Here is a 257,174-nt window from a genome sequence, read left to right on the forward strand (position 1 = left end):
TCATGTGTGTCAATAGCAAGCAACAAGATCTAAAGGGATACACATGCTGGGGTGTCCTTGCAATCTCACTGATGTATACCTCGTATCTAAACACAGCTGGGTACCAGCAGGTGCCTTTATTTCCATCATATCTAATGAACACCATGTATAATCCCTCAGGACCCTTGTGGGATGTCCTCATGGCATCCAAGGTTGTTGAAGAACCATCAACATTTCTAACAACCAAACACCACTGACTGCTGATCAGTCAGCAGTCAGTTATTTAAAAACCCAAAATTGTATTCGTGCTTCCTCCTTAAAGGTGTGATTAATCAAAGTCAGAGCATTTTAAAAACGGATCCCGATTGTCTGTTGTTAATAAGACGTTTCCATTAACTGATCAAACTGACTAAATGCGGGTGTTTGTCTAAAGTTTTGACTCTCGTGAAACCAAACTGAAACATGTTTTCTCCTTGATTGTGATTGATTGCAGCATATCACACATGTGTTTGTAGTCACCTTACTATATTGTTGCCAATTACTGACTTGCTTTTCTACTGTCACTTTCTTTGAAAGGACACAGACAAATGGGAAGAGACTTGTCGCTCTGGAAATATCTGCAGCCTGTTCCAGCTGAGACAGAGAACATCAATGTAAAAAAAAAAAAAAGCAATGAAAATGAAATCTGAAAGTCAAAAACTAACTCTGTCCTCTAGGTGAAAGCCTTGTGACTACATGTGACATGTCAGCATGGGGATCAGTGCTTCATAATACTAAATACATAAGTGCCTGATGAAACTATTTTCAGTTTTACTTTATTCTGTTCTATTTATAGTCTGATGGCTTGACAAGTCTTATTAAAATGCATTGCCAGTGCACAATAAACAGTGTAAAAACAACGACTTTCATCCGAGGTGCAAATGATTGACAGATTTTTTTAATCAAGGGTGGGCTGATGAAAGCTCAACTGCTGAGCTCAGTTTCTATAATTTCATAGCTGAGAACGTCAGAAGCTTTCACCACTTTTCTGCCACTTAAAACAAATTCGAAACAGAGCGAGACGCCGCTGACATGATCTAGGGCCGCGGTGATGCACTGCAATTAGCTATGATGAATTGTAAGGCTCTTAGATACTCTGTAAATAATTGATTTTAAAGAGAAACATCAGATGTAGGCATTCCAAAACTACAAGCATCAGTGTCAGCAGGTGATGTATGGAAACCCAGTTAAGAGCCCATTTCCCTCCCATTCCACCGGGAGGGGAGAAGCCGCAGTAAATAACCGCTACATTGCCAGAGGGAGAAATGGAGAGAGTAGAGAGGAGAAAATCCCCTGTACTCGCACAACCTTTCTTTCTCTTTCAGCTTCCTGCTTACAATACTTCATGCATTCATTCTCTCCCGCTTCCTTCTTCTGCCCCCCTCATCTCTCCTCTGTGCGTCTCAATCTCCTTTACTTTCTTGCCCTCTCAGTCCTGTTTCTTTTATTCCTGCGTGCCTGGTGGATGATTGCTGAAAGGAAGGTGGAATTGGATGCCTCCCTCAAAGAGCTTTCCTTTGAGACTTGTAGGAGATTTTGTTTTGTTGGAGTGAGTTGTTACAGCTCACTGGCTCACCATCATCCAAAACATCAACTGTCAGTCACGGCCAGCTACGGTCCTTCGGAATACAAAGAGTTGGCAACAAGAGCATATTTTTTTGTAATCATTTTCTATATAAACTTGTGATATAACATGTTAATTTCCTTTTGACATGTTACAGAGGATTTTCACTCCAACATATCCAGTGTTCTGATTTAAGCAATGAGAAAATGTGCTTCTATAATTCTTCTCCAGGTTATACTCACTTTTTCAATTAAATAGCAGTCATTATCTAGATCTGGTGAGTCAGTTGCTAAATGTGTGTTCTATAACAATGCTTTCAAATACGGCTGAGTCATCCTCAGTATTTTTTCAATGAAGGGCTGGAAGTTCCTTTCCAGCTCCTGTGAATCACATTGGAAAATGCAGTTCTTTGTGGGTGGAACTCGGGATGTTTGGCATTCAGTGGCTCTCCTCGGGCTTCTCTGCCACATTTGATAGATCATAATTGTCAGCAGAGGGAAAATGTTGAACAGCCTTGTCTCACAGTTGATGAAAAAGGTCACTTCAGTTCCTCCATATTACCCTGACCTACTGAGTCACCAGCACAGACGGTGGCAGCTGCAGTTTCTGACAACTCAGTTGCCGATCCCTCACTTTGGCCCCCCTGTGTCTCTACAGCCAAGCAACAGAGGGTTTAATCCCTTCCCACAGGTTGAAACCATCTCCCCTCTTATCTTCCTCTCTTTCTGCTTCTCTTTGAGTGATGGACAGGCAGCTTGAGCCATTATGGAAGGCAGCCAGACAGGTCAAAGGTGACTGAGCGGAATAATCCATTTATGAAACCCTCCTCTACTGCTGAAGTAAAGCTAGCATACGGAAGGTAAGTGTGTAGGCTCTGTCCCTCCTCAGCATCAGCCAGAGATTGTACTGCTCTATTCACTCTCTTACCTTGAGAAGCACACAGCTGGCTTATCGCCCCGGAATTGGCTGTGCAGCATGAATGCAGGAGAAGAGAGAAGCCAGATGAATGTTTAAATGGGCTTTGAGTGTGAATGCCTTAGCGTTTTTACTCTGTCTGCCTGCAGCTTCTCTCTGTCTTCTGTCTCTTGTTGCTCCCTCTCTCCTCTTCCTCTTATCTCAACCTTTTCTTCCATACCTTCTTCAGCCCTGTATGCAGAGCGTTAAAACACCTTGGTTTTGATCCATGTGTGACCTGGGTGACTGTAACTGAAAGGCTGTGACACTGTAACGCCTGACCTACATCATCATCCTGATGAATACAGTAAGAAACAGATCAGACCATTAAAGTAATGCTGAACTCATCTAAGATATGTCTCACAACGGTTTTAGCTTTTAAATTTGCACTTATAATTTACGCGTGACATTTTCAAAGTCCTGCCAGATAAAGAGATAAAAATAAGAAGACTGTGCTTCAAAGCTGTTTTATCACTCAGGTTCATAGCCACCAGTGTCGGTGGCCAGGCCACATGTCTGTTGCTGAAATAACAAATTAAAAGTCTTTAGTCCAAATATTTCACTTATTCTTAATGCAGCTGTTCACATAATTTTACTGGGAAAATTTGCAGCATTTATTTATTTTTTTAAACCAAGGTCAGTTTTTCCAGTTGTTCAGATCAGAATAAACAGATCTGACTCAGTTTCTTACTTTTCTATTTTATAAACATCAGTGCCACCTCATCATAGCTTGATGTTGATTTCATTTTTTTAAATTCAGTGGATTTAGTGTGAATATACGTTACATGGCAAGCTCAAATCCGGTAAATTCAGAATTTCGCAGAATTTAGCACTCTAGCCTCACAGCATGAAGGTCCTGAGTTCAGTTCCACCATCAGGCCGGGGTCCTTCTGTGTGAAGTTTGCATGTTTTCCCCGTGTTTGCGTGGGTTCTCTCTGGGTACTCTGGAGATAGGTTAATTGGAAACTCTGTGTCTATGAGTTAGCCCTGTGATAGACTAGTGACCTGTCCAGGGTGTACCCTGCCTCTCACCCTAAGACAGCTGGGATAGCCTCCCCCCTGCGACCCTGAAAAGGATAAATGGCAGAGAATGGATGGATGGATGGATGAATTGGACAATAAAAACAAGAAGGATGAAGTTATCCTGTAGAACCTGACAGAGTGGTTGTTATCATCTGTTACATTATCATTGGCTGTAGGTGTCCACTGCTACATTCCAGCTATTATCATCCAATGTGATCAGTGATTAAAGCGAGAGCAACATAAATGATGCAGACATATAGCATGTATGAAAAAGTGCATGACACGTAGCAAAACCAATAAATGAAATAATTCTGAATAATTATTATGAACTGAATTGAATCCCCTAATGGCCAATCACAAGCGCCGATGCATACATGGTTATACTGTAACGTAAAACCGGTGTTATTATTAGTAGGTTTTTCATTAGCTAAACTTTTTATATGGTTAGGATTATATCACCACCTGCTGCTTTGGAATGCTCTCGATGTCGCTTCTTTTCAGCGTTTTCACACTGATTGTGATATTTTGTGGGAATAGCCTAGAATGATTTTATTTGAAACAGTTGCTGAAACACAACTGCAGAGCATGTAGCACTTAAACTCCTCAGTATATCCATACAGTGTATAGAAGTGTGGTGATTGCTCGATATGAATCATTCTCCCTGATAAATAAAAAATGTCAGTCTTGTATTTTTTAATCATGTTACCATGTAATCTAAAGATAGGGTGTAACTGATAAAGGTCATGGGTAGTTAAAAAATTAAGACACCTGACATCAGGTTTTTCTTTTTCACTGCTAAATAAAAAACTGGAAGATAAAACCCCAAAACCTAGCTGAAAAAATGTAATCAAAGTGTTACTTTTATAGGAAAGCATATTTCGTTCTCTTTTCACATTAGGTTATTTAACTTTGATGCTCTAATTGTTAATGTTACTGTTATTGCCTGACTTCTCACTGGCTGTATTCAGGCGTTTTGTTTTTTATTCTATTGTTCATATTGAAATTGTATTCCGATGATAGCTCTTGTCACTACACAATCCCAATCTGTGGTGGCAGACAGATTTTCAGTAGATTTGTAGAACTCTGGCAGCTGTCAATTTGAGTAAGCAGTGAGCATTTCTGAAATGTTCCAGTTTTGTTGCAGTTGTTTTGTCTCCTTGTTCTCATCAGCATCACTCTTTTTACTGTGCTTTTTTTTTTCCCTCCCAGGGAGTCCCCTGCCTCATCAGTTTAATAGTGGTGTATTGAGCAAAGCATTTCCACAGGTGGTCTCCTTGGGCCACAGCCCAACCCCACCGTCCCTGGTCCAATTACAGCAAGAGGGAGAGGACATTTTTATTGGTCTGTGAGGGGACATTTCCATGGCTGCCGTCGTCTCCAGGAGTAGAGGCACCTAGTGCTCAATTACTCCTCCAGCCTGAAACGGCAAGAGGAGGAAACTATGCCCTGCTGAGACTTGGTGAGTCCCAGTACATTACCAGCCCAGATTTTCTGACCTACTTCAAAACACAAAAAATCCCACAAATTATTTTCACTTCTACCTGTAGTATATGATTAAATATGTGGGGAGTAATATTCCCCAGGAGTTTGACTATAGCAGCACTAACAGAGATTCTTTAAAAAGGAATTTAACTTTAAGTGTGTAGATATGTGTAGCATTTATGGAGATCATTCGATTATGTTGTCTGATGTTATCAGCATTATACAACAGAATACCTATGTAAAAAATGGTGATGAATAAGCCTTAATTATAAACGTATTATTTTTATGAGTGATTTTTTTTCTTTCCTTCTTTCTTTCTTTTTTCTTTCTTTTTTTTACCAATGCCATTACCTTTGATGTAAAAGCCTGCTTTGTCACAGCTTACTACATGCTGTTAGTCACAAATACAGAGTGACAGCCATGAGAATTCCCAAACATCAGGACATGATACATAATCATATATATGTGTGTCTCTGTGTGTGTGGGGAGATGTGGATATAGAAAACAACTCAATGTAAGGAGGGAGCTAGATAACCAAAATTTTAGAAAACCTTACAAGGCATGAAACTAATTGGTGATCAGAGATAAATGATTGCAGTGCCAGCGTAAGGGCAACTGACTATGGATTATTTAGCCAAGGAGCAGCACACCAATACAAAACTGTAGAAGATCTGGGGCAGAGACATAAACAAATCCAAAGCTCAGTGTCAGTTTTACAGAGATAGGTGATCGATCAGTTGACAGGGATGTTTGACACTCCTTTAAAGTCTCAAAGTCAAGTAGAAATAATTTAGACCCTTCATCAGCATTAGATCTTTAGCTAAACAGCACAGAATCCAAATGAGATCATGTTTGATGCATTCTGATCAGTTTTTAAAGTTTTGACATGGACCACCAGGTGGGTGTACTGCAAAGCAACTTCATACATCATAAACTGAGGCACTGAAGTTACAATGTTACAGTGGCTGAGAGCACAGGGTGGAGCATGGGGTGGTATCGGTGCCACATCTGAGTGATGTGCCAGAGCATTTCCCTTCAACTGTTAACAAAGGCAAGTAGCTGGGCAAGTTCCCTGGCACCTTTTCATCAGCATCAGTGAGGTCTGGTGTCCTGCTTTCACAAGCCTCAAAAGTGGGGTTCATATTGTAGCTCAGCGTGCCTTGGGAGGATAATATTAAAAATGCCCGGCTATAAAAGGAAATTTGACAAATATAGGGATGGAGTGATGTCAGAAGAATGGACTGAAAGCTCAGTAGTAGACAAAATGTTTGGTACTGTAACAAATACAGTGTGGCCAATGAGTCAAGATCCATCTTATTAAGGAAATGTTGAATACTAACTTGTGCATGCCAGTTAGAAGCCATGATGAAAATATTCCAGAACCAGGCCAATAAAAATTACAGGTCTTAACCCTAAACCTTGAATTAGTCTAATCTGCCCAATGGAAGTCTCATTGATTACTCCTGTAATTATGTCTCTGCATGCTGGATCTACACTCAAAATGCCATTTCTTCAATTTGATTTTCATTTTAGAAGAAAGTAAAAAAAGAAATATTACTGCACTGTGTCGCTTGCCTGCAAATGATGGCATGCTAGCTATCAGCACGTCAGGAACTCCAGGCTGACAGTCTCAAACCGTGAAGACTGCAAAAACTGGTCTTGATCCTCAGCTGACCTATCGCCTTTAGGTGATGGAAAATTACAACCCTTCCACTGAAAACTTGTATAAGGTCAAATCAAAGCTGGTGACTCAAAAGAGCCCCAACAAGCAAACAGGCCATAATAAGTGGCTTAGGCAAACACAGCTTAAAATAGAAATGAATTGGATAGATGATGGTAATTTACTCCAGAATCACATGTGTTATTATAATCTGCTGTTTATATAACCGCCTCCTAACAACATACAGTTGTATGCATTTGCTACTGAACAGGAGCAGACAATCAATAGAAATAGCTCAGTTTTACAGGATTCAAATGTGTCTAACTGACTTGATTTTGTCTAGTAGTGAAAATGAGAATGTAATTAGGGCCATAACAAGAAAAAACCCAAAACATTCATCTTTGTAGATACGAAATAATTTGCTTGTGAGAACCAGTATTTCTCTTCCTTTCGGAGTTCATGCTGACATTTTAGTGTTTACTCTCACCGGTTCTGCTGACACATGAGAAACAGGATAAACCTAATGCTTCAAAGGCTTATGTTTGGAAAACTGTATATCCACTAACCTTACATTTTACACTTTGCTTTTACAGTAAGGTACCCATGTGAGGAAGTGCACACAAAAGATGCTCTGATAAATGTGAAATAAATTATTACTATATATCAGGTTTCTTTATTTCATTAATCATTTTCTTCCCATTACCATCCATCAGTGAGCAAGAGTGCTGCGGCACAGTTCCTCCAAATGAATTTTCCCGCTTGCCTTAATCTCCTTCTTTTTTCCCCCTGTTCTTTTATTTCCCTTCTTTCCTCTGACTCTCTCTGTCACTCTACGATAACTCTGGAGAAAAGGTTTACTAACACGACAACTTTTCACATCAGATGAAGAAATTCTTTGTTTTCCTAGTCTGAAATGATGAAAAGCACAAAGCTCATTTAATAAAGAAAAGCAGAAAGCTTCTGGGGTGGTGGTGGGGGGCTTAAATTGGCATTTTGGTACAGCTAGCGGGTGCATATTGAAGCTTGTTGGCTGATCTGAAAGGAAGAATTTTATTAGCTAGAGGGAAAAACATAAAGGCGGGGGAGAAAAAAGAGAATGACAGAATGAAAAAGAAGAGGACTGAGAGAGGAATACTGGCAAACGCTGGTGTTTAACAGGTCTGCCCAGATCCAAACACAGAGTTGGCCAGCGACTGGTCGGTTGTGGTTAGGTCTTGGCATGGGCTTCGGCGACAGCTGTTTGGAAATGATGGAAACCCCTGAGAAGGGAGACAGGAAGGAATGAGACTGCGACAACAATCCAGAATTACTGTGAAATTCTGTTGTCCTGGTCCATTCTTCCAGCACAGCTCAGACTGACACAGAATGAAAAACAGGAGGCAGCGACAAAATAACAACGACAGAGAAATAAAGCTATAAATGGGAGACTTGTGTTACACAACGCCAAAAAGAAACCCATAATAACTGGATGCCTTCAGTCCTAAGTTCTCCACTGAGGCTTGTTTGTAGGACTTTCATTTCACGCCTTCATCTTAGTCCAATGGGACAGATCATAAAAGCATTAAGTGCTGAGGACAAAATGAAATCCAAGCATGGGTACTATTAATAATTCTTACACGCATGCAAAAAAATAAGCTAATACAAAGATGTACAAATGAGCCTGTTTATTAGTAATCAAGCCACTTTGTGCAAATACGCGTTTACAATGTAGACGCGCTAATCATTGTGGTAATTACGCTGCAGTTTCTGCCTAATGCGAATCTGGTCACTTAACATGTGGTGTGCTTTACCCAACAGAGATCCAGATGGCAGCGCCACTATTCATAACTGTCTTCCCAATAGATTATTACAGAACTATGAAAAAACAACAGCAACACATGGCTTGAACTGCATCCACGACATTTTTCAGTCTTAAGACGAGTAATTTTAACAGCTTTTTACCCACTTGCTCCGCACTTTGCACTGCAGGAATAATATCCCCATGTGGCATTTTGTCACACTGTGTGTTTTTTGACTTCAGCCCTTTTCCTGCAGATTTTAACTCTGTGGGGCTGTGTGCATCTGGCTGTCACATCCCACTATGGCGTGTAAAGAACAAGCAGAGGTGATAACACAGCAGCGCAAATAAGTCCAGGATGCCCCGAATCATGGCACCCTGACCAGCAGCTGAAACAAAAAAAAAAAAGATAGCCCAAAAATCACAGCCAATCAGAAAGCTGATTTTTTTTTTTTAGCAACAAAGCTCTCATACAGAGAAATAGATTGTTTCACTGTGCTCGCACATCACAGAACGCAAAGTGTAGGAACACGGATCTGAGAATTATCCAGATAGTCATCATCAAGTTCATCTGTATTACTCCTCCGCAGTAACAACACTCTCTTCACTGTCTGCAAGTTTATTTAGCCCCTCTGAGTATTCTTGTGTGCAGCATACGGTTCACTTGAAATATCACACTATGAGTGAGTCAGTCATGGCAGGTGTGTGGGAGTGGCATATACAGTAAATCTCTGGTTAACATTAGGATGAATTAAAGAGGAACTCATGCTTGTAGAGGAAAATTCAGTATATTGGAGGAAATGGTACTCCACACACTCCATACAAACACACGTGTCACACGTGACCCACACCAACTCACACGCATACAAAAAAAGAAGAAGAAGAGAAGAGATGGGTTTCCTTTACAGGGAATAGATTTATTGTCATGGCTCTTTCCCATTCAATTCGTTTCAGGGGTGGCAAGATGTTTTCTGAAGGGTTCGTGGTTTAAAAGAAGGAAAAAACAAATCCTCGCTGATCACCGGGAAACTAGAGGAAGAGCAAAGCCAGCTCACAACATGTAATATGGTGATTGCAGAGCTGAGATGAGGCACCCTGCCTTCTATTAAAAGTGCTGTGCTCGGAGCATTTCACTTTGACCGATAATTTGCTGGAGGGCGATGACTAAAACAGACGCACACTCCCTCTCTCCAACTCACACTCGCAGGCGTGCACGTGGACGCAAACAGATTCAAAGTGAGCTGAAGGCTACACTCGCACGTCTCCCAGTGCTCTGGATGGGAAGCCGGGACGTAAAGAGAGGTGGGTTAATAAAGCATGCCTCATTTGCCGATGAAGTCTTGATGCAGAAGTGGGTAGTCTTGCTTTAAGACGTGTGATCTGACTCTCTCAGCTCTCTCTCGCTCTCTCGCTCTCTCCCTTGCTTTCCAGCTGGGCTACATTGTAATACACACACACATGCACACTCACTCACATTCGCTCTGCCTGTCTGACACAGACTCTCTACTTAGAGCGCTGGAGAGAGGACTGAAGCTCACACTATCAGCACTGCTTCTCAATGGGGGGATGCAGCCAAGAGCAGACAGAGCAGTCATTCCACTGGAGCCTTCCGCTGCACGCGTGAGAAGGAGACGACAAGTGAGGAGGGTAAATTAGCTCCCTGTCAACAGAACATAGGAGTTTTACTGACGGAGAAGAGACACTGAAGGAAGGAGAGCACATCTTCACGAATGTGGCTGAGACAGCAGTGACATGATCAGCCTTCCATCCCTCAAATCCTGGCCAGTTTGTAACAAAGACCCCTGGGTGTTTTGCTTTTGGTGACTGTTTGTGCTGCCAAAGGATTTCAAAAAGAACCTGAGCAGCAGGGGTCCAAAAGGATATATAGAAAGGAAAGAACAGCCTTTTTAGCTCCCTTTTGTGCAGTGTTTGGCTTATCTGTTAGTGGAATTTCAGGCTGAAAACCCTGGCTCCCAAGTATGGATGGATTTAAGACTGAGGAGTGAGTCTGCTGGGCAGGCAGTGATTCTGACTGAACTCCTTTGCTTCTGAACGCAGCGCTCAGGTAAGGGCGTGGGGGGCTTGAATGGAGCACCTTTGGTGTTTGGGGATGGGGTAGGAGGGCTGTTGATTTAATTCCCCACAGTATACTGCCTGCTGAAAAATGCATCTGGTTTATGTAAAGATATGCTGGAGTCCAAGTAGAAAAGCTTTTCTAGCCTCAAGAATACATTTGAACCAAGATGCTAAGTTTCCACCTATGTTTAGAATTAGAATGAATAGTTCCACATAGCGGTAGGTGACCTCCCCAGATAAACAGTACAGGAGTAGCAGGCTAAGCACTAAACAAATATAGTTCTTGGAAAGATGTGGGCTATTTACAAGCCAGCGGACAAGGGTGAGTGATTTCCTCCCGGTGTATTGCAATCAGGTAGACAGGTCTATGTGTTAGGGAGTCACTGCTTAAACTTGTCTCCGCAGCATTAAGACGAGCGGGCTCATAAAACCGCCTTACTTTGTTAAATCCACGCTGCACGCAGGTGCATCAGGAGGTTATGCGCCCGCAGGTGTGTCTGCTGCTTCTGCTCCGAACCGCATTTAAAATCTCACGCTAGACTTACCTGTTACGCACAGATGAGCGGCTGCCTCTCTTTTAAGGCGATAAAACTGTGAGAGCCAAACCGGCTCTTGTGAATTCTTTTGTTTCCCGCAAGGAAAACGAGATGCACGTGAGTTTTCCTGTCTGCTTTTCCTCAAAGCTGGTTGTGTGTGTTTTTATTTCTTAAGTTCCTTTAAAATGATACTAATACTCCTCCTCCTTTCGATGATAAACTGTGTGTGTTCACATCAGGTGATGTTTTTATTTTTTTGGTCAGAACGTGCACCCTCCAAGTCTGTGTAATAAACAGCAAAGCACACAAGCGCAATTTTTTGTTTGAATATATAATAAATGCAGCCCGATAAGAAGAACACGATAGTTTTTTTTAATGTTTTTTTTTTCTTTTTCTTTTTTCTTTTTTAAGGAAAATAAACCCACAGGACCCGTTCATATTTCCACAAAACCGGATTATGATGGATTTAGTGCAGGGGTGGGGATTTACAATGTGCTGTTAATAATTATATGCTTAATTTTCGCTGAATATTAAGCAGCCTCAATGTCACTGAGGGTAAAGAACACATGGGTAACATTTAATACCTTAATGGCTTTAATCTCAGATGTACATCAAACCAGGAGGGGGTGGGGGGTTCTGAAAGTGTATTATTAGATCAGAACAGATCATTGGCACTTAATTTGGAAAACTGGAGCATTTAGATTTTCCTTTATTGGCAGGTTTAGTGTTGGTAAAGAGTGTAAAAGGACAGGTAGAATCAAACACTACTAAATTCATAGTTACATTAGAGTCATGACATCACTTCAGAACATGTGATTTGTCATTTGGCTGAATATACTAAATGAGCTCCTCAGCCTTATATGTACTAATTCTAAACACACTAAGACACATTTCTTGGTTGGGGGGGGGGGGGGGGGGGTATGCTGTGGAGAGAGGCCCTAATAACACCTGGAAAGGAGGAGAGCCTCATTATTCAATAAGGGCTAAGGCGTGTCTCCATATGCTGGCCCTCACCAGCCATTAGGCAGTCGCTGCACAAATCTGCAAGAAGGCTGCCTGTGCTTAGAAACACAGTCTTGCTGTTGTTTTTAATAACTCTGGTTTTCCTAAAAAGGGGTGAATCATTCTTACAGTCTAAAAAAAATTGGAGGCAGGGTGTTTTTTCCCCCCGTGTTTCTTTGCTCTCCTTTTTGTGGTGTGATATTAGCATGTTAAAGTTTGTGTTTGACCGCTGGGATTTCCCTCAAAGCCCCTTTGTCGTCTTTTTCTTCCCATTAGCTGTGTTACTTTGAAAAAAAAAAAAAGAACAGGTGACAGTATTCGACGCGGTGGTCTTGATGTGTGTGGTTGATGTCAGCATTGTTTGTCTTTTTGGCACATGAAATAAACACAGTGTGTGTTGTAAATATATATGGAGACATGCTGTAATACAACTCTGCCCCTGTCCCCCTGTTGTTTCTCCCCCGCGGCGTGCCATCCTGCAGACTCGGCCTTACCATGTCCTGGTTGTTGGCCATGTGGATTAGCCTCGGCTTCCTGCTGCTGTGCCAGGCAACTCTCTACCAGACCATCCAACAGCACCATGTGGCCCGGCCTGGTCGCACTGACATTCTCACCCTGGGTACGTGTCCCTCTTTGTCAGATTTCAGCTTCATAGCACCCTGTTACAGTGAAACATGGTGCCCTCTCCATGGGGCAGCAGTTGTCAGCTTTGGCTGTTTAAAAGGCAACAGCGAGACACTGCTGCAGTATGTCAGGATGATTTGCCACGGTACTGTACAAGATGATTCACTGTGCTCGCAGTCATACAAGATAAGCAAAGACAGCTACCTCTAATCATGCATTACCCTAGGTTAATTTAATCAAACCTACCCATATACATTTTTTGCAACCTATTGGAGAAATATGGCTGCTACGCCCCATCTCTGTGTGTAGACCTCAACGAGGACGACATCCTTTCAGCACTCCGAGTTAGCTAGTGGAACGATGATTCACAGTCGCGATGTGGAATTCTTGACTACTGCAGCGTGAATCTTGCTGGCACACTGTTACGAATAGGCCAAGCTGTAGAGAGAAATCCCCATTACTGTGCTGGTAGCCAGGGGAGCTTTGATCACTGTGGCTTAGATAGAAATGACAATTATGTTCCCCTCTTTTGCACTGGAAACATTTGGCAATTAAGCCCGACGCCTTGCTGCACTGTAAGGGCAAAAGGGGAGGTAGACACAGAGGTGGCTCTAATTCACTGATTACGGAGAAGCTTACCAGAATCGCTTATAGTGCATGTAGAACTGTTACACTGGAGGCGAAGGTTTTTAGAGCAAAGCAAGTGCTTTCCTTAAGCTTCTAACAATAAGTGCGACTTCTGTGCTGAACTCTTGTGTGGAGCGGAGCTTTCTGTGGATGCCAAGCGGCTGTTAAACATTGATGCTATCTTCTGCTTGGTTCCCTTTTGTGTGTGTTGCATTGCCAGGCAAAAAGACAGTAATTGAAGCACAGCAAGTGGAAAAAAAAATCCAGCATTGAATTCTCTATGCTTGTGTTGAACATTGGTGGCTTTAAGCAGCATGTCAGAGAGCTGGCGTACTTTTTTCTGTGGAACAGCTGACACATGAAAATCCCAGCTATGATAGATAGAAAGTTCTCAAAGTATCCCAGCCCCGTTAATTGGAACAAGACAGTAAGGGATGAGCAATAGAGAGCTCAGAATGAATTTTTTAAAGGCTGCCTTCATTTTCTTTTTTTTTACCCCCCTTCCCTTTCTCCTCCTCCTCCCTTTTTTTTGGGTTTGACTGGTTGGCAAGTCAAGCTTGGTGCCAAAGATGTACAAGGAAGTGCATGGCTCAGTAAATGTCTTTTTTGAATAATGCAGTGATCCCAAAGGGGCTGGGGGGGGGGGGGGGGGGGGGGGGGGGGGGGGGGGAGTAGTGGTTGGCCTCCACACCCTTCCTTGTACATTTAGAAGAGGCATCCAACCACAAGATGGTGATAGGGAAGGGTTTTTCCTGTCAGACAGATCAACTCATGCATTTACTGCACCGAGGAGGGTACAGGGATGTAAATGAAGTCTCGTCTTTAAGGCCATTATGCTGTGGCCTTTCCTCATGGGTGCTGTGGGGATACTGGAGCTGTGTTTAGGGTGCATTTCAGTAGCAAGTTTCAAACACAGAGATGGGTGATTGACCCAGATTTAATTCATGTTACTGGAGTGTTTCTGGTTGGGCCACTCAATTTTGAATAACATCTCTGGGATTCTCACTGAGACGGGTGCAATGAGTAATTTCTAGAAAACTTTAAAACTTAACAAACAGAGACAAATAGACAAGTGCAGAACAATGCACTTATAATCTTAGTCTGCCAGTGTATTATGAAGTTTTACAGTCCTAATCAGCAGACTTCCCAGCAGGCATTGTTCTATCACATCTGACTGCTCACAGAATGCATCCCCTCCAGCTGCTGTTCTCTGACTGGACAATTTACTGTATATCATGTTTTTTGGTTTTTTTTTTTAGAGGATTAAGCTGACATCAATCTTACTCATCCGTGAAGTGGCGTTAACCGATCTAACCAGAACTCCTCTCTCAGAATTGAAATGCTATGATGAATATTTGAATTAGAATTGATTTTATAATTTGAGAAGCTCTCTGGTTTCATTGAGGCCAGAACCCTCAGATATAAATAGATATGGCTATGTAGGACGTGGCAAGAAAGAGATGTCTTGCCTTGAAAAATCCATTGGCTTTCACGCTCTGCTGTTTTCCATAAGAATAAGAATAAAGAATGATATCATGTGCTGCATGGTCCTACTGCAAGTTAAGTTTCAGTAGAGCTTTCCTCATGAAGCACTGAAACATATTTTGTGAACAGAAGTATAATGTTACATTAGACTAACATGCTTTATGTTTGCTATTAAGTCACAATTTTTAAAAGATACATTTCATTGAGATGATGATGCTGAAATTGGAGGTTGGTACCTTTAAAGAAAACATGCCCTGAAATTACTTTGTGTGGCTCTGTGAATGCAGCTTGGCAGACTGCCTGAGAAACTGAGTGGTACAAAAGCTAACAAACAAAAAACCCACAGTGAAGGGGCTGTGTGGGTATATATATGAGGAGGGGAAGTGAAGGTCATGTTATCTTCCAGCCTGTTGAAGCAGCTAACAGTTTTTGAGAGATCAGCTTCTCTGCCTCCTGCAACAGTAACTCACAGCACACGTTAAAATAAGGCACCACAGATTGGGCGAAGATTTCACATTGCACTTGTTTGTTTATTTATTTCTCCAAACGTTTCAGTGACAAATCGCCATAGACACGGCTGATGCTGCGATTGAGTAACGAGTTGCCCGACTGCTTCGTCACCTGCTCGGGAAGCGCGGCGCCGCACTCTCTCCGGCGAGCCTCCGCTTCACACAGCCTCCCGCGTGTCCTGCTCGTGCGGCTGAAGATTGATGGTGCCCTGATTCTGGGAAGCCAATTCTGGTCTCTCAAGAAATAATCCACTACATTGACAGATGAGCTGAATGTGACATGACACACACAAGCCTGGCTATGCACTCTCCCCACCTGCCAGCACAGTGAGCACAAGTTCTCACTGCCAAGAGTGCTGCTGCACAAACCAGGCCACTCTTGATAAATAGTACTGGTTTTCAGTGTAACCAATTTGCATTTACATTGTCAGTGCATTTGCTGGCAGAAGTTAATGGAGAATTTGTGCCTCCTAATGATAAAATGAAACACGCTCCCTAATGCGTTGTCTGATAAGAGTTTTGTCATTAAGTTATACTTAGCAGGTGCTCTACCTATTTACCCTTGCTGCATGCATGAAGTCAGCGTACAGTTTATAATATATCAATACCAAGAGGAGCAGTCTTGATATAACAGCACCTTAGCCGCTGCTTTGTTTTATTATTTATTATTATTTAAGAGAGACTTGGATCTAATAGAGCAGGTGCAGCTGTAAAACTAACTAGGCTGTCACACCCTGACAGGATCCGGTTTTATTCTCCAAATTCCTCGTCAGCCGCAGCGCTGCGGTGTATCTGCATTGTTACAGAACTGCACTTGTACTAATTACGTTATCTGGTGTTCGTCAGAGAAAAAAACAATTGGAATATGAAATCAACTGTGAGTGTCAGCTGTAAATGCACTGATTTAAAAAAAAAAAGTTTATTTATTTTATTTTTTTAATGGACGTGAAACATGTTACATGTAAAAACACAAAAGGGGGCTATGATCTAACTGAAAAGGCTGATAAATAATGCAGTGGTGCTGCTGTTATGTTTTTATCCATTGATCTGAAATGGACTGTAAAGTCTAATCCCAGATGATTGGAATGCATTTTAATGAGCTCATTGTTCAATGTGGCATAATGCTCTGTCGCTGTAGAAGTTTTCTTTGAGGTGGAAAATAAAAACCCCTCCACGTAATTACTTTGATTAGCCAAGATGCATCACATGGTCAAGTAAGGGCAACAGCATAACCGTAAGCAGGGATGTTGGTTAAATTAGGCAGCATGTCTCCAGCTCTGAGAACACATCCTGTCAAAACACCACAGAGCTTAACTCTAACTTTATGTAACAGTGAGCTGTATGGAGTTTTCTAGGGAGATAAAAAACAGACAGGATACAGGGTGTTAAACCTAAACTATGAAACGGATTTAGGAAAGCTGCCAGATTGGTAAATGAGGATAGCACTGACATCTGGAAGCTGTACATATACACAGTATGAACTGATTTTTTATTATTTTTTTTACTTCAGAAGATATACGATTTCTCTTGCAGCACTTTGGAACTCTAAGAAATTAACTTCACAGATTTAAGAACCAAACGCACACACAGTTTTTAAAAAAAAAACACTTGGAACTCATTTCCATAGTTGTCACACTCCTCATTACAATAGCTCGGAGTTAGCGGCGCGAACAGGCGGAGGAACGCACAGTGGCAATCTCGTCACTTTGGTGCTTTTGAACAGCCAATCCATCCGTGCTACCCACAGGAAGGTAGGAGCGCATAGGCTGCGTTCTCGTCATCAAATCAGCTTTATTTGCATCCTCATTAGACGATGGGGACTAATTAGTGTGAGAATTTATGGCAAAAGAAAATTCAATGTAATTACAGTCACTTGAATGGATGATGCCTTAATCTTATTTTTGCAAAGTGGATGAAAAGGATTTTTTTTTATCTGCTTGGCAGCGTTGGTGCATTGGTGAATATTGAAATACAACATAGTACAGTACAAGACACACACACACACACACACATTTAAATCAATAATATGCAAGGTTCTGGTATGACCTCTGAATAAGCTCAGTTTTCTTGTTTGTTAAGTTTTATCTGTTATCTTTTTTTTGTAAATGAATATTTAGTCAGTCTGTGTGTGTCTTTTTTAAAATAGAATTTTTTCCCCCAAAAGAAAAAAAAAGAACCAAAATGTAACTACCGGGTGATGAAAATCATAAATTACATATCACACAAATTCAATTAGAACCATTCGTTTTGCGAACATGACATCTACAAATCCGGCCTTTTGCCAACAAAGGAAGTGAAATCCTATAATCTACCTCCACATGGGATTATAATTGCTTTGAAAATGGCAGGCTTAGGTGGAGAGCTCATCAGCGCTATGTGATCACTCACATTTTATCACACAGCATGCCCTTCAAGGTAATGAAAGCAACCTTTCTAAAAAACTAGGCAATAACTGTCTGATCATTTAGGTGCCGAGCAGCACTCTCTTCACACCAGCCACCCCCACCACCGCCGCTGCCACCACCGACTCTTCATCCTCTTGCCGCCCATTCCCCAGCCCACCCCTCCTTCATCTCCTCGTCTCTATCGGCCCTTCAGACGATTTGTCATGGATCAGATGAGACAATTTGTCATGGATTAGTGCACTTAAATGTCTGTGTGATAGTGGAAGCAGTCACTGGAAAAGCTTAGGAATCCTATTACACTGCGTTTTATGGCCGGCAAGAGGGGAGAAAGGACTATAGGTTGAACTGGTGCTTTCTATCGCCTGTGCACCATTTCTTGACTTTTTTTTCTCCCCTCCACACATAATCAGATATTCACTTAGAGGTGAGCTTCACTAATGTGTCAAACTGGAAAAGTAGATGAGCTTCTCTGTGTTCTTTCCTGAGTAACCACTTCTAAAATGACCAAATCTCAGGTAACTGTCAAACTTTTTTATTTTTTTGCACAGTACAGTCGCATTGTACAATCTGCCTTACTGATATATGTGTCACCAGCTGTGACTTTATTGAAAATGCCACTTGCGTCTGTTAATTAATGAATGAATGAAGATTCACTGCTTCATGTGCCCCCTCGACAAACGTAGTCCGATTCACCTGTGACAGTTCTGCCGTGTCATTGGGATTTATTTACTCAGCGAGCGGTCTTTTTCCATCTGAAGCCTTTAACTGCGTGTGCTCGGGAGTATTTTTCACAATCCTGGAGTGATTAGATGGTAGATTAGATCCTGTTCTTTTCTGATGTTAGATAATTGTGACACACTGAGTGAGCAGGTGCTATCGAGCATGGGTGGCTCACTTCACCAATTATTTTTAAGAATGTGAAGAGCATTAAAATAGACAGGTCTCACATCGCCCAGCTGTCTAGCAGCATACCGAGATACACATCTGTGTCTTATTATCCCATGTTTATCTCAGAGTAGTCCAGTTACATGTAGCACATCCATTCTATTTATACAAAGCATATAGTTACTATATCATACATCACTGCCATCTTTATTCATACAGTAGCTACGTGCGGCTTCCCGATTGCCTCCGGGCTCCTCGAGCCCTTCAGTAGCATCTCACTGAAGTGAAATGGGTTGTTTATGCTAATGGAGCGAAAAGACACAATGCCAGGTAATTGTGATGCAAAAGAGCTACTCCGCCGCATCAGTTAAAACCACTGCAGGGGACAAATGTTACTCATTCAGTGTTTTGTTTGCAGAGGTCTCACTTTGCCCGAGCAACTCATTTATCCAGTGGCAGTCAAATTAGGTTTGTCTTAACCGTGCTACAGGTCTTCTTCTGGTAAGCCATTCCAGTGAGGCTTTTAAATCGTGCATTGCTTTGTACATGTCGTTGTCGTCACTGTCCGGCAAATGTGAACAGACAGCAAACAGATCCTAAAGACGAGTTTCATTCTGTCATGATGTCATCATCACTGTTTTAGCAATGAACTTGAAGCTCATGCAAAGGAAAGGGCCATTTTACTGATTCGTCCCACCCCCTCAGTTCCCCCTCTGATGGTTTGCAGTGTACACAGATAAAAACATTGCGTCTAGTCTGAAGTAATCAATTCTGTTTTCGTTTTATTGAGCGAGCAGCGGTGAGGGAGTTTACCTTTTGAGTGTCTTAAGTAGTTATACTTAAAAATCTTCCTTTAAAGCACATCATGAAAGGCAATGTGAGAATTATTACACAACTTCTGCAGTTTCTTGGTGCTCAATAAAGATTTGTAGGCTCTTTTATCCTATTTTTCCATTTGACAGCATGCAACTTTATTTTAATATATAAACTCAGTAGACACTTCATTAGGTACACCTAATAAAAGTTGCTGGATCCACTTTTGCCTTCAGAGCTGCTTTAATTCTGTGTGGGATCAATTCAACAAAATGCTGGAAACATGGTCTATTTGGATTTTTGACATGATAGCATCAAAGAGTTGCTGCAGATTTGTCAGCTGCACATCCATGATATGAATCTCCCATTTCACCAAAGGAGCTCTATTGGATTGAGATCTGGTGACTGTGGATGCCATTTAAGTACAGTGAACTCAATGTCATGTTCAACAAACCAGTTCGAGATGATTTGAGCTTTGTGACACGGTGCTTTATCCTGCTGGACGCAGCCTTTTGAAAATGGGTACACTGTGGTCATAAAGAGATGGACATGGTCAACAACAAGACTCGGGTAGGCTGTGGCGTTTAAGCGATGGGGAGTTGGTCCCAAGGGGCTCAACGTGTGTCAAGAAAATAATATCCCCTGTACCATTACACAGTAATGCCAAGAGCACCAGCCTGAACCTTTGATACGAGGATCTCTGGTTTCTTTTTATTTATGCCATAGTCTGACGCTACTATATGAATGTCTCAACAGAAATCAAAAGTCATCAGACCTGGCAACATTTTTCCAGTCTTCTGTCCAATTTTGGTGAGTCAGTGTAAATTGTTACCACAGTTTCTAAACCTAAGTCTGCTGCTGTAGCCCTTCTGCTTCAAGGTCCGATGCTAACTGGGTAAAAAGAAAGGTTGCCAGGTTGTACTTTCTGAGATGCTTTTCTCCGTACATTGGTTCTAACAAGCGGTTTTTTGAGTTAATCTTGCCTTTCTGTCAGTTCAAAACAGTCTGTTCATTCTCATCTATGGTATGTGTGTATAATATGCATTGCAACTGAAATTTCTAAGTTCTAATAATGCTGTTTCTGCATCAGGAAATGGCTTAACTACTGTATGCTACTTTCTCTGCACCAGTAAACAAACAAACAAACAATGTTTGCTACCAGCTAGTGAATGTAGTGAAGGAATTGCCTGCTAAAAATAAGATATCTTCTTCAGATATTAGAGGAGACCAAAACATGATGAATATTGGACTTCAAGTGGACACGGACACCACTCTGAATGAAACCTATCTTGTTGCCTTTTATATGCACACCTTACTTCTAAACACTCATGCCATATTCATATTTAGACCTTCTGTGTTTCAAAAATTGCTTTCACACTTCTAATAACATGAAATTTCAGTTGCATATTTGTTGCCAGGGAGACTCCATTTTTCAGTCCAGTCCAGTCATTCGAGCCCTGACTATGGGACAAAAATGGATTATGGGGTTTGGAATTATGGAAACAGAAATCTCTTGCTTGAATATGTCCCCACTTGTCAAACAAATGATTGAAAGTCTGTCTAAATTTTCCACCCGGGATGCTCTGTCAGCATTAGCTGAGGTCTATTTGTCTTGTCTGATGTGTCTGGATGAATCTATGCGACTGCTGGGCCGAGGCACCACCGTATTGTCTTATCACAGCTTTATCTGACAGCAGACGCTCTAATAATGGAAGTTAGGTTGAGATGTCACAGCTAACTATTTATCACCGCTGTACAGAGTAAGACACATGAGATGGACACAGCCAAATGCTTGTATAAACAGACAGGAAATCATATTTTAATCTGCTCCAGCCACCATGTTTTAGAGTTTTCTCGCTATTTTGCATCTCGTATTAATATGCCAGTCACTCATACTGTACACAGTAACAATGGTGACAGACTGCTGAAAAAGGAGGAGGAGAATTAGTGTCCATGGGCCCCGTAGTGTATCTTCATTTGCCACAGTATCTGCAGCACATGTCAGGTTCACTGAACATGGCTCAATACCCCAGTGCCTTTTGGCCAGGAGAGCCAGAGAATGAAGGATGAGGTGGCAATTGCATGTGTCTGTCTCTAGCCTAATGACCCAGCGGAGCTGCGCATCTCACTCGCTGCCTCATTCTTTTCTTCTGTGCCCTTTCTCTTTCTCCTGCCCCGGACATCCTGTTTTTATTTATTTGCCTGATCTCTTATTATTCTTATGCACATTAGTCTTATTTGTACAGACGCAGGCTCCCCTATATGTCAGTTTCATTTGAGGTGTTAGTAAAAAACAAAAAAGAAACAAAAAAGCTGTGCTTAGCTCCAATTATCTTAAAATTTGCAGTGTGCGTTTGCAAGGAAATAATATTTAGAACCTCAGGCAACCAGGCAGGCTGTGTAGGATTTTTCTCCTCCTCGTCTCACATCCCAGAGGTTTAAGTGGTTTGAGGAACTGAGCTTTTTCCAACAAAAAGACCTTTTGACCTGCTTTCTGTAAGTTCTGTGAGTTGAGTTTAAATGAGAATTAATGCCTGCTCCGAGGAACTTTTTCAGCCTTCTCCCAAAAGGCATCAACAAAAGTATGAGGTTGCCGTACATGTGTATAAAAGAAGAGTGTTATTGGAACCGAGCTAATAGAACGGAATACCTTTGCATGCTCTCTTTGATCATAACATCTTTTTCCCATCCTTGTGGATTTCAGCCCTCTCCAAGGCATACACCGCGAGGCACACATGCATGCTAAATAAAGAGAGCTGGAACAGTACCGATGCAAAACAGTTTCCCTCACCTCATCTTTTATGATAATACAATTTTTTTTCCCTCCGTGTCCTTGTGGAGTCCACATCAAGGCCTGTGAGCTTAAGCTCCTTCGTGAAAGACAAACAAAAACATCAACTGTTATGCTGCAGATGAGTTTTTGTGGGATATTCAAGCTAAGATCGGGTTCAAAGTTATTTCCTTGCTTATATCTACACAGAGGATGCACGTCTTTATTAAGGATTTAGTGCACAAGTATACTGTGCAGGTCAATGTATAGACCTAAGGTTAATGACTAAAACAATGTAGCGGCTGTATTAGATACTCTGGTTTGATGCAGTTAATGCTCTACCCGATTCATGCTGTATACACGATTTCCTTTGACAAGCTAACTGCTGCATTATTTCTCCCAAGTCATTTTGTATTTCAGCCATTTATGTCCCACATTTGTGTATATGTGGGTGACTTGGCAAGAGCATGCAATGAAAATTCTACTCATAGCTGAGCCAATGTGCTCCGCTCTTGTCAAGAAAAAAAAGGGCTTTAGTTTCACTCTCAGCAGATCCAAAGAATCACCGTATCTGTGTAGTGTTTTGCTGAACAGAGAAGGAGAACCTCTGGCTAACATACTGTATTTTACCTTTTAGTGTTACATTCCACCTCTTCCCTCGTCTTACTGGGTACAGCCCTTGCATAGAGCTACGCTCATATCTCAAAACAACTCCCCCTCTTCTCTGGGGTGCAATCAAAGCATCGGTTTTTGATTTAGCTGAATAAAATACAGAAAATGTTTTGTGATACAGTCAGTGGACTGAAAAGAACTTGTCTGGCTTGATGCTACATTTTCCTTTTTTTTTTTTTTTTTTGCAGAATGCATGTCAGGCAGAGAGCTGGCAGAAAGGGATAAAACTAGCCTATTCAATCACTATCTTAAGCCGTTTTCACACACGAAAGAGAGAATCAAGCCTGGGCTTTGTCCGAAATTGCCCTTTCTCAGATGTAGCACGCAACAGGAGAGTCTCTGTGTCAGATACGTTCATACTGGAAAACCACTGTTTGGTTTAAGCCAAGGGGTAGAGCCTGGGTAGAGCCTGGGTAGAGCGTGAAAGAGGCAGAACCAGGCGGCAACCTCTGGGGCTTAAAAAGGAAGCCATGGCCAGTTGAAAAGCTCCAAAAGCAAGTCGGTCTCCATATGGTTATGTTAAAATGCACAAGTTTAAAGCAGAAATGAAAAGTTTACTCCCCAGTTTAAAAATGCATTTGGTTTCTATTGCTAATTTTGTAGCTTCACATCAATTTAAATAGTGTTAAGGGTTAAATATATGTTTTACTAGGGCTGTGCACACCTGTATTGATATTTTGAGAGTGACACATGCAGCTGTAGCCAGTAGCTGTCTGCTAGATGGCACTCAGCTAATTTCCATCCCTATGCTGGAACCATGTTTCTGACCTTAGTGCCTTTTGAAGCATTTTAATGCAATTATCTAAAAACGATTTTATTGTGCAAATGCAAGTTGTTTAAATCTTGTTTACAGTGTATTTATTCTAAAAAAGTGTAAGTCTTACTAAACCTTTGATAGGCAAACGTGTGGAAGGACCATGAACCTAAGCAACACTTCTGTGCATTATTCTTCCATCTGGCTGTATATTGGATAAGTTCACATCTTGTTCACGTTTCTTTGCATGACTGAGAATAACCTTAGTATGAAACATGGCTTAAGCAGGGGATGCTGCTTTTAACAGTTTGTTGGGGTGGTGATGAGCTGTGCACGTGCTGGCAACCAGTCACGCCAGACTGTGTCTCTGTGCAGCAGAATGTTGCTATAGTGATGTTATTACAATTTTGGATGTTTCACATGAGAGGGCAGACAGCGTTTTCTTTTTTTTTTTCTAAACTGTTCAGCAAATGAGAAATGTCACCCAAAGCATCAGCGAGGGCAGGATTAAGGGAGTACAAATCCAAAGAGCTATAACTATTTGTTACACTGGCATAATGCAGTTGGTGGTATATACCAAAGGGTAGACGAGTAAATGCTAAAAGTGCGGCGGTAAAGACATACTTAGTGAAGGCAAAGGAAAGGAAATGTGTGAAAGGAAGCCTCCGAAAAAGGAATTAGTTGGTTGAGATGGAAACAGAAAATATATCCGTTCCATTCAGCACCCTTTGACTTGCAACAAGGCTTCACAACCTTGAACCTTCTGTTTGTTAGTGCCCTAGTCTGATGGTATCTAGGTGTTAAGATGTGTGTCATACAGCTTCCAGCTCTATCAAATGCTGTTACCTTTTGTGACTCACAGGAATTTTCAGTGTTATACACCTTTAAAAAAAATAAGAAGAACTTGTTTTCATTGCTATGGTAATCATCAACGCGCAAGCTGTATTTGAATGGGGTTTTTGTGTTTGTTTGTTTGTTTTGATTTTTTAAATATGTGAATGTGAGAGTGTCTCTCTGTGTTAGCCCTGTGACCAGCTGATGACATGACATGTACCCTGCTTCTGGCCTGATGATACCTGAGACAGACTCCAGCTGTTCTGTGACCGTGAAATGGATAAGCAGAAGAAGATGGAACTAGGAAATACTAATCCAATGTTCATTATTTATTATGCATCATTATTTTTTTTTATTTATTTATTACTCTAAGACAGATGTTGGCTAACATTACCATTCAGGTACAGTCGCATATAACCAGTTAGGTTAGCTTAGGTGTAATCATATCTTGTTTTGCACAGTAAAGTTTGAGAAGTTAGTTTTCCTAGCTTTCTACCCACAGTCCCAGAACTGTGAAAACATTCAGTGTTATTTGTATTTTTTTTATTTTGTGTTTGCTTGCTTTTATATTTTAAATTTAAGATGAATTGCACTATATGGACAAAAGTATTAATTCATTTAATTTCAGTTCCACTTAATTTATATAGAGTCAAATCACAGCAACAGCATCTCCAGGTGCTTTATATTGTAAGGTAAAGACCGTACAATAATGCAGAGAAAACTACAACAATTAGACATGCGCAATCACTTGGTGACAGTGGGAAGGAAAAATTGTCACGGCTGAGCAGCTGGTGTGTTTGTGGTGTGGACCCAAAAAGCAGACATGGAAGAGAGGAAACTAAGTATTACAAAAAGTGAGCCATTTAATAGGTTGAATACCGAAACAGAAAAACAAGGCAAGGTGAACAAAGGTGAAACTAAACTAAAACCTCAACTGGGATAAGCTAACACTAACATGAAAACTTGAACATGAATCAGAACAGGTACATGCAAAAACTATGGCGAGAGACCTGAACATGAACCGAAGCTTTAAAATAATTAAAATAACTAAGTACATGAATCTTGACAAAACAGACAACCCGACACTGAATGGAGGAAGACTTGAGGGAAATGAGAAGACCTGGGGGAAACAGCTGACACAAATGAACCTGAACGACACAGCGGAAGTACAACTAGACACACTGAACATGGAACACCAGACCCTTCAAAGTAAAACAGGAAACATAACAGAACGTAGACAAGGCAACACAAGCTTGACAATGTTAACACAGAAATGACACATGACAGACTGCACAGGGGACAGGAAAAGACTCATGAGTCAGGAGCTATAGAAGAAACATAAACTAGACTAAGACTCAACTAAGACCCTAACTAAATAACAAAACAAGCACGTAACATTATTGCAATGTAACATATGAAAATCAAAAATACAAAATAAACTCAAAATGCTTTTTAAATTAGCTTTAATCTTTTAATTTTATGCACATTGCATTAAGCAAAAATTAAATTATATGCAACGGTCTTTGACTTGAAGTTGAAATTGTTTAACATTTAAACCTATTTTCTGCGTATTTCAGCATGTAAAATAAAATGTTTTGTGTTTACACTCACTCTTTGTAAACGGATGCAAGTAAAGCACAGCAAAGAATAAATAAAATCAAAGACGAAGAAGAAGAAGTTTTCTTCCCACGCAGAGTTTACTGCGGACGCTAATGCTTTTGTCACTTCTTACGGAATAAAACTTGAAGTAATGTAAGTACTTCCAAGCTTTAAACGCTGCATGGTTGTACTGTCTCCCGAACTCCATATTATCCATTGCTGATCTACACACGTCTGGTGCTGCTACGGACGTCACACACGCCTACACCATTGTCATGTGAGACTCTCACAAACAAAAACACGCAGCATGCTTACGGGAAAGTGTGCTAGTAATCTATGATCCAGTTAATTCTGCAAATAGTTGAACCTATAAAAACATGAAAAATAGTATTTTATTGAGATTCTTTACTAGACACAAATAAAACACTAGGAGGAATAATGGAGAGATTTACACCAAACAAATTCTTCTTTACCAAATTTCCCCTTGTGGGACAATTAAAGGATTATTCTATTCTATTCTAAAGAAATAAAATGTAAAGAATTAAAAGAAAATAAATGTATTGATCAATAGAGAAATGTATCAACCTTAATCGTTTAAAGCGGATACACATTTTAAGTTTCTAGCTCCAAAGTGTGTGTGATAAATGTATCACCTACCTGTAGGAAAAACACATGTGGAATTAACTTGAGTCCCACTTCAGCACTGAATCAATGAGGGGAGATTTTGTGGATCTGGAGGAGATGAAAGCTCAACAGTTGAACCTATCAGATGTTATTCAATGACAGCAACGGAAAGTAAGGGGACCTCTTTTAGGGCTGCTCAATTAATCGAATTTTAATCACGATTACAATCTGGGCTTTCAACGATCATTAAAAATGACTGAGCCGATTATTAGCCCCTCCCTCGTTTATCCGCGACACCTTAAAGGCCGGTCCGTGAAAATATTGTCGGGCATAAACCGGTTCGTGGCGCAAAAAAGGTTGGAGACCGCTGATTAAGAGGACCCGAGGGAAGCTCGGAAAGCTAAGCAGAAGTTATTTGGAGAGGAGAGTGACTGCCGTTGGTTGAAAAGAGAGGTTAAAAAAAACTTCAGTGGTGTTGCACACTATTTTATATTATTTTTTAAAGTCATTGTTAACCCTTTAAATCCAGTCAGAGCAGCACGCTCAGTTTTGTGTAACTATTTTTAAATCCCGGTAGAACCGGAACCGCGTAAGCTAGCGCAATAATTTGTTTTGCATATGAAACCAGAGGAGTTGTACTTACATCTTATGCCATCAGCTTGTCCTCGGTCACGGTTTCCTTCCACATAAAGCTTTGCAAAAATTGCATAAAAAGCCTTGCAGGAACAAAAACATAATATTCCAGAAACACGCTTTGCCGATCCGATCAGCTGTTCGTAACACTTCCCACAGTTAAACAGACGTCAGCGAGAACTATCACATGTCTGCAATTTCCTGGCCGAAACTGGAAGTGACGTCATTTTCGCGGAAATGTAGTTTTTTACTTGTAGGCCTTAAAAGCCTATACTGGCCATGTTTGACTTTTCTGAATAGTTTCTGGGATGCTTAGAACTCAAATTGCACTGCTGGAAATAGTTTATTTTGATGCACCTGCTGTTTTCTTTGCAAATTTGCATCATATGATTGTTTTTTCGTTTTTCCTGCAGTATATAAAAATTTGTGTATCTCCAAAATAAAACTATGAAGCCACTCCAAATAAATTTCCTGTTGTTGTAAACTATTTTTTGCGACTTTTTTGTATTTAAAGTTTTGAGGGATAAACCTCTTAAATTTCTCCAAGTAGAAATATATGTAAAAAACAAAACAAAAACGATTTTCAATTTTTTTTTGTAGTTTATTGAACTTTTTTGCAATTAATGTACCGTATTTCCCGGACTACAAAGCGCACCTAAATATTAGCCGCACAAGCTAAAATCAGGGGAAAATCCTGTTTTGTACATACATTAGCCGCACCTGACTAAAAGCCGCAGGTGTTTCAATGTTGACTTATCATATGTAAGAGAATATGCACAAAGGGAATTGTCAGGAAAGAGATGGCTGTTTGGAGACATCACTTTTATTAATATTTTGAAAAACAAGTTATGGGTACATATTTGCACATGTAGTACATAACAATAACCTACAGCACACCAGAACAATAGATTCGGCCTACCTTTTAGGCTCAGGTGCAGTGACACAGCTTTAACAAGAAGAAAAGTCAGTCATTCACCACCATCTTTCTCTTCTTCCTACGCACTAAAACCACCAAAGTCCTCTTCTCCAGTGTCGGATACAAACAGGCTCATGATGGCTTCGTCATCCACTCTTCTTCTCTCCTTCGTTGTCACTTTCAAAACCAAAGAAATCCTCATTGTCAGTGTCAGAGTCGAACACCCTCAGAAGGGCCGTGGCGGTGTCCTCCTCTCCATCATGCAGCAGTCCAGCCCTTCAAAATCCGTTGGTGATCGTGGATGTTTTCACACTTTTCCACGCTGTCAGAATCCACCGGTGGAGTTGGGCATAACTTGCAAGTTTATCGCCGCTCATCATCCACGACTCCCGCTGAATGCGTAGCGCTACTTTGAAGTTTGTTTTTCGCGCTACTTCGTACGGCACTACGTTGCCTGGCGGACGGACATGTGACTAACATACCACTCTTGAACCCCGATCCTTCCGCCAGGCAACGTAGTGCCGTACAACAGCGGAACACACAAAACAAATCGTCTTACGATATGACAAAAATCACGGACAATCCATAGAAAAGCCGCACCTGACTAAAAGCCGCAGGGTTCAAAGCTTGTGCAAAAAGTAGCGGCTTATAGCCCGACATTTACGGTAGTTACTATGGACTTAATGCATACATATTATTAAAATATGGGCTATAACAGTTGTATAGCAACTTGAAATGCTCCCACAAATGGCACTACAACATGTAAAAAAATAATATAAGCTCTGGCGGACTTGGTTCTATGGTAGGTCTTAAAGGGTTAAACAAATATCGTCAAATAATCGAGATCTCAATTTCAGTGAAAATAATCGTGATTATCATTTTTGCCATAATCGAGCAGCCCTAACCTCTTTCATTCTTTCTACCCAAAGGTGTACTGTGCTAATGTTAGCGATACTGATGGCATTCACAATGGAATACAAATTTCTAGTTAGGAATCGCAAGCTTTTGTGAACACACCTACAACTTGAATGTGATAGGGAATGATTGCAGGTGCCACAGCTCTCTGCCAGGACTCTTAAACTACATGGGAGAGCTGCAATAAAACCACCTATAGAATCATTTATATGTAAGAGCCTTAAAGTAGGAATGTGGCTTTCATGTGTACTCGACATGTGAAAGATAGAAATCAAAATAAGAGGCAGGAGTTGTAGGTTTAATATTGATAACAGTGTGAAACATTTAGGAAGCACACGGGAATGACTCAGTAATTGTGTTAAATTCTTATTGCTACCTAGGCAGAATGCTTTCCCTCATGCTTTGACGTTGGATACAAGAGTGAATTAAAATTCATGGATGTGCGGCTCTTGTTCACGAGTGCCAGCTAGAGGAGGCAACGATGTATTTTAACAGAAAATTCTGACAGTCAATTTCACGTCCCTATCCAAAGATTACACTACCATCGATCATCATTTACCACTTACCTGTTACACGTCATTTGCCACAAGATCCCAGTTGCCATCTTAAATCCGTTTCCTCTGGACATTTGCATGGCTGAACTCACCTCTTTGTGTTCGCCTGTGTTTGTTTGTGAGAGAGAGTGGGATAAGAAAATGAGCTTATGTGTATGCAAAAGAACAAGGTAGGATGCGTCTGGCTGAGCCAGCAAACCAGCTTGCTGTAGCACTCTTGCTGAACCCCAGCCAGACAGATGGCATCCATTTGATCAGGGAGATACTGTAATGGTGGGCCAGGAGCAGCTAAGAGAGGTTGTTATAGGGTCTTCACGAGCAGGCCACACTCCCCATCTGCCAGACAGTGAAGATTTTAACCTTTTTTAAAAGCATTCCTTATTTTGCCCTGCCGCTTCACTGATGGGTTTGCTGAGGAGCCAGATCATTGTCTCAGAGCATATAAATGCATATTCATTTCATATGAACAGACCTGTACACATGGATAGGTGTAGGTGTTTTTAAATGTTTTGTTTTTGCTTTTTCCCATTTAAAGAGAAAATTCACCAGTATAGCCACAGTTGTAATTGCTAAATTACTTTCAAAGAAAGTATGAAGTTTCGTGTCAAAGTAAGATGTCGGCGTTGGGCAGCTTTATAAAGCAAGCTTTCTTTGGCAGTTTACCCACCACTCCACCCACACACACACACACACACACACACACACACACACACCGGAGGTAAGTAATTATTTATAAAAAACAAAACACACTATGCACTTAAAAAGAAATCACATTAATTGCAGCAACTTTTGTTGTTTCTTTCTACGCTGTTATTATGTGATATGAGATGAAAGGCAACATCTTAAGCACACTGCATTTAATTTTTTATCATAAAAGCTCTAATGCTCTTCTCTTCTCCCAAGGTATTTGTGACAGGGCAGAAATATTTTCGGGATCACATCTGCCCCCGTATCTTGTCACAATTGCAAATTCATTTTTTAAAAGGTTAGACATTAATAGCAAGAATCCCCGCCTCCCCACTCCTTCTCCTCTCACCCGCCTCTCAGAATCAGGATTACACATTTCACCCTGAGCAATAGACAGAAACTAATCCAAGGTCCATGTGAGATTCAAGTCCAGTGGCCGCCATGTGGCTGACAGTTTTGCAAGACCAACTTTTGATATTGGGCGTTTAACAGGCTACAGTAAATATCCAGCTTCAGTTAGGCACTAAGCCCTGCGCAGATGTACCCGCCCACACACTTGCTTATTGCACTACCTGCGTGCTTAAATAAAGGCACAGAACCACAAAAAATTACAAACATATGCTCAAACCATCTACTACCACACATACACACAAAGCCAAAACAGATGTTTCATCGTAATCCCGATGAAAAACTATATTGTGGGACTTTGAGTACTGCAAAATGTTAAATAGCGAGACATGCACTAGGCCTATCACAGTAAGTGTGATAAGTGTCCCATTAAGTTCCCTATGGCCTGCACATTCTCTCTGAATCAGTAGATCCTAAGTGGAGAGATTAATATTTAATACCACTGGCAGAGTGCTACAGACACTTCCTGGATGACTGCATGAAACTTGCAGTAGGTTTGACGGTATCAAACTAACCCTTTGACTTTCATTTTGCAAGAATTTGTTTATTCAAAGCTTGAGATAAATAATAATCAAAATTGCTGCAGTGCTTTGCCAGTTCACGACTGCACACACATTCCAGTACTTATGGTATTCACAATGTCATGTCCGGCGCTAAATACATTTGTGCTCAGGGTGGTACAAAATGAGGCTCCAAATGCAGATGTGAGAAACTAAGTACAAAACTAAAGACAAGCTTCACACACAAAGCTGATCGAGTGAGAAAGATATGTTTGAGACAAACGGCATGATGGCACGGGGAGGAAAGCCAAAAAGCGCAGGTGTGGAGCACATGGTATACACACAGACAGTGTAGAGAGTCTGACAATGACAGAGGGAGACACTGAATCATATATGTTCAGGGGTAATTGGGAAGGAAGATACAAGTGGAAATGATCAAGGAATCGCAGGTGGTAAGGACAACAAGAAAACCTGCACGAGAAGAGCAATTAAAACAGAACTGAGACACAAAGCAGACATGGAGAAAAAAGTGAGCGTTAAAAAACAGGAACCAAAGCTCTAATACAACAATCGGCAACACTTTAGGCCAGTTTCAAAACAAACACTCAACTCAGACATGAATAAAAGTTCAGTAGGGCTGTGCTGATAGGGAATATTACCAATGATGGAAATGTGCATAAAAACAGTTTAAAACATAAATTTTTTTTCTTCAATTAAGTCTTTTTCATTAGGGTAGAAATAGAATAGAAAACCACATGAACATTGTTGGCACTTTTCCACTGGCAGCTTTCCTTTTTTTTTGCAATCTTAATAATTGAAGCAGTATCAAATACACCCTCGGTGTTTAAATATGTGTAACTACTGTTCACTCTGTTTAAATGAAACTGAGACAGGACTGCACTTTTAAGAGCCAGGAGGGAATTTGCTCAGCCTTCATCACACGTATCCAATTCATTAGCAGCTCACACTTTTTTACATGGAGGGATCGCAGTTTTTTAGATCTGAATTTTACCATCAAGACTTTACCCTTACTAATAAAATACCAAAATGCAATAATGCGGCGCACTGAACCAAAAGATCTGTTGAGTCACTTATGGCCAGTTTTCAAGTCCTTGTGTGTGCGTGTGTGGTTTTTGCTTTTGTTTTGTTTTGTTTTTGTGTCGAACGTTTGCATTACATTGTTGTGGGGATGCTTGCATTTTGTGTGGTAAACCAAACTCTCTTCTTTTTTGCCGCTCACCCCCATATTTATGCTTAGAGCAGCATGTAACACTTCCATATCAAAAAGGGATTAAAGTGTCAAGCACTTTTCCATTCTTGATTTTTAGATTAAAAGCTGTTCACAGGATGTACACGCCTCTATTAGCGTAACGACTCAAATTTTGTCGAGTGTGCTTTGTCTCCTCTGCAAATAGAAAGCTCCCTGCACAAGCCTTTTATAGCGTAGAGTAGATGTCAGTCAATATACAGCAATAGAAGTCATGTTTTCTGCTGTGAATACAGCCGTAAGCACTGGGCTAGGGAACTGTATGTGTGTTTGAAACAGGAGCGAACGCTGGGCCAGCATTATTCACAGAGTTGCACAAACGATTGGGGAGTGGGGGCTGTCAGCCTGTGTGTTTAGGCCGCCCATTCACACCAGTTTGCTGGTCTAAATCCAATTCATCAGCTCTTAATGGACTGCACAAATTGTCTCTCTAGGATCTTAACTCAAGGAGTGGATGGACTAAGCGGGGCTAGAGTGGAAACATGCGGCGCACAGCACAGGAGCTCAGAGACTGTGCAGCAGATCGTTAACATGTGAGAACATCAAAGTTTGCATGTTTTTATGTCAATTAAAATGTTTTTTCCCTAAAGAAAGAAGGGCACGTCCGTTAGATTTAGGCTTCTAAATCAGATGGGATTCTGGGGAAAGTCTTCAAATCACTCTTATTTGCTAAACAAGTAGCGTTGCTGGTTTAGTGTGAGCTTTCATGTTGGTGCCAGAGGTGTGTCTGCATTGTTCTCCACGTCTGATTCTGTGCATTTGGCCCATTTTTGCATTGTTCCAACACTTTGTGAGGAGTCGTACAAATGTGTGCAAATGTGGTATTTGAGAAGCTGGATGTCACTGCGCACATTTTCCTCGCACATGCAACTGAAATTATAGGTGCATTTGTGAATCTCTCAAAGATCAATTTTCAGCGGCCAGACGCTTCATCTGTGAGTGTTGCGTTGGACATTTGAGAGCTGTCCTTTCTCCTGAAATTCTTTTGCTCCTCCTCCACTTCCCTGCATTTTTAACATGATCACAAGGGCTCAAGAGCAGCGGCAGCAACAACACTGGTAAATTGTCACTCATTTAGTCTGGGGCAGCAGCACTTATTGGGCACTCTTTCAGCTCCATCAGATCTTTGATCCCATTTGCGAATGATGTGTGTTTATGTCTGCGTGTATCGGTACATGCCAGCAAATAAACTGTTTCTCACAAAGGGAATCCAGGAGTCTCTTGAAAGATGCATATCGAAGCTTTTAAACAGGACCATTTACTTTGGACTCTTTCACCCCCACAGTCTTTCTTTCACTCTTTTTTTTTGTTTTAACTTTTTTGTTTCACAGTTCGGTTTGCTTGCACTCTCGCCAGCTGTCAAATTACCATCCCCTCGCTACAGCCGATTACTTAGTACACTTTAGGAAGAAGGCTAACACAGGTGGTAGGCCATCGCGCTTGCTCGTGCTTTCCCGTGTGCATTTTAAACAGAAAGGAGAGTGGGAGAGAATGAACCCATCTGCACCAAAATGACTCATCGGTCCCTTTCAAAATCCAGATTTCAGCACCTTTCACAGCTCAACTTCCTCTAATATTGGATGCAAAGCGTAGCTCGTACGTTCCACACTTACACATTCACTGTTTTAGGAACTTAATATGAAGCATCAGCAATACTGAAACATATTGTAGGATGACTGAAAGTATTCGAGTATCTTTTTTTTAAACAGTGACGCAGACACATATGATTACATGCTAGCCGAGTTCTGTCAGTAGAAAGGAAATAAAAGCCTAGTCATTAAAATTAAACTCATATATCATTTGTGATTTCATCTTTCTTGTGCAGGCACTTTCCAGCCATAAGTATTTCTCTATTTTGTTGCTGCTTGATTCGCGAATCCGATGTTTTCCGCCACCATCGCTGGATTATTGTGTGCTTCTGTGTTTATCTCTGGTGTTACTTTTTGTCATTGGTGTAGTATTTTCTACAAGCTTGCCTGTGTGTGCCCTTTTAATATTCAGTGCGATATGTGTTTTAAGCCATGTGCATTACAGTTTTAAAACCCCCATTTAAAAACGTATATTAGCGTGGATGCAGACCACAAAGGTAGAATTAGCCTAGGATGTAGGAGTTCTTCTCTTAAAGTGACGGGATGAGTGACTCTTCTCTGCACTCTTGCATGCAGCTCTCCTGACCTTACTTCACACGCTGCTTGGCAGGAACACTTTAAGTTTTCGCTCCATCCATCAGAATACTCTCTCTCCCTCTCTCACACCTTTGTGTTCTTCATCCCTGACATAACTAGGGGGTGGGGGGAGATACTTCATGATTTTTTAATATCTACCACATCTTGGGCCTCCATGGTCAAGTGTTTTGTGTGATCAATGTCTCCCAGACTCTACATCACCCTTTAATCAGGATATCATCTCCCCACTCGAGGGGTTGCTGAGACAGGTGTTCTTTCTTCCTTTTCACTTTCCCTCTATCACCTTTTGTCTTGCACTTTTCTCTGCACCTCTCGCTTTCCCAGAAGTGTGAGCGTGTTATTTAAGCTATCCCAGCGAGAGATTTCCCCGGGCCAAAAGGGAGAGAGAGAGAGAAAGCGCAAGGTGTGAAAAAAGATAGCTTTGACTCAGAGGTCAGTGAGGCGATGCAGGGTGGAGGGTTATCCCCGGGCAATGCAAACAAATTGAGCACAGCAAATCATTTGCAAAAAATATAGATCTTTTTGCCAAATCACAGCTTTCTGTTTTACCCCTGCGGATGTGTTTTTCATTCTGATATCCACCCTGACACAGAATCTGACACCTGTGAAAAAGGCATATGGCTTGGGATGCTAAAGTTAAAGACACAAGCACGATATTTTAGCTTATGTTCACACTATGCTGCTGTGACACTTCATTTAGAGGTGCAAGGCTGTCATATTAGCTTTTCACTAGCAATTCAGCGGGACAGAAAACAAACAACACTAAAAGGCCTTTGTACATTTTTGGCTTCTTGTTTCTCCTGAAGTGGTCGCTTTGAGCTAAACGCTGTGATTTTTAAGGCTCAGAGTGCACACAGTATTGTCTGTGAGGTCTTTTCCAGGTATCTTGGAGCTTTATTGTGTGTTGGATTAAAAATGGTCACCAGATCAGACGGATGCCAGGCCTGAACCCACACTGCAAGGGTCATGGTTCACTCTATTATTCATTAGCCTCTGTGCTAAAGCTGGGGAATGTTAGGAAAGAAATGAGAAGGAGAGAAACAGAGAAATGTATTTTGAAAGGAGTTCCCCTGTCTGTACCTGTGGTTAAGAAACAAAGGATGGAGGCAAAATAAATGAAGGACCAACAGGAAAAAAAGAGACAGCTAAAGCACTTTCCCCTTGTCTAGCCACTAGCTAAAAGACCCATAGTGTTTATTAAATTGAGATATATATATTCAACTGAGATATGAATCCAAAATAAAAAGATGTCTTTAATGTCTCCAAATCTGACACCTACTATGCCACCTTGATGACTGCAGGTCGACCACTGGCCAAGATGAGAAGAGTTTCCAGGAGTAGAAACAAATTTCCTTGGAACTGTGCTCCCCTGAAATACAAGTCGTCCCCTATCACAAGCAGCAGCAGTACCATACCAGCCATGGGGTCATCTCACAACTTAAAAAAAGCTTGCACCCAAAGAAAGAAGTGAAAACACGTTTTTTCCTTCCAATCTCCAAACCCAAAGATGGAGTGAACGCAGAAGAACGTCACACTTTCCTGTCCATGCAGGTCCCAAGCTCTTGTTGCACTTTTTTTCAGCACTCTGTTTTGTTCTCCCTGTGGAGCATACACTGTTCCGGCTTGTTTTGTTTTTTTTCTTCCTATGTTGGCTCAGGCTTAGCAATGGCCATCAGTAAAGATATCAATGAACAATGACCTGCACTATCCAGCCTCTCTAGAAATCCTGATGTCCTGGCTTCCCAGGGGAAAGTTTCAGGAAAGAGAGTGGAAATCTATAACTGAACACATATCACTTTCTTTTCCCCAGCTGACCGCGCTATCTTTCCTATCCCATCAACACACAGACACACACTTACCTCTGCAGAACAATGAGAGGAGTCTGTGATCCCCATTGTACAAAAAAAGAACTTTTTATTATTTTTTTAAATAGCAGCATACAGTATCAGCAGAATTACTTCGGCTTGGATTCAACACTGCAGCAGCCTTGCTAGAGTGTGTCAAGCCCAGAGGGGTTTATAGCTTTGATCTAACGCACAATACCCTGTGAGTGAGGGGGGAAATTGTGCATACATGCACACACACCCATACACAAATTAGCGCATTGCTCCCTCTCAATTCTCATATAAACACATATACCTTCATACACACAAAAGCTATCACACAGAAAAACACACATACACATGCACACGCACACACAAATCCCCTTTGATATAGTTCCAGGCTTTTAGTGGATGATTAGGCGAGGCGACCGAACTAAGGTCTAGAGTGATAGGAGGAAGCAGGAGCCTGCTGCTCTTTAGTTAGAGGAAACCAATACTCTGTCTGTAGATAGAGGGGTAATTATGCTCAAGGGTTGAGGAGAGAGAGGGCTGAGCATTTTGGAGTAGGAACCAATGAGAGGAGGAGGACAGGGTTGAGGAAGACTTTGCTGGAGGGTTGATTTCAGATGTGCTTACCGCGTCACCCTCACAGACAGCAATTAAAAATTCTCCAGAGGAATTTTAGTCTGTGTTTATTGTTAGCGTGTCTGTGTGTGCATGTGTTGAATATGTGCATTATGGTGAAGGGTGCGGTTGTGCGTGGTTTTTATCTAGTGCTGCATAAATGCAGTCGAGACTGTGAAACGTGCATATATGTGTGTTAGAGGGCAAACTCCTGTTTCCACTCAAACACTTGGTGGTCTAAGAGCCGTAAAATATTAATGCGCTTCTTCTCTTAATGATTCATAAATTTTATTCCAATACTTGCACTCTGCTTCTCCTCTTGGCTTGGTTAAGAAGGGAAAAATATATATATAAGAGCGAGTAAGAGACAAGTGTGGAGTGAAGTCTGGAGAATGCAGTGAAAATGAAGTTTTTCCTCCCTCATCCCACACTTCAGCATGCTGCATGCAAGTGCTAAGGGATCATAATGTCAGTAAATAGTATTCATAAACAAATGCTTTCCAAGGGGATGTGTTTATGCATTCATAGCAACACCGAACTGTGCTGTGTATTTTGCTAGAAAAACTGCTGCAGACTGCCTGTGACACCTTACAAAATATCAGCTTTAGCTGACAGGAAACAAGGGATTGCTTTATTTACTTATATAAACCCGCCACTATCAAAAGAAAGTCCAGGTTTTTTGTTTTTTTTTTCCACTTCCTCCTCACAGTGAGATAACGCAAGGCTCCATTTTTAATGACGGCTAATCTTAAAGAAAACAGATTTGCATTATGTTTCTATTTATTTATTTATTTATTTATCACCCAGCATCGATCGGAGCTCCAGAATCACCACTTGGGACTAAATGAAAAGAAAATGAGCTTCTTACTCTGTGCCTTCTTTATCTGCACCTTTTCCTAATCCCCTGCTTTACACCTTCCTCGCTTTTGATTCAGTAGCACTTTATAAGATAACAACATTAATATTAGGATAGGAGAACATTTTCATTTGGAAGAAACTGCCTGCTTAGATGCTCCTTCTCACTGCCTTTAACTCTTCCAGATGGGGGCAAAACTGTCTCATTTGCAGGAGCAGCTGGATGCCTGATTGCGATAACAGGTGAAGTAATAAACCTACAGTGTATTAGAATACTGATTGGTTGATGCGTTTCAGCTCAGTGAGAGAGTATAGTTGTGTTTTAAATGAGCTTTAACATTATGTCCCTCACATGTACACTTAATGAGGGGTAAAGTTTTACGGCTTTTGTAGCAGGTGGGTCACCATTGCAAAATTAGAGGAATCAAACAAAAATAAATTCATAAATAAGAGACAGTGACAGATACTGTAATGTGCTTTATTTGTCTTTATCTTACACAAGTGCTTTCAGTTGAAATTTCAAATACACCATGTGCCACATACAAGCTTAAATAGGCCCGACCAGTAAAGCCCCCACCCTTTTTTACTGTGGAACCATTATAAAAACCATAAATTTCTACATCAGATAGTGAAAAAAACTGTAATTTAATTTTTATTTATTTTGGTGTAGTATGAGTAACCATAGGGACGGTCTTTATCAGTAGGAAAAGCTGTTAAACCTATGAAAGTACTGTTAAATGTCCATTCCTCGTCCCATCACATTTTCCAAAGCAGTTAAGTGGGCCAAATTGGAGACTTTGTCAGGCCGATTCTGGCCCCCGGGCATTATGTTTGACACCACCGCCTTAAGCTCAGTGTTCTGAGCACCTTGGTGTTTTGAAAATGAATGTAATAAGCTAGGAGTGGATCTAATCAAGAAACTGAGGGACACTGCAAACTCATAACAATCATGACCGTCACAAGGTGGCCTATCCTGAACCATAGTCTACTTTAGCATCTCTTATGAGTCTCACTGGAACCAAATGTTACAGGAACATAAAACGTTTTGTGTTTTTTATGAGACTTGAAACTAGTGAATGCAATCATTGAGAAATTGGTCATACTGATGCCCTCAATCAAGGAAACCAAAGGGCCACTTTGTCATAGATTTTTCTTGCAACCAGAAGATTTGCCCCCTGTGAGAAAGCTTGCAGGTTGAAGGCACTTCTACACTGGCTTAACCTTTTAGACCTCTAAGCTATGGCCATCTGCTATAAACAGTCTGCCAGTCTCTATTTCCCACATGAGGAATTGCACGTAGATACAGCTGGAATATTTCATGAATAAAGAATACACAGAGTCAGTCATTTATGCACTCTGTTACATCTCATATGAAAGACACATGAATAATCACATGTTCACAAAAGCGACAATAACGGAAAAATCAGCCAAAAGATTCAGTCAATAAGCCAGGATCAAGTGGCTTTTAAATCAGACCCCCAAACTTAATGACTACAGCAAAGGTCACTTCCTCTGAGAATTTATTGAAATGACTGGGTCTAGATTTCTTAGTGACAGGAGCCTTTTTATTTCCCCCCTCTCTGCCTGAACCTACGCTGACCACTGACTAATGAAGATTGATCCAGTATATTATAGACATAACGACTTTCAGGAGCTACTAAATCCTCTCAGTGGGGTTGTACAGACAGACAAGGAGATGAAAAGACGAACTGATAAGTAAAGGAAAAAAAGTGAAGAAAGTGGTGGAAAAGTGCTGCCCTTCTCCTGCTGCAGGTGTTTTCCTTTGGATAACATAGGTTGGAGGCCATTACTGGGGTTATGTGTGATGTAAGATGGTAGTTACCGCAGGCTTGAACATGAAGTGTGTTTCACAAAGAAGGAAATGGAATGAAATATTGTCAAGGTCTGTCATGTGGATGCAGCAGCAGCACACGGTTGCTATAATGAGCACATCACCAGTCTGTCATTGCACTACACATGTCATTGCAGACTAAGCCTCCCACGTGTTCAGTGTCTTAATAATCTCACCCACACACAAGCAAGGCAAGGGAGGGGAGAAAAAAAAGTAATAACTACTGCCCACAATAAAACATACAATTAATCTACACATTCAAGAATCTGCACAGCTGAACAGGCAAGAGTCTCTCCTGGGCTCTGGGCATGCGTGTAGATGGATGCGGTGCACCATTCCCATCATTTTCAGAATTTTGTCTTTTTAAATATACTTCATTGTAATTGTTTTTAATTAGGCTGAAAGAGGATCTGGCAACGAAAGAGAAAAGGGAGCTTGCATGGAGATGGCTTTTTATCAGGAGGACAAAAGCAACGGTTGGCTGGCCACCAGTGTGATGCAACATGGTGACATTCTTTATCATCTGTCCTTACATAAGCTGTTCCTGAATATTGTAGACGCGCGTTTTTTTTTCCTATTGAAATAACTCATCAAACTCTTGCTTATCTTAACAAAAGATCTTCTTTTAAAAGAAAAAAAACACAAGATCGTGATCACTTGAGTATACAAATGCAGATAACACACAAGTCATTACCAGCCCACATATTTTCCATCTTTTTCTCTCAAAGTCAGTCACAATACTCTTGGAGTCATATCACCTCTTTTTGTCTTTCTGCTGAATCTCTGACAATATTTTGATGGACAGAAACGGCCCCGGGCCACTCCGCATCTGGAGAATGCCATTTCCCCTCTGTTCCAGCACGATCGTGCACTGCAGTAGTGACCACGTACTGGCCAGCCCTCGTCCCATGTCCCTGTGTCAGCCATCTCCTCTGGGTGAGAATGAGTTCCCGGATGCCAGCTTCTATAAATCATGTGCATGTTTATTTATGTGCTGTTTTTAATAATGTTCACTTCATTTAAATGCTAGTGCAGACAGGGGTAGACCGTTGTAATGCTGCTTGTCTGTCTGCACTCTGGCTTGACTGTCTGTAGCATTTCTTCAATGCCAAAGCAGGCATTGACTAAGCATTGTCTGTTTATTTGCTCGCCTCGGGGTGTTTCAGCACAAGCTGCTATATAGATTGTAAATGCCTTCCCTACTGTTCCTGTTGCTGTCTCCCACCACCAACCGTGGCAGTATGTCATCTTTAGACAATGCACTGCACAGGGTGACGGCAAAGTGCTAGCTTTTGATTAGGTTGATGTCTCAGAGTAACATACTTGATGCTATGTATAAAGGGAGAATATAAAAAGGGCCCGTGTAGCAAGATGTCCTTCATCACATCACTTTGTCTGACTGGGCCGATGTTTTACGTGGTGTTTGAGATAACAGAGGAGAGGGAGAAAGAAGCAGAGAGGGTGGGAAGGAGAGACATGCAGCAGAAACGAGTGGAAACCTAATAGTGAGGGACAGTTCCGTGATGTCGCCCTACAAAAAGAGACAGCCCTCCATCTCACTTATCTCCTGTTTGCTCAATTTCCTCTGTGTACGACAGTGCACCTGAGGTCTAGTTGTAGCCTCCCGGAGCTCCTCGGCAGTAGCCCCTGCGAGATAATAGCCAATCCAGCTCTCCCCGATCCCAAATCAGACGAGGCCAAAAGACCTTGTGCTTTGTTTAAGATTTCCAATGAGCAAGGCAATGTCCCTGTGGCAGCAAGCTATTATAAAAGCAGGCAGACTCATATCAGACTTCTTTTTACACAACTAATGGCAAAACGGGAAAAAAAACCCTTTTTGGTCTCCGAGGTTGTGTCAACCAAGCAGGGCTATTTTGGCTATTGTGTGCTACAGGATTACTCAATGGAGCATTTCTTTTTCCTCTTTTAAAGTATTCCGCTGTGATAACTTTGAAGTCAATAATCCACACACTCATCTCAAATGATGGTATTACTTATAGTATGATTGGCTGTTAATGGTGTGAGTGTTTTTGTGAGTGATACACAACCTAGCAAAGCACTGTGTAGACAAAGTTGCAGAGCTGCCACTAATGCCTTGATGTCTTCTACGATTATCCTCCCACTCGACACCTTGTCTTCTTTGTGTTTGTTGAAGGAGTCAGATTCAATTATCAGACAGCTCTCGCGGCTGTGCCAATCAGTCTCCCGTCTCCCAGATACCTAATTCCACTTTCAACTTGGACGTCATATCTGTTATTATTAAAGCACAACAGCTGCCTCGTATGAAAGGTAGTCACGCTTCTCAGAGCAGGGTGTTCCAATTCATATGACTGCTTATGACCTGTGTGTTTGAAAAGGCTAAAAACCTGGCAAGTAATAGGATTTTTCTTTTTTCGTGCAAATCGTATTCAGCAAAGTTGTAAACAACAGAAGAGATTAGCGAGGATGGTTTTCTTTCCATGTGTGGTCAGCGACCCCTTTTGCATGCCTTTTCATTAACAGGTAGAAAGAGATGATAACGCCGAGTGGCGTTTTGTGTATGCAGATCAATACTTTACAGTGTCGAGTAGTTCGTGGATGACACAGCAGTAGAGATTGACCAAGAAGAAAAAAACAACTAGACTGATATAACACACTGTAGCATCCCAAGGGAACGTTCCTTCTGGTCAAACAGGGAAAGAACCGCAGGTGAATCGTTAGGAAATCCTAGCTCTTAAAAACCCAAGCGCAAATCAATGGGCCCGTAAGGAGCACCCAGCTAGCCTTCGACTTCCCGATTGCCGCACTATCAACATTTCATGTTGATGTGACGGGATCAGCTGCACGCAGGGAAAACCACTTGGGCACTATCCATCATGTTGAACACACAGGAGCTGCTAAAGCCCCTCAGAGATGAAAGCAAAGATATTACCTATTTGCAGTCAGACGCATGCACTTATGTAAACTGCACACTGGGACCCGAGCACTTTTAGAGTCATGCTTGCTCACTCATATTATGAACAGAGCTATCAGAGCTGCAAATCCATTTGATATGAGAAATCCGAACAGAACAACAGGATAATCAGCAACAGCCGGATATGCAGCTCCTCTTTCAGTGCTTCCATATTTTCTTCCCCTGATCTGTGGTTGTCTACAATGAGCCTCACTCTAAAGGAATCCAATCTTAATATGTAGCATTCTAGTGAGAGCTTTTAATGTCTCCTGTTTCTGCACTCAAAAAGACCCAATCATTGCTAATATACTTAACCCAGCACCTCCGGAAAAAGGTGAGAGATTACAGCAGACAGACTTTTATTGCTCCAGTAAAATAAATAAATAAATAAATACAGCTGATCCTTTTTTAAACTGACGGTCTCAAATGATCGATTTTAAAAGGAGACAACCAGCAGGACAGTCAGACACCGCAACGTGTGAGTGGCGAGAACTTTCACAGGATACATGAGTGAAATAAGAACCACAGTCGGATAATGAAGGAGAGATATCAAGAAGAGGTAACACAGCTTGAGGCTACAAGTCATGCAGCATACTCTCTTCTCCAGGTTTGGACACACAAAGTCCTCCTCATATAAAGCTTTAACAAATGCGGCTAACTAATGAAAGCATATTGGATGAATCAACATTTAAGTTTTTACGGTTCGGTGGATGTGTTTCTCTTAAAAGTAGTCCTCAGTTTCAGATTTGTCCCTGGAGAGTGGCCATTAAGAAGGAAGCAAAAGGAGATGGCAAGTTGGAGACAATCAAATCAGGGTTCATAAAGAAACAGATGGTGTTAGGCCGCCTGTTTACACAACTAGTCTTAACTGCTGCCACATTAAACACACCCACAGTGGTATACTCACTATTACTCGCATTACCATGACTCAGACGAGAGAATGGGGCAATGTCAAGAGAAAGTCAAGAATGCTTGTTAGCTTTAATGGAATGTCTGGCGCCGTTGTAAAATGCAGCAACGTATCATTTAAGATTTTTTCCCTGCCGTGCGACTAAGTTGGAGACATCCGTGCATTACAACAGACAGGAGGCGTAAGCTTTCTTGTAGAAGAAAGCCACTTAACACTGATGTGCGCATGCTGAGACATTTGCTGGTTCATTTACTTGCAAGTGGACGTGCTGCGCTCTCTGTCTCGTGTGATGCTGCCTGTGCCAGTCTGAATGTGGGCGCGCCTGTGCAAGGATGCATATTCATGGTAAATGTTGCACATTTTTGCATACTAACGCATGCATCCGTAGAAACGGCAAGATTTCTCTGCAGCAAACCCTTCTCCTAACTTCCAAAAATCTTGTTCTCATTCAGTCCGTGATCCTCCGTCTGTCTACTCCTCCCAGCTCATTAAATGTGCCGGTCTCTTTTTTTTTTTGTTATCTAAGAGATGAGCAAACACAAATAATGACTCATCCACATGTAATTATACTAGATTATTGTCACATTAGAGTCATCACATTTGAACCCCTGCCTACTTGTTATCATATGTAATTTATACAAACCACTACAACTGTCCGCCTGCTTTTACTTTAAAAGGCATGCGCTTTGACGCAGTGTTACGTTCAATTAGTCATAATTGCAGATGACTTTACCCTCTTATTGCGATACATATCTGTTAAGACATCCAGCCACTGCGCCTGAATGTCAGAATTTATTAGTCAGTCTAGTAGTCACGCTGACAATCCTCCCACTCAAAAATGCACAAATAACTCTTGATTATCCAGAGAGGATACTATGAATTTTCTGATTCCATTATGCTAAGATTGGTCCTGTTGGTGACAAGAAAACTCCAGAGTAATTTGGTTCCTGATTGACTGGGACAAATTATAGGAGTAAAATGTTATTGGGTATCAGGTTAAAAGAGAAAGTAGCTAAAGACGACAGAGGCAAGGGAAAAGAGAGGGTTCAGACTCAGGAGGAAGTGGTTTATACACTTTAGAACAAGTGATGCTGATCAAATGTGTCCTTGCCTGTGTCACTGTCGGCCTGCGGGAGCGACCTGCTTCACCCATGAATATTCCAAGTGTCCAGCATTAAGATTATAAATTGTCAACATCTGCACATTATGCTGTATGCTAGGCTAAGATTCCATTATGCCAACGTTTTCTTCACACACAGACACACACAAAGAAAAAACCCTGGGTGAAAAACATCCAGACGTTCTGTGTACTCACAATCAGTTGACGATAATACTTTGGAAAACAAAAGTGTTACTAATCTCTTCTATGTTTTTGAAAGGACATACGTGCCTCAGAGGGCAAACTGCAGCTTTTGTGATAGTTAAAATCAAAATCTATTAGACAGCCGGGCCTTGGAAGTGTAATTAGGCATCTACCTGGCAAAATTCCCTCTGATGCCAAACTTTTCAAAGCCCACCCTGCTTTAAAGCAAAGGACCCCTGAAGAAAGGAATCAATTAATTCATTATTTTTATTTACTGACTATACACCGGGATAAACAAAATCTTTTTTTAAGCACCTGATGCAACCTCTAAGCTCGTCTCCTTGGAGAGTAAACAACGGCTGGTTTTAGCCATTCAAGTTTAAGCACTTCCTACCCATTGTGTTTGCTGTTTACTGCATACTTCCAAGGAACTGTGTGTTCATCTTGCAATTATGTGACTTATTCATTAGAGGAAGAGAGGAAATTGGATGAATGTAGATGGAAAGCATTAAAAAAAATTAAATACAAATGGGAAGACGATTAAATTTATAGCACCACTGTGACAAATGGCAGCTTTGACTCTGAATCACCTTTGGGTAAGGGCCCAGTGGATGATGTTAATGTTGAAGGACATGACAGCCCATTGGCTATTGGGAGCTAAACAGGGATCGCCTTTCACTCATACCATGTGAATGAAAGGGGAACCGACTGAATTAAAATACTCCTTTGATTTTATTTCTATTTCGGAAAGAAAACATTTTCATTCAACACATGAATATTTCAGCACATCATAAAATAGCAGTTAAAGTAAAACTTTTTAAAAAGTTTACTGTCTACTGTCTTTTTAAATGTATCCTTGCATGGATACTGAATTTACTGGTCAGTGTGCAAAGGTGGTGATTTAACATGATTATTATGAAATCAACGTCATGAATGTGGTTTTAGACCTTTAGAAATACTAGATTGGAGTAGGCAACTCCAGGCTTCAAGTGCCGGTGTCCTGCAGCTTTTAAATATCACCCTGGGTTAACACACCTGAATCACATGATTAGTTCACTATCAGGCCTCTGGAGAACTACAAGACATGTTGAGGAGGTAATTTAGCCATTTAAATCAGCTGTGTTGGTTCGAGGACACATCTAAAACCTGCAGGACACCAGCACTTGAGGCCTGGAGTTGCCCTATACTCATAGCTGGACTGGCCATCGGGCATACCGGGCATTTGCCCGGTGGGCCGCTGGCGATTTTTTGTTTTTATGGGCCGATCGATTTTTTCTTTTTTTTGGAAGGGTATAAATAATGAAAGGTGTTGGATTGGCCAGTTGGTCATGATCGACTCTGGGCTGGACCAATTACAGCCGAGGAGGTCGGATGCACCCTCCCCCTTGTTTAGCAATCTTATAGACGAACTAAAGAAAATGGAGAACAAAAAAAGGAAAGAAGGTGCAGAAAAAATTAGGACCAAAAAGAAACGAGCCCTTCAGGCAGACGCTGCCAAATGTGTAAAAAATAACTGAATTGTTTGGCGGTAGCTATGGCATAGCTTCCACAGATTTAGCAACATCAGCAAGTGGTGGAGGCCAGCAGGTGGATAAGGGAAAGGGGAGGCAAGAGGAGGAGAGACCGAGGCGGCCGCCGGTCATAGTGGCAGAGGAACTGAACTTCAGGCAAGAAGTTATGACCTGCTGTCTGTGTCAGATATAAACCAAGTTTAGTTGTAGTTTGTTTTCGTTGTGCTGACTTTTTACAGGCGCTTAGAATAACTGGTACTGCGTACTAGCTAGCATGATGGAGTTTATATACTGCTGGGCGGGTGCTATGAAGTTACTGATAGTAAATTTTATTTTATGCTTTAGGTTAGTTTCTCAAACTCCTCAAAATCTTAACAAATTGTGCCAATCCTTACATGTTGCACCAGGCTGATTTATCATCTAAAGTGGAGAAGTCTGTGACAGGAGACAGGAGAGCAGCAGAGAGAGATGGAGAGATGACTTCATGTCATCTATGAGGGATGCATTTGACATATGTTTCACATATTATAGCCCAACAAGTTACTCATAGCAATTTAAATACCAGCAATCAGTTTTTGGCAGACTTTTTGGCACAACACCGGCTATTGCAGTTAATAATACAACAGCTTCTTGCCATTTTTTGTGTTTCTTTTTATCGCTGTGTAACTGAGCTCAATGGAAAGCCTGCATGCGCTAGTACCTCTTGCCACAAGTTCCCAGAATCCTTTGCGGTTTTACCCCTGAATGACGTCACATTTTTGGTGGGCCGGTCTCTAGTCAAAATGCCCGGGCCGATTTTTTGTCCCAGTCCAGCCCTGCCTATACTAGTTCCTCTGGCTACTTAAAGAACAGATATTGTTTTACAGTATTGGAGCATAACACAAGAGATTATATTATTATGAGAAATAACAGCATGAAAAAATAAATTAAAATCTCCAAATTTAACAGCAGCCAAGTACTGGACCAGACTGTGTTTTGAGGTGAGGCAAACTTTGCTTTCTGACTTTGCAATAAGTAAAGTCAAGCGAAGCCTTTTAAGTCAATCAATGCTTTCTCAGCACATATTTCTAAGTCTGTTTGAAGTTTCGGCTAAATTAAGTCATATGCTGTCAGTAAATGTGTGTAAGCTAACCAGCACATGCACAGCTTTCGTTCACTGAAGATCACTCCACGCTTAGACAATATGAGGCTGTGCATATGACATGAGTAAATATTTCCACTTCACGCTGGAGTTTAGGGCTTGACTGTACTTGCTACAGACACTATCATCATACCTTCATAAATACTCTAGAGACAGCAGGATTTGACAGAACGCTATCAGCTGTCACTGTAGAGGGCGTGCAGGAAACTGACACTGAGGAGTAAATCACTCTGTATAGATCCACTGATGATACTGATGATGATTCAACATCTCAAGGAGAGGGCTGTTACTGTAAATAATGTCCACATCAACCCCCCGCTTCATAACCAAGAGCTGTTCCTTGTGGATCACACTAAATGTTATGTTGTTAAAATGCAAATAAAGCTTCCTCTAGCAGATGTGCTCTCATTCGAAAACAGTTGGAATCTTTTTTTTTAAAAATGCCATCTGATTTCAGCAGCTATACATATTTTCAGAAGACGTCTGGATCATTAGACTTGAGGAAACAATCCACTGTTTCTCAAAGGGGTCTGACCCCCATGATTTAGCAAGCTAGAAGCAGATTGAGATCCTGTGACATACTGCAAGAATGTTGGTGTGCTAATCACTCCATATTCACTAAGGAACTGGGTTATAATTGTTGCCTTCAGATGCTAAGGACAATATGATGCTGTGCAGTTTTCAGCTTACATGCACAAGGGCTGAGGGTTACCATGGAGACAGATATCTGGACTTCCAAACCTATGGTTTTTCTGAACACCCTCAGGTATGCAGCCTAGATACTTGAAGCTCCTAGATGAACAAACCTTATACAAACTGTTGGTTCCGTCGGTGCATTTGTGATGGATTGCAGTTTGATAAGGAGTTTAGCATCTTTGGTATCAGGGGACTAAAATGAAGGTGACATCCTTCTTGCTGTGACCTATGCTGTATGTTGAAGCAGCTGACATGATTGAAGTATGTCAGCACTTTAAAGTCAGAGCAGCAGCTAATAAAAGGAGGAAAATCTGTCTCGACTTTTGGAGTTTGAGTTGGCTCAGGGGGTGTAACCCAAGTGAACCGGAATCATTGTGACCTTTTGGACCCGGCTCTGCAGAAATAAAGCTCCGCACTCAGAGCTGAGGAAAAGGAGGTCGGAGGCCAAACGGTGGCTGGGGAATGGGTCAGTGATTACAGTAAGAGGCCCAGCCACTCATCGATTCCTTGGCTCAGCCTAGAGCGGGAGAATGACCGGTGCTCTCGCAGACACTCTGAGACAAAAATGGAGCTGATGCAAGGAAACGGGAAGAAATGAGGGCCAAGGAGAGGCCAGGGACACTGAGAAGCAGAGGCACTCACTATGAAGTCTTTCCAAATGAGAGCAGGAAGGGCCGTGTCAGCGACTGTTGTGTAGAGACGCAAAGAGTGTGTAGTGAACCTGAACCAAACACCTCTAGAGAAATGCTGTGTTCTCGGTCTTAGAGTAAACTTACTATAAAAATGTACTCTATGCTATTTGCTTCGTAGAACTTTTTTGGTATGTGCAGTGGATTCTCCACAGATATAAGTTGTACCTTGAGATGGAAAGTATTTTTGGCTGCACCAAAACTTTATAGTAGAACATGGCCATGATTATCTAGCTTGCAGCCATTTCTTTCTCAGAGCAACAGACTAATGTAGTCCTGTAATCACAGTGAGTAGGGTTTATTGGAAAGCTAATTGCCTATTAAGTTTAACTTGTTGCCTTGGATTTTCTTAGCACACTTATGAGGCTGAGGACCAGAAGGCTTGAGAAAAATATGAGGCGATGTTTTCAAACTTCAGAGAGAAGCTGTCAAAGCTGTAATGGAAAATGCCAAGTTTTGCAGCGATGGTTTTACACAGTCAAAGGAACAGAAAATATTTATAAGGTTCTGCAACGCTCTGCCTCCATGAAAAGGCTGTTTTAGAACAAAAGTACAACTTAAAAAATGTTCGATAAAAACATTTTTTTCTTTTTTCAAAGCAGTGCCAAATATGCTGCAGGTTAAGAAGAATTGAATATATTTTAAGAATAATTTACTCTCAGTTTTTCTAACTCATATTGCTTTTTCTGTTTAGTCTCTGCAAAAACAAATAGTAGTAGACACATTTGTACATGCACAGAATAGACAACCTCATCAAATTGTCCATCCACTTTCCCAGCCAGACCCACTTCTTCTCTGTACTATTATTTTTCTTTCTGAGCCCTCTTCATTCCAGTCCCCATGCAGCTCTCACAGTCATTACCTACTGAGTTAATCAGAGGTGGAGGCCACAGCAGTATACTGGCAGAGTATACGCTATAATCTGTGTAAACACACACATGCAATATTTGAGCAATAACACACAGTCATGTATCCATGGCTTCAGGGGTCTCTCCGTTTGACTTACATTCATTTTCTGTCTGCGTCCCCGTAACTGCTACTTGACTAACACTTAACCTGAATCGAACCTAACTCTAAAACATGCCCATTGATTTACACAATGGGGACTTGGTGTTTCCACAAGAACAGCACGTCCCCATAACATAACTACAAAGATCTAGGTCCCCACGACATTAATAATGGACACACACACAGCACAAACACTCTCTTGCATCTCTCCAAGTGTGAGTATAAGAGTAGGTTAGGCCAGAAAAATAAATGCATTGAAGATTGCCTGAAAGATAATCGTTACCCGACGGTATTAAAGGGTCCCACATATGCCTTGCGTTTTGGGGCCTACACCTTAGTGCCGAACATCTTTTAAAACTCCCAGGCACATCCAACCTGAAAACAAAAATCAATACACCTCCACCTCCCTTTTTTCCAATTTTATACCCCAGGATATCCCTGGCATTCGATTCGGTGTCACTTAAGGACAAATAAGCAATTTTTGAAAATGTAGATTGCCATGCTTGTCAAATGATGGTGTTTAAAAACAGCAACTATGTTTCATCCCAGTGCTCACAGAAAGCAACATGAGTTTGAGCCAGAGCCACCCCCAACCGAATGCTCACGGGGATGCTAAATATAGAAACCATTTTCCATATTTCTTTTCATCAACACTAGGGCCGTTGCCCAGCATATCATTTTCTCATCATGCAAATTGGCAGAAACTTGTACCATTTGCGTTGTTCATCTATTTGGCAGAGACAGCCTGTTCACTTGATGGGACAACTTCACAAAGCTAACTGGAGGTTTCTGCTTGTTTATTTGACTTCAAAATAATGCACTGTAGTGGAAACTGGAATGTGTAAAAGTAAAAGATGAAGCTGGAGGAAGTTTGTAAGGGTGTTTTGATTTCCCGATGAATATTTATGAACTTAATGGTGCTATGGCACGTGAAGAGTTGAAGAGGATATAAGAAGTTGAGTTTAAATTAAAATAGCCATAATGCATGGTGCTGGGTATAACCGTCTTTATAATGAGTATATGAACAAAACCACAAACGATCCAACTCGAGCAGTTGATATAAAATCTGCTGGCCTTCATCGCTCATGGGTGAAGGATACTTATTTACACATTTATGAGTTAAGTAATTCATCCTTCAACTTGGAAAAAAAATTATCCAAATACTTATACTATATAGCCTTTTTCACTTTAGGGAAAGAAGACAATCTCCAGCCGAATTGCCCGAGGTAGTGTTTGCATAGTCTGGGTACTGCGGGAAATTATAAATATATAAAGTAAAAAATATAAATAAAAAAGTAGCTTAAAACAGGGCGATGGTGAAGAGAATAACAACAAGAGGAGAGTGTCTGTTTGTTACTGGCGGGATCTGGCAAAGTGAAAGAGGATAGAAAAACAGAGTGAAGCTGTAGAAAAAGAGTTCTTTGTTTCCTAATGGATCAGATCTGCTGCCACTAAATGCACCAGTGCTGTCAGTGTCATTTCTCTTTAAACCTCTAAGCAGGGAATATGTAGCCAAGAAAGCTAGATGATAGAGTCTAAGGTGGAGGAAAGCGACACAAGATTTCTGCTTTCTCATTTCTCCCTCTGATGTAATGTCTTGTAGGAGCATGTTAATTACACAAAAAAGGTGTCTTAAATGTTAAGAGATCAGGAAAAAGTATCATTGCAGTCAGTCTGGGTCAAGTAGTGTTGGGAGAGCAGGCTGGTTACTTTCTCCTCATTTTATTTTGATTATAGAGATATTTGGTGAGGCACAGGAAAGGGATTCTCACAAGTAGTGGTAATACAGAACTGGCTATACAAAGTCAATGAGGTAATGTTTGTCCTTTTTCCAGTACACAAAGTACACAATGATGCTGGAAGAATCTCATCAAAAGAGAAAGCCTTTTTTTTGGCAGCTCACTTTATCACATAAGGTAGCTGCACATGTTTGAGTTGACAGAATTTTATTTTTTTTAATGTCGGATGCCCTTCCTGATGCAACCCCAAAGGGCTTTGTGTCTCTGACTGAAACTGAACCTTTCACTTGCCAAGCTAAGCAATAGGCTAGCTTGGGAAGCTAATGACTATATGGGTATACTCATAGTATATCTTTTAACCACTATAAGCATAAACGTTTGTAATTAAATTAAATCAAATTCTATATTGTTTATATTTCATCAAATCCTAATAACAGTTTTGCCTCAAGGTGTTTTATATTTTAAGGTAAAGACCCTACAATAATAATACAGAGAAAATCCCAACAATTAGATGACATGGTATGAGCAAGCACTTGGTGACAGCGGGAAAGAAAAACTTCCTTTTAACAGGAAGAACCTTCAGGCAGGATCAGCCGTGACTGGTTGAGAGTTTAGTCTTATATGCTGGTACGCTGTGCTAATTTATAATGTGTTATCTTTCTCATAAACTCTAAAACACATTATGAAGCTAATTTCTTTTAAACAAGTGATAGTTTTTTTTCATTATCACTTGAATGTATAACATACTGCACGATTTTTTAAACAGAGTAAAGATGCCTCAAAACTCAATTTTTTATTTTAGTTTCTCTTCTTATTACATTGTTGATTTCAGTTGGGACTCACTCTTACATTGTCATTTATCATAACTTGTTGTGCAGGACCAATTTAAAACCAATGTGTCCATTTATTTAAATACTTGCTGTCTGGTGACTAAATGTGAGAAATAAAATGAATCTGACAACATTTAATAATGTCTTTGCTTTGACGATGGGCTATGCCAGCCTGGTGGAACGGATATGACTGAATAAAAATGACAAATGTGTGCCTTATTCATTTTTATCAAGCTATCATAAGTGTGGCAGATTTACTGGCCCTCTGGAGACGTAACTCAGTTAATCACAGAGTAGCACAAACTACAGAAGTTACCAAAGTAGTCAGTAGGGTGTGCAGCAGGCTTTATCTAGCTTGACTTTTATCTGTCTTGTCAAATGTTGGATCACAGTTTCAGAGTTGGATTTTTTCCTCTGCAAGTACATTTTTGACATGGGTAAGTTGCCGCAAACATCCAGACTTTCAGTGCTGAATATTCCAGCACAGAAAGAAACTTGTGTGTGTTCAAGTGGGAGAAAAAATGTCTCCAGGCATATTTTGTGAGATGAATGATAAAATGATGCCTGCTGGAAACCTACGTAGCTTCACGGAAAAGCCGAAATTATACGTAAATCCAGCCAAAATTGTGTTTTTTTCATTCTGCGGTGGGTCTTAGGTGCTTGTCTGACACTTAATCCACACTGATTTGCTTGTCTTTGAACGTTTTTTTTTTCACTCCTTATCCTCCTTTCATACCGCTAGGAGTATTTTTGGTCTTTCTATTTTATTTAGCTTTTGGGTTTTTTTGCTCTTCCTCCACCTCTTCACTCTTAATTACTTGTGATCACTCGTCTAATTTCTGAAAAAAACATCCATTCACAGCGCCACAGCTTGACAAAGACAACAGCAAAGATGATGCTCTTATTGCAGGGATGGAGGGGAGAGGGAGGAGCCGGAGTGCATGTGCGCACTTGGTATGTCAAGTCAAATTGTTTTTACATTTCATCTTGTTGGCTCCTTATCTATTCAACTGTTTATCTGCATCTCTGCTGGGGTATGTGTGAGCTCCTGGCTTGCGTCTCTGTGTGTGTTTGCGTGCAGCAACTGCCAAAGTCAGGAGGCAGGCAGCTTGCTGTGTCAAGGGCTGTGGGGGAATGTTCAAACCTCAGTCAGCGGGGATTGTGTGTGAAATACAGATGTTAGAAATGGCTCCACTGTTTGCCTATTGTTATCACTGCTCTTTGGCTCAGAAAAGAAGAGTCTTGGGTTTTGACTTGACAAGGGAGAAACAGAATGATAAATTGTTCCACCAGCTTTCATCTAACCCCCCCCTCTTCTCCTCACTTCCTCTATACTGATGCCCCACCCTGCTGTAGATGGCATGAAAAAAACAACATATTACAAAGTAATACACAGACAGCTACACAGTGAGCAGAAGCGATAGCAGTCCCCACCCTCTTGTCTCACCAGCTGCCACACTAGAAAGCATGGCATGAATTAATAAGGCAAAAAGAGGGTTCCAATCATTTGGTTTTTTTTTTTTGTTTCTTTAAGTATGCGATTCCAAGTGGCTGAATTAAAGATAGAAGGAAGACTGACAGAAACAAAGAAACGCAAAGTTTGTTCATGCACATAGAAATCAGCATCACGATTATGTAGAGTGGAGCACTGTGTAAAATAATCATGCATTCTGAGATTTATGCTCCTCATGATAATGATTTTCACAACACTCATTTTCCACTGCTGAAATGAATATATATATATATATATATATATATATATATACACAGTATATATATATATATATATACTAATTAGCCTAAAGAACAAAGAAGTCAGTTCTCTGATCTCTCCTGCTGAATGCTGACGATGGGCAGTTTGGCTACAGCAGCAATTAAGTCAAGCTTTTAAGCTGCTCGACAAAATAACTTGTTCCTCTGTGAAATGAGGTCTGTTTAAAAAAACAAACAAAAAAAATAATCAAGCAACACACATTAAGGTTTCCGACACATCTTTAGCAGCTACTTTGCTGTTTGAACTGTTTGTGTGGCTTCTGCGCCGGCTGACACTGCATAAAAGAGAAGATAACAAAACAAAAATATTTGGCAATATAAATAGCAGTGAACAGAGAGCCTCTTGGCTAATTAAAGACTTGGCACATAACGAGAACAAAGTTAGGTGTTAGTCTGAAGGTGGAGATGTCTACACACTAATTAATCTGTAGAGACTGTTGACATGGCTGTGGCCAGCTGTACTAATGAATCTATGTATTTTCAGAAATGGCATATTTTATCATGTGGAAGGTGCTTTTATGGCATTCCCTGCTTTTGGAACAAGCAGGAATTAATTAACTTTCTGTGAAAATTAGAGCCATTCCGGAGACTTTCAACCTCCCATACCCACCGACGACGCACAGTACGATCTTACCCAACGACTTCACCCAAACGCAACTGTCAACCAACAACTGCTCCTCAAAGGAGACGTTAAACATCTAAATTTCTCCACTCTGCGCTGCAGGAGCACTCCCACTGATGTGTAACATTAATTTCTTATGATGTCAGTCAGCTTTCATCAGTGTTAAACTTTAGCTCGCCTATGAGATGACCGTCTGGGGCAGACGTGGGAAGACTCCGGAGGGCTATGTGTGAAGATGAGTGTCCCCTCTCGTGGGTGGCGTCGCTCCACCCCGCTCTGAACTGCCACTGGAAAAAAACAAAAAGGTGAAACTTATACATTTTAATATCTTCTGCCTGGATGCTTTCCTCTGACTACATGGTCATGTTTCCCAGAATGCCTTCACTGCCTTTCCAATTATTTCGAAGAACAGAACAGGAGATGGGAACAAAAGTGTGTAATGGAAACTCACAAAGCCTGGATGTGTTGGGGAAAAGGTTGAGTGGGTGTGTGTCTGGACTGCGTAGTTATCTGCTTCCTTCGCTGGTCTATAGGTACAGTATATAGGTATGTTATATAAAATAGTGATGTAATTCCTTTATAATAATGCTCATGTAAAATGGTTTTACATATACACTACATATGGTTAGTATGTGTAAAGTTGTAAAGCTTGGTCTCAATAAAATGAAGTTTTGTTCTAAAACTTCTAAACAAAATCAAAATTCAATGAGCACCATCCAGCTTTTTCACACTCTGTGATGCGCACAGTAAAAAACAAAAAAAACCTTGAAGCCGAAATATTCAGCAGACATAAACTGTGAGCAATAATGTGCAGTTATAGCACTCTCTTCTAGGTTCAATCATAATAGGTTTTATTTGTCTGCACATTTAGGAGTTAGGGAAACACTGACATAGAATTTGACCTCGATCTCGAGTTAGCTGATAGTTCCCGCAGGAATGGAGGGAGGGGGGAAAAAAACATTAGTCGATAGCGAAGTGGTAGATAGAACTTAAGATGTTGTCTGCAGGGCTTCCTCTCCTCACAGCGTTCGGTCTTTGAGGCCAGAGCAGCATTTCCATCCATCATGCATCACCTTTCCATGATAGCATGGCTTCCACAGCCAACTACTTTTACATTATGTATTGTGAGCCAAGTGGTCTATGCAGGCTTATTGCCACTGAAGGAACTGCCAGCACCTCTCATACTAAAAGGATCTTCTTTTTTTTTTTTTTTACTTGTCTGACTTGTTTGCCTTTTTGCATTCCCGTGAAGAGGAAGAGGCTTTTAATCTGCCTAACACATGCTGGTGCTACATAGTGAAAGGCTCTTCACTTTTTTTCAGTTTATCATTGGTTTAACTAATCCAATTTTCCATGGCTAGACAGGAGCAGAAACATGTCTCTGCCTTATCTTACAGTACTCTGAACTTCAGTGATTTCAACTTCTGGGTCGTGTGGGAGAGAGTACTTTCATGTGCTCCAGTGATAGTATTCATTTATTAGGAGCTTTGAATAATCCTTGAAATCATTCCTAAATGTTCTGCCCTCCTATTTAATAACAAGAAAACTGTAGGAGTAACTTCATAAAAAGTCAAACAGTTAAAGAGTTATTCAATTTTTTCAAATTACTGATTCTTTCATACCCTTGTTTACGCAGCCCCAGAGTTATCAATAAGCCATACAACATGGGGGGAAAATCTATTAGTTTGTTTCAGGCTATTGTTTCGAAAGTCTTTGTCAAACACAGAACACACAGTTTCAGTCCTTGACTCAGTAAAATATGGCTCACCTCATAGGGTATAAATATTCAGTCAACGCGCACTCCCATTGGGGATCTATGTGGACTATCAATATGATGGATTAGTCTTTGCCTACTGGAGAAAAAAATAATTACTCAAAGCGATAATTACTCCAGCCCCATGCTGAATTGCACTCAGTTGGTTGATAAGATTTAATTTTCAAGATGCTGAAGTGAATAACGTACAAGTTGAAGGACACGTAAAGAGCTTCACAGGTCGTTTTTGTTTTCTGCATGTGTCACTATGAAAAAAGAGCATGTGACAGATGAATGAAGGTTATAAGGTTGAGGTTAGAGGTCAGCATTTACCTGAATATACCTTAAACATCTGGTTTTGGGTGCCTACAAGGAAATGCAAAGTGGAAAAATACTTGCACGAAACACTACTAGTTTCCCAATTGCCCTGCAGAAGCCCATGTTTCCCGTGACAGCCCAGGGTCAAATGTTACAAGCACAAATCATCCATCCTGTAATTCAGCAGAGCTGATTATTGTGCAGCAGCCCTTAATTCAGACAAAGTTGTCAGCAGGCAGCTATGGCCGTTGGATAAATGAGTAAAAATGTAAGAGCGTTCCCTGGTCGAGCTATGGGTCTTGCATATAAATGGTCCCCTCACCTGTGTTTTATTTCAGTTCACCAACACAGTGAGTTGTGTTCAGGCTAATGCATTTGTTAAAGGAATGAAATCAAGTATTTCCCCTGTTTAATGAGCTTTTTAATGGAAGAGAAAGCAATTTGATTATGACTCTCTCCATCTCTCCCAGTGCTTTGGACCTCTGGGTGTTCACGTATGCACGCATGTCAAGTTCTTTGTATGATGCAGATAAGCCCGTAGCTACAGTGGAGAAACTAGCAGTACTCAAGTAATTAATTTATCATTGAGTGACAGTTAAGCTGTGGGGCAGAAGCCTGGCCATTGTGGATAAACAGATAGGAGTTGATTTATGTTCAAGTCCAGGGCATGTGTGCTTATCTCTGCGTGTTTCTCTGTCTGCTTGCTTTATTTTAGCTGACATGCATGTGTGTGTGTGTGTGTGTGTTTATACATAATGCAGCCACTACGGCTGCTGCCTGTAGCTATGCTTTTATTTATATACTTAGGGTCTTTGGAGTCTTCCTAAAGTTGTCTCATAGTGAGGAGATCCATCAAGCCGGTGCAGGAAAAACACAACAGAGAAGCAGAGGTCAATTGAGAGCGTGGAGCACATCACAGGAAACAATGGTTGCTGAATTATTGAGGCCTTCCTGTCCCATCAGCCATTTGTCCCAGGGCTAATGGGTTTCTTCTCTAAAAGGTAGTGAGCGAGAAGGAAAGGAATTTACTTTCCCTTTATATACATATAAATGTGCTTTCATGCTTAAATTTGAGGTAGGCAACATGTTTTTGGTGTCACCGTACAAAAACAAATGTATAACACAAGTACAACACAAGAATAATTAAAGGCATTTGAGAGGGAACTATAATCCCACAACTCACCCTGGTTGTGTTTTCGAGCTTCAGATAATATAGCACATGATAGCAGGCATCTGTTAAAAATTAAATGCAGGAAGTAAGTTGTGAGTGTACAGTGGGGCCAGCAGAAGACACCTGACGTTAAAGCACTGAAATGCTGTGTGAAATCAAATTGTTGTCTTATATTTACTAGCATATGAAGCATATCTCACGGCTGTTGAGAACTACAGATGGAGGACTACCTTGTGGTTTTTTAAATAAACCGAGCCTCCAAACTATGCTAATTAAAAAACAAACACATTTTGCATTATCACTATGTGTAACTTAATAGACATATCTTATATATTCAGGGTCACATTGTCTGAGCTGGTCTAACATAAGTTAGAAATCTATTGTTCAGTGGATTCGGGGTACGAAGAAGTACGACTGCATGTACTGAAATTGAAGTATTGAAGGACCAGCTGTCTGACTTGGGTTGTCTATGGCTGTAGAGGAATTTGTCTGCTGGCTCCTTCGATTAATCCACACTTCCCTGGGCTGCACAGATTTAACTCTCATCACACTGCAATTAATCAATATGAATTGAGCACACACAGATGTCCACATCTGCACACACTCATCAGAATTGCGTGAGACACACACACACACACACACACACATCAAAGAGAAACAGTTGGTAGCAACACTCATGTGGAGAAACACACACATACACACAAACTTAACACTTTTCCAGAGCATGCGTGATCCACTGTGGTTTTTATTGGGTGGGCTGCCATCCAGCCATGAGTTCAGGAATTTGGTCTGTCAGCTAGCAGTCAGGACACGGCAGGTGTCTCCTCAGCACAAAAGCGTCAGTCAAGGGCCAATAAACAAGCACAGCAGGAGAACCCAGGGCCAAATCAATAGTGAGACCATGTATTTGCCCTGCTCTGGCTGCAAGATCTTCTTAAACACATACAAACTTGCCTGATCTTTGCTCATGGCAGTACACTCACACGCACCTCCGCTTCAGCGGCGTTGAAGTGACACGCCGTGGGCTGCAAATGTCTTCTCGAAAAGCCATTACGTCAGTCGGAACACTTGCCTAAAACTACAGCTGTTGTCTCCCGGTATCTGCTTAGGCGTGATTGCTGTCAGGTCATTCAAATCAACACGTAGAAAAAGCAGCGCTTTTTACCGCACTTCTCCGCACCAAAGTGTTAACCATTTATTTATTCGTTCAGCCGGTAGCATTTCTAAATTGAAAGTCAGTGTTTACCTCTTGTGGAAGGAAAGCCATCGTGCAAAATCTGCTACCTGTCTGTGATTCAGAATGAGTGACATGTATGCAAAAGTAGCTGGGTGAAGTGTGACTGGGCTTTGAGTGGCTCTCAGTGAAGGCACATGGACTCAGCATATGTGGTTACTAAGCTGATGTTAGTGCTAAAAACTTAGCTCTCTGCATGTTACCCGTGTTCTAATGTAGTATCGAGTGCGTTTTCACCTATGGGCCAATGAACCTAGAAGCTCTGAGGACAATGTATCAAATCGATCATACTAACAATAGGTTTAAATAAGGCATAGAGCTTGTTTTATAACCTCTCTCACATTGGCCCAGCAATTAGCGGGCCAACTAAGGTTTTACAGCAGAGCATAGCTGGAAGCGTAAAATAAGAATCAGTGAAATATGGGCAGCCAGCTCGTAGGGCTAATGATTGATTTTTACTCTGTGGTTTATTTCCACACAGCCTCAAAGAATGATTTGCAGCATTCCATTAGCATAACCTGAATTCATCAAACTTTACTTAATAATCAGGATATAACAGCGTATTGCAGTTTCTCTCTTCACAGGGCTGTTGTTGCACACTGGAAAAATAATTTTACAACAATCATTAAGCTTGTCTCTCTGCAACAGCTTTCAAATTTGCACACATTAGTTTAGAGAAAATACTTCCCGTGGCTGTTACTTTAGTCTTGCTTAAGAGGTTAATACACTTGAGTTATTGGCACTGGATGCACGCACACGTACTCCCTTCCCTTGAACTTCAAACACACACGATGTCCACGGCAATCAGTATAGATCGCTCCCCTACATATTCCTGTGAAAGTTGGCACAGAGCCTTAATGATTCTGATTGGTGTTTTTGCAACAGCTTGAGCAGTCACTAGTCAGTCTTAGCCTAAAGCACAGTTATGTCAGACTAGCAGTCGCACATACAGAATCCATGAATAATATATTTCTGTATGTTCTTAGATCATAAACATGTTTGTAATACACTGCCGCAGCAGTCAGTGCTCCCTTATGTCATGGTAGCTTTGACTGAGTTTTGTATATCTTTAATACCATTGTACTGAAAAAGGCTCTGTGCTGCAACCAGATGTACACTGTGTCACATTTAGTTCTGTCTGCAGTTCATCTAGTTAGTCTAGTTTTGCAAGATGGCAAATAATTACTGGATGAATGCCGTGTTTATTCACCATGATCGGGTGAAGTTACACGATCAGCTGTGTTTTATTTCAAAAGATCTGCACTGTACAGCACTTTAAACTACAGGCTTTCCCTCAGATACCCTGATGAGGAGAAAACTATCTCTTACTTGATGAATTTTGCCTTCTTTTCCAGAAAGACTTGTTATTTTGTTATTTTGATTTTTCAGTCCTAGTTTGGTTTAAAAAAAAACAAAAAACTTGTCTATGTCTACAGGTATACCATTTCATCAGGCCTTAGCCATATCCTACAGTACCTCTCTGGCAGGAAGTCCTGAAGGCAAATGTTCCCATTACTGGGGACACTAAGGCTACATTCACACTGCAGGTCTTAATGCTCCAATGTTGTCTTCCCAACAGTTTCACTGACATCTACACTGGATGGCCAGGAAGCGATCGCGATGTCTTCTCCGGCGCTGATAATCGGCGTCTGTCTTGTGTCAGTGACGTAAAAGACGGCTTTAATGTGACACGACCATTCTTACGGTGGCCCCTAGAGACAAAGCACGTACAAACTCCAAAACACTTGCAAACTCCAAAACACTTGCAAATTCCAAAACACATGCAAACTCCAAAACACTTGCAAACTAAAAAACACATGCAAACTCCAAAACACGTACAGACTCCAAAACACTTGCAAAATCCAAAACACTTGCAAACTAAAAAACACATGCAAATTCCAAAACACGTACAAATTCCAAAACACGTACAAATTCCAAAACACTTGCAAAATCCAAAACACTTGCAAACTAAAAAACACATGCAAATTCCAAAACACGTACAAATTCCAAAACACTTGCAAAATCCAAAACACTTGCAAACTCAAAAACACATGCAAATTCCAAAACACAACGGAAGTGCTCCAGGACGCTAGGGGCAGTGTTGAGCTTTTGTTACCTAGTAACTACACAAGCCAGGAAGTACCAATGACCGGATTTGGGGTTTGCAGCCTTAAAGGCCGCATTTTAAGGCCGATTACGTCACAGCGACAAGAGAAGGCTTTCCCAATTCAAAGGCTGCTCGAAATGCGGCCCTCAAATGCGTCCATAATTTCCCTGAATTTTAAGGATGGGTCGGTGTAGCCTTCATGGCCCAACATATCCCAGATTTCATAGTGCGGTGGTGGTGTGGATAATTTTGCCGAAAAAAAACGGTGGAAGCGGAGCGGAGGAAGTGTAAACTTTCAGAAGTAAGTACTGAATATTATGTCACTTATTTATGCGCAAATATTTTTTTAATGAAGAACATTAAACCATTATTGTTGGCCACATGTCGGGAAAGTTATGTGACATTAGTCATGTCTGTACTTTCAGAATTAACTTGGTTTTAAAGCCTTTACTTTAAAAAAATATATATAGTCGATCTTAATCTTACAGAGATTGTGATGATTTTGTGGATAATTAAAGTCAGTCATATATCCACAAACACAACAAGCTGAAAGTCAGTGATGCTGCTCGGTTTGCAGTCCTGAATATCACGGCACAAGGAAGATTCACTGCACTGTTAATGTTAGCTATGTTATATTGCTGCCTCTGTTCGGTGGTGTCGAGCCAAACGGACTTTAACGTGTGTTTGAACGAGCTGACGGTTTACTCGTTAAGCTGAAAGAAAGATGCTTTAATCACAGGAGCCACACATGTGTCCACTGTACCATCTGGGAACTCCTCTTGTTTCGTAATAACACAAACACTAAATCCTCCTTCTTTTGTGCTGTTTTGTAGCAGTGTATACACCTGAGACTGTCACCTGTCTGTCTGTCCTGCACTCTCTCTCTGTTTCTTTCTCTCTGATTGTGTAATAAAAATATGAACATGTGTTAATAAGTTACACTTGTGTTTGAATCCTGCAGCTTATCACACATTTGATTTCCATGTGTGACAACTGCAAGTGTCCAGAGTGAGGACAGACTGAGGGACACACTGCTGCACATCATCTGTGAGGCTTTGCACCCCTGATGATCCACCAGGACAAACTCAACAGTGTGTGAGGAAGAGGAGGAGGAAGAGCCAGCAGCAGCTGACAGATGGAGAGAATAGACAGACTGTTCCCTGTTTGTGAAGGACTGCTAGGAAAGTTTAAAATAACTAATTGTCTGTCCTGAATCAGTCTTATTAGGTAATGTTCAAATAATTTTATCATTCCAGTGTTTTCAGTGTGGGAGAAAGTACTCAGGGCCTTCAAGTTACACACTATGAAAGGCAGCAACAAGTTTAATATTCAGAAACCTAAAGTATGTATCAGCAGCAGAATGGAGCTAAAAATAAATGTTTGTTTCAGTTCTATGAAGCTTTGAGTATTTTGGATCAGTAGCACTGCTGTGTTTGTTGCATCATATTGCTGTAATTGTTTATATGCTTTATATATTCTGAGGTAAGTTGATCTATAGTGTTACATCATATTCTGTAAGGATGTTATGTGTTTGTAGACTTTCTGCCCAGTTTGACCCATTTAGCAGAAGCCAGCCTGTTTAAGGCTCTGATATCTATTCTGTATGACTTAAAGCAGTTATGACATGGTCTGATTTTCTCACCCAATAAAGGAATATTTCATATATCAGTCTACTCTTCATTTTATCAGAAACAGTTATCACAGCTTGTACATTTTCTTTTTATAAATATATGTAAGCAATGAGCCAAATTTAGTAATGCCAGCATGAAGGAACAACATTTGTCTCTTATATATGATACACCTATATATGCACTGTCAAAGATACTTGTCTTTGAGTGAAGATTTAAGGTGATAAGACATATAAATAACTGCAACTTGAATCTGTACTGAAGCTCAGTATTTGACACAGAGTTCATGTTCACTGCTGTAATAGCTAATAATGATTAATATAATAACTAGAATATTGGCCATATTATATTTACATTACCAAAGTGATATGACTTTAGTCTCATGAACAACATCAGCTAATTCTTATTTACTAATTAATCTTGAAATGACTGTTCAGTACAGAAATGAAGCCCAAAAATCATGTTTTACTGTCCTGTGGTCTCAGCCTCAGATACTTATCAAATCACACAAAGCTCATGTAGAAACAAACAAACAAATGAACAAAATATGTTCTCCCTCATTTCTGTCAAACCAAGTTGTATGACACGTTTCCAGCGGTTAGTATCACGGTTGCTAGGCAACCTGGGAAGCGCGACGGAGACTAGACCGTCCCATACAGACAAACTTGCTGTTTATTTTGCAAATCGAGCTCAACACTGCCCCTAGCGTCCTGGAGCACTTCCGTTGTGTTTTGGAATTTGCATGTGTTTTTGAGTTTGCAAGTGTTTTGGAATTTGTACGTGTTTTGGAATTTGTACGTGTTTTGGAATTTGTACGTGTTTTGGAATTTGTACGTGCTTTGTCTCTAGGGGCCACCGTAGTGCAAATCCCTCCAACCACAATATTTATCTGCACCCAAGAAGCAGATCCTCTCTCTTTCATATCTAATTAAGTGTTAGTAATTTTATTCACCATAAGTTTAGAGAGATATCATCAGCATCTATTGCATGTTCCCTTGATATTGGTAAAACAGCATCCCTTTTCTCTTTATTTGTCACGGCTGGGGCAGCAGTCGTGTGTATTTGTATTGTAGAATACACAACGTGCGTGAGTCCACCAATAATTCAGGGGGGCGACCGTGCAGACAGCAACGGCGGCGACTAGCCAACAGTTCCGGGGGCCAACCGTGCGGACAGCAACGGCGGTGAGGCAGATGAAGGCAGTCTGGAGGCCGGCCGCGCGGAAAGCAGTGAGTCGGCAGACTCAGGACCATGAAATTATTCAAGGAATGGCCACTTCAATGGAAAATCAATGCCCACTGAAATTGTGACACGAAGAAGCTCATTGAAATTCCCAAAGACTTTCATGATTTCAAGATTTTCCTACATATTTAACAAATTCCCGTTTATCTGTCCTGGCCTAAATTGTCTGTATAACTGTCTAAACACAATACAGTTTAACGGACGTGCTGTAGTCAAACTTAAACCTTTTCCTCTAAAAAATCTCCTTTTTAGCCTTTTCACCTTCTTTTCTAGACTTTTGGTTTAATTGGTTATTAGATCGCATTTTGAAGGGGTCTTCTTGGACATATCTGATCTGATAACATTGCTCATTTTGAGTAATTGAGTGTCAATAGGTAGCTGTCAGTAGGTAATTTCTAGCTTTTGTTATATTCCGGTTCTTTTGGATTCTTAGGGCCAAGAAAGACACGGCTCAAAGTGGTCTTTTTACTTTAAAAAATGATCTTTATTTTACATTTCCGGATATGGAGACCTTAGCACGCAACACACAACCCAAGGTCTGAAGCACAAACGGAAGCCTAGGTATTTATATACTTGCTCTCTAGTGTGCATCGAACAGCCTAGTTGGTTTCACTTTCACTTCATTCTAGCTGCAAAAGCATGCAGTTTCCTGTCAGCACTTTTTGGCACAGAGTGTACTCAGAGTTAGGCCTTTCTTATATAAAGCAATGTAATCAGCATATAAACATTTGAGATGATAAATTTAAACCGTAACACTTTCGTTGAAATCAATATTGGTACAATCCATCATCATTTCTTATTAATGGATTTTAGATGATCTATCTAGTGCCTGGATTAACACGATGTTTACACAATTATCAACAATTTCATAAATGTTAATAATTCTGTAAATGATCGTTATCCTTTTAAGCAACAGCTGAGCTTTTATACTGAAATAAAAAAAATATCTGACACCCGCGACCAAGAAAAATGAATAAGTTACACCCTTTCATCATTTTAGAGGCTCTGTCAGTCTGAAACTCTGTAATCACCCTGTGATTAAATTTTCAGTGTCAGCTCCACTCTTTAAGAATAAAACTACTTGTTAGGATTTGCTATCTATGCACATGACATCGGAGAAAGCCTTAGTTCCTAAATTTAATACCATGCAGCATATATTTTTGATGTTTTATATGCAGTATTTATGGGTGAGAAAATGCTTTGTGGATATGAGCCAAGAACTTCTAAGATGTCCCTCTGTAGAGCGAGAGGAGGGAAAAAAACACAGGAACATCCCCTGTGTGGGATCTGTTTTACACATCATTTAACTGAGAAATTGTGTTTCTCTTTTAACATATCTCAGCAACCATTAGAGAGGACCCCAGACCCCGCCTCACGCACTCCTCTATCCCTCCCGCACTTGCTAGAAACTTTGGTATGCCAGCATTACAGCCAAATGGCTAACCAACGTTATCATGACTTGAGCTCGAACAATTACAAGGGCCCGTGTTCTTGTGAATATATGTCACATTAAATTTGCTCTGACAGCAAGGAAGGAGGGAAGTGAGGACAGAAATGCTGTAGGGATTAATGTTGAGCTCGGGAGCCCATTTCTTCACAGCATTAGCTGCCTGGTGGAGCACTAAGGGCCTGACAGGGAACTATGACACAGCGTGTTGAGCCATTTGGGAGTGTTTCAAGTGAACACACACGTTTTTGTCCACCCCAAGTGTGTCTGTGTGTGTGTGTGCGCGGTGGGGTATGGTGGGCGGGTGAGTGTAAGCTGCTACCCAGATCACACACCTAACACCTCTAAGAGAAGAGAGAGCCGCAGTATTGCCGTGCATTAGCATCTATCACAGGCTTTCTAAAGTAGAATTTCCAAAGTAAAACAAAAAAAAAGTGAAACAAATTCATAAACGCGAGAGAACATATTGCAAACAAGACCCCGGGCCAGCAAACATAGAGGAAAAAATGGAAGTTGATAAATGATGCTGGAATGCATATATCTACCCACACCCCTCTGTGTGTGTTGTATGTAAATAAGTTTGGCCTAAAGGTCTGGCCCATTTGAAGGGATGGCGCTCCAAAAACAGGCCAGAGAATTTCAGATTGGTGTTTTAACGGTGTGACCTTTGAGTGAGTTGAATACATGTAGACAGCAGCGTGGAGCCTGATGAATAGCTTGGGTCTTTTCCCAGCTGGGAGAGCAGATGCTGAGAGGGGAACGTGTTTTTATATCCTCCTGCACTGTCTTTTTCTCCCTGCTTCTAATCTTATATTGGAGATGCGGGGAGGGGGTGGTGAGGGGTGCGAGGAGTTGGTTGGAGATGACACATTATTAACTCTCCTGGCGTTAATCTTAATGCCTCATGCTAGAGGACTATACACAATCCATTTTAATGCAATTAGCTCTTGCCAGGAAGGATGAGTTATTCAATGGGAGCATAATTGCATCCTCAAGTTTTTTTTACACTGGTTCATTCCAGGGATGTAATTACTTTCATACATGGTTTAACACATGGCATCACTGACACAAACATTATGTACACATACGGAAGCGCTCATGCGGACACATACACATTCATATGAAGCTGGATGGTCCAACAATTCATCACACAATCCGTGCAATTTTACCTGATTATACAAACTAGAAGAGTAAAATTGCTCAGCATCAGGTTTCATCAGTGTTGGCATTCACGCAGAATTCCCAAACAGCAGACCCAGACGCATCGGGTCTGGAGATTGATGGGCTTGACTTCAGATGTCTCACCCTGAGGGGGACAACTGTGTCTTCCTGCTTTCCTACCAAGCCATCTAGCTGCTTTGTATTAAAACCGAGGGTGACAAAAGCTCCAAACATTACCCTTTGATATTTCAGTGGAAGATAAAGCAGGATGCACAACATACACTAGATTTTTTTCCCTTTTCCTCAGTCTGTTTACCCCATTCCTCTCCCTCTGCCATCATCACATTTTTTGGCTTTAAAGTCTGTGCTGTCTAAACTATTTCCAAGAGACTTGGCAATGCCATCCTTAATGCATCCCCCTACTCCACCCAGCTTTTTTATCCCGGGAGTTTTATTTAAAAACTCCTTTTTCCCTTTTAAGGTCTGCTACAGTTGCTCGATTGTGTTTTTGTTTCTGATATCTTTATGTGACAGATGGACAATTTCAAAATGAAAATCTACCACAATTAGTTAAGGTTTTAAGATTCCTTCTCAGAGGTGATTTTGCTCTCCCTTAAGGATAATAGACTTTGAAAACATGAGGACTTTGCAAGATGAGGACATCTAGTTGAGAGCTATTGCAAGGATGCGATGCACAAAGAGCGTTTTTTAAAAACTTGATCAATTCTCTTGTTGCTTACAGTGAATAGCTCAGACACTAAGCCGCCTTTCCTCTTCACTCTTATTGTAATATATTAGACAGAAGGCAAAGAAGGACAGCTTACAGAATTGTCCCTCTGAGGCCAATGCCTAACCACTGATGTCTGTGTAAATAAAGGTTCTTTTCAATGGGACTGCAGGCAGAGAAATAAGCCCAGTGAGCTGCCGCAAGGGAAATTGTTTCTCTGCTCTAAGTCTATAAATAATGGAGCTGAAAGAGAACTAGGGCTAGAAATGATCTCGAGTGGCCCAGGGCAACCCACAGGGTCCCTGTCAGAGCCAAGGGAAAGCGGAGGCCCTACATCCACCCACTACTCCAGTCCCTAGCGTCCAGTTAAATTTGGCAATCAGCAATACTTAGCCATTTACAATGAGAGGGGGCTGTTCAATTGTTATGCAACTGTTTTATTTCTTCTACCACTGCACTCTATTGAATAAAGCATGTGCAAAGGGACCAGAAGCCCTTTGCTGCTCTTTGAAAAGTTTGTAGGAGTTGTTTTGGCATTCAGGAGCAAACTTTGGCCAAAGATGTTAATAATTATGCATGATATTTAAATCTGGAGTTTGCGTAACCTAAAAAAGTTACTAACTTGGATAGCTAGGAAATGGTCATTACTCTCACAGTTAGAAAACTAGTTGTCTGTCAAAGCCTGGGCACTTTGTGTTCTTATGAATAACGGTGTGCCCTTCATGGTGACTCCCCTGCCCCCCTCTTGATTAGTGGTAGCACCAGCAGCAGGTCCGGATGCACTGACCCCTCCGCCATGTAGCAAATCGCTGACAAGCAGCATTTTCAGCCAAACATAACATATTTCCTGATGACTAAGACCCTCATTTTTACTGTCCCACCTCACAACCCCTGCAGTACAAATGACCTTGAATGTAGACATTTAAAGTGATCTGATAGGGACAGATGTCAGGGCTTTCATGGCAAAGATGGTGTGGCAATAATGTTGTGTGCATGATAATCCAAAAGAAATTATGTTATTGGGATTTGCTTTTTTTTTTTAAGCTTGTCTTATGGATATCCACAAACTGCCTGATATTCTTTAATATATACACATATTAAAGGTTATCAGCCAAGAATATGAGACAGTATATGGATATTTATAAAGATATACACATGTGCATTCATATAGTCTCATTCATCCATCCATCTCTTTTCTGCCACCGGTCCGAGTCTGGGTCTTGGGGGTTAAAATAAGGAGAGAAGCCTACACATCCCCCTCGGTAGCCACCTTCCTACCATCTCACCTGAGGGTGACACTGAAGCGTTCCCAATTCATTCGGGGAAAAAAACATGTCCTGGGTTAGCCCCGAAGCCTCCTCCGGGGCAGACATGGCCTGTACACCTCACTTAGGAGGCTCCCAGGAGGCATCCTAGTCAGATGCCTGAACCACCTCAAATGGTTCCTTTTGATGTGGAGAAGTAGCAGCTTTGCTAATACTGAAAAGGCAAAACAACTGGCTCATTTTTATTAACTTTTATCAGCACATTTCACACAAAATTTTGCTGCAGGTGACACTGCCCATCTGTTCAGCTGTGACTCTGCTACAGTTGCTGCAGACTGTGCTGAGAGTGTTATCTTCCATTATGAAGATGTGTCATCTTTGAAAATGGTATTGGCCTGTTAGCATCATCGGCATCATCATGGCTATCTAGGACTGCATGGGGCAACAGAGGCAGCTCACCCAGCCTAAACCCACAAGGTGATTGATTCAATCTCCCTTTTAAGTATATTAAAAAATATATACTTTACAAGAGTTGTACATGAGCAGCAGTGCTTCTTGTAAAATTGCTAACCCATAGCTCCAGCTTTGGCAGCTATATTAATAAGCAAGCCGATATATGTATAGTTCCAAAAGCAGAAGGTGGTCACACAAAATAGTCAATGGTTATAGATTTCATTTTCTGTCTACTGCAGGTTGTGTTAAGTGATCTAATAAATAAAAAACAGATTTTTTTTAAGCAATTTAGTTTAAGAGCCTGAATCTTTATCAGACTGTATATTTGTATGTTTACAGACGCACAGTTTAGACTCACTAATTTCAGGGTAGCTTATTGCCTCCTCCTCGTGACTTTTTATGTTAAAGTCATTATATTGAGCTGCTCTTTCAGCTGTGTTTCATCTTTCACCCATTCATCTCTGCAGTACCTGCTGAGGTTATTCAGATATGGTTTATCCATTCGGCTGAATGCTTGCTGCACACATGGGTGTGCAAATATGTGCGAGGACGGATGGAAGCATCTTTTCCTACCCATTATTTCTTCGAGTGCCGTTGCATTTCACACTCAAAATTGGCACAGAGGCCCAGCACGAGGAGAAAATTTACATGACTGGTGGTGTGATTCAACATAATAACACTCACCGTAACCCACTTCACTAGAGAAAACTGAAGCCGTGCCAGAGCTAGTGTGTCTATTAGCGTGCTTTTGCGATGCTCAGGCACGTCTTGTGATGCAGACATCCCGCCAACTCATTTATAAATGATCTGAGAGTATGATACAGCCCTAGGAAAAAAATAGAAAACGTGTAGCTGTCCAAGTGAATTTCACTGACACGGTACTTTATATAGAGCAGACTGGACTTCAGAGTGAAGCGAGCGGGAGCGAATTCCGTTTGGTGTTGAACTCCACTGTTGTACCTTCAGGGTACAGCCGTGGACACACAAGCCCAACTGTGACATCCATTTCATTGACTCGGTCTTGCAATATTTACCATTATATTCCACCACACTGTGTCAAATACACCCTTTTCCAGCACTTGTCTCCCATTTCGGCACTCTGACAGTATATTGTTCAAAGTTAACTTTCATCATTTCCCATCTTACACTCTTGCAGCTGTGTTAATTTACAGCAGGGCATGTCTGCATAATGATGATGATGTTAGCACCAGCTTTCTCTAGAGGAGCTATCTGAGAGTGAAACATTGTACTCATGTTTTTCTCTGAATGTCCCAGGGAGGTCTATCAAGAGCAACAGTGCTTCATGTAAAACTGCTAACCCATAGCTCCAGCTTTGGCAGCTATATTAATAAACAAGCTGATACATGCTTTAGCGGTTCAACAAGACCAGAATAGAAACAGAATGACAAAACGATGAGCATCAAAGCGGTAAAGAAGAAAACAGGTCTCTGATGTAAACATCTTGATTAAGTATTAGCAAGCTAGCAATACTAGACTCCAAATGCTCTTCCACTGTTATTGCAAATAATTCAGCACATATTTTGAATATTTAAACCCATGAAATCTGTCACCATTTCATCTGTTTATTACCTGGAGTATTCAACTCATCACTTCTCCAGTTTTTTACTTAGAGATAGAAATCGATCAAGGCTCCAAAATTCCACATTAACACCTCCACCTGCTCTTCCAAGTAAACTCTAGTTGTCAGAGGCCCAGGCAATCCCACCGTCCTGTCAGTTAAACATACAGTTGTCTAGCCAATCTTTAAAGAAGGATGTTCTGATCCCTAATGAAAGCAGCAGAAACCCCAAATGGCCAATAGTTTCTATATTTTATGCTACAATGACAGCAGACCTGAGGTTTTCAACCTCCAGTTGAAGTAATGGCTGTTGAAGTTTTGACAGCCTTATTTGAAACTTCTTATCTGTATTACTTTTTACTTTCTATGTATGAGGTACGATGAAAAAGTTTTCGAAATTCTTAGAAATTAAATACATACCTGATTTAATTTTCATTCTCGTCTTCAAGGTTACCTGGAAGTGCAGCTCTTAACTGATTTCAGCACTGCAGCTATTTTTAGATCACTACCAAGAAGTCCTGTCGTGATCCCCCTGAGATGACGGCTGAATTCTCTGCATTGTGTAAATACTGCAATACTTCAGCTTAGGTTTTATTTTTGGAGAAGCCGACAAAGGGACCCAAATCTGGCAAGTAGGGTGGGAGGTGACCCCAGATTGTGTTTTTGTGGCCTCAAAACTTTTGAATGTACTGTTTGCTTTTGTTCAGGCTGCTTCCACTGAGTTTCATCCCTAACGTTTACAGGACATTACATTTCACTAGAGGTCTGCACTGACAGTGGGAGAAAAAAAACCCAAAATCAAATGAGCATACTCCCCCTCGTACTTCTGACCTAACAAACACTGAAAGCCGCTATTTGCTCTCTGAGTTGTACATGGAGAGACAGTTGTGGTCCTCGGCATCAGGTCAGTTTAACAGAGGAGTTGAGGTTTCCGTTTGAGGTTCATGTTGAAACTGCAGATCAAAAATGCAAGAAGCTTCCAGGGAGCATCCTAAAATTCCAGAACTGCTTAACGTGAAGTGTACAAAAAATGATCTTGAATGGAAGATTAGACATCTAAACCAGATAACTCACATTTTCCTGAAAAATGTCAAAGGTATAAACCTGTCCAGATCGTTCTTCCTCTGAAGTTCACTTGAGCTGTCCTGTTTTAACTTTTGACAAGGAAACGTACGCCAGCGTAAAGTAAAGCACATTAAGCTAGCCTATCCTCCTGAGGCATCTGCTCCAGGGCACCCTCCATTAAGTTTGCCCTTTAACCAGCGCTGGGACAGTCCCTCTGTCACACCTCAGCTTCTCAACGTGTGCTGAAGATGGATGTGTAAGAGCTCAGTGTCCCTCTCTCCCATGGTTTTGCTAGCTGTCAGCCCAGCTGACCAGTGTAAAGCTGACAGCTAGCTTGGACAGGCACAAAGTTGGAATAGTAAAGAGGGCATTTGTAGGACCCATGCACTGCTAGCACTGCAAGCTTTACCACAATTATTTTACAGGTCTGAGGTCTATAAAATGTAGTGCTTCAACCTAAGGAAGCTGCCATGCTATATAGAGGTTGTCCACCTCAGGTGAGTCCAAGGTGGTAACCCACTATTGACTGTTGTTTACAGGGAGGATAATGAGCTGATCACAGCCTGTAGGCCCATTTGCTGGAACTTGGCCAGCAGTGTTCACCTGCCAATGGAGCAGGATCAGACAAGCGCTACAGGGGATATCCTGTACCATAGTTCTTACTGTGTCTGAAGTCCAAAGTCAGGAGGTTTAAGAAGTTTGGATTGTTGTTGTTTCCAAGTGTCTACCATTGCTGCATTTTCATGAAAGTGAGGAGAAAGCTGACACTAGCTCTGCGGTATTGTATCGTAGTGTTATGTGTTCTAATTTGCTGAATAACTTACGTGATGTGGTAATTGCGCGGAACCACAGATAATAACAGTATAGTTAAAGCAGAAATGTGTTTTCCTTTGTTTCCTTTCTCAGCTCAGCTTCCTTCTTTTGCGCCGTTTTGATTTTTGCTCCTGTTGTTGTCACAATTGTTTTGTTCTGTGTGTCTCTCAGGAGTCTGTGTTCAGACTGCCTCCAATCGTATCGCTAGGAGAGAGGCCTTGGTCTTCTCCCAGCTCCCCTGGTCACTCATTCCCAGCTGAGTAACAATGAGGCTGGGCAGCAGTTGGAAACTTAAGCAAGCAAATATGACAGGGAGCAGGCAGCTGTGAATATGGATGGAGGCGTAGGTAGTTTTTGTCGGAAAAAGAGGAGGAGGGGAGCCACAAAGGCCTCAATCTAGGGACCATTGCTTGCTTGTCATCGAGGTGGCAGAGCGGACAGACCGCCTCTCTGCTGAGCTCACCCCACTCAAGATCCCAGAAACCCTTTAACACTGTGGAACAGCCAGAAATGTTGCTGCTCAGTGACTGTACAGTACAGGACTGCACATCTGAGACACAGGCCACAGGCTCAGCAGAGTAAAGTGCAACTAATATAGGATAATAAATAAATGTACCCAGTGCCCATGCTAAAAATGGCTGGATTTGTTAGCATTTTGTTTCACGGAGCAGAGGTCAAATCAAAATTCTTGCCTCCACAAAGAAAATTTTCTTTGAATATATCCTCATAAAAATAAGAGGCCTCGGAGTTTTATTTATACCCATATGACAGAAAGGCACATTATTTTAGTGATCCCTTTACCTTTTGAAAACTGATCACTTTGTTCTAGGCTTCAATTATTTTTTTAAATGAAAAAGTTCTCTGAAAAATGATGCTTTTAAAAAGCACAGCGACATTATAATTCATGTCTTGTAACCCTGGCTTTGGATACAATCTTTGTGAATATACTAGGATTTTGTTGCTAGAGCTTTAGTCTGTGTTAAGCTATTTGAGTAAATGTCTTGGATTTGTAGCTGATCTTAGCTCCCAAGAATCAAAGTGCATACCTAGCCAATTATTGCCACAACTGATGTAGCTGAACAGTGATAATGTAAGTTTGGGGGGGAATAGGCAGATGCAGGGGCATTATTCAGAGAAAGAGAGAATATTTCAGATTCAAGTCACAAATTTTTTGTTGTGCTTTTTTCTTCTTCTTTTTTCCCCTTAAGAAACCACTTATTGATATTCATTTATCCCAGCAAAATAAAGCAATGTAGTTCACTGGTGAAACAAACCAGTTTTTCCTTTTTTCGTCGTGTTTTCATTAATGCAAATTCTTTCGGATTAAATTTCCTTGAAAATTTTGAAACCCACCCATTTATTATAGAGTGATAATGTACTCCCAGTGGGACTCAGGAGAGACTCCTTAATTGGAGAAAAGCACAGCGACAAGACTGTATACTGGATGTGCATCCATGAGTTTACTGAAGGTTCCCTTTGCTTTTTGTATGAAGCTTTTCTTCTCAAAGGTTAATTGAATCTGTTCACCCCAGAAATACTTATTTTTTTTCCATTGATGGAAAACATAATAGTCTCACTTCCAACAAAGCCCCCAAAATAGATAGACTTATAGCAAAATACCGACATTTTCAAACCATGTTCGGGTGGCATTTAGTGTTGCTTTTAGACAGAAGGTAGAAAACCGGCATTCCTGCTTTTTCAGTCTTAAAAAAACAATCATGTCAAAAAGTATATAAGACTTAAAGCTGCTTATAATGCTCTGTGTGCGTGTGTGTGCAGGAATGAACACATTTGTATGAGAACATTGGGTTCCCCTGAATTATGCTCCGCTCATCCCTCCATCGATCAGCACCTCTGTGTGACAGCAGGAAATCACATCATATTACTAGCCCTTCGCTAATGTCGTTAGCGGATATTGTTCTGAGGCGAAGTGTGGACTCGGCCCAATGTGATTAGTCCCAATGATGAATTTGCCCTGTTGTTTGGAGACCGTTAACTGACTAGAATGATTGACCTGAACCAGGAGCCTTCTGGGCATTTATTGATGCTCCCCGAGTGTTATTTCTTTAATGACTGCACTCCGATCATTGCCAGCTTTATGGCTTGAGGGAAGCCAAGTTGAGTTAGCAAAGCTAGACTAAAGAGTCTTGGAGGCTGATGACCACAGCACAGGCTCGTTGTGTACACATATGGTTTGAAAGTGCTTGCTGCAGTTAGTCCAGCTCAGTTATGTCAGTCCTCAGCTGCTGTTTTTGGTGAATATTTCTAAGTACTGTAGGGCTTTCAGATAGGTAGAGGAGAGCCAAATGCCTAGAGGGTTTAGCTTTCTTACCCCTGAGGATGCCAGGTGTCTCCTGGGGTGAGGGGCTGGCAGTTTTAGATCCAACAGAGTGGTCAGGGTACACCGTGACTCCTCTAGGTTTATTTTCAGCAGCCTCAAGAGGTCCAAGAAAGAAAGGGAGCAGGTCAGAGTGTTGAGAATTACTAAGAATTTCAGAGATTTGTTAGAGAGATAACCCTTCCTCTTTGTACAGTACGGCTTACAGTATATAACAAGCTTTTTATTTTTCAATTCCTTGTAAGTGTTGGTAGATGTAGGGAACTATATGGTGATGCAGATGATGCGTTTTTTTTACTGACTTCAGTATGCTGTTAATCGAGAGCCAGAAAAGAGCTCAGGTGTTCTTTTATTATTCCGATCGATGCGCCATCTGCACACATATGGAGTGTGTGATGTAAAGTTAAATGCAATTTCAGTTTGTATAACACTGTCAAAAGCAATCTGTCTTAGAGAAAGATGTTTAGATGATTCATAGGTTCAGTTAGCATCCATAATGTTTGTTTTTTTTTAATGTCTGCAGTAATATTGTCTGATTAGTCATGAATCTGTTTTATCTGATTTTTCACATATTATCACTGAACTCATTTTTGATCATCCTTACAAAGCCAGAAAACTAAGAACAGAAACTTTGCTTACAGTCATAACTGGATTCTTGAGTCATTTACACCCAGAATTTCTCTCCTTTATTAGCACAGATATGGCGTCTTTACAGTAACAGCTGGCTCCCGCTGTTGATAGAACATCACACATGCTTCCCATTATGGATTTGTCTGCTTAAAGTCCTACAATGCGAACAAAATAAAAAAAAATTAGAGTTTAACATTCCATTATTAAATCTTTATATTTATAGACAAGACTTCTATTGTTCATAAAAGTGGCCTATTTTGAATTTTTTTCATGTAACACAATGTTTGCTTGATTATTACTAAGTTACTAAAATTATGATACTGAAGGAAATATATATAAAAACATTTTAATGAGTACAGTCATTTATTTATTTGGTTTAGTCCTTGAGCACCACAGTCCAATGTTTGGCATTTATCTTTTGATGGCAATCAGCCTTATAAATAGTCACACAAAATATTCTTTGTTCTGATTCATCTCTATTTTGATGACAAAACTAACAATTTAGTTCTTTTGAAACTCCTGCAAAAGACAAAAGCAAACTACAAATTGTTCTCTTCAGTATTGGGCCATATTTGTTTCTTATACACTATTTGTATTTTCTATATTGCTGTCATGCAGCAAAAAGTCAATAATCTTCCTTAAGTAAACACAGTCCTCGCTAAATAATTCTCTCAGGAGCTTTATTGCTTATAAAAATTGTTTGACATATTCTGATGCTATTGCTTTGTAGTTACGTTTTCTCCAGACTTGCACACATATTTGTCAGTTTCAGTCATTCTATGAATTTTTTTGTGGTCGATTTTGACTTTTGTGTGCAAAACTGTTGCACTCCTGCAAATGTAAATTTGGTCATTTGTTCGTGTGTGAGCACTATCCGCATACAGGTACCTGGTGGATTACAAGCCTGCCTCTCATGTCCATGTTGTTTTCATGACCTCCAATCCCTCAGTTTCACACACAGACCCGTTTATGACCACCACACAATCATTCCCAATGCACAAGTGCTCGCCAGCAGATGAACATTAGCTGATTGTGCCGCATGCTGATTTAAAAACAGGCACTTTCTATGTGCCGCGTGCCTGCACAGCTTAGTTAAGTCTTGTCTATAAGTATGAACACAAGGTTGGAAATACTTAAAAATGTTGCAGCTGTCTACAAATTCAAAAAAAGAGACCGTAGTCAACATCATCTTAATTCAGTATGGTAATTTAAAACTTAATGAGTGACATATCCCATGTGTGGCTATTTATTCTAATGCAACAGTTTCAAAATAGGCTCATTTATTTCCTAAAATAAAAACATTATGTAAAAAATTTGAAAGAAAAGCATTGGGGGCTACTTGTATTCTTGGCTTAACACACATTAGGTGCTCTTTTGAGCAGCCTGGAGAATGCACTATTGACTCAAAATAAAATCCAGTGGCATCATCTCATCATAATGAAGCAACCTGGTGCAACTGTGTGGATCACTGTGGTGCAATAGTGACAACTGAGGCCGATGGCACAAAGCAGTGTGCTATATTAGGCTTTTAGGTAACAAGCGAATGCGTGTTTGATCAAATCTTTTTGTTTGTTTTTTTAGTTTTGGTCTTTTTATCGTATACTGTCGGCAACATGAATGATATAAAACATGAGGAAATATATGTATTTACTAGGCATATTGTTATATCAGCAGTACACACGCACACACGCACAAGCACGCACACAGAGCCGTATTATGACTGGCATCATGTTAGACTGGTGAATAAGCTTTAACACTGAGAGCAGATGAACCATGGGGACAGCCAGGGGGCTTTACTCTAAAACTTGCATTCAACAAGATGAAAAAATTGGAATTAGAATACCAGACCTCCACATGCAGAAGCAAATTATTATTTATCACTTGGATTCTGAGCATTTGAATGTGCATTAGTAACCACTGTCCAACTCAATACACAGTCGTTATTGCAAAAGTCACTGAATATGACACTGATTATGTATTCATGAATATATTACACAGATGATGAATGCTTAAGATGTTATTTGATTACACTGTGTCACACATACTGTCATTTTGGCAGTTTCCCATGTTCCCTAAAATATTAATGTTAGAGTTACACTCACTCTGTTTTTGCATTTTTCTCTGTCACTTTCAATTGTTGCACACACAGCAGGAATATTATGGTTACTTTAACAATGCTGGAGAATCTATGAATACTTAATAAGTGTCTGGTAAAACTGATGTAATGGTGATGTAAGCCACTGAAAGCCATTAGTCAGAACAGCTAAACCTGAAGCCTTTTTTTCTGCTCCATTTCACCTTTTTGATAGTATCCTCACAAGTCTTATACGAGCTCAAAAAAGGGTATATGTGCAGTATATAGATTGTGTGTGTCGTACAGTTTGATTCCCTGTGTTTGCATCAATTAAGCATTTTGCTCATTCTCTATGATGGATTAGGACAACTTGTATGAGGTGCCGTAAGGGACATTATTACTGAAACGCTCTCACACACACTACTGAAACGCTCTCACACACACTACTGAAATTTTAGCTCTCACACACACTACTGAAACGCTCTCACACACACTACTGAAATTTTAGCTCTCACACACACTACTGAAACGCTCTCACACACACAACTGAAACGCTCTCACACACACTACTGAAATTTTAGCTCTCACACACACTACTGAAACGCTCTCACACACACAACTGAAACGCTCTCACACACACTACTGAAATTTTAGCTCTCACAAACACAATTGAAACGCTCTCACACACACTACTGAAACGCTCTCACACACACTACTGAAACGCTCTCACACACACTACTGAAACCAGAGGCATTTCCGCTGAACAGGAAGTTGTTTCCTGACAAGGAAACTGATGGAAAAAGTGGTATATTTCAAAACACTACAAGGATGTCTACTCAGCAACCTGCTAGTACAGCAGTCCCCAACCTTTTTTGCGCCACGTAAACGATATAAAAATAAAAAAACGATAAATACCATGAAAACCATAAATAGAAATGTGTTCGAATTTTTGTGGAGGAATAAAACCCATTACATAGAAAGATCTCAGCTTGTGAAGGGATACAATAAAGGTGGTATCAAAACTCCAGAATTAGAATTTATGGTTGGCACCCTTAGAATTAAATGGTTAAAATCTTATCTGTCACAGCCAGACTCTACTTAGCTCCACATCCCATGATTCTTGTTTAATAAAATAGTATACAGGATTAGACTTTATTTTGAAATGTGATTTTGCGGCAAATAAAATCCCCATAAAGATATCAAACTTTCCAAAACAGACGTTGCATTTTTGGGAAAATGAGATGTACCCACAACTTCTCCCCATAATTCAACCTTATGGAATAATAGGGTAATAACACTTGATCAAAAATCAATTTTCAAGAGTGACTGGCTTGAACAAAAATATTATATTCATAACAGATTTGTTGGATGATAACGGTGTCATTCTAAGTTACACAGACTTTTCAGAAAAATATTGTCTAAACTGTTCTCAAAGAGAATATAACAAATTTTGTGAACTGGTCCCACTGCCTCTGCTTCATTTGATTAAAATTTTTATGATATACAATAATTTCTCATCACTGCTCCCAAATTTATTGCTAGGGCAATGTCAGCTGTTTGATAAAAATGCAATAAGAAATTTGTTAGTAGTTTCTTCAAAGACAAAATATTTCATAGTTACAACAGAATGGTTACATGGCATGGTTCTAATTTAGTTATTTCATATACACTGGATAAAGCATACTAAAAATTTATGAAATAGCCTATTCTACCTAAAGTTAAAGAAACACACTTTAAACAAAACTAATACTGTGGCAGAATTTCTAAAAAAAGAGATTTGGCTTTGAGGTGGATCAGTGTTCTTTTTGTACTGATGAAAATGAAACCCTAGAACATCTTTTTTTTTTTCTATGCCCTATCACACAATGTCTTTGGTGCAACTTAAAAAATTCGATTTCCCTAAATATTAATTTGAAATTTTGTGAGGTTTCACCAGAGATTCTGGCATTTCGGGCAAAATAAATTTATATTAAAAAATCAATTCAGGATTTTAATGAATCGATTTCACGTTATCCAAAGCCAGAATCGATTTTAATCAATAAATCGATTATAAAAACCCACCCCTAACTAACAGGTTGCTGAGTAGACATCTGTGTAGTGGTTTGTTTGAAATCTAACACTTTTTCCTTCAGTTTCCTTGTCAAGAATTAACTTCCTGTTCAACTGAAACACCTTCCTGTTCAACTGAAATACCTTCCTATTTAACTGAAATGCCTTCCTGTTCAACTGAAATGCCTTGGTTTTTCAGTAGTGTGTGTGAGAGCGTTTCAGTAGTATGTGTGAGAGCGTTTCAGTAGTATGTGTGAGAGCGTTTCAGTAGTGTGTGTGTGAGAGCTAAAATTTCAGTTGTGTGTGTGAGAGCTAAAATTTCAGTAGTGTGTGTGAGAGCGTTTCAGTAGTGTGTGTGAGAGCTAAAATTTCAGTAGTGTGTGTGAGAGCGTTTCAGTTGTGTGTGTGAGAGCGTTTCAGTAATAATGTCCCTTACGGCACCTCATATCATAAACTTGTATCTTATATCCAACTGACATAACGCTGAAAGCAGCCTTTCTAGGTTTGTTGGAATAAAATGTTGTCGATCCCTCGCACAGTAGCTCTGAGCTCCACCAATACGTTTTCATACAAGGATCTGAGCCTTAATGGAGCTGACACTATCACTTCATGGCTCACTGTATGCACAGGGGCAATCCTTTGATCCCCATCACTTTGAGTGTTGAATGTGAGAGACGCACATATGCAATGGGAGGCATTTGGCCCCCACCGCAGGGGATGCTGATGCACTCAATAGAGCCAATTAGAGCAGGAAGCATTTAGTGATTCATGCAACATTTGACACATCCCAGTGGATCCCTTCCTTCCCATCCTTTATGTCTTTGCTTGCCTCTCTCTCCTCGCTTTCTTACGTTCTCTCTGCCTATGCGTATGTCTCTTACTCGCAAGTGAAAATGAGACTCCTCCATCCTGTTCGACTCCATTAAACCGCTAGCGTGCCTCAGTTCACCACAAATCATAATTTGTTCATGGTGAGAGAAGTATTCAGCATCAATGCGACTCAAGATCAGAGAGTCACATTTAGTTTAATATTCCATACAGAGAGAGAGAGTCAACCTCGATTATTAACACACATCGCAGCTCCAGTCCCAGCATTACAGGGCAGCCAGTGAAAACTTTGCATAAGTCACCTCTTGCACCACACGTGTGTCGCCATCATCATCATCATCATCATCATCATCTTGCTGCAGATGGGACATTTCTTGTTGCACGGATAACTGCTTTTTCAATATTTTCTACTCTCATCTCCCAACATGCAATGTGCCTGTGCCTCGACCCCACCGCAGCAGTGGACAAGGTGTCAAATCAACAGTGCAGAAGGTGCAAGGCGGGTTAGTGTGACTTACTGATTCTGTGGTTTTATTCAACCCCAGCCAGACTCCCATCCCCGCCAGCCGCCCTCCCCTTCCTATCCAGACCTCACAATGGGCCACAGCAGGACTTGTCAGCGACTACGGCAGCACATGTTATATTGATAAATTTCACCCGAATTCAGATAAGACAGACCAGCATGTCACTGCGGCAAAAGCTATTCCTCGCATCTCCCAAGTCAACAAGATGGATCTATCGCTGTGCTGGTTTAGTCAAAACCATTCATGTGTTTTTTTTCCTCTGTTTTCAGAAGCTTGTTCCTGAATTTTTGTTGCTGGTAAAAAGAATTCAGAGTTATTGACAGAGAGCAGAAACATGTAGAAGAAAGGAACTGAAGCCATTGAATTATTTGATATGTTTGCTCTGCTTTTTTTGCTTTTCTTGCTATTACCATCTTTCCATCTTGCACGCTCTCAGAGACCATTATTAGCATGCATGAGTCTTCTATTTCTCAGTGCTCTTGGGGAAGCTCTCACCCGGCGAGTTCATATTTAGTCTCCTGAATGAAACATTCATAACTCAGGTATGTGGTCTCAAAACAATGAGTGCTCCTGCCTTGGAAAGACCTGCATCAATCACAGGCTCCGAGAAGCCAAGCATAAGATAAAAGCAAATGCCCTTGTCAGAGCAATTTGGGCTCAACTCGGGGACAGTGTGTGGGTCACGGTCACCCAGTTCCACAGCAAGATCTGCAGAATTAACAGCATCATTTGCATTTTCTGGGACCACCCATGTCTCAGTGGGATTTTTTATTTTTTTTGCCGTTTTATCTCTTAAATACACAGAGCCAATGAAGCCTCGTGTTAGCTCTGCCTAGTTTATTTTCAGACTTCAGCCTCCCTCAGTTGTGTAACCTACCTCTCATCCCCCACTATTTTTCTAAACGCATTGTGCTGAATTATGGGTATGCATCATGTAATTATTGAAGTAATGCCCACAGAAAAGGCTCTCCCAAGAGGCTCAACTGTTGTTATTGTTGTTATTATTATCATCATTAGTGCTATCAGCATGTCTGCAGAATAAATATTCTGGCTCTCAATTGTAGGACAATTGCTGATTAATCCAGTACAAACAAGGCCTTGCAATTTGTGCCTCAAGAACAAGCACAAACAGCTCCTCTTCACAGTAACCACCTCTATCTCATAGCACATCAGCCCTTTTCCTACACTCCCCCATCCTCTTCAGTGCCGTTGAATCTCTAATTAAACCACTAACAAGAGAAAAGGGAGCACTCTGGGATGCTCTGAACACCCAGCGATAAACCTTTGTGGGAAGCTAACAAGAAGCCCCCACACACACCCATCTCCGTCATCCTCCGTGCTTCTCTCATGGACTCCAATGATCTGCTTTGATTGTATTAAACAGTGCATTTCAATTTGCAGTCCAGCTGAGATTCAGTCAGACCCCCTACCTCTTAAAATTTCTCATGCCTGCAGGTTTCCATGCATCAAGTGGAGCAAGCTACACAGAGGAAAAGTACAGTTTAGATCCCCAAATATACCTATAAAAAAACCCTCATTTGATACATCCATGGACTTGTGATCACGTAAAGGAAAAATGAAACCTTATCCCCTGGCTCTGTCATACTGTGGGGAACATTTTGCTGGGATAGTTTGGCCTCGCTTGTCTTTTTAGAGGCAAATCGGTGGAAATGAATGCAAAGTTGTTCTTACTTAGCAAATTTATCCCCTGATTAAACATGCCTGTCCTCATAGGATTGGTCTGCAATGCTACCTATCCATGAGCCATAAGGAATCCCAGAATAGTTTGATGGTTTGAGGAGAATAAAAATTATGTGAATCATATTCTTTGGTCTTTCTGCTCACCAGATCACAACCTAATTGAATATTTTTTAAAAGACTAAGGACCACTCATCACTGTCCACTAGCAACATCCAAACATCAAAGCAAACAATCTCTTTTAGAAGCACAGCGTTGCCTCCCTCCAGTAAAAGTTAGAGATTTGGAGAATCCCTGCCAAGACACACTGAAGCTGTTCTGGTGATGCTTTGCGGCCTAGGTTAGCATGCAATCCATGTGCTGTTTGGCTGTCTAACTTCTCCCCAGTGAAGGAGAAAAGGCAGCGCCTCAAGGTCTCCTTTGCGATAAAGAAAGGGAGCAGGTGAAAACTGAAAAAAAGGAAATTAGTAACAGTCTGCTTTGTCATGCACACACATTGGCAATTGTTGCATCCCAGGAGATTCGCATGCTCCAAATTGTTTGGCTTAAAAACACAATTCTGAACAAAGTGAAGCAAAACAATATTATACATGCTTGAAATTACCCGGTAAAGTGCCAGCTGGTGTATTTAGCTGAGCTCTTCTTCCAATAAAAATGTATTCAAAATTTGTTCAAATGTGAAAGAGATGGCCTGAGATTTTTTTAAACTGTCTGGAATACTTACATACTCTACGCCGAAGATGTTTGTGTTGTATTTCCCTACTGTTCACACGGGCCGGTGGTGTGATCCCTTCACTACCCACAGCTACCACAAACCAAATATTACCTTCCACTGGTTAAGAACATGCAGTGTGTGATTTAAAAAAAAAAAAATACTAACAACTAAAACTAAACAAAAGTAAAACACAGGAACAACACATTTTTGAGTTGATATTGATAGCATGTTAGCAGTTCAGAGTTGGCTGCTTATTCTATATCCAGCAGATCCATTTGAAGTCATGTTTCTGCCCACCTGCTGAATCCAAGTCTAAACATTTCACTCTGTGCTTAGCTCTGTTGTCGAGGTCCAGCTTTTCAGCTATTTTTTCCATTGTGTATATCCTCAAAAGCTGAGATTTTTTTTTTATTTCCCGCTTGCTGCAAAGCATCTAGATTTTGCTTGTGTGTCTGTCTTCTTTTTCCCCCTGAATAATACGTTTTGTTTACTTCTTGACATGAGAAAACACCATTAAAACGTGAAAAAGGGGCAGGGATAGCTCAGTAGGTAAAGTGGTCGCCCCATGATCGGAAGGTCGGCGGTTCGAATCCACTTAACGGCTACCCTGAGGTACCCCTGAGCAAGGTACCGTCCCTACACACTGCTCCCCGGGCGCCTGCTTAGTGGGCTGCCCACTGCTTCACTGAGTGAATGGGTCAAATGCAGAGAAAAACAAGTAATTTCCCCATGGGGATCAATAAAGTGTCCATTATTATTATTATTATTAAAAGACTGAACAAACCTAGGGTAACAGCCTTGAAATCCTTCAGTGTAATAACAAAGCATGTACCGTACACCCACACTGTGCTGTCTGTTATTTTCAGACTCTGCCTATGCAAAACCTTACTCAGCATCTCTGACCGTGGCTATTTCCTGTCTCTGTGCAGGATGCATTTGTGATGCAGACGCATGTCACCTTTGAATGAGTGTAGGTGTTTAAGTGTAGGTGTTATTGATGAGAGATGGAGAGGAGGAGGAGGGCCGGTTTAGTTGTGACAAAAGTGAGATAGAATTAAAATAGGCTTGGTTGCTGCCTTCCCTCTTTCTTTCTTTCCTTCCATCCTACCTTCCTCCTCCTCCTCCTCCTACTCCTTCTCCTCTCTGTGACTCTGTGGGTTCTCTCTCCTATTTAGCAGGTAGCTTTTTGTGATAAATGAGCAGCAGCTGAGTTGGACAAACAGAACAGAGAAACTGTATTCGGCAGTAAAAAGTTTCCTTATTTCAACCGTCACCTTTTTATACTCACCTTTCATTCTGTGTAAAAGTTAAGTAGAGTAGGTGACTGTTTGGAGGTTAGAAAAAAGTGAGGGAGGGGGCATTTCTATGTCTGGCTAAATGGAAATGTTGAGAACTGGCACTCACATACTGTACCTGCTCTCATAGAAGAAAGCTGTGAAAGCCGAATGCCTACTGATGCCAGGAACAGGCTCATTTTCTCACCGAGATGAAGGGGGGAAAAAAAATGTCTTTCAACCTGCATCCGCTCTTCCATGCTGAGAACAAGGGAACCTTTCACTTGAAGTGGAGTATTCAAGAGAAAGAGAGAATGAGAGAGAAACAGAGAGGGGAAGGAAAAAGGGAAAGTGAGCGAGGCACTGAGCTTGGTTTGGGAACCATTTCATCACTCATTGTGCCTGACTGTCCCACTGCTCGGGCTCGGCGATGCCAGCCGCTCGAAGGAAAGTGTCCTGCTGAGTGCTGTCTATTGGCTGCCACTCCGAGAAGATTTGGGGAAATATAAAATGGGCAAATTTGCATAATACAGTCTTCATTTCTGCTGGAGACAATTTTTCTTAAACTTCTCAACCCTTAAGAAAAAAACCCACCACTTTCAGGCATTAGTGATTCTGCTAATGTTGCTCAGCACCTGTGAACTGAGCTGAGATTGAAAGGGTATTGTCAAACCTGCCATTTAACCACGCTTTGGTTCCAATCCAGTTTCTGACTTCAATTCAGACACGGGGACATTTTAATTGGGAAACAGCTTTACCACAGCTGACCCACCGTACTGCAAACTGTGGTTTCAATGACTCAGACAGAAGCTGCGCAGCTCTGCTCTTTTCTTGCCCTGTATTCAGCTTTCTTTTGTTCACCATTCACTTATCTGGTAATAAAACCTGATTTAATCTTTCCTAAATAGCTATAAATGTTCCCTTATAAGGATTTTTGCCTGGAAGCAAACATATCTGTTTGTGGTCAAGGGTCTGTTCACTAATTACCCAAGAAAAAGACAGATTTCTTCACAGCAAGAACTACAAAGGGTCACCAACACAAGGCCTTCATTATGCCACAGCCCCATACATCAACCAGGCTGACAATCTCCAGTGTTTCCAAAAAAATAAATAAATAAATATAAAGCCATTTCTGAAAAGGTTAGAAGGGGCTCCGTCTGCCTGCCTCTGCGTCAACCTTTTTTCAAGGTGAGCTCCCTGGCGCTGTCATAATTGAAAATTAAGTATTTGCCGCAGTATAATTAAACGGTGACCTTTGAACCTAAACGAGACCTCAGACGCATATTTAAGAGATTAGGGGACCTGGATCCGTTCGCATACATGCTCTGGCGCTATGGGCACTCGCCTCCACACGCATACAATGAATTAGTTAACAAACAGTGACAGTTTCTTAATTATCACCTTGCCTGAGTCGTCAAAACAAAGCCTTCTGCATCACCTTTCGATTTCTGCAGCCAATAAGTCTTAAGAATTTCTCATTTATTTTCAATTAATTATCACTTAGCACCATAAAGGTGATGGTAATGACATGGATAAGAGCTTCATGGCTATTCGGGGGCTAATTCAGAGGGGCTTAATTTGTAACTTTCAGTATTTGGTGAAGAGGAAAGAAAGTTGCTACTCTGTCACTGCTGTGAAAAAATAGTTTGTTTATAATTCTCACATTTTTGGGAAAATGTGGATGTTTTTGACAAGCTTTCATCAAGCAATGGCCTGTATTTGTATTTGTTTAGCACTTTACTAGTCCCTAAGGACCCCAAAGCGCTTTACACATCCAGTCATCCACCCATTCACACACTAATGTGTAGACAAGTAGAAACATCGAGTCCACAAATAAAACTGAAACAGATTAATCAGGGTAGCACTGGAATATCTTTTGAAGTGCTCACAAGTAATAATTCCATTTGCTGACCACATGTCTTCCATCTAGTCTCACTCTGCAGAAAACTGTGAAATGCTATTACAATATTACTTTCACTTTTATAGATCCCTAATGAGTGCTAAATTAAAGTGGGAGGATATTTTAAAAATGTGGAACCAAGAGGGAAATGCCACAAGCCTTTTCCTGTTCTAGCAAATAGAATCATTAATGGAGTTTGGACATTCTTTTAGAAATGTTAACATAAATATGATTAACAATTACAGATGTTGCCATTTTTTCTGCTCATATATCATTTTGCATTAGTTTAATAATGCTCATTTAAATCTACTTGACTGTATTTCGTTTTGGTTTTTTTGCACATTGATTAATTCTATAGGAAAACAAAGCCTATGCTGGGTGTGGCAAAAAACAAAAAACAAAACAAACAATATGTAGACAAACATGAGAAGTGGCAACAATATGAAAACAGTACATACTGATATGCGCTACTTGCCCTGCTGTTGATATAGAGTTTGCGCATTTCTCTGCAGGTGAAATGGCAGATACTCTTTGTTAGTATTAGCATCACTTAACTGGGATTATCACAAAACCATGACACTCGCTTCAATGCTTTTACAGAAACTGGGCAGAGATTGTGATGCGTGATGCTTTGAGCTCAGGAGTGGTTTAAATTGATTAACATGGAGAGTCTCCTACTTAACCGGAGAGGAGGGCTGCATTTTTTCAAAAAAAGAAGGAAAATCACAACAGCTCTTAATCTTGGCCCAGAACAAAGGCAGGGCAAGGAAAATCAATAGCATTAGAATGTAGTTCTTACACCCACTTATCTTTCACTCATTCTGAAATATAAGGAGAAAGAGAAGAGGAGCCTTGAAAAGCTTAGCGCATGATATAAGCCAAATGTCAGCAAGCTGTATGAAGTCAGGAAATGTGCCTTGGCCCACAGGGAACCCTTAGAGCAGCAAAAGACCAGCCATTCTCCCAACCTGCTGCCTCAATCAGAGACCAAGTGAAATCTTATGATATCGACTGAAGTTTAGACTTAAGTGTTTTTCCTAAAGCACAACCTTATTCACTCACTGCATGAGAAATATTTCAATGACATATTACACTTCATTTTGTATCTCTCGCCTCTGTCCACTGCTGTATATAGCCGCCTGTGCAACAGGGATAAATCACTTCCCAGCTAGCTTATTACATGAAATGAAGGAATTCATCATGGTGACAGTTGGCCATTGCGAGGCGTTCACTGTGATTTATCTGGGAGAAATTGATTGATTCATTAACACTGAGTGAACAGTGCTTTTGCTGTGGGGGCAGCGTTGCGTACCTTGCTGCGTGTCGCTCTCGCTCTGTGTGTTGGGCGAACACATTTTATGGAGATTTCGGCTGGGTGTCCCCTGTAAAAGCATGCGGGGGCTTCTGCATTGCAAGCTTAGCTCATTAACTGGCAAGTATGGTCAGTGGCCCAGAGCTGGGAGCCAGTACTTTGTGGCGAAGAACGCAGCGTTCCTAATTAGTTCACCCATATGCCTTCCAACATGATAGCCTGTGTGTTTTAATGTGACAATAGATCCTAAAAGTAAAGTGCCCAGGACCACAAGTGCGTCTGCTGGTCTGCTGCTTCTGGCAAGATTACGTTTTGCTTGACTCCTGCATTTAGTTTAGTGTAGTGTGTGGGTCAAGATTTGTTTATGTGCCTTCATGAAGAAGATTTGTGTACAGACCTAATTACAAAAAAGCTGGGATGCTCCGTAAAATGTCAATAAAAATGGAAAGCAATGGTTTTCAAATCTCATAAAGCCATATTTTATTCACAGTGGAAAACAGAAAGTATGTCAAACTTTAAAATTGATGCATTTTATTATTTCAGGAAACATATGAGCTCATATGATCTATGTGCATAAGGGACACAGGGCATTGCCTGTGATCTCTAGGCCCTCTGATAGCACTGTACTAAAAACAAATCGAGGAGGAAGCCTAATGGTACATCTTTCAACATCTTACAATGGCTGTGATTGCAGCCATTCCCCAACTCTCTATGAATGTGTATAGGAATTTCTTTTACTTATGTATTAATCACATTATTTTATTGTATAACGCCTTGGTGCCACTGGATTTTAACATGTCTGACACTCATACAGTAAGACAAATGGTGGGGGTCTAGTAGGAAGTTGGGGGAAGCAGACCACTCCACAGGAAGAACCTCTTTCAGGACTCTGGGAGGTAGCAAGGGAGTGTGAACCTTAAGGTGTGAAACAGCTGTGTACTGCCTTTTGTTCCTGGAGAAGGTATTTAACTGAGAGCCATGCTAGGCTCAGTGAGACTCTGCTGACCGTCTGCCCCGCGGTCATGCAGGCTCTCCACAAGCTTGGTTGTCTGTTCTTTGTGTGTTTGGATTAAAGAATGTTAGCTACCGCTCACCGCTCGTCTGCAGGCTTTATTTAAATGGAAAACTTCCACAACAAATGGTACTGATGGCCACGACCATTGTTCAAAGACCATTGATCAATGGTTATTGATCGATGTTGCATATTAATGATCAAGGAACTGACCTCCCAGCCCATTGTTCTTTCAGTGGTGCTAGTTTCAGTCATTGTGCAAAGGTACTGTTTATAAGATTGGGGAAACCTGCAGTCAGCTGATACTGAAGAAGTCATTTGGATGAGTGACAAAACGCTTCTCCCACTGAAAACGCTACGTCCAGATGAACAGAATCTACCTTTTGGGATTCGGGACTGATAACTCGTTAGAATCAGACAAGAATGGGACAAAATTGCTGTCCCAAAAGTTCAGCAGCTACTCTATGGTCTGTGTAAGACGTACCCATGACTGTTGTTATAATAGATTATAACGTATTGTTAATAAAATATGGGTTTATGAGATTTTCACACTGTTGCATTCTGTTTTTATTTACATTTTGCAAAAGTGTCCCGGCTATTTTTGGAATGCAGTACTTAAATGGCCCCATTGTAAAAAGTAAAAGTTAGGAGTAACTGTGTTTAAGTTATGGTAAATGGCCTGCATTTGTATAGCGCTTTACTCAGTCCCTAAGGACCCCAAAGTGCTTTACACTACATTCAGTCTTTCACACACTGGTGATGGCAAGCTACATTGTAGCCCCAGCTGCCCTGGGGCGCACTGACAGAGGCGAGGCTGCTGGACACTGGCGCCACCGGGCCCTCTGACCACCACCAGTAGGCAAACATGGGGTTAGTATCTTTATTCCGTTTCTGGGTTTTTATCTAAGATAGTTATTTTTAAGAAATTGTTTTACAGTCTTCTTTGCAGCCAGATTGTGCATCAATAGTTCTGTGATTGAAATGTTTTAGTGTTCCAGCAGGAGTGACCCATAATCATGTCCCTCTTTATCTTTTGAAAGAGAAGTAAATAACACAGTGGCAAAGGTTTGATTTTACTTTTATCTGTCCTCTAAATAAACAAAACAAAAAAAACCCCCTGAAATGTTTTAGTTACAGTTGTGACACAGCGAGTGACAGACGTAGACTTCATGAAAAATGTTGGGGAAAAGGAGGTTTATTATGTTGTATTATATAAGGAGAAAAACCAGTATGCTGAGCTTGCCCACTGGCAACCTCATAATTCATATTCAATGTACGGTAGAGTACAAAATGCAGGAAATCATCTCAGCTGAGCACCTCAAATAAAAAAAGGATTTATATGACCACATTTTTAAAAAATCTAATTTTGGGGGAAAAAAAGTTGAGCTACTTTCTTGAGAATAAACTCAAAATGTGGACATTAAAGTTGCTGTTTCAAGTCAGACTGCCACCGCTGCTCTAGGAGGTTTAACCTCTATAAAATGCCTTGTGTAGATGAGTTAGTGAAATTGTACTTCACAATGAGTTTTATTAACTTTACTGGAGTATTTATTTTTCTAACAGCTTTTTCCTTTAACTTGTTACATTTTTACACAAATATCTGTACTTTCTACTCCTTACAACAGTATCATTTAAATGATTTATTATCAGGGGGTTGTGTGTGTGTGTGAACAAGAGCAGGTGTGTGTAAGTTCAGCATCTAGCTAGCGCTACAGAAGAGGAATTGGGCATAAAGGGAGTTTCTACAACATTTCTATCAACTCAACAAACATCAGCAAACACACAAACTGTTTTTGTGCAGTTTGTAGTAGTACTGTGTTGCTAGCTAAAGGTCCAGCTGCTGTATTTCCTGGAAGAGAAAAGAATGAGAGTTCACCTCATTCAGAGATGGCGAAAGATGTAGGAAAAGACAGGACAGGAGAGGAAGAAGAGATGTTATATCTCAAGGTAAGGCGCTGCTCAGTGATGCTTCATAAACTGCAGATTTGAAGATTACATGTAATGTCAGCATTTAAATTGTATATTGTATTTGTATATACATTTTATATTTTAATTTTGTGAGACTTCCTGAAAAATAAATAAAGCTATAATAACTTTGTGTTATTCGAATGTTGCATGAAAAGACTGGGTAGTTTAGTACAGGTTAAAACAGGTTAGCTTGAATTAATGTGGTGAATCCAACACACTGTATTGGACTGGTGCATGGTGGCTGTTGTGCTTATCGTCAGTGTTGGGTTACATCAAGTGTTGCAGAGATTAATTTACATTTCAGCTGATGACGCTTACATTCATTGACTGAATTCAATCGTTATACCAACTTTATAATGTCTACTAGAAAGACAATACACAGTATACTGTTGGAAATGGAACTCAGCCAAGATAGCTGGGAAACATCTGCTTATGTCTTTTTGAATTATGTTGTGTAAATCCACAAAGAGCAGCAGGTCAGCTGATCACAGCTTGTCCAGTGAGAAAATCTACTGGAGCCAACAACAGAAATTGTTGTGAGGTGTTAGTATTTTTCCCACGTTGAACCATTACAACAGATCATAGTGTTCCCTCACTTGACAAATCTCACTTTAACCACTAGCTGTTCTCATTTTATGTGTGGATGCAAAGTCATCCTCTACCATGTAGGCAACAAAAAAAATAAGTTTTTACATTTATTTTTATTCCCTAAAAAACAGATTCAAGCTGAGTACATTCATTAGAATTAGAATTTAGATTCAAATAACATTTGTAGTCTCATGTACTAATAATATATTTGTATATATGGCAGAAGGTCCAGTTACCTGTGCATAAAAGTACCAAACAGCCGGATGGTTGCATCTCCCTGAGCCTGGTTCTACAGAATAATGTCTATACTTTCACCACCTCTGCCAATGGTTACACCCTCATGTAGTAAAGAGGGGTCCCTAAAATGTGGTCCTAAATAACTGTAGATTTTGTTTGTCTGTGGTTATTTAGATATTAGTTGGTCAGTGAAATATTTTATTTGGGTGGGTTGCCATAAAATCTTGCAGAGACATACAAGCTCACCAGAGGATGAAGTGCAATTACTTTTTGGTCTCCTGATTTTTTTTTATTATCTGATTGCACCACACTATTGATATTTCTGTATTTGTAATGAAATACCTCACATTTTTTCTTTAATATAACCTGCCATGGAATTTGATACAGAAGTGTACGTTCCCCTTAATCTTTCATACCCGACCAATACTTGTTGTGTGTTGGCCTACTGGCCAAACAAATGCTCACTTTCACCATTTAAGTTTATTGCATATATTTGTCTGACACCATGCACAGAAGTATTGTTCTAGTGCTACATGAATAGGCCATTAAATTAAGGTAAAGGAAACATTATGTGTGTTAACATTGTCACTGATTTTAGCATTTAGAGAAAAGTGCTCCCTAACTGGAATACAGATGCTAGCTAGCAGCTAGCAAAAAAAAAAAAAGCTACTGAATTCCTTTAAAGAGATTAAGTGATTAACATTTCTGTGTCTTCCTTGACCTCATATAGTCTCTGTAAGAGATGCTTAGAGTAGGTACTGTACATTCATTCTGGGGATTAGAAACAAGACTTAGACCACACGCTGCGGCTATGTTCTCCCCTTTTATCTGAGCCCTCCAGCCGATGCTAACAGAGGTGTTTAGGGCAGAGAGGGCGCGCCAAGCTCCATTTGTGACGTCAACAAAAGGCTGCACTAGTCTCAGGATGCCACATGCCAAATTTGACGGCGATTAATTAAATTCCGAAGAAAGCAGGCGGGTCCTAAGACATTTCAGTTCTGAAAAGTGTTGGCATCTGCCGCAGCTGCAGCAGTTCTGACAAAGACAGATAGGAGACGTTTTAAACAAATTTAAACAAGCTGCCGTCTTGTGCAGCTAAGCAGCCGAATAAATCTGCCTTTAAAAAACCCAAATAATACAGCATTTCACTGTCGCAAAATGCCATCAGTGGAGAAAATGGGTAAATAATAGAGCTCTTTCAGAGTGTCCATGGAGATAAACAGAGGAGTGTCATAGAACAGTACAGTAACTATTGAGGATTTACCTCCCGCTTATTGTGATCAACCATCTGTTGCTGAGCCTTGAGAGCTGCACTCTAATTTGATTTGTGTGCTAGAAACAGCTGGCAAATATTGTTATTGCATTTTCTTCCATTTAGAGTGCATAGGTGTTGACAGAGCAGAGCAATAATGTGAAAATTAATATACAAATTACCTCGTGATGATATTAATCAAAGACACACTTCTTTGCAACAGTGTCAACCAGAAGACAACCACAATTCCATTAGTTGCCATTTAAGATGGTGTGTTTTTTTTTTTTAATGATCAATACACCTGCAATAATTGTCCCAACAGTGCCATTCTGAAAGTCAACAGCAGCAGAACGCAGGCGCATTTCCTCTATGAGAATGTTCTTCATCTAGTCCCATTTTCATGGTTTTTTTTAAATCTCAAGAGTCCCTTTAAATAGAGTGGTCACTAAACCTCACTGACTTCTAGTCTCTGACCTTGAGAAGTGATAACCAGTGCATGCTGTTTTCAAAAGCATTGCAGTTCAGATGCAGTGTCGCTGCATACGCTTATACACTCTGCTGTTGGAGACGTTCTTAATGAGAGACGAGAGACACAAGAAGGGAAGACGGGCTGTGAAAAAAGTGGAATGGAGACATTCAAAGAAAAGTATTAGAGTGAAAAATGGTGCTGCATTTTGTGCAGGCGTGTGTGTGTGTGTGTGGGGGGGGGGGGTTATGTGTGTCTTTGAGAGACCCGAAGAGGAGCTGATGAGTCTCTAACAAGCAGCTTCATCAGAGTGAGGAATGAGCTGCCAAGCAGGATCTTTCTTTTGACCTACCTTGGAGAGCAGCGGCTGGATGGATGGACAGATGGGTGGATAGATGGATGGAGAAAGACAGAACAGAGAGAAATAGGGAGAGGATCTACTGAAGTGCAGTGCAGAGGCTCCTTTCTTCATTGCATGTCAAGGCAGTGTCTGTGTGCCGGGAGACAATCACTTATCTGCTTGCTCTGATCCCACAGTCACAACTTGAAGCACCACCAGTACACAGGCAATGACCAGGGAAATGATGCAGCAGACATGATGGATAAAGAGGATGCACACTGCTGCTTTTGGCACCATATCAGCAATACCTCGTCCAATAAGTTGTCCGGTGAAAGGCAGATTCCAGTTTGGAGAAGTAGTTAAGGTGAACCTTTATGTACCTGAAAATTGTATTTAACCTTTTTTTTTATCCCGTGGATGAAATATTAACTAAATGTCAACGTGATTTCGTTTTTCCAATATATTTATTTTTTTCTTTGAAGAGAGATTTTCTCTGGCAGCTGCTTTTGCTCTCTCCCTCTCCTTCCCTCTCTCACTCCATCACAGAGCTCAGTGCATGCACTGCCATTAGTATGCACACTAAGTTCAGTCTCAATTTGATGTGCAGCCACATGATTTCACAGTCCACCCCGGTGGCACAGATCAAATTTACAGGTATGTAGAAGCAAGACTGATGAGGAGATTCAGATTTTCATTTTATCACTACATAAGGTTTTCACAGTTACAGTGCTGTAAAAAGCTCAAATACACACACCCAGTATGTGAACACTGTGTTAATGTTCATGCAATCATTCCAAAACCGTTTGGTCTTTTGCCACAGTACCAACATATTATTCAAATTTGGGGGCAACAAGAATACAAAAAGCATGAAAAACTGTTTTCTAAGCTTTTATCTAGTCTGTCTGTTTCTTTGCACAAAGACTCCTAGTCAGTGAGAATGACCTTGAGAATCGAATGTAGCCATGAGTTCAAAACAAGTCATGATTCTAATCTCTATAATTAATGGCTACAAGAGGCTGTGTCATTCATTACAGCTGATATTTAATCTCGTAGACAGGGAATATTTTCTGTCAGTGAATCAAAGCATGTTTCAATCCATGCATGATTCTTGTAGAGGACTGCTTTGGGAGATGAAGTACCCACTCTCACTCCAATAGGGAAGCGCAAAAGTTAGAGAGTTTGCATTACACCGGCTTCATTCAGCAAGCCAATTCAGTCAGTTTCCACGAGAAACTAAAAACCTTTAATTGCAAGATTATCTCTGCACATGCATAAAACACAGTATTCATATGAAAATACTCAAAAGTAGCAAAGCATTGATTCAAAAAGATGTCAATAGTTGGGAAAGTTTCTGCAGGGAAGCAGAGTAAGCCTCAGCCCATCATTTTTGGGCAACAAATCATCTCACTTATTGCTCTGCTACATGACTTATTTTCTGCGTTGTGGCGTCAACAATAGAAATGGATGATACCGAAGCAGCTCTCCCACTTGCGTTACCACATCAAGATGTTATCTCCCGCTTAAAAGCTTATCAAGCAAACAGTAACGATGCTGAGTGACTGAATTGTGTGTTTTGATGGATATCGCTGTGAGTAATCTGACACCAAATTGTGTTCCACTTCTCATATTGTGCCGATTTCAGAGCCTGCAAACAACCGCGCTGCCCTTCTCTGCTAATTCGTAACCTCGCCCTCGCGCCCCCCCCCCCCCCAATCTCTCAGCTCACTTATCGTCATTCGTCATAGCTTTGAATTTTTTTTCCCCACAGGTAGAGAAATGGGTTGAAAACCCATTTCAGTGCTCTGTTACAGAAAAATAGATCATCATTGTCCGATTTCTGTTTGGCCCACAGTTAATCTGTTGTACAGTGTGTACCGTGCTGTACTTTCAGTAGTCTCTATTTTGCTCCAGTGATAGGACTGAAAACCTGTCTCTGACTTTTGCGCTAAGCTTTTGTAAGAAGGATAATTAGCATCTACAGTAGAAAGGAAAATCATAAAGGATGATGAGTATTAACAGTGGGGACTCCTTTCATTGTACAATTTCCCCACAGTACAATTACTGTAATCACTACAGTGGTGAATGTAAGGAGAAAGCATTTTCTTTATGATACTCCGTCTACTGGAAATATGTGTTCTGCTGAAAAATAATAATACTAATAACGATGATAACATGTCACATGATGTAACATGATGTAACTTTTCACAAGGTAAAAGCTGACTTTTGCTTTTACTAAATAGCCATGCTCGAATGCAGGGAGAAAAGCTGGGAAATGTTTTCCACATTATCAGACAGGCAGTGTTTTTGCTACAAGACATTTACATAATTACTCTTTGTTGGACACACAAACTTAATAGGATGGCCAGATATCTGTTGTTGACAGACAAGTCAAAATGTTAAAAACTGATAAAACAATGAGGAAAAAAAACAATGATAATAAAATATTGGCGTAAACACAATTGCTCTGTAATCCTGACCATACCAATACAATATAACCAAAAATATGATCTGATGATATAAATATCAGATATTTCGTTTTTAATTTATCAAGTTTTCACCTCAGTATGAAAAAGTAAAATAAAAAGTAACACCTACAGTTATTTATTCAGAAAACTGTCAGCAGTAAAATTAGTGTGAGTTTATGGTCTGTCATCTACAAGCAGGTATGGAAAAAAAACGCTGTTACCGTAGTAACTTAGAAAAAAGAAAAAGAAAGAAAGAAAAACCCAATGGTGAATTGTAGCTCTTAGTGACAGCTTCATGCTCCTGTGTTTTTCATAGTCCACACACTCTCTTGTCCTTGCTGCCACCATGATCAAGGTCAGCAGCTAAATGCCAATTCTGACATCGTTACTCTGCATTGTCATTCAGAAGAGAAGTTAGCACATTGATTTTTTTTCCTCTTTTGCTCTAAGGCTGATTGTCACATGGAAATTGGTCTGTGTAAAAATGATCAGTGTTCTGCTGTACAATTATCACCTTACCAATGTATCATTAAAAAAAGGCAATATTTATTTAATAATGGGTATAATGGGCTAAATTACTTGTCAGGCAATGGTGCTGGAGCTCAATAGCAAACACAAGCCTGGCTTGTAGAACATGTGAAAGAGCAGCTAGCAGTTGTTCATAGATTCAAATGAATGAAATACATGGAGTTGATGGTGCAAGCATGCCGGTAAGAAGGTGGACTTGTGCAAAATCATACAAAGCCCATATTGCTCAGCTTCATGAAAAGTGGGCAGATTACTTGCACAGCAAAGTGCCATTTTTCGGCATACACTACTCTGGGAATTTTTGCATGCATCCATAATTTGATGTTAAGTGCCTGCTGATGCATTATGCAGATTAGATAATGCATTATGTGTAATTCAAGCAGACCATAACTGAACCCAGGATGACATTCAAGGTCCTCATGCAGAAATCCGGATATGGCGTTGATTGCTGGTTCGGCCAGCTACCGGCTTCCTTGCATCACAACTCCTCCACTGCTCATTGTTTATCACGCAGGATTCAAAATAGACCTCTTGGCGCACCCTGTGTTCTATAAAACAATCCCATCGAGTTTTGCAACTTTACTTTCAGCAGTTTTCTTTTTCCTTTTTTGGAAGAGGTGAACTGAAACTTATGGTCTGCTTTCAGGCCATTCTGCAGGGATCATGGCATCCAATTGTTTTGTCTGGGTAATGCCGCTTTTTGAAGGCTACTCAATGGTGCTGTTCAAAAAGGCAGTTTTGTGATTTTGAATGGACAATTTAGTTGCTCATTTCACCATCCGACTCTCATTTAGAGTGAGCAGTGACCTGTGTCATATGGACACTGAATGGAGGTCAGGCACCGCTAACTGTACTGCTGGGTGCAGTAAAAGACAGAGAGGTACAGCTACACCTGCGGGCCTAGACTCAGCAGTCGTGTTGACTTGTAATGACATAGGGTTAGACACATGCAAGGGACACAACTGACGAGAGGAATAAACTGAGAAACACAATGTGATAAAGCAAGGTTTGCTGACTTGATCCAATGCATTTTTTCACAGGCATGTAAACACAGTAAATTTTGTGCAATAGCGTTTCTGGCACAGCTCTGTACTATTTCTGGCTTCACCCTCCTGTCATGGAAATAAGATAAGCAAGGTATAAGTGAAGAAATGCCAACCATCTCTGCCCTTGCAAAATATGAGTACCGTGTAAGAGAGTATCCGCCAAAGATATGCATACACCTGAAAGACCAGAAGTAGGCTACATTCTGCATATATTTACCATAATCACTTTCCCCCCTTTTTCATCAATCTGTGAGGTAACTTTTCACAACTTTTAATGTGTTTCCTTCTGAGATTTTAGTTTGTTTTTTTTGCCTTTTCTTTTTTTAACTACCAGCTATTAGTTTTCATTGCATTTCTCAACAACTATGTGGGTAATAAAATCTTGAATTGACATTTAGGCTATAACGGTTGTCATCCATCCCTGTAGTACCCACCCCCCTCCCCCTTCGCTGGGGTTGAGCTTGGCAGTGGGTCTTCTTGCGGCGGTCCATGACACGGAGAGTTATATATGCCAGGGTATTACAGAGCCCTTCTTAATCCGGTTTGTCATGCTGCTCCCTCCGGAGTGGGGTAATTTCATGGTGCTGAACTGGTATTGATAGAGCCTTGGTAAATGAGGCACGCAGCAATCGTTAACTTTAATAACCATAAAGATGTGAGCATTGGAGTCATACAGGCCCACGAGAGGAAACCCATACAAGTGATTAAGAATCGACCTGTGCCGTGGCCAGCATGCACCTTGCATCTCGTATTTGTACTAATGGAATTACCTGTTAAAGATGTCAAGACTATTACCACCAATGGTGCAATTACTGCAATATACTTTTCCTATTCAGTAAACTGGAGCCTATTTCGGTGCACTCATGCATGAAGAATGTCTGTCTGTTAAAGCAGAGTGCATTAGATATGTTTATTTCTATTTTTTCCTTAGGTTTCTACTCATTTATCAAACTCCATCCATATACAGTTTCTGTAAATTCAACCTGTGGTGGAGTGGTATTCAGTATTCTGTGAGGGCATAGCTAGACTTAGGAGTAAGCCATACCAGCAGAGGGGAAAAAACAGCATTCATTCATGTGACTCCAGTATAACTGGGTCAGTGGTTCTGTCAGTCAGCTTGAGCTCTAGAGCACCCCACCCCCCTGTTTGCTACCCCTCTGTCCCTCACGTTTGTGGTAGCTCCAGGCGAGACTATAGCTGCAATGCCCACTTGTTTGTCTTCTCCCATTACTGTGGGTTATGCTGCCTCAGGAGGAAAGTGAAATCCAGGCCACAGACGGGTCAGTGAAAACCAGCCAAAAGCCTTCAGACTGGCTGAGGTCAGACAAACTATACGGATCACTGCAATAGGGGCTGATGGGCACTTGATAAATGGTGAATGCACTCCAGCTCCTGATGCATCAGTGACACGTAGGTCAAAATGGTTTTAGACTGGAAAAACAATGGTCAACAATGCCTCAGATTAATTTCTTATAATTTTTCTTCATAAAAGGTTCCAAAGCTGGAAATACTTCAACTGCTCCAACATCTCAAAGCCTGTCTTCTTGAGGCAACTTTTATTATTCATTGGTAAAAGTCTTATTGGTTTTCTAAGAAAGTAACTAGGGCTCAGGCATGGAAGTATGAGGTGCATTCAAATGGTTCCATGACTGGGATTATAAAAAGTAAAAGACATTTCTAATTTAAATGTAGCTGCTCTCCCCTTGGATGTAAGGCTGTGCAGCTACAGTATAAACCATTCCCAGTGCTCCTATCAGCACAAACATCAACATACTGGTGAGGAACCAGCTGTGATTGTGAAGGCCATGAAAGACCACCTATCATATCACTTACATGTTCCATAAGGTGTGTTTAAACGTTACCCTAAGTCCACTAAACTTGATGTTTAAGCAACGAAAAGAACTTCTGATGAGCGTCATTAAACATATAATCAGAGGGACAGCTGGCCCACAGCCACTTTGATGCCATTGTTTCTTCAAACAAGTCATTAATATACTCACTTTTTTTTTTATTTCCCAAAGAACATAAAACTAATCATGACAAAGCATACTTTGAACTTTTAAATCTAATGAAATGCATCTGATTGAAAACGGCGCATCAGAAGCTTTTGTTTTTTTGTTTTTTAAAAGGAGGTCATTTTCCATTATGCATGATTTGACTGAAAGAAAAGTTGACAGACACTAACTTGTCAAACAATCTGCTGCTTGATAAAACTTTGTGAGGGTTTGAATTGACTTCTCTGGCTCACAGTACAAGGTAACTTTGTTCACTTGTGAGGAAAAAAATAAGGCGACTGCAAGAGTCTCAATTTGTCCTCCAAATGTGCATCATTTTCAGCGCTAATTTAAAATGCTGCTCTCACTCTGCTTCATAAATGCAAACTGGGTCTCAAATTTACATTTTAGCTCTACATGCATCTACATTTATTTACTGACAAAGGGAACCATAATTCCTTTTGCCACCTGAGATGTAAATTGACAATTAAAAGTTCTTAGACTGTGGATAGCTGTCAGTTACCCAGAAGCACCAGTGAGCAACAACAACAACAAGCTAAGGAAAATGAAAGAACTGCAAGAAAATTGTGGTTGATGCAACACCTGCCTGACAAAACAAAATAGGGGCTCTGGCACGCAAGCTGAAGCAGCAAGTGTGCGCTGATTAAGTTGTTATGATGAGTCCTTGAGAAGCTTAAGGGACTGCTGTGTCCCTTCACTGGGCCATATGTTATTACTTAATAACTGTAGCAGCAAGAAAAGCAGTGCAAGAGAGAGATCAAGAGAGCTTGAGAAAGAGGAGGTGACAGAAATGCTTTGCTGATGGTGAGCCAGTGATTACTGCTCTTTGCCGCTGCATAGATTACAGTTGTCGAACTGCAGCTGAGCAAAGGTGTAGTGTAAAGAGGGTTTTTTTTCCATCTGGTGCTGACATTGTTACAAGTACCTTAATTTTTCTGTCAAAAAATTTCTAATTCAGTGTGATCAAAAGGCTGTCAGTTGCCAGCTTTCTTTGTCACTCTGAATATAGAAAGCAGCTGTCACTTCCTGTGAACTTGAAGCCTTTAGGTGTTGCAAAATAAGCTGTCATGCTGCTGTGACCTTGAGAATATGCACAGCAAGACAGTGATCCATCTATCTACTCTATGGGTTTAAAGCAGCCAAAATTTCGGCTCCTTTTTAAGCCTTGGTATTGGACAGATGTTTTTAAACTATATCAATATATTTTCAATACATTTATGGTCACATAGTTTGATACTGCACTACATTTCTTTCTTAAAGCCCTTGTTTACATGCAACTCGTGTCTCGCATCTCACTCGACGTCTGACCTGGCACAGGGAAACGCGATAGAGGTCCACACTGCCAAAAAACATGGTTAATAAAATGAAAATAGTTTAATTACTTTAAAATTGTTCACACTTTTAAAGGTCAGATAGTGTGCAACAAAACCATGTTATTTGTAAAGAACAGCAGAAACACATACCATCCATAAATGAAAGCACTTCAAATGTTTTTCACCGATTACGTCAACAATGCCATAAAGTACAGTGTGTTAAATTTTGTTGACAGCCTTTAGTGCTTTTGTTGCTTATAAACACTCAACAATATATATATATATATATATATATATATATATATATATATATATATATATATATATATATATATATATATATATAAATAATAGTGAGATATACAGATATATATTTATTGTCTAGCTTGTAAGCTACATAGAAATCTGTTCATTTAGAGAAAAAAACAAAAAACAAAACACAACCCTGCTGTGATCTGTAAATCTGGGGTTTCATGTTTACATGTCATACTTTAATGTTGGTGTTTCCAGTGATAATCTCCAAAAAACACATGCCTGTAATTATAAAAGAGACATTTAAGAGGCATAGGACTCTAGATCTATTGATCTCTGTGGTCAGTAATCTAAGGTCCCAGCTGTAATACACATTGTACCCTACCAGATTCACATCCTGGCTGTCGATCTAAATTCACTCCTCATTTAACCTCAAACTGTCGCGTTCATAGTAATTCATTTATATTTTAAATAAACAGTCACACAGTCCAAAGCCATGTAATTAGTGGGGTTAGGTTAATTGGTGATTCCAGATTGCCTGTAGCTGTGAGTGTGCATGGTTGTCTGTCTTTGTGTGTTAGCCCTGTGTCAGAGTGCCAACCCTGTCAAGGCTAGCGAAGCAGATTCAGGCGCAGACCACAAGCTCCTTCAAACAAGAGTGAATTTATTTACAGTGCTCTTCACAGTGAAATATATATATATACAAAGGGTGTTTGGGGAAAGGGGGCCAGGGTTCCAGGGTCCGGGAGTGAAAGGGGCAGAAGTTCAGGGAGGGAAGATTTCCACACGGCTTCCTTAAACGCAAACAGCTCCTCTGCTCTCCACCACCACTCTGGCTCACGCTCAGTCACAGTGCACAGGGAACGGGTCCAGGGGGGAATCTACACACATACAGATAAACAGTTAGTCTCCAGGTTCAGGCGTCCTCACGACTTAAACTTTGCAGATTGCCTGACGCTGATGGCTCAACGATCCAGCAGCGAGTAGAGCAGGTCCGCCATCTTAAGTAGCCCTCTAATTCATAATCAGCGGCAGGTGTGCTGATCATCCCCAGGTGCGTGGGCCAGGGGCGGGAGCCCACACTGAGCTCCGCCCCGGCAGGAGAAAGAGAGAGCGGGAGAGAGCGAGAGAGAAAGAGATAGCAGAGGCGAGAGAGGGAGAATAAACAAACAAGGCGTCTGACTGATGTCAGCTGGCGAGGTGCGGGGACCATGACAAACCCCTCCAGGGTGGATCCGGCCTCTTGCCCTTTGGTAGCTGGGATAGGCTCCAGCCCCCCCGTGACCCTGACATAGGCCATGAATGAACACATTGAATGAATGAAAGAATGAATTGCCATCTGTTAAGCTATGTTTCTGTCATATTTAAATACTTTTTAAAAACATAGATGTTAATAATGGCTGTATGTGTGATGATGTTTGCTCAGTTTCATTCATACTGGCCCACCAGATATATACACATCCATACGCTGCGATCATTATAGTAAGGTAAATGTTGTCTGTGTTAGGTGCCATTTTTTTAGTGTAATCTTTTCCACCTCTGTCAGGCACACACAGGGTGGATGGAAAAGAAGACTTGCTAATTGAATGATAATGAATTCTTGTTCCTATTGTCTCTGTTTCTTGTCATATTTGAGTTTTAGTTTCTGTTTTTGTTTTATCCCGTTCAAAATTAATATTTAGTTCCCTCTGCGTTTCACTTTGCCTTTCCATTGCACATTCTTTCATTGTGAATATTTATTTTCATCTTTCATGTCTACTTGTGTCAGTTATTATTTGTTCATTTTCTGTTTTACTGTGACAGTTTTTAGCGTGAGCTATGAGTCAATTTGATCCTGCCTCCAGCGTCCTGCCTTTGGGTCCACACCTCTGCTCCCTCCACAACTAGACTTGGCTTTATAAGTGCATTAACCTTTCATGTAAAAACCTGATGAGTGCAATTTTCGACACCACCTGTTCAAAAAGCTTAGACATGTGGACATTTTCAGCTGCTTGTAACCCTGTGTTGTACATGCCACATAACAGACTGTTACAAACACCCCCAAACGAAAGCTGCCTGTATGGACCCAACTAGCTAATGTTACAGTTGCTGCTGTGGAAAACAACATTTAGTATATTTTGTGCCCTGAATTAAAAATGACATGTATTTAGTTTGAAAGAAGAGAGTAAGAATATGAATAAAGAACAGAATAGGGAGCACTGAAAAGACAAAAATATGATTTGGCTGATTTGCATCTATATCCTGACTTTGGGAAGACACCGTTTCACTGCTGCAAACTCGGCACCTGAATGGTCCACAAACCTAGAGGAAAGTTTGTTTTTCCTTTTTTAATGTTTCCCTGTCTTAAAGATTGTTGCATCTCACATATGGCTTTGAGTTCCCACCAAAATGGACAAAAAAACTCGGTAGAAAAATACCTAGATTTATACCATTAAATAATTTATTACCATTCAGCCTAAGATAACAAAATGTGATTGATTTGTATGTCTTTTTTGGCTTATATCAGACAGCCATGCGCCCTCTAAACCATCTGTTTTTAGAAGAGAGTACCCATCCTTAAAGTCTTTTCTCTTCTGAAATTGAACATGAAATATAACTAATAAAGTACAACTTATATAATAATAACCCAATTATTAATTCGTCCATCAGGGAAATAATTACAATATCTCATAACAGACGATATGAGATAGTAAAAATTATTTCCTCCAGCAGTAAGCTTGAGGTCTTCATCTGTGACAGGAGTAATTTTATGCTGTTTGACAGATGATGCAACCCACAGTCCATTTCTGCAGAAAGTAAACAGGGAGTCAGTTTTGACCGGTTTTTACTTGTGGATTATTTCTGGCACTGTAACATTACACAAGCATTAGAAACTCAGGTTAAACCAGACTAATGAAAAGGTTTAGGCTTGATTAACACTAAACACCATACTCCAATATAGTCTTAAAGACATTAGTTATTTTAGAAGCATTAAGGCTGCTCATGACTTATAACACAGAATACACAGTAGGAGTCAATCTCTAAACTATAGCTTCTCGCTGAAAAGAATATCTGATGTACTAACTTGGTGCATTCATACTGTATATCTGTAAAAAGTTATTTTATAGTTAAGTTCAGAGTGGTTTCCACAAACATAAACTTTGATAACCAGAGGAAATATCTGATATGATCTATGCCTTCCTATCTTGCACTCTCATTCCTACTTCTCATATATATCTCTACTTTTTACAGCCTTCCTTCATTAACACCTCCTAATTGGCCATTGGGCTAAGCTGAAAACAATGAAGCATTGATTTCCTTAAGCATAATCACCTCATCCACTCATTTAATGACTGCTGTCACTGTAGGCTGCCGAGAGAAAAATGACCGGTCAATGGTCCCATCGATACCCTTCACCTTCCTTCACCAAAGGCTAGAGTGCACCGTCACCCACTCCATCTTTGCAGTTTGTTTTAACCCCTTTAGTTGCCTGACAGGCTCCAAGCACTGCATCCATCACAACCACAGTCTTAAGCTGTTCTGATCCCACATTGCACCAGAACACACACTGATTACTACTGTGCACGTGAGCAGAATAAATCTGTTATGAAATACCACACAATATATGCATTGAGACACAAACCACCAAATTTATGTGACGATAATAGATGGTCGTTAACCTCACTCTGAGCTCTTAGTTACCTGAATGGCAATATGGCTTGTCCAAATGGCCATTTGTTGTCTAAGTGGCACTAGTGACTGGCCCAGAAGAGTAATGAAGCTGCTCTTTCCTCCACATACCAGATGCTTCATCGCGATCATGCTGCTGGGAATCGCACCAAAACATGCTTGTGTGCATGTTAGGGATGTTTGTTCAGTCTGTTCTCTTAGAAATGAATATGGTAAACATAAAACACTAAATGTCTTATGTTCTTTCACAGGTCTAAAACACACAGCCATATTCCACCAACATCAGTTGTTTTCATTTTGTTTTTGTCTGCTTTCCTTTTTGTTTTGCTTTGCTTTGGCAATCAAATGCCTTCGCTGTATTGCTGGTAATTTTGTCAGTCATACTATATTTTATGTACCGCATTAAGAAAAAATCAAAGTAATGCACTGTCCTTCCAGACAACAATTACTTTTTAATTTATTTTACTGAAGGTGCAAAACAACTGTGAGAGCCAAAAGCCTGTTATATACTACACTATGGATTTCTATTACAAGCAATTGATAATGCTCAGATTTTTATCTGAGTTAACATATCTTCAAAATTCATCAACTAATTAATTGGGCAAAAGTTTCTAATGCATCCTCCCCTCATGGTGAAACAGCTGTCAAGATGATTCTTTCCAACATCTGTCCAGGGCTGGACTTTTCTAAACAATCCCAAAGACAAAATGTAAAAATATGATCATACAGCACTTCCTCATTGGTCATTCAAAACCAAGTGTGTATGTTTATAGCTGACTTGCATGGGTATGACAGTTTAAAGTCTACAAAGACAGCTTACAACATTTAGATTGGCACTCTGCAACAGTTCACGTCCAGCTGTTTTTTTTAAATCTATGACCAGAATTGCTGGTTCATTGGCACTCTGTCTGTTTAGTCAGCTAAATAGTAACCATATTCAATTCAATTCAATTTTATTTGTATAGCGCCAAATCACAACAACAGTCGCCTCAAGGTGCTTTTCAGGACATTCAGGGTCACCTGGTCCAGCCCTAACTATATGCTTTAGCAAAAAGGAAAGTTTTAAGCCTAATCTTAAAAGTAGAGATAGTGTCTGTCTCCCGAATCCAAACGGGAAGCTGGTTCCACAGAAGAGGGGCCTGAAAACTGAAGGCTCTCCCTCCCATTCTACTTTTAAATACTCTATAACTATATATACATTCCATTTGTATAAAAGCTGCCTTCATGATCTCATTATGCGACTTAATCTCTGCTGCTGCTGACTTCCTAAGCTGAACTGTAACTTGTACAAAAGCAAAGTTCAACATCAACAGGATGTCTTTCATTTGGCTTCACTTGGCAGTTGGGATAAGCAGACACAAAAAGGTGGTTATCAGATTGAATTTTACAGATTAAAATTGTTATTCCATTCTGCATAATAGGCCTACAGATTTAGTTCTTATTCTTTCAGCTGCAGTGATGTTGAACAGCCTGAGAGAAAGTAAAGACTAAATAATCTATAAAAACAGAATTCAAGGGTAGGATCTACGTGCAAATTTAAATTAAGGACGAAAAGTAAAAATACTTCTGTTTTAGGATCATACATTAAGTCAACATGAAAAAAACCTTTCACACATGCACAGGGAATAGAGTTCCTGCTAATAATCTGTATTTATTACTGATCCTCATCAGGGAAGACAAAAACTGTAGATCCTTTAGACCTTCTTGCTAGGATTGATCTTCTGGGAATGATGATGCCGTTGTTTTCTAAAGAACTGTTTAGTCCTTAGGTTGGGATTTTGGACCTGTTAATCCCTAATCTGTGCTGGAGCAGAGCACAAGTTACCATGGCGATGTAAAGTAAACCAGCTACATGATACTGAAAACCCAGAGTTAATCCTAACATTACCTCACCTTGTTTGTTTGTTTGTTTTGTATTGGTTTGGTTTTTTTGGGCGGGGGTTGAGTTACACCCTTCCATGATTAAATGAAACTGTATTACCATTTGGGATAAGTGGTCCATTTTCTTACCTAACAGAATCACAAAGTGGAGAAACAATGAATTTTAACTCTACTTCCACTGAACAACTAAGTCCAGCGACACAGATCAAGATCATTCTCATCACATTCAAATAACAGATGCAAATATGTTAGGGTTTACTTTGGTAGTACCTTGTCAGAGGTTTTCCATTGGAAGTCTGGTAGCGCTAACCTGCAGATCATGTATCGTATTATTGGTGTGGGGATTCAGGCCAATTCAATATTCTATGATGCAACATTAAATCCTCTCTTGTCTAGCGATCTGCTTTGACTTAAAAGTAAGTCCGCAGGTCAGGAAACTCTCGCTAAAATATTCAACAAGGCAACACATTGTGAGGATTGGGGTTTTAGCAGACTCGAGGGATTGTTCTCCTCACTTTTATAGTCTGTGTTCTGCTTCCTCCTGCCTAGAAATATCAAGACAACAAGCACGGAGAGAGTGACATTAATTCTGCACGACAGCGCGGTCCAGCAGGATTGCAAATGTTTGCCTTTTAATCCAGATCTCATCGGCCTTTGGTCTGGCCGAGGCAGACATTGATGGGAATGGGAGAAGAAAACTGTTGCCAAACTTGTCTAGGCTGCTGGGAACTCAGTTCTGTAATTCATGACCCGAGCCATTTCAAACATTTGCACAACCAGCCCGGCCAGAGACACGCACACACCGGTGATTGTCATGCCAGCAGAAGCAAGTGCATCGTCTGAGCACAGCAGGATGTCCTCTTTAAAAAGCCATATCGCCACAAAAATAATGCACAGACAAGATTAAACGTGGCATTTGGTTGTCTCCCTCTCTTTCTGCACTCTATCTGTTCTATTCTGGATATTGGAGAGAATAAGTTAAACTCTCCTCTCCTCTCCCCTTGTCCTGGGATGAGCTCCAGTTTAATTGCTGGACGCTGGTGTCTGTTGTGGTGCCTGTCAAAAGAAGATAAAGAGTTTTTCCTGGGGCGTAAGGAAAAGGGAGAGCAGTGATAGAGGGCCTCTCTCCTGCAGCTCTGCTGGCTGCATTAGCCCCACGCTTTATAATTGTGTGAAGGGGGCACTTCCAGTGGCTCTCTCATTACTCACCGGTATGCCAAGTCCCTGGTATCCAGACACACCTTGTCCTCTAGCTTTCTCTTTCTGTCTGTCTCACTCATTTTAGGATGTCCCTCAGCTCCATCACCCCCTCACCCTCCCTATTGTTATTTTGGCCTACTATTGCTATATGTGCTTATCACCTTCGCTTTCCACAGACATACCCCTTTGTCAGACTGGGACCTATTGTTCAGCAGTTGTCACGACTGATGTCACCTATACTTTGGAGTTATTGCTTTAGTGTACTATTGCCTATTATTGTATTGGCATCAGAGTCAATCATGTGCTGATTGGTATGAAGTGAGAACAGTCAGCACCAAGTAAGAGGCAATTAGATGGCGTTATTGAGATGCCTTGAGGGCTAATTTGCTTCATATACTTATGGTAGAAGTACCCAGTGATTGTATTGCAGCTCCCTATACAGGATGTCCATCTTTTATCTGCGTTGTTGTTGCTCGTTTGTGATTTCAAGTTCAAACTGCAGTGAGTTAAGGACACTTATTACATGGTTGCTTCAGATAGTTTACTGTTAAACGTTTCTTATTAACATCTCACATTTACTGACAGGGTGTCTTTTCAATCTCTCTCCAGAGGGTGGTACGTGCGAGGTGATTGCTGCCCACCGATGCTGTAACAAGAATCGTATCGAGGAGCGCTCTCAGACAGTCAAGTGCTCCTGTTTACCGGGGAAAGTGGCCGGAACGACACGCAACAAACCCTCCTGTGTGGATGGTGAGAACATCTAACGTGTTTTAAACTTATCTATAAATGCTCCTCTGAGAGACAGTCCTTGTCCGTCTGATACCTGTTCTAGCAGATATACTACTACCTGCGCTCTCCCAGTATAAATGACATCCAGAGACAGTACAGAGAGCATGTGTCCTACATGTGTGGCATTTCAGTCAGACAGCTCACGTTTGAAACGACTGCTTTCTTACAGGGGAAGATAACAAATATGATGCAAATAGAGAGTGAAGAGTAAACAAACCCCTTAGCCAACAGGTGGATGCTGGGGTTGAAAGAGCAGGATGCAATGCAGGGCAGGTGCAGCACTGACGCGTCAGAGGGAGCGACAGGAAAATTCTGGGGCTTGATTAGACTGCCAATTTGGGGGATTTGGCACGAAAAGAGTGAGGTTAATGTGCATGACATAGTGCAGCTCAGGTCGCCTGCCTCGCCTAGCTGACAGGATCTGCTTCATTTTGCAGCAACATATTTGTGGTACTCACATTATTCTCTGGTGAAGATTTTTTTGTTCAAAAAGTAAAAATGCCACAGTCAGTATCAGCCAAATTAGGAGATTAACAAATTTAGTTTGCAGAATTATATCACATTAAAAGTTACAAATTTCATATAAAAATTCAACTTTAGATATAAATCCACTACTTTATGCTAGACCACATAAGAGGAGGTGGATGACTGACTGATTAAAGTTCTGCATTTTTGCTGAAGTAAAAGGATAAATATACAGTTTCTACATATTTTTTTTTAATTGTGAGAACTTGCTATTATTACTTAAGAAAGCTTCTGTTACTGAACTTTACTTATACATACAAAAGTCGTTTCAAATGTGAGATTTACCATCTCAAGTCTGACTCAGGCTTTAATAAGCACTTCAGATGAAGGCATACAGTATATTCAAACACAATTTCTCCACTCTCAAATGACAAAACTAAGTTTAACTATTAAGAACCCAGTAGTGCAGTGCTGCTGGGCATCTGGACGATGATCCAGTTGGCCTGCAGAACTCCTAAATGGAGAGAAATTTGCAGATCGCATTGCCCAAGGCATCTCAGAAATGAATGACTAATAAACAGAAGTCAGGGAAGCTCCAGGCTAGTGCACTTGAATTACCTCAGTCGAGAAAAACAATCAGGCATCGGCAGCTCCATGGAGAGAAAAAGGGGGAAAAAGCTGACAGGAAATCACAAGTCTGCTGAGACAGAACTGTGATGCCCCTTAATTCAACGCAGCTCATTTGTGGCTCCTCAGTTTCGATCTTTTAACCTTCACCTTCATTTACGATCAAAGTCATGTGTCTGCCCTCCCGCAAAGAAGTGACACCAAAATATCTTCATTAAATTACAAAGGGGGGCCAGACAGGCATGGACAGTGGGCCTCACAAGATTAGTCAGCCACAGCTGAAACTCAGAAAGATCTTTGGATATGAAATGGAGCCACTCCTCTGCAGCATCTAGCAGACAAGGCAATCATTTTATATTAATGAAGATTCTTTCCCTTTTTTTCCTATCCAAGGCCAGCAGCGTACAATACCTGAAAACCTTAATGTCAGACTGAGACCTTTCGTTTTCGGCAACTACAAATTACACCCTGGACATTAAGATAAAAAATGTTAGCTGAATGCAGTGTAAAATGTGAATACAACCTCAGGTTTTTGGGGGAGGTTTTTTGTAGTAGTTGTTTGTTTTTTTTACACCGAGATGAGGAAATCCAAAGAAGTTTTCCACCAAAGCTGGACAAAGATATAATTTTTGTATTTTTTAAAAAGTACAGACTGAGACACCGGGGTGAAGAAGAGGGGCTGGTGTAAACACTTCATGCTTCTGTGCTTCAAGCTCCCACAGTGAGAGAATCCTTGTTGTTAGTGTATTGATTAACAAGCACTTACAGAAGAGGTGGTGATAAAAAATGGAAATGACAAGTCACTGAGCTGCACTGCTACAATATTGAGCATCGCTGCCCCTTTTGAGTGGTAGTGACCTGACCTTTTAATAATTTTACTTCCTTTATCTTGCCTCGCCTCCCTACTTGGATAATTTTCACCTGCTTGAAAGTGAATCCGGCTCAGTGTTATTTATTTAACACCTACCAGGGAATAAGGCTGAAGGGCACGCAAAATAATTATGTGATTATTCATGAGAGCTCATTTGCAGTCAAAAGTGTCAGGTTCTGACAAACAAACACCATTAAATTGAGCTTTTTATTTCTTTTTCAAGTGTGACACTGGAAGGAGGAGGTCACTTCGTTCAAGGGTGTCGATTATCTGGAAAAGTTGCGTGTTTGTCAACTTGCCCCAGCAGGCTTCCAGTGCACTATGTGAGGGATTATAGACTTGTGGAGTCAGTGGCATTGCACCAGCCTGGCCCAGATGGAGCTTTCTCCCCAGGTCCTCATGTTATTAATGTTCCATCCAGTTGAGGAACGATGTTGCTCATCTTGCCACCCCCTGGGGGACACCTGCTGTCACTGTACCATACACAGGTTATATATCCACACAAAAAAAAAATCCAAAAAAACATAATAACATATAAAAAGAACGGCTAGTGTTCTGATATAAGTCAAAACCTTCAGAGGTCATTTAGTCTGGACACACATACAAAGCCCGGAGGAATGAACACTTCCTTATTTTTAGCCAAATTTGCAGAAACAAGCAGTCTCTCTGGCGCTCTGTATTATTGGTCATTAGCGTCAAACTCCAGCATCAAAGCCCACAGTGAAGATCAGTCCCATTGTCAAGTGTTTACTGACTTGTGGAGAGGGGCTACATGGGGTTATCTCAGTTGCTACTGGTAACCGTTGTGGCTGTTAATAATATATGGGGAAGTGAGGACAGCTTGCGTCACGCTCACTGGGGGTCTACTGTCAGATTATCCTCATAGTGGGAATTGATTATTAGTTTTGACAAGGAGAATTATGTCCCAGTTATGTCAGGGCCAACGAAGCTCCAAGTGAAGAACATCCCTTTTAACAAGTCAAACGCTCATATCTCTCCAGCCTCACCGGACCAATCACATGCACTCAGATTAGGAGCTCATCACTGCACCGCTGCCTTTATCCCCGTGTATGAGACAAGTAAGCCCTCAGCCGAAGCACCCGAGTACACACTTACATATGCGCCCATTTAATAAACACATGCATGCTGACGCCTAATTATGCATACGTGTGTATTGTCGTGTTGCTGCTGTAGCGGTACACTCATTCAGCGGGAGACGCACCCAGATGCCCGCTCGCTGCTGATCACTGGTGGGGAATGAACCCTTCTGTTTGGCTGCAGGCGTGTAGAGTCGAGCATAACAGGTTGTCATGGTACATTAGAGATACATCCTGGGGGGGACTACCTGAGGGAAGGGACAGTAAGTGCTGAAGTTTTTCTCTTTTTTTCACATACTTTGTGAATTGTATAAAATCTTTTTTTAGTAAACACAGTAGATTAACATGGGTACTTTGATACACTCTTAAATCAATAGCATCTTCTCACAAGCACGGCTGGTGTCAATATAAGCAGGAAGGTGGTTGTTTTCCAAACAAAGTACATCCTTGTTGGCAAAGATAGTCCTACAAAAAAATAGCCAACGAGGACTGACTACTACACGTGGTTGCATGGACAGCAAAGTCCAACCTGATGACACCCAAGAACAGCAAAGGCTTCCCGTTATAAAATCTCAGCTCCCACAGTTCAGGTCTCACTGCTTCACAGACCCCCTGCTACTGTAATTGTATGTGGTTGCCAAGACACGAACCTGCTGCAGATAGAGCTCGAGGGTATGGACAGAAGGAGCATATTAGAGTGTACTGTACAACAAAAACATCTTTCTCTTGCTATAACGCACACAAGGCAAGACTAACAAACACTGAAATCCTCCTGGGTCAAAAAAATATGTTTTTTCCGGGAGGGGGGAGTGAAGATAATGATTGCGAAGAACATTTTCTCCTACACTGTTGTCACATCCCACTGAGCTCTCACAGCACTGATGATGTGATTAGGCTCTAACCTGTAACCTGCAAGGAAAAGCATCTGACCCTGAGCTGAGGTTTAAAGGTCACTGTAGTTTTCTTCCTTCTCTAACCACTTCTCTCAGCTTTTTAAGCAACATGGCATCGCCTTCCTTGGTCTCACTATCAGAGTAACAAGTCCACAGCGAGCTGAGAGAAGGGACCCACAGCGAGATCTATGTCACCTGTGTGGGAGCAGCAGTCGAATTTTTACCCACATAAAGAAATGGAAATAAAAATATACACGTTCACTGACAGAACCACAGAGTTACACTTACTGCACATTTAAGTTAAGACACATGGAAATGAAATATTTAGATACTGCATTGCTTGTAAAATAGAGTACTGATAGTGAGTGGAAGTTATTAAATACTGTAATTTAATGCCAGTTATGTCATAAATGGAATAGTTTTAACCAGCATTACTGTAATACCGGCCCAGCACCTGCCAGTATTTCTGCGTTAGGCTTTTATGGATGTTTGTACTTGTAACTGTGAGGTTTCCAGTTTCACTTGACTGGTGAAATGGAGGCGCATCATAGAAAAATAGTTTGCAGCATTTATGAGAATTAATTTGAGTTTTAAAACACGTGCTGAGAATAAAAATATGGAGACCCTGGACTTTTGGTCTGCAGGTGCTGCTGTGCCAGGGTGAATTACAAATTCAGAAATTCACTAAAGCTATGATTAGAAAGCTAAACAATATTTTCTGAATAGCTAATCAAATCTTGGCTCTCTCTTTTCAGAGAGGGGCAAAGATTAATGTAGAATAATGACTATCTGAAGCTGACCTCAGGTTCAGGGGTTCAAGTCTCAATCCTTGCATAATTATACAATTGCTTCATTTGTTTCATGCTCCTGTGACCCTTCCAGTGCTTCACTGTGGCAAAATACTTGCATTTATAACTCTGTCTCATTAAGATGAAAGCGAGTCCTTCTAATTCTTTGAATGTGAGAGGGGAATCATTTGATCAACTGTTTGCTTGTGTGCATGATTATATGAATGCATGATTGATTGGATCTTTCTTTTGTTAATAGGTGAATATTCAGGGTGCTGGAAGAGCACTGGTTAACTTAGATAAAGGGAAAAACACACAAACTCTAAATACCGGATGCCATCGCATTACAGATAGATCACGAAACGGAAAGCTGCCATTTTTGCTGTGATTAATTTTATAAAAGTCTACCAAGTGACTAACATTAACTATTCATTGAACCTAGAGACACGTATTCACATTTTGACACAGAAAGGGATCAATTCTCTTCCTCATTCGCCAAGGTGTTCAAACATTCTGCTACGTGGCAGGGACGTGGCAGCAAGTTCAATCCATCACCGAACCCGCAAACAGTGATCTGACAGATGCACTTGTAAAAAGGTCCATCGCTTCATGTTTTTCAATCAAGTCCCATTCTCAGTTGTTTGTCTATCAAAGCTAAAGACTCCAGCTTGCTACATCGCTGACATCTTGAATCAAACACCCCTCCTGTCCGTGTGTTGATTATTCGAAGACCATCTGTTATCGCTGACACCCTAATGCAGCTATTTTATGGTAATATGCGAGGATGGTTTTAATTTGTAATGGTACTTTAAATCACATTCAGCGCGTTCATCTTGTAAACAGATGGATCTGAAAATTAATGGATGGCCACCAAGGAGGATTTCGGACAGTGGCCCAGCATAAGTCTCCCCCCCCCTTTCACTCCCCAACCGTCACAGAGGAGGAGTAAAGTTTGCTGATGTTGGAACAAAGGTTATACCCTCTATGCTGACGACTGCACAGAGAGCAGTTAAGTAAAACGACTGTTGGAGGTCAGTGGTCACCAGAGAGTGATGCATGGATCCCAGCCCAGAGATCCCTCTTCTCCATTGGTCAAGGTCAAAGTCAGATGTCCTGGCCGGTGCACAGCCGTGTACATGTAGTGTCTGTGTTCCCACTGGGCTTGGGACTGTCTATTTTTTCGTTGTGCTACTGGTGTAAAGACATGTCATTAAGAGCGCTTTCTGAGGTTTTCTTGAGCCATTGTTGTTCTCATACAGTGAAAAATATACTGATGGCAATAATAAATTAAAGCATGAACGTTAATAAGATGTATTTCATAGTCACTGCTCATTAAATTTTTACTTTTATTGCAAGATGAGAAGCTGTCAAGATGTTAATTAAGATTATGATAAAGTGCCTTTTTAAGAGATGGTGACTCTTCCACATCAGGTGGTCTGTGCGGTGGAATAACTATACCAATATACACTCAACAAAAATATAAACGCAACACCTTTGTTACTGCTCCCATTCCCCATGGGATGGACGTAGAGACCTAAAATTCATTCCAGATACACAATATAACCATCCCTCCCAAACAGTGGTCACAAATCAGTCCAAATGTGTGGTAGTGGGCACATCTGCCATATTGAGATAATCCATCCCACCTCACAGGTGTGCCACATCAGGATGCTGATCTGACATCATGAGTAGTGCACAGGTGTACCTCAGACTGCCCACAACAAAAGGCCACCCTGGAATGTGCAGTTTTTTGCGCTATTGGGGGTCTGGGGACCCAGAACCGGTCAGTATCTGGTGTGACCACCATTTGCCTCATGCAGTGCAACACATCGTCGCATGGAGTCTATCAGATTGTCAATTGTGGCCTGTGGAATGTTGGTCCACTCCACTTCAATGGCTGTGCGAGGTTGTTGGATATTCGTGGGAACTGGTACACGCTGTCGTATACGCCGGTCAAGCACATCCCGAACATGCTCAATGGGTGACATGTCCGGTGAGTATGCTGGCCATGCAAGAACTGGGACATTCTCAGCTGCCATCTGCCCTGAACAATGTGAACCATGATTCATCCGTGAAGCGCACACCTCTTCAGACGCCATCGAATGTGAGCATTTGCCCACACAAGTCTGTTACGGCGACGAGCTGGAGTCAGGTCAAGACCCCGATGAGGATGACGGGCATGCAGTTGAGCGTCCCTGAGACGGTTTCTGACAGTTTGTGCAGAAATTGTTTGGTTGTGCACACCAATTGTTCCAGCAGCTGTCTGGGTGGCTGGTCTCAGACGATCTTGGAGGTGAACCTGCTGGATGTGGAGGTCCTGGGCTGGTGTGGTTACACGAGGTCTGCGGTTGTGAGGCCGGTTGGATGTGCTGCCATATTCTCTGAAACGCCTGTGGAGACGGCTTATGGTTGAGAAATGAACATTCAATGCACGGGCGACAGATCTGGTTGACATTCCTGCTGTCAGCATGCCAGTTGCACGCTCCCTCATTGCTTGTGGCACCTGTGGCATTTTGCTGTGAGACAAAACTGCACATTCCAGGGTGGCCTTTTGTTGTGGGCAGTCTGAGGTACACCTGTGCACTACTCATGATGTCAGATCAGCATCCTGATGTGGCACACCTGTGAGGTGGGATGGATTATCTCAATATGGCAGATGTGCCCACTACACACATTTGGACTGATTTGTGACCACTGTTTGGGAGGGATGGTTATATTGTGTATCTGGAATGAATTTTAGGTCTCTACGTCCATCCCATGGGGAATGGGAGCAGTAACAAAGGTGTTGCATTTATATTTTTGTTGAGTGTACTTTTTACCACAGCCCTGCACCACTGCTTCAGTTTGCTGATATGCTGATATGTTTTAGCACTCTCTCTGGCTGACAAATTTATTTTGAAGCTAAAGAATGGCGAAAGATACTTAAAATTATAACTTGAAGCAGTTGTTGGTGACTGTGAATACTCCTCGTCCAAGGCTCAATGAACAGAACAGAATGGTTGAGCATGCTAGGGAGTGCAAAATAAGAAAGAGTGCCAACAACAAGGCCATGAAAAAAAATACATGCCTAAGGTGCCAGAATTATCAATGTCTATGTAGTTTGTTGGCAATTATTTTTCTAATACCTCAATCCTTACATATTATCAATACATATGTAGTAGCTGATCTCAAAACAAAGGTAAAATTACATGTCCACTACATGTACATCGTTTTTAAATACATTTTTAATCCACAGCAGTGATACACCCAAAAATGGCAGCGTTCTCTCTATGTTCAATCACTGTACCTATTTCTTCACTGAAGGTTTCAATATACATTATTTTAGAGCATGATTGGCTTTCAAACAATAATCTGTTGTAAAATAAGATGCACGGATGTGAGCACAGACAATTTTTGTCTCCTTTAAAACACACATAAACACACACATAAAAGATGATTCTGACTATTGAAGGTTACACTGGAAGTTCAATATGCAGAATGATGTTTGTAATGTAACAACATGGAAATTATTGAGTGAAAGGGGCTTTTTTTAAAGTAAAAAAAACAGATATGAAATAGATTGTCCAAGTTCAGTATGTAAACCCGTGGGCTTTCATGTGTAGTTGCAATCAAGTTCAATCCAAAACAAGTAAGGGTCATTTTAAGTTAACGTTAGAAGAACATCAGAGAGTTCAAATGAAAAGCACAGATTTTAGCATTAAAAAGTCTTTTACAGAAGAGCTTACAATGAAGCAACTAAACAAACAAACAAACTGAAGGTGGAAGGAAAGGTCAATAATATGCATTACTTTTAGCCACCCATTTCTTTATATTGCTAGGAAAATCGGAAATGCATGTAGCAGTTTATTGATATGCAAACATACATGGAAGTAACTTAAGGCAAAAACAGAGTTTCTACAAGTCTAAGAAGCTCAGCGCTGAGGAGGCATACATGACTGATGGTTGATATACTATATTTACACCACTGATCTAAAATTTGACAAAAAACATAAAATCCAAGTAGAAAAAGTTATATTTTTCACTATAACAACCACAAACATGTTTAATGTATATTTTTTCACCAACACGAAAGGACTGTTTTTTGTTTTGTTTTATTTATTTATTTATTTTTGGTCATAAGCAGAGAGTGCTTGCTAGCGCTGTCCTTAGACAGTAAACTGACGAAACTATTGAGGAAAAAATGCGCGTATATATTGTTTATCATGACTCTGGTTTTACGTGGCCTATCAACACTATTTAAAAACTGGTGTATATCACCTTGTTGCTTTGTCATCTTGAAGTGGTCGTGTGATTGGATTACCACGACTACTTTATTCTTCCTCAGTCAAACAGCAGCATTCATGCGATTGTTTTGCCCCTTAGCTCCAGGTGTTGTGCCAAAAAGTGATTGCCGCCCGCGGGAGCGTGCGCAGCTGCTTAAAGCTGTAGCATCCAGATTACTTACGTAGCTCAGCTACTTCCGTGCAACTGATATAAGGTGCAGTAAGCTGAAGACAACTTCAACCATCTGTTTGTTGAAAAACAGCATTTTCTTGTTAGTAATGATAACGGCATTGTAACGATAGAAATAGTAATTAGTCAGATTACTCGTTCCTGAAAAAATAACGCCGTTACTTATAATGCCGTTATTCCCATCACTGCATGTTTTACAGGTGGATGTAGACACTCACTGTTGTACCTCTCTCCTGACTTCCTCCATAAATATTGATGCCAAATTTTGATTAGTCACTCAGTCATACCTGTTGCCACTGATTTTCAGTCAGATTTTTGTGTAATTTGACATACATCAGCTTTTTCTACTTGTTTCCCTTCCTGAAGAATGGCTTCTTGATAGAAACCCCTCAGCTGAGACCATTTCTGCTGAAGCTTAACTGAACAGTAAGTAAACCAACTGAAGGGTCAGATGCATCTCTCAGACTTTCTTATATTGTTCTACTGTAGATTTTTAGTCCTGCTGCGTCATTGTTCGTCCTCTACAACTTTCATCAAAAAATTTTAAGAACCCACTGCACACCATGACAATATATGCCAGGTTTTCAGCTAATACCTCTTTACCTCTACTTGTTGTTTCAAAAACACTATTTTATACCTGTCCAACTGTTTGATCTTTGGCATTTTTCCTAGGTTCAACTAAAGAATGGAAAGAAATTGTGTGTTTTTGTGACAAGTAACAGAGTGACTAAGATACAATTTAAGTGTCTGTTACACACTAAACTGATTCAGTCCTTGAGCAAGGTGCCTTATTTATTCTTGAGTGATTCATAGATTAAGGTTAAGTAACTTAACAAGCAAACAAAAAACAGGCAAAGAAAATCTTCTAAAAATGGTACAATGAGTGAAAAAGCTGCCAATGTCAAAAGAAAACCTTTGCCCTTCAGGAAACCCAGTAAAGACCACTTTAAGAATTGCAATAAAGTCTGGCTCTTTAAACCAAAAGGCAAATAAATGATGGGTGGATAAACTGAAACTTATAGATGGATTTCAAAGTAAACCAAGTCCTCATCTCACAATGACAGGCTGGCAATTCAATCAGTTTCTTTCTGAAAATGTTCTTTAATTTGGCGAAATATAAAAAATGAGGGGTAGCTTAAGACTTTTGTACAGTACTGAAAATGAGGCCTCATATCAGTGTTACTAAATGTTCTTCAATATAATAACCATTTACAAATTAGCAAAAAAAATCATTAATAATCAACAAGTAACAAGTGCGAACAGTCAGCTAGAATTATGGCTCTTCCCTAATTATAAACACTGCATATTTTTACATTAGTCACTAATAAAGTGGACTGGTACACGCATAGTGCTTTTCTGCTCCAGCTGTGTGCTCAAACTGCTGCCTTCCACAAGCCTCATTCACCCCATAGCACTTCATTTTATTCCTTCAAACGCTTTTGTCTAAGATTTACACACCCTCTCACACTCCAATAGATGCATCAGGGCCAATTTGGGGTTCAGCTTGCCCAAGGATACTTTGACATCCTCGCTGGAGGAGCCACGGTTCAAGCCACTGACCTTCTGAGCTACAGCTGCCCCTAAACGAAAGGAAAATTGAGGGATGAATAAAAAACAGAAAAACAAACTTTTTGCATTCAATGCGTTTTTTTTAGACTGCTGTATGAACAATCTACTTCATGTGGAAGCATTTCAGGGTTAGAAGAAAGTCAATTCACTGCTAAGCAGTTCTCATGTGATGCAGCTTTTTAATCTCCCACCTTGTTTTTTCTTCTTTTTCTTCATCTTTCTTTTTCTGCCTTTTCCTGTTTTTTGTTTGTCTTCCTGGTTTGGTTTAAAGGAATTGATTTTTGTTTTGCCAGGCACTCCTTTACCGTTCTTCAATTTCAAGTGAACTCAGCATTCACATTGTTGGCTATAAATCCTCCTGGGTTGTTGGGGTATTGAAAAACAACTTTTTGGTTTCCTGTTCACTCTCTGGAGTGACGGGATGGGACTAGCAGAATGGTAACACCACGGCACATCATCATCACTCAGTAGAAATGATTAAACACATCTCCTCAAGTCTAGTTCTGATTTGCAACTTAATGAAGGCTTCATGCATACTTATGATTTGACACCTAAAACAGCTCAATGTGAACATAATTAAACATGGGAAATATTTAAGACACGGAGAAAGCCAAGATAAGGAAGCACAGTTTATGGTGGACCAACATGTAATTAGTGTATAAGGTAAACAGCCACAGGGGAAGCCAAAGGGAGAATTTACAGCCGGTTAGTGGATGCTCTCGTTCCTGTATTTAGTATTCTTGGGGCTCATGGAGGGGAAAAAATGAAGGAGGAGACAACATAACATGGTGAGTTTACTGAACAGCAGTGGTCCAGTCTCTCTCTGGTGTATATGTATGTGTGTGTTGGTTCACACTGAACTGTAGCACACTCTGTGCTGTGAGGGACGGCACTTTAACAGTCTTCTTCCATCAGGTAGAGACGGCATGTTGCTCATGCTCACAATTGATTGGTGGTTGGTCTGTAACCTTGGCAACACATGCTGGAGGGTAAAAAAAGTATATTTTCCAAATGGTTCAGAAAAAAAAACAAGGTTTGGAAAATTAAATGATACAGTTTTAACTCATTGTACTTACCCAATAATTTGACCTTCACGTCCTCTTTGCGTCAACAAGATAAAAGGAAAGATGCTCTTTAAAGAGTGAATTTAAGAAAGCACAGTGCATGCTGCAAAATTTCTGTTGGGACAAGAGATCACTTGTCATCTGAAAACCTGCTTTGAAGTTTTAACTTTTTCTGTCAGAAGGCTCTAACGGAGGAGTGTGAAAAACAAAAAGTTTCTTTTTTCAAACTTCATGGTTAATAAATGAATCACAGCTTGACTTTGAAAGACTGGTTTTGATTTGTGCTGGGATTTACAGTAACTTGAAGAGAGGTTCCCACTCAAATTGCAGTGGGAACCTAGAGTGGAATTTAAAAATTTAGAAGACAAAAATACTACAAAACTATATAAAATGCACAGGGAAGGATGTTACCCCGTATGCTCAACTGAATCTAAACTACAGCTTGGGCTGGTTCTGGTATTTTCTTTTATGTTTAAAAATCAATTTGATACATTCACACCCACTTGAATCAATCAGATCAAGCGAAGAACTTGTGATTTTGTTATTATTCAATAAAAGAAAAGTAAATTCCATAATTTAGCAGCCTTAGATGATGGCCATTTAAAATTCTTATTGGTTGTAAGGTTAAGATTAGCATTTAGTAACCTGATTAATCCATGTATCAAAGCGTAGGCAAAGGAAGGAATAGCTGAGCCTCAGTGTAAGTTCGCGAGAACTAGAGTTTTTTGTGTAACCACCAACGACAAGCTCAAACAAAAGGCATGAAGCTTCTCAGTGAAAAACCCATTTATGCAGTTTTTAATGTGTATTGCACTTGGGACAACCAGGAGGGATTTTAATGTGGAAGCGTAGAGCAAAATGAGCTATATTTGAAAATGAGTAACTGATATTTTTAGTTGTATTACATATGGCATTTTTACATATGGCAGTTTGTTGGCAAGTAGCAATGGTATAAGCACTATAATGCTCAGTGACGCAGAAGCTATGAAACACCCAGGAGGCTGGTGGTTTGCAACTATAAAAACATATGGACTGAAGTAAGTTAATTAGAAGAAGTAACAAAGTAATTTTTTAACACTCTGTGTGAATGTGTGTGTGAATGGGTGGACGACTGGATGTGTAAAGCGCTTTGGGGTCCTTAGGGACTAGTAAAGCGCTATACAAATACAGGCCATTTACCATTTACCATAATTACTACATAAAAAGATTTGCTTGTTAGAAAGTGCATGTATGGTGCTCTTTAACATGCCATATATACTTTGGGTAAAAACAAAACATATATGTACCTACAGACAGAGAGAGAGAAAGAAAGAGGAATGGGAAAAGGGGAGGGAAAGACATCTTGTTGTGAAGATGAGAACATATTTGCTTTTGTTAAATAGCTGGAGGAAGAATTCAGTTGATGAGAGGCAATTAGTTTTGATTAAAAATGAGATTGCTCCCCTTCATGCAATGTAGCTATATCAAAACAAAATAATGATTAATTTCTGTTGGTATAAGACATTATTGTCAACAGCTAAAGTACCCATGCAGCAACAATACAATTGCTCTGAGGCCAAAGAGGAGGAAAAATATTCATTTAGAGACACTGCTGGATGTTCCTCTGGAGATGCTCGTAATATAATGTGTGGCTGCTTCTGTGTAAGTGCTCACAATTCTGCCTGTGTGGATAATTTGCACACCAAATATGTTTGTGTGGGAGTTTTCCGCATGTGCGATTCCACCCACATTTCGAATACTAATCCTTGTGTTTTTAAATTGTATGTTACTATACATTTTATGCTTTCCATGCCTATTTGAAAAACACAATCTTGAAAATAACACAATTTTTTTTAATTAGTCCTTTAAACAGTGATTTATCCCCACATTTTACAAACTGAATTTGTTGCTTTTCAATGCATCCTGCTTCCATTTCTTCAAGTCTTGTCATTACCATTACTAGCCTGCAGTGCCTTTTCAAGGACTTCATTTCATTCTTGGTGAAAATTCCACTATGGTTCCACTAAGTTAGGTATGAGTAACGTACTTTGAACATGACACATGAAACAAATGCAAACAGAGAACATAATATTACATTCACAGGGGAGTGAAATGGGATTTGTGATAAATCATATGTACATACAGTACATATGTTACAGATTTAATCCCAGCAATTGTGATTTTGACACTTGACTTATTATTTAAACACTCATTTTTCCCTGTTCTCCACCTCAGCTGTGGCTGTCTTTACTTTAAAGTCACTGTCTGTCCCGCTCTGTTCTTTGTGTGTGGAACTTTGCACACGGATCACACAATGAAGAGGAAACACACACAGTGAAACAAAGAGCAGAGGAGTGGAGGGAACCAGCAATAACAGCTGTACTGAAGTGAAACACATGCAGGCACAAATAAATCTTTTTCCCATTTTAGTTATTTCTTTTTCCTTCTGTATTTCATGTTTCAAGTAGAAGAGAAGTCCAGTTTATGAGTGGATGCGGGGCTGGAGGGCAGGGAACTATGTGTCTAAACTAATGCTGCTTTGTTATGTGTCTGTGCTCATCTTTCACAGCGTCCATTGTAATTGGGAAATGGTGGTGTGAGATGGAACCGTGTCTGGAGGGAGAAGAGTGTAAGACTCTGCCTGACAACTCTGGATGGATGTGCTCCTCTGGGAACAAAATCAAGACCACAAGGGTGAGAAATCACACACACTTAAGTTCAGCTGCCTACATCTGCATGCACACACATACTCTCATAATACAGAGAAGCTATCCTACGCATACTTTACACGCATGTGTTTGTCATTTCTGTGCTGCGAGTAGAAATGCACACCTAACCAACCATACGACACGGCACACTTACACCGTTTCCACACAATGCATTGCATATAGCCAGACAACTTAAAATTTAATTGTTTTTCTTGAACTTGTCAACTTCCTGCTGCTGCACACATTGAAACGCAGATTTTCAAACCCATATAAATGTGCTGAAATAGCACTGTAAAGAAATTCATCCAAAAGCTGTGCCCTCTCTATAACAAGGTTGGTTTTGTTCAGTGTAAGCAACCTATCTAATGGCCCATAGTAGTAAAAAAATAAATATAAAGCAGGTGGTAAACAAACAGGTGGGATCTGCCTCAGGCCACACTTGTCAACGACATAAAGTTAATGGCTGCTCTGCTCCTCCACTGCTTTTTCAGCTTTGCGCACTCACTTCGATTGCAGTATGCAAAAATAATGCAGAGTTTAGTCCTCGAAGCCAGCAGTCCAGCACTGTGACAAGTTGATCACCTGATTTGTATTCACTTAATTGACCCCCTTTCTCCCTTCCAGTGCTTGGTGACAATGACTTTGAATAGCAGCAGAGGCTAATGTGATAGTAGAGAAACGGGGAACAGCCAGTGAAGGCTAGACGTCATGGGGCTTCCCAAGGTTGTTCTGTAGATTTATGTGCCAGCAAATAGACATAAAGCTTTCAAAGGGGCCCCTCACAGCCATCGCAGGCTTAAAATTTTCAGAAAGAAGTTGATCGAATGGGGTCTTGCCAGCTTGTCAAGGTAAGGTGCAGTACTTGGTTTACTCTTTAGAATGCATCTAGAAGTATCAATGCAGCCCACTGCATAATGTGAAGAAAGTCGATTTAAAATGATCTTATGAACAGTACTGTTCAAAAGTCTTGAGCAACCTGTCATTTCTTTGCATTTCACTTCAAAGGAGCCAGGTATTTAAAAATGTCTTGGGCAGGCTTTCTGACATTTCTTTTTCACTAATTCTCCAGTCCAGCCCTTATACCTGCGCTCTCTGTTTTGTGTTTTGGATGAGTCGCTTAACACTGACTCATAAATCAGCCAAATAGTATTATATGAACCGCATCTGTATTATATTATTATATTGCCACATCGCAGACAACAGCAAAGAACCAATTATAAATCATATCTTTAGACACTTTATGACTAGCAGCCTTTTGCAAAAGCATGTGACTTCTTCCTAATTCTTTAGTCAAAACTATGAAAAACACTTACGATAACACGGTTTAACAGGCATAGAATATTTTTGCACCAACAAGGTCATTCCCAAAGTGCTATTGTCAACATGGTGTGCATTGTGTTAAAACAATTTAGGACACCAGGCAAGTAGAGGACAAACAAAGAACTGACAGGCCCAAAAAGCAGGTGAACAGTATCTAATGTCCTTAAGAAATAGGAAAAGAAATCCAGCCAAGACCTGAGAGATGCCTCTGGCTATTCAGCTGATCTACTGTCCTCTAAAGCTTCATCAGAAATGTTCAGTCTCAGTGGAAGTGTGGCTGTCAATAATCTGATCTTAATGAAGAGAAACAGGGAGAAGAGGCTGGCGTACGCCAAATTGCACAAGAACTGAACTGAAAAGTCTTACGGAGTGCTGAATCCAAATTTGGTTCAGATTATCATCAGTATGTATCAGCAATGAGCACAACAGTAAGGGTCCACAGCCATCTGTAAAACACGGTGGAGGCTCTGTCATGGTTTAGTGGTGTTGGAGATTGTTGGAATTATTAAAAGAGAAATTACCATCAGATTTTGATCTATGTTGGAATAATATCTGGAAAAGCATCTGATTGATTACAGCTTCACTTTCGAGCATGACAATGATCCCAGTCACATTGCCAGAGCAGTAAAAGGATACCTGCATAGAAACAAAATGCTTTTTTTTTTGTCCTAAATGTATGTTTGCAGATTTCAATAAATCATTGCACCTATTAGCTATTTTCCTAACAAAATATAAAGCAATGCAGGGTGGCTCAAGATTTTTGGCACAGTAAAGTAGAGGCAGTGAATCCTATTTTATTTATTTACTCTCTTGAGATGCAGAAATCGAGTTTGTTAATTTCTGCACACAAAAGATGGAAAAGCTATACTGTAACATGGCTTTGGTCTAATGTCAAAATCTTAAGAGAAGAGCGTAAAAAGGTCAGGCCTGAAGGTGCTTTTCTACCGAATACACACGTGTCCTTCTTTTCTTGACCCTCTCTTTGCAGAACACCCAGCCATACTCCCCTTTTTAGCTTCCGGAAGCAAAATGCAGAGGATGCGTCAACAGAAATTGAGCTGCATTCTTGCTTCTGTAAAGGTTAGTCTTTTTTTAAGCTGTTCTCTTTTTTTTTCCTTCTATGTTTTCACGTCTCTCTCACATCACTGTATGCATTTGAGTGTTGGGCAGTAGGAGTGGGACCAACTCATGTTCAATGACTTCCCATTAACCCAAATACTCAGTGCGAAATAATCAAGTGTGTGTTTACATGCCGTGCATGATTAGGCAGGCGTGACACAAATACTGATCGCACCGCCACCCACTGTAAATATTTATCACCAAGCGCAGGCAGAGCACGCATAAATAATAAGCAAGTTGCTGCAAAGTTTTTTACAGAAACTGTGGCTCATGTATCAGTAAAATGTTTAGTGCGCAGATGGCTTAACATACATATGCATACAGCATGCTATAGCAGCGCATTCACAGAGCACTGTAGAAACACACACACACACACAGAGTCGGGTCCGCCTCTTAGCAGAACCTTGCTGTCTGTGATCAGTGTGTAATGGCAGGATCTGTCCTTCTTCCTTTCATTGCCTCCTTTGTTCCATGTCCTGTTTTTTGCTATCGGCCACTGTGTGGGTTTGATTACAGCGCCTTGCACCGGTCTGCCAATCCCATTAGGCACTAATCTGTGACATGCTACTTGCTCCTCCATGTGTGTGTGCTCCTAGTTGTGTATGCACGCACATGTTTGATGTGTTTGATATGTCTGTGTTTGTACGGGTACACTCATGTGTGCACAACTGAGGCTGGCGGGCAGATCTCTTCCCTTTTCGTTGTGTGGCTTCTTATCAGAGGCCACTTGATGTCCTGATCCCCCTCAGAGGGTCTTGTTGAAGCAGCTATCAGCACACAGCATAGCCCACAGGCTACATGAAAGGGCTTTTATCCTGCACTCTGCTCTCTTTTTTAATCAACATTCCTCATTCACCTGCCTCTCAGGCCAAATTGCCTCATTTGTATTTGTTCCTTTACAAGCCACCAAACTCACAACACAGCGGCGTGTTTTCTTTTTCCTAGTCATTTTGTTCCACCTAGAAGTTTTTATTTGGTTCTGAAACGCGCAAGTGAAACACAATGAGACAGGCGTGCGTACATGTACAGCCAAAGACAGGCTTCATCATCATCATCGTTCACAAAAAATTGGCATTCAAAGTAAGAAGCAAGAAGCAAAAAGCCAGTGCCTGACACCCATGTTTCTTCTTTTCTTTCCTTATGTCTTTCAGAGAGGGAGCCCTTCATTGCCTGTTCTGTATCAGCAGACAAGGCAGGCCCTATTGTTTGTGGAAGTCACAGTGAGAGCGAGGCTGGGGAGCACCTTCCAAAACACTCGCCCACCATAGATCTGCATTACCCGCTCCACTGGCTAAATAGATCAATCCATTTCTGCTCCCTCCAAACAATTACACACCTTAAAAGAGACAGGCAGAATGAGAGAGGCTGTAATCGAAGCATCTTTTCTCTTATTCATTCTTCTCCCCGTTTGATGATAGCGAGAAAAAAAATTACATCCATTTAATAACCTCATTGTTAGTGTACTAGAGTGAATATCAATATGTTGTCACTATCAAAGCGAGAATGTGATACATATCTAATACGAGCGTCATCCCGCATCCCATGAATTTGAACTTTTTCTAGTGATTTCACACTGCAGCAAACGTTTCTTATTCATCTACAGAAGTTGTTTAAACTGTATAAAGACACAATATTTCCACTAGTGTTCAGATTAGTGAGTGCAAAGCGTTACATTTAAGTGGAGCACCATCTTTCACACTTTTCAGTGTGTTCCATCTCCAGCTAGTCTGACATGATTTACTTGCTGTTCAGTGTGCCGCAAGTCCCTTATTAAAAGGAGCAGAGGGCACTTTTTCAAGCAAAATAACACACTGTGACAGGATGTAGCCCATCTGTGAGATAGCCCGAGAGCAAAAGTGACCTGCCAGCAGATGCTTCACCATCTAATTTGTCAAATCGGGAGATCGAGCTCTGAAGTTGATCAAAATGAACTCCAAACGGCCGTGCCGCATACAGTCCAGCTTCACCCAGGAATGATTCGTTCCATCTCTGAGCCTGACAACGCTTCTTTCTCCTTCAGCTTTGTATAATGTCATCACGATGACAAACAGAAAAATTATAAACTAATCATAAACAGTGCATTGTTTGAGATATCCACTTTGTTAAAGGATGAGACTCTAAGCTGACAGATGCGGTTCAGACTCCCAAAAGTGCCCAGATTGTCATCCTTATGACATATTTATACATAGTAATGGTGAAGGAGTTCATTCCAAGTGCTGCTGATTAATTTATGTTCATTTGCTTTTCTTTATCCATTGTCAATGTCACATTAAATGGATCTTGATGTATTTTCTTGTCTGGAGTCTTCTGTTTTCAGAGGGTCCTCTTTAGTGCTATTTCAAGTGGTTTCTGAGCAAGCATGATTGATTTGTTCAGCACTAAACAAGAAAGGGGAAAGGGTAGGCTGTGTTTGCACTAAATCCTTTTGTTAAGGCAATTGTCCTTGGGTCTTTTTACTAACTGAAGTCTGAGCAAATTGCAATTTAATGCACCCAGCAAATTAGAATGCAGACACCTAAGTTGCCAGCAAAGATGGGAACAGGCAGGAAATCCTTGAGCGTTCCACTTGTGCTCGCTGCACTGTTTGCTTGAAGGGGACAAAAAAGAACAGAGGACACTTTTAGTTGCTCTTACATGCATATGTGGGTTGAAATGACGACATTTGCATACAACCCTTCTCTTCCCGCTAACAAACCTCTGGTGGATTGCATTTCAGACCGAAAGTGATCCTCAGTGGTGTAACCTGTTACTGCTTTTGTTCTGGCAGAGGTAATTTTGATATGTCACCAGACAGTAGATCATACATATGCAAATGCTGGACAGATGAGCCCAGAGGGGGGGGGGGGGAAAGTGTTTAAAATCATTGGGAAAAATTGAGAATCTATACAGAGAAAGAGACCCGGAGGAGGAAATATTAAATCCGAGTAGCTATTTAAAGCATACATAATAACAGCTGCGGTGAATCATTCAAAAGAGTTAAAAAGGTGACTACATCAATCCTGCTGTTCCTGTCAGACGATTTAATGACTGCATTAAAAAAAAAAATCCCTAAAACACAAATAAGTCAGTGTGATTGTTACCACTCACACGCTACTTTTTCCAGAAGTTGTATTTGCATCTTTAAGTAAAATCTATAAAATTCTCTTTACATGAAATGTTTACAATTGTGCAACTGACCGCATATAAGTTATAAAAGAAGTAAACAAAATATTAAAAAAATAGATGCTAAAATGAACATTATTTGGAATGAACAATTCTGTGTTCAGCTGACATTTTAAATATATTTTCCTTCTACTGTTAGTTTATACAGATAATGCATTAATATCTGGTATATGTTTTAAAAAGAAGACACGTTACAGATTTTCTTGAAATACTGTCAACAAAAAACTGTCTATATCTGCCCCAGACTAAGGTATCTGCCAGAAATGTTGCAGAGAAACCAGAAAAAAATCTTTAAATATATATTTTTTAAATACTAAATGTCCTGAAGACAAAATCCACCACTCTGCTGGGAAGAAAGGCAGAATAATGGATGATTCTTGGCTCTTGAAAATTGCATAAATGAGCTGATGTTCATTTACAACTGGTGTCAAATCGGTGTTTTGCAACAAAATTGAATTACGGCTCAAAGATGAAATAAATGGCCTGCTAAAATTCTTACTTTGCCGCTGCATTCAATTATTCTGTCAAGTCAATAACAAGTCTGTCGGTGCTATGGCTGCACTGCATTATATTTTCAGATGCACATGTTTTCGTATGGTTTCAGATATTAATCATAAGACCTCCTCATAAATGGAATGAGTGAATATAGGTGCACATTACTGTTACTGAGGAAGGACAGCTAACAAAGTCACATGGCTTGCTTACTGGCATGTACAAGTTACTGGAGCTCTGACTGTGAGTTAGAGATTACAGAGTCCAACACAGCACCCTCCATAATTAAATTCATACACCTGGTTGCCACCTGCCAAGACTGCTGGAAATGCCATGAGTGTGTTTCTTTGTTGAAGAGGATTATGGGATTTCTAATTGGCACCGCCGTGCGCGAGAAACATGATGTTTCTTTAATGTAAACTCTTAAAGCAGTAACATAAGTCAGAAATGTGATGAAACTCTTTCATGCTTTTGTTGCGACAATAAAAAGAGATTAAGGAACTCGACAACTGTAACTGTTGCAGACATCGTGCGCACCGTTTTTATTGAGCTTCAGGATGAGCAGGATGCTGAAAAGCAGGACTTTCAATAGCAGTCTCAAGGCTGTACAACGGAGCATTGAAAAGTGTCCAGATCTGCAACTGGGGCTGAATAAGAGTCCCTGAACCAGAGTCATGGCGAGACAGCTCAGACTCCACAGCAGGGGCCCCCAATCCCATTTAGAAAAGCCAACGTTATTTTATCAGGTCGTTTGAAATTGGCTGGCTGACTATTAAGGTTCAAATGAAGGTGCTGCAGCAGGCTGTGAGGGGGCCTGCAAAACTGCTCAATGTTAAAGGCAAAAATATGCTAAAAATTATACCATGAAGCAGACATGCACAGCATGGAAACACACCAGGGTTTCCTATGCAAAGAATTTTGCTGATTTATCCTGGTACACATAAAAATGCCAAATAACCCTCCATCTTCAGTGTGGTTTCCAAGCATATAAGCTGTCTGTTTTTCCGTTTTCTGTCACAGCATAAATCAGGAGGTGAGACGGGGCTGTACAAAGCCTCCACAGCTCAAAAGACTCCCCTAGTTTTTTGGGGGTTTTTTTTAAACGTGCGAACGAAGCAATTCCTCGGGGTCTAATCCTCACACACTTGTATGCCTTTGTTCGATCTAAGCATATGTGTGTTTTCTCTCCTCTCCTCTTCTTCCTCTGTGTTGCAGATTCATCCCAGGACCTAACAGAGAGCTCCCATTGCAGGGCTCAGCGCCAGGCTCCTTCCCCTCATGTACCCTTTCTCTTCTCATCGAATGGACTAAAACTATTACATCCACGGCTACTGACTGGATTACCTGGGACCATAGAAAGGATATCCACCCAGATAAAACAGCTTTGCTCGCGTGGTGCCAAGGATTTGAAACCAGACTAATCCCGTGTTTGATCAATGAGCTCCATGTTGGTGACTCTCCTCTTCCACACAGCTGTGGCCAGTTTCTGACCTACTCTTCCCTCACTCTGTTTCCCTATTCAGAACTGAAGCAGCTTAGCAGGGGCTATTTAGAGGTTGTTAAAACATAATTTGAAGACGTTCTCCCCGCCCATCTGAGGGTGAACTTGTTGGCAAACTTTCATAGACCTGAACCTGAATCTGTGGAACTGAGGGCACATTGGGGGAAATTACGTCGGTTTATTTTTATTTCTGTGTGGAAAGCATTTGTATTTGACTCACTACCTGAGGCTGATCGCTTTGTTGTGGCTGCACCGAGGAAACTGTCAGCTGTTACCGCTAGAAAGGTCGATTAATGAAGACTCTCAGAGAGGCTTTAGGGTCAACCCCATGGCCTCACGCTCATCCTCCACGACGAACATTCTGACTTTTATTGGTGGGCATGCCCAGTGTAAATTCATGAGCACTTCTTTTCTTTGTATGTAAGATAATTTGTGTATATATACACATATATAAATACATTACATGTTAAGCTGACAGATCCAAGAAGCTGAAAAATATATTTACAGATTTCAAGCCCGTGTTGGAATCCTGAATAACCCTTGAACGTGAGCCAGAGGCTGTCGTCACGGTGCGGTGTGTCTAGGACTGCTTCGCATTGGGGGAAAAAGCCACAACGGAATCATAAAAATAAGTTCTGCTCACTTTTGTCATTCAGCAATGTTGTTTGGTTACTCCAGAAAGCGCTTGTTGTTTCAGTAAAGCTGAGGAAAACACTGTATAGAACTGCCTCACTAAAGAAAGCAGCAACACCCACCCGTGACCTTTCCCCTCAGACACATCAGAGAAACTCTGACCATAATAGGACAATTACGTTTCTGCAGCGGAGAGTGGTCACGGGTGAGAGTGTCTGTAATGTAGATGTTCCTCTTACACACACCAGAGAGATGATTTATTCAAAGTGACAGTGAGAAAGTATTAGTCACAAAGGAGAAACATAGTTATCCCCCAGTAGCTATAAGTACATTACAGGACAGCCTTATGAGAAATAAAAATGGTTTTCTATACTGATATGCTGCCTCCCATTTCTCCATAAGGTGACTGATATTTTGAAAAATGTTCCTCTTACGACTATTTGATATGTTGTAATATGTGGGTGGAAGATCTCGTCAGAGTTTCATTTATTTTATATGTTAACATTGTGAACAGAGTTTTTGCTTGAGTAAACAAGCAATCAAGAACGGCACAGGACGGGTATGAAAATGACTTACGGGCACAGACACACTCACAAACACACACACACACATGCGGTAAACACAAACGGATCTGTGATGCTTCATTTATACAATTCCCTTGCTGGCAGAGTGGATTTATCAAAACAGAGCATTCAATTCATTCATGCAATTAGAATAAGGATTTCCAATATCAGGCCAGGCAAAATTCCAGATGATTTTCAATATCAACCTCCTCTCTCGGCAGATATTAGATTCGTTTCTTGTCCCAGTGGATGCACTAGTGTACATTCATCATTTAGGAATTTGGCTAGTTTCGTGGAGCCCGGTGCCTCGCTGAGCAGTCACAGAAGGTATGAAAAAGACAGAGACATCAATCTCCCAGTGGTCTTGCCAGAATCATGAGGGAATATAGTAAAGGAGAGAGAGAGAGACTGCTTTCTCCTCCTGAATGGGTCATTTCCGTCTTTGTTTTCTCCTATTTATTGGGATTGGCCGTCCTTAAGTCTTATTTAGCTTGTACTAAAGAAAATGAAACAGTAGAGGAGTTTGTGCATATGCACGACCTGTCTGCGGGTGCTTTTTTGTTGCCATAAACGTTTGTCTTTTTTTACACGCACATCCCTGTGTGTGTGTATTTTAGACCCAGAGTCTGGGAGAAATACATCCTGCGACGACGTACTGTGAAGATTATCCTCAAATTCGGTGCTCGTGTAGGAAATCAAGCGATTTCTCCCTTCCTACTTATGCAGTTCTAAGTGGATTTTTTTTTTGCTTAAAAGGTGCTTGGGGATCAGAAACGGAAGAGGTGCTTTTCCTTTTGCCTTTTCTCATTCTCTTTTATGCACTGCTTAGCTCTATCCAGAAATGATGGAGTCGTGCTGTGGAGGGAGGTCCTGCACCATTTTAGACAAAGCAGAAAGGAGCCCAGCATGAATAAATAAGCGGGGCCAGGTCCTCCTCCCACGCCACAGGACTGTACAATCTCAAAAGAGAGACATCCATCAAGTCCTGCCGACCTCCCACTGAGACAGGGAGACAGCCATGACCACATCACGCTGGATGGCTAATCAACGCCTGACAGCAAGGACAACCCTTTTCATGCAGCCGAGATGTGCGCGCAGGATGTCGGCCAGTGTTGTTTATAAAACTTGCACTTGTAACTTCCAAGGGTATCTCAAGTAAAACCTAAACTTTTGCCCTGCATAGAAGGTAAATGCTTGGCTGCTTTTAGGAGCTTTCATAAAGAGCCTCACTCCTCTTTGACGGCACTTCTGTCTTCGCACTTTATCACATTCATATTCTTTAATCATTTTGGATAGCAACCTATAATTTGTGGAAAGGGCACACTCCTTACCTGTGGGGGCTTTGTGGCCTATAATTACAGTCATTATGGCCATGAGTCACGGTGAATATCAGCTTTATAATGATCATTCACTAGAGCTGGACAACTAAGAGTGTTCGAAAATCATTAATGACACTAAAACTTCCCCTCAATGATAGCTATTTTCTGCAACTTTGGGCATTATTACCAGTGGCCCATTTTCTATGAAATGTAATAGCACAGTATCAGACAGAGCAGAATTAATCCTTTTAATTATTGAACTCAACAAATGGGAGCAGTGGCAGCACTGTCACAGCTAACATGTTCATCACACCTTTTTTTAAAAAGAACTTGTAGTGGTGACAAAACACAAAGTTGATACACACACACACACACACACACACACACACACAAGCTGAAACTGATTCAACCGCATACTTTCAAGTGAAACACACCAATCCCCTGCTGTACACCATTGTTTGTAACAAATGAGCACATACTCTGATGGGTATGCAATACATCACTGTTCTAGTCCCATGACACTTAACCGTACCCACCAACCACCAATACCCTTGTCAGCCAAATGACTAGCCTGTCTATGATTGTCAGCGGCTGCCATAATGATAATTTATTTCCGTGCTCCTTTACACTTCTTCACCTTATTTCGTCTCCCATTTCAACCCAAAACGCAGCAAACTAAAATCCATCATGCTGCACATGCTGAATGGCCGAGCGTTGAGGATGACATTTCATGTCCCACAAGGGGCGCCGATGTCGTCACAGAGCAGCCTCCCTGGGAGATTTCACAGTTCACACTTTCCCATTAAACAGAGAGCATTTTTCATAGTGCTGAATCCACACAGCGGGACAGCTGTAAACACACAGTTTCTCAATTGTTTGCCACTTCTGAATAAATGACCAAGAGCCGAACTGGAAGGAGTGAGGAGTTAACTTCTTGTTCCGAGCCGCAGAGTACACGAATACGTCACATGAGTTTAGCTTGTACATCTCACAGTATTCAAAATTTAATGATTATAAAATGCAAAATAATGTTTTCATGCAGGACACAACGCAGGATGAGGACACACAGCACATCTCACAGGTTGAAAAGGCTGTTTGTTTGTGTTGAATTTGTGTTTTTTTTTTTATTGCGTTATTTTTTTCATAAAATGTCCAGTGCACCACAGAGTACTATAATTCAGACCAGTAAACACGACACAGCTATTTTCTGGTGTTGGCTTCAATTACATCATACAGTAAAGAAATAAAGACATACATATCAGAGATCTATCTATCTGTCTGTCTATCTGCTAGATAGACAGACAGATGCTGCTTTGATTGCAGAGAAGATTGTACCTTGGCATTTTTAAGGAGAGGTCAGATACAATTTCATGTTGTTTGTCCACAATTGTATAGACAGTTCACAACTGGCCTGGCCCCCAGGCTGCCTGCCAGAGACAAAGCACTGTGCCGTCAGTCCAAACCTGCCCACACACACAATATCTGCAGTGAACTTATCTAAAGTTTGGATGATGGAAAGGCAAACTAGAGCATTTGTCTTGCCCACATACTGCCTGAAAAGTTTTGCCATGTCATCGAGTTCATGCAATTTCCGTTTTTCTCGTTCTCCATTAAGTTACCTGAGTTTCCTAATCAATTGGGTTTATCCTGTAAATGTGGGTTCAATTTGAACAAATAGTACCGTTGGATGATCAAACTGAATCTTAAACTGGAAATTACTAACAGTTCTACTGTTGTAGACTAGCGTTAGGCTAGTAATACACCAAGGCCAAATACCAAATACATGTTTAGTCCTTGCTCTGTCCTCACACAGGCTTTCACGAATAATAGAAATCCTAAAATTCGATTAAGCCATAATCTAATAAATTTAAAACATTTTCACAAATAAATTGCTACAATTCATATTCATTCTCTGATCTGTCTCTTCCACATTATATCATGTCTCAAGGCCGTCTCACAAAAAGTTCCTCTTTTCTGAATTTGAAAGTGAATCCTTGTGATTACAGCATGACGCAGAACACCAAGTATGTAAAATCCACAATAACACATAAAAATCCATGGACTGACTAGACAGAAAGTGAATTGTTGCTATTCTCTCCTGTGTCAGGTACAAGCTGAGCGGTTATATAGCACAGTCTCAGCAGAGTCTTTAGTCTGGGTTAATGGTAAAGGTGATTTTCTGATGGCTGCAGGATGGAACCACTTTCCCCAATTCCACTCTCAGCCAATGAGCTGCCTCTTTCTCTGGTATGCAAATTAGAGGCACAAGGGCAAGCAGGGATTGTGAAGGACACAGTCTTTAGGCCACAAGGAGACGGAGCCACCCCGGAGGGCCAACGATGCCTCATTCAGATTCAACACGATCATTTCCCCTCGGCAGATGAAGTACGTCGGTGCTAAACTCAGACTGAATACAGTGCCGAGAACACAAGCAGGCATACCTTTAAAAAACGATTGCAACCAGTAGTCCAGTGTGGAAATCTTGTTTAATAATTGAATGTGAATGATGTGCTATCTGGGCCATAAAAGCATACCTTATAGTGGCATACATTCTTCAGAAAATCGCCTTAACCTGGCAACTGACATATACACACACAAGTACACAAAGGGGCTGAACACATGCCTTTACCTAAGCAGCCAGTATTGCAAACCTCGCTGCTAGATTGGAATTTTAAGATGAGCATGATGCAGAAATCAATTTAGATGTTATTCCCACGACAGTGCCTGGGTATGACTAGCCAGGGTATTTTCTATTTTGTGTTACCTTTCCCACCTTGATTTTTTTCCCCCAAGCCATCATCCCAAATAGAATGGTGTCTGCGCCTCAAGGCGGCGGCCATTGATCCACACTGGAAGTGAGACACTGCTGCTTGTGCCATCGGCACAATACTTGTTATTGGTCAGACTTCATCAGTGACTGGATATAGATGGTCAAACGTGCTGGCTGTACACAGACATGGTTGTGATACAACTGAGCTTTAACATCTCAGTGTGTGACCCAATGCTTCCAACTACATATTTATAGGTTTAAAAGGAAGTTATTGGACTTAGCCTATAAATTAAGCAATAGACTCTCATATTTGTATGTTTCATATGAAATAGCATAGCATTTTGGAAGATCTACGTCTCTATATGGCTTGCCTTTATGGTATTGTACAGCAGGGTGGAAGACTGGTGTAGTAGTTAGCACTGTCGCTTCTTGATTTGAACCTTCTTGGGGCAATTCTGTGTGGAGTTTGCATGCTTTCCCTGTACTTGTGTGGGTTTCCTTTGGGTGATCCAGTGTTCTCCTACAGTCGGAAGAGCATTGCGTTAATTGGCGATTCTAAATTGCCTGTAGGTAAATGTGAGATATACAAAGTGGTTAAAGATTTATAGTGCTATGCGATTGGGGTTTGCAGCCTAAAGTACTTTGAGCAGTAAGAAAAACACCAAAAATATGCTATATAAATGCAATCCACTGACCACAACCACGACAGCTACAGAAAATCAGACAAACTTAACGTGGCCACAATGCATAACATCCAACGAGTGCCCTGTTCGCTTCTTGTCCCTCGTGGATCTATTAGCTAGAAACAGCTCGTGGCCCTCTGGCTCTGTGCCGTCTACTAAGACATCTTGTTTTTATCTCATATAGTTTCATAATCTAAGTGAGCTGCAACCACTTTCACATTCACAGTTAGTTACATGTCAGCTGATATTATACACCACACCATCCCTACAACAGCTTCTTCATATCTTTATTCTGTATTAGCTTTTCTGGGAGCTGTCGCAAAGTTAACTCTCGGTCTGTCTTCCCTCGCAGACAGTAGATAGAAGACAAATAGGCCTGTGTATACATAATACCTGTAGGTGACACAATGCTTTCATAATGCAAACTGACAAAGTCAATAGAGCTGCTGAAATATGAAGGAAGGGTTTTTTTGGGGGGGTTTCATCGTATATCCTAATCAAGAGACATTCAGTGCACACTCGACCAGTGCTGTGAAACTGCCTTGTCTAATCTACTGTGCAGTTTTTATATTTTCATAAAGCCAAAATAAAATAAAAATGACATCAGCCGTTATGTGTGTTTTAAATAAAGCTGGGTTTTTTGAGTGCGGCGAACCATTAGTGCATAAGGTTCAGCTAGAGAGAAGCTGTGATCCCCCGGTGCAGTCTGCTGTAGGCTGTTACAGGAATGTCCCCTGCCACTGCTCTCATTTCGTGTAACACTGGCAGTGCATTTTCCTGAAGTGCTCAGAGCAAAACTACTTAAAGTCGTTCCCCATATGAACAACTTAGTAAATGAATGCCTGGAATGTGTCATCGATTAAACAGCACAGTCCTTCTCCTATGATTCATAGGCAGAGTGCGTGCACTCAGGCACATAATCTCTTTTTTTCATTTCAGCACCTCCAGAATTGCCTTCTAAACACAAATAATGACAGTGGCAGCAAAGCTCTGCAAGCCTATCCATGAGCTCATATAAAATGCGTTGATCATTTAGCTGATTCATAATTTTCCGCTACCCGAAAGCGCAGCTCTCTGCTGCATCAGACAGATATTTGTTTTACTGCATCCTAAAAAGCAATATACCAGTATTTTCCAGATTACATCTGAAGGAAATTATAGCCTTTAAAAACGTGTTTTGTCACTTGTGGAGCCAATAACATGTAACATAACATGTGAGCTTAAACAGATCATAATAGTTTCTTTTATATACATTCAAATCTATCTTAACAACAACCTTCCAGCAATATTACAGCGATTTATTCACTTTAATAAAGCAATGAAATCAGTGTTACAGTGAAGACTGATTACTGGAAATATAACTCAAACTTCACAAGATGATATAACGCCCATTTTACGTGTAACCTAGCTTTCCAAATTTTACACCATCTTCCACCTCAACAACTCGCTCCTGTCCCCATCTTTATTACATTAATCACATGTGCCTACATTAAATGAAATCCATTTAAATACCCCTGGTTGCACAAATTATTTGTGTAGCCAGGTTGAAAGACTTGGGAGTCAAAGGCGGCATAATTAGACGGGACGATTCTGAAACCTAATACAAGATGTAATTAAGGAAATTAATAAGGTGTCAGCCCCCTTTCACTGGGTGCTCTGCCTGATGATTAATCACAGCCTGGGCTAATTTGATTTGTGACAAGGAAAAGGATGACTTGGTAAGTCAGTTAGGAGAACCCAACTCGACAGCATATGACATTAATAAAACATGAAAAGTGGGGGCTGAGAGAGTAACGAAAATCCACTTGTGATCCACATGAAGCAATCAGATTAAAGGAGACTTTGGATAGATAGCCCTGTGACAAAGTCGCTGACAGGGGACTGAGTGTAATTTAATCAAAGCCTCTGATGTTACATTATTCTTATTAATCCATAATTGGACATACCACCATCATAAAGCAACAAGTATAGTCATTTATGTAGGTGGAGGTAAAAATCAAACTACATTCCAGATATAATGTGATCTTTTAAGAAGGTAGGAACACTGTATGACACATCGAAGCACTGAAAGAGGAAAAGATAAGGCCGAGGCATTAGTCACTGAGCCACCAAAACAGAAGATGAGTGCCGCAGTTCTTACTCGCAGGCACAGAGGAACATAAGAAATCATAAGATTTCAACATGCTTAGAGATTAAGGGCTAGGTTATGGTCTCTTCTTGTGACGCGATGTCCAACGACATTATGCAATGACGCTCAATGATGTGTGTTTATAATTGTTTCAACTGAAAAGCCAGTGATTACAGAGTAGAGGGAGGGAGCGGAGAGATGCAGTGTAAACCAAAAGCCGAGATAATGCCTGGTTTTCATACATGAAAAGTGCCACGAATATCATACAGCTGCCAGATCACCAATTTTGAATGTTGTAAACAATGGGGAGCGCAGACGTCCCTGTGTGAAGTCAAAATGGCAATCCAAAACAAAGCACAGTTCTGGCAGACCATAATGTCTATGTTGCTATGCTGTCATCATAAGATCCGGTTCACCTCCTGCTCTCTCCCAGTGATGCTTGATGAAAAGCTTAGTGGAGGGAAGCAAACAGAAGGTAATTAATTTCTCAAGTGAATTCTAATTGATTTGTGTTATATTTGGAGGGACAGGTAGGGGGAGCGAGTGTGTTTGTAATTGTGTTTACACCTGCAGAGAGTACACGTAATATCGAGAACATCTGTATACAATGCAACCCAACCGCTTTGCATTTAACTTGATCATTGTGAGAAAAACTGCGATGTTCTGCATGAACCTCAGGTTGAACCCCTCTGCCTCACAAAGGCTGACTGAGAAATACTCGATCAATTTTGCAATATCTACACTTTATGATAATATTTGAGGTCGTAGTTCATTTGAGTCTGTGTTCTGAATTCCAGTGTAGCTGTCCTAGATATTGTGTCTGTCATTTGTATGTGCCCACACTATGCAGGGTTACTTGAATTTACATACAATGCATTATTGTGTGTCTATGCCGCGTGCATTCAACCGCATACAAGCACAAACAAATACGGGGACTGAATGCAGCTGCAAGAAAAATTATTGTTCACTTGCAAATGCACCACAATACACTGCTATACTAATTTCCAAAAATTCCAGAGTACTGCAATTGTGGTTAAACCATTAGTTCCCCTTCATTTGTTTTATCCTACATGGGCAGACTGGGAAGGGCCATGGCTTGACCCAGGAGAGTGAAACCAGCCCTCCAAAAGGCTGCAATGAAGCCTCAGAATGGCAAAAGTCCAAGTCAGTTGATTCCAACTTGGGAAGTCATATAAGTTTCATAACTGAATGTAGATGCTACTAATGATATTTCCTAACAGAAGAGTATTGTACACATGTCGCAAGTGTTTAAGCAGTTTCCTTCTTTTATATCTCAAGGTTGTGCTGAGACACACCTACAGTGCTGCATATTCTTTACATACTGATAGAGAGACATTTCTCAGGATTTAACACAAAGTCTTCTGTGTGATGTAGACAGAAAGTGTATTGACTATTTCTTGGATCAGAAACTTTTCACAAAGAAATTCTCAGAAAGTAGAATGACAATGACAGTCTTCCAGACGGAATTCAACACAATATTACATTTTTTACTTGCCCACTAATTTTTATTTCATGCCTTATCACTGAAAAACAGACACAAGCAAAGTTGCGGATATGCTTTTTTTTCCATTCATTTCGATTCAATATAGATAATACATTTTTTGTGCAATTTTAATAAATTCTGTGGGTTTATGATAGCTGAATCTGCATGTTAAATAAATCAAAGACTTAATCATTTAGTTATTGCTTAACCTGAATACACTTATCCTTCGTTTAAGCAATAGGAGAATAATTTACCTACCTGTTTTTTGTTTTGTTTTTTTTTTACATTTTTTCCCTATCTGTTCTGGGACCATTTATTCTCTGGATTGAGAACAATGTCACGATACCACTAAACAACATTACAAAATAAAACACAATACAACTACACAAACAGCTGGGTTTCACACATTTATGCTTTCCTTATCCACTTACTTGCAAAGATGTGCCGACAAGTGTCTTTGCAGTTAGGCCGATAAGAAAACCTCCTTTTGTAAGCATGAATACAGTGGACTCACAATATTTGGGATTCACCCACAAGGTTTTATGTCTTTAGCATTTAAAGTATGACTTGAAAACCACAAATGCCTTTCTCCAACGTATTCATAAAATATACATTTGGTGGACATTCTACGAGTAATTTGACAATGATCCCTGAGCAGAGATTTAAAAAGGTGTTTTTTTTTTAGTTTAGGCATTAGATGCAAGAACTTATTAAAACCCATCTAAGATGACAGGGGATGTTTTTTTACACCCATTTGAGATCATATCTTGGTGCATACTCAATCATCCAGGTAAGTAAATCCCCAAAAGTTGATTCTGTTCATCTGGACGTAGCGCTTTCAGTGTTTTGTCACTCATCCAAGTGACTTCTTCAGTCTCAGCTCACTGCAGGTTTCCTCAACCTTATACATTTCCACAATGACTGAATCTAGCACCGCTGATGAACAATGGGCTGTGAGGTCAGTTTCTTGATCATTAATATGCAAATTGTCACGACCATTCGTCAACAACCACTGATTAAAGACCATTGATCACTGGCAATTGATCAATGAGAGTTGGGGAATGGCTGCAATGACAGCATTGTAAGATGGTGAAAGATGTACTCTCATGGGCTTGTATGATGTTACATCTCTCTTCACTTGTGTTCCAGTCACTGAAGGAGTGGAGGTAGTGCGTAAGAGATGACAGGATGATCCCCACCTCAGCAACAGGACCACTCTCAGCACTGACCAAGTGTGTTTGCTCTTGGATCTGTGTCTTCATTCCACCTATTTCACATACCATGGTTAGCACTACAGGAAGAAACATGGGTGCGCCATGGGTTCCCCAGTTGACCCAGTGTGTACAACTTGCACATGGAAGAAGCAGAAAAGAGTCCTCTGTTATCCTACCCTGAAACACCAGCAAGTCTTTGTTTAGGGTATGTGGATGACACCTGGGTTTAAATAAAAAGTGATTGATGATTTGATTTTGACAAGCTAGAAATAATCCAAAATATTAGTGAGAGGATATAAAAAACAAACAGATGGGTTTACATTTAGATCCCTAATATTGCGAGACAAAGACAAAATTATGAAGTTTTTCCTCTGTACACTGTCACACTGAATTTTAAGTCAAATAATTAAGATGTGATTCACGTTTTAGTTTCAACTTTAATTCAAGAGTTTGACAAGGTTTCAGAATTACAGACCTATTTATACACAGTCCCCCATTTACAGAGGCTGAATCAGACAAACTAACATACTCAATATGATTATGATGGTGATTATTGTTATTATTATTGCTGTTGTTGGTGATAATAACATGCCTCATTTAGCCATTGAAGAATGTCTCATTTCTTTGAGAAACTCAGGTTATGCATTTGCACTGAGAACTTGATCAGTTTTGCAGAATGTGGCAGAATCTGAGCAGAGAGTATAGACCTGTACACTTCAGAATACATCCTGCTACTTTTAGCAGCAGTCACATCATCAATAAATACCAGTGGCCTGGTTCCACCAGCAGCCCTTCATTCCCATTCAATAATGATACCTACATATGTGACAGATAATGTGCTATGTTTTGGTTCTTTCTCCCTTTCTCCATACTTTTCTCTTCCAATCATTCTGATCCAAATTAATTTTGCTTTCATCTGTCAAAAAATGCTTTAGACCTGTGCAGGCTCGTTTAGATGTTTTCTGACAAAGTCTAGTCTGACCTTCCTGTTCCTGAGTGTAACCGATGGTTTACACCTTATTGCACTTCCATTCATGACCGTGTCTCTTGTTTGTAGACAGCAGTGACTGAAGGTGCTAGATGTATCTGTAGAGTGTTCTTGATTTGCTTCTTGTGAACATGTGTGTCTTAACCAGAGAAATAATTCTGTCATCATCCACTTTGGGTTTCGTCTGTGTCCGTTTGGTGTTTCTGGGCTGGTTAATAGAAAATGTTTGTAAAACCCTTTGAGTGAAAGCTGAAATCTGCATTTCAATCACATCTGGATTGGCTGATTTAAAACCCACTGTGGTAGTGTACAGAAAAAAAAATGGTTTCTTTGTCCAGCAAGTGATGGTAACTTTAAGTAAATTTATTGAGTAGATAAATATTGTCTGTTTCCATATTTTCCCCGAGAAATGGATGACGCTGGAGAACTTCCAGACTGTCAGAAATACAGCATGCAGAATGTGAGCAGCTGTAAATAACAGGCTGAGTTGTGTCATGCCCTGCCAGATGTAATAGAGGTGTGAATGCCCCACTGACAGCCAGTAGCCACCTAACCAGGGTTTCTCATGAGGGTATTATTTACTTATGGTTTGAGAGAGATATTCAGCATCAGTCAAGCATAGTCATGGCGCTAACATTTACCCTGAGCAAACGGCGAGATATGTCTTATGAATGAAAGTCAATATACCTGTCTGCTAGACAGACAGACTGGCAGACACATAGTCTGATCAAGTCAGGACTCACTCCATTGCTTCCAACAGCTTCCTGCAATGATGCACAAGATTTGCTGGCAGACACTAAAAGGTCAACTTAAAAAGCAACTCATTTTAGTGAAGAGAAGAGCTCTGACGCTTCAAATAAGGATGTGTGTTTTGAATTATGATGTCTCGTGATTTAAAGGACCATAATTTGAAAAGAAAGCACTAGTCTAAAGCCCTTTGATAGGAAGCATCTTCCTTGCTACTGTGTGCAGTCAGTGTGCACCAGGCTGAAAGTGTCTGAATGTGTCTGCCTATTTTACCTCTGCTGTTTGACAGTCACCTTTGAATCTGATTTGTTGAACCATCATTTTAAATCTAGAAGATAGCCAAAATTAAACTATTACTCTTTTCTTAATATGTTTTAAATGTAAACCTAAATAGCATCCAAAAACATATACCGTACTTTATACATGTCAGACTTTGTTTTCCTATAGCTTACCAAATTAGCAATAAACCAGATTTTAGATGTGAATTGCACTAACACGTGAATATAGGCGGAGTATTCTCTAGTGGTCAGCACAGTGTGCACGAGTTAATAGAAAACCTGCAAAACAATAAATATATGCCTAACATTTAATTGCTAGGCATGTATTTAGTTGTTGTTAGGAAATTTAATTTAGTTCATAAAATATTAAAATTATTACTGTGGGACTTACCAACAAGCCAAACAATTCTCAGATAGAACAAGAAATTCCCACAACTGCTGCATGACAAAGACTAAAGAAAGAAAAAGCAACATCAGGCTTTCTAAATTATGGCAACTGGTCTCCTGCAACTGGTCTGCTATTAGTAAATTGGTGTTAAAAGAAGTTCTGTCTCTGTGAACTTTTCTGAAATGCTCAGCTTTGATCAAATTCAAAACAGGGTTTAAATGATCATTGCTCATGACAACTTTTTTAGAAACATTTCCAACACCATTCAGCGTTGGACCAGTTCATTTTCAAAGAGTACAGGATCATATACTCTGTTCCAGTACAAGGTGTTCTGGGTGCCCACTCCTGAGGTATAAAGACACATTGAACAAAAATCTCAAATTCTACAAGACAGACACCAACAACTGGCACACACTGGCTTAGATACCCAGGTTGATGATTGCTGTGCTGAAAAAGGGCCCAGGTATTTGAAGAGAGGATTGCATGCAAGTTAGAGTTGGGCCTAGCATTACACATGACATGACACTGACAAAACACACAGTTGCCACAGACACCACATAAACGGTCATCACACAGCGAGAGCAGAATTCAGAATGCAGTTCAAAATGCATTTATGCGAAATTCATAGAAAATCTTTGGAGGGCAGTAAGTAAATATTCAGTAATAGACACAAACTGTAATCTTTCATGTTGTGATTGTTAGATGCAAAATTTGTTAAATTCCTATTGTGTTATCTGCATCTGTCTAGTCTTTATTTGAAGCCTTTTCCTCTTGAATGTTAAAAATTACACCAGATTTGGCGATCACAAGAAAACATAACACTTTTTTTTTTTCAAACAAAGCCTCAGACTCTCAAGGACTCTGCATTTCCCAAAGCTTACATCATATATAGACACATATCACCCAACCCACTGGAGTTTTACTGAAGGACAATTGTTCACATGTTGACATCTGTCAAGGCAGCTGAGAACAGGGCAGGCAGTCAGGTCTCGTGGGCTTTTCCAACATTTATACTGCTGCAGACAACACCATTTCACACAAGCAAAGGTGTCCGAGAGCAATAATAAGGAGATGGTTTATGACTTTCCCTGTGGATATCGATGACGTTAACTTTTTCTAATAAGCATTTATAGTTCCTTTGATCATGACCCAGGGTTTCCTGTGCATTACCTGCCAAGCATGCAAAAATTAATTAAAATGTAGCCTTTTCTCATGGGTTTAAATTACCAGCTACAGCGTGGGATGGTAGGATAATTTTCATGAAGCTGGAAAAATTGCAGCTAACTAACAGCAACAGTATTACATATATGTAGAGAGACACATCTACATATATGTAATACTGCAGCTATTTACATACAAAATCAATACCAGATCGATGATCATTGAACATGTAAGCTAAGTTATAAATACTGTAATATGTTAAAACAGTTAAATATGTTAAAACCTTCCCCTTAGTAGTTATTTTTTTCTCAGTTTATTTGCATGCAGATATTAAAGGGAATACTTTCAAGACACAGTCAGGGAGTTTTATGTTTGCACCCTTTTCATCACCTAGGCACAAACATTAAAATCTAAGCAATCAATGATCTGTTTACTAAGGACTCGATATAAACCTCCTCTGCAGGAGCCCATTGACATTTGCTTGTTCTCTCCCACAAAACCTGAAAAAAGTCTGAGCTGTATAAACTGTGATCCATATTTCTCAGCTGAAAAAGCAACAACTAGGATAGCTTACCTGGAGTCAAGGACGACCTTGTCCACCCACGGCCTTGATTGGCGTGTCTGGCGTCTGCCTTCAGCACTGATGTCCCTCCAACATGTTGTACTAATGAACACTTCCCTCAGCCTGGCAGGGACCTCAGCGATAGAACGGATGTGTAGGATCACTGACGAACATAGAGTTCTTATTTCAGTCTTTTCCGTCCTCGCTGCCCCAAAGAAATCCGTGAAATGTGAACATAATTGGGCAGTCTTGCTTCCTTCAACAAACCTTAAACATCTTGCTTGTCTTAGCCCTTAGGATCATTGGGTATGTTTTGCTAAGGCTAGCTTTGTTTATTGAAGTGTTTGCTGCAGTGTTTACTGGTAGCCTTGGGTAAATCTTATGAATTCCATCGCTTTTGCAAAAAAGATGTTTTAACTCGGCGCTTAATTAAACACATACAGCACACAGAGAGCTGAATCAAAGGTAAGAGAAGACACTCATGTATTCATTAATATTTCAATCCATGTTAGCGCAGATTAATGCTGAGTGCTTATGTCACTCATCACTTACATGAAATGCTAATAGATTCATTGGTATTTCTTACTGACAGCCATGCATTTCAGACTCTTTTAGACTCTTCAGAATATATTCTGATGTTAGACATCTGCATTGGCAAACTCTATTGTTCTGCTCTTACTTCTGTAGCTCCGTCATCCCTCGTTACAGAATGGCTGATTGTATCAACTAAGTAATAAGCTATTAGCTGATGAGTGTGTTCGCGGCGCTCCTTTTGTTACAGTAAGTGTATTAATTATTGCAAATGTAATTATCAGAACATTATTCCCCTGTAATTAGGCTGTCAGTAATGAAATGTAAGAACTTTGCCCCAATCCGAACCTAATTGATTCTCGTGTCTCTCTATAACCCCCTTAACTGAAAATTTTGCAATTGCCACGGCAACAAACAGTCGCTGTATCCCATCTGTTCAGCGACAACAGCCATTTGGTTATGAGCTCAGCTCTCACATTCAGTGACCCAGAAATCTTGCCAGGCAACAACAGTGTGATAGAGAGCTTTGTTTGAGCTGGCCTCGCAGCTTACCATCCTCACCTAGGAAGTTAATGCAGGATGCTCTTACTCACTCAAAGCACGCATAAACAGCATTGTCAGGAATATCGCTCAATTTTAGATTATGAAGGGTTCCTTTAAGTAATCACCATTGGTTTGCACTAATCTGCTGTGTAATTTCTCTAAAAGATTCTCACTTGGATTCTATGACTTTATAAATGGAGGTGAGCAGTGATGCAGATTTTTACAGTCTGCTACATACTCTCGTTCTTTAACTGGCTGTTTGCATGTTTCTATGAGTAGAGCCTCTCTGGATGAGCATAGTTCTTGTTAATGAGTCTGGCTGTGGCCAGTTAGGGAAATGAAGCAGATGCTTAATTTTCTCTTTCTCCTCTCCTCTGTGAATTGGCTGACTTTGGGATATTACACCCAAATTAGCACTGTGAAGTGACAGTTTTTTTCCCTCTCTCTTTAGCACAGTGTCAAGTGTGAATCAGAGCCGCTACAAAATCTCCTCTTACCCAGAAGCACCCTTTTACACAAACACATACACATGACTTTGTGTCTGAGGTGTGATTTATTTATGCACAAACTGCTACCTGTGTGTATAGAGTGAGTGTGAAGCAATAGTGTTCCTAAAGGGCCATGGCTCAGATATCCTTGTCATGTAACACCTAAAGACAGTCAAAGGTCAGGTAGTGAAGGAACAGAAGGGCCACAGATGGAGCTGCACCGTCTGGCCCTGCTCCGCCCCAGCGCTGTCATATCACCCTACACCTAGCCCCAACCATCCCACGATCTCACTCCCCGGGGGCTAGACGAGTGTATTCAGCACACACAAGGACACGCAGGACCATACACAGAAACACACACACTGAGCGGATTAGTAAGTGGGGACATTTATTTGACTCTGATTCCAAGGAGTTTAAGTGCAGGTCTTCTAAGTGTGTCCATAGTGACCCGCTAGGCAGGAGAGAGAGCAAGGAGAGAGAGCAGGTGGTTAGGAGTCTCGATAGCACGGCATCTCTCTCTCTTTCATAATGTCAAGCCTCTGGCTTTATGCCAGTGTTAAATGCATGGTCCATTTCCACACCTGTCTTAGGGACATTTCACTGTGACCAACAGAAGGATTATTTTTAGAATGATTTGACCAACAACTTCTGGAGCTGTGCCATCAACTGGTGAAGAGTCCTCAGAATAAATATGTCAGGCATCACAAACAGCAAGTGATGTGTAAGATTAGTCAGTATGTTTCCTGTAGTTTGAATGTTTGAATATTTACAGACTAATTTGTTAGCTGTCAAAATGGGGGCTACTCCAAGCAGCTCTGAGAACATGCCTCTCATGTGCACAAGGTCCAGGGTGTAAAAGTACGATACATTAGTGATGGCTGACTAACTGAAATGGGGCATGTCCCACACTGTCTTTTTCATGTGTAGTCTGGACTTACATACGTCAAGTGCATTTATCATTAGCAGAGGGCTTAAGCTGTAAACATCATTACCAAGTCTAATTACATCTGGGTCCAAGGTCTCACTGCAGACAGGCACAAGGGCGCACTAACAAACACATACACAGAGTTATCCAGTGCAAGAAATAGGGAAGGAAAAGACAGTGAGAAGGGTAGCGTGAGCGTTGACTACACAAGAATAATGGCTGAAAAGTAAAGTCTATTTTTTTAAAATGTCTTAAACGATCTCAAAAGTAACAGTGGGACTGCAAAAGAATATCTTTCGCTTGGGGTACTTAATCGTATAGTAAGAAAGTAGAGTTGTAGCAAGTAAGACATTGGAGTGTAGGAATATGAAGACGGTCAGTGTAACTGCTGAACACCTCAGCATGATGCACCCAGTGGCAGCGCTGAATCTCTTGGCAGTAGCTGTGATCTACAGTACAAGCAGGTAACTCCAACATGACTGCCGACGGGGCTGACGGGACTGCACTGTATTATACCTCGGACTTCATCAGAGTGGAAGGTCTCAATAATGATCTGATGCACTGCAATCAACTGCACCCTGCCCTGATTAGCGCTGACAGCTTGATGACAAGGGTGCAGTGAGAGAAAAAGATGTGTTGAGAGATGTGTGAAAGGAAGACAGGGGAAAAGTGTGCAGATATACGCTGAGAGTGACGAGAAAGCGAGAAGAAGAGCAAAAAAATCTATGTAACAAGTTAGATGGATTGGTCCTATAACAAAGTCTAACAAGGGAAAATCTTACTTGGAAAAAAAAAGTGTGGGGAAGGGTGATCGGGAGAGAAGTTTAAATAGCCTGGAAACATCCATTAAAGCAGAAAACATAATCAATGTGCCCTTTTAAAGAGCCAGCTAGCAAACATGGAGACATTCCTCAGTGCTTGATAATGCCACCAAAATTATTTCCCCCTTCCATCTCCTTCTTTTTTTTTAGCCCCACTCCTCCTTTTCCCATCTTATACGCCCTTGCAATGACAATATGTCATGCAATGGATATAATTGCAATAATGCAATTTGGTTTGGAGGCGGATTGAGAGAATAATTGGACTCAACCCCAACGAAGTGACAGGCTAATGATTTAGCATGGCCACTGGCTATTGTGAGAAGCGAGCGCTTTCAGTGCTACTGAGCTAATTTCCTCTGATGATGGTCTTAGCGCGTTGTCTTTGTTTCGGCACTGAGGAGTGCATGGCCATGAGGCGGACAGTTAGATGATGTAACCCACCCACCCAATGCCAAACAAACACATGTCTCTTGTCTCGGAGAAGCCACCCACTGTTCTCCGTTACTTCATGCATAAAAGGGGGCCTTACTTGAACTAAAGATAAAGCAAATAAAAAGCAAATAAAAAGCAAAGGTTCTTATTTTCATACCTTCCCCATGATATATGAACTTCACAGGAAAGCTAAGACCATTGCCAAGAGGAGGGGAAGCATTAGCATAGCCATAATAGCTAATTGCATAGAGTTTCATGAAGACTTTAAGACCGAGGACTTCAAATTACCGCAGCAATCACAGCCATTCGAGTATGAAGACAAATGTGAATATGTTAGGACTTTGATGTATGAATTATTCCAACGTTGTAGCGCACAACATTGGAGTGCAATATTCTGATGGATTCTGATAAAAGCAGGCAATATACAGTCAAAGCAGCTGATGGTACAGCTGTGCAACTTCGTTCAAAGACAAATTTGCATTTGAAGAGTGAGTGCCCATCACTTACACAACAATAACAAGGCAGCAGCACATTTACAAGTGACCGGTGTTGTGAAATGCCACATCTTGATACCTATTCTGTTTGATGAGACAAGAATAAGACTTCAAGACATTTTCTCTTGCTGCTGCAAAGTAGAGCTCGAGCGAAACAACCACAGATAAGCTTGTTTCTCAGTCTGCGGACATGCTGTGAATGTGAAGTGTGCAAAGTCAAAAGAGGCTGTGTGTGGCTTGTGTGTGCTTCTCGTCTGCGTTCGTTGCTGCACATTTGCATTGTGCATGCCTGTGTGTTTGTGCTTGCTGGCAGACTAAGAGCAGGGCTTGAAACCAAGCTGGTGAATTTATTTATATCAGCTCTTTTTATGAGCCCCGCAGCTGGTGAGATGTAGGGGTTACCACAGTATGTGGTGCGTGTATTTTTGATTTTGTGTGTAAAATCTGATTATTGGGGTTTTCATCTAGGTTAACTCTCCCACATTTATATTAGTAGTGTTTGGGTTTTCTTTTTTCATATTTTGTGCATTCCCTCTACCTCTTCACTGGCGCTGTTGGGCCTGGTTGTCCCATTTGTTTCCCTCTCACTTTTGTAAATCGTCCCGCATCCCTCTCATTCTATCATTTCTTTCTATTCTTTCACTCTCACTCTTGCTCATTGCCGCCATCTGCTCTTTTGTTTGTTTCTGGCTATGCTGTTGTCAGGCACTGGCATGAGGGCCTACCCACTATTTCATACAGAAAAGCTTTACAAAAAGACAGAGGCGGACACGAAAAACTATACCTGGCAAGCGCAGAGGTGGGGTCTAAGGGAAAGAGAGAAGCATTTATACAGGTTGGCACCAGGAAAGCCTTTCACTTTCTCCCCTTCTCACTCCCTCTCAGCCAGAATCAATGCTCCAAAATCCCCCAAAGCCAGATCCTCTTACATGCTATCAATTATTCAACCTGCCTCTTTTGTACAACCACTCCTGTTTACAAGGACTGCCTGGCCAATTGTAAATGTTTGCGTGCCCGCTGAGCCCCCATCACCTCCCAGCCACACACGTTGATTACACAGTGATTTAGCTCTATTCTGCCATCCCCCACCACTTCGACACCACTCACATCTGCTCCGACAGGGCATCTGTCAGGCTGGCACAGAGGCAGCCGGAGCGGCAGAAAGCCCTGAGCTATGAGGGTGAACAGGGTAGAGCGCGATGAGAGACGCCAATCACGGCTTGTGGAGCTTGTCATCTGGGCTGAGGTCTGGCTGAGGGCACAGCATCTGGCTGCCAGTCCCAGCAGATGCGCAGCTACGCTCAGAAGACTCTGAAAATATATGTCTAAAAATCATTCTGCAGAGCACCAGGATAGCTGGTGGACAGAAAGCACCAGCATTGTTTCTCAGTGCAATTTATTATACGAAAAGAAAAAAAGAAAAAAGCACCACCTCCTCTAGCAAGCCTGCAGCTCCTATATGTCAATGAATTTTCTCAGTTTTTTTTCTGTACACACATAACATGATAAAGTGGCGTCTACTTCTATACCGCAGCGTAAAATTTGAGCACCTATTGTTTTCAGTTATTTCTCACTTGCACACTTAACTTAGAGCTAACTTTATAATACAGGTATGCAAATTCCAAAGCAGGCTGCAATTATATTGTTTTTGTCACTGTTTTTTTTTTTTTTTTTAAATCTACTACTCGTGTCTGGGCAAATCAAAAGATTTTTATTTAACATTTCATTATTATTGCGATGGCATCTGCCACACATGGGAAAAAAATCAGTCCATACCTTATATCTCATTAGTTTGGCTTGCACTTATTTCAATAATGTTATTCGTTAATGTCTTTACTTAAACCTAACAGTGATATCATAAAAATGTGTTCTGTTATACAAATTTTCTATCTTTCCTGGTTTGGGGAGGTGGCTGTTTCCTGTCTGGGTGAAAGGGCGTGGCCAAGAGCTGAGGATTTTGACAATACAAGCCTGCTCAGCAGGACCAACCAAGTGCATTTCAGAAACTGGGGTGTTTTAGTTTACTTATGTTATTTTGTGCCTCTTGTGTCTTTGTGTTTAGGTCAGTTTGTGAGTTAACATGTGTTTAGTTTGTTTGGTTGAGTTTCTGGAAGTTACTTTTTGAGTAGCGTTGCATTTAGTTGACCTCTTTTATGGCCCTGCTAATTATATTTTGAACTTTCTTTTTTGGGGGGTTAAAAATTTTAAAAAGCCCATTTTTGAAGACATTTTTCCTGTGTTATCTATGCCTTTGCTGCTTGGGCCGTAACAATTTTTCGAGGTGATTTGTTTTATTAAAAGTGCGAGCTTTATTTTGAATGAGGTTTTCTTAATGCTCGGATGCTTCCCATCTTATATCAGATTCTGTCTGCCCACCAGACCTTACAGCTAAGAGTGAAATTCCTTCTTAAATAAGCTGAGTGTAACAACAACCTCATTTTAACGCTCTGTTGGAGCTGTACTTTCTAAAAGCTGACAATGGCTACACGAGAAGCATCGGCAAAGTGCTGCTTTAAGCCTAATCGAAAATATGACATGACAAGAGAAGACATCCATTATAGTTGACAATTTGGACACAAAACCACTGTTACATAATTCAATGATGCATAAAGTTGAATGAAGGAAAAACCCACTGTTTTACACATGGTTGTAGAGCAAAGAGTGGCTAGCTGGGGGATGAGCTTGACTCCACGTTACATGACAAGTACCACAGCATGGTAGAATTTGCAAGGTCTCTGCAAGGAATGACTTTAAAGTTGTAAAAATCAGCAGCGAGTCAGTGGAACTAATGGTTTTCTTTGTGTTTGATCCTCCCTTGTTCTGTCTCATCACTCTCTCCATGCCCCACCTGCCAGGGAAATTTATGAGGATGCTGTTTCTCCACCCAACATGCCAGACAGGAGACATTTCTCAGGAAAACAAACCATTAATTTGGTAAATAAGGAAGGAGTATCACACTATGATAATTAATTATGAATAATGCTTGCAAATTTAGCTTTTGTTGTCATTGGTGCAAACACTCTAGCAGTAGTAGCCCATTTCTCTGCTTAACGTAAATGCTGGCTGTTTATCAGAGAGTTCAATGCATATTTATGTGCTGTCTAAATATGGACCCTCTGTTGTTATATGGTCTGGAGCTGGCAGTCATACAGTGTGACAGTAAAGTAAATGCAATATTCACAAAATAGACGTGAGCTTTAAATAGCACTGTTACCACACCATATTCCCCAGCTAAGTGCATGGTCTCTCTATTGTTATATGTTCAGCTGAGAGAGCAAGCAGTGTTTTTACTGTCACTTCTACTGTATGTATGCACCTCACGCCAGCAAATACAATGGAATATTGTGCATCAGGACGCATGTTGTTGAAGTCTGATATCTACTGTGTACATTATCAGTGTTGCTTTGCATTCAGCTTCTCAATTTTTTGAATGCCATAGCATAAATGCAGAGAAAACCATATTGACTCAGATATGAGACACCTTCCTTATGTAAACAGGACTGCAGCAAACACGTGTATAGTATACATATATACAGAGTGCATATACTAGGTATTCAGTATAAGTGCCAAAATGGTAATGGACAGTTAATATGTTAATAATAGCTCCTTAATCCTCCTGTGCACACACACCCACAGACTGCAGGGCCCCTCTTTATCAGTGCTGCTCGCACTGGCAACGACACATGCATTGCCAAGCCTGCCAGGCTACGGCCATGCTAATGTAACCCGTTAGTCTAACAAAGGCTCAGGTCAATGGAGCCTCCAGTGGCTAATTGCTTCAGAGAGATAAGTGAGTTTGACGACGCAGCAAGGGACGGCTCAGCGAAAGGAAGCAGCGAGGGAGAAGATGTTAATGTCTCCCCCCGTTCACTCCACCGTCAATATCGGCCAGTCGCAGGCCTGCCACAAAATGAATATTAAAGACGCTTTTGATTGTTTGTCCTCTCTTTTTTCCTGGTTTCATAGAATTTTAATGGGCTATGTTAGGGTGTTTTGTCACATTTTCTATGCTGGGTAAGAGACTGGAGATAATGCAATTAATCCCCATACCATCACCTGACAGCCAACCAGCTGTGGTGGCCAATAAAAACCACGTGACGGCTATTGCTGTTGCACTATTCTAACATCCTACCCCATGATTCAAAATGAAGGCAAATTACTGCATTGTGCTCTCAAGTGAGCTCAGCGATAATAAAAGGCCTGAATGCAATTAGATGTGGTGTGAATAATATGGTTTTGGGCTAAAATGATTTGCTCTCTTGAAGGAAACACTTTGGCCCGGGTTGATTTGTTCCATCTGAAGTGACAGTGACGAGACCAGCGAGTGCCATCCAGCAACAATAAAACCAATCAGATCTTCTTCATCTGCTAATCTGCCTCTGACTTATATTAAATCAGTGTCACTTTCAGACAGCGAGGCTTTCCAGCCTCTTCCTCCTGCAACAGCGAACTCTTCTTTTCCTACAACCGAGTCAAGTTCACCTGCCTCTCACCGACTCACTTCATCTGAAGATTACAGCTCTCACGTAAAATGAATCCTGAACCCATATTTGTCAGACGTGGCTGGAGGCTAATGCAAATTGGACTTGACAAAGTATGATGAATAAGACAAAAGCTTTTCATCCATTTTTTTCTCCCTCGTTAGATAATGATTGCACAAATTTTCAACAAGTGTGACGATGGACTTTTTGGTGTTTGGTTTGATGATGTATGCATCCTCTCTGGAGCTGACCAACCAGACTTCACACATGAACAAATAAATACTTAAAAGTCTCCTCAGACTCTCCCCCACTTCTCAAAACACTACAGCTGTACCTCTTTATCTCTTGTAGGTATCTTGTCATTCTTCTGTTTTCCATTTTTACTCCAGCTATCTATCCTCTCATTAGTATGATATTCTGCAGTCTTTTCTTCCATGCTGCTTGTTTGCTTCTAAGGATCCTACCCTCTGGGTCCCACCAGTTGCTAACCCATGGAGATGAAAGCTTCCAGTCTCAACGGGGTGTTTGAGGTTAGACCCCCACTGACACACTAAGACACATCCCCTTCCAGTTAAAAACAAGATTATTTTTCACACTAGATAATGTGATGTAAGCACAGTTTATACATAGAATACATTTCTTTCATCATTTTTTAAAAGCTAGCTAGCAACAAAGGTTTTGGAAGCAGGGTTTAAGCTTTTTTTCAAAACAAAGAATGGATAATGTATATAGCCTTGCATAGACATTGATGTCTGCTAAATTTGCATTCAGTGTAGCATCATTAAAGGTGAAAATGGTAATATAAATTCTTCCAAGATACCTCAAGGGTTCTTAGTGGGTTTTTTAGACTTACTTCTTATAAACTAGCACAAGTGGAGTGTTGTGCAGAGTAGTGTGTGGCTTCTCTGCTGCAGAGTTGGTTGTCCAGCACAGCAATAGTAAAAGTACATACGGTGCACTCTGGTGATTTTCTCGTTAAATACTGGTGACCTGGGACGAGGTTTGAATCTGTCCCTGGCAGCTCTTTTTTTGTCTTTCTAAACACAGTTGAAACTGAAGGTGGAGCTGGAGCGTCAAACCCCAGCCACCGGGGAGCGGCGCAAATAGTCCTCAAATATTGATTCTGCTGCAGAGAGCCATGTAGGACGAAGGGGAGCAAGGCGCCAGGCTCATCTACAGAACATGAATTCTCTGAGGGAGGGAAAGAGAGAGTGGGAAGGAGGGGCGAATGGGAAACAGATCCACCATATAGTTTGATGTTGCACAGATCTCAAGACCTTTCCATTAGCTTCTGGTTGCTGTAATTAAGGCTTGCCAATTTCTCTGCGAATTCCAGCTCTCCCACGCCCGTGTGCATATGCATGAAACGGAAAAAAGTTTAAAAAAGAATGAGCTCATGTGGACGTAGGTGTTTTTGCTTGAGCGTGAATGCAGTTACAGGATGCCATCATATTTCCCTCTCCAAAGGACCATTGTTGCTGATACGCCGCTCGTGGAAAGAGGGCAGTTTGGTGTGACTGGCCTAACTGCAGTGCTGCATCGTAAGCCTAAAAATATTCCATGTCAGTGTTCCCGAGAGAAGCCCAGTGCTATCCAGGCCTCTCAGTAATGAGAGAGTGGAACTGCCTGCAACCGGTAGCCCTGCTGTCCCCAAGCTCCCTCTGGCTCAGAGCTCGGCATTGGAGCCGGAGAGTTAGCTGCTCAGCTCCCACAAATTTATCATAGCTCACAAGGCAGCATGTCTGAAAGCAGAGGCTCTCATTCACAGAGGAGCAGCCCCCACCAGGCTCACCCTTGGGCACACTAACCCAAGACATTCACAAATCAGAGAGGCAGAATGATGCAGTTTGAAAAACACTTTCTTTTGGTTGTGTGTCCACAAGAGGGGGGGGGGGGGGGGGGGGGGGGGCGGGGTTATGATTTGGAAAGCATCAGTGCAAAAAGCTGCAAACTACTCCGAACAGCTGAGAAATTAAGATACAGTGCGTGGGGTAGATTGCGTGAAAACTTTCATCTGTGCCATCATTTGTTTCAGACATTACAGTGGGAAAAAAGAGAGAGGGAGAGGGCACAAGAGAAGGAGAGAAAGATTCAAAGAAAGGGGGGGGGGGGTGGAATGGGGGAGAATGGACAAAGATAATAGAGAGATTTATGATGTTTGTACAGGGCGCGATGCTACTGCACTCAGGGCTGTAATGATCGAGCCTTGTACAGAAAAAAAACATGTTTGCAAAATGTTGAACTGCCATTATCTGTGGCAATTATTTCAGTATGTCTCACCCAAGCTTTGATACGGAGGGTAATTCTGGAGAAAATCAATCCGGTCGATGACGTGACGAATCCTACTTCCGGGCCTAAAGTAGTCTGCGTTTAATATGGCTTTTGTGTTGTTAACATGTTTAATGTTTTGTATTTTCTTCTATTTAGTCTCAAAAAGCTCCTAAAACAGTCAGTGATCCCTGTTGACCTCCCTCGGCTTTTATTACCGCTAATCATTTATTTAAGCTCAGTTTTAAAACCTTAGGATGTAACTACAGCCCAGCCCATGCAGCAGTATATGAATGACTAACCTCGTATTGTGGATGGATTATCTCAGTTGTTCTCCTGGCTGAAGTTTGGTCCTTTTACAGCATCCTGCCATGCGATTACATTTGTTCCTGACCACCGAGAACACTCATGTTAACTTTTATCGAGTGGAAAAAAAGTTAGCTTGTTAATATTATGCTAACATAGCTGTGTCGCTAGTGGTCACGTAGCACATCATTATATACCAGCTAGCCCAACTTCAGTAACCCTACAAACGTCACTGCTGTTTAGTTTTCTGTCTTCATTTATGTTGGAAGTGATAACAGAGCTGTACGTTTTAATTTGTTTCCAAAACCCCGCAGTCAGGACATGCTATATCGTATTTAGATAGAAGCTAGCAAGCTAACTTCCTGCTAACTTCTAACTCCGTTGTCAAATGTCTGTGGAACAGTTTACCTCTACAACTACGTTTGGTTGACTCTGTGGAATCCTTTAAAAACAGTTAAAAACTTTACTGTTTAAACAAGCTTTCTGTTGACCAATGCTTTTTTACATTTTTATATTTTTGATTTACATTTAAACTCTATAGGCCTATTGTGTATATCATGCATTTGCTAATTATCGTATTGTTTATTTTAATCTCTGTGTGCAGCGCTTTGTGACTACCTGTCTATGAAAAGCGCTTAATAAATAAACTTTACTTACTTACTTTACTTATGTCATAAATTCCGTTTTCATGGATGCCTGGATGTTAAACTCAATTGTTACACCTGGTAGAGCAGAACGCTGATCATTTTATTAAAGATGAAAGACTTTAGACAGTTTTTCAACTCTCAGTAATGCCATAGTGATCGTTTGATATATGGACCTGCAGCGGAGTTTAGGCCCAGACACGGCTTGTGACGTCAGACTTAACGACCGGATAGGCAACGTGCGTGCAAAAAAACTAACACGTCTAATAAAAAGAAGCTAAAAAGAAACCTCATCGTGCGGTGGGTTTGTATCTGTGGTGCTTTTAAAGATTAAGAACCAGAATATTTGGAAAACATTTTCAGCAAGGAAAAAAAAGAAGGAAGAAAGAAATAACAACATTAGAACAGGTCACACTTGTTTGAGCATTTATGGTCCTCCTTTCAACAGTCAAAATAAGAGATGTCGCAGTACCGAATAAAACAGATCAAAGATATATAACTCTGAAGGCCGAGCCTGGAAAATTTCTCTGGGCAAAAAAATGAGACGGATGAATCACACTTTAATAGTTCATATTGTACCAAGCTGTATGTAAGTGAAGCTCGACAGTCTGAGCCTTTTTTTTAAACAAATAACTACTCAGAATGAGTGAGGTGTGATATACATATTTATCTACTTCAAGTGTCAGACACTTTACAAAATGCTCACCTTCAGTTTCATGTGACATCCACAGCAAAAAGATGAGAGATATCTAGAAAAACAAAACATTCCCAAACGGCTTCGACTAGTGCAAATATCTTACATGAATTTTTAATATGTTGTTATGATCCTATTGCAATTCCTAATTAGAACTGCAAAATGACTCCCGCAAAACAGTCTTTGTGGTAGTGACTTGACCCACAAGAGCCGTTTAAATCTAATTTGCTATTTGCTAGTTATAAGCTGCTAACTCTCATGTACCCATCCAGACTGCCGCCAGTGTTTCCAGTATATGTTCAACAGGTCTGAACCGTGTCCAGCAACACTCTCAGCGCCGCCTCTAGTTCACATCTTACGCTCGTCCCAGAAAGCTTTGTTGAAATATATACTTTGAAATGCTTAATTGGAGTTTGAAATCAAACGTTTCTGATTAATCCAAACTGTTCATTATTGGAAAAAAGAGTCGCCTTATTGTCCACTGGTACCCTGATTGTAGTCCATTGGTCTCAACAACCAGCATATTACATATGCTGTACACGTGGCTCCATGTTGCCAAGTGAACATAGTTTGTGATGAGTACGTTTGATCCCATTATTTTGTGATGGATATCTTGACAGCAGTCCTTTCCTTTCCCGCATCTTACAGTAAATACAATATGTGTGAGTCATCCATCCTTTCCACATGGAAAGCTTCATGTTTCCTCATGGCTCGGTGGCTCTCTTGCTATCGGGTGACCTAAAAAGAAAAAAAAGAGAGAGAAGAGAAGAGAATCAGGGTCGCAGAGACATCTAATCACATGAAGTGCTTCACAGTGGCTGAACAAATGTTTCTATTTGAAAGAGACAATCGGATGTCAGGGGTGAATATTTAAAGTCAAACAATTTCCTTTGTATTTCAGCCTCTGTGTCCTTTTCATTGGACCAAAAGAGCTTGTTGGCAGTCTAGCCGGTGGTCTGATTGCAAGAACCAACAGTGTCTCAACTGGTTAAGCTGAATTTCACATGTCTTGGAGCTGCAATGGTTTGTTTACACTTGAACAGAGAGCTGAAGGAGTGTAATTGCAGATGTAAAGAACTTGTTTCCCAGCAAACCCAGTGCGGTGTGTGTTTATGCTGTATAATGACCAGATATGTTCATGCATAAAATATTAATTCTGCTTGTTCCACTCCTGCAAATAAAACTACATTAAGTAAGAATGAAAATACAGATCTCATGGTGTGGTGTTTTTGCTGTTTCTTGTTAAATGATGATGCCTCAGTCAGGCAATCTATGCATCTTTCTACAACACACCTACGCCGTGTGGGAGTGAAAGAAAGATTGACATATACTGATCATCATGGTGAATAATATGCTGAGGTGGTACAAGGAGGTCAGAGGAATAAAGAGAGACCCAGTGTAAAGAGCAGAGCTGCAGAGAAAGTAAGAGAGCAGGGCCGTGTGAGCAGTTGCCAAGGAATCGATGTCTCATTGCAACTATCTACAGTGACATCTGCCACCAAGTCTCCAAGTAACTGCTCGCCAGTCCCAAAGCACCTTGCAAATTCACAATTAATGTCCACTGATGCAGTTAGCTTAAAGGCCTCATCAGACAAGGTAGGAGGGACAAAAAGGAGAGGAAGGGAGTGAAGAAGAAGAGAGACGGCAACGTGCAACAAAACAGGGATAATTGCACCTATCAGTCCCAGAGTTGGTGTTAGGCCCAGGGTCATTAATTCCACTGCCTGTGACTGAGCTCGGCAGTGCCTCTGTTCCTCAGTCTACCCCACTCACCAATTTAATTACGACTCTTAATTGTGAAGCCTCTGTGGAAGGCCCCAGCCATAATGCATTCTAATGAATGCGACAGATGTTGTTCTGTTATGCCATCTCTTGAGCAATTAGTCTTATGGCGCCTGCGCCGCTTTCCCGTCCAACTGTTTCTCTTTTTATATTTCACCTGTAAATAAACACCTGCTCCATCCCACGGCACGCACTCTGGCGCATGCACACACACTGCCCGGTCGTCAGACCCACAAATTAACTTTCACACTTCAGCAGATTACAAAGGGCCATGAAGGGCCCTCATTTAAATCAATTTATCTCATATGAATAGCATCAGTTTACTCGACATCACATGGCGGTTGTGTGGGGTAGACTGTACAGAGGTCTCGGGTTTACTGTGATGGTTGTTTTTGTTTTTTGTTCTTTTTGATTCGTCTTACCTGAAGAGATACGGCTACAGGAGCTCCACAAACAATCACCTGGAGGCTTGCCTGTTGATTAGCGCTGTATTTTCTTTGTAATTTATAATGATCTCTGAAATAAGTGATTAAATTAGACTGCGGTCTTCTGTGGGCATTTTGAAGATCCAAACAATCTCTGTTTACAAGATCAACTTTAATTTTCTTGGGAAGCCCTTCTGAGTTTTTTCTTTTCATATACTGGCGTATACAATACGAACACTAGCAAGAGTCATCAAGTTGAAAGTTTGTTTACTCAACACTAATTCAAGCAAGATGTTTCACAGACAAAACAAATCAATTGAATTGAAGATCAAGGTCATATCTATCTACATCAAATGTTAGTTAGGTTGGTAATACATGCATTTTTTTGTATTTTTTTTTTTTTTTTTTTTGGGCATCACATGATTCTCGTGGGACTTTTTGATGTGAGCACTGATAATTTTACACGCTTTGTTGTAGCACGCTGATGAAAAGATTTCAAAGGCTACGCTATAATTAGAGTTACACACTGCACGTAGGTCACGGTGCAGAAGCGCAAAAAACACAGGTAAGAAATCCATGAAAAGGAGAAGCGTTGATCAGTGATTTCACATCAGAGAGAGAGAGAGAGAGCAGGCAGGTGTAGACAAACAGACAAATGCATTCTTCTTACTTTGGTGGTTTTGACTTTGTTGCCAGTGCTGCAGGACCAACCGGTCAGGTCAGGAAGGACCTTACACTCCTCCCCATCCATACATGGCTGCATTTGACACCACCACTTCTGGGCTACAATGGACGCTGGAGTAGTGAGCGGATGTTCAGAGAGAAAATTAAAGACGGAGGGTTAGTAAATGGATTATATGACATGAAGAGCAAAAGGCTAGAATAAGGCAAATTTACAACACCAACGTGACCAGCACACCATGCAATAATTAACACTGATCACTGGAAACCACCAGAACCATGGACAGCACACTGTGAATAAAGATTAATGGGTTTTTTTGTATTCATAAGTAGAATGAGAAGAGTTGAAAAGTTCCCTCCTGCAACACTGCTGATGTTCACTTGTTTGTGTTTTTTTTTTTTTTTTGCTTCTTGTGCAGATGTGTGAATTTGCATGAGGAGCTGACAGTCACTTCCTGTAATTCAAATGAAATTTCTGCTTATCATTTAATTGCCTTTTGTTACATGCAAAATCAGCAAAACACATTAAGTGAATGGAACCAGCATTATTCATATTGCATAAGACCAAGGGAAAAATAGGATTATGAAGAAGAAATTCTATCAATAAAAAAAAGGCTCATTTATTTAAGACAACATGCTGATTCTGAAGTGCTGTATGATTTTTGCAGGGCAAAAAGAGCTCTTTGTACTAAAGCAAACAATTAGAAGCTGTGTTTTATTTACCGACTGCAACAACTTTTATTCTGTTCAAACTAAGAAAAACTTGGACGGCAGGATATGCATGCAGGATCACAAAAACAAAACACTTGTGGAGATTTCATATTTGTTCTAATCGTATTAAACGAAATAATTCTAATTATTAGAATTACCTAAGTTTTGATTAATGGCAGCATCCAGTCAAGGACATATTTGAACCAAATCTAATAACTCAAATCATCCCAGCATGATGATGTTTCAGAGAGCTGCCGCTTTGACAGAACTGCTGTGGCGTTGGGTTCTTTGTTAGCAACTCCTGGATCTGTTAAAAAGCTGTTTTTCTGTGTTTCAGTGAACAAAGCTTGATGCACCCTTCTTCTCTTATTGTAGTCTCGGATGAAAACTGATCACGTTAAGGTAAAACACTTTCCCACCGTCATTCCAGCCGTGGTTTGACACTTTTATATGTAGAATAACGGTATGACATCTGACATATTCACTTAGTTCCAGTGCCATGGTTCATATTAATGCAATAATATCTCATGTGGGTGAACAATGAGGTAACATGGTCAATGCCGCACATTCGCTCATATTTGACTGCACATCTATACAGTGCAGAATCTATGTTTTTGTGAATGTCATGTTATTATAGTTTTTCAAGCATGTCCTCACACGACTGAAAATGTACCTGACTTGGTAAATATGGTCTTGAGCTACTGGATCCTGTTGCACAGGTAGGAAAGTGGATGCAGTCTGGGCTGAGCTATAGTTTATCCGCTATTAAAAGCTAAAGTTTCCTCCATCTTAGCAGCTGGCACTCAAATCTCACAGATCATTTGACCCCACCTTGTAGACAAGAGACAGAATAAGAGAGAATAACTCAGTCCCCGCTCTCCTAACTCATCATCTGCCCATCCTTTAGTCTCAAAGGTGAATGCAGAAAGAAAAAAAGAATCCCATCTCCCCAACTTCATCATCATTAAGCTGCTGGACTGATGGTGTTTAGAAAGAATTTTTTTTCATATCTGCTGTTTCCAACAAATGAATGAGATAAGCTGGTATTGTGAGGAAAATTGACTTTCAACTGCATAATGCAAAAGAACATGGGCCAATTCTCTCAAGCATTCTGGGAGAAGAAAACAGTGCCACTAAGAGAAAGAGGGAGAGGAGGGCGGGAGGGAGGGAGACAGGACTAAATAATAGCTGTTCACCAAGAAAACATCTTTGTAGTGAGGAAATGAGCAGTGAGAGGAACTCGGGGAGGCAGAGTGAAGGGTGCAAAGGAAAGAGGCCGTTTGAGGATGACTATCACTGATTGTAGTGGTGAAAGGAGCAGATCAAACAAAGAAAACACAGGAAGAGGAGAGTAGCAAATTGAGGCGGAGTGGAAATTGGCGAGAAGCAGAAAGCTAACTTGAAGCTGCCCAGTCAACACAAAAAAACCTCTCGCCGCTATGATGAGGCTAATGTTGAACACACTGTTATGATACATGAGCTCAGTGGCAGTAAGCGGTTCTAAAAACCAATGGCTGTGTAATGATTGTTAATGTGGCCATTACAGTGTCAACGACAGTGCTTTGTACTGCTCGAGTGTTATATAGAGCTACTAGGCATGGCCTTTGAGTGCTATTATGGAGTTAGTGTTTATTGCACCTTATCTCATGCTATTACTAGGAGGGTGGGGCATGACACATAAGAACCTGCCTGTCAAGTGAGAAAATGGACACGAGTTTGTACGTGGCCTGTGATGTCATGGATAATTCAAGTACTGGACGGCATTCAGACAGAGATCTCAACAGGTCAATGGTAAAAAGATTACAGCAATACTGTGCACCAGTTAGTTCTGAAATTATCTCCACTGGAGCCGTATTTTTCCTCGCTGTACTGATGGAGGAAGTTTAGAGGCCAGTAGGAAGCTTTTCAGGTGCGCAACGGTTTGAATGACTGAAATTCAATATTTACATTTAGAAGATTTAGATAGTCATCTTGAATAGTTCACTAATCCACTTATATTAACACTACTGACCCTCGTGAGCCTCTACAGTAAATATGAAACCACAGACAGCCTCCAGCTAGTTTAACTTAGCACATAGACCAGAAACCGGCTTAAATAGCGACCTGTCCAAAAATAATCAACTTCATCCACTATCACTATCAAAACTCTCAAACTGCATGGCATATACATATGCCTTTTATGTACAAAAACAAACAAAAAAGAGCATATAAGCAATACATGATGGATTTATGGAAGACTGTGTGCTGTCTTAGCGCTCAGAACACACAGGCCTAGAGACCCGTCGGCTAGCATCTGGCAACCACCAGGAAAAATGTGCATTCCCCTGGTTGTCAATAGTAAATGATGGCTGCTGGCAGTCACTTTGAAATCAAATGCTAAAGCCCCACACAGTTGTCAGTGACCCACCCTGGTAGCTACTGGTCATCAGAAAAAAAGGAAAAATTCAGTTGCTGGAGGTTGTTGGCATTTGCTAACCTGAAATTGGTCACATGAACTGGTGAAAGAGGTGTATATGGTGCTGAACTGAAAAGTTCCTTGGAACTGCTATTGTCACCCAGTAGTTTGCATGGGAGACGCCAACTTGTCTGCAGACACAAACTACTCACCAAGCAGTGGAGAATGTTTTCCTTTGAAGAAAATCTGTGCCTTTTGGGATGTGTTGGTTGCAGCGATAAGGACAACTTTTACTTTGAAGACAAATGGTCCCCGTTTCCAGTTTGCATCACACTGTTTCATTTTAGCTCAGAGAGGAATTAGCAAGTGTTCACAGACAAGTTAGTGTCTTCCATGCAAGCTACAGACAACAAAGGTGGGAATCTGCTGCCATCCAAAGCATTTGCAACAGGCCTTTCAGTGCAGCATCATGTACATCTTTGTGATCCATTTCATGCTAGTGACTGGCAGGAAAACCCGAAGAAATGATCCACAACTAGTCAGGAGGTGCACATTTTCCCCCTCATGATCAGCGGCTGCCAGATGGTCGCCAACAGGTCTCTCAGCCTGTGTGACTGAGGCCTGAGACATAGCGAGCACATAAGGGTATCAGGAAGGACATCTGTGGCAAAATTCTGCACCTGAGCAATAGGCAGATCCAGCCGATGTGGGGGCTCCACAGGAAATAAGGGAGCAACATTAAGTACCTACTGCTTGCTGCTTCATACCACATGACTCGTGACTCATGTAACAGTTGTTCTTTGGTCTCAGTTAAAGTCTCTCTTACAAAACAAAACAAAGTGGAAAAACAATCATCAGCTGAGTTGCTTTTAAAATTATTAAGCTAAAGTGACAATGATGACTTTCCACTGTGTCTCCACAGTCTTGCCTGTAATTTTTTCACAATAATGTTCAACAAGTACCAGTGAAAATGAATCACTGCCAAGTTCGTCAAACAGAAAGACATTTTTTCAGGGAAAAATGCATTTAACACATGAACTCCCCCTTAGCTCTACGTACTCTAATTGCATCAGTCTCATTAAGACTCTACATTTATATTCACAAAAGGTGCCCATGCTAATTAAAAAAAGGTTTGCAGCTCAGGCATACATTTCATCACAGTTACTCGCAGTCGTTATAGAAGCTGCACTCAGAATGCCTTTTAAGTTCTCCTGCAAACTTTCAGCATGGGATCAGCTGAGGGCAAACGTCTAGACAGGGCTTTGTTTAAGGTGCAGGTGATTAGGCAACAGAAGGGACTGGAGCTACAGTATGTTATTCCCCTGGCTCTCATTGAGTCTCCTGGGTTGTCGAAATAAGGTCTGCGGATGCTTTATGCTACGAGGGTGCCTACAGCTTTTGCTCGCCTGCTACTGATCACAACATGTCAATCTAGCACACACCTGGTAAATGTCACTCAGCATTCTGCCAGCTGCAGCTTCACTTTTTTCATTTTTGTGTGTGCAAACAAGCATGTCAGCCGTACGAGCATTCATCCCAGCGCCGCCTCTGTTCATGCCTTCTCTGCCACTGCTTGCATTGATATTGTAATGTTTGTGACATCAAGTGGACAAAGTTGAAATTGCAGGTCTCCTTCTCCACTGCATGAAAGCAAAAAGATGTTTTGTTCACATCCCTGTGGCACAACGCTGCTCAGTTATTGTATGCAATGCCTTGATTCTTGCCAATTAGCACTTCAAGAATGCATGCTGTGCTCCAGCTTAGCAGGTGAATTAACAAGCGTTGACTGAAAAAAAAAAAACACCACCTCCATTCACCTCGATGCCAAAAATATAAACCTGATTTCTAACACTGCTTTAATTTCTGATTTTTACCAGGTCAACACAATCGAACTCTCAAAAGACAAAAAAACTGTTATGCATAATCTAAATCATTTCTCTTTCTTTTCCTCCTCAACCTCAGTAGCATATCCTGGGTCTACCCTAGGGCCTCCCTACAGTTAGACATGCCCAAAACACCTCACCAAGAGGCACTCAGGCAGCATGCTGGTCAGATGCCCAAACACCTAAACTGGCTGCTTTGAATGTAGCACCTCTACTCAGGGCCTACCCTCTAAGGGTGAGATATGGTAATGAATATAGTTTAGCTATATTATAGTACATTATTCATTATTCTCATGACCTTTACTTTTATGATGTACCACAGTAAAAAATGTACATTTTCATCCATACAGCCTTTTTTTGATGGATTGAGCCTTTTCCCACCTCGTCCTCAGTTCATCAGTGGGCAAAAAATGTATCTGTCACATTGAATGCAAAAAAGTCACCAAGTTCAAAGGGACTTCCCTGACTCCTAACCTTTTCAGCTAAAGTAACCAATTAGCCTCTGATATAACAAAACTAATTTAATGACTACCTATCCAATTGTGTAACTATGCTGTAGCCTGTTTGATGTTAGCCAGGACATCCTATCACACTGTGCGCACAGCATGTGTCTGTGGGAGTGTATCCCCATTAATACTTTACAAAGGCACTGCTTGAACTCACACGATGGAGCAGCTGAATATATACACTACAGCAGAGGAGGGTTTCTTTGTGTCTGTGTCTGGGTGCTTACACATTTATATGTGCGCACATGTCTGTTGAGCACTATAGATGTAATGTGGTTTTCATGTGTCCATCTATACAGTCCCAAATGTGCAGTAAGTGTAAGCTATAATGCACAATCAGAGCATTCCTGTGCCCTTGCTCCGAGGTCATCACTATTTAAAGGGAATATGATGCACCTCCATGTACTCAAACCCATACACACCCATAGGCAGTTTGGAGGTGGACCCACATATATGAATGCTCCCAGGCTTTGTAACAGTTCCACTCAGTGATCCTGAAGTGCAGAAGCAGTTGGAGAGCGGCATCCATCTCTTTCTACAATGATTTACTAACACACTTTATCTCCATTGCCCCAGCTCGCACATCCATGCCAGCACACCCAGGTATGTGGACAAAAAACAAGAAGAAGAAGCAAAAAAGTGAAAAACACATTGGTATAACTGTCAGACAAAGACTGCACGCGGTTTATGGTTATGCACATACACCAGAACAGATTGGCAAAATTTCAAAGGCATGACATTAAGGAGCAGATATTATTGTAAACAACAGCAGGTTGATGTGTGCTGAAACACTTAACTAAATTTCTTGGCCCAGCAATGAAACACAGTTTGGCTGTCACCATATCTATCACACAGCGAGCAAAATTCACTCAGCCACCGTTTTTATCAGGTCGCCGTGCTCTCTCTCGTTCCCCACCGCCAAACATACTTTAATGACAGTGACTGTGAAAAGATTTAAAGTCATTTTGTCTGGTACCCAAAAAATCACCGTAAAAACATGCAGTTCACTTTATGAGCAACTTTCTGCTTTTGTACAGAAGTGTACTCCAGAGAAAGCAGATCAGATGGATGCCGGTGCTACTCTGATGATACAAGTGCAGAGGTTTGTTTATTTATTATGACATATTGTTAAAATTGCTGCTTACATCAATAAATTCACACTGTGTGATAGTGTTCACAATTGGGACCTTTACATCTAGTGAATCTGGTCAATCTTCAGGTTCAAGGTTCCTTTATTGGCACCTCTAGGCATATTTGTTTTGCAGTTAAAAGAGCAGACAACCCTTCTACCAGACATCAAACACAGACCCTGGACAATATTCACAAACACATGGTGAGAAAAATAAAAGAGAGAAAAGAGAGAGGGCTCCAGGCTTCACTACAACCCCAACTGCAAACCTTCAGACTAATAAATACAATTTTAAAAAAGGCCAAGAAGCTAAAAACAATATCATAATACATCACAAATTAAAAATCAATGGAACCGATATTACTTATTCAGATAAAGAATAGCAACATGGGACAAAGCTGTTTCTTTACAGCTTTGTCCTGCATTTAGGGACTGCTAACCTCGTCAAATAAGGGGTGGCCGTCAGCATTCACGATGGAACTGGTCATCCTCTGTAGCTGTCTGGTATAAAGAGGCTCTGGGCTAAGCTGCTGTTACTGTTCACAATTTGCAACAGTTTGTTCCTGTCCTTCAAAGATAGATTAGCGTACTGTGACACCAAGGAAAACATTTCCATAACATAACTCTGCTACTGCACTTCTTTTCTTGACATCGACCTGTGTTTTGTTTGTTTTTTAGGATATATAAATATAAAATATATGTGAGCCACTCAGAAGTGGACAGGGTGCATTTCTCCTACAGCGTTAGCCCGAAAAGAGCTTCACTGCTTGACTTCTATTTTTTTTCCGGTTAACAATTCTACCTCTGCAAACTCTTCACGCGCAGATTTAGACTTCTCCAAATGACCTTACTTTTTGCAGGACAAACCCTTTATTCTCACACGCCACCAGCGCTAATTCCAACAGAGAAGAAAAAGAAAAGAAGCCAATACAGAAGTGGGTTTCAGGGTTGTTGTGATGAATAGAGTTCACTTGAAAAAGCGTATCCCACCATGCAGTGCAGCAGCCCAGTAATGGGACCTCTCACCATTAACTCCTCTTTCAGCCAGCATCAATAATGTAACTCCATTTACACTATGGCTTTTCTACAAAGGCTACCTGCTGAGAGGGGGTTGTCTCTTTCCATCAGTGCTCCAGCCAAAAAAAGGGGAGAGAGAAGCACGCGTGGATGTGTGCGTGCACTGAGGTGTGTTTGTGTGCGTAAGAAAACCCTGGATGAGGTGAGATCTTTTGGAACTGTGAACTCAGAGGTCAAGCCTGACTCATGAGATAAGTGCTGCTGAGCACTGGATTTGGAAGTGAGAGGAGGTGAGACTCCGAGGTGAGATCTGAATAGAAAATTAGAAAGCCTCGTGACCGGTGTGACGGCAGAACCGCGCAGTCTGTGCGTGCGTGTGAGTCGAAAAAAGTGATTAAGACCATCAAAAAGAATCCATCACTAACTCTCAATCACACGCAGAGTGCATTAGGTTCTCATTAGTGTCACTCCTCCTTTTAGCAAACGAGACCACGTCTTTGAAGTAAACAAATAAAAGCAAGGAATCAGTGCAGTGCCTGCTCTGAAGGGTTAGCAAAGTTTCACGTGATTCCTTGTTTATCCTGGCTTTCATTACAAAGCCAATCATCTTTGCTATGGTTGCCTGGTTTTATCATTATCAAGCAATAGTTCCCATCTTGGAACTCATCAAAGAGGTTAAAAAACAAATCTACTTTTTTATTGGGTGAAAATGGTGCTGAAATGAACCAGCAGGTATGCTTGTTACTAAAGTTATTTCAATGGGGAAAGCACCGTCTACTGGTCACGCGCAGCAATAGCAACTCAGTGCCTGGAGGTTGGCACAGACTGGCAGTGTGTGCACAGCCCTGACTAGTAAAGGTGGAAAGCGTGGGGGCATTTGCAAAGTCAGATAAAACGAAGACTCAAATGAAAATGGGAAGTTGTATTAAAGCCGATTGTATGTAGCAATAGCACAGCTGTAGGATTGGGAACCACGTGTCAAAAATAATGTGCGTTTTAATAAGAAGTTGCTATTTGCCAAACTAAATGACTGTGAGTAGTTCTTGTTTGTGTGCTGCACTGTCTGTCAATAGACGTCAACAAACAGCGAGCCGGGGTGAATGAGATTTGTTTTGGCTCGTTTTTTACCCTTCTTGATAATTACCATATCATTCATTTACAGCATTAGAGTGATAATGGGGCTAATACGCTATTTTTCATGGAAAATAAACCAAACGCTGTGAAATCTGATCTAGTTCCAAATCTGAAACAGAAAAAAAAGAGACATCACTTCAAGTTTGCCCACAGATCTCACATCAAAGACTCTATTTGTGTAGATTCATTACTTATTTGTTTGCAAGTGCGGAATCAGTCCCCTTCCCGAGGTGACGTTAACAGTATGAATTACCCTCATGCTTTGGAGAGGTAGTGTCTCCTCTCACGTATTAAACAACTGTGTATTTTCTTCTGGTAGGGGGCTAATACAGTGCGATTGGATGAGGTTGGCTGACACAGTGTGTGTGTGTCTGATCTCAGCGGAGCGTCTGCGGATGATAGGGGTCAGTGACACTGCTTGTTTCTTGCTGGGCAGCAGCTCTCGATGCGGACAAACGGGTGCAACAGAGGTCTATGAAAACGACCCTCAGCTTTCGTCTGTCCATCTTCGCTACTAGCCGCACACTCAGCATGTATAAACAGACACATTTGTGTATCTGAGCGAAAGTCTGTGGATGATTAATTAGCTTGATGATATTTTTGTTGTTGTCGTTTTTCAGAATCCAACATTTTTATTTAACTGTTGACTTGAAAATCATAACCAACATAAGGGTTTGATGTCATGCTTTTATTTGTTTATAAAAACGTTCCTCTCGCTAATCACCCAAATGTTCTGTCTGAACCCATAAAAACATGCAAAGAAAATACTTTCTCTATCACCATCTGTCAAATACTCGCGCGGCCTGACTGGATATGAAACGTTAAGCTGTCCCATATACCAGCATTCCTTTAAAACCGCAGCTTAATCATCCAATCTGATGTCATATTTTTGATTCTCCTTTCATATGGCATGGGGGAATTAGCAAGGCAAGGAGAAACATTACCGGCATTAGTGGCTTTAACTTTTCATGTTATCTCCTTGGGATGCAATGAACCCCAAACCGCTGGTGAAAGAGGACCGAGATATATCCAGGTTTACTTTAACACATTAAAAATCCTATTACTCAAGACCCACTTAAAGGTGCTTTACATTCATTTTCCAGTAAACATCCTATCTTAATTTAAGTAAAGACAGTGGTGTGAATTCACTCTCAATCTCACTCCTTCTATTATAGGGAAATAAACTGAAAATACATTTTCAATCCAGCAGCAGTGTGCCATTAAAAAAAAGTCATTTTCAGACAGAATCCAACCTGGCAGCAAATTTAAACTCATCTATTTACGTTTCTAATATCTCCAAAATGAATCTAGTAATGATTTGTTTTAGGTGAGAAGTTTCATGTAGAAACTTTAATGATGCAAGATAATTAAAACCATTTTTAGCCTTCGTGACCCCGCCGGATTCAGCAGCGTGTCAATTATTACAAAAACATGTTGTGCAGCGAAGCACTGTCCAAACCTGCAAAATCTTCATTTGGAATTCCAGTCACGCTCGCAAAGGTTTCCAACAGATACCAAAAAGATCTGGCAGAAATGGAGAGACTCTGCTGCAGTGTTGTGGGGGAGATGTCTGCAATATGATGCACAAAACACAGAAACCGAAAGCACACCCTACTTGTTTATGTGTTTCACAAAGCAACGATGCCCAACAAATTCAGGCCTGTGCGCTGTTAGAAGACGGGGCTGATTTTCAGCCCAAACATCCACTCAGGCTGTTGGTCGGTGATCAGCTCCACTAGAATCACTAATTCTACTTCATTTCAAGAGATTCTCACATCGGGATTTGTTTGGTATAAATGAGGAACCGCTGGAAGAGACGCTTGGCCTGATATATACACTCACACTAACACTCACACGTAGTTTTACCTTCCACACAGGAGGGTCTGGCTCTGGTCGTGCCAGCGACCTGCCCCGGGAAACAGGAACACTTGACGGTTTGAGAGCGCTCCTCAATCTTATTCTTATTACAGCAGCGATGCACCGCCACCACCTCACATGTCCCCTGCTTCACTTGGTATGATGCTGTGAGAGAGAGAGAGAGAGAGAGAAAGAGAGAGAGAGAAGGAGGGGAAAAAAGGGTGGGGGGATTATTTGCTTGAAATTCATCGACTGTAAGGGAGATTTTGTTGGTGTTTTGGCATTTGTTGTTGAAAATAATCGAGTCGAAATTCAAACACATTTGCGCCGCAAATAACAATCAAATACGGGCCAGCTTTTCTGAGGATTAAACAGATCTGCTGAATAATTTACTTTTGTTTAAACTCCTCGATTTATTCCGGTCTCAGTCTTTGATTCATAAGTAAACACTTTTTAGTGATATTTTGCTTTTATTCTCAGCCCAGCGCCCTCATTAACTCTGTCACAGAGGCGACTCTTGTTCTCGTGATGGTGTGCATGGAGGGAAATTAAAAAAAGCAAACAGCATATGAAAAAATAATCATTTCTTTTTGACTCCTTTCAGACAAAGCACTTGATCTAAGCAGAGACGTGTGCACTTTATTTAGTTAGAGGAAATCGCTGTCACGTTTGCATCCGCATTTTTGTTTTTATCATTCCATCTCCATGCACGTCTGTCTGTGTGTTTGGTTCCTTGCATTTGTGTGTGCTTCTTAAAGTCATGATATATGTGAGGATAATTGTTTTTACCTGACACCTCCAACAAACCAGCCACCTCTAATGTCTCTTATTAGCTTCTCACTTCCCAGCAGGCATTGGTCTGGTTAATTATAAGACTCTCCGGACAGCAAACGAACCTGAGGGGTTGTAGCGCAAACCCAAAGCTTTCTGCACAGTGGCAAAATGTGGTACTATGTGTGTGAGTGTTTCAGTATTTTTTGTTGAATTCCTTCTGAACATCTTGCCCCCTCACACATGATTTCTTTTCAGAGTCTTCAGGGACTAAAAGGTGACTGTATCTTCATTTTAGGAGTAAGCTCACGAGAGCAACCATTTATACTTTAACTTGATCTGTCACATGTACAAGGCAGCAAGGATGACTTGTAAATTATGTTACATAGTAATGCATAGAAGTGTGTAATGCGCACTGTCTGTGTTAATGTTACATTCCCCTCAGCACATGAATAAACCCATGAATCCCTTAGCAGAAAGGTTTTTGTGCCTACCTAAAGGAAAATGCGCCAACCAAAACTGTTGGGTACAATGTTTAGTGAATCTAAGCTTTGCTTATGGCTTCTGAATGGATTCCAGCTGCCTTATCTTCCCTCTCAAAGCTTGTTGTGCACTCTTGAGAGTCTCTGGCACCGTTTCCAGAGCACAGCAAACCCTGCTGGCGACATAACTACCTATAAGCCTCTTTACAGCCCTGGAAAAACCTTGGTTATACTGTACCATAAGCCCAGATTTCATTTATGTACGTGACTATACCCAGACTCCAAAACTTTTCATGGTAAGCTGAATGGGCTTTGCAGGCAGACACAAAAGTGTGCACAAGCACACACACTCATACAGCGCACACACTCAGCAGAGGGTTCCATTTCTGCAGGCCATGGCCCCTCTCATCCTTTCTGATTTAAAGTTTGTTTGTTCTCTTCTCCAGAGAGCCCCATCAATGATCCCTGGCTCTCCGAGGGCGCCCCTCCGCTATCATCCCTCCACTTTCATTTCCCTCACTCCTCTGTCTCGGGCTCTCCTGAGGCTGGAGCAGCTGCCGGATTACACCCGTGCACACTGCACATGCACTCACTGACACACGCAAACATATATATAGGCTCTGTGTAATGATAAAAATCAAGAAAAGATCAAACTCAGCACAAGTCAAATGGACAAGAACTACACATTAAGTCATAGTTACAACAGCAATAATCACAACTGAAGCTCAAAGTAACAGCGTAAAAATAAGAAAATCTAATTCAAGCACAATTTTATAGCCTGTACAAAATAAATAAGAAATTATTCTGCTGCTGTTGCAGAACTGGAACTGAGTAAGACTGCTCAATCTGCTGGCCTTATCTCAGGAAAAAGGCAGCTTGTTAGCACGAGAGAGGAAAGAGAGGAAGAGAGTCAAGCAGGAGGAGGGAAAGCAGTGTCACAGGCAGCAGAGAGAACAAAGAGCAGCTCGCCTTCCGCTGGCATAATGAGGTCAGGAGGTACACTGGCCTTCTCTCTTTATTGCCTATATCAGGACTGGGCAGAAGATGTTTACGTTTGAAAACTTTAAAGCTTTGAGGGTATGTTTGAGCAGTGGATGATAAACCCTTCCCAGCTTCATTTATGCACATTCTTTTTGTCTGTCCGTGGCACGTACCCTAATTAAAATCTCAACGAAGTATAAATGGATGCAAATGAGGCAAATTCAGGCTGATGTAAGGTATGAGAACAGCCCACATCCTTCTCTTAATGTGATTTCCATTATTTAAGGAAGACAGGAGACAGAAAGCCTCTGCTGGGTTTTCTTAAAGTATACATATGCAGCTTAATGAAGAAGAAGAAGAAAAAGAGACCAAGGTGCTCTTCAAGTAAATGCTTTAAGAGGCTTTCTTTCATAGACAGTTTAAAGGACACTCTAAACAACTTCAGAGTATTTTAGATGTTGCCACTGTCGCGTTCATCGAGGAGCAACACAACACACTGCATACCGAAACATATTTTTGCTTAGACTGCCTGTGGTTTGTTGATGTGAAACATTATGTGGCTAAAATGTAACAATAAAAAGATAAAAATAAAAAAATAAAATACAGTTTTTATATAATGGTGAAGGGATTTGCTTCAGTAGGAGCAAAAACTGTCCAGTGTTTAGGTGTAAAATAGCCTTTAAATATAATAAACTAATTTCAATCACACCACCACACAGTACTGACCCACACATATGGTTCTTACACACACACTGGACTTTCTGGACTTTGGTTTTGCACAACACTGGTCACTATATTCTTCATTTCCGGTTAATACTTGTACAGCTGCTGTTATTGTGTATATATTTATTTATATTTAGATTTCTTCATACATTCTTATATAGTTCTATATTGTGTATTGTGTTGTACAGTTATTTTATTTTCAACTTTAATTTATATATTTATCTTTATCTTATTCATCCCAGTTAAATTTACCCTTCATTCTAATTTGTGTTGTACAGTTATTTCATTTTTAACCTTAATTTATATTTTATTCCTTCCTAGTTAAATTTACCCTTTTTAATTTTTCATATTTATTTCCTATCTTATTCATAGCCTTTTCCTTTTTTGTTTTCTTTAGGTCACGAGCAGTTGTCCAAGCATTTCACTACATATCGTACTGAGTATGACTGTGTACGTGACAAATAAAATTTGAATTTGAATTTGAATTTGAATTTTTGAATTCTGGAAAATATTATACAAGATGAGCTGATTCACTGATAAGTTTGTAAGCATGTATGGTAGCCGGCAGTTAGATCTGGCTGTGGTTCTACCATTCAGCATAAAAATGCTTCAGTCAGTAAAAGGTTTGGGAGCCATACAGCAGGCAAGTAGTACAATCCACTAATCAGAAAGCAGTTCAATCCCTGGCTCCTGCAGTCTGTATGTGAAGTGCTCTAGGTCACGACACTGAACTTTAGCACCTCTAATGAATCAATAAGTGGGGGTCGTAGGAAAAGGTTCTATCAAAAAAATCTTTTTTAAAAGGATGCGTCCTTTTGGTGCTCTGAGTGGTCAATAGGACTAGAAAAGTGCTATATAAATCCATCACAACTGTGCTGGAGGAATCAACTCAACATCGCCCACTCTTGTTGCCCAGAAACAAGAAAGTAAAGCTTTTATTTGGTATCATTGCAAACACTCTCATTCTCACTCTCTCATAGTGTAATGTTAATCATACAGTGTTCCTATATAGTCTTTGTGGGGAGTAATATAACTAAATGAGGACAGAGCATTTCACTTGGAGTGTTTATGTGCATGTGTGTGCACAGTAAGTGTGATAGTGTGGTTTAACGTGTTGATTTGGATTCAGTTTGGTGGGATTTGGGTAAAATAAAACATTTGCTTTTTATAGACACGAATGCAATTTTCATGCACAATGGGTCTAATCCAACCAGCGGACTGCAGGAACGTGTCAAAAGAAGCGCAGTTCAACCAGAAAACAACAGGCTTGCAACCCTAGTGACAGTGAGTTTATGAGCATATGCACACACAGTCTCTGGGTCTGAAAGGTGAGGCAGGTGCTGGTGCTTTAATCAGAATCAGAATACTTTATCAATCCCACAAGATATTACGTGATCATAGTTGCTCCAAGACAGTAATAACAGTAACAAAGTAAACAAAATTAAATAATACAACATATTAGAAAGCTGCAAAATAGTCCGTTTGGCCTACTTCACTGCTGGCAAATACTGACTGTGTATAAATGATGTCAACCGCCAAAATTCTAGACTTTGCATTTTGAAGGTACAATGTTAATATGGTTAACATGTTAGCTTCAAAATGCAGTGTTAATTTTGTTGACTAATAATTTTCTCCATAGTTTTCATCAATGACCTCTTTTCCTGACGAAAACAAGACGATACCGAAGCAAAAAACTAATAACTAAACTACTAGACAATATCCAATCAGAACTAATTAAGTTGTGTAAAAAGGCGGGACAAGTTTGGAAGTGAGTCAGTCAGAATTAATCTCCTTGTGCAATAAGATTAGATGCGCACACTTTGATCTCCACAGTGGGAGTTCCAATGCTCCCTGTTTCTCATAGAAACGTGACAAAATGTCAGCGATTGGGACGAAAGAAGACATGGACAGATTTAACATTTGATGTCAAGGAAAATATGTATAGCATACTTCAGATTTACTCCACTGTATTGCATGATATTTAGGATTTGCCTCAATAATGACTAAAACTATAGATGAAAATTTGCTGTCAAAATCAACACTGATTTTGTGTTAACCATATTTAGATCAGAGGGTGAAGTGAGAAGTTATCAAACTGCACAGATTCATGTATCTGCTAATTAGCATTTTAGTTATCTTTAGTTATCTTAATTAGCGTTAAGTAACAAACTAATAAAATACTAGAATTTGACGCACCAAGACTGAAGCACAAATTTTTTGGATGGTTTGGCAGATACTTCCAAAATGCCCCAGATGGTACGAAACATGATGAAGAGGATCAGAATAGTAAGTGGGATTAGTGAAGCCTAAACAGGCTTGTGTTGGCACACCTGTCAGTCGAAATCTGCATTTGAGTCATCTGAGCACAGTGAGTATGCTCAAAACCAGTGTTTAGTTTTCTGCTTCTGAACGCTATCAATTTGAGCCCTTTAACATGGTACTCTATGGGGATTGACATGCTCTCGGAGCAGACCTCAAGTGGCCAGTTTAGGAACTGCATTTTTTAGTACTTCTGCAGTAGTTTTGTTTTCGCTACGGTGGCTCTGAGAGGCCAGACGGACTGCAACTTAAGAAAACACCAGCATTAAGAAAAAAGCTGCAAAAGTGCTCAAAACACAACGGAAATAGGAAAAACGAAAACGGAAATAGGAAAAAACTGATTTCCAAAAGCACAAGGGAAGTGTTTCTGCGGAGACTATAACCCGACGGACCAGTTGCAGGAACCAAAATATGCTAGGAATTGCGCTGGGAGACACTTAAAAGAAGTGGAGGATCTATCGGTTTTGTCAGGAAAGAAAGGATGAGAGGGAAGTGTGTTAGCCTAACTATTAACCTGAAAATCCGCCATCAGTATTACATGAATCATGAGATTAAAACACACTTACCTGGCATATTTTGGTTCCTGCAACTGGTCCGTCGGGTTATTGTCTCCCCAGAAACACTTCCCTTGTGCTTTTGGAAATCTGTTTTTCCTAATTCTGTTTTCGTTTTTCCTATTTCTGTTCTTGTTTTTCCTATTTCCGTTGTGTATTGTGTTTTTTTGCAGTGTTTTTCTTATTGCTGGTGTTTTCTTAAATTGCAGTCCATTTGGCCTCATAGGGCCACTGTAGTTTTCTCACTCTGGAGAATGCAGCACAATACCATGAAAAAAATGACCCTAATGTGATATATGATACAGTTCCCATATACATTTATGTTGTCTGCTTATGATACTATTAAAAGTGAAATAGCTTTTAAAGAATTGCATATTTTAGGGCATAGGTGGCAATTTGGCTTCCCATTAGGGGCGAGACCTAATGCCATATTTAAATTTTATTTAAAATGTAGCTCACATTTGGTCATTTCATGTACAGTTTCATCCACACAATGCTTCCAACGTGTCACCAAAATCTTATTACAATATTTAATCTGGTTAGTATGGAAGTCCGTTTCCGCCACTAAAAAAAAAAAACAGATCCATAACTCAAAATTCCGAGTTTTTTTCTCGAAATTTCGACATATTAACTCAAAATTTCGATTTATTAACTCAAAATTTTGAGAAAAGTAACTCGAAATTTCGAGTTAGCGCTGCCAATCAGTAATCTACGTGAATGACGTCATTTCCTTGTTACCCGGAAGCTGAAGCCCTCAGCTACAAATGCTACAGCTAAGCTACCGGTATTACATCCAGTCGTGAATGCACAGGTTGCTGAGTGTTTTCAGCCTGGCTACACAAATGATGAAATCCCTGTGTTATTAGCTGAATCACATGGTGTTACTATCAGCAAACGTACTCGCGAAAGCGCCAATTTGTTGGGATCCGTTTTTGAGTGCGCGTTCCTCTGCGCCATATGCTTCCGGGTAACAAGAAAGCGACCTCATTCACATATATTTTTGATTGGCAGAGCTAACTCGAAATTTCGAGAAAATAACTCGAAATTTCGAGTTATGGATACTAGCTTTTTTGTTTTTATTTAGTGGCGGAAACGGGCTTCCATAGGTTAGAGTTCAACAAAAAGTCTCCCGTAAAGCCTGTTTTCACAAGGCTGAATCTGACAGCCACTCTTAGTGCGAGCTATTCAGTGAAACCAAATATAGTGCATCCTGATGTAAAAAGTAAAGTAAAATAATGAAACTTTAATTGTTTGATTCTTCTTTCATATATAAAAACCAAGTCTGTTTCACAGGACTCAAAGCGACAGTACAACAGTTGTGTAGGAAATCATGTAGTTCACCTGCACCCTACAGTCGAGCCTGCTGCTGTGAAACTAACTGCACAAAAAAAACTTATCATGCTTTTAGAGCTTCATCACTTCATTTCTGTTCCCTTTGTTCCTCACCTATTGTTCCATATCACCGGTGGCATGTGGATATGTGCACAAATGTGTTTCTCTGCCTTCATTATCATCAAATTCTTTTGGTGCTGTCCTGTGTTGCCCAACTTGTTAGCTTGCATTTGCATGCTTTGAGTTTTACCACTAAAAGGAACATTTTCAGAGGATAATTTGAGAAGAAACAAAATAAAGTTGAACCAAAAAAAGGAGTCTGATCATCAGAACAGTATCAGTAAGAGTATTAACAACTGAAGCTCAACTGTGAGCCCTCAGAGTTGAGCCCTTTACCTTCCCATTCAGCCTCTGCTTCTCACCCTTTATCTGCTTAAAATTCATGTGGTGAGCAGCCAGCTTCCAGCTATATACATACAAAAACAGTGTATCTAATGTCATAGTGCTGCCTTTAAATCATTCTGTTATGGCCATCTTGGTTAAATAGAGCCTGAGATGAAAAGACTTGGCAAGGCTAAACGCTTCTATTCCTGCGAAAGGGAGAGAGCCGGGCGGCCAGCAAACGGAGCTCCCTTGAACTGATGGGTTAGCGAGGCGATTGATGTATTCTGACAGACACCGGCAAGCAGCAGCACTGTACAATTTATCAACAAAAAAAAAAACTGTGTCTATCCCTTGTCAATACCTGACAAGCATGCACATTGCTATAAAAGGCCAGGTATCTAGCAAATCTGTCAGAGGCAGCAATGCCAGTTTAGCAAAGACATACTGACTATCTCTGGTAGAGCGCACAGGTCAAGTTTTAAGTTTCAACAGAGCAAGCTCACAAGACCAGGTCTCATAACTTCTCCTTTACAAAATATACTCAAAAATTATATTTTTTTAAATTTCCATATCTTCCTATTTTCTGCTTTTTGAGCCCACTCTTTAACCTTCTTTGCTCCATCTCCTCTCTACTCCAGGCCTGCACCACCCATCAATCCTGACAGGATCAATGTCTCACAAGTCCACACCAGGCCCAACACAGATTTATGTTAAATATCACAACAGGTGCTTCTGTGGAACAAAAGTATCCCCAATAAATCCTACTCCCTTGACCTTGCCTGGTATGTTTTTTGAGGAGTCATCTTAGAAACAGCCTAAAGGGGAGGCAAAAACAGGCAGTATTCTCAAAGAGATGGACATGCAGATGTGGCGTAATGTTTGTTTAAGTCTAACAGAGACCGTTTAAAGCTAAAAGGAGGCTCCTGGCATGAACAGGGTGGGCAAAGAAGAGCCATCAACATGCTATAAATTGATTTATGATGGGTTGCCAGATTAGTAACTGTTCCACAAGAACAAAATGTGTGGTTTGCCAACCACCCTCTAATCTCTGTAAACAGATATCTGCATATCAGGCAATAGCTGATGGGTTCCCAGATTAAGTGTGCTATAACAAGCTGTGATAAGAGTGTATGGAAATATATCAGTTCTGCAAGGCAGTGATTGAATTTAATCTCAAATAATCTAATTTCAAGCATTCAACCGAGAAAAGAAAAGAGAATTTCAGATATTTTTGCGAAGCACTGCTGTATGAGCGCAGACAATGACTTTACCATTGAGAAAGGCTGATGTTTCAACAGTACATGACACTGGTATGTCTTGGATCACATTTACTGCTCCTGTAATGCAGCTTATGAATTTCTCTATTTGCCTTTTTAAAAAAAGAAAGAAAAAGAAAAAATGGTGTGTGTCCAAAGGAATAGCATTAAAAAATGGGGCTGTGTTCAAGTATGTGTTGCTACACAGCTTTGTTCTGCTCATGAGGGGGCAAACTGAGAAATGAGCTGTGAAGGCAAGACTTATGCTAGATGATCTTTCTCATGTGCTGAGTGTGTCTTGCAGGTGTGCAAAGAAGACGGCTACTAACCGCGCCAAATGAATCATCTGCACGTTGTGCTGTTAACCTGAGCTACAGAGATAATGTTCTTCCTTTCCTCTAAAAACTCTTAGTCGTGTTATGTCTGCTTGATTGAAAAAATACCGATTGCCCGAGAGCCAACACTGGCTATTTTTTGACCTATAGAGCCACCATGTGGAAGCAAATGGTACAACCGCAAGGAACAAGCAAATGTCTGAATGATCAGGAAAACAAAACAGCAGTAAAACTGCCTCTGGAAAATCTTTACAGCCCTCATAACACACAGCCAATTATTCCTCAGCCTCGGCATTATGAGTGTCATGTTGTATTCATCACTGAAAAGTCCTAAACTTCCAGCAATTAGAGGAAACCCTCAAATAAAAAGCACGAGTCAGTTTCAGAGGAAGACATCTTGTTTTACCGCGAGAAAGAAACTAAGAAGAGGGCAGGCACCGATGCTGACCTTCACAACACACAAGGCCTGCAATTAGTAGTGTCCCTGCCATAAGCAGGCAGCCTCCTCTCTGTCTAAAGGAAACTAATGCCATCAGCCAGTGAACAGACTGGATGCTGGTAGCATTTTCTGTGGCATATAAAGGTCACCTTGCAAATCGCGAGCAGCAATAGTGAAGAAACTGAGATAATTAAAGAAATTGTCATAATTAAGAGCGAGGAAGAGGTGACAGGGGAGGTTGCCGCCAACAAGTTGTAGCACAAGATGCTGTGACTCAGCACAACTGTCCCCGTTGTCAGCCTCAATGAAATTTTAATAAGACTGTGTTGGTCATTTTTATTTTTTTTTTGCTTAGGGTGGCTTGTCTCCATGACTTATGGAAATTAAAGCTAGAGTAGAGATGTAGCTCGCAGGCCTGAATTAAGTCAGCGCTTGCCATGGTCTCTATCTTCTTCTTCTAGTTAAGCGGGGGCTGCAGAGTTGTGCATATTAATGTGAGCATTGACAATTATAAGCCTGAGGATTAGAAGTCATGAGCCGACGGGTCTCTTCAGCGTGAGGCATACACCCTGTTTTATGGCACTGCGAACACTAAACCACTAACAGGCCTCTTGAGAACCACAGCGTTGGCCCCGAATTGCTGCATGTCTGCACTCTGAATAGATCAGATCTCACCCACACTGATCTATTTGTGTTGACAGCCCCTGACAGCTTAAGTGCCATTTGTATCTGTACAGGCTGGATCACTCAAATAGAGACGTATTTGCATCCAAGACTAAAACGAGGTCTTGTCTAGATTACATTCTGTCATGCTGGGAAACGGAGCAAATTGTGCCCGCTCGTCCCCCTCCTCCAGGACGTGGATGGCTCAGTCAGCGACAGGCTCAGGGAACATGTGTTACACCTCTGAAGTGACAGTGTAATTAACCTCTCTTGGTGTTGGAAGGGGAGCTTGGATCGAGACCTGGTGTACCTGTCGGTCCCCGATGGTTACGGTTGCCAGCAGACACTGGGTCAACGTAGAGCATCACCAAGGCAACAAGGAAGGCCACCTGCCAAGGCCAAGCTGACCTCCCCCTCAGTTTCATCCTGAGAGAGAGAGAGAGGGAATGGAGCAAAAAGAGGCACAAATGGAAGAGAAGAGGAGGAAAAGGTCATCGTGAGGGGTCACAACCTGTACCCAAAACAAGAAGAGAAAAAAAAACAGGAGGCAACAGCAGAGCACACAAAAAATATTGTTTTTTCCAAGAAGCAGAAACAATGTGAGAGGTAACTGTCAAAGGTCAAAGGAAGCAATGAGAAGCTTGAGAACAGACTAGGCCTGCAAAAAATGTCCTTCCTACATACTACAGGAAGACTTAGATATAGGAACTGCGGGACCTGTGTGCTAAAAGCATCCTGTTAGTATAAAGTTTTCAAATTTTCTTCTTGGAGCTGCAAATTACAAAAGGGCTGACTTTACAAGAGTTAGAGCAGAGAAACATGTGTAACCCAGAAACAGTAATACATGGTAAGAGGCTGAAACTAATCACTATGTTAATGATTGGACTTTTTTTCTGCTGTTGCTTCTTGATTAGCTGGTTAATACTGTTAAACATGTCCAAAAAGGCCAAAGGTGAATTGTTTCAATTTCTTGTTTGTTTGTTTGTTTGTTTTTTTGTGGTAAACAACCCAAATCTAAAGCTTTTAACTTAGGCAGGTTTTCACATCTGAGCTGCTACACTGAGTGAACTTTGGATTTGCTGGAAAAAAAATAAAGTTATTCATTTATCTAATCTACTGATTAATTATTTATCAGTTAATTTAAGGGAAAAAAATGAAAGCGTCTCACCATGTTACCTTGAATTGTAGGAACTTGTCAAGTCATATAATTACTCTGTTTTATTGTTAAAACAATGACTTAGTTAACAAAAACCACAGAACAGTAATTAGTTGCAGCACCAGATGTGTTTCACTTGCCAGTAGGTGATGCGGGACACCATCTCACCTGTTGGTCATCTGTCTCCTTTGGTCTCGCTTCCACTGTGTGGCTTCTTTATGAACAGCGGCTACAGGCCATGGCTGCATTCACGCGCACCACCTCAAATGACCTCCTCCTTTTCTTCTTCCTCCTGCTTCCACCTTTTCCTCACCTCAAACAGAAGAAGGCTCTGGAGAAAGGAGGTACAAAGACATGCTCAGTCAGAGAGGCCAGGCTGCCCTGGAGTTCCTCGGTGGCCTCGGATGGCCTTGCATGAAGGTCTACACACACAAACAAGCATACACCCGCACGCACAGGGGGCGGAGATGTGAAGGCCCAGATTCTGTCAGATCCATTGTTTACAATAGATTCACCTACCCCCAGGCTGAATGTGATCCCCACTCTAGACATCACACGTCTCTCCCCTTCTCCCTCACAAACCCTCACACTCTGTCATGTGCGTAAATACACTAATCAAAAAACTCAAAACGTGCGCGTGTAACACACTAAAAATTAAACTGGGTAGAAAATAGGTCTGTTTAACAGAAACATGCCAAAAAAAAGCAGTCTAAAACATTTTCTTGCAACAAATCAGATGATCAAACAAGCCATGAACACAGCCTTTTTCTCTCTCCCTCTCTCTACACACACACACACACACAGAGCACATTTACACAGTGTTTGCTAAGTAAATTCAAAGCCTATCTAAGGACAGCAAGAGAGGCCCTTCTAATTACAGCTGAGTGACAGCTACTGATGCATGTTGCTGTCTGCACACTCTCATACCCACACACTGAGTAAATTACCATCCCGCCATAAGAGTGTGTCAACACACCTCTCTTTACAAAGGGACAAACTCTGCAATCTAAATGAAAGACAACAGATTCACATTAATAACAAAATGTTCTCTCCCTCCTCGAACCTTCATTATTCATCATAACTCATTGATATGCAGCTCAGTCCGCTAACATGCTGAGAAACTTCCCGAGTAGATAGGACTCCCTCCACACCTGCAGCCATCTATGTAGTACCACTGCCCCCTAGTGGGAAAGAAGCAAACAGCAAAGGGCATGAATCTCATGAAAACAGGAGGTTGCTTTGGCAAGAGTGAGAAAGTAGCTGGGCAGTGAAAGCGAGCAAAAGATCATGTGAATGAGTTATTATTATTGAATTATCATTGAAGGCAGCAGCAGCATGGGTTAGAGAGAAGAGGGCAGATACACACAAACAGATATTGTTTGTGTGTTTTCAATTTATATTTGTATCACAGTATCTATACTCCTGTCTATGTATATGTATGTGTGTGTCTTTGGGTTGTTGTTTTTTTTCTAGTACAGTATCCAAGTTGTGTGCGCTGTGTGGAGGGATCAGGCACACTGCATGATTGTACGATTGCATGCAAGACTATTTCATATTCCTTTTTAAAGGCTGGGTTATGGCATGCATTTGTATCAGCTTTGTTCTCTGAAACACTCATTAAGAGAGCACAGTTGTGCATGTGTATATGTATGAATGTGTGTGTGTGTGTGTGTGTGTGTGTGTGTGTGTGTGTGTGTGTGTGTGTGTGTGTGTGTGTGTGTGTGTGTGTGTGTGTGTGTGTGTGTGTGTGTGTGTGTGTGGTCTCCAGATGCAGCCCACTGGGACTCAGTGAAATATGCCATCAGTAACAGCAATACTGTCACCTTTATTGTGTCTCACACAGATCACAGATTGTAGCCTTTTAACTGTGTAATAAATGTACCTTATATATACTGTATATCTAGATCTATTTGTATCTATTTGTGAATAAGTGTGTGAATCAGCAAACATACACACTGCAGTAAAAGGCCAAAGTCTCTGGTGACATTATGTTAAAGCAAGATGACGTGTGCGTGGGGCTCAGCTGGTCATCATTAGCTTGTTGTGTTTGGCAGGAAGGACATGCACACTTTAGCAAACAGTGTAACGACATCCTCAAGTTTATCTAAGAACATCAAGCCTCACTCTTTCTAAAATAATCGCTGCCTCTGTATCATCACTTCCACATCCTCCCTCACCAGGCGCCTGCAAGGTCTTGAGGCCTGGGTTGTGTCACTCCTTGCAGAAAACACACACAGGACTGACACGCAATGTCATGCAATGAGACGATCCTACCTCTGCCACAAATACATCCTGTGTGCCCTGCATCCGAACAGCATCATCTGCCCGTGCTCTACACGCACGCGTGCACAATCACGAACATGCACCCGTGAACTTGCAAAATTATACTTGCATGTATTATACCGCATACAGTCTCTGACCTCATCAGGAAAGATGTTTGCTGTGCATCAGAAATAAAAGGCTAAGACACTTCCCGCAGGAAGGGTTTACCGTGACACCGTGCTGTTTGTCACTCACAGATTATATCATTTGTCAGGGCAGCACAGGAAGTCGCGGCTCGGCAGAACTGCAAAAAACAGGCGCCATACCATTATTTGATAGCTTCAGTGTCTCTTGCTTTGTATGTACCAGTGTTCATAGGCAGGCTTTGTGAAATTTTCTGTAATATTAAATAATGTCTTTTAAAAATGAATGAGAAACAAGAAGGAGATTTGTATCTGTTGAAGTCTGCTTCAGATTATTGACGGGATAGTTTAGCCATCCGACTGACTGACAGGCTGATGTTTGCCTCGCCAGCCACCAAAAAGATGATGGCGATCCATTAAACATGGTGGTTTGGACGAAGGAATTCTCAGCAACTAACAACAGCTGAGCGTTCTTGCTGCTGAGCACATTTCACTAACACATAAAGTAACACAATCAAAATAAGCAGGATGAAATTAACATAAAAATTAAATGAGCATAGACTCACATTATGAACTGCACATTAAATTTTTTATGATCCCAAGGCCTTTCCTCTGACACTACCCCAAGACTGAAGATGCTGCTCGTCTGCCCAACACTACACGGCGAGAGGCAATGATAGTTGTTTAGGTTTGACTGTTTGTGTTATGTTGGCTGTATTGGGCCAATTGCGGCTTTATTTTAAATGCTAGATATTTACTGCTGTCAGATCATAAACATTTTGTCCCTGTGCAATCAATATTACAAATAAATATGCATTTTTTAACTGTGTAAGATCTGAATGGGTCTTATGGGTTTAGAATATATTTATAAAATATACATTTATATTACATGTGCATGTTTATTTGATTAGCTACATGAATAGCTTGCACATACATCACTGCAAGCCAAATAATGTATGGACAGATCCTCGTGATCAGTTACATAAAAACAGTATATTATTTGTCTTGTTTTTGTTTCTTTGTGATTCTTTTCAGAAATAATCCTTGCAAATTACATATTTAGCAGGAGCTTTGTGTACTGTTTCTTCAGCAAATAGATAATACAAGGACCTTGAACAGAATCTAACAAAAAAATTATTTTTTCTTTTTTTTTTTTTTGTGGAATATGTTCAATTTCATGAGACTCTTTTTACTTAGGCAAGATTGGTTTTCAGTATTGGATTTTAGTGGTTTATTTGGAATTTAAAACTATTTAAATAGAATACAAAATTCAAAGAAAACAGAAAAGTAGAGCTACCGGATACATGAACGTGGTCTCTGGGTGAACTCCAATAAATGTGAACACACACAAAAACAACACAATAAGATTGTAGACCACACAAGCATCACACCAGCATCTCAGTATGCTGATTTTCTCTGCCCAGACAAAGACCAAGCAGACAAAAAGCATATCAGTGTAAAACAAAGTGCATCTCCCTAAGGCGGAAAGATATTGAAAATGAAACGGGCAAAAGCACAAAGCCCAGTGGAATCTTACGTGAAGCGTTTCAGATTTCTGCCGATATGCACAGTATTATCATTCAGTTAGGATGTGTAATGTTCTGCTTCTATATATTTGTCTGCTTTCAGCTCTAAAACCAATACGGCATGGTGCTCCTTGCCATTTCCTCTGGGTCGCTGGGCAGATAGAGCTGGTGTGTGCCCACACACAAATGCACTTTATTACACACAGTGAGGCACAATGTACAAACTTAAATTAACACTGCGGTATGCATTCATATGGCACAGCCTTTTGCATTTGTCTGTCCTCCTTTGCCCAGCTCACTTTCTTCCTGCTTCTTGTTTGTTCCTCCTCACCCTTGCTCGCCAAAGGATTCTTGCCTCTGTGCATGTGTGTCTATGTGTGTGTGTATATGTGTGTGTGTGCGTTTGTGCCTTTTCGTTTCTCTCCTCAGTGTGCAGATCAGCATCTCTGCTTTTTTTCAATACCTCCCAACTGCAAATTCTAATGACACCCCAACAATCTCTCTGCTTCAACTCATAATGAAGAAGACATCTTAAAATGTCAGACATTACGCATGTGAGTCAGACACATGAAGGGCACGCATAAAATCCAGGCCACCCTTCAGAAAATCTTCAGAACTGAGGCATGTTTTGTTTTCACATTAACAACAGCGTCTACAGAATTTTTAGTTGATGCCTAAAATCCTAAATTACTTTGTTTTAGTTTGTTTTGTACTGTTAACATATTATGAACAGGCGTTTCAGTATAGTCTTTGGTAGAATCAGTATGACAGTGTGCATAACTGCATAATAAAATCTGCACTAGGTCTCTGTGTGAGGTACACAGCAGCTGAGGATTAATACTACGTCATAGCACATGATTCTTATAAATATTTTATGGTGGGGGGGTCAGAAGGCACCTGAAAGATACAGAGCAACACTGAATCTGTTTACTGTCATCCACCCGCAACATCACACCTCCTCCACTGTATTTCTTCCTCCAATAAATCAGCAAGCAATTAAATGGAAAACCCCACATTTGCTGAAATGGCCAGGTGAGGAGACGGAGAGAGAGGAGAGACAGAGTTGTAAGCAACAGTCTGAGTTTGGGACCATTGCCTGGCACTGGTATCGACTGCAGAGTTCAGAGAATGGCCTTGGCACTGAGGTACCATTATGACTCAATTGATCGGCCTGCACTTAAGTCTAAATCCCACCTTGTTGCACAAACTATCGTCTCAGAATCCGGCGGCCAAGAAATATACGTGTATTTAGAGCGGTATGTGCAGCAAGCTAGAGAGTGAATCTATTTTTGTGTCTCTATTCTTTGGTGTGTTTTCCAAGGTTGTTCTTTGGCTCCGCTCTCATTCTCTCTCTGCCAACTTCTACATCCCCTTCTTTTCAGCACTTATCTTACTTCCTCTCCCTCACTGTTTTCCACTCCTTCACTTCCATAGATAAAAGCCAGAAATGATCAGAGTCCCACTATACGTTTCATGTGCTGCAGCAGGCGACCAGCCACTCCTGGGAGTCTGGATGCCGCTCATAAGCTGGTGTACACATGTCACCCATTCACAAACATGCCGTTTTACTGATACACCCATCTATGCAGATCACACCTGTTGTACAGTTAGATTAACTCAGCAGACGCACTTCTAAGGTTGCTAAATGTACCTGTCATGTTCCCACATTGCTAACAAGTGTCATTAAAGTGTTTTAGCATCCTCTTCCACTGAATTGGGCGGCAGGGAGAGGGAGTACGCTGTTAGTTGTTTTACAAAAGGGGATGAAGCGTAGGCACTAACAGGCTAATAAACATTAGCTCACTAATACAACAAGTCTGTGGCCAAGGCCCACTCCCTGGTTTCCTCAGTTTGTCATTTAAAACCTAGACAGCCAGCTTGAGCCAACATAGATCAGAGAAATCCTCCTCAGAGCTGCTGACAGACAGAGGCACGGTCCAGCAGTAAATCTGCCGCACCCTAATAAAGCAATAAAAGGCCATTAAAAGTCAGTGTCCCTCAGCGGTGGAAGATGGATGGAAAGGAGGAAAGAATAGGAGACACTTTTTGATGATTGTACACACCCACACCCATTTTGGCAGCTTTTCTTCCCCCCTTTCCACTCGAGACAAACTAGGTATCTGCAGTATTGATGCTTCTCTCTTGTTGTTACTCCTCTTTTATTCTAGCCATAGCTTGCTTTTGTGATAAAGAAGAAGAAAAAAACAAGTAGAGACTGTGATTTAGGGGGGTGAAGCACAATCTTTATGTACTGCTCTGCTCGCTCAGTAAGTTCTCCATTTCCGCAACTGATCTGCCTTCGTGCTAGAATGATTGCATAGCAGGTTTTCACATTTTACTCATCGTGTCGTGCACAGAAACAAATAGGAAGTAGCTTTTCACGGTCGCGGTTTTTTCAGTGCCAAATTAGTAATCGTGCACTCAGTGTGTCTGCATGGTTTTAGCATGATGTGGAAAGCAACTTTTTAGTCTTGTGGACATATTTCCTTGTCTGTTTTCTCTTCTCTTTCTTTACGCTTTCATTGTAAGTATATGTTATATACTTCTTGTTTTCCCCAAGCCATAGAAGAAGCCTTATATGAAGAAGAAAACTGGTTAACCACAGTGAGGCAGGAAGGACACAGCATGACCTAGTGTAGTAATAAAGTGACAGAACCCTTCACCTTTCTGTGCAAAGAATAAGAAAATGAAAGAGTCAAGAGCAGAGTGTGCATGCTGCAGTGTATTGCTAACTCTGACTGGACCCTTCTTCTGTGGCTGCTGGTATTGAACGGCGGCCTGGAGCCAAACAAAAGGAGACCCGGCCCTGACAGAGAGTCCCCTGAGAGCAGCAGCCATTCATTTTGTTTTGTGCCCAAATTATGATTAATGGAAAATAAACAGCCTTGATGTGGAGCTGGCTTTGATTTTCTTTGAGCTTTTGGCCTCTAGTTGTGCGTACTGCTTTGACCCAGAAAAAAGCACTGGACAAACACTCTCTGAACACTCTCTGGGCTGCTAGATTCGTTCACACAATTGTTTTAATTAAATGCCCACACAAACACACACACAGGTAAAGGAGCACATTCCCTTTCCCCTTCTTCTCCCTCACACTCGTGCAAACGCACACGTTATTTCTCACTCTCTTGCTGTCTGAGCACATCCCCACTGAAACTCAGATATGCAGACAAGTGACATCTTGATTATTTCAGTCCCCACTCCTGTTAATGACCAGCTTGTGTGTAATTATATTAATTACCATACGTGCCATGGCTGTCAATTGGCCAGTCAAATTAAAAAAGAGAGGTTGGTGCGTGTAGGGTGAAAGCAGGGGGAAGGAAGCAGCTTACAGATAAAAGAGTTGTAGACAGTGGAAATAGCAGAGTGGAAGGAATGAAAGGAGGAAAAGAAGTCAGAGAAAACAGAGAGAGGCCGAGAGTATGAGAGGTGTGTGTGTGTGGGGGGGGGATCAATTGTTCATTTTACAAAGTCACTGAGACGTGTCAGCAGTGTCAATAAGTGAATTAATTTGTCTGTGAGTCTTCGGGGCATGACACCATATCACTGTGCTCCCCTGAGACAGGCGGGGCCTTTAACCTCCTCACACTCTCACAAAGCAATTCTATGTGAGGATCATACACAGATATCAGGGACAGATCTACCAACAAAGGAAATTTTTAATGCAATTACACCAGTGCCTGTGATTCCATGTGGAAGCTCGCACCACACATAAAACCCTTTAGGAGGATTTTAGATTGCACAAATGTATTAGTGTCCTTGTGCGTGAGTTAGCTGTTGTCTCTGAGTCCACAAAATGCATTTGAGGAAACACATTTTTAAATGAACCCATGGTGCTATGTTTTTTAGAGGGCCCCAGATCCAATGGAAAAATAATATATTGTTCAATACAGGGGAATATGGGCAACAGATAGCACGCTTGCACAATTCCACTTCATGCATGATTTACAGCAAATTACGGTTAAGTTGAATTGATTTGGGGTATTTACTCTCTCTCTCCCATTACTCCCTACACACAGACACACATTCCTCTGACCGTCTCATGACTATCATGCTCCTCCCTGTTGAATTCTTATACACTCATTCAGTTTCAGCATCCCATTCAGCTCCCGCATTAGGCCGTCTCTCTCACTTCCTCTCTTTCAACTCTGTGGGGGTTTTTTTGTTTGTTTTTTTTATCCCTTCCTCTTCTTCACAACTTCTCCCTTTTAAAGCTCCAATCCCGCAGGGGTGAAACCCTCTTTCCCCCTCACGAGCTGTTGCGTTGTTTGAGGGCTGCTGTGATGACCGCCCCAGGCTCTGCCGTCGCCACACGGCTTCTTCGCAGCGGCTTTACAGTGGACCCGGGCAGCACAGCACAGTGGGAGCTTTTCATAATCCCACGAACACACTCACACTGTCGCTCACAGTTAACAGCACATCTGCCAGCTGCCAGAGGGGCCGCGAACAGGGACACGCAGTCTCTCAAAGAGACACACACAGATGGACACAAAAAAAATCCAAGCACACACACACACAAGTGGAAGCAGCATATTGCATCCAAGGTGATAGATAGAGCACTGTGGGTTGCAACTGTGCCTGTTCAATTACAATCATTACTATCACTTAGGGAGATTTGTCATGGTCAAAGTGAGTCGGAGCTACAGAGAATATCACCTTGAGGGCTGTAAGGTGGAGTTATTTTCAGTGTTTGCAAAGGGATGACGGCATTCTCGAAACTCTCTTCCAATTGGAAGTGACTCAAATTAAAACATAAATGAATTACTCCAAAATATACTAGCAAAACAGCTGTTTTAAAAAAATAACCCCTCAGTAGTACATGACAGATTCTTTAAAAGCTCCTGACACAAAGTGGACAATAATCCAATAACTCCTAGTCAAATTACTATTTTCAAGACAAGTGAGAAGTTTGAAATACACGGCTATGTCTTTCACCATTTCTCTTGAGCTGGACAGCAGGAGTTTTCATGTGGCGGTGTAAGCTACCAGTCTATGCAAGACCTGCTAGACTTAGTCAGAGGGCTGGTGTTATGACACCACACAGAAAAGCCAAGGCCTTGTTGTCTTCAACTGATTGACTGTCTGACAAAGGACAGGATGAAAGGTAAAGAACAACTGTGGCCCTCCAACAAGAGATCTTTACTGCCGGGACCAGCTGGAGCCTACTATGAGAAAATGATTGCTGTGTGAAAGAAAACGTTAAAACATGAGATGCTTTAAAATTCTTTCATAATCTGATAAAATGTTTGTTTGAGGTCATTTTTATTAGAAAGTACAGTGAAGCGTGTGATGCATGGCTCCTGGAGGTTTCTTTCTGTTAAAAGGGAGTGTTTCCTTCCCACTGTCACCAAGTGCTAATTCAAAGGGATTTGTTTGATTGCCCGGGTTTTCTCTGTATTGTTGTTGAGTCTTTACCTTACAATATGAAGTGCCTTGAGGTTGTGATTTGGTACTATACATACTGAATTGAATTTAATTGAATTGATGTATCGTTCATTAACCGATAGATACACTCTGGATATCATTCTACTCTAAGCCACCTTTCACAGTTAATGATGTATCAAATGTTATCCCCCTGGCCTGTAAGCACCAGCTGAACTTTACTCTTTTTTTCACCACAGGTCATGACTTCTGTCCACTTGTGGTTTTGTGGTTGAAACAAAAGTGAGATGCATACCACACTCTTACTTATTGATCTAATGTCGCTCCTTCCTCCATTAAAGTCATGGATCTCATATTTTTGAGAAGACACAATAGTCCTCTTAGAGCTTGCTTTCACTGAGCCTGGTTTCATGACGATGAGTGACGGCATTATTTTCCAGTGCTGTTACATGACGTCTATTCATGCTTTCTGACTCAATATCCCCAGAAGCTGCCTGAAATGAAAAGCTGTCCAGGACATTGTCATTTACAAATGAGGGTCCTTTCCCCTATCCCTCTCCCGGTGACATGGACAGTGACATGCCTCTCTAGTCTTCTTCTCTGGTCTTTTTTTTCTACCACTCCTTGTCCTCCTCCTCCTCTTAGTCAGGAAGAATCCACTTATCACAGAAATCTGTTTATGCCAGTGTGTGTGTGTGCGTACATGTGGAGGTGAGCTCCAATCTGTCACGCTGCTGTCACCTCATCAGTCCTACATGTCTAATTCTTGCTTATTCACATATCACCCACAACACCTTTTACACACATGCACAGATTATCATCATCATCATCTCAAATATGCAGTGTTTACCCCTCCGTCACACATAAACAAGTACACAGATTTACAAGATGCCATTGTGCAGAGTTCCTGCTATTACAGACACACGTCATTTCACATATAGGCTTTCTGTTTCTCCCTTTCGCACATACACATCTTTCCCTTGCATCATCATTTCTGTCTCTCCAGCTCATTTCTCTCGCCTCCCCTGCTCTCCCTTTCCTCCTCCTCGCTGTCGTGGCCTCTCTGCTTGGCTGTGTCCTCATGCACAATCACAAATGCACACAATCCATCCCTCCCACCTCATTCCCATCCAGTCATCCCAATCAGCTCTCTGTGGGGTAAGTAGATAGGAGGTTGTTGAGACATGTAGAGCAGAATAGTCTTCAGAGGATACCTGTTGTCCCATCACTGGGACCTGCTACAAGAGGAAGGGGGAGAAAAGGGAAGGGTATGGATGATAAAATTGTGTGTGTGAAAACTGTGTATGTGCGTGGATCTGGAGGGGGGCTGCGGAGGAAGAGAGGCAGAGGGGGTGAAGGGTGGAAAAGGTTGACAAAGACAGAGGAGAAGCCATCCACTGCAGACAGACGCACAGATATCAGAGTGCCACCCTCTTACAGGTGTTTGTCACAGCGTGTGAGTAAGTGAGCCCCTGGAGGATGGGTGGGTGACAGGGAGTCAGGTTGGAGAGAGTAATCTCCACAGGATTAAGAGTGCTGCTCCTGTGTTAATGTGACTGTCAATGAGAATTAAGTCTCCGGACCGATCCCCTCCACCAGGCTCCCCTCTCCCTCGCCTGTCGGCCCTGTCACACTAATGACACCGCTTTCTGTGGAGTGCCACTACCGGCGCACTCAAAACAATGGGGAAATAATTACACAATACAGTACAAATTGCAGAGCCGAGCCACAGGACGGGCAGGGATACACGCGAAGGGAGGGAGAGGGAGGGAGGGCGGAGGGGATGGGATGGGATGGGAAGGGAAGGGAGAGGGAGGGTGGAGACAAGGATGACTAACAATTACAACACGATAGGGGTTGGGTCTCATTACTGCGCCCATTAACATGCACCGAGTAATTTTCCCCACTCGGGCTGTGTGTGTGTGTGTGTGTGTGTGTGTGTGTGTGTGTGTGTGTGTGTGTGTGTGTGTGTGTGTGTGTGTGTGTGTGTGTGCACTAGACAAAGACACACACACACAGAAAGGGAGAGAAGAGAGAGAGAGAGAGAGAGACGCTTCTGTGCGTGTACGCCCAATAGAGTGTGGCCATTAGGTTCTGCAACACACCTCCTTGGCTCCGTGCGCAATCTGCTTGGAGAACCCGGCGGCACTTCATTTCTCTCTTCTACGTCTGAGCTGCGCGCGCCCCGCTATTCCCAGCCGATCTCAATCCATGCAAAGAGATTAGAAGGCGAGCAAAAAGAGTCTGGTCAGCGGATCAGCCTGGCGGAGCACTCAATAGGTGCTAAGCGGAACCGATCGCTTATTTAACCTCACAGTGATGAAACACTGCATCAATCTCACCTCATTTTTCCGCGATCTTTCTAACGGCACGCGCTGCACATTATCACAGGACGGACGGCCGTTTGAACGGGCTCGTCGCGTGTTCCATTCTTTTACGCAAAGCTATGAAAATGAGGAGACATGAGTGATCAGGAGATCGGCGAGGTTTTCTATGAAAATTACGCTGTTAATAACACATCGTTCCCCAGCAAAGCGTGTCCGCTGCGCTCTGAGCCAAACAGCAGCAAAGTTGCTTTCAGTTTGCCAGTCAGTCGCCACCTCTTCTCTCCCTGCTCGACATAGAAAAATGTTCCACATACAAAGTCCTCCTCCGACCCTAGCCTTTACGCTTTAGCCTACAGACCGCGCGTTATGAAGGAGACAAAGAGAACTTAAACGTGAATTATACTAATTTAATCTAAAGAGAAGGGGGTAAAACATCTTACCCAAATCTATAACCGCGATGGCATGATCTTTGGTAGCTGTACAGAGTCCAGGTGAGGCGATAGTAGAGCTTTGCCACTTTCTGTTTCAACTCCAAGGCGTTTTGTTTTCACACCAAACAGGGCAATCCTAGTAAGTCTTCCGTCCGGGTACCCGCGCACAAACACGCTAAAGAATGAGTGAGGAGATATGCTGCCACTCCGCAGAGCCAACCCTCCGAAACCGGGCTAGAAGACAGGGATCGCGTAATAAGGACGTGCTCCAACTTGCCATGATCTCGCTGAGTCCCATCTCAGAACCAGACTGAGGAGAAAGTCATCAGAAGTGCGTAATTCCCCCAAAGCGACACCGGGTTGATGACACTCCGCACAAGTTCATCTCGTTATGTGAGTCTGTCACACAGAGGCGTTATAGTCGCCGGGGAGATGCTGATGAGAGTGATGGTATAGTGATATAGGAGTGATAGTTGCTCTCCCGTCGCTCCTCCCGAGCAGGGATCGATTGGACCTGAGAAATGCGATGCGAGCCCGTCTTCCCCATTCAGAACACGTGCAACAGCGCCCGCCCAGTTCACCAGCTCCCTAGTACACCCCTTCTTCCTCACTGATGTCATGTAGTTTACAAGTAGCCTGGACCGTACGTATAGGTCCAAGGAGAGATGAGACACACGTCAGTGGGTTGTTTTTTTGGTTTGGTTTGGTTTGTGGGGGTTTTGGATTGCCATTAGTTAATCTTAAGGTGTTCCATCTCACTTTTGATTTCCAGAATTTTTAAACGCTGAGGTTATATTAAGTCCTGAAATTTCTTCAGGACATAAGCTATATGGCACAAGTTGCAAATCATATTTGAATGAGAAATCAGTGATGTCGACCTAAAAGGATTTTAGATCATTTTTCCCACTTTGGCTTGTTTGTTTAAGCCGATCAGTAGTTTCGGTGTCTGTTAAGGTACGAAGTACACGTACAATGCACATCAATGATTTCTATGGATTTGCCTAGTAGGGATCACAAGCTGAACATTCACACTTCAGTTATCGCCACTTCATTATTCGTGTACCCTTGTGTGTGTGTGTGTGTGTGTGTGTGTGTGTGTGTGTGTGTGTGTGTGTGTGTGTGTGTGTGTGTGTGTGTGTGTGTGTGTGTGTGTGTGTGTGTGAGTAGGATTGTCTGCTTTTGTTCCCGAGTGACTGACAGGTGCGCGACTGTGCAAAAATCGCTGACCTGTGCTCGTCAAATAATAGCCCACCTCGCCCCAACACTTCGCTCATGTTACAAACAGTGTGTGGATGTCAATACTTAGGTTCCTTGCTCGGATATGCACGCGGATGATGTAAAACTACCCACTATCACCACCTCCCTTTCACCCACCAAGATGTTAAACAGAATTTAATCACCGCAGCCTCTCCGTTACGCACCAGGAGACAGCCTATCAATTATTCCATCCCCAGAATATTCTTGTGTGTTGATGGCGATTGATTGCTTTGCGCTGCATTTGCAGTCGTTAAGACTTTGGGGATGTGGATGCCTGCTAACGACCCAAAAGTAAGGGCTATCAGACAGACTCAGATGTCTTCCTTGTCTTCTTGTTGCCAGCATTGTTGCGCGACAAGATGGACTCAGTGTCCGCTGAGGTTGTTTTTTTAATTGTATTTTTTGAGGTTATGGCTTTTTTTTTTCTCTTATTGCTTCTTTAAAATTTATACAAAAATGAAACACGCGCCGTGAACCACATCATGAAGCATAGGTAATCTCAGGCACCTTCATCTGACACTGCCCTAAGCACCTTGGGACCATTTTTGCCCCCTGTGTATAGAGTGAGAAAGTCCAGTGTGTTGCTTTGAACCGATTAATCTTTGCTTGAATCTATTACAAATCGATCTGTCTGGCTTTGAACTGAGAACAGATTAGACATTGATGTAGGTTTGCAAGGAGTGAGGTACATGCAGCACTTTTACTCGCAAGATCCAGATAAAAAACATTAAACCGAACCAAGTTTCCTAGTTTCAGCACCACGGAGAGCGCCAGACGCACTGCATACAAATTCAGCGAGTTGGACAGCTCCAGACTGTTCCGGTGTTCCGTCACCGGGCTTTTCTGTGGATTTACTTTGCTGTCAAGCGGCTAATCCACTTTGGAGATAAAAGTGGTTTAACGGTGTAAATGGTAAGTAAAGGAGGGGGCGGGAAAAAAGTTGATACTATATCCTGTTTGTAGCGGCAAGTGATTGTATCTACAGTCCTGAACCCGTGTGTCCCAGTGGGGATCTGAGGCCTTTTATCTTAAAGTGAGGCAGCTAATGGATGCAACAGCCCACAGCACTTATCTCATCTATCGTTCGTCAGAGGGTCAGATAGTATAAAAGGAAGCTGCATCATGTGGACCTGGCCACTTTTCTGGAAAGCGCCGAATGGTGTGAAATTAAATTTCCTTGCGTTTTACCTCACATTGCATTTAGAGATTTCAAAGTCACCAGATTTATTTTTCCTAAAAAAAAAAACAACAACAACAAAACAAACCGTTTTGGCGTTTAAGCTAACATGAAATGCTAAAGGTCGCAGAAATGACCTTCTGTGTTGTGGAAAAAGTAAGAGTATATGCTTGAAGGCCTCCTGGCATGTCATGTAAAGAGAGAGACCAGGGTTATAGGATATCGTTTGGAATTATTCCACCCCCCCCCCCCACCCCAATAACAGGGGAGAAAAACATTATGGAAATGTCTGTTCATAACTTGAGGAATATTTCTTACTACTTGATCGATATTTCTGCATTAATCCTGCTGAAATGCACTGTTTTTTCTGGTGTGGGCACGCCTGGAAAAGTGGCCATGGTAAGATGAGCGGGCTGCAATTGATTTGTCTGAGTTCGGCGTGAGAAATGTTTGTCTTTTGAGATATATTAGACTATGCTAATGATCGTGCTGCAAATTACAGCAAGAAATGGCTTTATGAAAGAATGAAGGACTGACGGCTCAGACGTGATCCAATCGCTTTGTTTGGAATTCCATCCAGTAATTAAACCTCAGTCTTTATTTGAAATCGCTCTCATCATCTTGACGCTATTATTAATCCTCACCGAAGAAAAAAAAATCCACATTTTCATGACGGGGAATAGCCGTAATGTGCATCCTTAGAAGTCTGAACTGAGGCCTAAGGTAGAAAGGCAAGACCTGACAGGCAAGAGAAGGAACCCTGAACAAAAGCTGTCGTGTGCGCACACATAGGGAAAGTTTTACGTACTTGTAACTTTCTGCAGTTTATCTCATGCTGGAAATTATTTGGGTGACCGAGTGCGCCTTCTCTTCCAGGCAGACGATCCATTTTGAATGCGCTTTGGTCAGTTTTGCGCTAAAAACCATGACTTACTCATCGATTCGCAGCGGTCATGAAGGTTAATGAAAACAGACATCCTGGTTCCTCTGCTTTTGATCCCCCTCTGCATCAAGATTCTTCATTTCTTTACGAGGTCACTGGCAGTAACCCGAGCAGGGCCATAAATAGTGTCCATCCCAGACAGGCCCGGTGTCTGTCAATACTCTGAAAGTTCAGACACAACATCCGAAAAGAACACGCAGGAGAACGACTGCTGACAGCAAACTTGGGATATTGAAGCAAACGCTTTTGAACAAATATTGTCTTTGTGACCCACTGGGTACGTTTGTGAATAAATTATTCTCGGTGTCTACACCGTTGAACCAAGTCTGTCAGGAACGATCACACAGCGCAGGCTGGTGATTTGGCCTCATGTGTGGTGTTGTACTGCCCCCATGTGGCCACGATCCGTCACGCGGGTACTTCGGGTAGTTTTTGAGGTCATCCAGATTTATTACGGTGACAGTAAAAACTGAACAAGTGCCCTTTTGCGAGGAGCCCTTTCCCTCCTTAGACCTGAACTCAGTAAAATAATGAAACCCACAGCAAAGAGCTGTCTGGCATCAGCAAGAACTGGCAAGGCAGAGGCTTCAGTTTTTCCCTCCAAGGTCAGACTTCAAAAGATGATTGATTAAATTAAGATGAATTAAATCTCTGATGCCTAATATGGCCTACATAGACACAAAGATATGCTTCAGCATGTTTTTTTAAAATTATTTATTTTAAAATTTAACACAGCTCCTGAATATGAAATTGCCCGCAAGTCTAGGAAAGCCCCAACCAAGTGTCTGACTCAGTCCAACACAGTCTCATGGATAAATAAAACATCAGGCTCAGAGGCCAAGAAATATGAACATTTTCTTGTGATCGCTCAAAATACTCCTGTGGATAGCACCAGACTGCATGCAAAGTGTCATTCCAATTCAGACAAATTTATCGTAAAATACAAAACTAACAGCATTCAGAAGTCTCTGGAAAAGGTAACAGATAATAGCAGCACTCTCATTATTTGACCATAACGACACTTTCCTTTGGTAAAATGCAAAGGAATTTATAATGAAAAAGGCATTGGCATCAAAAGGTATTCAATCAAACCAGCACAACATATTTTTAAATAATAAATGTGACAAATATTAAAGAAAACCAGGTCAAATTTAAATAAAGATCCAGCAGCAAAGAGTAGAGCTGCAAAGCCAGTTAAATATTTTTGCTTTTCATCCTAAAACAGTCTTTATCAGTATGTTTGGAGTGTTAAGGTTTACATACACATACATCCTAACATACAACATACACATACGTGTATGCACCGTTACTGTTCTAAATACTATTCCTGCATTTAAACACACAAACATTAATACTGATACAACAGAAAATACATCATGGCAGTAGGGAACACACATGCTGTATCTTACCATTTAGACTTCTATGTGTTTGGGATGAGATTGTAACTTAAAATCACGATTTCAAAATGTCAGACTACAACTGGATGTGTCAAATTGGATGTGAGAATCCAGCATGTGAATACTGTTCACCGTATTAGACTGGTTTATGCAGGATGTGCGCAGAAATTCTAGCGTGACTGTCAACAACTCTAGAGGCTCCCGTCAACGTGACACTGATCAAATGGGACAAGATGTCGCATGTGAAGGAATGTCGTAACAGCTGCTCATTTGCTAACTCTGGCGACGTGGAATGAAGCAGACGCAGGGAGGTAATGAAGAAGCATAGGACACATCTTATTGCTTTCCAGATGGTTCCACTACACACGCCTAGTCCTTTAACTGATTTGACACTAATAGAGCTAGTGAAAGCCATTCAAACTCGAGCTGTCCGCCATACTGTTTTCATTCATCCAGACCTGTCAATGCAGCAGATAGTAGGTGACAAAAAACCCGCTGCACCACTGTGATTCACTGGTAAATGTGGCAACCTTTCAAGATACCTTAACGATTACTCTGCCAATGTGAAGTTTTTTTTCCCATCACAGAAAAAAGCAGGTTAAAGTTTAGAGTTCTTCAGCAGCCAGATGTCTGCGCCCCCTCGGTCCACTCACAGACGCTCTAGAGTTCATCACGAAGGGCACGGCGCTGCCATTTAGGATGGTGCGTGACATAATCGGCTGCCTCCAGCACAAGGCGCATGAACTCCTCCACATCAAAGGAGTAGTTGGTAAACTTCGGATGGTCCCCAAGGGTGGGATGGTGACCCTGAGAGAAGCATTAGAGAGGATGTGTGAAACACAGAAGCACAGGAGAAAGACAACATAAGAGCATAGGCGTGTGTGTTTACACGCTAACCTCACTGTTACACGAAGAGGACAAAGATGTTATATAAGTACGAAATGAAGTCTTTACATTTGTTCTGTTGCACCAATAACTGCACATAATTCAGTGTGCACATGTGAGGTTAAGTGTGTGTACACTTATGTTACACAGGTGAGATGAATTACCAAAGCTGCTGCTGGGGTACTGGGAAGCTAATGGCGTATACAGGAGTTTCCCCTACCTTGTCCTGTGGGAGCACTTTGTCCATTTTCTGCCAAGTCACGTATCGAATGCCCCGCAGCCGAGCCAAATCTCGATAGCAGCTCTCATCCTGACAGTTATATCTAGGAGGGACGGATGCAGACACTTTATCTCTTGCTCGCCTCGATCTGCCTCTCTTTCCCTCGTTCTAGCTCAATTTCTCTCTCTCTGTCTCTCTTTCTCTATGCACACAGTGCTTCTTCCTTTGTGTCACCCTCCAAAATCTACACCCAACTCTCTCTATGCTTCTACACACACACACACACACACACACACACACACACACACACACACACACACACACACACACACACACACACACACACACACACACACATTTCAAGTAGCTCCTTTGCTGAGGATTGCCAGGTGTGATGACGAGCTGCTTAATTAGACAGTATTTCACAGTCATATACCAAGTGGCTGAGGGGTACTTTGGACAGAGCAGGCTGCAAAACAAACTGCTCTCCCCGTGCCTGTGCTCCACCTGGCTTTTACTCACACATACACACAACTATACACACATGCATGTGTACAGCTGACACACAGATGGACAATGTCACTCACAGCTCAAAGATGACAGACCAGTCAGGGAGGAAGAGGAGGTGGGTGAGACCAGCCCCGTGCATCCCTATAAAGATGTCAGAGTTGTGGGTGATCCTCAGCTGCTCCAGGAAGGGAACATCCCTGAAAGACAGACAATGAGTTACACATCAGTCATTGTGACTGATTCCTTTATTCTTACACACAGCTGTATAACAATGTGTGGTGACCAATGCTGAGCAGCACTGAAAGCTTCCTAGACTCGTGTAGCCAGCGCTCTATAACTCACTTGTATTTGTAGTCTACCACATTGACCTCCAGTGAAGGCACAGTCTTGAGGGCATTTACCAGCTGTAACAACAACAAAAGAACAGGTTCTGTGATCAATGAGACAGCAAACAAATACAGACAGTGACAATATAAATCACAAGCCTTGTTTTTTACTCATACTTTTTATAACAAATAAGATTTTAAATAGGCACTTAACAGAGGTGGGCAGTAAATCGATAGCTGAAGGAGGAGGTGTGAGGGAGTTGTATAAAGTAAAGACAGAAATGTAAAAGAGACAGAAGACAAAGAGAAAGAAAAAGGAGGACAAGCGGTATGAAAACAGGAGAGTTCTGTGCCGCCTGTCCTGCAGAGTGAAGAACAGGTACAAGGAAGAAAGAGACAAAGAGAAGGGCCAGTGGTGCTGGACTCACCTCCATTTGGTTTAGTATCCTTCTGTATTCTGTGCTGCGTGCAAGCAGGGTGACACGAACACGCCCCTCCTGGAAACAGCAACGCACCCAATAAACAATCAGCCAAGGACAAACAAGAGATAGACAGCTGGGAAAACATGGTGCTCATACAAATTAACGCACTTACAGCGCAGTGGATAATCTCAATAGCCTAAAATCACGTTTAGAGTCCAATTTTTAATGTGACAATGAGATTTTTTTTCCTGAAATAATCTTATTAGTCCAGACAGCCAGCTTAGGGATATTTCTTTTCACGGTCTACTACTGCCATCTTGTGATCAGAAAGAGTATTTAGACTTTTGGAGGGGTCACAATCTGTAACATACTGTTAAACAGTAAGGGCCCTTCATTAGCTTATCATCAAAATAAATGCAGGAAGTTCAAACCAGTGAAATAATCTAAATACAAAAAAACCAAACTATTATACCTCAGTGGTAATTATATATGCAATCAGTACAGACACAATTTCTCTTTTTCGAATTCAAATATATTTCAAAGAGTATTGGGGAAAAGCCAATTGAGCGAAACAAAAAGACAGCAAATTAAGATGAGGTGAGATAGAAGGAGTGGGATGGCAGTAGCAAATGGATAGGACACAATAAAGGAGAGCAGCGTGAGTTTCTGCCTGATGTCATTAATCTAAGGATGAAAGAAAGAGCTGGGAAGAGGGTCAGGGCTGGGAAGACCTCTCATTCAGTTGCCAGCCTGCTATCGCCCGTAGCCCCGTGTCTCACTGAAAAGCCTCTTAGCATATTTCCAGTGAAGAATATGAATACCCAATGAGCTGCTTCACAGGAAGGAAGAAGTTATCGGGCCTCGCTGGTCATAAAGATACAGTCAATCATTACAAGCATGGCACCATAAAGCACTTATGAGGAGGTCTGGAGAGTTATAGATGAAGAATATGAATAAGGAAGTGAGTGCATGGCACTGTCAGTATACAGTTATGCGTGTACTCTTTCAGAAAGTACTATATCAGGTTGGGGTGAGGTGGGTGTTGGGGTAGGTGTAGTGTCATTGATGCACTTAGTATCCAATAACCAATCAACTATTGTAGAAGTCAACATCGTGGTTATGTTACACTTACTGCTGATGGCAAATGATGGCAGACTCAGTGCAAAAGAGGAGGTGCCATCAAGGCAAACATTTTTAAAGGCATCGATCGTGGACTTTTGCAGAGTCTGGGCCAGATGTTTCTGAATGTTACTTACAGAATATGGAAGAGGAAATTATGTTTCTTTTCCTTATTCCTAAAGACTTCCTATTGAAGTTTATAGTGCACATCCATAATGTCGGTGTAATACTCAACTGCCAAGCATTAGAGCGTCCACGTGTGTAATTTGCTTCTACAAATTATGGGTGCAGCCGAATAGTCAGTTTTGCTTAGGAAGGTTCCCTGGAAGTATTTGTGTCCAGATACAAAGAAAATTTAGTTACCTTGTTTCTTAATTACCTCATTTAGCATAAGCTACAGTGGACTATCCTTAATGAAAGGAGAGACGATAATACCGTCCTACTACTTAGAGCAGTGATCAACAAAACACAAGAGATAGAACAGACCATGTAAATGTTAATTAAAACTGTTTTCCACCTCATGCATTAACTTGATAAATTGTTTTCAATGCTGCAGCGAAATCTTCTTCCTGTTCAGGTGTTGCCTTGAGTGAAGATTATAGGTTGTATTACACTGTATTAAAATAAACCACCTTTACGATTTGCCATAGTTCCGTTTCCATTATTGCAAGCATTTTGAATTATCAGTAAATTAATTTTTACTTCAGGTCAGCTGGGATAGGACCCAGATGCTTACCCACCCACCCTGAGTTGGATAATTGATTAATGGAGGGAATTGCATTTCAGTCATCGAAAGCCTTTACAGAAAGGAGGAACTGAATCACTAGGAAAGGAAAGAAAGAATAATGTATTTTCTTTTATAGGCTATATGTTCATTTTCTATAATATAATGTCATATTTTAAGAATATGACATTATATTATGTACTATATGACCCGCATGAAAAAAACATGGTGAGAACACGTTGAGATAAAGTAAAACATGCACTTTGTAGTCCATCTTTTTGAAACTCTAGTTTCAAAATGGCACAGATCTCCCATCACGCTCTTAGGGAGTTGGTAAGTGCAGTTGGGATTCTTTAAGCAACATGCTTCTATTTTCCTAAGACCTTGTAAAATCTTCTTCAAACCTTTCCTTGATTTCATTACATTTTCCACCAAAGTGAGGAAAAAGCAGTTAGAAAAAGAGAGCGATATGAGAGAGACCCTCTTGTCTTACAGGGCTATAATCATACAATATGAAAAGCCTTGAGCTAACCGCTGTAGAAAAGAAGCGGAATTAGGAAAAGGAAATTTTTTAGGGTATTCAACTGCGACCTGGGAAAAAACTTGACATTCCCAATCAGAAATTGAATCCAGACTATGGCAGCAAGAGCACCAAATCTTAACCACTAGACCATTAACGAGACTCTGGCTGCAGAAGATTCAAGACACTTCTACCGGTGGGCTATTTGCTTCCACATATTCATGTTAACTGTAAAAAAAAAAACAAGAAAAAAAATAAAATCTACAGGTTCTTAAAGTGCATTGGCCATTTGTAGGCTCTATGACGAACTTTCCAGACCCTTGTCCACAGGTTGTAGCTGTAAGCAAGTAAGTAAATAAAATAAGTAAAGTTTATTTATTAAGTGCTTTTCACAAACAAACAGTCACAAAATACTGTACACAAAAAGAGTAAAAGAAATAAGAACATTAAGTGCCATGAAAGCTAAGACAAAGTAAGACACAATAAAATAAGCAATGTCACTGGGGGAAAATGTTAAAATGTATGTGCAAAATGTTTTGTTCCTATTTGTGCTTTTGTTAGTCTTTAAGCTTAGCAATTCTAACAGAAGACAAAAGTCCCATCCACCTCTCTAGAGAAGTCAAAGACAAAGACTAAATAAACAGACACCAGCCTGAACCTGTGGCAATAAATCCCTCAAAAGGAGACCATCCTTCACTCATAATGTTTTACCTGCTCTTACTGTTAAACTCGTAGCCTGAAGAGGCATTACCCATTGCATCAGACCTGCTGTTTCTGAAAATGGCTTTACAGAAAAATAAACATTTTAATATAGACATTATAAGATGAGATAAACGTGCATTAGCAAAGAAAAAAATTTAAAATACATCCAACTTATGCTTAGTCTTTATTTACTGAATGTATTAGTCAATGTCCCACTGATTACAGTTTAGCCTTTTCCATGAATCAAACCCATGATATCAATGAGCAAATCAAATTTTACCTGAGACCACCAAAGCAGCTCAGTAAGTACTTTTATCTTACATAGTCCCACAATTTTATTGTGAATACATAGGGTAAGAGGCACTACTGCTCTCCCTAAAGTCTGCTCAAGAAACAATATCTTAATTGTTACGCAAACAGTGAGTCCACAGAAGTGGTCGCAAACGAGCTTTTAACTGAAAACTTTTTAACCAAAATAATTGTTCAAAGGCTTGATTCAGTAGCAGTATGATCTATGCACAAGAAAGAAACTTCTGAATGCTTTCACAGGTTCTCTATAGTGGTGAAGTGCAGCCATAATGTTATTTATGAGAAATTATTTGGTGTTATGTATATTATATGGTATAACTCGGACACAGGAAAAGTAATTGCTGTGTTTCCCTAGAGATTTTGTTCCTACCTTTGGCTTGTCTTGTGTGATGTTGAGTCGATGCAGGATGTGCTGGGAAAATGCCCGAAACATCCCTTCACTGTAGCAGTCTGAGATCTGTCATTAACACAGTACATAAAGAGTCAATTTCAATAACATTTATAATTTATATATTACATACATTTATATAACTATTTTTTAACTGTTTAATATCAAATATTGTACTAGAATATGTATGCAGTCATACATAAATACTACTCTGAAATTTGAAATGAAGTAAAAACTAATTGAATCTAGCAATACCATCACATTACTGCACTGGACGGTGATAAAAAGAAATAATAAAAGAAATATATACTGTATATTACACACATAGGGAAACTGACAGCTGTATAGATATTTGCTTATCTCCCTGGAGTGAGTATCATATGAGATGAGGCATTTCTCAGGTTTTAGAATATCACATACACACCGTTGTACTGCAGCTGTAAATGTGAGCACATGAATATAAACATGATGTGCAGCAGGGGCAATCAAAAGCAGCTTGAGGCTGACCTATCAATATTTCACACCTCAAGGCTGGAACCACAGGACGACACATATTTACGTGGGATCCTCTTTGTAGTAATCTCCTTGGAATTATCATTTAAATAACATAAGCACTTGCTGAGCCTTTGAATATATTACAAAAATATTTGACCTAAACTGCATGTTTACGACTACACCAGATATCTTGAATTTAGGAAATACCTTTAAATATATGCAATGTGAGATAAAAATAGATAGAGACGCAAACAAAGCAGGTTTGAAGATGTAAGACACTGCAGTTTTCATATAGCAAATACATATATGAATCTCAGTAGTTACACTAATTTTCACACATACACACACACACATGCGGGGGGTAACTTACAAGAGGAGTGTTGTAAAAAAGACCATATCTCATTCTTGGGAGAAGGGAGAAGAAGGCATCTTTGAAGCAAACCTATACACAAATGGGAAGAGATCAAACTTTAACTATCTGATATGACGCAGAAATTATTGTCAAGTTGTAATAATGACATCTACATGCATGCATGTATTGGGAGTCTATAACAACACTTGTACTACCATATCAGAAAAGCCAAACAATCCCCTGATGGTTTCAACTCTTTCAAAAACCGCACATTGTTTGTGACACTGGAATGATATTAGATCCTGACCAGTAAAGGATTTTTAGGATTCAGAATCAGAATCAGAAAGGGTTTTATTGCCAAATGTTGAGCAGGTTTACAACATTAGGAAATTGCTGCGGTGCTTCAGTGCAAACATACTGTCATAAATTGCGCTTAAATAGACATGAAAAAATAAAAGTAAGAATAAGAAGGATTGATAAGGATTGATACCCTTACCAATATTTGGGGATTTAAAAATAAGATATTACAATATCGAGGATGTTTTCTTTACCTTTCACACATGTTAAACATAAACAGGTTTTCCTAACATGTGTTATTCCTAGTTTTTTATTTACCTTACCCCTCATCAAACCACTGGCATTTCAAATATGTGTGTTGCCAACAAAGATCTTACAGAGTGCCCTCTTGTGGAAAACTATGCCATATAAACACTCAGAACATAGTTGAAGAGTATTTCCGCCATTTCTTCTTTACTTTTCACATTTTTCATTTTCAGCCATTATAAATGCAAATAGTAGTATCGTCCTAAACATGTGGAAGCTGACTTTAAAACAATGATCAACTCTAATTTTTTTCTACTCTCTAGGAAGCACTTTCTTGTGCCATTCTTAAGCAACTTGGCTTGATTTCATTAGTTTAATAAATTAATTCTTTATGAGAATTGTGAGATCAGACTTTGATCTCTGACTAATCGTTCAAAACATTCATGAGAGCATCCTTCACACTACCAAAAGAAAAAAAGAAGAAAAAAAACACCAAACAAAAAGAGCACACACATTCAGAGCAAGTCAGGAGTCAAACCCAAGAACATCTGAGCTCATTGTGCCACTGACCCCCTCTGAAACTGAGCAAATGTAAGGTGAGGTGACAATTTGTTATTTGAACAAATTTCAGGGCTGAATTTGTTCATAATTTTCTGATTCTGGTCTCTGCCCAGTCAATTAGTGTATCTCCATGTTAAGCAATTAGTAAGACTATGTAAATATAGTGCAGTTCAAACACCAAAGAAAAGGTAGAACATCTATATTTTGGCCTCAGCAACAGAGAATAATGTCAAAATTATTTTCCAGGACAGCTGTGTAGGTACAGGGCATCTTCTCCTGAACCTCTAAAAATACCTGGTTTGCCAGAGTTGTGATTATACCTACTCTTTTTGAGTCAAAAGTCTTCAGATGGATGATGTCATACTCTGAGAAGGCCCTCCACGTTTCACTGAACAGATCTCCATAACCATAAAAACTCTGGGAGAAACATATAAAATGGGCAACAAATGTTGATTCAATCTCTGTCACAGCAGAAATAAAAAAAACAAAGCAATAAAATCCAAATTAACTACATTATGCCTCAAGCACCACCAGAGGCAGTTCTTCTGAAGTTTTGCTTTTGTACAAAAAATCTATTACCACACTATTATGCGGCAGCTTGCAGCACTGTGCAATTTGTGATGAAAGGTCACTGCTTTCCCTCTTCCTGCCAGTTTTCTCTAACTCTGAAAGAGGCGTTTATAAATTCATGGGGAAATAGACAACGGGAAACTCCAGCCCTGTGTCTTCTTCTGACAGACAAGTGTGGCATAAACATTTTAGGCATTAAGTGCAGCAAAACAAAGATTTGGAAGGTTATTAATTTATTTATTAGTTATTGTATTTACTTCATTATCCATTATTATTTCTCTTAAATGGAAATAATTAATTAACAAACCCATTGTAGATTAAAACCACCACTGAAACAGCAGTGGCAAGCATCAGGTACCCACCGTGTCCCACATGACAATATTGATATCTGAGCTGAAGGAGTTATTGATGTGCTGGGAGATGTATAGGTTGATGAAGTCACAGAAATGGTGGTACATGTTCACCCCTGTTACACAAACAAATAAAATACATATATATATAAATAATAATTATTATTATATTATACTGTTACACTTTCAGACAGTTTTTTAATTCTCAGATCTCTATAATGTCATAGAAATGGGATATCACTAATATTGTCATCTCAGCTGTGGCCCTGTACAACACCAAAGCTTGTGTTTCGAAGGCACACTCAGAGAGTTGGCCTAAAGAGAGCAAAAATCATGATCAAAGTAAATAACCGGTCGGTTAGTATAAGACAAATAAAGATTATTCTGAGTTGTGACTCATGCAAAGCTGCTCTAGTAGAATTAAAGAATCAAATATGGATATGAGAATAGCTCACAGAGCTTTTACATTTTCACCTTCCTTTTAATCTTTTCATCTTGGCGATGGCCTATACCTGTTGCTTCTCTACGATGTCTTTGCTATGTAACAACTCCTATTCCATGTTTTCACTACCCTGAACCCCTCATACAATAGTGTTATTGTTGGTAAAGTTCCATCTCACCTTGACTTGGTTTCCTATTCAAGCTGGTAGACACAAACACAGTGTGCTTGACTGCTCAATGCAAAGTCACATTTAAGGCAGACTGCGAACTATCTATTTTGATTTCTTTAATTTTAATTTTAATTTTTCTCTGATTTTAGACAAAAAATATCACTAGTATTCATTTGTGTGGATAAAAGCAGAAAAAATGCTGTCAATACATTGCTGCAACATTTAAATGAGGTTTTAAATGCGTCAGTTTCAAGTATAGTAAGAGTAAAAGATTCAAGCTTTCTGTTAAGGTTTCAGGGCTTTAATTTGAGTCCAGTAAATCTTTATTACTCACCAGCATCGAGTTTCATGAAAACTGTAGGTTTTTCAACTATTAGGTCACAGTAACCATCCTCTATGGGATGAAAATCCAGATTTGTGTATGTCTGCAGCTCAGCATACCTACAAAAACACCAAACAACTATTGTAAATAAAACAGAAAAATTATAAAATTATAAAAATTATATATGTAACTGGAAAGGCAGGACATGATGAAAAAAACATATGAACACACCAATAAAAACAAACACACAAATTAAGACATCAAAACAAATTATTCTTTTAGAAGATTTAGTGATGCAGAATAATCTATATCAGAAAACAAAAACATAATTTTCTGAGCTGTTGTCACAAGTGTTTACTGTTAACTGCAACGACAAAATCATGTTATGCAATAAGCTTAGCTCACTTGAAGAAGCTTCACATAACACTTCATGGGCATTTATGAAGATTAATAATCAAGTGAAATGAAAAATTCATTGAGAATTATAACTATAAAACTGTAAATTTTTGCTAGGTGGAAACATACATTAACTATCTATTTCTTTCAAGGATTATGTAACTGTAAATATGTAATAGCAGTTGACACATGTAGTTAGGACTTTTACAGACCTGGAACAATATTTGGTTATTATTTATATAATTATCCTACCATTGGCGCGATGAGTAAACAAACTAATCTTAAAGGGCAAGAAAACCAAAAGGTCAGGTGAGGTCAAAGTTTGTTCTCTGACCAAATTTGTACAATATTTAAGAGAGTATCCATTCCAACACGAAAAACAGCACGAGGTGCGAGCCAGCCAGGAGTCGAACCTAGAATCTTCTGATCCGTAGGAAAATGCATTATCCATTGCGTCACTGCTGCTGGTTAAACATCCATCCAGACATGTTGCCTCCCTTTGGCAAGGACTGCCTGCTGCTATGTGAGTATAAGCAGGTGGCATGTAAGATGGCAGACTACAGGAACCGCTTGAGATTTAGCCTCAGACCTAAACAGGCTGGGATTACTCCTAAAAGTCTGCAAATGACATCATCTGTTTAAGGCCTCCAAGCTACTAAAATCTTCCCAAAGCCACAGAATCAGATGCTAAACGAACTGGTGAGAAACATTGATTTACCTACCATGTTTTAAAACCAAAAGAGGAGCTGGGCCCAAAAAGACTTGCAACTCTTCTAGATGACAAAAAGCTTCAAAGGTGATTGAATTCACTGAGAAGTGAATTCAGTCATACTTTTCATGCTGTCTAACACTGCATAAATAGCCTAAGACCAGGGAGTAGAGGCAGGCTCATCTACTTACTGTGCACAAGACACATTGGCATGCGACAGAGCGGGTCCTCCAAGGCCAGTTAAAGAGACAAACACCAAGGATGTGGACAAGTGAGCAAAGATTTTGTCTGGAAGCTACAGCAAGTCTCTATTGTTTGCCTAAGTTGTATAAACAGGAGGTAATTTAAAGACCCATTGTCTGCACGATCAACTGTGCTACATACAATATCGAAAGGCTTTTGGCTTCGGTCCTCAAGCCGTCGGTAGGCAGCTGGAAACGCCATCCTCAGAACGCTATGGATTTCATGAAGAAGGTCAGCCGTATCGTTATGTAGGCAGAGGACACTACGGTCACTTACAATGGTAGAACTCTCTTCCGTTGTCTTACAGCTACCGAAGAAGTGGTGCTAGTTCACAAGAGCTTACAGGATGACCCCACCCTCACCAACAGGACCACCCTCAACACCAACAAAGTGTGAGTGTGTGGGTGCACCATGAATTCCCCAGTTTAACCCATTGTGGCTAACTCTTATAAGCAGGAAGTGGGAAACAAAGACTGCTAAGTCATCCTGTCCTCGAACACCACTGGTTCAAATATGTGGATGACGCCTGGGTGAAAGTCAAATTTCGGGATGTAAAACCAATCACAGATGACATTAAGGTGGTGCAAAAACACATCAGGTTCACCAGGAAGGATATGAAAAATGACACGCTAGCTTTCTTAGACTGGGAAATTGCCATCAGTAATAGGGGACATTTGAAAGTCATTGCGTAGTGTAAGCCAACGCATACAGTACTTACAGTACTTAAGGTTTGACTCTCATCATCCACAACCTAGCACGACCTAGATGTCATCAGGACGCTATAAGACAGAGGGAACACCATGAGATTGGCTGCTGTGAGTAAATGTGATCATTCTAGCTGGATATTTGTTAAACCTTGGAAGGTACCCAAAGAACGCTACGGGGGAACTGAGCGAGACGAAGGACAAGCTCTGGCTGAAGGAAAACCTTTGGTGATCCCTTATGGTTTTAGGAGTATCAGAGGAGCTCAGATGCACTGTCTGAAAACGCTGTGCCTCGGTGGTTTTCACCCTCCGAAACTGACAGCATTGTTCCCAATATGCACAAAAGCAAGCAGACACTTCGAGCCAGCCAGGAGTCGAACCTAGAATCTTCCGATCCGTAGTCAGATGCTTTATTCATTGCGCCACTGGCCCCCCGCCAAGAAAATCAAAAGGTCAGGTGAGGTCAAAGTTTGTTCTCTGACCAAATTTTTACAATATTTAAGAGCGTATCCATTCCAACACGAAAAAAAAGCACGGACTGCGAACCAGCCAGGAGTCGAACCTAGAATCTTCTGATCCGTAGTCAGACGCGTTATCCATTGCGCCACTGGCCCATCTACAACGATCCCTGAAAGGGCAGGTGAGGTCAGGTCACACTTCGATCGCCTGCAGAATTCAAAGATAATCCTTCAAAATATTCCAGAAAGCAAAATCTCTTGATGCAGGCTCAAAACATCCAGGTAAGAAAAATCCCACAATGTTGATTCTGTTTATACTGTTTCTAGTTTCCAGGTGAGCACAATCAACTTTGTCGGATTTCCTTACGCGGTTGGTTGAACATCCATCCAGACATTTTGCCTCCCTTTGGCAAGGACTGCCTGAAGCTGCTACGTGAGTATAAGCAGGTGGCATGTAAGATGGCAGACTACAGGAACCGCTTGAGATTTAGCCTCAGACCTAAACAGGCTGGGATTACTCCTAAAAGTCTGCAAATGACATCATCTGTTTAAGGCCTCCAAGCTACTAAAATCTTCCCAAAGCCACAGAATCAGATGCTAAACGAACTGGTGAGAAACATTGATTTACCTACCATGTTTTAAAACCAAAAGAGGAGCTGGGCCCAAAAAGACTTGCAACTCTTCTAGATGACAAAAAGCTTCAAAGGTGATTGAATTCACTGAGAAGTGAATTCAGTCATACTTTTCATGCTGTCTAACACTGCATAAATAGCCTAAGACCAGGGAGTAGAGGCAGGCTCATCTACTTACTGTGCACAAGACACATTGGCATGCGACAGAGCGGGTCCTCCAAGGCCAGTTAAAGAGACAAACACCAAGGATGTGGACAAGTGAGCAAAGATTTTGTCTGGAAGCTACAGCAAGTCTCTGTTGTTTGCCTAAGTTGTATAAACAGGAGGTAATTTAAAGACCCATTGTCTGCACGATCAACTGTGCTACATACAATATCGAAAGGCTTTTGGCTTCGGTCCTCAAGCCGTCGGTAGGCAGCTGGAAACGCCATCCTCAGAACGCTATGGATTTCATGAAGAAGGTCAGCCATATCGTTATGTAGGCAGAGGACACTACGGTCACTTACAATGGTAGAACTCTCTTCCGTTGTCTTACAGCTACCGAAGAAGTGGTGCTAGTTCACAAGAGCTTACAGGATGACCCCACCCTCACCAACAGGACCACCCTCAACACCAACAAAGTGTGAGTGTGTGGGTGCACCATGAATTCCCCAGTTTAACCCATTGTGGCTAACTCTTATAAGCAGGAAGTGGGAAACAAAGACTGCTAAGTCATCCTGTCCTCGAACACCACTGGTTCAGATATGTGGATGACGCCTGGGTGAAAGTCAAATTTCGGGATGTAAAACCAATCACAGATGACATTAAGGTGGTGCAAAAACACATCAGGTTCACCAGGAAGGATATGAAAAATGACACGCTAGCTTTCTTAGACTGGGAAATTGCCATCAGTAATAGGGGACATTTGAAAGTCATTGCATAGTGTAAGCCAACGCATACAGTACTTAAGGTTTGACTCTCATCATCCACAACCTAGCACGACCTAGATGTCATCAGGACGCTATAATACAGAGGGAACACCATGAGATTGGCTGCTGTGAGTAAATGTGATCATTCTAGCTGGATATTTGTTAAACCTTGGAAGGTACCCAAAGAACGCTACGGGGGAACTGAGCGAGACGAAGGACAAGCTCTGGCTGAAGGAAAACCTTTGGTGATCCCTTATGGTTTTAGGAATATCAGAGGAGCTCAGATGCACTGTCTGAAAACGCTGTGCCTCGGTGGTTTTCACCCTCCGAAACTGACAGCATTGCTCCCAATATGCACAAAAGCAAGCAGACACTTCGAGCCAGCCAGGAGTCGAACATAGAATCTTCTGATCCGTAGTCAGATGCGTTATCCACTGCGCCACTGGCCCCCCGCCAAGAAAATCAAGAGGTCAGGTGAGGTCAAAGTTTGTTCTCTGACCAAATTTGTACAATATTTAAGAGCGTATCCATTCCAACACGAAAAAAAAGCACGCGTTGCGAGCCAGCCAGGAGTCGAACCTAGAATCTTCTGATCCGTAGTCAGATGCGTTATCCATTGCGCCACTGGCCCACCTACAATGATCCCTGAAAGGGCAGGTGAGGTCAGGTCACACTTCGATCGCCTGCAGAATTCAAAGATAATCCTTCAAAATATTCCAGAAAGCAAAATCTCTTGATGCAGGCTCAAAACATCCAGGTAAGAAAAATCCCACAATGTTGATTCTGTTTATACTGTTTCTAGTTTCCAGGTGAGCACAATCAACTTTGTCGGATTTCCTTACGCAGTTGGTTGAACATCCATCCAGACATTTTGCCTCCCTTTGGCAAGGACTGCCTGAAGCTGCTACGTGAGTATAAGCAGGTGGCATGTAAGATGGCAGACTACAGGAACCGCTTGAGATTTAGCCTCAGACCTAAACAGGCTGGGATTACTCCTAAAAGTCTGCAAATGACATCATCTGTTTAAGGCCTCCAAGCTACTAAAATCTTCCCAAAGCCACAGAATCAGATGCTAAACGAACTGGTGAGAAACATTGATTTACCTACCATGTTTTAAAACCAAAAGAGGAGCTGGGCCCAAAAAGACTTGCAACTCTTCTAGATGACAAAAAGCTTCAAAGGTGATTGAATTCACTGAGAAGTGAATTCAGTCATACTTTTCATGCTGTCTAACACTGCATAAATAGCCTAAGACCAGGGAGTAGAGGCGGGCTCATCTACTTACTGTGCACAAGACACATTGGCATGCGACAGAGCGGGTCCTCCAAGGCCAGTTAAAGAGACAAACACCAAGGATGTGGACAAGTGAGCAAAGATTTTGTCTGGAAGCTACAGCAAGTCTCTGTTGTTTGCCTAAGTTGTATAAACAGGAGGTAATTTAAAGACCCATTGTCTGCACGATCAACTGTGCTACATACAATATCAAAAGGCTTTTGGCTTCGGTCCTCAAGCCGTCGGTAGGCAGCTGGAAACGCCATCCTCAGAACGCTATGGATTTCATGAAGAAGGTCAGCCATATCGTTATGTAGGCAGAGGACACTACGGTCACTTACAATGGTAGAACTCTCTTCCGTTGTCTTACAGCTACCGGAGAAGTGGTGCTAGTTCACAAGAGCTTACAGGATGACCCCACCCTCACCAACAGGACCACCCTCAACACCAACAAAGTGTGAGTGTGTGGGTGCACCATGAATTCCCCAGTTTAACCCATTGTGGCTAACTCTTATAAGCAGGAAGTGGGAAACAAAGACTGCTAAGTCATCCTGTCCTCGAACACCACTGGTTCAAATATGTGGATGACGCCTGGGTGAAAGTCAAATTTCGGGATGTAAAACCAATCACAGATGACATTAAGGTGGTGCAAAAACACATCAGGTTCACCAGGAAGGATATGAAAAATGACACGCTAGCTTTCTTAGACTGGGAAATTGCCATCAGTAATAGGGGACATTTGAAAGTCATTGCGTAGTGTAAGCCAACGCATACAGTACTTACAGTACTTAAGGTTTGACTCTCATCATCCACAACCTAGCACGACCTAGATGTCATCAGGACGCTATAAGACAGAGGGAACACCATGAGATTGGCTGCTGTGAGTAAATGTGATCATTCTAGCTGGATATTTGTTAAACCTAGGAAGGTACCCAAAGAACGCTACGGGGGAACTGAGCGAGACGAAGGACAAGCTCTGGCTGAAGGAAAACCTTTGGTGATCCCTTATGGTTTTAGGAATATCAGAGGAGCTCAGATGAACTGTCTGAAAACGCTGTGCCTCGGTGGTTTTCACCCTCCGAAACTGACAGCATTGCTCCCAATATGCCCAAAAGCAAGCAGACACTTCGAGCCAGCCAGGAGTCGAACCTAGAATCTTCTGATCCGTAGTCAGATGCGTTATCCATTGCGCCACTGGCCCCCCGCCAAGAAAATCAAGAGGTCAGGTGAGGTCAAAGTTTGTTCTCTGACCAAATTTGTACAATATTTAAGAGCGTATCCATTCCAACACGAAAAAAAAGCACGCACTGCGAACCAGCCAGGAGTCGAACCTAGAATCTTCTGATCCGTAGTCAGACGCGTTATCCATTGCGCCACTGGCCCACCTACAACGATCCCTGAAAGGGCAGGTGAGGTCAGGTCACACTTCGATCGCCTGCAGAATTCAAAGATAATCCTTCAAAATATTCCAGAAAGCAAAATCTCTTGATGCAGGCTCAAAACATCCAGGTAAGAAAAATCCCACAATGTTGATTCTGTTTATACTGTTTCTAGTTTCCAGGTGAGCACAATCAACTTTGTCGGATTTCCTTACGCGGTTGGTTGAACATCCATCCAGACATTTTGCCTCCCTTTGGCAAGGACTGCCTGAAGCTGCTACGTGAGTATAAGCAGGTGGCATGTAAGATGGCAGACTACAGGAACCGCTTGAGATTTAGCCTCAGACCTAAACAGGCTGGGATTACTCCTAAAAGTCTGCAAATGACATCATCTGTTTAAGGCCTCCAAGCTACTAAAATCTTCCCAAAGCCACAGAATCAGATGCTAAACGAACTGGTGAGAAACATTGATTTACCTACCATGTTTTAAAACCAAAAGAGGAGCTGGGCCCAAAAAGACTTGCAACTCTTCTAGATGACAAAAAGCTTCAAAGGTGATTGAATTCACTGAGAAGTGAATTCAGTCATACTTTTCATGCTGTCTAACACTGCATAAATAGCCTAAGACCAGGGAGTAGAGGCAGGCTCATCTACTTACTGTGCACAAGACACATTGGCATGCGACAGAGCGGGTCCTCCAAGGCCAGTTAAAGAGACAAACACCAAGGATGTGGACAAGTGAGCAAAGATTTTGTCTGGAAGCTACAGCAAGTCTCTGTTGTTTGCCTAAGTTGTATAAACAGGAGGTAATTTAAAGACCCATTGTCTGCACGATCAACTGTGCTACATACAATATCGAAAGGCTTTTGGCTTCGGTCCTCAAGCCGTCGGTAGGCAGCTGGAAACGCCATCCTCAGAACGCTATGGATTTCATGAAGAAGGTCAGCCATATCGTTATGTAGGCAGAGGACACTACGGTCACTTACAATGGTAGAACTCTCTTCCGTTGTCTTACAGCTACCGAAGAAGTGGTGCTAGTTCACAAGAGCTTACAGGATGACCCCACCCTCACCAACAGGACCACCCTCAACACCAACAAAGTGTGAGTGTGTGGGTGCACCATGAATTCCCCAGTTTAACCCATTGTGGCTAACTCTTATAAGCAGGAAGTGGGAAACAAAGACTGCTAAGTCATCCTGTCCTCGAACACCACTGGTTCAAATATGTGGATGACGCCTGGGTGAAAGTCAAATTTCGGGATGTAAAACCAATCACAGATGACATTAAGGTGGTGCAAAAACACATCAGGTTCACCAGGAAGGATATGAAAAATGACACGCTAGCTTTCTTAGACTGGGAAATTGCCATCAGTAATAGGGGACATTTGAAAGTCATTGCGTAGTGTAAGCCAACGCATACAGTACTACAGTACTTAAGGTTTGACTCTCATCATCCACAACCTAGCACGACCTAGATGTCATCAGGACGCTATAAGACAGAGGGAACACCATGAGATTGGCTGCTGTGAGTAAATGTGATCATTCTAGCTGGATATTTGTTAAACCTAGGAAGGTACCCAAAGAACGCTACGGGGGAACTGAGCGAGACGAAGGACAAGCTCTGGCTGAAGGAAAACCTTTGGTGATCCCTTATGGTTTTAGGAGTATCAGAGGAGCTCAGATGCACTGTCTGAAAACGCTGTGCCTCGGTGGTTTTCACCCTCCGAAACTGACAGCATTGCTCCCAATATGCACAAAAGCAAGCAGACACTTCGAGCCAGCCAGGAGTCGAACCTAGAATCTTCTGATCCGTAGTCAGATGCGTTATCCATTGCGCCACTGGCCCCCCGCCAAGAAAATCAAGAGGTCAGGTGAGGTCAAAGTTTGTTCTCTGACCAAATTTTTACAATATTTAAGAGCGTATCCATTCCAACACGAAAAAAAAGCACGCACTGCGAACCAGCCAGGAGTCGAACCTAGAATCTTCTGATCCGTAGTCAGACGCGTTATCCATTGCGCCACTGGCCCACCTACAACGATCCCTGAAAGGGCAGGTGAGGTCAGGTCACACTTCGATCGCCTGCAGAATTCAAAGATAATCCTTCAAAATATTCCAGAAAGCAAAATCTCTTGATGCAGGCTCAAAACATCCAGGTAAGAAAAATCCCACAATGTTGATTCTGTTTATACTGTTTCCAGTTTCCAGGTGAGCACAATCAACCTTGTCAGATTTCCTTACGCGGTTGGTTGAACATCCATCCAGACATTTTGCCTCCCTTTGGCAAGGACTGCCTGAAGCTGCTACGTGAGTATAAGCAGGTGGCATGTAAGATGGCAGACTACAGGAACTGCTTGAGATTTAGCCTCAGACCTAAACAGGCTGGGATTACTCCTAAAAGTCTGCAAATGACATCATCTGTTTAAGGCCTCCAAGCTACTAAAATCTTCCCAAAGCCACAGAATCAGATGCTAAACGAACTGGTGAGAAACATTGATTTACCTACCATGTTTTAAAACCAAAAGAGGAGCTGGGCCCAAAAAGACTTGCAACTCTTCTAGATGACAAAAAGCTTCAAAGGTGATTGAATTCACTGAGAAGTGAATTCAGTCATACTTTTCATGCTGTCTAACACTGCATAAATAGCCTAAGACCAGGGAGTAGAGGCAGGCTCAACTACTTACTGTGCACAAGACACATTGGCATGCGACAGAGCGGGTCCTCCAAGGCCAGTTAAAGAGACAAACACCAAGGATGTGGACAAGTAAGCAAAGATTTTGTCTGGAAGCTACAGCAAGTCTCTGTTGTTTGCCTAAGTTGTATAAACAGGAGGTAATTTAAAGACCCATTGTCTGCACGATCAACTGTGCTACATACAATATCGAAAGGCTTTTGGCTTCGGTCCTCAAGCCGTCGGTAGGCAGCTGGAAACGCCATCCTCAGAACGCTATGGATTTCATGAAGAAGGTCAGCCATATCGTTATGTAGGCAGAGGACACTACGGTCACTTACAATGGTAGAACTCTCTTCCGTTGTCTTACAGCTACCGAAGAAGTGGTGCTAGTTCACAAGAGCTTACAGGATGACCCCACCCTCACCAACAGGACCACCCTCAACACCAACAAAGTGTGAGTGTGTGGGTGCACCATGAATTCCCCAGTTTAACCCATTGTGGCTAACTCTTATAAGCAGGAAGTGGGAAACAAAGACTGCTAAGTCATCCTGTCCTCGAACACCACTGGTTCAAATATGTGGATGACGCCTGGGTGAAAGTCAAATTTCGGGATGTAAAACCAATCACAGATGACATTAAGGTGGTGCAAAAACACATCAAGTTCACCAGGAAGGATATGAAAAATGACACGCTAGCTTTCTTAGACTGGGAAATTGCCATCAGTAATAGGGGACATTTGAAAGTCATTGCGTAGTGTAAGCCAACGCATACAGTACTTAAGGTTTGACTCTCATCATCCACAACCTAGCACGACCTAGATGTCATCAGGACGCTATAAGACAGAGGGAACACCATGAGATTGGCTGCTGTGAGTAAATGTGATCATTCTAGCTGGATATTTGTTAAACCTAGGAAGGTACCCAAAGAACGCTACGGGGGAACTGAGCGAGACGAAGGACAAGCTCTGGCTGAAGGAAAACCTTTGGTGATCCCTTATGGTTTTAGGAGTATCAGAGGAGCTCAGATGCACTGTCTGAAAATGCTGTGCCTCGGTGGTTTTCACCCTCCGAAACTGACAACATTGCTCCCAACATGGGCAAAAGCAAGCAGACACTTCGAGCTAGCCAGGAGTCGAACCTAGAATTTTCTGATCCATAGTCAGACGCGTTATCCATTGCGCCACTGGCCCCCCGCCAAGAAAATCAAAAGGTCAGGTGAGGTCAAAGTTTGTTCTCTGACCAAATTTGTACAATGTTTAAGAGCGTATACATTCCACACCGGTTCTGACTTAAACGGTAGTAACCAGACCGAAAAGCAGCGCACATTTCGGTGCTTTATTTCGGTGCTTTTTTTCCCTGAGCTGTGATACACTTCTAGCCAATCATTTTACGTTTCCGAGGATAGTAGGCGGGTCCAGGTACGTACGTTCTTTTAGAGCAGAGCTACAGATTAAAAATGCCCAAGGTGAAGCGGTCAAAAGTCTGGCTGTACTTCACAGCAAAAGATGCAAACTCAGCAGCCTGCAACAAGTGCTTTAAGCTGATACTGTGATACTGTCAAAGGAGGTAACACCTCAAATCCGGTGAAACACCTGGCGACGCATAGCGGGCTTTTTTTTAAAAGCCAAGAAATGCGCCGTATTTGATAGCTTGCTGCGAGACCTCACACCGAGCGCATCTACTGCGGGTGGGTTGCCTGTTATCGGACCCGGAGTTAGCAACATCCCCAAAAACCCGAAGAATAGAGTCCTGGCCCCTAGCCCTGCCAGTGTAGCAGAAATGATGACGGATGATGATGGCAGCAGCAGCCGTTCTTCTCTGCGTGAGTAGCTTAATGTTGTTCGTGTGTAATTTACGTTGAGTAGGCTAACCACGTTATTACATTAATGCACGTAAGGTGAACTAGCAAACATCATCATAGCTACATGTGGCTGTCTTCTTGTTTGATGGCAGATACTCCCTTCACCCTGGCCAAAAAGGCTAAAATGACCAAAGAAAAAGAGGGAAACGGTTAAACATGAGAGGTTTTTGGATAAAGTTTGTGTTTTTTCCATTGTTTAAGCACTGCTTCCAGCCAAGAGTGATACCATATATGCCCCATAGCTGCAGAAAAGGCTAACATTGTTATCTTTTTACAAAAAACCAGCTGAACATGAGAGGTTTTTGGACCAATTTTGTGTTCTCCATTCTTTAAGCACCGGTTTGAGCACCGTTTGAGCACCGGCACCGTTTCAAAAGTACCGATTTGGCACCGGTATCGGATAAAACCTAAACGATACCCATCCCTATTTGTGGATGTGTTTCAGTATTTGACATTGTCTTTTATATTTGTAAATCAAGGAAATCAGTGGGACAAACATCCAGCTTTCTTTTGTTAACAGTGGCTCCGGAAGATTATTAACACAAGCTCAAGATTTCAACAGAAGCCATTCATTGTAGTTTGATTGCTAAGTGTAGGATTCATGTGAATGTATCTGTCCTGCCTCACCAAGACTGCAAGGGGCTTTTGTGGTCGCCCTCTCCAACAAGTGCTTCCTTGATGAGTTTGCAGTGTCCACCAATCTCTCCTGTCTGAATGAAGTCCTCTTTGTACCTGCAGCATAAACACAGTTGACTTTCAAAGCATACTCATTGATGTTTAAAAAAATAAAAATAAAAACTGTATTTTCAAATTGCACTGACCTCTCATGACTTCTGCGTGGCTTTCGTAAGTCCAGGTAAAGATTTGTAGCCTTGCAGAATCTAATGTGACTACAACACTTTAATGAGGAGTCCCCCTTGAAATGCAAATTCATAAATATTTAGTATTCAGGTGACCAGCAAAATGTGGACCTTAAAGGCCATGAGAGTGGCCTCTTTACTAGGTTCTCTCTATACCACTGCTTTTGAACTTGAAATTATTTTAGGCTCATTGTCTGTGGACTCCTGTTGAATACTGCGTCTATTTCTACCTGTTGTTTCTTCCTGTTGACTCAAAGGCGTGTGGGAACTAAGGAAATGAGCAGACTTACTGGCCGGGTAGCCTTGCAGAGTGTTTTGAGCTCAGAGAGGCGCTCTTTGACGTAGCCGAAATCAGCCTGCTTCCAGAAAAGTTCCTGGGCGGCATCCAGTGAACGGGCCCTGACAGATTCAGACAAATCACCAAAAGCACAACCATTACACCATCGATGACGCACACTTTGCATGAAACCACTTATACTGTGGAAAATTACATACACTGCAACTCAGTAAATCCAAAATTTCTTAATTTAAAAATCACAACAATAATTTTGGTAATTTCACTGAATATGATGTGAGGGACAGTACCATCCAGAGTCAGCTTTGGTGCACATAGGATAGCTGAAGCGTTTCTCTGGATCACAGTTCTTCTCATAACCCCAACAAAAAGACAGATCCTGGAGTGCATCCTGTTGTCAAAATACAAATTAATATAAGCAGTGTTGTGTGTGTATGTAGGAGAGAGAGGGTGTGAGAGAGAAAGAAATAAAGAAAAGTTACATTAAATCTTATCTTTCTTTTAGAAAATCCATTAGAAACAGAATGTAATATGCAATGTGAAAGACACAGCAGTGGTGATGGATTATCTGCTAATCCATTTACCTAACTAACCTAACTAAGCTGATGCAAAGTCTGTCTAGAAGCAATGGCCCCAGGCACTTAGTTGTGTAGTTATTTTGAATTAACAGAATTAACTTTATTCACTTAAGTCTTACAAAAACCACGTGGAAAGTTTGCAGTTTCACCAAAATACGATTTTAACAAGCTTTTAATTCAGCTGCTTCTATTTAGAGGAGTCTCTCTCTTGTAAAGAAGCACAGACAAAGCAAAATAAACTGTTAAGTTTCTTCTTTCTGAGTTCAGGAAAACAATATCCATTAAACCAATGCACAGAAATCCTGTATTTCAAAATTACTACTGTGTGGATCACAAGGAAATAGCTCGCATGATGCCTATACTCACAGGCAAAATAATTAATTAACCATTTTCATGTGAGTCATAAGTTAACAAGGTTACCTGTTATATTTTTTACCGTATTCTGAAAGTAAAGTAAAGAACAAACATTAACTCCAACCAAGTTCATATCTTACTTTAAAAGGGCAGAGCGGGTCCAGGCGGCATCGCTTGGCGACCCTCTTGTTGTTGTTCAGGAAATAGGGTACGTGCTCTGGTGGCAGGGAGATCGTGCTGTAGTTGAGAGTTGGTGTTGGTGGTTTGTGGTGTGGGTTTTCAGGCGTCTCAGTGATTACCACAAAGGGTGAAAAAACTATGCTCAGTGCTACCAGGAGCAGCATAGTCAGAATTACACAGACATGCGAAATAGATGCTTCCCTTCACCGCACACTGTGAAAAGGCAAGAGGCAGAGAAACAGACTCAGACTTGCAATGGGTAAAACTTAACACTGGAGTATACAAGCATGTGGGTACAAGCAAGTGCATGGGAGTGTAGCTCTGGGCAGATCTAAGCTTCACAAAAGGAAACGTTTTTTGTTTTTTTGTTTTTGTTAGTGTTAGTGACCTTTCTCCGTTAGTAAGCACAACTGAGGCTGCAGGGCCAAATGAGAAATATTCACTGGTAATAATGTGACCTAATATGCAGGTAGCCAGTGCAGTACCTGGTATTTACACAACAGCCAAATTTGCATGATCAATGCTATTTTGTCAAAAGTATGCATGTTCTTGCACAGCCTGGAGCCTTCGTCCCAATACCATTGACTGATGATTGAATAGTACAGTGTGACCTTTCTTAAAGCAGATACCACATTGTGCTGTATAACAAATGGCTCCCACACAGTTTCACATTCAAATGAAGGGAAGGAAACGAGGAAACTGCCTTATGCTGCACATTTGGTAACAATAGGTGGTGAAGGTTAACGTTATCGGTCATTAATTGCATATTCTCCTGGTGGTAACGTTGACACAGTTAGGTAAAGCTTAAATGTGTGTGACGTTAAGGCGGTGGTACTGATGTAACTGGAGACATGAAATTAAGAGCGCTACATCAAAGCACCGGCTAAGCATATATTGATCAAACTCAGTAATACCTGTGGAACACAAGTAAGCCTAAAACACGTCACCGACGAATTGTATCTATTTTTTACGATTATGGTTAGGTATATTTTAAATCTTTAAAAGGAGTAGTTTTAAAAAAGCCCTTGAGAAATCTGGCTTCATTTCCTCGAGTTTCTGACGTGCAGGAGCTCTCCGAGCGCATGAAAACTTCGTTTTTAGAGCGTTTAATTAATTCTTAAGTTTTAGCTAGCTTCCGGTCAATTAGCAAGTTAACTAAACTTTACCTCTACGTCGCGACCGTCAATAGTGACCTAACAGGCACGTGAGATGAGATTGAGGAGTTGTTGTGATTATAACGCATTACTTAAACGTTTCTTCGTCTGTGGATAAAAAAAAAAAGGAAAATACGAACTGAGGCTGACCGGTAACTGAAGTATACTATGCAGAGGCTAACATCTAGCCTTTAAGTTCTTGACAAAGACAAGGAGCCCCCTTAACGTTAATTTTAAGATAGACTAAAGAGGCAGTACAAGAAAAGGAGCAAGAAAAATGTTTTTACATTTCCGAGAAACAAAACCTTTAAAAGAAACGAGACCCTTATCAGTGGTTGCCTATAAAAGATTGCTATAAGTTTATATGAGAGACAGTTTACCTGAATGCAGTCTGCTTTCCCCAGATTGAAGCGATGCAGTGACCGGCGGTCGCCATAACACCGGAAACCTTACACCGGCATGTAATACGAACATTCGGCCATAGGGTGGCGCTGTCCACCGCAGTTTTCTGATAGTAAACGGCACTATAACGCTCTCCACACTCCACGTTATTACAAAATACATCATTCAGTTTAATAATAAAACACAAATATTCAGTGCAAACTTGTTAATGTGCTTTGTCTCTTACAGAATATTATTCAAATGTAACTAAGGCCACTCAGTTTCAGAATATCATCTCACATTCTAGGTGTTACAATATGGCATTAGTAATTTGTATCAGTCATTTTTTTAAGTTTTAGTCTTGCCAAAAAGTGAAAGAGACACATAGAATTGTTCAGAACAGATTTATTGTTGTGTTGCACTGAGATGTAGTGTTTTATTTGAATGCAATGAAAATTCGATCTTCTGTGTGATTTAACAATAAAGAACCAACTTACTTTTTACTAACCTAATAAATGTATATTAATTTACATATGTATAAAGTTTGAAATCCAATCTTCAGGATTTCACTCAAAGACTACTCAGGCCTACACCACACTTTGTGATCTGTAAGGTGTTAAGAACAATACATAAATTTCTCTGTACAATACATTTTATATATATCTTAAACCTTTCTGATTATAAAGAAATGTTGGATGAATTCATATAGTGAAAAAACCTTCACCAGCTCATACAATTTAAACTATACAATACTATGTTAAAGGTTCAATCACAAGAAATTTTGAAAGCAAACTCCCAAAGATTCCAGATGGACGAGTCAAGTCAACGTCGACAATTCTTCACATACTGATTCTGTATTCATTGTATGCTTTGCACAATTCCAATATTGACACTTAAATAACGCATATGATAATCAATTAAAACAAAATAACAAATATGAATGAATTTCCTTCTTACACAGTGATTCAACTTAAAAGTTCTACCTCATTGTTTCTTGTGAATGCATTTATTGTTGATATTGTCAGCTGATTCGTGCCCCAAAATAACACGTAAAGGAAACTGGTTTATTTCTGGTTCTTCAGCAATTCATCGATTTGGGTTTTGTACATATTCTTTACATCTTCAAGGTCCAGTCTCAGCTCCTCTGCTTCTTCAGCCTTTTCTCCATACATCTGCAGAATGGTGTTATGCCTCTGCTCCAGATCCTGAAATGCACAGCCACAATAATCAGAAGACACTCTGCAAATAAGCCCTCTCAAGAGGAAATATGATTCAATTCAAGTTTTGACATCTGGCAGCATGGAAAATGTATAACATTAATTCCCTGCGCTGTACAGCCTTGTACCTTCAGCTGAACTTTCAACTTGGGGATCTCTGTCACCTTCTCCTCCATCTCATCGTTTTGATTTGTGAGTCGAACCAGCTCCTGTGCCATCACAGATCGTCTCCTCTCCAGATTAGCGATCTCAAGCTAAAAAGGGGAGAAAAAGAAAAGGACAAAAAGGTGAGGTGCAGTACAAATAACTGCGTGCATTTGCTGATAGCAGAAGCAACAGCCTAATCACTAAAATTTTAATTCGACATTACCTGCAGCTGTGCTATCTCTCCTTCTCTCAGTTTGAGTTGAGACTGGAGGTTTTCTATGATGCTGGAGCCTCCAGACAGTCTGGCCGCCTCATACAGGTTGGTCCCACTCATCGACATGGACATAGTCATAGTGCCCAGTGAATGGTCTAAAGAGTCATCCTGCAGATGGATTAAGAAGAAGGAGAAAAATAATGTACAAAAGGACATCACAGCATTTAAAAACTCATCTTCAGTTTACAGAGCTTAACCTTTTTTATCATATTCCTAACTACCTCTATGAGAAAAGTAGAATGCACCTGTGAAAGAACAGAAGTGTGCAGCCCATTGTCTGCCCCACTCATCGAGCTGGAGCGAGACAAGGAGGGTGTAGATGATGCTAGGGCCTCTCCAACTGATTGTGTCGTGGCTTTTCGCTCCTGATAGGACACAATTGAAATAATGAAGTCATGACTGAATGAAGTCAAAACAGAAAAGAAAAGGAAAAAAAAACAACACATAAGAGATTCTCTCAAACCTTTTCCTTGAGTGCTTCCTGTGCCAAATAGCATTTCTTCTTTTCTTGCTCTACCTTCATCTTCTCCATCTCTAACTGATTAGTCAGCAGTAACTGGTAGAAGGAGCAAAAAAAAAGATGCCCATGAGAAATCATTTTCATACAGGACAACATCATAAGTAGAAAATAGCTTTTTTGGTACCTTTTCTTTCTTTGTTTCCTCTAACGTTCGATTGTGTTCTCCTTGCAGGTTTTCCAATTCAACACGATCCCTACATTGATAAAATGAGCAAGAAGTCACCAAAAAAAATTAAACAGCAATAAAAACAGTGCAATACATCTGTGAAATGCTACAAATGAAAGCCTAACTGTGTGATATAAAGGATTACTTTTCTACTTTTCTACATGGTTCCTCAGGGAGAAAAAAAAAGGTTTATATCTAATGTATTTATATTTCCAACAACTTGTTTTTTGTTAAAAGACCAAAAACAGTGACGAGCCAGCCAGGAGTCGAACCTAGAATCTTCTGATCCGTAGTCAGACGCGTTATCCATTGCGCCACTGGCCCCACCACACCCTCTGCTTTCCTCATCAAAGAAAACAGTCTGCCACTGAAACCACGTGCTGACACATGAGTGGGTGTTGAGGGGCCTCAGCTTCACAGTCACAAATGGCTTTGTTGAAAAACAAAAGCACTCCAGGAAGGATTAGCATTACAAGCGAGACTACTGTGACTCAGTTTTCCTGTCTCACTGAGAAAAACCCGAGCTACTCATTTCTTTTCACATACATATGAAAGAACAAAACCAAACTGCAATCTACAAACAAAGCCTAGCAGAGACTGTAAGATGTTTTTCACCATTAATCTTGACACAGAATATTTTTCTATTGGCACAACATAAAACCACAACCAAAGAGATTTCATTTCATTCAGAGCAACTAATGCAATAAATGCAGCATTTCATTGTGCTGCTCAAACTCTTTGTGTTGTTAACTGATGTTTCAAAGCAGGTTTTTGGAACCAATAAGAAAAACCACAGCGAAAAAAGACAAATGAAATTCAAAGTCAGGCTCTAAGTTCTACACAAAGCCTCTCTGACAACGTGGAGAACAATCCCATTTTTGACAGTCACACTAACACTTTTTTTTGTGCAAAGCAAAGAAAAGCCACCAACAACCAAACGGCAAAAATTGATAATTATCAAACAAACTAACCACACATATGTTTACTTTAACTCCACATATAAGCCACATACAGTAAACGCGGTATACATGATGATGGGGATGATCTACATGAGCACTTAACCCTGTAGACTCCAGTTTGTTTGGTTGGTTTTTTTAAATTTATTACCTGCTGCTCTCATCTTCCAATTTCTCCCTCTTGTTTTTCTCAGCATCCAGCTGTGCCAGAAGCCTGGCTTTCTCCTGCCGAAGCAAGGAATTCTGGGATTCCAGAGAGGCTAACTGGGACTTAATGGACAACAGTTCTTCTGTTGCTGATCGCTCTTTCTCCACAGCAATGGCTAGCTGCGCCTGGGCATCCGCTGTTTAGAGGGGGTGCAAAAACAAATCAAGCTTTTATTCCCCACTTTCTACGATACTGTAATTTGCTGTTTGTTTTACACAGACATGGTGTAAAAGCTTAAATCCCTAAGTCTCACCAAGCCTGTCAGAGATATTCTTCTCAAGTTTTTCCCACGAGGCCGTTTGACCACCCAGTGAGGCCTGTAGGTTTTCAATTTGTCGCAGTAAAGGTCGCGTGGTAGAGGTAACGCTCTGGCTGAGCTCCTGGTTCCTAGTTTCTGCATCCTGAAGTCTCTGACAGAAGACAAGAAATGATGGCATGCATTAAAAAAAGAATTCTGTTGCTATATTTAAAAAAAGATGAGCTCTTTACTGTCATTGTACATGTACCACGAAATTGTTGTAAAATTATTTTCTTCTATCAAAATGTATTTTTCGTCTATTGAGATAATTTAGTTGGAAATAGTATGCTACCTGTTGAAGTTCACTGATCTCCTCTCTCAAATAATCTTCTTTCCTGGCCTGCTGTTGCTCTGCTCTCTGCAGTGCCAGCCTCAGGTCAGCCACCTGTACACAGCATTAGACAACAATATAATGTTGAGTTAACTATTTTTTTTTAAATTGCACCAGTATCTTATAGTTGATGTTTATCACATGTGTTTTATATATTTAGTGTGTGGCCCAGTGTTACCTGGTTTGCTAGAGCTTCCTGTTGTATCTTGGCCTCCTCCTGAGCCTTCTCCAGAGCCAGACTCAGCTGTTCTCTGGCCTGAGTCTCCCTGCTCAGAGCCACCTCTTCAGCCTCACTGGCTCTGCTGGCATTTACCTTGTGTAGTTCTGCTAGCTCCCTAACAGAGATATTGAAGAAGACCATCATCACTGTGACTTTCCATAAATATTACAATCAGCACATGTATCTATGTATATTTATTTAGAGTGGTCCCGGCTCTAAGGTAATATAATAATGAGATGCCTTCGGCTACGTTCACACTGCAGGTGAAAGCGCATCAAATCCGATTTCTTTGACCCTATGCGACCCATATCCGATCATGGTATGACAGTGTGAATTTTCAAATCAGAGCTGGGTCACTTTCGTATGTGGTACTGAATCCGATACATATCCGATGTTTTAGAAAGCGACTGCTGTGTGAATGGTCATGTCACATTAAATCTGTCTTTTGCGTCACTGACACAAGACAGACGCCAATTATCAGCTCCGGAGAAGACATTGCAAACGCTTCCTGGCCATCAAGCGTAGATGTTAGTGAAACTGTTGGGAAGACAACGTTGGAGAAACGTGAGCATGTTATTTGTACTGTATAATCTGCAGATTCTGACAGAAATCTGCAGCTATCCTTTGAAGCACCGCTCCTCTAAAACAGCAATAAGGATAATTATTAGGTTATCTACATTATTATGTAAATAAAATAACTTAAAACAAAAATTGGGAAACGTAAAGTCCGAAGTCTTTATATTAAGGGCCATCAGTCAAACAATACTATTTGGTCTGGGTATAAACAGAGCGCGTTGTGTGTGACGTCTTCTTTTGAGCATTCGGGCCGCTTTGACCGTTCACACTAGAGAGCGTTTGCTGTCACATTTTATTTGTATTGTGAACAAGCAGACAAAAAATCGGATTTGATCAAAAAATCGGAATTGAGCATTAACACCTGCAGTGTGAACGTAGCCTTAGTGTACATGGAACGAGCATGGCCATGAATTGTCACTTTAAATGAAAGGCATGTGGAAAAACAACCACATGGCTTGTTCTGTTTTAAAATACATATCAAAGTTCAACTCGTGGTTGTAAAACATTTAATCAGCCTGACTTACACAAATTAGTTTTTGGCTTTTGGCCAAAATTTGTGTCTTCACAGTGTAAATATGGCAATGAGGAAATAGTATCAAGGGAAACATAGGGAGAGAAAAAACTTTGCAAAAAGAAAACAACATGGATGAGTGCACTCTAATAGCTCTGGTTAACATATGAATGTCTTTACGAATACAGTGACCATTTAGGATCTGCAAAGAATTTGTCATGTTGCAAGCTTATGAGGTTAGTTTGCTTACTTATAAGAGTTGTCCAGAGCAGCCTCGAGGCTCCTGTTTTTCTCCTGCAGCTCCTCAGTGTCTGACTGCAGCCTGCTCAGTTCCTTCTCCTGGCGCTCCACCACACCATTCAGCTTCTTGATGTTCTCTCTGTGCTGTTTCTCCACCTCCTCCTTTCCATCTAGAACCTGCACATAACAGGAAACCATGATCATTTTATAGTTGAAGTAAATATCAATAATTGTCTACACTGGATGGGCAAATGAGATACAAATGTGTTTGAGAAAAAAAAACAACTGAGAAAAAGTGACTTTATCATGTTACATTTACCAGTAATAAATGACTAGTAAATGCCATGATTTACAACATTGTTTTCTTTAGATCTCCTGCAAGAAAACAAAGTATAAGACTTTGGCTTGACATACCATACGTTACACGTGACCATGTTGAAGCCATAATCCACACTACCATAACAAACTGAGAAAACTAGTATGAGCAGCATTGTTTAACAGTGTAAGCAAATGTAACAGTGTTCTTAAGGTGTGCATTTACTCATCATTTTGGAAAGTGACATTTTTATTTTCCACAGTCTCAAGAGTATGATTCAAGGGGCTTTTTCATTTAAAACAGGGCAGAGGAGGCTGTTGAGAGCTTGAAAGCATTTTGGAATTACTTTCATTTTTAAAACAAGCCCCATCTAGTACCATTACTGAAAGGACATGCCAAAACATGCAATAAAAGTAAACCCCTCTTGTAATAAAACCAAATGAATTCCCATAAAATGAGAGCTGAAGAATAAAAACGCTCCCAATCAGCACAATTACGAGCAAGTTCAGCTTAATTATAAACTAATTAACAGGTACCTTTTGATTCTTCCAACATAAGATTTAACCACTAAACACTGAAAACAAAGAATTAATAATATTAATATTATGTTTTTAATTAAAAATTATGATAACATTTTCTTAAAAATTATTGTAAATTAAATTAAATTGCATATATAAACCCCCAAATCACAACAGTAACCTCAAGGCACTTTACATTGTAAGGTAAATACTAGAGATGGCACGATACCACTTTTTTATGTCCGATACCGATATCACAAATTTGGATATCTGCCGATACTGATATGAATCCGATATAGTGTTTTTTAATCAATAAAACGTTTTTTTAATATCTTGCAGCTTTTTGTATAAGTTCATACTCAAGTTACAAAAACAAACACTAAAGCCATTCTGATATACCTGTATGTAAAAAATACACTGCACCCAAAATATTTCATAGTTCAGCAAAACTGATCAATCTAATAACCTTAAACCTACTCCATCCTTCCTATTCTGGTATTTTAAAGAGTACTTAGCAGAAATATTAAGCAACCTAACTAATAGGGTTGCAAACTCCCAGCAAAAAAAAAAATAGGGAAACACCCTCCACCTCGTGATGCTTAATCGACGTAATCAACTTTAATTTGATGCAGTGTGAAGAAAAAAATGCACAGAAATAAAAACATTTTCTACAATAATTAAATAGATTCAACATCTTTCTTCAACAGAACTGCAGACTGCACAGATGGTATCTTCCCAAAGGAAAAAGTAGTATAGCTTACTAGGGTATATTAGACTTAATAGTTACTATATACAGTAATGGACTTCTATATATTCTACATCAGATTAAAACTTTGGGTGTCAGATTCGGATAATTATTTATTAAAAGCTCAACATTTTAAATGAGAATAAGAAAGAAAAGTATGTCTTTGTGCCCCCTTTTCCCTGTTAATGCCCTATCGGCCCCCCTGGCTAAACTTTGCTAGATCGGCTCCTGCACAGTTACCAGTCGTCAGCTACATAGAAAAAGATCCTGGTGTAGAAAGTAATAATAAATAAATTCTAACAACAGATTATCAAGCTGAAACGTGCTGCTGTTGTTCAGCTGCTGGTTTCCTCTTTCTGGCGCGAAGTGGGCCAAAAACAAAGAAGAGAGACGGACTCGCGACAGAAAAGCCGATCAGCTGATCATTGATCAGTTTCATGATTGAAGTAGCAGCAGGAGAGGAAGGAAGAGAGAGAGGCAGTTGGTCCATATGTTGTTAAGCTTAACGCGGGAATGCTTTACAAACATTCAGAGATGAACTTACACATTTGCTTTACTTCTCTCTGGGATCACTTCCTCGGAGATGAAATGACGGTTTGGCTACAAATACACACAGCAGCACTATCACGTGACGCACACTGCTCCGACGTGCTACCGTTATGAGCCAAGTTACGCTGTGTCGCAAGTTTTGTGAGGTGCTTTTTTGATATTTAATGGATCAGTTTACATTTTTTATTTCTCTCCGATATCTGATCCAATAATTTAGGTCAGTATTGGACCGATACCGATACGTAATATTGGATCGGTCCATCTCTAGTAAAATACCCTAAAATAATAGCGACTATCAGATGAACCCTATATGAACACGCACTTGGCGACAGTGAAAAGAAAAAACTCCCTCTTAACAGGAAGAACTGGAAGCCGTGATCGGTTAAAGGTGAGGGAAGGAAGAGAGAACAAAATAAGTTGATCCAGGAAAATGAAATTAAACACAAAAACTCAAACTAAACTGCCTTAAGACTAAAATGCTTTAAATAACAGTTGGGTATGAACTTTTATTCAAGTGTAGTATTGAACACATCCCAAATCCCTACCTGCTGGAGCTGTCTCAGCTCTTCCTCTTGATCCTTGATTTTCTTTTGTTGTTTGGTGATCTTTGTGTCACTCTCCTTCTCCTTCACACGCAGTTTCTTGATGATGTTGCTGTGCTGTAGCTGCTGTTTGGACAGCTTTTCACCTAAAAGTGAGAAAAATAAAAACCTACTCAGACACTTTAACAAAGCCGATATGTGATGCTAAGTGGGGCGATCGTGGCTCAAGAGTTGGGAGTTCGCCTTGTAATCGGAAGGTTGCCGGTCCGAGCCCCGGTTTGGACAGTCTCGGTCATTGTGTCCTTGGGCAAGACACTTCACCCGTTGCCTACTGGTGGTGGTCAGAGGGCCCAGTGGCGCCAGTGTCCGACAGCCTCGCCTCTGTCAGTGCGCCCCAGGGTGGCTGTGGCTAAAATGTGTGTGTGTGAATGGGTGGATGACTGGATATGTAAAGCGCTTTGGGGTCCTTAGGGACTAGTAAAGCGCTAAATAAATACAGGCCATTTACCATTTAATCAGTAATAACCTAACAAGTAAGAGCTACTGTCCTACCAAGTGTTGATTATGCCATCTGTTGGTTGCGGTGGAAAAAAAACATGTTCCATAAACAAGTCTTACCCTCTTCCAGCAGACCTCTGATCTGCTCCTCCTTCTCCTTGATGATCTCCATTGTATCACTGGCGTTTAGTCTTGTGGAAAGCTCCTCTCGCAAACCCTTTATCTCCTACAGCACCAAAAGAATAAAATAAAATCTTTGCCACAAAAATTTTGGACATGTAAAATTTTAATTGTCCATCTAGAAGTAATTGTGGTAGGAGAAATACATGAAAGGTCAGCACCTTTCATTTATTTTGTTAATCATAAGTTAACAAGTCACAGACTAAGAGCTCTTAGCATTACCTTCTTAGCTATGTCTCTCTCTTTGCAGGCCAGCTGAGCCTTCCTTTCTGCCTCTGCTATACGCTGGGTGAGCTCTTCCTTCAGGGACTGAACAGTGGAGCTCTCCTCCTTCAGACCTATCACTTCACTGGAGGATGAAAGATTTCATTAGTTTAAAAGCTCATTTTGAAAGACAACCTCAAGACCAAGCCAGCGTTTAAAAATCCATACTAGTAGATTAGTATGACAATTCAGAGTCACTTAATTTTTAAGTAAAGGATTTGAAATTCTTAGCAGACTCTTACAGTACTGTCATGCCAATTTAGAAATCCATTTCATTAAATCAGATTGACTTATTCTCCCCTTGCTTGCTCAGTGTTTGCACAGTGGCATTATGCTGGTGACATTTCATCTCACCTACATATCCGGAAGACCAGCACTCCTGGCAAGACTGTTTACACTTCCTTTGTGAACCAGGTGTCTGCCTCATACTCACTCTTTCAGATTGTCACACTCCTCCTCCAGTGTGGCCTTGTCTTTGCTAACTGCCAGCAGCTGAGACTCTCTCTTCTCAAGACGCCCTGATAGCTCATCAATAACCTATAACGTGACCACAACATGCTCTGTATTTACAGAAGATTCTAAAAATGTCGCAAAAGAAATCATTTGGTTCTGTTTAACAAGAAGCGAAATTCTTAAAGTTTATCAATAAAGATTCCAATTTGTCAGGTAAATACATATTTATGGATAAAGAGAAACATTACTTAGATTATAAGCACTGTTACTCAATTCACTGAAAATAAATCCATGACTACTTTTAATACAACCAAGTAAACGATTTAGTCCTTTCTTAAGCAAATATTCAACAAAATTGCTGATTAAAAAGAAGCTTTAAAATAATCTTAAACAGAAAAAACAAAGTACCTAAAGTCACACTAAATGCGCTGAAGATCAAGCGCTGTACAGTTCACAAGCTGTCATGATGCTGTGACATGACAATCTAACAAAGCAATTTCTCCCTTTCTTTCATATGGAGGAGAAAAACTATGCTAAAAATGTTTTTTGTAAATTTATTATTTTTAAATGTGACTCATTTGCCACTTCATCAGTTATACATTACTTTTCAGTTACAGATAAAAACCTACCCTTCTTTGAGCAGTAACCATTTTGCAGGTTGTATTCAATGGATTTTAGAAGCAATATGGACTTTTTCCAACTAGATCTGGCAGTATGTGCATTGCATAAACAATCTTTTCAAATGACAGGACCAGATGCAGACAGCATTTGGTTACCTTCTGAAGCTCCAGTATCTGGACAGTTGAGGCACTTTTCATTTCTGCAGTGATTGGTGGAGTGATCTGTTCTTCAGCTGCAGCGGTGGCATCAGACAGTGTGAGATTAGCCTCCTGCTCTGTCAAGTCTTCGGGCTGCTCGCTATTCACAGGTGTCGCACTTCGTCCGCTTTCCTCCATCTCATCCAGCGACTGCTCCCGCATTGTTTCAGTGAATCCCTCCTCGTCATCTTCTTCCTTCTCATCTACCTTTGCTGCCTCTCCACCTTCCTGCTTCTGACATTCAGCTTGTTGCACTGTTAAAGGGGCAGGACCCGCAGTGACGGATGCTAGAGTCCGACTGCCAGGGATTTCGTCATCCGAGTTGACCTCACTGACGCTCCGGCTATCCAGTGACTGCACGCTAAAGGAATCAATACGCTCAAATGCATCTGAGGAGGAACCACAGCTCTCTGTGAGTTTTGGGTAGTCTTCTAGTCTAGGAAAATCTCCACATGTGGAGGCAGTGAGAAGCTGGAAGGAGCCCTGCATTAGGTGAAGGCCAGTCTTTCCTTCACCGGTTTCTTGTCTAGAGCTGGCTGAGCTCTCGCTCAGCACACTCTCATGGTCAAGCACTTCAATGTCACTGGTGGTTGAGGTTCCTGAGGAGAAAGCACTAACTGGAGGAGAGGGTGTATCATTCTGACGATCCTCTGTCTTTGAGTCTTTATGCTCTAGGAGTACTTCCTTAGTGGATACGGGAGGTGACGGATCAGAAGGGGCAGCACTCTTAGGTTGAGGGGAATCTGTGGTATCCTTCTCTGGTTGGTGTTCTATTGAAGTGTGTGACTGCTCTGCTTTTGAGTCAACAGAAACTACTGAGTCAGCATCTGTTTTCACACTGCTTGCTTTACTGTCAGAGTCACAAGGAAGATCACTGGAAGAGGAAACAGGAGAAACTGGCTGCAGGAGGACAGTGTCTGCTGGTGAGGGCTTGATCTCCACCACCTGGATCTCACCAGCTTTCTGACTCTCATGGATCTTATCAGCAGGTCCAGATTGAGGATCCTCAACCACGAATGACATTTGACTCTCCACATCTTTTTGGACAACAGCCTCTTTGATTTGCTTTTCTTTCTCTTGAGGCCGCCTTTGAGACTTAGTAGGGGGTACTGACACAACCTGAGTTTTGGTGACAGCCTGTGAATCTCCAGGTGACAAAAAGGCACTGAAAAAATTTTCGGATTCATCCACAACAGTACGAGTGACGGGAGTAGTGATGGCTTCCGATGAAGGGGGTGGTGTGATGGTCTTTTCCTCGGCGGGTGCTTCCCACTGTGTCAACCCCCAGCCTCCACTTAATGAAAGCTTTCCAGGTAATGTGACATCTGCTGAGAAAGATTATTTATGTCAAGTCTTTCGATAGCTTTAGCTTCTAATTTTACATTTGCATATCATTTACATACATCAACATTAGCTGTTAACACGCTATATTACATTAATTACTTACCGTGGTGGGGCATTACAGTTGTACCATCCCACTGGTCCTCCTCTTTGATGTCCAGAACTCGGTCGATTGACTTCTGAGCTGATGTTAAAGCTTGTTTAGCGAAGCTGGACAGGTGAGATGCGTTGAACCAACTCATTTTGCTTATAAGGCAAGACAGCAAACAAACTCCAAGTTCAGGATTTGTAACACGGATGTTAGAGCGAATTCAGCGTCAGCAGAAGAATACGTTTATTTTTTCCGTTTTTCCATTTTTTTATATAGATATATAATCAACGCCGACTGGTTGGGAATAATCTGCACTGTCAAAAAACGGACTGTCCACTCCAAGCTTTGATGACAGCAAGTTACCAAACAGCTAGTTAGCAATGCATACCTTTGGTGTATATGGACAGTACCAATGCACTATAGTTTCGGATCGAAAACTGACAAGCTGGCCCTCAAAATCGCTTTCACGCCAAAGGTCAGTCATGCAGGAATACAGTTATCCCCAGAACTCTGCAACCATCGCAAATTCAGACCATTCTCACGTTTAATCCCAAATTTCACGGCTACTTTCCTTGGTTGTCATCGTTTGTTTTGGTCGCTCACAACTTGTAGCAATGCTAGCATTAGCTTGCTCGCTGCTTCCTTTTCCACGTAGCACAGTGACGTCATTATCCGGTCTGAGCCGTAACCCAGCGAAGAAGCGCGTCCGTGCCCCTCCCCCTCCGTAAATATTAGCACAACAGACAGCTATCAGCCAGTAAACGGTATCATTGGTTATTAAACTGTCTCTTAAATCTATTTTTGTGTTTTATTTATTAACCGAGGATACGAGTAAAATAAGGAGTAAAAGAGAGTTTGACTTTGAAACCATTTTTCATTCGTTTCATCAGTGTTTATTAACCAAAAATGTTTGTTTGATTGATGCAAAGAACTTTCTTAGAAGGAAAACCGAAAATTCAGCTTTAGAGAAAGGACATTGCAATATGGTCTGAAAATAAGAACATGAACAAAATATATATATATTGGGGTTTTTTTTGTTGTGATATAACCCTGGCATTCAAAGGCTGTATGTAAATATGTTAAGCTTCTGAAGTTTACCCTGGCTCTTGAGCAATCCTTTTGGGAACCAGATCCACATAGGACGTAGTGCCAACTCCTGCTGAGAATAATCTCATTATAACACATTTAATTGGAAATATCTATATTTAAAAATATGTGAATGTGCTTGAATATGTGAGGAAAAATATTTGGTTATTTAAAGGTGGATTTTGATGTAATTTGTTTGCTAAAACAGTATTTTCTGGTTTGTTGCCTCAGGGATACTATGCAGTTAAATCACCTTTCTTAGGGCAATACTGATAGTGCCTCTAAACTTTGGTATTTGAGACTGCTTGTTTTAGGTTTTAGGTGCTTAACTGCTCTAAAACACCTGATTCTGATCCATTTATCAAGCACCTGCCATGTTTAATACCCAGCTGATCATCTGAACTGTTGGAGCAGAGATTGGGGTCATGGTTTTGAGTTTGGTTAAGTGGTGCAAACCATACATTAATATTAACTAACTTCTAGGAAATGAGCAACAACAGTGTGTATCTATATAACACATTTTCTAGTTGTTTCCACCTCATCCAAAAAAAGAAAATTACAAAGATGTTTAATATCAAGTGTAAATTGGCTTTGCACCACAAATACAGGTGATCTAATTAGAGATGGAACCATATAACAAAACATTAACAGCTTTTGTGTTAACATTTATATATAAACAACATAAAAATGATTAGATTAAAAAAAATGAATAGAACACCTGCTGACCTGTTCCTCTGGTAGATTTTGGATGTGAGGGGGACCTCAGTAAGTAACTGCTGTTGATGGCTTTTTGAGTTGGGTGGAGATGTTGACATTGCAGGAGAGGTTTTCGAAGATTTAGACACCTAGGCTCCACCTGTTTGATAGAAGCAAATCTAGTAGAATTTATACATTTTCTTTGTTTTGTTTCGGTTTATCTGTCATTTTCTTTTTTTTTAATTGAGCAGCTAACACAGCTAACACAGCTAACGCCTAACAGGAAGAAGGTGCATGGTTTTGTTGAGCCTGATCCCTGCAGTTTAGGAAAAGAGATTTACTGTCATGCTACGGGATACATTTGGTTACGTATAGGTTCATAGTCAGACGGAGGACGCTTCAGCATGCCAGAAAAAGAGGACAGGAGAATTTAGATAGTAACAAAACCCCTAACATTAGTGCTTCTCCAATTTTTCCTCTTGATTTTGAAGTATTTCTTTTTTCATCGTATCACTGGAGATGCTACCACACCAAAACATTGACACCAGTGTTATATTCAGACCTGGACAAGTAAAGACATGGCAAATTGTATAATCAGTCAAATGAACAGGTTATAATCCACAATCAAGAAAACGAATCAGAAAGGAGACTCAAAATAGTCAGTCCTCAACTGAATATTTGGTTGATTTTGTAGCATCTTATTTATTTTATCGTGCTGTATGTCTGTTGGATTAGACAACTGAAGTTCGGTTACAAGTTATGTTCAAATTAACTTAAATTTTATTCAGTTTTTTATATAAACCACATATAGCCAATAATTTCCAACTACAGTTCTCAAGACAAAAGCTCCAACAATCAAATGATCCCCTGTGAGCAAGCAATTAGCAAGACCAGGGAAGAAAAACCTCAGTTTAACAGGAAGAAACCTCCTGCACAACCAGGCTCAGGGAGGGGCAGCCTTCTGCTGGGTCCAACTGGGGCTGTTAATGGAACAAGATGTGAAAAAGGAAAACATACAGAGACAGGACAAACCACACCCTATTAGTTATAGAAGAGAAAGGTTAATGACGTATAGTAGCTGTCATGATATGAAGTAATAAGACATGGGGTATCTTCAACACCACTTGCTTTATTGAACCGTAGCAGGAGCGTACATGGCTATAGCAATACTCTGTAGCATAGCCTGTCCTAAAGAGTCCTCCCATGGTCGCCCCCTCTGGTAGCCTTACTAGGACAATATAGATGAGATTTGAGTTGCGAGATTTCAAAACAGTAGTGGAATATAAATACAACCTCCATGCTCTGTAAGGGTTAACTGACCAAGAAGGAGAGTGATGGAGTGCTCTGCTAGATGGGCTGGCCTCCACAGTCCCGTGACCTAAACCCAATTGAGATGGTTTGGGATGAGATGGACAGCAGAGTGAAGGCAAAAGGGCTGACAAGTGCTCAGCACCTTGAGACTCCTTCAAGACCGTTGGAAAACCATTTCAGGTGACTGCCTCATGAAGCTCAGTGAGAGAATGCCAAGAGTGTGCAAAGCAGTAATCAAAGCAAAAGGTGGCTGTTCTGAACAATCTAAAATACAAAGCATGTTTTGGGTTATATCACATTTTTTTGTTTATTACATAATTTTGATGCCTTTAAAGAGAATCTACAATGTAAATGCCCCCCTCCCCTCTTTTGGGGTTCTTGCTCCAACAATTAATTTTAGTAGTTAAGAAATACAGAAAAATAACTCTAAATAATACAAAAAAAGCCTTCACATTCATTTATGACCTTGAACTGGATTTTTGTTGTTGTCGTTTTTTATAGTGTGGTAACAATAGTTCTATCCTATCAGCAAAGTGGTCTTACCTCTAGGGGGTTGAGGTCAACCTCTGAGATCAGTTTTAATCTCTAGCAGATATGCTGCTGTCCCATTATAAAGTTATAGTAGTCACTGAGATCAGAATTACAAAATTCTAAGGGGGCATTGTTTTATTGGGGCGACCGTGGCTCAGGGGGTTGGGAAGCGTATCTGTAACCGGAAGGTCGCCAGTTCGATCCCCGGGCTCCCTGTCCTGGTCGTTGTGTCTTTGGGCAAGACACTTTACCCTACTGGTGTTGGCCAGAGGGGCCGATGGCACGATATAGCAGCCTCGCTTCTGTCAGTCTGCCCCAGGGCAGCTGTGGCTACATCTGTAGCTTACCTCCACCAGTGTGTGAATGAATAGTGGCATTGTAAAGCGCTTTGGGTGCCTTGAAAAGTGCTATATAAATCCAATCCATTATTATTATTTTATTTTTGAAACAGTCACTCACTGACCCTACAGCAATGTCACAGCAGGGAATTTATGTGTTTTGAGCACTTTTGTTCCCATTTCAGAGGTACTGGTACCTGATAATGTTCTCACTGATCATTTGTGTTCTCTCCAATATGACTACCTCCACACACACACAGTCAAACTGGTGAACCACTGAAAATACCAATGAATTATATTTGTAATTGTGAAAGGCAATCACTACTGTTAAAAATATATGTTAATATGAATAAAAGAACCTTTGGCAGTGACTGACCTTGATCCTAGAACGAAAAGGACACTAAATCAAAAAAGTGGAGGAAAGGTGGTTTTATATGGTTTTACCAATTCAAATTTTGAATCCATTATTTTCCTTTTTTTTCAAGATTTTGAAAATCAGTTTTTCTTTAAAAAAAAAAAAGATTTTTATTTAATAGATTAATAGTTCATTTACAAATATTTGTTTATAATTATTCTTTTCATTTTCCTTTTAAGTTATCAAACAAGAGTCAAATTTAATGTCTAAATGAATAGAAGATATTAAAATGAATGTATAAAATGTATTTCCTCAGGAACATAGATGTGTGAATTACTGCATAATTAATTAATAAATCACAAAAAACCCCACTTGTCTTTCCTCTTCCTGCCACACATTAAGTGCACACAAACTTAATAAAACAAACAAAAAAAAGATTTTATTCCAGTTCACACATCATCATTGTCGATGTGTTTTACCACTTCCGTGGCTAAACATCTAAAAAATGAGTTGAAATAAATAAATATTCATTTGTAAAACAAGTACAAAGTAATCTTAAAACAATAACCCTTGCATCTGTCATTGCACAGAACATGCTATAGGCTCCAGCAAAATATTAATGCAGAAATCTGACATCAATTATTCACCAAAACATAACCAAGTTTGAACTAAGATTTGGCTTTTCAGTGGAAAATGTTAACTTTAGTCAATACTTGTACTGGAACAGTTAAATAGGTTATAATGGTTGACATTTTGACTGAATAAGCAGTAAACTGTTGTAGCTTTTAGATGAGTTGCAGAGGTGCTTGATTCTGTCTCATGAGGTAAAGCAGAGTTTGAACAACACAGTCTGAGGTGTGGTGACATCAGCTACAGCCAGCTCTTGTCCGTCAGCCAGCCCCAGCTCTGGAAAACATGTTCATAACATAAGTGAGTCAGCACATTCACAGTGAACTCATCTGACCAATGTGGAAACATTCTCAGTAAATAAACCAACACACCCTTCAGGGTTTTGGCCAGATTAGGCCGCGTCCTCTGTTCAATGGAAGCAACCGACTGTAAAACAAAATACTTCAGCTACAACCAAAACTTGAACTTCTCCAGAAAACACCTCAAATTGCTCAAAGATTGAACTAGAATACAAAACTGTACTAAATGGGAGGTTAATTACCTGTAAATATAAAGTCTTATTCTTTCCATCCATCGTTGTTGTTATGGCAGGTGATTTCATTTGTCTGAAAAAAATCCATTGTATTTGGTTGTTGGAAGCATTGCAACATAAAGTAAATTGAATATAGCTGGTAGTGTGATACAAACAAGGTGGGAACTAATATTAGGACATCACAGTAAGTGAGGTAAACGTACACGGAGGTGCTCTCGGTCAGGTAGTCCAACACCTCCTGGAGTTTGGAAGATGGCGAAAAGTGTAGGTCCGAAGGTACTTGGCTGCAAGCTGAACAGTTTTCCTGTAATAAGAGTAATAACCACAAACATGCACGCATTATCCAAACAGGCAAGTCTGTCATGAACTAACAGATGCGAGTCAGACACAAACCTTCCTTTCGGCTTCAAAGGTGTAGGTGTACAGGCCGTCAACATCATTGAAGACCATGTAATTATTCAGAGGTAAATATGCACTGCATGCAAAAAGGTAATAGCAATGTTATTAGAAACTGTGAAATATGCATTCAGTTTTTAAACACATTTTGACATGTGGCAAACAACCTGCAAACTCACCTTGATGCTATTTTGAAAACCTCAGTTGCACAAGCAGCTGCATCGAATAAAGCAGAGAAAAAACGAATGCTATTTACAGAGCACTACGAGTGAATGATTAACTTTTATAATCGTTCATAGAGGAATCAGGTCCACAGGTCTTACATTTATTCAGTGTTAGCTACTTACCAGCAATGGCAGCATTTGTGGATGCTACAGCAGGGATTATCCTCTTAACAACCCCTGAAACATTTAAAGCCAATTAGTTTTTTATATCTCTAATCATGAAAGAAAACAAAGAGGAAAATGCAGTTTGGGCAAAAGAAAGAAAAGCTGTACAAAGCATCTGATCTGAATGAACTTTAGGGAGTGTTTTAATGTTTTACTGACACAAAATAAGATAAGAGTTTGAAAGCACCATCAACTTGCTGTGTTTTATATTACTTGGCTCATCTTCCACAGGAGTAGCTAGAAAAGTAACAGTCACCTCATGGCCACAGAAATGCTATTTATGCAAGCTCACCCTGTGTTAGTCTATATGTGACTCCTGTTATGCTGAACTCTGCTGCCCTCTCCAGAGATTTCTGGTACACCCACTGGATGTGTTCTGGGTCATCTCCATCCAGAGACACGTCATCTAATCCACATCAAAACAAACAAAAAATAATAATAAAATAAACAAAAATTGAAACATACTTTCTGTTCAAATGTTTGACTACCTCATAATTGTAATTATTATTGAAAAAAAATATACCGGTAATATGGTGTGACTTCCTACCTCCAAAGGGCATCTCTTTTGGCCATAGTAATATTCGCACGTACTCAATGCAATGTTCTGGCAGACGAGGCATTGAGGCTATTGTACACATGGGGAAGTTGATCTACAGACACAGATTGGGTTTAGCACTGAAAAACTGACTGGGATCTGGTTCTGAAAGATAATTAACTCATGGCTATGATCATTATTTTAGACAAACATCTGCTACCTTACCTGGGGAGGGTAAAGCTCAAGGGTGCAGTCAATGCAGGCTGTCATGCCAGGGAAAATGACTCTGGCATTGCCTTTAAAGCCTTCAGTCCCACCATCAATCAGAGGGATGATGGATGATGGATCTAAGACACCATCTTCATACACCAGCAAAGATAGCTACAAAAAAAACAGAAACACGGAGTTTACATTTAGAATATGTTCCTTTTAGCTAGCATTATCTTACAGATAGAAATCCAGTCATTTTTCAACTGTGCAAAGCTAAACAGATCATGTTAAAGATCACAATAAAGAGATTTAACTTACCAGCATACCATTCATCCACCTCCTCGCCACAATAGAGTCCAATCCACACACAATTATATGGAATTCTAGGTAAAGATAGAAAGAGGGACAAAGTCAAATCCAATTTTCTATGTTTTCTAATCTAATTGGTTTTTTTAATTCAAATTTTGTGAAGAAAATGTCAAAAAAGTGGAGGTATCAAAAAGTGGTGTATCAAGTTTATGGATTCTATAGAGTTCTGTGAAAAACTAACTACTCTGCACTACCCGACTCACTGGACCATCTACAATTTGCATACCGCCACAACAGGTCCACTGATGATGCCATAGCCCTGACACTACATACTGCCCTCTCACACCTGGAGAAGAGAGACACGTATGTGAGAATGCTGTTTGTAGATTACAGCTCAGCATTCAACACCATCGTTCCCTCGAAGCTGGACAGGAAACTGCAGGATCTAGGACTGAGCAGCTCCCTCTGCAACTGGATCCTTAACTTCCTGTCTGACAGACGCCAAGTGGTCAGACTGGGCATTTCACCTCATCCCCCATCACACTGGTGCTCCACAGGGGTGTGTACTGAGCCCTCTCCTGTACTCACTCTACACCTACGACTGCACGGCCACTAGCAACTCCAACATCATTGTGAAGTTTGCAGACGACACTATAGTGGTGGGTCTTATCACCAAAGGTAATGAGACGGCCTACAGGGAGGAGGTCAGTGCCCTGACCCACTGGTGTCAAGACAACCATCTCACCCTCAACGTCACAAAGACAAAGGAGTTGATAGTGGACTTCCAGAGGTGCAGCGAAGTACACCACCCCCATCACCATCAACGGCGCTGCTGTGGAGAGAGTGAGCAGCTTCCGCTTCCTTGGTGTACATCTGGCTGAGGATCTTACGTGGTCAGTACACATAAACAAAACAGTGAAGAAGGCGCAGCAGCGCCTCTTCTTTCTCAGGAGACCGAAAAGATTCGGCATGAGCCCCCGCATCCTCAGGACCTTCTATCACTGTGCCACTGAGAGCATCCTCACTGGATGCATCACCACCTGGTATGGCAACAGCACCGCTTACAACCGCAAAGCTCTCCAGAGAGTAGTGCGGTGCTCTGAACGGATAATTGGAGGTGAGCTTCCCTCCCTCCAAGACATCTACAGGAAGCGGTGCCTGAGGAAAGCGGGGAGGATCATCAAGGACTCCAGTCACCCCAGCCATAAACTGTTCAGACTACTTCCATCAGGAAGGAGGTTCTGCAGCATCCGGTCCCGTACCAGCAGACTGAGAGACAGCTTTTTCCACCAGGCCATCAGACTGCTGAACACGTCATAGACACCTCAGCTTCACTACTGGAACTTCAACATTATGCACTCCATACTGTACATTAATGCCACTTGTTTTGCACAATATCCAACTACCAACCTCTGTATATTTTATACATTTTATTTTATCGTTTACTCTATTTAATTTTTAAAATATGTATACACACACACACACACACACACACACACACACACACACATATATACACAAGTAGATATACATATTAGTATACACATTCAGTAATATGCATACACTCTTATATTGTACATATATAAGATACATGATAAGTAGTCAATAGTTTTGTTGTGTGTGTCAGAACAATGAGGCGACTGCTGAATGTTACAGGTGTTACAGGAGTGATACATCTCCTGTTGTCAGGCCTGCAGGTATCAGGCTGTTGTTCTCCTTTATCTCATAGTGGGCAGAAATTATTTTTTGGAGTGGCACAAATAATTTGTGTGGCATCAAATTTGATGCAGAACAGCTGATTGTTCTGTAAATCAGCGGTCCCCAACCTTTTTCGCGCCACGGACCGGTTCATGCCCCACAATATTTTCACGGACCAGCCTTTAAAGCGTCGCGGATAAATACAACAAAATAAAAATAGTACCGGTACCGAAAAAAAGAAGATTTATTCATAACACATGTGAAAAGACCCAGGAAAACCGAGTTAACGATAAAAACGATAACAAAATAATGCTAAAAACCGATAAAAATCCTGAAAACCATACATTTCACACCTGAGCCTCAACTCTTGCGGCCCGGTCCAAACGACTCACGGACCGGTACCGGTCCGAGGCCCGGGGACCGCTGCTGTAAATACTTTGAAATGTTTATTTTAAAAAAAACAAAAAAAACACCCTGGCTGCAATTTTAGGTAAACAGCTGTAAAAAAACTTTGTTTGCAAAACTCAGTTACTTTTTTAAAGAAGTAACTATATAATTAATTGCGCAACATTGGTCATTATATACTGTATTCTACAGACAGAGTTACAGGACTCTCTCCCAGACCACAGACTCATACTCATAATACAAGTCAGAGCTTTATAAAAAAAAAAGAAAAAAAGAAAGAAGAAAGTTTTGTTTTCATAATTGGAGATCAAGTTATTTTTACTTCCAATAGTGTTAACATGCTGCACAGGTCATGAACAAGACTTTTTTTAATTTTTTCATTGTAAGTGGGCTAAAGAGGTTAATTAAAAGTAGTCTAACATAAATGCTGTAATTTGATTATTTTAATAAACCATGTAACTTGGATGGATCTGATGCTGGCGTGACCACAGTGCAGACGTCTAATGTTGCTCACAGTGGTCCAAGGGACCACTCAGGGAGTTTGTGTGTTTGCTCAGACACATGAAAAATTAGAGGGAACATTGCTGTAGCCCTTGGGTTTTTAAGAATATCACAAAGGACTTTTATAGGATTTTGTGGGGTCCTGTGAAAACTTTCTTTTTCAAGTAACTATAGTTAACAAGTAAATTGCTAATGGCAAGTGAGATCATTAAGAAGCAGGTTTACATCACAGGAAAGTGGACATGTGAAGTATGTTTCTCTATTCTATTAAGGGGTGCAATGGCTTTTCATTTAGAGTAAGTTGCACACACTTAAAAAAATAAATTAAACTGCAGTGAGATATTTAATGTGAAACAAAATTAATCTCAAGTGAGCAAATCCATTCAGACATTACAAAAGCCAGTAATGGATTGCCCTGTTGATACTTACGTCTGTAGAATGTTTCATCTAAGTCTTGAATCTTTTTAAAATAGCTGCACAAAACATTTAGGAAAGGTTTGGGTTTTAACACAATATTCACTTCATATTGTTCGCATCACAGAAAAGTAGTATGGTGTCTTTGCATTCTTAAACTGTAATATCTGAACATTCTTCACATTTTGTCCACAATGACTGTACGTTAAAATTTTAGCCATGTGAACGTGATAAAGCATTTGAACTCTCAGAATAGATGCTCAATCAAAAGGATACGGGATTACACAGCATCCAGGCACACGGCTGTTTATAAAGTCAGCAGCAACATCCGCCTTGGGTCGACCTACATCTTTAGCTCTAGTGAAAATTACAGACACATGAAAATCAAAGATAAAACGTAACACAGTAAGGATCAGCCTTTACACAGAACTGACTGATTCTACTCACCTGAAGAGGAACTGTCGATTTAGGTTGGAAACATCAATGGTGTCCATGTCAACAACATGAATGTTGCGAAAGCCTGATAAGGCCTGAGCCACAAGATGAACAAAAAGATGAAAATTAAATACGAACTATTCACTGAAATTATAATTATACCATTTAAATGATAATAATAATAATAATAATAATAATAATAATGATAATAATAATAATAATAATAATACCAGGTTTTTTAGCAGCTCGCATCCCAAACCACCAGCACCAATGACCAAGATTTTGCAGGTTTCTAACATAAACTGCAAGGACTAAAATAGGAGAATACATTTCATATCAGAGATATCAAATATGCCACAGGACAGAAAAAATGACATATCTGTATCAGATTCCTCACTGCAAATATTACCTCTGTGCTGGGTTCAAAGTCAGGATGCATGAATGGACCTGATCTTTCCAAAAACTTCTTGATATGGTTCCAACGGTCATCCCAGTCAGAGGTGCTTCCAGTGTCTCCATCCACCAACATCCTAAGGATGACATTCATGTTTAGGATGCATTATCAACAGTATCTCTGACAAAAATGTTAAATAGTGCATGCATGGCAACATATGGCCCCATAACATAAAAATGTTTATCGCTACTTAAATTGTACAGCATGGAAAAGAACCAAATCCTATGCTCAATGTTGTGATTAATGTTAACAGGAAGAGCGCTATTTACAGCAGAAAATTAAATGACTTTTAAGAAACTAAGTAGGCATCATTACCTTATGTTTTAATGTCTACTCTACTCTACATCAACCTCGGTTCTCTCACATATGACTCTTTTAAAGCGGCTCTATTATGCAGTTTCATAGTTGTTGCAACAGCGGATGCTCACATTAAACATGGCCAAATCTTTGAGCCAAAAGCTTTCAGTTTCAAAAGCTTGTTTCTACTTATATGGTCATCTCAGGCACACAACTTTGGCCGTGACCACAAAAGCCCCACCGACCTCAAGTTAAAACTTTCTAGTTGTGAAGAGCAGCCAATCAGATGAAAGCTCCCTTAAAGGGCGCTAGCTGAAAGTGATTATAGGGCTTTGGACAGAATGCCTGGGCTACACCAAGGTCCAATATAAGATGAAAAAAATATGAACTTCTTGAAAAGAGTCCAAGATTAAAAAGAGTCAGCAAAGAGTTGGAAGTGAGCATAATTTGTCCCCTTTAAACATCTTAGTAAAACTGCCTGTCTCACGGGTGGGCGTTTCTGACCCACTGAATTTTGGGTAATATCTCTTGCCTGAATAGCTCCCAGCCTGCCGGCAGCTAAGCTAAGTGAATAGCTAACATGTCAACAGTGAGGAGGTACAACAGACCTCAAACTTCGCACAGAGATTAATAATACCACTACTAATTCACTATACAGACGTGTTAGTTATTCACTGTCAACTAGGCAGGATATTTCTGTCAACTAGCTACTCACAAGTTTCATTTACAACCAGCATTAGCTTAGCTCTTCGTCTAGCTAATGTTAACCTTCCTCCTAATGTTAACCTCAAACCTTGCGCCAGTTCTACCAATTGATCACTAACTTCTCAGTCAGCTCCACTACTCTCCTTCTTTTCTTCTCCCTAAAAAGAGAGAATAAAAGAAGGTTGATTCATGCTGTGCTTTCGCAGATTAAGGTGACTTGAAAGCATCTTTCGGGGTTTCTTGCTTGTTTCTTCGGCAGCTACTTACGGCTCGTCCGTCTCCGCCATCTTTGAGTAACTTCAAATGTCCAATTTAGCAGTAGTAAACAAGAAATCTGTCAGCCAACAATAGCGTTACTGTCGGATAAAAGTCTCTGTTGACAATGTTCTGGTTTACAGTTTTAGAATTAATGTGTCCCGCAGCTAGAGGCTGTAGAGCATATAATCTATATAAGATAAATTAGTTGTAATTTTATTATTTAGGTGGAATTTCAATATTCCCATTATCATGAAGGTTGCATTGTCAACAGTCGGTCATAAAGGCGGAAATTACATCGAAGTTCCAACAGATGGTAGCATTTACCTTACGGCTTTACAAGTCACCAGTTTTCAAGCGCAAACTTGTATTGCTGGGCAATACTGCACATTTTAGTATTGATCCAGTACCAAGTAAATCAAGGGCCAGTGTTTGCAATACCGCTGCTTAAGTAGAGCGGGTCGGGGGGCAGTGTGCCATGATTTATGAGATGAATTATTCATTTTCAAATTCTGAACACATTTTAATGACCATCAACCACTGTAATGTTTTTACTGTTCACAATAATTAGTAAATGTAACAAAACACACCTTTCAGCTTTTCAAGCTTTCATCATCTGTTGTTTACATGTGCAATAGGCTATAAATAAAATAGATGTGACAGTCAACACAAAACGATTCAGACGTTTTTAATAGTGCATGTTTATATATTTTCACCCCCCTCCAAAAAAATTATTTGACATCATTCATTCATTTATAATACATACTGATAAAAACAAAGTATCGATCCTATCACCTAGCATCGATTTGAAACCAATGCCAGTACTGGTATCAATACTGTCCATATTGGTTCAATACAGTACCCTTACACCGTATACCTTACTGAAGTGGTCCTCAGTTCATCCTGATAAGTGTTGAAATTAAAACATCTGTGCTAAACACTATCATATTGTCAACTGGGCATGCAAGGAAACAAAAAAAACCTGTTAGCATTAAATGCTTATGGGTATTCCACAAATATGTCGTGAAATGTGACATTTCACGCAGGTTATTGCCTTTGCTTTGTAATACAGGGATTCTCAATCTTGTGTTGTGTCGTTCAGGCTATTTAAAATTTAAAAAATGTTTATGCTCTTGTGTTCACCAGAGTGAACAGAGACAAGAAACAAAACAAGAGAAAAGGAAGAAAATAATTGCCATGCATGGTCTTGGTAAAGGCTGCAATTTCTTCTGCTAACATCTGATCTCTGTATGACATTGAAGTTTATGGGACCATATTTAAACTCCTTAGATGTGGCTGTAGCCTATTTGACACAGGAAAAAAATACAACAAAAACTTCAAAACATACACTACTTGACCTCCAAGATCAAAACACCCTGACTGTACTGTGCGCCCCTTTCTGAATACAACAGGAAAAGCCCACTTTTGAAAGGGAGACATTACAAAAACTCTACTTTTCTATAATCCTTACTGAGCAGCTGCTTTTCAAACAGAAGAAACAAAAAGTAAGTGTCATCATGTTCACAGGAGAGAATTAAGCTTTTAAGGAGCATCACGCCCTGCCCTCTGTGATCTATGAGGCGGCTCAGTTGTCTTATGGGGATGCTTTGCTGTGTGTGCCATAGGGCACCTTGCAGGATAAAATCAGGAGATTATTGAGACACATATAGGGAGAAACATACAGCTAGAGGGCTCTATCGCTTAACAGGATAATGATTTAAAGCTTTTATAACACTGGACCACAGTGAAGTATCCAGTATGAATCTTTTTTTCATTCATTTATAAAACAAGTTATTTTTGTTAGTGCCAAATGATTAAAGAAGTATATTTGTGCACACTTACTTTAGACTCTCGTCGCTGTATATCACTGAAATCAATTTTTAGCGATCGTATTTAGCACAGTTGTTCGAATGCTGATACTTTTCATGCAATCTTAGTGTAACTTTTCTAAATCACCGTGGGGCACTGGAGGTTAACAATGGCATTGAGAGTTAAATAAAGTCTATACTAGTAATTACCTGATAATTGCTCCGGTTTATGTGCTTTAGCCCTGCAACTAGCAATCATCTATAAAACCAGTTAATGAGCATTAAAGAGCGAAATGGCCTGCTCGAATGGGATAAAACTATCTGATGAATTAATCTTATCGTCCGCAGTGGATGCAAAGTAACTGAATGAGAATAAAGTCCTAAAATATACAGCACCCTTTCTTCTGCATTTCTACTACCCTACATAAAAAGTAATTAATTTGTTGCTTTGCGTTGTTTTCCACTCTGCAGTGATGAGACAGGAAATTTAAATCTTGGTATTATGTTACTTAAGGGCATCTACCTTAAGCATCTGATTTAATGTATCCAAATCGTGTTAATGAATCTCTTATTATCGAATGATTAATAAACCTTGGATTGGCCTCTTTGCATTTTAAGAGTGGTGCCTGTGGGTTTGTGGACATAATTAATCCACCTGTCTACACCGCCTCTAAAATTAAAGCAAATGTGGAAAAGGTGTCTCCTACAGAGGTCACCAGCAGTCTGCTAATGTATGCGCTGATAGCTGATAACCTTATGAGCTCATAATATTTGATGCTGGGGTGTGTGCTCATATGTGCGCAGGACACGAGCCTCAGAGTTTCTTTGATTTGAATGTGGTGGTGTTTTTTGGAGGGTTTTTTAACAAACTGATTTTTAATGAGGTGTTCCGAATGACAGCCTCTGAAAACTGATTACTAAAAATAACTGCTGTGGCCATGTCCTTCATAGCTGACTGCCCACCATCTCAGCCCTTCTCTCTCTCTCGATTTGTGCTATCCGCCTTGTCCTCTTTCATTTAACCTCGGACATGCTCTCATGTTAAACAGCAGAATGATGTGATAACATTTCATCAAAAAAAGGAAATACAATCCCAGAAGACACTTGAAAACCAGTTTGGTTATGACTGAAACCCATTGCCGTGGGTCTCAATCACACTCTTGCTCCTGGGCACTTTATTAAGGTGTTAGGTATGCTCCAGACTGCAGCAGTGTCAGCTCTGTTGGCTTTCCCTGTATTGTTATTTTAGATGTACACTAGTTGAAAAGTAGGGCAAAGTCAAAATCTTCTGGTGCTGACACATTTTTATAGATTCCATTGAAATGCCATCTGTCACTCCCCCACCTTAAGCTGGGACATTTTGAATGTCACTACTGTGCTTTTGAGGTGACCCTACTCTTGGCGATCCATCACAGCCAACTGCAGTTAAGGTTCATGCAAAGACCGAAGAGATCAGAATTAAGCAGGCCTTCACTAGATCGTGGCAGGCTATCAAAACAATGACACCTTGCTCAGAAGAAGAACCTCAGAGGAGCTGCGTGCACTCCCTGGAAAACAGGGAAAGAGATCTTTTGCTTTCTCCTCTGCATGCAGTGACATGGGAATCAGAGTTTGTCAGCTTTATAGCTCCATACATCTCATATCCATTTGCCATCTGATTGCTTTCTGTCAGGACATCCAAAGTAGAGTTGATTGTGCTAATGATAATGTGTCACAGCGATATGGCCCTAGTTAGGCGCAAAGCAGGGCTGCCAGCCAAGAAGACAAGGAGAGGCTTCAGGCTGATGTTGTGTTGTGCTGTTGTAGGTGATTGATGACTCTCTCTGTTCTAGTGCTTTGATTAAGACTCCAGTGATTTATCGCCACTGCTCACAATATAATTAGACTCTATATACACTCAACAAAACAGTGTTGTCCTGCTATACTGTGGGATGCCAGCAAGTGTGGGTGTGTTTTTGTGCCTGTGGGTGCTATGAGTTATCTTCATAGCCATACATCTAGTACAGTATATTTTGCTGATGTGCATCTAAATGGTTGCCAAGTGTGAATACATTCACATTAAAGAAAATCCACCCTGCACACTTTTCTGTTTTAAAGTAGGAAATGTAGCCAGGAAATGTGCTGCACGTGATACAAGATTTATTCAGCGTATGATGGATTACCTTTGACTGAAGCTGTCTGGAGTGTTTTCACTTGGCTATTACCAGGATGCTCTGCGAGTAGATATTTGCTGTGAAAATGAACCCTTGCTGTTTTTATGGTTGGGTCAATGGATTTTTGGTCTGTCGAGATGTCCTTAGTGTGGCAGGAGAAGTGGAAAGATACAGAGCTCATCTAAAATTTGCCTTATAATGACAATTTAGAAGATTAAAAGCCCACTAAATGTATACTTTAAAAGTAATTACAGGATCCTACTCCTTTTTTGAACAGTATGGAAACAGCTCTTAATTTTAGGCTAGCATTGTTGCCACCATTGTGAAGTGAAATAGAAAGTTCAGGGTGGCTGTACTGTCTCCAAGGTGTTCAAATAAAATAATCCATCATCCTATGATGTGAGGAGTGTGGCGTCATTGCTGGTTTGCACTTTGTTCTTCCTGTTGCTGATGGGCAGCGCCCACAGACAATTTGTGCTTGACACTTCCTGCCTACGTGGGAGGGGGACTCGCTCTGACCTTGCAGCACATGGTGTTTTGTTGTTGTTGTGATTTTGCTTTCTTTTTTTTCTTCTTTCTTTTCATTTAACCTCCCAATTTTATCCAATAGAGTTATTTCTGCACTGGAGGGAGAGCTAAACATTGAAAACAATAACTATAAGGTGACTTTAAAGCAAAAGGCATACAGCTGTGCTCAGTGAAATGTAACTCAACTCATTAAACACAGCCACTCCACTGGTTTGGGTGTATTTAGCACTATGTTATTATTTATTTACTGTTGTTTTGTTAGATTTTAAAGGGACTGTTACTTTTCATTATATATAGTGTACCACACTCCTCCTTACACTAAATTTAAAGCTTCAGTCAGTAGATGATTAGTTTCATTATCTTGTCTTTACAGAAAATTGGAAGTACACAGGAAATGAATCACATGAAATATATTATGCTAGTGAGTTTTTGATGTCACTGCTTCTCCAGTTTATCTTAAGCTAAGAAACTAACAATGTACAAACATGGGAGAGGGGTCTCTCTTTCTCTGTAATTCTTTTACTTTCATTTCGACTCTTGCTTGCTTGAGTTGAGACATCTATACCTTAGTAGTAGACTTTACCTTGGGGATAGGTTTGGAACAAGTAGCTTATTGCTATTTGTTCTAGCATCTGGAAAATCTGTCATCTTTCTTGGTGTGCATCTGTGTAGTGTTGATAGCAACGCTGATATATTGCTTTTAACGGATATTTGGGAGAGGCTAATTCTAGGTTTCTTTCAAGGACTCCAGAGGAATTACGGGAATCCTTAAGACCATGAGACAGAATTTCCCTCTGACTACTTCAACTGCTTTTATTCCTGCTTGTACTTCCTATTTCCTGGCCTCCTCGGTATGCTTCCTGCTCTGCCATTTCTACTGTTCCTCCATCCCCGTTGTCCTTTGCATGCCTGAAGGAGACACTGTACATAGTAATGACAACATCCAGTCCTTTAGCAGTTACTGTTTCCTCACAGAAGTGAATTAAGTGACAAACAACTCTTGCAAAACATAAAACTAAACATAAAATAGAAGAAAATGCAGAACAGAGAACATACTTTTTTTTTTCTTAAACCTATTGACCAGCAGTCCATAAACGACAAGAAAGAGGTGCGCTTCACCACTTTGTCACGTGTTACTCTTATGTCACTGTAGGGCAGAAAATATATCACAACCCCAAAGAAGTCTCATTGATTTCCCATTCAAATGCCTTCAACAGAACAGGAAATGTAGTTTTCTTTCTGCTTTAACATCCTTAATGCTCCTAGTATTCTAGTTTTTGACAGAACAAGTTAAGGCCCAGAGTTACTACAGAAGTCATTTAGTCAACAAATGAAAACTGCATCAGTGATTTCCTGACCTCTTTATTTGTGGCAAGTTTTGTTTGAATGAGGACTTCGACCCCTCTGAGGTCCAAGTCATCATCTGTGATGACCCCAACCCTAAAAGTAACCTTCAATTCAATCCAGATATGTATTGTTTAATCGTTCTCCCAGGTCTTGGCAACAAGAAGACAAGAAAATAATCATTCTAAATGACATTTCAAAAACTATTTCCCCCCCAAAAAAGTACATTTTGTCTTCTCCAAAATAGAGGGTTAGGGTCATGCTAGTTCCCACCCTAAGGTTTCACTAGGAGTTTTTTGGCCCTTCGTTTTATTTTCTCCCTCTTCCTCTACAGAGCATGGGCCAGGGTGGAGCTTTAGGAAGTGGGGTATATCCTTCCTCTCCAATGAGAACATGACTGAGGGGAGAGGCCACAGGTTTGGATGGCTGTGTCTCCGCAACACTGGCAAGAATTCAGAAACCACAAGCAACTTAAAGCATATCTCCTCCATCACTGCACTGAGATGTATTCCGGTAACATTCACACAAAGCAGGCACAGAAGATTGCAATACTGAAATACTCAGCAGCCTAGCTGGCAGCATAACTGCACTAAAGTGATAACGCTCACGAGATTTGCATTGTAAAAGTAAAACAGGCTCTTCTATTGTACCAGCTTCACTGTATCTCTAATAAAATCTATTTAGCTTTTTAATATTTGCCTTCTATCTGGTCATATCAGTGATATTTACTGAAGCAATAATTGATTTTTAAATGCATTCATAACAACTGTCTATGTCACCTAATGAAAAGAGTAGTAACATTTTATTCCATTTTATTAGAGTACTTTGGGGGATGTAAAATATTAAATCGATGGCCAAGACAATTTAATCCATAAACACATTTTACTAATAAGGTTACAGTCTCCTTACCTAACATTTGCTTTGTAATCACACTGAAAAGAGAACTCCTCTAATTTATAGGCATATTACTGTGTAACTACACAGTAAGCAGAGAGAAAATAAAAGAATGAAAATGGAGTTTCATTTTACAGCCCACATAACCTTTAAATGATGTCTACATAAGGCTGAACTATGCAAGGAATATAACCCATAATT

General features: G+C 40.8%; 5 protein-coding genes, 1 long non-coding RNA gene and 9 other non-coding genes across 21 annotated transcripts; 1 reads left to right on the forward strand and 14 right to left on the reverse strand.

Annotated features, from left to right (window-relative positions):
- The first annotated feature begins 9,745 nt into the window (after nucleotides 1-9,745).
- tafa1b (TAFA chemokine like family member 1b) lies at nucleotides 9,746-134,924 on the forward strand. Of its 3 annotated transcripts, none has more exons than XM_026168676.1 (6): nucleotides 9,746-9,780; nucleotides 12,575-12,711; nucleotides 109,214-109,354; nucleotides 123,768-123,892; nucleotides 126,215-126,306; nucleotides 131,215-134,924. In XM_026168676.1, exons 2-5 carry the CDS (start codon nucleotides 12,588-12,590, stop codon nucleotides 126,239-126,241), a joined length of 417 nt encoding a protein of 138 aa, XP_026024461.1. In that variant the 5' UTR covers nucleotides 9,746-9,780; nucleotides 12,575-12,587; the 3' UTR covers nucleotides 126,242-126,306; nucleotides 131,215-134,924. The 3 variants fall into 3 exon arrangements, with proteins under 3 accessions (XP_026024461.1, XP_026024460.1, XP_026024459.1); XM_026168674.1 differs by lacking the exon at nucleotides 9,746-9,780 and adding an exon at nucleotides 9,802-10,543; XM_026168675.1 differs by lacking the exons at nucleotides 9,746-9,780; nucleotides 126,215-126,306 and adding an exon at nucleotides 9,801-10,543.
- Nucleotides 102,459-146,986, reverse strand: LOC113022824 (uncharacterized). Its single transcript, XR_003272454.1, has 3 exons — nucleotides 146,706-146,986; nucleotides 146,451-146,601; nucleotides 102,459-102,735 (listed from the first exon to the last, which is right to left on the reverse strand). It is a non-coding gene; the product is annotated as an uncharacterized LOC113022824 (long non-coding RNA).
- Nucleotides 146,987-158,774: 11,788 nt separating this feature from the next.
- Nucleotides 158,775-196,591, reverse strand: tafa4b (TAFA chemokine like family member 4b). 3 transcript variants are annotated; one of them, XM_026168679.1, is made up of 6 exons: nucleotides 196,058-196,591; nucleotides 184,149-184,311; nucleotides 183,135-183,250; nucleotides 172,595-172,750; nucleotides 161,943-162,067; nucleotides 158,775-159,803 (listed from the first exon to the last, which is right to left on the reverse strand). In XM_026168679.1, exons 2-6 carry the CDS (start codon nucleotides 184,226-184,228, stop codon nucleotides 159,792-159,794), a joined length of 489 nt encoding a protein of 162 aa, XP_026024464.1. In that variant the 5' UTR covers nucleotides 184,229-184,311; nucleotides 196,058-196,591; the 3' UTR covers nucleotides 158,775-159,791. The 3 variants fall into 3 exon arrangements, with proteins under 3 accessions (XP_026024464.1, XP_026024462.1, XP_026024463.1); XM_026168677.1 differs by having other exon boundaries at nucleotides 183,090-183,250; XM_026168678.1 differs by lacking the exon at nucleotides 196,058-196,591 and adding an exon at nucleotides 195,396-195,449 and having other exon boundaries at nucleotides 183,090-183,250.
- Nucleotides 196,592-200,130: 3,539 nt separating this feature from the next.
- On the reverse strand, nucleotides 200,131-225,852 carry eogt (EGF domain-specific O-linked N-acetylglucosamine (GlcNAc) transferase). Its single transcript, XM_026168681.1, has 16 exons — nucleotides 225,785-225,852; nucleotides 224,211-224,463; nucleotides 223,429-223,529; nucleotides 223,134-223,242; nucleotides 222,805-222,899; nucleotides 222,611-222,715; nucleotides 210,764-210,870; nucleotides 209,831-209,934; nucleotides 209,223-209,315; nucleotides 207,813-207,884; nucleotides 206,930-207,016; nucleotides 203,192-203,260; nucleotides 202,780-202,841; nucleotides 202,515-202,634; nucleotides 201,928-202,030; nucleotides 200,131-201,629 (listed from the first exon to the last, which is right to left on the reverse strand). The coding sequence occupies exons 2-16, from the start codon at nucleotides 224,412-224,414 to the stop codon at nucleotides 201,483-201,485; spliced, it is 1,578 nt and encodes a 525-aa protein (XP_026024466.1). The 5' UTR covers nucleotides 224,415-224,463; nucleotides 225,785-225,852; the 3' UTR covers nucleotides 200,131-201,482.
- trnar-acg (transfer RNA arginine (anticodon ACG)) lies at nucleotides 213,345-213,417 on the reverse strand. The gene has a single exon. It is a non-coding gene; the product is annotated as a tRNA-Arg (tRNA).
- Nucleotides 215,178-215,250, reverse strand: trnar-acg (transfer RNA arginine (anticodon ACG)). Its single transcript has one exon. It is a non-coding gene; the product is annotated as a tRNA-Arg (tRNA).
- On the reverse strand, nucleotides 215,360-215,432 carry trnar-acg (transfer RNA arginine (anticodon ACG)). The gene has a single exon. It is a non-coding gene; the product is annotated as a tRNA-Arg (tRNA).
- On the reverse strand, nucleotides 217,202-217,274 carry trnar-acg (transfer RNA arginine (anticodon ACG)). Its single transcript has one exon. It is a non-coding gene; the product is annotated as a tRNA-Arg (tRNA).
- Nucleotides 217,384-217,456, reverse strand: trnar-acg (transfer RNA arginine (anticodon ACG)). Its single transcript has one exon. It is a non-coding gene; the product is annotated as a tRNA-Arg (tRNA).
- trnar-acg (transfer RNA arginine (anticodon ACG)) lies at nucleotides 219,225-219,297 on the reverse strand. The gene has a single exon. It is a non-coding gene; the product is annotated as a tRNA-Arg (tRNA).
- On the reverse strand, nucleotides 219,407-219,479 carry trnar-acg (transfer RNA arginine (anticodon ACG)). The gene has a single exon. It is a non-coding gene; the product is annotated as a tRNA-Arg (tRNA).
- On the reverse strand, nucleotides 221,240-221,312 carry trnah-aug (transfer RNA histidin (anticodon AUG)). The gene has a single exon. It is a non-coding gene; the product is annotated as a tRNA-His (tRNA).
- Nucleotides 225,853-226,173: 321 nt separating the features above from the next.
- Nucleotides 226,174-238,441, reverse strand: tmf1 (TATA element modulatory factor 1). Of its 2 annotated transcripts, none has more exons than XM_026168682.1 (17): nucleotides 237,780-238,441; nucleotides 236,291-237,660; nucleotides 235,495-235,598; nucleotides 235,020-235,146; nucleotides 234,738-234,843; nucleotides 234,123-234,265; nucleotides 231,460-231,626; nucleotides 230,081-230,237; nucleotides 229,864-229,956; nucleotides 229,527-229,683; nucleotides 229,217-229,409; nucleotides 228,068-228,137; nucleotides 227,887-227,979; nucleotides 227,669-227,788; nucleotides 227,373-227,531; nucleotides 227,131-227,256; nucleotides 226,174-226,990 (listed from the first exon to the last, which is right to left on the reverse strand). In XM_026168682.1, the coding sequence occupies exons 1-17, from the start codon at nucleotides 237,913-237,915 to the stop codon at nucleotides 226,850-226,852; spliced, it is 3,462 nt and encodes a 1,153-aa protein (XP_026024467.1). In that variant the 5' UTR covers nucleotides 237,916-238,441; the 3' UTR covers nucleotides 226,174-226,849. The 2 variants fall into 2 exon arrangements, with proteins under 2 accessions (XP_026024467.1, XP_026024468.1); XM_026168683.1 differs by having other exon boundaries at nucleotides 236,291-237,657; nucleotides 237,780-238,440.
- Nucleotides 228,361-228,433, reverse strand: trnar-acg (transfer RNA arginine (anticodon ACG)). The gene has a single exon. It is a non-coding gene; the product is annotated as a tRNA-Arg (tRNA).
- Nucleotides 238,442-242,494: 4,053 nt separating the features above from the next.
- uba3 (ubiquitin-like modifier activating enzyme 3) lies at nucleotides 242,495-250,321 on the reverse strand. Of its 2 annotated transcripts, XM_026168684.1 has the most exons (18): nucleotides 250,259-250,321; nucleotides 250,111-250,149; nucleotides 248,945-249,065; nucleotides 248,766-248,846; nucleotides 248,548-248,630; nucleotides 248,377-248,457; nucleotides 248,116-248,159; nucleotides 245,092-245,156; nucleotides 244,789-244,944; nucleotides 244,576-244,678; nucleotides 244,321-244,434; nucleotides 243,987-244,040; nucleotides 243,819-243,855; nucleotides 243,637-243,718; nucleotides 243,447-243,547; nucleotides 243,253-243,316; nucleotides 243,083-243,137; nucleotides 242,495-242,987 (listed from the first exon to the last, which is right to left on the reverse strand). In XM_026168684.1, exons 1-18 carry the CDS (start codon nucleotides 250,276-250,278, stop codon nucleotides 242,899-242,901), a joined length of 1,389 nt encoding a protein of 462 aa, XP_026024469.1. In that variant the 5' UTR covers nucleotides 250,279-250,321; the 3' UTR covers nucleotides 242,495-242,898. The 2 variants fall into 2 exon arrangements, with proteins under 2 accessions (XP_026024469.1, XP_026024470.1); XM_026168685.1 differs by lacking the exon at nucleotides 250,111-250,149 and having other exon boundaries at nucleotides 250,259-250,307.
- Nucleotides 250,322-257,174: the final 6,853 nt, after the last annotated feature.

Source organism: Astatotilapia calliptera, chromosome 5, assembly GCF_900246225.1.
Source record: "Astatotilapia calliptera chromosome 5, fAstCal1.2, whole genome shotgun sequence".
NCBI lineage: Eukaryota > Metazoa > Chordata > Actinopteri > Cichliformes > Cichlidae > Astatotilapia > Astatotilapia calliptera.

Bases quoted from the DNA above. Each gene is read 5' to 3' on its own strand.
- eogt (XM_026168681.1), bottom strand. From the start codon at position 224,414: ATGCTGCTCCTGGTAGCACTGAGCATAGTTTTTTCACCCTTTGTGGTA. The intron at 209,935-210,763 runs GTGAGTAATAAA...TTTGTGTAACAG, and splicing joins TTTCATGAAACTCGATGCTG to GGGTGAACATGTACCACCAT. The intron at 207,885-209,222 runs GTAGGTATAATC...ATTTGTGTATAG, and splicing joins AGACTTTTGACTCAAAAAGA to GTTTGCTTCAAAGATGCCTT.
- tafa1b (XM_026168676.1), top strand. From the start codon at position 12,588: ATGTCCTGGTTGTTGGCCATGTGGATTAGCCTCGGCTTCCTGCTGCTG. The intron at 12,712-109,213 runs GTACGTGTCCCT...ATCTCTCTCCAG, and splicing joins CACTGACATTCTCACCCTGG to AGGGTGGTACGTGCGAGGTG. The intron at 123,893-126,214 runs GTGAGAAATCAC...CTCTCTTTGCAG, and splicing joins ACAAAATCAAGACCACAAGG to AACACCCAGCCATACTCCCC.
- tmf1 (XM_026168682.1), bottom strand. From the start codon at position 237,915: ATGAGTTGGTTCAACGCATCTCACCTGTCCAGCTTCGCTAAACAAGCT. The intron at 234,266-234,737 runs GTAAGACTTGTT...TCTCACTTTTAG, and splicing joins CAGAGGTCTGCTGGAAGAGG to GTGAAAAGCTGTCCAAACAG. The intron at 228,138-229,216 runs GTAATAAATTTA...TTATCAATGTAG, and splicing joins TTGGAAGATGAGAGCAGCAG to GGATCGTGTTGAATTGGAAA.
- uba3 (XM_026168684.1), bottom strand. From the start codon at position 250,278: ATGGCGGAGACGGACGAGCC. The intron at 243,548-243,636 runs GTTTGTGTCTGA...CTCTTATTACAG, and splicing joins CCTTTGAAGCCGAAAGGAAG to GAAAACTGTTCAGCTTGCAG. The intron at 243,317-243,446 runs GTACGTTTACCT...GATTTTTTTCAG, and splicing joins CTGACCGAGAGCACCTCCGT to ACAAATGAAATCACCTGCCA.
- tafa4b (XM_026168677.1), bottom strand. From the start codon at position 184,228: ATGCAGCCATGGCCTGTAGCCGCTGTTCATAAAGAAGCCACACAGTGG. The intron at 183,251-184,148 runs GTGAGATGGTGT...TCTCTCTCTCAG, and splicing joins AGGAGACAGATGACCAACAG to GATGAAACTGAGGGGGAGGT. The intron at 172,751-183,089 runs GTTAATTACACT...TCTCTCTCACAG, and splicing joins CCCTTCCAACACCAAGAGAG to CATCATACCAAGTGAAGCAG.